General features: G+C 39.6%; 1 protein-coding gene and 1 long non-coding RNA gene across 6 annotated transcripts; one reads left to right on the top strand and one right to left on the bottom strand.

Moving 5' to 3' along the window:
- Nucleotides 1-10,857: 10,857 nt before the first annotated feature.
- On the top strand, nt 10,858-13,007 carry LOC134296064 (uncharacterized). The gene is made up of 2 exons (XR_010002634.1): nt 10,858-10,987; nt 12,679-13,007. It is a non-coding gene; the product is annotated as an uncharacterized LOC134296064 (long non-coding RNA).
- Nucleotides 11,516-234,345, bottom strand: fbln2 (fibulin 2). Of its 5 annotated transcripts, XM_062969964.1 has the most exons (19): nt 234,246-234,332; nt 178,134-178,169; nt 163,809-165,260; nt 88,148-88,259; nt 85,944-86,073; nt 78,313-78,499; nt 56,320-56,526; nt 53,297-53,416; nt 52,734-52,835; nt 50,230-50,370; nt 36,610-36,744; nt 33,835-33,972; nt 33,361-33,504; nt 26,522-26,650; nt 25,677-25,802; nt 22,568-22,684; nt 22,332-22,460; nt 17,293-17,416; nt 11,516-13,843 (listed from the first exon to the last, which is right to left on the bottom strand). In XM_062969964.1, exons 2-19 carry the CDS (start codon nt 178,150-178,152, stop codon nt 13,486-13,488), a joined length of 3,870 nt encoding a protein of 1,289 aa, XP_062826034.1. In that variant the 5' UTR covers nt 178,153-178,169; nt 234,246-234,332; the 3' UTR covers nt 11,516-13,485. The 5 variants fall into 5 exon arrangements, with proteins under 5 accessions (XP_062826034.1, XP_062826036.1, XP_008113770.2 ...); XM_062969966.1 differs by lacking the exon at nt 178,134-178,169 and having other exon boundaries at nt 234,246-234,345; XM_008115563.3 differs by lacking the exon at nt 50,230-50,370 and having other exon boundaries at nt 234,246-234,331.
- Nucleotides 234,346-288,358: the final 54,013 nt, after the last annotated feature.

Raw genomic sequence — 288,358 nt, forward strand, 5'->3', positions numbered from 1 at the left:
GGAGAAAGGCTTGTTCTCATTCTCTGTAATTTAGACTATTTTTCTAGGGTTTTTTGATGTAAAAACACAGACTAGATGACTATGTCTTTTGTTGCCATAATTGGTGTTATTTGTTCCAGTAGTTTTGTTGTTTAAGTTAAGGGGAAAACGGTCAGAACATATATATATATATATATATATATATATATATATATATATATATATATAACCAGGATGGCACACTATTGTTTTGATTAACTAAATATATTTCCAAAGTTTCTGGTTTTGAAAAGTGTAGCACACAGGTTTTGTGGGTGGGAAAGGGCTGAGGTGGAAGAACCTCAATTTCCTAAGCCATGTAGGATCTATGCTAGCTGGGCAACGGAGGCTTGTGGTTCACTGGGGTAGTGAATCCGATCTGGGTTTTAGCTCTGTATAGTTCCTCCAATGTCTAGAGTAAATGAAATGCTCTTACCCCTGAACCTGTTTGGATGGAGGGGGTGGGGAAAGGAGATTTTCACTTTTACCTCTTCATACCCAGTTTTTGTTTTCCTTCTTGTTAGTTTCACTGCAAGAAAAAAAGATGCCAAATCATATGTGGACATATTTTTGTTGGAAAGGGTAAATATCTACGGGAGGATGAGGTTTTGGATCTGATAGATCACAAATCTTCTTTGATCTGCCCAACATGCCTATAAAATGCCTCCATTTTGGTTTCACTGCCTATAGGGCTCTTCTGCATATGGGCAACCAGAGAAGCAGAGTTTTTTTCTTGTCAGAGCAGACTCTCTCTATCCAAGGATAGAGTGGGAAGTAATAGACTACGACCCCTGCAAAATCCTCCAAATGAAAGTTATGCTTCTTCTCCAGGGATGATTCATCATACTGCTGTTTTTGTTTCAGAACACCTGTAAGAAAAATGTATGTGTGTGTTATGATTAATTACACTGGCTCGACCTGTTGACTGAGTGCAAGTGAGGATTATGTACCCTTGTAACTAAACTAAGGCATTTTGATGATTACCTATATGTTATATTGCGATGGTGCCTTCATATAATTTCCAAAGCTCAGCCTTGTTAAATCCAGTTCCAGTTCCCACCAGTGCAAATGCATTTTTTATCTATTGGGGAAGATGATTTATTTTATTTTATTTTATTCAAGGTACTTTTACCCTGCCTTTCTCTGCCAAGCAGATTCAAGGCAGTTTACAACAAATAAAACCATACAATGTAAAGGTTAAAAACATAGTTAGAATCATAATTAAATCGACCCCTTACCATCTTATTCTTGACATTTTCATAAAATTCATAAAAGACATGATTTTGCTTTATCTATGCAAAGATGAATGCACAGAAGATGTATTGGAGAGAAATCCGTTCAAGAAAGTTTTTCAAAAACAGTATTATAACTCTCCCCACTCTTTTTTTCTTCCTAAAGTAGTCTGTATAGGACTTCCTCCCGCACCCCCCTTTAGACTTTCTTTATCAATTACCTCTGCTCAAAAATGAAGAGCCGTCATTGCAAACTGCCAGTGACTTAACAAAATGATTGACTACAGTTGCTTGTAGTCAGCAGAAGGTCTCTCCATTACAAATTGCTTGTCCATTATTCCTCTGACAGGACAGACCACTGGAGCTTGAATGGCATTTACACTCAATCAAATGCTAATCAAATGAATTCTTGATGTGCCCTGCAAGGGCAAGGCAAACTCCATAGCTGCTTCATGTGCTTTTCAGTCTTACCATGATGTTGTCTTCCACATCCATGTGTACTGGAGTTGCAGATAGATGCTTTTAATTGTACTTTGTTAAGTCATCGGGAGAACTGATCCATATCACTTCTGGAATCTGTTTCACATTCTGCTACTTAGGGGCTGTGCCAATCATTCATATTTTCCTGCTATGGTCCAGCATGATTCATCCTCAGATGAAATTGCACTGCAGACCTAGCACCTGTGGCATAATCTGGCAATTTATCTAATAGACGTATTTCCAATTAAACTAGGAGTGGGAAAGATGCAATCCATGCATATACCGCCACCACAAATATTTTGTTCAAAAATCATTTTTACTAAAATACCCCCTCTTGGGTTAGACAGTATTATGCATGTGTAAACCAGAAGCACTTTCTGTTTCAGAAAAAAGGTCATCTGACCTAAAAGAACCAGGGCAAGAGGAGTTTGGCAGTTGTCTCCACACATATAAAGTTTTAATACAAATCAAAAGGAATTGCGGTGGGAGCGTAGACTTATGTGGGTTTTGTAGGCTTCCATAAAATTCTTAATCTCAAGAAGTTGTAGACTACAATCTAAAATACCTATAACTTTGAATACATATTTTCAAATCTAAGAGGTCCAAAAAAGCGTATCTATACCACAGAGGCTAGATAATTGCTAACAAAGGCCTTAATTGTAGCACTTTACTTTTTGATGCAACAGGTACCACTATCCTGTTAGTAATGTGTCTTTTTGGGTGAGGCATGGGGGTAGGGGGTGCTCTGGAGCTTTTCCTGGTTTTTGGAAATCTGTCAAGCCCTCAAAGGAAAGGAGTATGCACTTTTGTTTCTTTTCCCTCCAAGCCAAGCCCAGCTTCTTCTTCATCTGAATTGACACCCTGCTCTTTCCCTTCATTGCCAGTAAACAGCAATGGCTGCAGGAGGACATGGAACATTGTGTTCCATCTGCTTGCTGAAAATTCCCATCCAATGACTAGTCACATACTTACTTTCTTTTTAAAAACTGTAATGAATAGCATTTGATTCTTGTTCCTAAAATTGCTTTTGGGTTTCATTTTGGCAACTTTTGGCAGTTTTAATTTTTTTTCAATTAAAAGGAACACTTTTTAATTAAAAGTAATGCTAGTAAAATGTTGCTAATCCATAACTTTTATATAATGAGTAATCACAACTTGCATCTTCATTTTTAAAAAGAATACTGAATTACTGTATTTCCTCGAATCTGGTGCACCACCAAATCTAATGTGCACTTCAGTTTTCAAGACCTTGAAACCAAAAAATAAAGGATTTGCTGGCAAATGTAATGTACAGTGGAAAGAGAATAGAAATAAGGTACAAGAAAGGAAGGGGAGAAAGGAGCCTTGAAAGAAAAGGCAGAGAGAGGGAAAGAGAATACAAAGGTTCTAGAAGGAAGGGGAGAAAGGAGATTTGAAAGAATATGCAGAGAAAGGAAAATATAATAGAAAGACGTTATATGAAAGAAAACACAGAGAAGGAAGCGTGGGAGAGAGAAAGAATGAAAGGAGCTCTGCCTCAGTGAATCCAAGGCTGGCTCCATTGAGGGGGAGGCCCTGGTGAGCCAGGGTGTTGTAGGCTGCCTTGGCTTCCTCCTTCCCCCCCCCCCTCCCCCTCCTCCTCCCCCTCCCCTTCCTCGACTTCAGTGCCTGTGCTTGGCGAGGTATCAGTCCTGGCAAGCCAAGGAGGAAGATGCAAAGGTCGCCAAAGTGCCAAGTAGGCCATTCCTCCACTGCTTTTGTGGCCACTTTTGTCTCTTCCTCATTGGCTCCTCGAGCCGCTCATCACCTCACCGCTTCATTGGCCACTTTGCGGGCTCACCCTCACCTCTAGTCAGAGGCTTTGCTGGCTCACCCTTTGCTGACCACTTTGCTGGTTCGCCCTCACCGGCTACTTTGCTGTCTCGCCCTTGCCCTTTGTTGGCCATTTTGCCAGCCAGCTTGCCCTCGTTGACAAAGGTCGAGGGTGAGCTGGCAAAGGAAAGTGGCCGGCAAAAGGTGAGGGCAAGCCAGGAAAGAGGCTGGTGAAGGGGTGAGGCAGCAATCAGCTCCAGGAGCCAAGGAGGATGTTGCACCCTAGGTTTACTGGAACACTTTGAAAACAAAACTCAGACCAGTATCAAAAGCAAAGCAGTTTATTGAAGATTAAATATATATGTGCAAGCAAATATTAAAAAGTCTCTGAAATATATAGTTTATAATACAAGGCACTTGACTGTGCAATTATAGTTCAGCACAGTCTCAGAAAGTTATAATCCACAGACAGAACTCGATAGTCCCATTCAAGGAATCAAAGGCAGCAAGTAATCCAAGGTTGCAGAGATCCAAACAAGACGTAGCAAATTCAGCAACTGTAATCCACATGGAAAAATGTTCATCAGGAGTAACAAGAAACTGGAACAACAAGGCAAGGTATACTCACAGGGCACGGCACGGCTTGGATGGAAAGTCTTGTATCAGGAAAAGGAAAGCAAGGTAAACAAAACAAGGTCTACTCAAGAGTCACAGGGTGCAATGCGACTTGAAGTTCTAGAAACCAGGCACGGGAACATGGCAGGAAACAAGGCTAGGAGCTGTATACTGGAACATGGAAACCCCTTCAGAGGAAAGCAAAGTTGACTCCGCAAGGAAATGCAGGCTCAAGGTCCCTTTAAGGAATTCCCAAGGTTGTTTACCTTGAGAATCCAGGCACCTCGCGTTTCACAAGGGAAAGTTGACTCAACAGTGTTTGAGGGCTAATCTACTACTTTGCCTTAGACATTCTTTTTGACTCCTTTCTTGCGAGATAGATTGTCTGCAGTCAAAGAATGTATCCTCCCCAGCCACCTCTCCATCTGATGAATCTAAGTTTGGGCGATCATCGGAATTTTCCGCAATTAAATGACTTTCTGAAGGTATAACCTGCGCCGCGTGGCCCCGCCCCCATGCCATGTGGCCTCTCCCCTGTGCCACATGGCCCCTCCCCCCGTGCCGCATGGCCCCGCCCCCACCCCATGTAGCTCCGCCCTCCGGGCTGCGGGGGGGGGGAGGGCGGCGCCAAAATTACCTTTGCCTACTACAGAAAATTACCTAAGGACGGCTCTGGTAAGCAGTGAAGAAGAAGTTTCCTTAACTCCTGGGGCATGCAGCAAATGGCTGGTAACAGCACCGTGGCCTTCTTGACTTGCCAACTGCAGGCCCTGAAGCGGAGAAGGAGGAGGAGATGGCAAAGGCGGCCTTCTTTGCCCTGGCTCGCCAGGGCCTCCCTTTCCTTCTTTCTCTCTTGCCAGCTTGTCCTCGTTCTTTGCCAGCCGCTTTGGTGGCTCCCAAGTAGTGTTATGTTAATCTAATGCACACCCCAATTTTGGCAGGGCTATTTAGCCAAAAAAGGTGTGCATTAGAATCACGTAAATACAGTACTTTGTAAATGTAGCATTCTGGGCTGTGTTTTAGCCCATCTCAGTTTGTACTCTTCACATATTGCATGATGCTTTGATATATAGATAGTAGGCATGCGTGATCAATAAAAATGTTTCATAATGCATTACAAAATTAGGGGGTGCTGGTGTTTTATTTCTAAAGTTTTGTTACTTTTGTTATAGTAATTGTGCAAGTGGGGAAACTTCAGGGGCTCCTTTCTCCCTCATTTTACAGCTATTGGGGTAAAACTTTCTACAGTGGTAAACACATTTACCACTGTCAGCCCATCAAGTTTCAGAACGTTTCACTTATCCATGAATTTTTGGGGAATTTGCAAAGTTTTTATTAACAACATTTTTAAAAAACCTATAAAAGCTATCTCTTTGAATTTTTCATACAATGACACAAGATAACAGGGAATCACAAACTTTTCAAAATATTCATACATCTACTGATTTTTGGGATTTTTTTTTAAGTTTGGACAAAAAGTTTTTTTTAAATTTACAAAAGCTATCTCATTGAACCTCTCATATTAACAAATAGAACTTCAATTTAGTGATTTCTTTCCAGTCCAGCACAGAAATTTACTTACTAAAAGTATTAGTCAGTCCTCCTCTTTGCAGATTCAACAATTTATTGGAACTCTGCCTGGATGCTGCTATGGAAGGACAAATCTCTCCCCTATTCTGATTGGGGCTTTCCGATGCTGAGCAGACTCAAGGAAGGGTGTTTTGAATTATCTGGCGTAGGCCCCCACACCTTCCCAAACTACATTTCCCAGAATTCTGTGCTTTCTTTCTCAGGAAACTCTGCTTTCTACCTGCTGCTTCCCTCTCATAATGGTGAGAGACCATTAATTTAAAAGAAAAGGCAGCTTCTTTGTGCTGAAAATGAAACTGACTTTGGGGGGGGGGGGGTTCTGAAATTTACAAAATGCAAATGAAAAAGTATTGAATAAATTTTTATTCTTCCATTTTTGGCACAAACTTTGCCCACAGGTTGGATATTGCATCATAAGTACAAATTTAATAAATTTGATAAAGCTTATGATGACTAATGAAAAATTGCACACCCCTTATGGATAGCCCTGCCCTTAATCAAGAGGGGATGAATAGTTATATAAAGACTTTAAAGTAAGTATGCCTATAAAAGTGGAGTTGCTATGATACCAGTGTGCTGGTGCTCTCCAACAACAGTTTTCTCCAGTAGTCCCTTTTCCAATTCTCTCTTTCAGTTGCTCTTATTAGAAAAATGCCATGGTAGATGGTAGATCCTGATAGATGGCTATTGCAAAGATGGGCAAAGAGATCTCTAGAGGTATTTGGTAGGAGACATTGCTACTGCACCAAGTTCTTAAACAGACAAATACTGACTCTAGGTTGACATCTGGTAATTCTACTTCCAACTTTAGGATTTTATGTATTTGGATGTAAGTTTTATGGAACTGTTTATGAATGGCACTTTTTATTTTTCTGGAACAAAACTGAAAAATCAGCAGAAGTAAGAGAATTCTTCCAACCAAAAAAAATGCATAAAGAATATTGATTATATTTTCACAAAAAAGTTCCAAATGCCAAAAACTCCTAATTTTACCCAGTGGGAAGAAGATTTCTGCATTTTTCATTCCCACACATGAAAATGAAATACATAATGATTTAAATTATTACTGGGAAATGTATGGAAAACATGACAAATGACAAATCATGAAATACATTAAATGCTCATAGATTCCACTACAACAATTACATGTTGGTGAGTACTGAAATACTGACAAAAAGAATACTGAACAAAATAACCAATGCTACCTAGCTTATCCCTTCCCACATTTTTAATATAAGCAGCATTTACAGGTTTAAACTACAATACAAAGTAGAATTTTACTCTTCATAGCACTGCAGTATCTCACTATACTCATATAAAAGGGCCCTAAATAGCTTGGCATTTCTCTTGTTTTATATACAAAAAAAGTCTAAACTCATTGACGAGTGCACTGGGGATGTTGAGGAGGAGGACAGCACTTTACACGTACACGATTCACTTCAACAGGAACACTTTTCAGGGGACCTACACATTATCTTGCACAAAAGGGACTCTGTCAATCCTCAAAGGAAATAGGTCTTGGTCGTAGGGAACTACCAAGTTCTCGAGAAGGGTACTCGAGAAATATGCTGCCTCACTGGGGCAAAAATACACCATATCACTCAGAGGCTCACCAGGCTCCTAAAGCCCCATCACCCTCTTCCCCTCATGTTGATTAACATAGGAACCAATGATAACGCTAGGTATACTTTTCAAAAGATCACAAATGATTTTCGAGCTCTCGGAACAAAGCTAAAACTGTGTAATGCACATGTGATCTTTTCATCCCTCCTGGCCATTGTAGGGCACGGCTCTACAAGGGCCAGAAAAATAGTACAGGTCAATAACTGGCTCAGAAAATGGTGTCAGGAAGAGCATTTTGGCTTCCTCGACCATGGCCTGTTTTTCCAGAAGGATGGCCTACTGACTGATGGGGTGCATTTCACACAAGTATGAAAACACTTTTTTGTGCAAAGACTCACAAACCTCAGGCACACTTTAAACTAGATCCACTGGGGAGGGAAAAACAACTTTGTGAACAGTATCTTACCCACAACCATGGGGAACCGCCAAAAGGCTGAATGAAGGGTTGCACAAACACAACAAGGACCAAGGACCAAGAGCACAATAATCCCAAATAAACAGCTCAGAGGAAGTTCTCAGGGGCTTACATGTCTTTACACTAATGCACAGAGCATGGGAAATAAGCAAGACAAACTCCAACTTTTAGCACAACACCACACTTACGATGTCATAGGCATCACTAAAACCTGGTGGGATGACTCCCATCACTGGAATGTAGCCCTTGAGGGCTATAACCTCTTTCACAGAAATAGAACAAAGGGGAGAGGAGGGAGAGTAGCTTTATATGTCAAAAACAGTTACGTTGCAGAATAAATGCAAGACTGCAATCCGGGAAACCAGCTTGAAAGTATCTGGATAAGAATCAAGGGAACCAGGACTCAAAAAGATCTCGTCGTAGGTGTCTATTACAGACCTCCGAACCAGGATGAAGAACTTGACTAGGCCTTCTGTCAACAGCTGACCAAACAGGCACAAAGAAGAGATATAGTAGTCATGGGCGATTTCAACTATCCTGATATCGGCTGGAAAACAAACTCGGCCAAGAGTACAACGTCCAACAAATTCCTCACTTGCCTTGAAGACAGTTTTATGGTCCAGTAGGTAAAAGAGGCAACGAGGGGATCAGCTACTCTCGATCTCACCCTAACAAATGCAGAGGACCTGAGCAATGCAGTCAAAGTGGTCAGATCCTTAGGGGCAAGTGACCACGTGCTCCTGCAGTTCACCATACAAAGGAAGGCTGAAACTAAGACAAGTCAAACATGCATTCTGGACTTAAAGAGAGCTGACTTCCAAAAAAAAAATGAAGAAAATACTGAGTGGCATTCCATGGACTCCAATATTAAAAGAGTTAAGGGAGTTAAGGATGGATGGGAGTTTTTTAAAAGTGAAATACTCAAGGCGCAAATGCAAACAGTGCCAACAAAGAAAGGCAAGTGCGAAGAAGGCAGAATGGATGTCCAAAGAACTTCTACTTGGGCTAAGAATCAAAAGAGACATGTATAAGAGGTGGAAAAGGAGAGAAATCAGCAAAGAAGAATTCAAACGAATAGCCAACTCCTGTAGGGAAAAGGTTTGCAAGGCTAATGCGCAAAATGAGCTCAGGCTTGCCAGGAACATTAAAAACAACAAAAAAGGCTTTTTTGCTTACATTGGTAGAAAAAGGAAGAATAAGAAGGCAATAGGGCCTCTGCGAGGAGAAGATGAGGTGATGGTGACAGGGGATAGGGAAAAGGTAGAACGACTTAATGCCTTCTTTGCCTCAGTCTTCTCACAAAAGGAAAGCCACCCTCAACCTCAACATCAAGTGGAAGAAGGATTAGGGGAAATCCAACCATAACCAGGGAAACAAGTCATTCAGCAATACCTGGCCGCTCTAAACGAATTTAAGTCCCCAGGGTCAGATCAACTACATCCAAGGGTATTGAAGGAACTAGCAGAAGTTATTTCACAACCACTGGCAATCATTTTTGGATTTCTTGGAGAATGGGAGAAGTTCCAGCAGATTGGAGGAGGGCAAATGTGGTCCCTATCTTCAGGAAGGGAAAAAAGGATGACCCAAATAATTACCATCCAGTCAACCTCACATCGATACCAGGCAATATTCTGGAAAAGATAGTTAAAGAAGTGGTCTGCAAACACTTAGAAACAAATGCGGTCATTGCTAATAGTCAACACGGATTTATCAAAAAAAAGTCATGCCAGACTGATCTGATCTTTTTTTTCAATAGAGTTGTAAGCTGGGTCGATACAAGGAATGCAGTGGATGTAGTGTACCTGGATTTCCGTAAGGCCTTCAACAAGGTCCCTCATGAACTTCTGGCAAACAAACTAGTAAAATGTGGGCTAGACAAAACTACAGTTAGGTGGATCTGTAATTGGCTAAGCAAACAAACCCAAAGTGTGCTCACCAATGAGTCTTCTTCATCCTGGAAAGAATTCACGAGTGGAGTGCCTCAGGGTTCCGTCCTGGGCCCGGTTCTGTTCAACGTCTTTATTAACGACTTAGACAAAGGGTTAGAAGGCATGATCATCAAGTTTGCAGACAACACCAAACTGGGAGGGATAGCTAATGCTCCAGAAGACAGGAGCAGCATTTAAAATGATCATAACAGACTAGAGGGATGGGCTGAAACTAACAAAATGAAGTTCAACAGGGAGAAATGCAAGATATTCCACTTAGGCAGAAAGAAAAACTGAGTGCAAAGATACAGAATGTGGGATGCCTGGCTCGACAGCAGTACCTGTGAAAAAGACCTTGGACTACTTGTGGACAACAAGTTAAACATGAGCCAACAATGTGATGTGGCAGCTAAAAAAGACAATGGAATTTTGGCCTGCATCAATAGGAGTATAGTGTCTAGATCCAGGGAAGTCATGCTACCCATCTATTCTGCCTTGGTCAGACCACACCTGGAATACTGTGTCCAATTCTGGGCACCACAATTTAAGGGAGATGTTGACAAGCTGGAATGTGTCCAAAAGAGGGCAACTAAAATTATCAAGGGTCTGGAAACAAGCCATATGAGCAGCTGCTTAAAAAACTGGGCATATATAGCCTGTAGCAGAGACGGCTGAGAGGAGACAGCAAGGTTGTTTTCTGCTGCCCTGGAGACTAGGACATGGAACAATGGCTTTAAACTACAGGAAAGGAGATTTCACCTGAATATCAGGAAGAACTTCCTCACTGTGAGAGCTGTTCGGCAGTGGAACTTTCTCCCCTGGACTGTGGTGGAGGCTCTTTCTTTGGAGGCTTTTAAGTAGAGGCTGGATGGCCATCTGTCGGGAGTGCTTTGAATGTGTTTTCCTGCTTCTTGGCAGGGGGTTGGACTGGATGGCCCATGAGGTCTCCTCTAACTCTATGATTCTATTATAAGAAATGATGGCATGTGTCCCATTAGTGATATATCCTAGTTGTATCATTGGAATATGTCTTTTTGCCACCTCATCATATGTGGTGAATTTAGCATCCTAGCAAGCTTCCAGGACGCTTCCTTCTCAGAGCCCCAAACTGCCATCACACAACATATGGTGAGTTCTGGCAAGCCTCTGTGGTGGAAGCATCCTGGCAGCATGGCAGAATGCTTCCGTTAGAACACAGGAGGATTCCTGTGTTCCATAGACAACAATGAGGCCAGTTCGAAGGGAAACCACATGGTGACACTTCCCCACATGGGATGTGGAAGCATCAGCTACAGGTGAGGTGGATGCCCTGCTGATTTACCACAGAGGGTGGTGAATTGTCCCATAGGACTTCATCTATATCATGAGGTCCTTGGACATTACAGATGGAGGAATTCAGCATTTCCATTATCTCTATTGCCTTAAACTGCTTGTCACTTGTTCTTTCTGATATGGATGTGTAGTGGGTCATGGTAAACATGAGGTACCTATGAACATCTGGCTTTGACCTTAGACATGTCACATTAAAGGCATTATGTGGGACAGCCCACAAGCCGTCTGGAGGTTCCAAATGAGGACATCATAATTCGGCATCTGGTGACAGGAGCACAGTCAACTAATTCTTGGCTGTCTCTCACTCTTTACTGTGGCCACAAAAGGGAAGGGACAAAAAGAACTTGGTAGGTTTTAAAGTAGGGGAGAGGAGAGCAACGAGTTGTGTAGTTCTGCCTGGGCAAACTTTTATGTCTTATCTCCCAGTGCAGGATCATGGCTGATATGTTGTTGGTTTATATTCAACAATATTTTATAGATTATGTAAATAATAATAATCATCATCATCATCTTTATTTGTATCCTGCCCTATCTCACAAATGTACAACCATGTCAAAGGATGTTCAACAAAGTTTTAGCACTATAGACTGTTTTATCTAACAAAACAAATATTTATTTTAAAATGTTTCTGTTCATTGCTGAATTTCTACAGGTCTTTTGATTATATTAGCTCATTTGGCTCAAAGATATGGACCTCGTTCCAGTTTTCTATAAAAGAAAAGCGATTCAAAACGATTTAGATCTTTCATTGTGTTCTTAACACAATATATGGACTCCATAAGCTGCTGATTAGCTTCTCACATCAATTCACACAATTCAGGCACAAAATAAATCCTTTAGAAAAAAAAATCCTTTAATCTGAACATTCTAATTGAATAGCCATGCAATGTCTTAAGGCAATCTAATACTTTTAGCATCTTGGCTTTGGCATACTTCATCTTTGGCCATTTTCTAGAAAAACTATGATACATCCTGTCTGCACCTAAACATTCCTTGAATGTGTTCCTTCAGAAATGCATTTAATGACAAAGGCAGGCAAGGCCCCCAAACTGCATTGTAAATTTCAGCAAAAAAAAGCACAACACAGAGCCCTTTCCCCTTAAAGATGAACATCCTTCACAATTACTAAATGAGATAAATGTTCAACAAACTCAGACAGAGGACTATGTTTGTATCTTAATTTCCCATTTTCCAAATGAAAACCTGGACATGTGACCAATCAACATCAGAATATGGTCAAGATGGCAAAAGTTATTAATAAGGAAGAAGACACAAACTAGGAGAGACTGTCCGTTTTGTTTGTTTTGGCCTCAGCGTACTTGGAAGGGCAGGACTGAGTTCTGTACAGACACATCTATGTCGCTAGAGTTCAGTTGGATTTACTTCTTCCTGGTAGTTACATAAGATTTCACACACACACATATATGGAATATCTTATAAACCCTGGCATATATATTTAAAGTGGGGTGGATAATATGTAGCCTAGGACTGAAAGTGGATCTCAAGGGTATTCTGTTGCCCTTCAACTCCTCCAAACTTGCCACATCAGCCTGTGCTGCACCTGGAAACATCTGTAAGATAAAATTTTCTCAGGCCAGTGGTTCAAAGCCTGAATGTGGTATCTGACAGCTTCTTGCTTTTTTTTTTTTTTTAGCATGCCAGGACATGGGGATGGTAGGAGGCCCTGAAGCAGAAGTCATGTGTCCCATGGCTTGCTCCAGTAAACAGTGGAATAAAAAGAAAATCTTGAACTGAAAAAAATGGGATTCTGCTCCCAATCCTATGTAGCTATGCCTGCCTACAATAGGTGAGGTAAACAGCACTGCTTTCAGAAATCCTTACTGAGCAAAACAGAGGGAAAGGGGGAAGACGCATAAGCTTACCTCATTACCAATAATTAATTTATGCAAGGCTTCTGTGACCTGGTTGTTTATTTCCATATGCTCAAACTGTTAGTTTTGAATAAAAGTCTACTGAAACATGTTCATCTGCTCTTCTTTTCTGTGGTGTAGGACCCCTAACCCTATTTCAGTATATTACCTCTAGCTCAGGTACTAAATAAAGAATCTTTTGTTAAATAAGGAATGCTCAGGAACAGAAGTATACCTGCGTTCAGAATTTCAGACTGAAACGCTTAAATTTAAGTGGATCATACCATCACCCTAGGTAACTACTGTTGAAGTCATCACTGGAACAGTTCTATAAGAAAGTTTTAAAGGACAGGCTAAATACTGTACATATATTTGCTTTAATGTTGAAAGCCTTCTTTCTTTCTCATTTAGAAATCCAAACTGAACAAAAAAGGATTAATATATTTTAAGTTATTTTTACAAAAACAAAGATAAAAAGCTAGGAAAATAATAAAAGAGACAAGATATAGAATTTCTATCACCATCACAAGCTTTGGTAAAAAGGCTACAAAGCCACAGCACCAATAATCTCCAATGGCAGTCCCTATACTTCAGTATGAATGAGAAGTGATGAAGATATAAATTTTGGCCAGAAAAGTTGTGTATGTCCCTTGGCGCCAAAGCTTCATTTCAACATCTAACAAAAAGTCTTTGGGTTCCTTCACTTGTCGCTGAAGGTAGACAATGCCTGTATAGGAATTCAGCTTTCTGGTGCTGAAGTAGTTATCTTCATTTCCTTTGTTGATTGTAAGGACTATGTTGTCTCCAGCATAAGCAGGCGAGGGACCAATTCGAAAAATATGAGCTGGGACTACAATGTTCGTTTGGAAGTTAAGCTGATAGTAAGTGATTCGCAGTGGAGTGCTTTGGCAATCCAGATAGCTGAAGCAGTTGATCCGTTCACATCTCCTGCGAGAAGAAGAGGAAGAAATATTTAGCACAGCAGGAACTGAGATTCAAATGACACCCATCTGAATGATTTGCAAAGTCTCCACGAAAATACAAACCCACCCACACCCACACACACACACCTCTTTCATGTATTAGGCAAAGACATAGCAGAGCTGCAAATGTTGACTTTTCAATTAACAGCTGCTTGTTCTTCTTTTACAACACTCTTTACACTGATGCAATTGTCAGCATAGCAGCCAAGTATCAAAAGATCATGAACCTTGAAAGAGCCTCTTTTGGACGCACCACAATGAACACATAGAGGAATACAGACAAAGTCATGCTGTGTGCTTTTGCCTGGAAAAGGAATATGTGATTCATCAAAGAGCAGTGACTCTAATCAGGTTGTATGAAACAGAGCTATGTTGACAAAAGGAACTCTTAAAGGCAGCAGGTTTTTTTTTTTAAAAAAACTTTCAAACTGTACAACTGTAGAATGAGAAGGTACCTTACAAAGTCACATCAGTGGTCCACTACCTTTATTTCAGCCTGGAACAGCTCTGGGAGCAGAGCTGGGAAATGATGCTAGACTGCAAGTCCTATCATAATGCAGTCAGTATGTGGAATCTATAGTCCCAAAATATTTTTTCTTACTTCTAGACATTCAGGGCCAGTTTCCAGGGTGTCTGTGCTATCAAGGATCCAATCTCAATTCTCACTATATGATATTTCTCTAATACTACCTACCTTCCTTCCCACCCACCCCCCGCCCCCCTCTTTTTTCTTTCTTTATTTCCCTTTATGGGAGTAATATTTTGTATGTTCTTGGAAAGTTTTCTTTGCTGCAAATGAAACAATTAGTTTGCCTGTGAATTCTTTGTTATTTTTCTTATATTACAATTGTGACCAAAAAACCCCACATGTGGACATGGAAAATGATACCAATATAAAGAAAAGACCAGGAGCTCCATCTCTGTTGAAACAGAGAACAGCTGCACACTGAGAAGGATCAAAGACATGTTGAGATATGCTTCTGAATGGGGAAAAGGCCATAATTCATTGGTGGTTGTTAATTGCTATCTAGATGACTTTGACTTAAAGCAGTTCTATAAATGAGAGACCTGCAAGTCACTCTATCATAAATAGTCCTACTTAGGCATTTGCAAACTCAGAGCCATGGCTTTCTTGATTGAGTCTATTCATCTGTAATGAGGCCTTTCTCTTTTTTATTGCTTTCTACCATATCAAGCAGTATTAGCTTTTGCAGTGAGTCATGTCTACTCATTATATGTCCAAAGCATGACAGTATTGGTTTAGTCATTTTGGCTTCCAGGGAGAGGTCTAGCTTGATTTGCTTTAGAGCCCATTTATTTGTCTTTTTGGCAATCCAGGGTATCTGCAGAACTCTGTACTCATTGGAACAGAACATCTGTGGTACTGTGTATGCAGAAAGCTCAGTTCCTGCAGGTTCAATTCCTTTCAAATCTCAGTGTGCATGGAACTTGGAGAACCATTGCCAGCTAGTGACAATAGTACTGGACTAGGATGACCAAATTCTTTCTCAATATCAGTCTCCATATTGCTAAAGTAGAAGACATCCAACACAGTTGTAAGATGCTAATTAAGCTGCCTCTTTGCACTTTTGCACAGAGAGCCACCTATCACATAAAAGGTTTGATCAGGAATTGGGAAAAATTGTTTCACTTTGCTATTATAAATGAACACATATATTTTACATCTCTCAAGACTGACAATGGATTGGGACACATCTTGCTTAAAAATTATATATTTGAGGCCTATGACTTATTTCATGAGGCTAGAGGTACACAATATCACACATTTCAAATATGTACACAACTAAAGTTGCATACACTCACATAGATTTCATGTAGTGTCAGAAATGCATAAAAAAAGGCCAAACAATTATATACATTTTGAAAAATTAACACAGATGATATACATATATATATTTAGCTTGGACTGAGTCAAACTAGGGATGGGTTGGGAGATTTTTCATAGACCCCGTTGCCTCAGAAAAGCATGCTTTAGACAGTTCTTTGGGGATTGCAGACAGTGAAGCAGAAGCATGGAAGAACTGAATCATAGTTACTTTAAAATCTGTACAGCATATCTAAAGAAAGCAAAACAATGGATCTTCCATCTCAGAAAACAATACAGAAAACAACAGAATCCATGTTTCTTTCTTTTCTTTTCACAAGTCAAAGATGGGGAATAACACCTTGTCATCATTCAGATGTTCATGGATTGCATCTCCCACCAGCATTAGTTAGCATAGTCAATGGTAAAAGGTCACAGAATCATAACATTTGAAGGAATCATGAGGGCTCCTAGTCCAACCCACTGTCAGTGCCGAAATGCAATGCATTGCTGAGAGTTGACTATGTAACCTATATTTCAAACAAATCTAACTACAACCTAAGTTATTTGATTCTACTGCCAAGTAGCTCTTATTATTGGGAAGTTATTTCTATCATTCAGTCAGTGTATTTTTTTTCTTTTAAATTGAACATGTTAAGTTCTACCCTCTGAAAGAGGAGAAAATAAATCTAACCCATCTTCTACTTGACAGCCCTTTCATATTATTCTTCTTTTCCTCTCTAGGCTGCCTATATCCAAATCCCTCATAAGATTCTTTAACACTTTGGTTGTCCTCTTCTGGCCATGTTTCAGATTATTGAATTTTTTCTTAAAATGAAACCGGTACTGTTACTTTTCTTCATTTAGATGAAGCATAGCATAGCACAGGCTTTTTTTTTTTACCACTGAAGGATGCTGCTTTACTGCTGCATCACACTCTTGCCTTCTTTTTAACTACTTGTTTGTTAAAATCTTCAGATCCTTTTCACACATACAGCTATGAATCCAGATGTCCCATATTTGTGTACAGAAGTCATAGCAGCCCAACTGTTATTTCTCTCCAGGAAACTACAGTTCAATACTATATGGAATGCCCCTGTTCCCCATTTTCACCACAGGTATTTGGTAATGGTTTAACCTGTTCTACTTCAGAGAAACCACTGTGGTTCACTTGGCAGGTGATCAGTTCATGAGAGGCCAGGGATTTAGGGTTACCTCTTGGGCAACCTTCTCTAGAGTCACTACTTTATAAGTTCTTGTGGAGATGGAACTCAATAAGGGATGTGCACTCCTCAACAAACTACAGGTCCCAGTATTGGTGAGAATAGTTTAAAGGTCTTTGAAAAAAACCCAGATAATACATGCCTAAATCCTGTTCTTAGTCTCTATTAGAGAAGATCCACTGAATCCATGGTAACTTTATAACTCAATATTTGTGTAAGGCTCAATTGATTCAATGGTTTAGTCTAGTAAGGATCAACATTACAATTAAGTCCAGAAGCAGTAAGAGTGAAACAGAAGCCTATGATCAGGGAGAATAACTACTGAAGACAACATTTTGAATACTCAATTGTAGGAGGTTGACTTACATATCAGACACTTTTCTGTAGTTAGATGGGCACTCAAATAAGAGACATCGGAAGCTGCCTTGAATGTTATAACATGACTCTGATGATGAACAATTGTGAGTTCCCATTGCACATTCATCGATATCTGTATGTGAAATATACAGGAGAGAATACACATCACAATTATAAAGCAGTGTACTTGCAGGCTTCTTCCAAAACTATGGAAAATATGTCATCTATATCAACAGAAACACAAACTTGAAATATGTATCAGTATCTCTATCAAGTCCTGCAGCTCTCAAAGTGCTATTGAGGAACCCAGAACATCTTCCCCAAATACAAGATATACATAATGTGGACTCAACGATCTGTAGTTCTCCCAAGGATGAAGGTATAACTATCTCCCCGAAAAACTCCCAACTATTAAAAAATAATTATGAAAAAACCTGGAAAAGCATAAAGAAAGATTTAGAATCTTGGAAGAATTTAAAAATCTCATTATGGGGTAGAATATCCACAGTGAAAATGAACATACTTCCGAAAATGTTATTCCTATTTCAATGTTTACCAGTACTAAGATGCCAAAAAAACCTTTACAATATGGAACAAAGATTTGAGTAATTTTATCTGACAGGGGAAGAAACCCAAATAAAAATGAAAAACATAATTGATGATAAAAGAAGGGGAGGCTTTGCCATGCCTGATCTAAAAACATACTACGAAGCTAGTAATCTAATTTTGATAAAGGAATGGATTCAACTAAAAAATAGAAAAATCTTGATGGCAGAAACGTTTGATTTATGCACATACTGGCATTCATACATTTGGTATGACAGAATTAAAGTGGAAAAAAACTTCTGCAACCATTTTATTAGATCGGCCCTCATAAAAACCTGGAACAAATATAAGTTAAGAATGTATAATAAAACCCCGAGATAGTTATCCCCCCCCTTAGAGGCTGTTCAAGGAAGACTTCTAGGGTGGTTCCAATGGCCTAAATATGAAGACCTACTAAAGACACAAGGGTCGGAATTTATATTAAAATCCCAACAGGAATTAAAGGAAGAACATTTAAATATCACATGGCTACAATACAGTCAACTCAAAAATATTACAAAAAAGATAAGACAAGGGGTTTCATGGGGGGGAAATTCATGGGATAAAATTTTATTTTCAGAAGGAAAACTAATTTCAAGGATCTATAAAATTCTACTGGAATGGAATACTGAATTGGAATTGGTAAAAAATAATATGATTAAATGGTCCAAAGATCTAGGAAGACCGATACAAATGGAGGAATGGGAGGCCTGCTGAGGTAGGAAAATTAGATTCACATATGCCTACCAATTAAAAGAAAACTGGATGAAAATGTTTTATAGGTGGCATATTACCCCCCCAAAATTAGGCATGATCAATAAAAGTAAGAACCCTAAATGTTGGAAATGCGAAGAAGAAGAAAGCACATACCACCACATTTGGTAGAAATATAAAAAAGCCAAGAAGTATTGGGCCATGATACATGAAATTATCCAAAAAATGTTAGACACCAAATTAAAAAAACTCCAAGAACTATACCTATTAGGAATTTTTAAAGAATCCCGAGACACAAATGAGGAGAAATTAATGACCCATTTTAATACGTCGGCCAGAATTACTTACGCCAGATACTGGAGGCAAAAAGAAATCCCTAGGAAAGAGAAGTGGCTAACTAAACTATTTGAAATAAAGACTATGGATAGATTAACTTACCTAATAGCAAAATATCAGGGAAGACCAAGGAAAAAACAGATTGGCAACAAGTAGAAAGATATTTAAACACAAATAAAATTGCAAAAAAGGACAACCAAAGAATCAAATAAAATGATCTAAATAGGATAATTAGAACAGAACATCAATATTGAATAATACGTTAGCGCTCCCACCCAAATTATGAAGAAGGAATCAAAAAGCGAAAATTATGATCGAAGAAGCAAATGAAGATAAAGGAGAAAGAAACCTCATCAGAGAAAGCAAGACCTCTCCGACCGTGAAATGGAAGTCAAACCACCAATATTTTAATCACGTTCCTGTTACTTTCTTTTACAACCCCTCCCCCCTGCCCCTTACCTACCTAACCTATCCTCTACTTCTCCACACCCCCTCCTCATCCCCAGGTCCACCGCAATCTCCCCCCCCTACCTATCCGTCACCCTTTAACCCATTTCCCTCCCCTCGCATTCAGCCCGGCCCCCTCCATACCCCTTTCTTTTATGTATGTAATAAAGCAATTTAAAAAAAAAAAGGATGGAGGCCATTTTGAACTGAGAACAGCCTCCATCCCCCATGATCCCATGGGACTCCCAGGACCAGCAACAGTTCACCCATCATGAAATTTCAAAACAGGACAGTATCAGTGAATGGGAATATTTGTGTATAAAGCTTGTGAAGGTAGTTTTACACTTTTACCCTCAAGCACCTATGCTGTACAAGTGTCCCTTTTATGCAAATTGAATAAAGCCTCTGTTGTTTGCTTTCATCCTGGTGGAGTCTTCAGTTCCTGATTCCTGATTCGCTATCCACGCTAGCTAGCTTGCCAGGCATCCCTTAGGGCTTACAAGAACTGCAAATTCTGGCATCAAAAACTATCTGGTTTCTTCATCAGATTTCTAATGCTAGAGACAATGAGTCTTCATGGATCGCCTAGTTTGTGTATTTTTAGCAATAGATAGAAAATGCCTGGATTGGGCTCTTGGAGTGTGTCTGTATATTGATGAGAATTCTCCAAGTAATTTGTGTAGGTCCTTTAGAGGGTTTTTGAAAATATTTTCTAAAATGTAGTTTTGCACTATTGTCTCTCACTGCTATAACCCTCACTGTTGGGGTATATTGCTATATGCAACCAGTTCTCAGGCCATAAGCCACCCATACTCCAATCTACCGATTTCCTGAGAAAAATACAGAAAAGTTACCATAGTGTCCCAGAGAACACCATTCCATCTACTATGGACATGAAACTCTTACTTACCAGCATCTCACACCAGAATGGACTATAAGCAATCAAGAATACCATTTTTGAACAATGATTTTAAAAACAGTATTATGTAAGATAATGCAATATAGTTTAATGTAATATAATACTGCTATTTCTCTTCTTTTTGAGTCTGCCTTTCATTGGCACCATATTCAGACACATGTTGCTAATAATATTTTTCCCCTTTGCATATACTTCTTTATATTATTTGAAGGATTGGTAAAGTACTGCTGTTTCTGATTTTCAAAAAAGCCACAGTCTCACACGTGAAGTTGCTTATAGTTCCACAGCAAAGGAGATGATTTTGACAAATATATTTAGAATCATAAAATATACCTATTTTGTTAAGGAGACACAAAACTAATGGTTGATGACAAAATATTAAACTGTGGTTCTGAAGATATAAAAACCAGATGCAATGAATTTAGTTCAAGCAGAAAAAAGGGGGGAAAGGGGGGTCACTTCAGTTTTTGTAGCCACACAGAAAATTCTGAAATGTCTAGACAGCCTTCAAAGGTCTGCAAATAAAATAAATTTTACCAGACAATCCATGTGGCAAAGCACTGCAGTGAAATGTGCTAGTTGTCATACAGGAGACTGGCTCCTAAAGAATTACCATAGTCTTCCTTGATGGTCAAGAAGCATGGAGTGTGGCTTGGTTGAAAAGCCCAAAGAATAATTTTAAAGAGGAAGTCAAAGAGAATTAATGTAAATTAAGCCCCTCCTCAATGATTCTGAAAACTAGGTGAAAAGGTAAATTGTTTCCATATGGTATTCTATGTCACGGAAATGATTTACTTCTCAATCTTTGCTCTCTGAAGCTTTACCACACAGCTTTGAAAACAATGATCCATAACATAAAACTTTACCATGCCAGTTCAAACAAATTAGCTTGAATTCACAAAGTCATATAAGGGGCATGAATAAAAGAAGAAGAAAAAAAGGGGGGAAGCCTTTATTAAATCTCGGTATAAAAAAAAATTCTAAGATACACATTTCTTTTTGTTCATTCTCCCTATACCAGGGATCCAAGCTTTCCCTACAAATCTGTCCCATATTTAAGATTTCTGCAGTCTGCAAGTGGATGTAACATTCAAACAGATTGTATGCCATGTATGCATAACATCATAAGTCTGATTTCTCATTAATAGTTTCTATTCTACTCCAGTGCCACAGCTGTAAAGAGGCTTCAAGAAGTCATATATGAATTATTCAATCTCACTCCTCTTTGAAAAGAAGTAAAAAAATAACAATAATATCGATCAAGCCACTAAAGACTGGGACAATATTCCAAATATTAAACATTGGAAATCTTCAATTAAAGCCTACTAGAACCTGCAGATAAAAAACGTATCCTCAACTAAACACGTGAAAATCTAAAACCCCTTTAGGCTTCAGTGAGTCAGTAATTCTAGTAGAGGTTATCTCTGTTCAATGTGTTGTTATGTGCCTTTAAGTTGAGACTGACTTATGATGATCTTATCATAGGATGTTCTAGACAGGATTTATTGAGAATAGGTTTGCCATTGCATCCCTGTGAGACTGAAAGTGTGTGAGTTGTCTGAGATCGTCCAGTTGTTTCCTATGGCCAAGTGGGGATTGAAGCCCTGGTCTCCAGAGATGTAGTCCAACAGTCAAACCATTACACCACACTTGCTCATTAAAAAGGAATACTTTAGGATTTCAGGCTGAATTAATCCTTAACCTTCATGGTTAATCTGGATCTTCATTAGACCACCTATATGTGAATGTTTAATCTGGGTCTTCATATGGACCACATATGATATTATCCATTATACAGCAGAAGGCAAATTTCTATACAATGATCTACACCTCTCTTTCCCTGATTATAGCACTATAAAGAGAAATTGTGCCTTGACACGGAAAACAAGCAAAACAGATAACTGCATTCTTACATACATGAGAAATCTTTCCTTTCCTTTCATCCCTCATTTCTTCCTTCTTTCCATATTGCTTTCTAGAGCTTCCACTATATTAGATGTAACAGTAGAAATTTAAGGAAACAGAAGCACCTTAATCCCTTTCTTACCTCGACAGGTCCTTCCATTTGCTGACATTGTATATCCTTGGTCAGGACAAGCACACTGATAACTTCCAGGCATATTTAGGCAGCGGAAAGTGCACAGAATACCTGCGCTTTGTGCACATTCATCAATATCTGCAACGAAGACAATGACAAATATATAAGCATAGGTCTAGTTACTCTCCCAACAGGACTCTCCCAACAGTCCAAGAGTATTGGTATTAGAGATTTCCAGGGCATACCTTTACAAGCATGACCATCTTCTGCTAACTGATAGCCTTGCCTGCAGTAACACTGATACGAACCATAAATGTTAGCACATTCCTGACTGCATGGATTGTTGTCACATTCATTGACATCTGCGTAAAAGAGTAAATATAGAAATCATGTTTAATCAGTCCAATCACTGCTATCAAACAGATTAGATTAATATATCATCTGCACTCTTTCCTGGACACATCAGATCTGGCAATATGCCTTGACTGCATACCTTTGGATTACTGTACAATATTGTATTGGGGGGGGTACCTTTGGAAACTGTTACAAAACATAAGCAAGTCTAAAATGTTTCAAGAAGACTGGTTCTATTTTCAGGCAGAATTCAAAGAGCTGGTCACATCCTATAAAGCTCTATACAGGATTTAACTACACGAGCCTTCCTGAGCTTTATGATCTTCAGGTTATGCCTTTCTCTTGGTCCCATCACTGTCACAGGTATATATGATGGGAACATATAACTGTTTCCAGGCTACAGAATTTCATCCCACAGAAGGCCAAATTGCCCCATATCTGATCTATTTTTGCAGGTCAGCCTTTGCTATTTAAGTAGTTATGATAAAGGGGTCTTTTTTAATAGAGTGTACTTTTATCTGTATGTGTGCCTTCAAGTTGCCTGTTGATTTATGGCAACCCCATATATTTCATAGGGTTTGCATGGTTTTGTCCATTCCTTCCTCTGAAATACAGCCTAGCACATGGTATTCCCTAGGGCTGTGCAAAATTATCGTTAGTCCTTAAAAGTCAGATTTCTGACACACTAGGGTGTGGCCCGCGCCAAAAACTTAAGAATCAAAACGTACCCAATGCTTTTTCATTTGATTTTTGTAAACCTTGGCAGTCAGTTTAATTTTCAGTGCAAGCAAGCAAAACAAAGCCAAAAAGGCTGCCATTCCTCTTTAAATGAATGGGCACTTGCCATTAGGAGAAGAAAGTAGCAGGGAGAAAACAGAGTTCGCTGGGAAAAAAGATTAAGAAAGCACAGATTCTGGGAAATGTTGTTTGGGAAGGTGAGGAGACCTATGCCAGAGAATTCAAAATGCCCTTCCCTAAACTAAATTTCCCCAAATTCTGCTCAGCATCGGAAAGCCCCAGCCGGGAGATTTGTCCCTCCATAGCAGCAGCTAGCCAGAGTTCAAATAAACTGTTGAATCGGCAAAGAGGAGGGATGACTGATACTTCTAGTAAGTAAATCTCTGTGCTGGGCTGGGAAGAAATCCCTAAATGGAAGTCTATTATTGGTTAATATGAGAGACATTCAATGAGATAGCTATTGTGGCTTTTTTTTTACAAGATTTAATCAAAACATTAAAAAAAATCCCTAAAATCAGTAGATGTATGAATATGTCTGAAAATTGGAGGGAAGTATCCCATTACCTTATGTCATTGTATAGAAAATCCAAAGAGATAGCTATTGTAGTTTTTGAAAATTCCCCCCAAAATCCATGGATAAGTGAAACATTCTGAAACTTGATGAACAAACTGTGGTGAATGTGTTCTACCATTATAGCAAGTTTCACACCAATCACTGTAAACATGAGGAAGAAAGGAGTCTTTGAAGTTTCCCCACATGAACAATTACTATAATGAAAAACTAACAAAATTTCATTTCTCAAAAATTTCTCTAACAACACCTATATGCACAAATTTTGCGCCCCCTAATTTTGTAATGAAATGTTTTGAAACAATTTTTATCAATCACACAGTGCTAGTTTTCATGTGTGGTCTCCCATCCAAATACTAACATGGGCCGATCCTGTTTAGCTTCTAAGATCAGATGGGATCCAGAGCCTTTAGCGTAGGCTCTGACCTTTACATTTACCAAGTTTTAAACTTATTTTAAAATGTTTTAAATTAAAATGTTTTACTATAATTCTTCATTTTTTCTATACCCGTTCAGTCTTGTTTTAGTTGTATTTTGTTTTGTAAACTGCTTTGGATCTTGCATTGGAAAAAAGGCAAGATGTTAATTAAATAAATATTTAGAAAAAAATAATGTTTCTGTTATTGACAATATTACTGAAAGATGGATGGCACCAGTTGTAGATGATTGCTACTGTATCGCAAGGATATAATTCTAAAATTTTCTTCTCAAAGGAAGCAACAAGTAATTTTAGCAATCTTCGTCTTACTGCAAATATGAGGGCTATCCACAAAGTAGGTTACGTTTTGGATTTTAAAAAGGACAAAGTATAGGAGAAACCATTTACCATATGCAGCTGAAAGACACATACCAATACTATAATCTCATGTACTCCCCATTGAAATGTAGGCACGTCTCATATAGATAAATGAGTTTGAAAAGTACTTCTCCAGTAAATTCCCCACTTGTGTCCTCAGCCCTTCCCCCTTCTCCCTTTCTGCAGCGTAACCAAAACACCACGCTGCCAGCCACGCCCCCATTGTTGGAAACGGAGGAGAGAGGTGGCAAATTTACTGGGGCAGACCATTTCAAACTCATTTATCTATATGAGACGTGCCTAGATTTCAATGGGGATTACCTGAGATTGTATTATTGAGATGTGTCTTTCAGCTGCATATGATAAATGATTTCTCCTATACTTTGTCCTTTTAAAAATCCAAAACCTAACCTACTTTGTGGATAGCTCTCGTACTATTTGCAGTTTGAGATTTATTCTGTTCACAATTTATGTATGGTAGCAATGGGAGGGAATGTAATAGAACCCAGAAAAAATGCAAAATTTTAGGAGAAGGGTCATGGTTTGAATCTTTCTGGACCCTTTTCATCCTTTCCCACTTCCATAATTGAATAAATATGCTTTCTTCAAGAAGTCTTAATACATCTAAAGAAGAACCAAACACACTCATGCAAAGATGAAAAACAGTCCTAAAGGTGCTACCAAAGATAGTTTTTCCCTCTTCTTACCTTCCCCCATTTAAAGATAAATATAGTTTATTTTTTGTTGATTAAGCACATGTAAAGCCACTAATTTCTTAGTTGAGTTGTAGTGTTTTTGCTTACAAAGCCCACATTGTTCATATTTTAATGCTACAAGTAGTTTGTATAGTAGTTTGCATACATGCATTACTTTGAAAGAGTTAGTAGGTAGATACCTTCACAGTGCTTCCCATCATAACCCAAACGAAAGCCCAAAGAACAGGAACAATGGTAGGACCCAGGAGTATTTTCACAAGAGTGTTGACAGAGTCGACCTGGATAATTCCAGCATTCATTTATATCTACCACAAAGGAAGTGTCAGCATCAACATAAAACACATTTGAGAGATAAAAAGAAATAGCAAATACATTTAGACATTTATTTGTATAAAGGCATTTATCTCAGACGTTGTATTTCCCTACTCTAATTAGTATGAATAAATCATGAATCTATAATTAGAAGTGTACAGTCCTTTCCTTTTTGTGTATTTGCCCTCCATGTCCTCAGATATTCATGGATTTCTCTCTCTCTCCAATGAGTAAATACTAATTTTCATTGAATATGAAAATTCATCCGAAAAAAGTTTTACATATAAATAATTTATTACACATTTTTGCATGAACAAGGCCATATATATATATATATATATATATATATATATATATTTCAGAAACTGAACTTTAAAGCATCAATATCCAATAGGATCAATTTTCTTGGAAAATATGAAGATATTGTACGTCTGCGTGCTCTTCATATGCATGGGGGTGCATAGTCTATATAGGTAGGATGTTTTAACTTACAGATAAGAACTAGAGGACTAGGTTACCCCTGTAACATTTTATTAATAGCATGACTGATAAATAGCCAAACTGGTGTTTGTGTATGAAGCAATTCTATTATCTCTTTCTTTGAGCACTAGTGCTGGAAAAATAATAATTGGGCTGGAAACAACACGTAAATACTAACCGGAGTACATGTCTCATCAATCAGCAATATAATCCCTTCTTGTGCTATACATACCAATGCAAGTTCTACTGAATGAATCATACTGATATCCCATCTTGCAGTCACAGCGGTAAGCCCCAGGTAGATTGTGACAAATCTGTCCCTCTCCACAGCGGTGGACACCGGTCTGACATTCATCAACATCTGCGGAAGCAAATTGTAGCAATTACTCTCACTGCAGTGGGCCAAGCTGCTGGTCACTCTCTGAATATCACAGTTTGTAGCCTGCTGTATTGAAAGAAGAAGCTTTGCATCATGAGAATAAAAACAGGACAGAAGCACAGTTAACTTTATTCTGCTGCTGCAGGAAAATCTGATTAGCCAGTCCCCTCTTGCCAAATCTGGCTTCATGCAGTTCTATATTTCTCCATGGATATGCACAGTGGTTGAAAAATTAAATGACAATGCAGTTTGCAAGGCCTGTTTCATTTATAACAAAAGATTTTACCACACCTAACAAAAGTCCCCTTAATATCATTAGAATAGGTACCTTCACACTGACATATCATCCAGTGTTGATTGTGATGTTCTAATGCAAGAGTCCTCAAACTTTTTAAGCAGAGGGCTGGTCCACAATCCTTCAGTCTGTTGAGGGGCCAGGTAAGTTATCTTGGAGGGGTGCATCCAGCCCACGGGCCTTAGTTTGGAGACTCCTGCTCTAATGTATTAGGGCATCATTTTCCAAGATTGAATGGAGATGTCTTTCCATATGAAAGTATTCTAAGTGGAGTGCCTGACATAAACCCTTTCTTGCACTCAGATATACCAAGATATACAAAAAATGGCATTGTTAAGGCTACCGTCCTGCTAACAACAGCAAGTAATGTAATTAGAGAGCAATTGGTAACTAGGAGATATGATTGACAACAGGCTTGTGGCTTGAATTAGAGTCATTTTCCTCAAATGCAGCAATATATAGCCAAGATCATGGATGCATTCTTTTAAATGATCAGTTCTCACAGGAGAGAACATATATGTTTGTCAATTTTCTCCTCACTGTTCAATCCTTTTTCAAAGCTTTTCAGATTTTTCACCATTTCTCCTGTTCCTCCAGGATCATGCAGTGAAGATCATAAAGGCTTTAGCTTTTGTTGATTCTTGCTTGGTTTCCACCTTTCTGCCCATTGGTATGTGATGTGGAAGGAAATATATTATAATGGAGGCTATAACTGGTTGTTTCTCTCTACAGTTGTGATTTTAAATTACAACTGAGGTCAGGCACTTTTTTTGCATTCTTGTCGTTTAATTGTCTAAGATAAAGGCTTTTAGTGTAATTATTTTTTATTCAAGAACTTTTTCTTTTTATTTTAATTCAAATTTAATGTTGTTCTTAGTTGTAGGGTTACTGATGTTATTTTGTATTATTTTGATCTGTGTAAATTTGATTATGGCATTGAATATTTGTTTTGTTTTTTGTATGTCAACTGCTTTGAGTCCCCTCGGGGAGAGAGGGCAGTCTATAAATAAAGTATTTATTATTATTTATTATTATTACAGAGTAATAAGGGCTGGGGGTTAGCCAAGAGAGGTGGATTATACTCCTGCCTATATTCTGATTGCTGGTTCATGATGATGCACATGTGCTTGATATCAGATAAAACCACACAGCCACTCCCCTGCCCTTCTGTCTTCTTACCTATCACTGCCCATGTTGTGGAATAAGAAGTAGATGGTTCTCACCTAGGGGAACAAATAGTCCTTCAGACTATCTGCGGATTGAAGGAAAAATGAGGAAGGAGTTTGAGGATGATTCCCCTCACTGAGGCTGATACTCAGAAAAGCCTTTCTTCTTTTCTGGACAGACCACAGTTTAATCCGAACCACGATGGCCATGAAAATCACTCCCAAACCCAAACTCCAAGGAAGAAAGATAAGGGGTAAAATGAACACCCAAGCCCTTCCTCCCTCCCCTCCCTGGGAACAGTTTACCAATTTTGCTGTACTTATTCTGATTATTCAATCATGGTAAAGTAAAGGTAAAGGTTTCCCCTGACGTTAAGTCCAGTCGTGTTCGACTCTGGGGGTTGGTGCTTATCTCCATTTCTAATCTGAAGAGCCGGCATTGTCCATAGACACCTCCAAGGTCATGTGGCCAGCATGACTGCATGGAGTGCTGTTACCTTCGCGCCGGAGAAGTACCTATTGATCTACTCACATTTGCATGTTGGCAGGAGCTGGGGCTAACAGTAGGCACTCACTCATTCCACTCCCGGGATTTGAAACTGGGACCTTTTGGTCTGCAAGTTCAGCAGCTCAGCGCTTTAATAAACTGTTCCACCAGGGGTCCCCATTTCAATCATGAGGGCAATATAAAAATATGAGGATAATATTGTTTAATTCCTTATATTTATATTTCCCCTTTATTCTAGAAATTAAACCTTTCCATTTTGCCAACCTTTCCTTTCGCTAATATAATCTTGGAGAACATTTGCCAAGCAATAGTGTGGGGAAATAACAGAGTCTTTAAAGTCCAATGTAGCTTGACAACAAGGCTGGAAAATAAACTTGATTCTTGGCTAAATCCGTGACTAGAAGACAAGGCAAACATGAAACATGAACAGAGTCCGTGGTGAGTCCGTGAGACAAGACAAGGCTGGAAACTTGATCCGGGAAGCAAGGAACTGGAATTACGAAGTCCACACACGATCTCTCTCCTCAAGCTGAACAATTGACTCTGCAAAGTATCCCTGGCGCTTAGCACCTATATTGGGTCTCGTTTTCCCGCCAACAGAACTCTTTCCCTAGAGAACGAGAAGCGAAACCCAACTCTGTCCAGATGCATGACTCCTTAGAATTTCCCAAGGGAAGCAGACCTAATCAGCCATTTGTTTGGCAGCAATTCTCATGCTTCTGCGATTAGCCTCTCTGGCTCCTCTATCTCTAGAGTAATTCTCCCTCCGGGAAAACGGGGGTGAGTTCTGCCCAAGGCCTGTTTGGCTGAATTCTTGTGGGCAAACATCAACATCCTGCAGGTGAGGAGGCTCCGGCTCTTGCTGAACCGGCGAAAATCCCATGTTTTCCTCTTCGTCTGCCACAATAGTACTAGGAACAGGACTACAAGGCCCATGAGTCATCACATCTATTATTAACCTCTATTAAGTTCCACTTCCTAAAATTTATTTTGCAGGTTGCTCCTGAGTTCTATGTTCCTTTACTCTTCGTTTTTTGTACAGTTGTAAGTTCAAGTCCTTGCCTACTATTATATCTCCTGATGCTTGTTGTCCTATTTTTGAGCAGATTTTGTTTATGAATTTGATTTGTCTCTGATTGGAGGCATGCATGCTTGCTATTGATACCTGAATATTGTTTATTTTACCGATGATCATTATAAATCTACTTTTAGTGTTTTTAATTACCTTTACTATTTCAAAATGTAGATTATCCTTTATGAGTATGGCCTCACCTCTGGATTTACTTGTACCCCTTGATTCAAACTGTAGTTCCCAGTTTCTATTATTTAGCAATTTTTATTTATCCTTTTTTGTGTGCGTTTCCTGTAATAACACCACATTTACTTGATTTTCCTTTACATTTTTGGATAATATGTGTCTCAACCAATGTTGAAAGGCCATTTGTGTTTACTGACAATATTCAGTTCACCCATCGTAATTGGTTTGGTCATTTGACAAACTCCTCATTATTTTATTAATCAATGTTCCTTCTCTATTCTTAACTGTTCACTCCCACTTCTCCCATCATTCCCTTCCCTCCCATTTATCACCTACCCCCATACCGCCCTCTGGCTTCTGATTCCCACCTCTGAACCAAGGGAGGAATGGCTGAGTGGGTTCTACTCGCCTTCATCCAGATAACTCACTGGGGATGAGCTTCCCTATCCCCCTCCCTGTCCTCTGTTTAGACCCCCCCCCCAAAAAATGGAATAAATTATATCAATTAGTGTCCTGCCCTTAAGTGGCAATCAGTTGTCAAGTGTTCCTAATGTAGAGTCACATAGGCCTCATATGGAGCCTTTTCTCGTCAGAGTCTCTGGCTTTAATATCAAAATTCCCTCCCATCTGAAAGGCAGGGATTCTTATATTACTAACATCACACACAGACTTTATAGTTTGAGATAGATCTAGTTATTCTAATTATCTACACAGTTTGTGATTCATTCTTTAGATTGTACTTTATACAAATGTCTTTGTGAATATGCTGTAGTCCAATTTTTCTAACTATCTATATATATTATGGTTTATACACACTGTTTTTAGACTGTGATTGAGATGAAATGATTGTAGTCTCCACTGTCTTATTTGTCTGATTTATCTCTGCTTCTCATTCCAATTCTGTTTGAGTTTATTTGTTTTTCCTTGTTCCCTGTTCTTTGTCTCTTTCTGGTATCCACAACTCTTTTCTCAATATCTTCTTCTGGGTTATCAGCTTGATTTCCCCCTTCATCTGAAGCTGATCAGTTGTCATCCTTCCTGGCCATGTTGGTGAAATCATTTGCTCACCTTCTTCTTGGGTTGTTGCTATAAATTTTCCACCATCCTTGTGGCAGGAAATCCACAAGTAACTCTAAGTCCAGCTGCAGCCAATCTTCTTGTTATGTGACAGAGAAATATTAGGTTCTGGCCATGCACCTATGCAGACAAGGGGATGTATACACCTATTTATGTAATTATCATATTCACTCAAGGTAACCTCATATTTGGTTCTAAAGAAGAGAAAAATCTGGATATAAACTTTGGTGAAGGGAAGAAGAAATCTGAAATCCTTTGTCAATGTAGAAATTGATGGGAAAAACTGGATTTGGTTATACATATTTCCTGGCCATTTTATTTATTTTCTAATGCAGTCTCTTTTTTAAAAAGCCTAACAATGTATGAATCAATAAAAGGGCAGATCAAGAGTTTCATTAAAGTGCTCTTTTGGCTTCTTCCTTGCATCAGAGCAAGCATTACAAAGTTAATTTGAATACAGATTTAAATCTGCAAATTAGCAACTTTAGTTGCCATTAATTCATTGGTTCAGCCTTTTGATTAGTTCCTGTGAAATTGTGTATTTCACTGTGTCTTGCCTTTAATTAGGCCCAGAACATTATTCAGTCAGAAGTGCACCATATTTCATGACAGCTACAGTATTTTTCAATTAAACGCACAAGGAAAGTGCTGCTAACCAATCTAGAGAATTAAGGAGAAAGAACATTCTTGGGAAGATGAATTTACTAAACAAAAAGATGTGACCACACACTTTTGCTGCAGACATGTCCAGATGATATATGTCTATTACCATAAATTAATCCAATTTAAAACCTAATTGTCCATACCTCTCACAAAAGGAAAGAATGAAATAGTGGGTTAGGGTACAATTAGAATGTATATATGTTCACTGTTTATGTTCCTTTCTTATTTAAAGAAATCATACTAGAATATTTAGATTTTAAGAAAAGTGGTTTATTTATGTCCAGAAGGCAACATGATTTTAAGTACTCTACCTTATTAACAATTGTAAATGACATCTTATAAACTTTTCATTTTAAAAATCAAAGCTTTCTGTTAGAGTTAGCAACTTGTCTGTGCCTTTTGCAATATGGTGATTTTTTGTTTTACCATCCACTCTTTTCCTGCATCAATTTAATCCGTCACCATTTTCTTTTCTTTTTCATCTCCACAGCACCATGTGTTGGAATATGCAAACGTAATTTGTAAGTAAATAATTCATTTTACAAAAACTTGTCTTGCTTCTTTCCATTTTATACGCTATGTGTGTGTGCAGGGGCGGTTCAACCGCGAGGCAAATTAGGCAGTTGCCTGTGGCACCATCCTTTAGGGGGTGCAGTTGAGGCGCTCCCGCATGCACACACACCCCTGCCTCCTCCCCCCAGGGTCACTCCGCTCGCCTTCAGCCTGGGCCTGCCTTCGGGCCTGCTTGGGCCTGCTTTCGCGCCTGGGCCTACCTGTGGCTGCCTTCAGGGCTTGTGGCCACCTTAACCCACACCTATGGCAGGCATCCTCAGAGGTTGTGAGGTCTGTTGGAAGTTAGGTAAGTGGGGTTTATATATCTGTGGAAAGTCCAGGGTGAGAGAAAGAGCTCTTGTCTGTTTGAGGCTAGTTTGAATGTTGCAATTGGCCAGCTTGATTAGCATTTAATAGCCTTGCAGATTCAAAGCCTGGCTGCTTCCTCCCTGGGGGCATCCTTCGTTGGGAGGTGTTAGCTGGCCCTGATTGTTTCCTGTCTGGATTTCCCCTGTTTTCAGAGTTGTTCTTTATTTACTGTCCTGATTTTAGAATTTTTTTCAATACTGGGGGCCAGATTCCCTTTCGGTGGCCTTTTAATTATCTGCCTTGATATTCTGGGTTATATGGCTGTGTGGAAGGACCCTCACTGTTCTTCCACACAGCCACATAACCCAGAATATCAAAGCAGAATAACCCTCAATATCTGCTTTGAACTGAGTCCACACTGCCCTTTAAAAAAAAGATGAGTAACTTTCTCTTTTATCAAGGCCTGACTCTTCCCAAAAGGAATGTGCTCATTTTTCCTGTGCAAATATGAATGAGATCCCTATGGTGTCTGAGGTATATTAATTGCCTTTTGGGTTTGGACACTGTATGCATTAAAATGAGAAAGCATGGATAACTCTTCCATCGCTAGCCTTGCTGCATGTATATGTACAAACCTGGCTTCTTTTGATCTTTTGGCAGTTGCTAAAGTGATCCAACTCAGGACTCCATCTCTCTCTTTCTTTCTCTCTCTCTCTCAGAAACAAATCTTTCTGTGTAGTGATGGGAATTTGGGATACAGACATTATGTACAAAAGAATTTCAAAAGAACTTTTGTTTGTAAGCATTAGATTTTGCAGTTGCATTGAATCTGAATAGGCAGCCAAGTGTCAATCTGATTCTTACCAACACATCTGGTCCCATCTTCACTTGAATGATACCCTCTGCTGCACACTAAAAGGTTCTTCTGACATGTATAGGATCCAACAGTATTGATACAGTTGAACCCAGCTTTGCATGGCTCAGGAATTGATGTACATTCATTAATGTCTGTGGAAGAAATCATATATTAGTGTATCAGAATCAAATTAATCAGAAGCCCATCTTCCAACTGTTGCTTCTTTTACATTCATTTGGCTTTGATTTATGGTGCAATAAATTCCTGGCTGATGGGAATCTATTAGGCAAACATTTAGAAATTTAACATTATGTAAATCCAATCTATAATTTAACTTTAATTGTATTTTTTATAAAAGGAAATTAGTTTTAGAGAAAGAAATTATTGGAACGTTAAAGGCTATTAAACATGATCAAATATGGGTAATACAAAAGTATCAGCAGCTCATTCATCTAGAAATATATTGTTCAAGTTAAACTCACCGACACAATTACCCTCTGGATCTTGTAAAAACCCATCCATGCACCGTTGTTTTGATTCACAATAGAATGATCCCTTTGTGTTTTGACATACAAAGTTTATCTTGCAGCTGTGAGTTTTCCTTTCACATTCATCAATGTCTTTAAAATAAGATTTAAAAAAAATAATTTAGATATTTCTTTTTTAATTCTCTTGTAGTGGCCTAGGTCCTCCTGATATTGTTTATGCAAATATGTACGCTCAACAACAACAAAAGGGTGGGTACACTTTTAAAGGGTGACTCTATAATAGGATATTACAATAATGTACACCATCATCATGTGCTAGCAAGAAATTTTACAATAATTTGTGAGAATCATTTCAACAGCCATATTTGATTGACTAATCGAGCTCCACAGTGAGTTTTTCCATCCCTCTATATTCCAGGTAAAAATGTGGAGGAAAATATATGCAGCTTTTGCTCTTTCCTAAATTCTTTAAAAATTGCTATCAAGGAAGCTACGATATGAGGATATTTGAAGAAACACAGGTCAGGACTCTATGCTATCATGCAACCTGCTAAAGGATGGTAAACCTTGGTAAACCTGTAAGGAGACCTTATTGCATCAGTGGAAATATGGAAGAAAAAATTGTGAGGATATAGTTGAAATTAGCTCTTCTGCTGAGTGGTGATAGCAGTGAGTGATAACAAGTGACACTGACCATAAACTGCATCTACGTGCCCTTGCCACTGCCATAGGAGGAGGTAATCACCCATCATGTGGTTCCTGTCAGAAGCTGTTTCTATGCAATGCCATCTATTTCTTAACAGAAAATTGTCTGTGCTTTGATCACCACTCCCATTCATGTCTGATTACTTTGATACAATGAAGAAATAGTCAAATGCCAAATGATTCTGTCTAACTATGCTATCGGGGCTTTCCACTTTGCTGGGATTGCATGAAAGCTTGGCCATAACCAACTAGAAATTCCTTTAACAAAAGCAAAATCAATGGAAGCTGAAAAGCAATGGTACTGAATGCAAGACCATCATATGTTTTGATCTTTTTATAATTTCCTGAATGGTGAGGCCTTTCTGCCAAGAAAAGGTTAAACATTCACAGACAGGTTACAAATACTCATCTATTTCTAAAATAATGCATCTACAAAAACATGGAAATGAAAGCATTGCTTAATACAGGGATGCTTGGATTTTAGCCCTGGATCCTGTAAAAAAACAAACAAGCCTGAGGACCAATCAGGCATCTGCTTTGTAATATTTAATATGAAAGACTTCAAATTAACAGCATATTAAATGTGGCTATAGGATGCTTTATATATCAAGTATCCCCCCAAGAGATTTGGAAGGTAGTAAATTATTTAGGAGTTGACCCCTACAATCCAGGGCCAGTAAAACTATTAGGAAGAGGCAGAAACCCATCTTAGAAGAATTTGGATTTCATTGAAGTTTTTTTTTGTTACTTATTTAATTTGTATTTTTTTCCAGTTGGACAGTAAGTTTGCTAAGTCCTGTGTTCAAAGAACTTGGCTTGCTTTGGATACTATGAACCTTAGCTAGAATCAGTTTGATGGGATATTCCTTTGGAAGAATAATGTCTTGATCCATCCTGATCCCATTTCACTCCATATAGTAGACTTCTATCTCTAAAATTAAAATTTAACTTAAGATTTTTAAAAAATATTTATTTATCACATCACTTATCTGTTCAAGACATCATGTGTATAGCTGCCAACAAGTTTCCTGTTGAGGCACTGGTGAATGTACTAGGCATCTCCAAATTACATCACAGGCCCCTGAAAAATCACACCATGATCCCTCCCATCCAAATTCTGTCAGAGTGATGGGCAATTTTAAGTTGAATTTTTGTACTTTTGTGTTCAGATTTCAAGAAAATCAACCATTTTTACAATACGTTTGGTGGTAGTTGTGTTGTGGTAGCTGGTACTTGGTAGTTGTGTGGTAGTTGTGTTGGTGGTAGTTGTGTAGACAAGAGGTTTTGCTGATGCTAACAGTGTTGATGGTTGGGTCTACTATGTGATAGATTTGCTAGGGAGTCAGACTAAACATGCCAAAGAGTTTATGAGGGTCCTATGGCTGGAAGTCCTGCCTTATCAGGGTATTTGATCAAGAAACTCAATTCAGGGAAAAAATTACCACCACAAAGTCCTTTTCATTCATTTGCTTTAAAGGAAAAAAGATCTTTGATACTGAGGGTATGGATTGATATTTAGAGAACTGTGTTTATGTGTGAACCTGAATCATTTAGCCCTTCATGAACTCAGGCAAATGTGTCAATAATCTTTGCATGTATATATGTAAGCATTGATTTTAATGTAATTTCAAGGATTATAACACTGGACTATAATTTTGAACTGCCAAACACAACTATTATGTGGTGAGCAGTGAGCAGAAAATTCTGAACAAAAGAATGTTGCTCCCATATCCTCTGACATTTCATAGAAGAAAACTGGAACATATGAGGCCAAGTTATCATCAAAATTTGGTTCAGTCAGCAAAGGTAATGAATGAGGAAAACCAGGAGAGAACACTATATAAATAATGCAAATTGGTTTAGTTGTTTCTCTGCAGGCATGGTTCCAACAACAGACCACTAACTTTGTTGACTAAAGAAAATTTTGTGCTTTAGTTCAAGATCTTGATACAGTTTAGATCTTGACACATGTAATTACTCATAAGATATGAACTAAGGACATGAACCATGCCTTTAAATAACTGATCGAAGCTTGTTCAAAAATAAGTAAAGTTCTGGCCTTACCAACACATTCCCCCTCCTTAAGTTCATAACCTGATTGGCAGCTGAGTTGCTGAAGACATGTAAAGGATCCAACTGTGTTAACACAATGTTCTCCTCTCTTACAAGTATGAGCATCTGTTATACATTCATTAATATCTGAAAGAGGAAACAGGTGTAAGCACATCACACAGTAAAGTACACACCTCTCTTAGGTTCACTCCAGGTCAAAGCCAAAACATCATCCCATAAAAGATTTACATGGTGCTATATTCAAAGCTTGCTGGTAGACTAGCTTAACACACTTCTGTTTTATAGGTAGAAAGGTATGTGACATATTTCTTCTTGTGATTTTGCACTAAACGATACATTTATCAAGGTCACAGTGGAAAGAACTGATTAGACACAGAAGTTAGGAAAGCTATGATAGCAAGCTTTGCAAATCATGCACAGAATGAAACTAGTTACGACAGCGAATAAAATTCAGATTTCATGTTCATTAAAACATTTTTGGAAGGACTTGGTCACTTGAGCACCAGAGGGCACAAAGGACACCCATAACTGCAGTGACAAAGCAACCTGGAGTGAAAGTCACAGAGAAGGACACAAGGAAGAAAAAAATTCTTTGTTAAAAGCATTACCAACTACTGGCATTTAATACCAGCAGGAGTTTAAAATTGGGTTTAGAAAAGCACTAATGATTGAGAGCAAGATTCTAAGCATACCAATCCTATGTCAGGTTGTTTTTTTTAGTTTTTAACTTTTGTTTTTACCCTGTGTCAGGTCGTTATCTTCCCATCCAACTACACAGAAACTATTATCATTTAGTCCTGAGAGAATTCTGCATTCAGGGAATGGGATTTGAATCTCCCAAAGTAACCCCAAAAAGTATTACTTCTTAATTCAAGACTAACCCACCATCTGAAGGAAATAAAATAGAGCATGTGCACTGAAATGTCCTAAGGTTTAACACAGTGCTTCTTAACCTGTGGGTCCTCAGGTATTTTGGCTGACAACTCCCTGAAATCCCAGCCAATTTACCAGCTGTTAGGATTTCTGGGAGTTGAAGGCCAAAAACATCTGGGGACCCCTGGATGAGAACCACTGGTCTAACACAATAATCAACGGAGCCAAGAAATCTATAGTCACTAACTTCTGTTTGGGACCTTGGCACTAAGGACCTCATCACATTGATGAGCTCCGGTGTTCTGATTTGCCAGCCTTCATAACGAATCAGCAGGGCAATAGGGTAATCCCAGAGCACCACCTCACCAGCAGCAATGCTTCCCCATCACATGATTTCCCCTCACATTAGTCCTGTTGTTCCTAATGGAACATGGGGAGGCTCCCGTGTTGCCAGAACGGCATCGTAGAATACTTGCGCCCCGGTTGAGCCACTGAACCCTACTGGAAGTGAGCCTATGTCCTCTCATGGGCGACGTGATGCTCCATGGCTCAGCTTCAGCAGAAGCGTCTTATGGTGCTGAAATTTACTCATATGATGATGTCGTAGATCTCCACCAATTGTATATCCAAGATAGCAGAAAAGTTATAATATTTTATGATTTTTTTTCTGGTTCCTTTTTTTCATACCATAGGCATGCGTGCCAACCGGCACGTAAATCAAAGCCCTCTAGATTCAGTACTTTTTTATTTTTTAATTAGATCCAATCCTTTATCCAAATTAAGTTGGAGGTCTCATAATATGTTCTTAGATCAGGCAGAGCAAATCCCCCTCTTCTTTTATCATCAATTAAGTTCTTCATTTTTATTTGGGGTTTTCTCCCTAGCCAAATAAAATTGCTTAGATCCTTATTCAATTCTTTAAAACTTCTTGGGGTTCTTAAAATTGGTAAACATTGGAAAAGGAATAGCATCCTCAGTAAAATGCTCATTTTAATAGATGATATTCTCCCCCATAATGATAGTTTCTGAGTCTTCCAAATCTTTAAATCCTTTTTTATTTCTTTCCAGGTTTTTTCATAATTATTCTTTAACAATTGAGAGTTCTTCGCTGAGATAACTATTCCTAAATATTTAATTTTTGCTGCAATTTGGATTCCTAGGCATTTTTCTATCTGTTCTTGTTTTTTCTTTGAGATGTTTTTTATGAGAGCATTCGTTTTATTTGTTTTAATTTTTAGTCCTGCCAATTCGCCATATTCCATAATGACATCTATCCATTTTTCCCCTTTTTGGTTGGATCTTCTATTGTACAGATGATATCATCTGGGTATGCTCTCACTTTGTAGCTCACACCTTGAAGCACCTTAGCACCTTGTAAGTCCTTATTCTTTCTGATGTTGTTTAAGAGGATTTCTAAAGTCATTATAAATATAAGGGGGGACAGATTGCAACCCTGTCTTGTTCCCTTCTTGATTTCTATTTCTTTAGATGCAATTTGACACAATGTTTTTCAGGTTCTGTTCTCAGTCCTGTATTTCAAATACTGAAAAGACAAAGGCCCAAAAAAGTAATACAGTGGTCAATGGAACAAGTTACTTTTAAACAACTGTAGCAGATGATAATGATTTACTTTCTAAACTATCAGGAGTAATGGAAAAGAAATTTTAACCTAACTTTCCAAGCTCTATATGTAATCATTGTAACTATAACAAAACTTGGAAAGTTAATTTAAAAGCGAATTCTTTCCCTTTACTCATGACAGTTTAAAGAGTAAATCAAGGCCATGTTCCTTCACATAGTAGGAGCACTGCAGAAGTTCTTTCCCTGGATATTATGAAGCAATATGAAATTTTGGGTAAACCATTTAAAGAAATCTTGAAATGAAATTATGTCCTATTTACACTTATCAAATTTAGTTGGTACACTATTCTCAGCATAGAGAAGCTCATATTATAGCTAAAATAGAAGTATTACAGATGACCATCCATGAAGAAAAATAAACCAAATTTTACATAGTGTGGTTGAACGTTGCAAAGTTTCAAACTCAGAATTTTAATAACTACGCCTTCAAACTCTTGGGCTAGGATAGAAATAGTCTTCATTTCCCCACCACTCATACATACAAGTTCTTTGCATCTTAGTTATGAAGATAAAGATTGTATGAAAGCAAATTCTTTAAAAATAAAGAGAAATGAAATTCTCAGCTCCCTATCCCAGAAGATGAGATGGTAATTACAAGGATTGGGTTGCTGTGAGTTTTCCGAGCTGTATGACCATGTTCTAGAAGCATTATCTCCAGACATTTCACTCACATATAATATGATATAGTCACAATCAGATAAAGGAAGCTGTGTAAAGGAGTAAACCAGAAAATAGAGGACCTTTCAGAAGAACAGAAGCATTGTACACTAAAAAAGAATCCCTCTAATATCATCCAAGCACCAAAAGATCTGGACATAGAATCGGAACAAGATATTGGTGTGAAAAACAACCTCCCTATAGAAATGTATTTTAATATAATCAATAGACCCGTTCAATCATTGAAAAACATGTTTCAATGCCCATTGCTAAATTAGGAGGTGGGGGAGGGAATTGTTTTTAAAGTATTTCTGAAATTGGACAGGGTCCATATCCTAACTATAATGAGGTAACTATTTTTTCGTTACTTTTCAGTTCAGTAATTATGCCAGTGGAGAAGCTTCAGGGGCTCCTTTCTCATTGTCAGCATGAAAATTGCTACAATTATAGAACACATTTACCACTGTTACTCCACCACGTTTCAGAACATTTCACGTATCCACTGATTTGGGGGAAAATGTTAAGGTTTTATTTATTTATTTATTTATTTTGACAAAATAGCTGTCTCCTTGAATTTTCTATACAATGACACAAGATAATAGGGGATCCCCCACTGATTTGGGGGGAAATTTAAGGTTTTGTTTTTGTTTTTTTGTTTTTTTTACAAAAGAGCTATCCCCTTTGAATTTTCTAAACAATGACACAAGATAATAGGGGATCATTTTCAGAAAATTTCAGAAAGATTCACACATCTACTGATTTTTGGATTTTTTTAAGTTTTGACAAAAACGTTTTTAAAAAAAACCACAACAGCTATCTCCTTGACACACAACACAGCATTCATAACTTCAATTTAGGGATTTCCTCCCAGTTCAGCACAGATTTATTTATTAGTATCAGTCAGTCCTCCTTGCAGATTCAATAATGTATTGGAACTTTGGCTAATACTACAGATAGACACTGGGGATGCAAGCAGAATTCTGCTTTAGGACAGGGCCTTTTGAATTCTCTGCCACAGGAGTCCTGATTCCCAAAGTATAAAGGTTGTCTTTGCCCACCACATGTAACTTTTTGTTGGTTACAAACAGATTTTTCTGGTCCCCTGCTATATTTTGGTGGAATCATCCTAACTGAGCACCTAACAGCTCTGATTCCCCAACAGTTGCTGATGGGATGCATACAGATTTTCCTATCACACACAAAAACAGCACTTCAGCAATGGAAGAATCCGTAGTATTTAAAAAAAAAAATGTTTAGAATTCCATCTGCAAATAATCTGTTTCTGCAACGCTTTGCAGATGGATTCCGATGGTATACTGACCAAACTTTGCCAGGAAAACTCAGGTTACCTTAGGATAATGACTTGAAGGCAAAGAACAATATAAATATAGACCAGAAAATGATAAGTGAAACATGCCACCACATTCAGCGCCCCACCCCCATCCCAAAACTCTAAAGATGAGGTATTTTGACTGGATAACATCAACATATTATTATTATTATTATTATTATTATTATTATTATTATTAGTAGTAGTAGTAGTAGTAGTAGTAGTATTTACCCTGCTTTTCTCTGCCAAAGGAGATTCAAGGTGGCTAACATTAAAAACCATAACAATGTGTGAATTAAAACATAACACATATAAACATTAAAATAGAATTAAACACAGAAATATTTAAAAAATACATATTTAAAACAATTAAACAAAGTATTGTCGGTCACTTTATTTTGATAGGACAGATGACAGATAGACAAAGGCCTGGGAGAGAATCAGATTGCTTCACTACTTTTCATTGTGTGAAGTGAAGATTACAATGTAGCCCTGCTGTTCCTACTAATTGATAAACTGCTCAGGTGGCCAGGAAGAGATAAATCACACTAGTAAGAGAGATAAAATCTTTCCCCTCATCTAAGTTATACTAAAATGTATATCCCATTATGATTGTGAGGGATGCTTGTTAAGAGGCTTACAGATGTGGAATGAATACTGTTAGATATAACAATGCTCAAGGAATTAACCCTTGGCTATCCAAGTGTATATAGACAGCTGTTTAGAGATATATTGTACTCCACCAGAAGAGCTGGTGTTTGTAACAAATATATGGTTGAAGTATATTGTTTAAGATGGTAATGTTCTTCTATGTGATCATTATAGGAAACCCTGCTGCAGAGATACAAAGAGAAGCTCAATCCCTATGAAGATATAACATCTTACTTGCCATATATCATAATTTAATGAATGTATGACATCTTCCACACAATATGATATGAAGAAAGCAAAGCACTCAGACATTAACATGTCTGTGTTTCTTCCTAAGAGGAATGTATATGTTTGTATATCTATCATGGTCTATAGCCTAAAATTACCAAAGAGACTGCTAATTTTTACATATAAATATCCAAGTATTCTAATCTGTAAAGATGCTTAAGTGGAGTGTTGATGTTAACTCTGCCTAATCTAGCTTTCACGTCACAAGTTGGATACTCAGGTGGCCAGAAGGCAATAACAGAACCCTAGGCAGAATCCATATTAGCTGAAAATGGTGAACGGGCCTTCAATCCCAAAACTCTAAAGAAATAGGGGTGGAGAACCATATCCGTTTCACTGTGTGGGCTATACAAGTCTTTGGCTTGATTTACTACAGATCTCCTTAAAATAATAAATGAGAGCTTGAAGGTGCCAAAAAAAATTACTAACTAAATTTTACATTTAGCAGCTACAACCACAGTTTTGAAATGACAAGCATTTACAGTTTGATTTCATTCTGCATTACCCCAACCTCACCTGTGATATAATTTTAGGAGAACATAGACAAATTGGAATGGGCTCCAAAGAAGTCAGTGATGATGATCAGCATAAAAATGAGGCAAAACGAAAAGATATGGGTATGTTTAGCTTGAAGATAAGATTGAAATAGCAGGGTGTATAGCAACACCCTGAATAGTTGAAGGGCATATCCTAGCCCAGAGGCCTAGAGCTAATATGTTTAACTTTTGAGGGGACAGATTTTGATTGAACATTATAAGAAATATGTTTGTGATTCAACTGAAAAAAATTACAAAAGGTTTACAAGCACAGAGCTTATAAATGTTACTTTTAAATTTCAGTTCCCAAATATTCCCAACCAGCACGGTCAATGAAGAACACTGGGAGATGCAGTTTTGTTTTGTTTCTAGCAAGGCTTTTCTTCTTTGAATGCATTCAAACAGAAACTGGACAGCGATCTAACGTGGGAATTCTCTAGCTTAGTCTTCCTGCATTTTCAGTAGATTTGTTCAAGTGACTTGAAAGATGCCTGCAGTTCTATCATTCTTGAAAATAAAAATTGTGAATTATTACAGGGGGAAGAAAGCAAACTATAAATTGCACACTGAATCCCCAAGTGACCTTGACATTTCATTAAAACAAGAAGGATATGGAAACATGAAAACAGAAGTCTCCAATTACATTCCCCATCTACAGGATTTATAAATAGCCCTTTCCTTAGAAATATATACAAGTCAAAGAAATTTCACAGGTTGGACTTGTATGTTGATTGTTTCTAGATGAATGCTGAGACAGACTTGTACGAGGAAATGCTACACACACACACACACACATACACACAGAGAATATAAGAAGATGTTAAGCTGTCAAGAAGCAATCAAACACTACCAGTATCTTCTTATCTGTAAAAATGTGAAGTTTGATGACGGCCAGTAAAATAAAAACAATAAACAAACCATTATAAGGTATCAAAGTTCCAAGAAAAGTTTATTTGTGTGTCAACCCTATATTAACATTTTAACTAGACTTTCAAACAGAATATCCTCCAATACTTCTATGAGCTAAATGCTCCACGAAATTGCATCTTAGCTGTCAGCTCATCATTTTTTTGATGTTGTTGTTTACCACACTGTTGTTAACAGGTCACATAGGTGTTCTCATGATCATTTCTAAACATTAGATTCCCAAATATGTTCAGCTTATGGACACGTTCATACATTGAGACCTGAGGAGAACTTTCTAAATAAAATATTTTTAAAGATTTTAAAATAAATAAATAGCTTTTCTAACATCCACTTCATCTTAGCATTGCATCTTGTGAACATCTGGATAGCTTTATGGAATAATATTAGTCAAACTCTTTCGAAATACTTACAGAACTGCCTAATATTCCTAATATCTATTTATTGATTTCATTTACTCTAGTGAACTTGAAGCAGTGGCTCATATTTATAGACAAGCAATCCATCAGAAAATGACTGCTTATAATAATTTCTTGGTAAGGATCCAGGCACATAGACTCACACATGGTTGGGTGCATTTGCCTGTTTTGTTCCTATCAATGCACATTCCTTACAGCAGGAGAGACTCCTGTGATCTTCTAAATGAGAACTTCTTAAACTATTTCCACTCACAACCCTTTTCTGCCCGAGAAATTTTATGTGGCCCCAGGTATATAGATACATAAAATAGACATAAAAAATCAAACATTTACTGAAAACAAGCCTTACTAGCTAAACAGGCTGATTTTCTGTTATGGTTGAGCCTTATGGCTCCAATTCTGGGAGACGTGGTCGTAAGACTCCTCGAGAGTCAGACTCTCTTGAGGAGCGAGAGAGGAAACGGCTGCGGGACTTATTTGCAGAACCAACAGACGAAGATTCCTTTGAGGGTTTTACCGAGGGAATGGAGGAAGAGGTGGTTAGCTCAGAGGAGGATGACATGGAATGGACTCGTGTGAGGGAGGATTTGGGTGTTCCTGGTAATGATAGCATGGGAAGCGACTGGCGGGTTGCAGGATCGGACCCGTGGACGAGTTGGAGGGATGGAACGGGATCCACAGCTGGGGATGCTGTGGGGCGTAGTCAAAGATGTTTTAGCTCTGATGAGGATGATGATGATGAGGCACCTGGAATTAGGGGAGCAGCTGATAGCGATGAGGAGTTGTAAACTGGCATAAAATGGGGTTTTGAATCCAGGGCTAATTGCGTTGGGCAAGGTAATCTGGACGAACGCTTGGGCTCTTGTTGGGAATTTCCAGAAGACGGGTGTGTTTCATTTGCTGAATACGTAAGTTACCAAGGACATTGGGCATAGACGGCGGGAGGAACTGTGTGGGCTTTTGTTGTGCAACCTGTGTTTAATCTTATTAGCTTGGACCTCCGTCGTCTTCTTGACGGACATTATTTACCTACTCTGGATTGACGCTGGACTGACTGACTGACTACGACCTTGGACTATCCTTTCTGTGGCTATCGGTGGAATTCGTGGAACCTTAGACGCCTGCACCTGGCTATCGACCTCGGACCGGATTGGGACCCCGCTGACCGCTGCAACCCTGATTGATGTATTTGGACCCGGAGTTCGCCCGCTGCACGGAGGAGTAACAACTTAGTTACTCAACCACAGCTGTTGAGTAGCAGAGAGGAATCTGCTACCAGTATTTATGTTTAATTGAATCCTTGTTTACCAGCTTTTGTTTGTTTAAAGTGCCAGGCTGAAGTAAGCATTTTTGGTTTAACCCGGATTAAACTCCTGTTTAATCCGGTTTATCTTTTGAACCGTTTTTGAGTGACTTTTCATATTGAAGGCGAGTGTTTGCCTAGCCCTTTGTTTTTTACGAGCATTTTTTGGTTCTGTATCTTTAATAAACTGTGTTGAATCTTATCTGGTGGCGTTCTGTCTGTGACATTTTCCTTATTATTAAGTACAACTGAAGTATTTTTTTCATAATCCACCACAGACATTGCATTCATGTCAATGTCCAAAAGTAGAAATTAGTTGTCATTCAGAAACCATTTACTATTAACAAATTCTTCACAACCCACATTTTCTCTTACAGGGTAGGGACCTACAGTTTAAGAAGCAATGCTCTACATTTTGATGAATTATAGACAATGGTCTGGCAATACTTTTGGAAGGATAGGCCCCCAGTCCCTGCCTAAATTGGGCACATGTGTTTCCAGACATAACACTGACATAGAATACTAGAACTATTTAGTCCAATCCCAGCCATGAAGAAAAACACAGCTAAAGTACTACTGAAAAATACCCATCCAATCTCTGCTTAAAGACCTTCAACGAATGATAGTCCACTACCGCCCCAAGTCAGTCCAATGAACAGCTCCTACTTCCAGGAAGTTCTTTTTAATGTTTAACTGGAATCTCCTTTCTTGTAATTAGAATCCACTGGACCAGGTCTTAGTCTATGCATTTTCAGAAAACAAGCACACTCCACCTCCACATTATAGCCTTTCGGCTACTAACTGTCACACATCACAAATCAATCTGATTTTCTTCAAGTCAAGCACAGTAAATCCCTTTGACCACTCTTTAAGTGCTTGGTTTCCAGATCCCTTAGAATCTTGATTACTTTCTTCTGTTAGACCAGGATGGACACAAAACCAAGACAATAGTGCTTAATTAAATTATCATGTACACCAGGAAGTTATTGTGGGGCTAGTTTAGAAAAGAAATACTCTGGACTGGCTCAGGAGGCCTCAGAGATGTCCACACATTGTGTGCCTAACTCATGACAGTGTGGAGCCAACATGGTCAAGCCAGGCTGAAACAAATTTAGTTTGGCTGGACCATCATCTTACTTTGTCACTGTCACACTGCTGGACAGAAGAACTCCTGGCTATTGCAGACATTCCGTAGCACAGCGCATCCACAAGTCAAGAGTTCTCCTCGAGCTCTATGACCATCTGCAGCAGTGATGGTAACATGAATTTGATGCACTTCCTTTTCCTTTTACTATTGAGCACAGGGATAGTGGCATGACAAAGATCTGGTTGTGCTGTCCACAACGTATACAATTGTGGGAATGCTCCAGAGTTTTGCCCTTAGTGTGCAACTAAACCAGTTTAACCCAGTTTACCACACAATAAGGACCAGAATTCCTGGACATCATCTTGATATCCAGGAGTGACTTCTCAGTGTGAAGCATACAGCCCATGTAGACAAGCATGAAGTTGAAGACACTAGCAAAACAGTAAGACAATTCATTGTAAATTGATAGATTCACTCAATATAGCCTCAGTCTTCAGCTTGCAAGCAGTGCTGTAAATAACCAGTGTTCTTGGATGACTCTCTTTTATAGGGTACCCATACATCAAAGCTGATTTGAAGGTAAGCAACAATAACAACTGGAGACTCAAAGAAACAGACCTTAATAGTAAACAGCAACTAAGACTGGAGATTCAGAGAAGCACAGAAGTTCCATGAGACCAGATAGCTCTGCTTCTTACTAAGTCATGGACAAATCCCATAAATGAAATTTCAAGTCTGTTTCTGCTAGAGTAACTACATTGAATCAGTATCAAAATGGCCAATAAGATTTGTGACACTGAATAAAATGTTGAATAGCAAGTCACTGGTAATATTAACCCTATCGACACATTATGTCAACTCTTATTGGAACTACAGTAGAGTCTCACTTATCCAACATAAACGGGCCGGCAGAACGTTGGATAAGCAAATATGTTGGATAATAAGGAAAGATGAAAGAGAAGCCTATTAAACATCAAATTAGGTTATGATTTTACAAATTAAGCACCAAAACATCATGTTATGCAACAAATTTGACAGAAAAAGTAATTCAATATGCAGTCATGCTACGTAGTAATTACTGTATTTATGAATTTAGCACCAAAAAATCACGATATATTGAAAACATTGACTACAAAAATGCATTGGATAATCCAGAATGTTGGATAAGCGAATGTTGGATAAGTGAGACTCTACTGTAGTAATTTGACTAAAACTCCCAGAATCTCTTAATAGCCTGGCGGCAGCAAAGTTTTTATCCTAAAAAATAACTTTTCCAAGTTCTGGTTGGATGCTGTATAAACAGACAGACAGTTTCAGCACGTATTCAGGAAATCTACTTCTGACTACATCTGGGCTTTAAAACTTTTTATAATTAACTTACATAAAATCAGAGTAAAAATTCTTCTTAATTCACCCAGTCTGGAAGCATGTCTCACATACTGATATTATTTTGAAAACATTAAACATTAGAATCTTATAGTTTGAAAAGTTGTTTACATTTCTCTGCCAAATACTTCAAAATGGAGCACTATAACTGATTAGCTGGCTAAAAAAACCCTTTATGGTTCCATTGAGGGACTGAGACAGCAGCCCAATAAATTAAAAACCATAATATGCTTGTGGTTTTCCCTGTATCCAAAACGTAAAAAAACAAAAAAACAAAACCCTGTAACAATAGCAAATGTACTCCATGCACCACACGTACCCTCCGAGACAAACAGTGTGACAGGAAACACGTACAGTGGGAATATGTGTCAGAAACAACATTCATTATCATGTGTATCTTCTTGGTTTTAATCTATTGCCACTTGTGCGGCAACAGAGTTGAGAAAAATGTAGCCAGAAGGCATATGTGTTTGTTTGAAAGAACAGTCGTTCCTTCCATATGTGGAGTTTTGAAAAGGCAAGAATTGTGCTGTATACCAGTAGAAAACCTTTCACCTCAGCTACAGTACAAGGAAAGTAAGGAAGGACTAAAGCTGTGTCTACACCTTCAATAATATTTGGAAGTATCAGGCAGTATTACAACCAGGATACCTGTAGTGTCTGAAGTCCAATTTATTTCTGTACATGGCATCATACCCACAGATGTCATCTGTTCTACATGGGTTTGACGGTTGTGCATCAGCCTCAGGATCCCAAAAAAAAAAACTAACTCTTCTCTGTGTGTATAATAGATGTTTTCTTACCAAGCTGGATTTTCCAAGTTCCCAAGCCACATACCATCCCTTGTGATATCCCTGAAATATCTTTCTTCAATTAGCTGGTTACTAATTTAGTCAAAATATTTACATGCTGTTACACACAATATATATAGGTGCAACGTGGCAACAAAATGACAGCACCCATGTAAAGTTGGCCCTTCACATTCACTGGTTTAGGGGTAGAAGATGCCCATATAATTAGAAAAATCTCTATATTCTTATATTTAGGAACTAAGGAACCTGAGCAAAGTGCTACTTCCATCCTTTGATTGCAGGCCTTGCTGGTCTTCTTAGTCTCTCAGAAAGTCTCTCTGTGAAAGTTAAATCCACAAATATCTCCACAAAAATCAAACCGGAATTTTTGCAACCAATAATCAAATAGGAAATGGCAAACCAGCTGTATTGTAAAAAGCACAGTATAATCTGTGCAATAGGATCAGCAAACTATACATTAAAAACTGGCACAAAGCTGACACAAACAAGAAGGTTTTTAGTGTGCCCCCAAATGGCAACAAAATCAGTGTATTTTTGATGGATTTAACGTATTAACCAGATATCCTCCCTTAGACTATTAGGAATAGTTTAGGGTCTGAACGTACTGATTTACAACTGTTATTTCCTGTAATGTAACTATTTGGAATGTTCTTATTGCAATCCAAGCACCAGGTATAAATTATACATTGTTGTTAAAAGACCTGTATACAAAATATTCTACTCAAACAAATGCATAATAGCAGCATTCTGTGATATAACAAGAACACACACCAACTGCAGATTTCCTTTCTATCTTCCTATGTAATACCCTCTTAGCGATAATTTGGCTGAAGAGAGGATAAAAATCCTGGCAAAAGAGTGCAAGTGTTCTAAACTTGCAAGTATTTTTAGAGTGTTACTCCAATCAGGCCTAGCAAGCAAATCCAATGGTGGTGACAAAGAATGGAGTTGCAGTCCATTGGGTCTTCTCCATCCCTGCTATAAAATGAATGGATTCTAGGTAAACTTCTCATTTCAAACCCTTACCCGCTAGGGAAACTGAATAAAATCACAAGTGAAATCCAAACAGAATAGGCATGTATTATGTGACTATTAAACTGACAAGACTATCAAGCTCATCAAGCACTGAAAAAGTTATTCTAAGTATTATAATTCATATATTAAAAATCAGGGATTGGGACAGTTATAATTTGGATCACTTTTCCCAAACTGCCTGAGTGAGCTATGATCATTTTCATGCAAAAGGAAACTTTATCAAACTTTCTCACATCCCCACCCCGTAGCCCAATCTCTAGTTGCACAGATTTTCATAATTTTCATAACATAAATGCATGGATCTGTCATTCTTCTTCATCATTCACACAGTCGTTTCCGACTCTTTGTGACCTCATGGAACATTCCATAAAATCAAATGCTGTAAAAATCAAATTGCCCAGGTGATAAAACGATTGTGTCACTAAAACCAATTTTTTTTCCCTGCTGGAGTATCATAGCTCTTAATTTGGAGGGCTGTGTAAACATCTTATGAAGTCAAAGCCAAACAACACAGAATAGATGATGTGAAAAATAGTTCCTAAAACAGGACATGCATTTTCACAGACTAAATACAGATAGACTTATTGCAAACTAGAGCAGGAGCTGAATGTATTGCAGAGAATGAAGGCTGATAGTACCAGAGTGAATTGTTCACACCTATCATCTTACCAACACATTTTCTATGCATGTTGAGTACAAAGCCCTCTGCACAGATAACACTGTGGTTGACACAGTAGAATGATCCCCGTGTGTTCACACATAGTTGTCTTCTGGAACAACTGTGAATACCTGTAAGGCACTCATCCAGATCTTTATCAACACATTGTAGTCAGAAAGGGAAAAATAACATTACATTAAAATTACTCCTGGGACAAAATAACATGTCTCCCACACCAGAACACTCTAATTAACAACGTAACTGAATTAAAGTGCTATAATTTCCTTGTGTTAAGTTTCCAAATGACTGAACTGATTCTATAATTGGAGAATATGGGTCTTTGTCAGAATCCACTTGGATTCTCAACTACAGTGTATAGAATGTTTCTCCTTCTCTTTAGAATTTGTGGTATTAAGTCTCCTTTTAAGTGATCACAATTTGAAGTGATGTACCAATGGGACAGCCAGGGTAGCGTAGTGGACTCAGTGTTGGACAATGACAGTGGAATTTAAGATTTGAATCCTTATTCAGCTAAAAAAACCCCACCCTCTCAGCCTCAATGGAAAGTTTTCTCAACCCCTCTCTGACCAAATCATGCCAAGAAACACCAGGTCACCTCAGGGCCACCCTAAGTCAGAAACAACTTCAAGGCACACAAAAACAAACCAAAAACAACCAATGGGTCAGGGGTGAAAATTATGGTGAGGAATATTCCTTGTAGCAAAAAAAGAAATAATCAGTGTCCTTCTTCTATTCGATGTAAAAGACCCATCAAACCAAATTCAAGGAAACCAACTTTGCCAACACACCTATAATCATATGTGTCTTTCAACAGATTGCGAACAACTGCATGGGGCTGAGCAGGAGTCAACACCCCCACAGCACAGCCTGGTGTGCCAGAAGTGATATCTCATCAACTTACCTCCATTTTAGACAGAAAAAAATTATTGGAGGGGGGAAGTTCTGAAGGGGAAGTACGGCTGGTGGGAATGAGAGAGAGGGCCTTCTCCGTGGTCACCCCCCACCTCTGGAACTCCCTACCTAAAGAAAAAAAGCTGCCCCCCTCCCTCCTCTCCTTCAAAAAACAACTGAAGACCTATGTACACTAGCATATGGGGAGGAGGAGGATTAGATAAAGAGAGAGTACTACAGGGCCTCTGGCTGAGAACTACGGTATATCATATTTGGACCTTCCTAGTCCATGCCAGCCCAATGGTCATTGTTTGACCATATAACCATCTACACTGTGAACTCTATTTAGCTGCTGTAAATTAATGTGGATGTTTGTTTGGATTTTGTTGTTATATAATTTTGTTTGACTGTACACAGTTTAATTCATTGATGTTAGGTTTTAATTTGATGTTAGGTTTTAATGTGATTTTTATATGCGGGGTTTCTCTGGGACTTTATGTCAGTATTGTTTGTTTACAGAAGCATTGAATGTTTGCCATTGTATGTTGGAATCTGCCCTGAGTCCCCTTGGGAAGATAGGGCGGAATACAAATTAAGTTTTATTATTATATTATTATTATAAGGGGAAGCAAGCTGTTACATTAATTTATAGTTTTTGAGGGCAAAATATAGAGTGAAAATGGGTCAAGTAAAAGATTTAAATAAGATGGATGAGTTGGTGATCTTTGAGGGACTGCCAAGAGGGTACATGGGCTGCAGCTTCTCCGTTCTGATTTATATTGGTGATCTCGCATGGAAATGCATTTAGTCCCATGCCCTCAATCCCCACTTTATAAGTCAAGCTCTAAAATGTCATAGAGGTAATTTCCCAATTGCTACAATATCATCACCAGGGCTAGTCCTATCAGTGGACAAAGTGAAACAACTGCTTCAGGCTGAAGACGCAAAAGTATGTTTAAATCAGCTATGCCTCTCCTCTTTTCAAGGGCCGAGTTGTGTCCTTCACACAGCTTGTCCTGGATGTCCTAAACTAACATGCTTCCTTGGTTATGGTGGAAGATGCCATACCCTTAGCAATGTTAAATGTAAGTTTTATCATGACAGTCCACTCAACTTCTATGTAAAGCTTGGGGAGGGTGTGCCATTTTTTTCTTTAGCTAAACAGTCTTTGGCCAATGATCTTCCATGCAAATAACATCTTGTACAGCCTCTGTGTTGCTACTCAAGACCCATTTAAAATTTCCTACATGTTGTGAATGTTTCATATTGCAGGAGACTTTAGTGGGCAAATGAGGGAGAAGTTTGTTCTAGTCATAAAGAAATCAGTGATGGAGGTGTTCATCTAATTATGACACTGAAGGCTTAAGTCTATAAAATGAAAGTTTGTAGTAATATAATAATAAAAATCTATTTATATTCTGCCCTATCTCTCCAGAGGGAATTGTACGTTGTGCATTGCCTATCATATTAGGAGGAATGGGTTGATGTCCTTCTACACCTTGTCAAGGGCAACAGACAATCCCCATCATAGTGAATCTGCTCATATCTATCTCAAATATATTTCACTCTAAAAAACTGAGTAGTCAGAATAACATTTGCTCACCTTCACAGGAAACCCCATCTGCCATGAGAGCATATCCAGGTAAGCAAGAGCATTCAATTCTCCCTTCCACAATATTACATGTGTGCTTGCAGGGACCATTATCTAGGAAACACAATATTTCAAAATCCACAAGAGAAAAAAATCAGTGTACAACTCACTTTAAAGTTTAAAGCTTCCTTCCACTAATTATAATACTTGTCATCACACCAGACTGTAAAATGTAAAAATAAACAATCTATTCTCATAACTGTAATCACCATATACAATCCTCCCTTTATAGGCAAACACACCTGTGCCATTCATTCCCATCTGCGAATTTGAAATTACCACATACAGCTGTGTTGCCTCAACAATCTTAAATAGCTTACATGAAATAACCTTGAATTTGGAAGCTACCCTAAAATTACCTCAGCAGGTTATTATCTGAGAGCTTGCCCATCTCTTACTTTGGGCTACGTCTGGAGACAGGATGTGGACATGTATTGAAAAGAAAAAGAAAAAAAACAGCCAAGCAAGCTTTGGAATTTGTCACACTACTTTTGTAGCTTGCCTCTAGTTCCTACCTTTACACCTATCTTGTTCTTCATGCAAACCATTAACCGTCACAGATGGGTTCTTCAAGGGTTCTGGTTCAACAGTGGCTTTGTCTCCTAATGCCGTATTTGGTCCTTCTTCTTCAAAATCTGTTTGTATAAAAGGAGGGCAGTCAGCTATCATTGCATTGCTTTCTATCTATATATACCACAGAGACATTGAGCAACTAGAGCTCTCTGTGAATTCTAAATGCCCCCAAATGACAAGTAGAATCTTAGCACGGAAACTGTGCATTGTGAAAGGGCTCCAGGTCTGCTCTCAGATACTGGTTGTTAGGCATTATATTTGCCTCTGTGGGCATAATCCGCCCATATGATGATGCCATTACTATTCACAAGTTTGAAGCAAAGATCCTCACTTTAAAGTTTTACGGTCTAGATTCTAAAATAACAAAACAAAACAAAGCCAGAATGACATAACTCTCCAAGAAAACTGGATTCTCTCCAATAAGACTAACAAATTAATGCCAGATATCACTGAAGTTTCTAATAAGAATTGGTAGCAGAAATAAAATAAATTAAGAATTAATATTTCCATCATTTTATTCCAATCCACCTTCCATACTCAGTTTGCCATGGGTGAAGTAGTAACAAAAAAGCAAATATCAAGACAAAAAACCCTTCCTTGCTGAAAACAGACTAAAAATACAAACCAAGCTGCATCAACATATGTTTCCATTAAAGTAAAACACAATGCAGTATGTCTGCTGGTGAGACTGGGCTAATGATTCAGTATCCCCTCTGAAACATTAATGAAATATGCAGGTTTTGCTTGGAAAAAGCATGATCATTCTGTGGAGATTTTGTTGGACTGAACCAGAGTAAAAATAAGTGAGCGAGAAAAAAGAAAGTGAGAAAGTTTATTGCTTTTGGCAGGGAGAAAACTAATGATTGAAATAACTTTCTCTCTTGCTAAGAAACTAAGGTTAGAAGTACAAGAGAACAAATCTTTATATCATTTTGTGTAAGTGTAACCCCAGATAGTTTTCATGGAATAATAGAGTTGGAAGAGACCTTGTGGGCCATCCAGTCCAAACCCCTGCCAAGAAGGAGGAAAATTGAATTCAAAGCATCCTCGACAGATGGCTATCCTACAAAGAAGGAGCCTCCAACACAGTCGGGGGCAGAGAGAGAGTTCCACAGCTGAATAGCTCTCACAGTGAGGAAGTTCTTCCTAATGTTCAGGTGGAATCTCCTTTCCTGTAGTTTGAAACCATTCTTCTGCATCCTAGTCTCCAGGGCAGCAGAAAACAAGCCTGCTCCCTCCTCCCTATGACTTCCCCTCACATATTTATACATGGCTATCATGTCTCCTCTCAGCCGTCTCTGCTACAGGCTAAATATGCCCACTTCTTTAAGCTGCTCCTCATAGGGCTTGTTCTCCAGATCCTTGATCATTTTAGTCGCCCTCCTCTGGACACATTCCAGCTTGTCAATATCTCTCTTCAATTGCGGTGTCCATAATTGGACACAGTGTGATTCCAGGTGTGGTCTGACCAAGGCAGAATAGAGGGGCGCTATGATTATAGTTTTATGAGGCTTCAAAGTCCTCAAAATCCCCCCACTTTTGCCCCTATTAAGTCAATTCTAATTGCTCTGACCCTTAGCCAAGTGATACTGCAAGGTTCTGTATGTGCACCATTCATTAATATGAATGGCATCACTGGGAGATGTCCCAAGGATATTGGGGCTGTAGTGTTATTAGTATGCAGATGATATGCAGCTCTTTCTGTTTTCCATCTACTCACTCAGGGATACTGAGGAACACCATAATAGGTTCTTGGAGGTAGTAGATGTGTATTACAGATGCATAAAAACACTTATCTCAAGAGGAGTACTTTAGTTATGTGGATAGGGGTGTTTTTGGATATAATGTTACTTGTAAAATCTCAGGTGGAAAAGCAATAGCCATCGATATCACTTGGTTTCAGTTATGCTCCACCTGGGGAATATGGACCCAACACAAATTATAGATCCTATGTTACCTTCAGACTGCACTATATGATGCCCCATTTGAAGATCACTCATAAAAGTTAGTTGATGCAAAATCTGGTTTACAGAGTCCATATTCACAATGGGATCATGTGGCACTAGTTCTGAATCAACTACATTTCTTACTTGTGTTTTAAAAAGATCTAATTCAATGTTCTGGCTTTGATCTTTAATACCTGAAGCACTCTGAAAGATACCCTACACATCTACAAACCTGGCTACATGTTAAGAATCAACTGGAGGTCAGTAAGGCAGGACCTTTTTAGTGGTGGGCCCTCATCCTTTAGAATTCTGTGTTGCCTTCTTCAGCTTTTCCCTGAAAGGTAATTAACAGACACCCACCCACATATTGTACTGTATTATAATTACTTCATGCTTAAATTTATTTTTATTACTTTACAAACTAGTTATGTTGATAAGGAACTGAGTGTTTCCTATTCTTACCCAACATGTAATGAAAAACCTGGTCTAAAACTGGGAAAACTGAAATCCTGAAAGGCAGATATGAAATGCATTAATAAAGATTGATTGGCTGAGTAGGTACTTAATCCTATTTACTTCAAGGAACAGTGGCTGCTCTTGTCAAATAACCATGAAAAGGTGATGGTACAGGGCCTCTTCAGAAGAAGGTAGAGCTCTAATGGGCCCGTAAAGGAAGATATTGTCCTTTAAAAAGCCTGTACAAAAGACATATAGGGCTTTCTAGGTCAAACCCAGTACTTAGAATTAAGTAGCCAATTGAGCCATTACAAAAAAGGGAATTGCACGTTCCCTAGAGCCAGCCCCGTTAAACAATCTGGCTGCAGCTTTTTAGGCAAACATGCAGTTTCTGATAACTTTTCAAAGGCAACCCCAGATAAGGCTCATTTGCAGTAATCCAAATGGAAAGTGACCAAGACATGTACTGCACTGTCATGCTTAGTAAATGAAGGAAAACTAAAGATGAAAGTATAAATCTGACAGGATGAACTTTTGGTTTGGTTTCAAGTTTATTGCTTTACCTGGATTACAGCTGAGTCCATCGTCCTGCAAAGTAAATCTTGGGAAACATGAGCACTTGTAGGATCCTACAGTGTTGATGCAGAGGTGTTGGCAGAGCTCTCCAGGATAGGCAAGGCATTCATCCAGGTCATCTCCAGGTAAGTTGTTTGATAATTCGGCTTCATTACTGATAGACAAAGCTTCATTGTGATCTTCAGTCTCTGAAACTGTCAACGTTTCTTAGTTATTACTCATGATAAAACAGCAAGGGAAATGCATTATCTGTATATATGACTGGGAAGACTTTGAATACTAACAAATAGCTCAAAGATCTGACAGACATTACCTGGAATTCTAGAAATCCCCCCCCCCCCCCAATCCACATCACCATGGCCTGACTCTTCAAAAACACTGATTGCAATAGCACAAGTGAAAGGAACACTGGGCATTACATCTCTCTCTCAGGATTCCTGTTGTCAGTCTTCCCAACAGGGTGCCGTAGTGGCATTTCTTCTTGATGCATAACCCATGGATATTGGGGGGGGGGGGGGGAGCTGTATAAACATAGTAATATAGGCTTGGTCATTTTGTTTTCTATTACTTTCCTAGGACCTTCACAGACTCTACAGGGCATGTGTCTACTAGAAAACTGTGTGTGACCAAAAAACAGGAAGGTATCCATGGATTCAATGAACCACAGTTTGAAAATATCAAGAAAAAAATCCAAAAAAATGTGATTTTTCCATACAGGAACACAATTTTACTGTGTCATTGCATACTGGAGCATCCACAAATTTTCATATCCATAGGATGTCCTGAAACCAACCCCCAGTGGATATCAAGGGCCCACTATACAAATTGATTGTTGTCAGCTGCCTTGAATCCCTATATCAAGAGAAAGGTGAGTTAAATACAAAGCAAATAAATAAATAAATAAATAAATAAAGTGAATGGTAGGCAACAAGTGAACCATGAAAAAGGGTATGTAGTATACAACCTTAAAGAAGAAAGTTTTTAAAACTGAGCCAGGGGGTGATGCATAATGTTTTTAGGTATGTTTTAATGGCTTTTAATGTTTTTAACTGTTTATTTTAATAGTTTTGAAATTTAATCCCATTTTAGCATTTGTATGCTTTTATTGTTTTACACTTAATATTGTATTGTTCTCAGTGTTGTTAGCAGCGCTCTACATGTGCAAACCCTCTCCCCTGTACACTTTCCCAAGGTGAGCTGTATTGGGACTCCTGGAGATTCTCCAAGCTCATTCTACTCTCAATTTCCTTGTTTTCCTTTTGCATCATCCAGGTGTGCCACCCTTGCCCTATGTTTGTTTTGAAGGGAGAAGATGATGAAGCAGCAGTGGCTCACAGAGTGCGACCCCTCTTTCTCTCTCTGTCCTACTTGCATCCATCAGGAGTGGAGGCCAACAGCGAGGGGACAAGGAGAGGGAAGGATTGGACTGCATTAAAACAAATGTCCAGTTATCTAAAGAAGATCATAGACTTACAATTAAGACTACCAGCAAATAGTGATCCAAAGTTGATTTGCTACATTGATGCAGATTGTGCAAATGATGGAAGTGACTCCAATTCTGTCAGTGGTTTCCTGTTTTTATATGGAAATGGACCTATTTCATGGGCAAGTCGAAAGTAAGAAATAGTGGCTCAATCTACTGCAGAAGGAGAAAAATTATGTAGTGTCACAGTCAACAAGAGAATTGATATGGATTAACCAGCTACTGAATAATTTCTAAATCGGATGAACAAAAACCCATGAAAGTTTATGAAGATAATCAATGCAATATGAAATTCACTGAAAGCAAAAAGATGACGTTATGAACAAAGCACATCAGGATCAAGTACCACAACATACGTGAACCCGTGAAAGGGGACATGATCAAGATGGCCTATTTTGACAAAGCCTCTGCCGAGAGAGAGCTTTGAAGGCCTATGTGTCAAGAAGGGAAGAGTGATTGGCTTGATCTATTGAGAAGGCTGTTGGAAATGTCAACCTTCTTCAAACCTTCTCTAGTAATGTTTATCAATTATTCTGTTGCTTACTGTTTCCAGTATGTACAGTATGTTCTGATATGCAGCTTCCTTTACTCTATGGTTCCTGAGAAGTTGTAGGAGGAGCTGCAGATCACACGATCACTACAGAGACTACAGCAAACTACAGATTTTTTCAGACCTCAGATCACACACTTGCTTGCTATTATGCTACTTTGCTATAAGAGATGTTCTGGCCGGATGGCATAGAGAATTATCTCAAACACATCTGAAACTGGACTGATAAGTTTTGTACCTGTGTATGCTAAACACATGAAGGTTGTGAGTGAACCAAATATGTTATTTTTTATCAAAGTCTACTTCCTTTTTGTTTGTTGAGTACATAACATGAAACAACTTATTTTATGGGAGAATATATATTTCTGGGCACTAAAAACATTTCTAAAGCTCTGCTGTTTTTATGCACTGGAAGATCTCTGTTTTCCTAACAGAGCAGAGATAACAGGCTATTCAGTCTAACAACTGAAACCATTGGCTTGCATAATTACATCTGGTTGTATACCACAAGAGAAGATTCTACTCTAAAGGGTTTTTGGCTCTACTTTCTATGAAAGGTCATGATTTTCTTAAAAAGTTATAATTTCCAAAAGGTATTTTCCCAAAAATTTATGAATGACATTTTCTGAAAACTTTAAGGCACGTACACAATTTGCCATACCTGTCAGACTATATCGTATGTTTTGGCCAGTAACACATTTTGGAGAAAGAGCATTATTCTTCAAAGCAATATTGTCCACAGTCCTTAGAACTGCTAAACATTCTCCATAACAATTCAACCTGATACAGTGTATATGAAGGTATAGAATAAACATCATTAAAAACATCCAGGAATGTGTGATACATTTGCTTTAGTTCAGAAATAATATATATGAAGGTGCTAGCTAACAAAGGCTGAAATAAATAAGCCACAAAAGAGGCAGATAAGAGGTTCATAGAATTAACTTCATTCACTACACATTCATACCAGGTACAGCAAGTAAAGATGAAAAAAAGATATGTACACCCGGGAAAGGGGATCTGTTTTGAACAGAGAACATCTTGTTTCACGTTCTATCTAGATACTTGCCTCTAGGCAAGCTCCGAGCAAACAGACACAGGAGAGGACATTACGTCCCTTAGTTCTTCTCCATTCTGCTTTCCTTGCTTATAAAGCATTTTTGGATAGGACTTCCTTATGAAGGTTAAATGCAATTGATCATGAAAATGGAAGAAGGGAAAACTCAGAGAGCAGGAGTATTGAACTTTGAAGAGGCCATTGATTAAAAGGAATTGCTTTAGTTCTTTTAGTGCACAGTTCATTTGGTCAGCAAATGCACAGGGCAAAGAAAGAAAGGAAAACAGATTTGCGTCAGGCCATGCATAACAGAAATAGCTAGTGTAAGTTCAGTATTCTTAAAACAGATTCCCTGCCCTTTCTCAAGAAACTGACTTCTTCCATATAAGAACTAATCACTTTGTGTGAAGTGCATGGTGATCTATTGACATATTGTACCAGTAAAAGCAAAGGGAGATGGCAAGGAATGTTTTCTTAGTAAGTTTCTAAATCAGTCTTCTCCAGTCTGTTGCTTCCCCTAGATGTGTTGAACTACAAACCACATCCTTTTGCAGGTGATATGGTCAGAACAGGTAAAAATTCGACTTGTTTCTCTGAATACACCATGAGCATACACACATAAAAGACACGTGAAATTCCATGATGCCAACAAAAAATAAGATTATTTTAACAGCAGTGTTTTGGTTCAAAGTCATTCTTTTAGAATCATGACCTTTAGCCATACCAAATATGTTTAAAAATGTATTTAAAAACAAACAGCAAAACAAAAACAAAAAACACATATACAGAATTCAATGACATAGCCATGTTAGCCTGGATCAGTATGCAAAGGAATCTTTGAGACCAATTGAGAAAAAGAGGTTGGCAAAGACATTTGTATACTTAAGTATATTTCACCAAGTGCATGGCGTGAAATGCCTTAGGGCAGGCCTTTATGAACAGTCTGTTTGTGTGAATAGCAATAGAAATGCAAAATTTGTGGGGATGGCAATGAGGTAACAAATTCAGCTTTAATGAAGGCAGGAGGAAAGCCAAAGTGATAGATAACCACATGAATGATGGAAGGAGTTATTGGAAAGTAGTGTGATGCTAGATGAGAACCAGAAAGGAGATGTGATAAACTGGCCAAGAAAGCCCTCATGAGGCTGGGCTGTTAACTAATATTATGCGTAATGTGTCAGAAACCATTGTCTCTGTTCAATAAACTGAAGTGACTGTTTTGGACTCCTTTATTTGCTGTATTTCGAGTTCATATCGTATCACAATCAACAGTAAAGAAAGTAATGAGCAGTAACAATCAGATAAAAATCAGATTAATAGTTGAATCGAAATCTCTGAAAAGTGGGAGTAAGAAACAGTGTCCAAATTTATGAAAGACAAAAAATGAACATTCTGTAAGACAGATTCACAACCAAGAAGGCAGTGGTACCTCTTTCAGATCGTAGAAAAGTTTTGTAAAATGTTTCCAGGAATTCCACTTTACCCACCTTCTCCAGAATGCTGTCAGTTTCTTGAATCAACTATCAATGTCACCTGAGAATTAGGCTATTTGCACTGAATAGAGTTCACTTTCATATACATCAACACAAGATTCCAGGTATACAACCAATCTTAGACTGCCATTCTGTTAGTTAGTCCCAGCTGTAGTAGACCCATAGATGAATGGTAAGTCAACACATAGGTAAATCCCAGGATTAGGACATTTTTAAAAAATTTCAAAAATAACAGGATGTAGGCTTTAGTACTTTGCTCTTGTGTTTTTGAAGTTATTTCTTGTATTTTTCTGGCCTTCATTGAAAGACTGTAGGTAGCATTACGAACATCAACTTTTATCATAAAGCATAATTGATAAATGGTTTTAATTGATACTTTCTAGACCAAGCTTTATTTTGCTTTTAAATGCTAAGGCAGAATGTATGTCTTTTCTAAGAAAGGGTGCAAAGTTCCAAATTTATTTGGAACTAATGTAGCTTGGAAGAGGAGAAATGATTGTATTTATCCTTCCAGATTTTAATGAGAAGTAAAAGTTAGTTGATCATTATACCATCTTCTCAGGAACTAACTGAGATATTTTCCTGCCTGATGCCAAGTGCAAGATAACAATGCTTTTCTATCCCCTGTAGAAAAAGTGAATTATTGCCAGCGGACACTGATGTGTCCTTCACTAAACTTTAAACAATAAGATGCTGTTTGAACAGGCCCGGTTCGTCATGGGCGCAGGGCCTTCCTGGGCGCACCTGAAGTGACGGCGGCGGCGCCGACCACTGGGTCGCTCACCGCAGAACCAGGATGTATTTTTGTATTCTCATAATATTTTGCGAGATCTCGCGAAATATCGTGAGATTTCTGTGAGATCTCGTGAGAATAGAAACTACTTCCTGGTTTTGCGGCAAGCGACCCAATAGTCGCCGCCGCCGCCGCCCGCTGCTGCCCGCTGCCGCCTGCTGCCGCCCGCTGCCGCCGCCGGTAAGTTTAGGATGGGGGGGTGCAATTTCAGGCGGTGGGCGTGCGGCCCTAGGTTGGCTTACCACCTGGAAAAACCTAAGGCCGCTCCTGTGTTTGAAGATGCTGTTTTGACATGTATTTTACTTTGCTCATTACTTGTTCTTTGGGCTTGCCCCCCTGTTAGCCACTCTGAGTCCCTGCGGGGAGATGGAGGCAGGATAGAAAAATAAAGTTATTTATTATTATTAAAAAGCTATTTTAAAAGGTGAATAAGAGGCTGTGTATCGTATGTAAGCCTATTTTGTAACATTAAGAAATTAACAGTGGTCTGGAAGGAAGAAAGAAATCTTTGTTTCTGGAATCAGTCTGCAAAACTTCTTACCTGACAGTCACTTCACTCCATATAATGGTAGAGCTGGCCCTGTCTTTTCACATAATGCAAACTACAACTTATAGTATTCTTTTCCCCTCTTGTCTCTTTTCCCACTCCATCTCTGAATTCAATTACCTTCTCAGGCAGAGAATTGCCTTTCTTATGTAATTTTGTAAAACACCATACACACTGATGGCATGCAATAAATAATAAAAATTACTTTCATTTCTAATGGCCTATTGACCATGAATGAAAGATTTCAGCATTTTCTGCTATCTGAATGTTTGTCTAAAATTATTTGTATGCATTTTCCAAGTCACAAAGAAGTTTCTCCTTCATCAACTATGCAGCAAAGAAGTAAGGCCTGAAAATGTTTTTTAAAACTATAACTCTCAAAATCACACCGTCAGCATCATTAATGGCCATGTCATTTGGAGGATTCTGAAAAAGTAACTTTTATAGGCTTTACAAAGGAGTACACAAGCTTCCATTCTGAAGTGATTTAGCAATATTGAAAGGAAAGCATTATTTTTCAAAGGGTTGCAAGGTTCATCAACTTTCTATGATTTTGTGTAAGGCAGAGAAAGAGAACACATTGCTCCCTTGCTTTTAGCACAAGAAGCAATGGAGGCAGCAGAGAGACACGATTCTGAAAAGAGCTTCTAAAAGAAAGACTGCGAAAAATAAAACCAAGATTTTCAAAAGGGCTTAAAAGTTCCTAGTGTTGCAACATATTGGTGCAAAGTTGTTCATTTTTTCAATATAGCAATTTTAGTCCAGGGGAAGAAAGGTGTTTGTTCTGATAAGCTCAGTAGAGGATCTACCCTAGCAAACCTTTTGTATTGTTATCCCAATATCCCCATGCATTTGGGATATATTGAGCATGGTGATCAGATCATGATATGAATAAACATAACAGTTTAAATAACAAATGTAAGGCCTTCTCACAGACCACTCTGAGAATTTCGGGGGGGGGGGGGTTGAAGCACCTCAAGCCTCCCCCCCCCCCCGGCTACATGCCTGCCTCCAGAGAAAGAGACTCCACCACACTCTGAGGCAGCATATTGAACTGCTTTTACCATAGGAAAATTCTTCCTCGTGTTTAGGTGGAAACTCTTTTCCTGTATTTAAGTCTATTGCTCTGTCTTCTGATCTCTTACACTGGCAAAATGGAGGTCTATGGAGGCCATTTTATAGCACGTGGCCACTTCTGGTAGCCGCTCATGGGAATCCATCTTACCAGCATGACCATCTCTGAAGACTGATGAGTCACCCCTCTTCCAAACGCTTTTCCCTTGCTTTCCTCCTGCCTGTGGGATAACATCCATAATTGTTCCTTTTCTAGACTAAATACCCACTAGCTCTTTAAACTGATCCTCATAGGGCTTGGCTTCCAGAGCTTTTACCCTTCTCTGGACATATTCCAGTGTGCCAATGTCCTTCTTGAATTGTGGTGCCCAAAACTGGACACAGTACTCCAGGTGAGGTCTGACCAAAGTAAAACAGAGTTCTGTATTGACAAATAATCCAGGTTATCAAAGCAGAAAATCCAAATTATCTGATTTGAACTGGATTATCTTTGTCTACACTGCCATATATCCAGCTCAAAGCAGATAATTTGAATTTTATATGGCAATATAGAAGGAGCCTGAAACTGTCATTTCCCTCAATGTACATAAAGACATTGCCATCAGTGCAGCCTGAAATTCTATTGACCTTTTTAGTAGGCATGTCCGATCGATGAAAAAAAGTTTCAATTCTCGTTTCTAAAGTAGGGGGCGATGGCGCTTCGATATAGAAAATATTTCCGATTTTTTCACCCAAAAATTTCGGATATTTCCGAAAATTCGTAATGATTCTAAATGTTCCTAAAATGGCGGATGTGCATCCACAATCGCCAAAAAAAAAAAAAAAAAAAAGGAACCGGGGGGGGGGGGCTTATACAGGACTCTCCCGCCCTCATTTCTTGAGCTATCCTCATCAAATTTGCAATGCCCTTGCAAGTTGTGTAAAGATACTTTGAAAACTAGAAATTCCCTTGCTATATTTGTAAGCAAGAAGGACACTGGAAATCAATAGTGTCTCTGGCTATGTAATCCCACAAGCCTCAACACAATGCCTTCAATTAGAAATGGACCAGTGACCACCACGCCAAGCAATGCCCTGGCAAGGAGTGCAAAGATACTTTGAAAACTAGAAATTCCCTTGCTAAGAGAAAGAACCAGCAACAAAACCCTAAACCTTTCTGCAAACCCCTCTGTGGGAACAGCCAGACTGGGCCCCTTCACTCTCTCTCTCCCTCAATAGGCTTGCTTGCTCTCTGTTTGCAGACCACCATCCTCTCCGCACAAAGCCCAGCCCAGAATGGCTCGCCCAGGCTACACAACGGGCTTTTATGGCAATCCTCCACGGGGACGCAGAGGACCCTAGCCCCCACCTTTGCGTCCACCGTGGAAGCTTCTGATTGGCTGGGGAGCGGCAGCCATGTTAGGCTGCACTAAGCTCCCATTCAAGGTAGGTTGCAGAAACAAAAAAAAAACTTTTAAAATATTTTTTAAAATATATTTAAAAAATCTGGAGAAAAAAAATTAACGAAACATTAAGAGACAATTAGATAATGGGCCAATAATGGTTTGAATTACATTGCTGGTTGCGCTGTGAGACAATGTCTCGGAATGCGTATCAAAAAGCTAGAACGATCCGAAATAATTTATTTATTTATGTATTTATTTATTTACAGCATTTATATTCTGCCCTTCTCACCCTGAAGGGGACTCAGGGGGGATCACATTACACATATAGGCAAACATTCAATGCCTTTTAACATAGAACAAAGACAAAGAAACATAGGCTCTGAGCGGCCTCGAACTCATGACCTCCTGGTCAGAGTGATTCATTGCAGTTAATTGTAGCTGGCTTGCTTTCCCGCCTGCCCCACAGCCCGGGCCCAATTCTGATATATCGTAATTCTGATATACGATTCAAAACGATTTTTTGGACATGTCTACTTTTTAGCTAGCAGCCATCCTGATTTGGCAGGGGCAGTCCCAATTAATCCCATTATTCCACTTTTTAAAGATTCTTTTAAAATTTCTCTTTTTCTCTCTTCCTCCCACTTTTTCTCTTCATTCTCAGCTTACTTCAGGTGCCACAAACTGAGTTCAAATTGCAAAAGTAGTTTGTACTCAAATCAACAGAAAAGAGACTAGAGGGGCAAGATGAGACTTGCCCCTCTAGTCTCTAGGTGCAGGCTAAGTAAACTGCTGTAGCTTCTCTTAGTTTATATGGTCTTCTTCATTTATAGCTTCGGCCATCTTGGCTACAGCTTTATCTTGTTTGGCCACATATGTCCCAGTTTTCATCTGTGAAATGTTGGGATATATGACACACAAGGGGTTCTCAAACTTTACTACTCTAGAAATTACTGAACTTCAGCTCCCCAAAAGCCTCAGCCAAGTATGACTGATGATGAGGGATTCTGGATGTTGAAGGCTATTTATTTATTTATTTATTATTTAAACTTATATGCCGCCACTCCTCTAGGCTCTTTCCTTTCAATTACAGAACAAGGAAGAGAATTATCGTCCAACTGCCAAACTTCAAAATTAATAAAAACCCACACAAATGTAAAATATGGAAAGAGAATAGATGTTGTAAGTATGATCCTCTTGCTTCCAGTTAAGCAAGGCCCTATCTACACTGCTGTATAATGCACTTTAACTGCATTGGACTGCATTAGAGCACTTCCAGATAGGTATAACCCATGCTGAAGCAGCTTATAAAAACCCACATCAGTGTGGGTTTTTGTTCCCACAAGGGTCTCCAAACCTGGGCTTTCCTGGGCAGGGTGTCTAGATACCATCCTGGTAACTAAGATGCCCAGATACCCAGGAGCCCCACAAAATTACCCTTTAATTAATTTTTTAAAAAACGTACCTAGCCACCATTAAGGAACTCCTTGAGTCCTCCTGGCACATCATTTCTACGTGCCAGGAGCGCTCAAAAAGTTCCTTAAGGGTGGACGTGTAAGTTTTAAAAAAATTTAAGGGTAGTTTTGGAGGAAGGTGGGTACCCTCTTGGTTTTCCATCCTCATGGAGTCCGAAAAACTGAGATGTCTCTGCAGATTGGGCCCAGGGATTGTGTGATGCCAAAGATCCGGGTTTTACCAGGTGTCTAATCAATTCGAAATAAAGCAGGGAAACCCTGCTTTGTTCTGAATAAATTTGCTTTTACTGTATATTTGGACGCCTACAGGAAAAGTGCAACAGGTCCCACATTTTTGTGTCTTTCTGGAAGGGCCCTTACATGAGTCAACACTGACATATAATGCAGCTTTTAACTGCAATACATGGTAGTGTAGATTGAGACTGAGACAGTGAATCTACAGTTGCTGAACAGTATAAAACAAGTTTGCTCCCTATAATGATAACTTCTTTAAGATGTGAATTAAAATGCAGAACAAATTCACCTTTCAACTGAAATCGAAGCCACCAGCCATCACTGGTGTGCATTCATGATAGCTTTTGCCCCATCTCTTGCTTCTGGCTTTATCACTACTTTTAGTAGTTTGCTATGGTTGCAAAGAGCTTAGAAAGAAGCTTAAAAAAATCCAATTGGTACTTTCATGAATTAAGATGGAGAAATAATGTATCTCATCAGAAAAATAAGCTCGACAGAAAGATTTCAGCCAGCTTGCTTGCAAGATACTAACTATAGACACTTGTAGATAAGGATTCCAATTTGATAAAGATTGTCAATGCCTTTGAAGATGTTGTCCTATGACTGTGATGTCCCATAAACAATTTTTCTCCCCATTCACTACCATGAAATTATAGCTTGCATGGGACTTTAAAGAGGAAATATGAAGAATTTTTATTCTTGCCTCAGGCCAGGCTTATATGTGAGGCCTGGGAATAGACAAATAGAATGTAACTTAGCATAATCTAGATGATAGAATTGGAAAAAAAGTACAGACACCAGATGTATTAGAGTATACTATCAATTGGGAAATTAGTTTTATCTTAACTCTTCAGAAAAGTGATGATAAATGGGAATAAACTACTAACCTGAGGAGGTGAGCAGCTATGGCTTATAATAACCTGCAGAAGGTGCCTAGTTGATGTAATTAGGAGAACAGGCAGTCAAAGACTCCACTGTATCTGAATGATAGCTGGTTGAAGGTATGACACAAAGTACCGAATGCTGTACATGTGTAAGTCTTTAGGTCTGTACATGTAAACTAATTCTATTTGTTAACAATTACAAAGCCTGTAAAGAGGTGCAGACAGATTCTTATGAAAGTGTCACTTCCTATTGTAATATGATGCAATGCAGGTATGACTTCCCTGGATCTAGATGCAATAGGGGAATAGCGTCTAGGTCCAGAGAAGTCATGCTACCCCTCTATTCTGCCTTGGTCAGACCACACCTGGAATACTGCGTCCAATTCTGGGCACCACAGTTGAAGGGAGATGTTGACAAGCTGGAAAGCGTCCAGAGGAGGGCAACTAAAATGATCAAAGGTCTGGAGAACAAGCCCTATGAGGAGAGGCTTAAAGAACTGGGCATGTTTAGCCTGCAGAAGAGAAGGCTGAGAGGAGACATGATAGCCATGTACAAATATGTGAGGGGAAGTCATAGGGAGGAGGGAGCAAGCTTGTTTTCTGCTGCCCTGCAGACTAGGACAATGGCTTCAAACTACAGGAAAGGAGATTCCACCTGAACTTCCTCACTGTGAGGGCTGTTCGGCAGTGGAACTCTCTCCCCCGGACTGTGGTGGAGGCTCCTTCTTTGGAGGCTTTTAAACAGAGGCTGGATGGCCATCTGTCAGGGGTGCTTTGAATGCAATTTCCTGCTTCTTGGCAGGGGGTTGGACTGGATGGCCCATGAGGTCTCTTCCAACTCTACTATTCTATGATTCTATGATTCTATGGGTAAACCCAGGCCCAGGGACCGGATGCAGCCCCTTGGGCTCTTTTCTTAGGCCCTCCTCTTTTTCACCATGCTATCTTTCCTTCCTTCTCTCTTTCTTTCCTCCTTCCCTTCCTTTTTCTCCTTCCCTTCCACCCTTTCATCCTTCCTTTCCCTCTTTCCTTCCTCCTTCCCTCCCTTCCTCCCTCCCTTACCTCCTTCTTTCTCCCTCCTTCCTTCCCTTCCACCCTTTCATCCATCCTTCCTTCTCACCCTCTTTCTTCTTTCTTTCCTTCTCTTTCATCTTTCATTCCTTCCCTTCCTTCCTTTCATCCTTCCCTCCTTCCTTTCCCTTTGTCTTTCCTTCCTTCTTTGTTTCCTTCCTCCTTACCTTCTTTCTTTCCCTCTCTCCCTCTTTATCCTTCCTTCTATCCTTCCTCTCTTTCCTTCCATCCTTCCTTCCTTCTCTCTTTCCTTCCTCCTTCCCTTCCTTCCTGTCATCAACTGGAAGCCAGTTCTCCTAGCAGTGAGTGCTAGCATATGGCCCCGTTAGAAATGTTAACTTGCCTGATGTAATGGAATCAATGAGTCATGCTTTAGATGCAATGCTATATATAAAGTTGTGAAGCTCACTGCCCAGACTAATTTGTTTGCATATCTACGAATGCATATAATAAAGAGACCAAAGTGTATCAAAGCTGGCTTTAGCCTATAAAGCCCTAAACAGTTCTGGCCCAGCTTACTTGCCCGGACATATCTCCCTCTATGAACCATCTTGGAGTTTAAGATCATCTGGAGAGGCCCTGCTCTCAGCTCCGCCTTCTTCACAGGCGCGATTGGCAGAGACGAGAGACATAGCCTTCTCGGTGGTGAACCCTCAGCTATGGAATTCCCTCCCCAGAGAGATTAGATCAGCTCCCTCCTTCCTGACCTCCTGCAAAAAAGCGAAGACATGGCTTTTTGACTAAGTCTTCAAAAATCTAGTGCAATAATTAGATACAAAAGATGTGTAATTGACCTATGGAATGGCTCCGGACTACGCCTATGGATTACGTGATTTTAACTTTTATGGGTTCAATTGCTTTCACTGTTTTAATGGTGCAGTTACTTTTATTATACTATGTTTTAAAGGCATTGCCTATGTTGTGAAGTCGCCTTGAGTCCCCTCTGGGGTTGAGAAAGGCGGGATAAAAGAGCCGCAAATAAATAAATAAATCAATAAAAAGTCTGATTACTTCCCATACAAATATTTTCAGATTCAAAATACTCAAATGAAGTGTTGAAGTTAACTTTGTTTGAATTAACCACCATCATAGCATTCAGGTGGCCAAAAGTTGTTAATAGAACCCCAGACAGAAACAAGACTAGTTGGCAAGTAACAAAGTCACTTAATTCCTCTGTCCTAAGAGACTGGGAATCCATGCCTGTTTTATACTGCTATAAGAATATCTATAATTAATATCTATACCTATAATTCAAAGGAAAGTTAAAGCAGGAACATTCAGAGCTGGAATTAACAATACAGTTACATTTCCAACATAATTAAAGATTATGGCAATAATTTATTTTACAAGACCAGAGGTTCTCAACCTGTGGGTCCTCGGGTGTTTTGGTCTACAACTCCCAGAAATCTCAGCCAGTTTACCAGCTTTTAGGATTTCTGGAAGTTGAAGACCAAAACAACTGGAGATCCACAGGTTAAGAACCACTGTATTAGATAGTAAATTCTATCATGAGCAGAAGGCCCCTCCTCTCCCCTCAGGCACAGCCCCTAACCAAGCTCATCAGCTGCTCTAAGGGCTTCCTTCCTCACCCCAAAGGAGTTACTTACCAGGGGAAGTGGAATGGAGGAGGCGGGAAAACCCCCACAATAAAACTCTGTTCATCATTCTTGTACACCCATGTCAATCTGTTTAGTGCACAGTTAAAATGATTTATTTAGCTTGTATCGTGGTATATTGGTTTTCAAACCATGTGTGCATGCTTGTTCTCTTGATAAATGCTGATGAAGTTGAGTATTGAGTATTGATTACAAAGGCGATTAACTATAAAAGTGCATGTCACTATTGGCTTTAGAATTATCATAGCTTGAGGTAAGTGTGATACTTTTTGAATTTCGCCATGAACTTCTTAACACTTAGATTATTATCTCAAAAATTGCATACCCTATTTATTATTTTTTAAATAATCTTTATTAGCAGTTTTCCACATATAATAAAATCACAAAAGAAAGAGAGAGAAAAACAAAACAAAAAAAACAAGAGAGAAAAAATAGTAGTAAAAAGAGAAATGAAGAAAAAGTGGAAGAAGACGTGAGAGAGGAATAGAAACAAAAAGCAAAGGATAGGGAAAGAAAGAGGGGGAGCAAAGATAGACATGAAAGAAAGAAAGAAAGAAAGAAAGAAAGAAAGAAAGAAAGAAAGAAAGAAAGAAAGAAAGAAAGAAAGAGAAAATGTTATTATGGCTTCCCGTTGTCTTCCATGAGGTTTATGCCTTTTCCTTCTTCATTTACTTTCCTTTTCGATCACTCCCCGATATCTTTTTCTTTCTCTTTGGGTATATAATCTGTTCCTCCTCATATCTTTATCTTCTTATAGTCATGTTTAAGATATTCTGTGATTTGATTCCAGTTCATCTCTTTCATTGGGTTCCCCTTATTTTTGGAGATTAGATAGGTAAGCCTATCCATATTCCTTATTTCTAAGATTTTTATTATCCATTCTTCTTCTTCAGATATTTCCTTCTTTTTCCATAGTCTGGCATAGCATATTCTTGCTGCAGTCATTAGTAAGAAGAGAAGTTTATCCTTGTTTTCATCTACTTTTTGGTCATTCATACCTAATAAAAATATTTCTGGTCTCAGTGGGATCTTCATTTGTAACATTTTCTGCATCTTTTCCTGGATGTTTTCCAAATAACCTTTATTTATTTTTTTACATGGACATCACATATGGTACAGGGTTCCTTTGTTCTCCCCACATTTCCAACATTGTGTGTTTATATTTTTATAACATTTTCCCAATTTCTTCAGTGTCATGTACCACCTATATGCCATCTTTATCCAACTTTCTTTTAGGTCTATTGCATGCATATATTTTAATTTTTTATTCCAAATTTCTTTCCATTTTTTCCTTCCAATTGGTCTGCCTATATTTTCTGTCCATTTTTTCAGGTGGTTCTTCATTCCATCCACCTCTGTACTCCATTCCAGTAATTTTTTATAGATCATTTTTTTTTCTCTAACATCATTATTCTATCCCAAAATGCCTCCTTCTCTGAAAATCCTAACTCTTTATCTAATACGAATTGTTTTTTATTTGCCAGTATTGGAACCAAGAGATACTTTTATTAAATGTTTTCATTTCCTGTTGTGTTTTCATCAGCCATTCTCCTTCTTGTTTCTTCAATAGGTCTTTGTATTTGGGTCAGTTATTCCAGCCCATCACTCTCCTCTGTGTGGCTTCCAGGGGTGATAGCCATAGTGGTGTTTTATCATAGAGCCTCTTTTTGTACTTTCCCCATATTTTAAATAGGGCAGATCTCATGAAATGGTTACCATTTTTTTTCCTTTTTTGTTTTACCATTCCAGAGGTATGCGTGCCATCCCAGTCTTAATTCTATCCCTTCCAAATTTAGAATTTCTTCTTTTTCCAATTTTGTCCAATCTCTAATCCATGTTAGGGCACTTGCTTCAAAATATAACTTTAAATCTGGCATGGCTAGACTACCTCTATTCTTTGCTTCTGTCAAGTTTTTGAAACTAATCCTCATTTTTTTCCCTTGCCCTATATACTTCAAAATGTCTCTGTTCCAATCCTTTATTGTTTTTTTATTTCTTATTATCGGCAAATTTTGAAAAAAGAAGACCATTTTCAGTAGGACATTCATCTTTATACTTGCGATCCTGCCTAAAGGTGATAGATTCAATATTTTCCAATTGACTATATCTTTTTTAATCTTCCATTTTATTACAGGAGGTACAGCTCCTCTCAATTGGTCATGTAGCTACTGAAGGGATACCATTTCTTCTGTTATTCTTTTTGATCTAGCTGGATGCTAGGGAAGAGATAAAGCAGACTTGCTGAGGGCTTTAGAAATTAGGCCAAGCACAACATGTAAGCACATGAGATCAGGTTGAGGGCTATGATTGTCCATAAGGCTAAAGTTTTTTCATTCCCCCTTTTGTAATAAAGTAATATTACATATTTAGAGATGCCTTATTGTGAATATGTTAGAAATTCAACGTACCAACCTTGACTTTAAAAAATAAAATAAAACAGATATTAATTAAATATCCATCTTCCTTTTCCACATATTTCCTGACATGAATTTTGTTGTAATATATTACTGTGCTCTCTTTTATGTAAAACCCAATTAAACATGAAAATAAAAGCATGCTGCATTAATTACTTTATGATCTCTAAAAGCATAATTTATGGGAAATTAAAGTAATATAATGCAGTTGCACAGCCCCTGAAGGTAAAAGAACTGGAAAGGGGGAAATGATCAGAACCTACATGGTGACAGCTGGAAATACTGCATTTCCAAACTATGAGAGCAGTCATAATTTTAATAGAAACATTTCCATGCATCTAGCATTAAAAAAAACCAAAGCTGAATGAGCCCCACCAAAACTTATTATCTATTGCTTGAGAGTCACTCTAGACACAAACCAAATGGTTCACATTAGAAGAAAAGAGAGTCCATATAGATTTATTTTTGGTGCTAGGAAACTCTAATGAGGACAATCCAAGATAGGTGAGAAGCTTTGTTATTTGGGACTTGTTCCATAGTGGAAATGCACTTTTCTGTGCATAAAATAAGATTCCTGAAAAAAAACCACTATTTTCTAAATAGCAAACACATTTTCTGCATAGAAATATTGGTTTTGGTATAGAGAATACTGTTTGTTGTGCTAGACACCTTCTGCACCAAAACTGCCACTATGCATAAATTACTCATATTTTATAAGTTTTTCATTTTTTTAAAAATCATAAAGGGTTTGTACATAATATCTCCTAATCTGTGATCACCCATTAAAAACTGGGCAGTTTACAATTACTTTCTTGCAGCAAGAAGATAAATAAAAAAATATTTATTTTTGTTTGCAAGAATGAAACTTACATTTCTGCACTGAAAGCATCTACCTAGAGTGGGACCAAATGATGGCAAATGGTATTTATGGGGGGGAAGAGAAGGATGAGGAAGAGCCATTCTCCCACAGCTGCCAGTCAGAAGAGTAGGCCCCGCTCCCTTTAGGCTCTGCCCACTTTGTGTCATAGCAACCTCCTCAGCCACAATGGTGCCCAGGGAACAGGCACAGTTCACTTAGGACTCTTCCACACTGCCTATAAAATAACAGATTATCTGATTTAAACTAGATTATATGGCAGTGTAGACTCAAGACCCTTCCAAACAGCTATATAACCTAGAATGCCAAGGCAGATAATCCACAGTATCTGCTTTGAACTGGAATATCTTGAGTCCACACTGCCATATAATCCACTTCAGTGTGGATTTTATATAGCTGGGTAGAAGGGGCCTCATATAATCCAGTTCAAAGCAGATAATATAAGATTATAAATATAATATATAAAAATTACTGTGGTATAATAAAACAGAACAATATAATCTCTAAAATCAGGACAGTAAATAAAGAACAACACAGAAAACAGAGGAATTCCAGACAGGAAACAATCAGGGCCAGCTAACACCTCCCAACAAAGGATTCCCCCAGGGAGGAAGCTGAGGAGTCATTATTATTACTATTATTAATAATATTATTCTTATTGTGTTCCTCTGAGCCATGAAAATGAACACAATTATTAAACACAAGTATTAAAAAACTCTAAAATCAGAACAGTAAATAAAGAACAACACTCAACACAACAGACTATGCTACACCAACGTGTGGCTGAACACAGCTAGATATATTCCTGACAGGAAACAACCAGAGTCAGCTAACAACTCTCAACAAAGGATTGCCGCTCAGAGTCATTATTATTATTATTATTATTATTATTATTATTATTATTATTGACACAACAACGTTGTATGACACAGCAAACAAGATAGATATGCTGGATTTCGTTTCACAAAATCACAAGTCGAACACTTCCCAAGTGTCTAGGACTGTGTGATGTATTTTCGGATGATGCGTGCAGATCCCAGTAAGGTGGCCTTTTGCAGTTGGCAGATCGTAATTTTGTCAATGTCTATTGTTTCCAAATGCCGGCTGAGATCTTTTGGCACGGCACCCAGTGTGCCCATCACCACCGGGACCACCTGCACTGGTTTCTGCCAGAGTCTTTGAAGTTCAATCTTGAGGTCCTGATAGCGGCTGAGTTTTTCCTGTTGTTTTTCTTCAATGCGACTGTCACCTGGGATGGCGACATCAATGATCCAAACCTTGTTCTTTTCCACAACTGTGATGTCTGGTGTGTTGTGTTCCAGAACTTTGTCAGTCTGGATTCGGAAGTCCCACAGTATCTTTGCGTGTTCATTTTCCACAACCTTTGCAGGTTTGTGATCCCACCAGTTCTTAACTGCAGGGAGGTGATACTTGAGGCATAGGTTCCAATGAATCATTTGGGCCACATAGTTGTGCCTCTGTTTGTAGTCTGTCTGTGCAATTTTCTTACAGCAGCTGAGGATATGATCAATGGTTTCATCGGTTTCCTTGCACAGTCTGCACTTTGGGTCATCAGCTGATTTTTCGATCTTGGCCTTGATTGCATTTGTTCTGATGGCTTGCTCCTGGGCTGCAAGGATCAGGCCTTCTGTCTCCTTCTTCAGGGTCCCATTCGTGAGCCAGAGCCAGGTCTTCTCTTTATCAGCTTTTCCTTCAATTTTGTCAAGGAACTTTCCATGCAGTGTTTTGTTGTGCCAGCTGTCAGCTCTAGTTTGTAGTGCGGTTTTCTTGTACTGGTTTTTTGTCTGCTGTGCTTTGAGGAGTTTCTGATTTTTGACTTCAATCAAAGCAGGTTCTTCACTTTGTTTTACATATTCTGCCAGGGCATGTTCTTCTTCTTTGACTGCTTGTTTTACTTGCAAGAGTCCTCTGCCCCCTGATCTTCTAGGCAGATACAGCCGGTCAACATCACTGCGAGGGTGCAGTGAATGATGAATGGTCATGAGTTTTCTTGTTTTTCTGTCCAAATTGTCCAGTTCCGCCTGTGTCCAATTTATAATGCCAGCAGTATATCTTATGACAGGTATGGCCCAGGTGTTTATGGCCTTGATGGTGTTGCCTCCATTGAGCTTGCTTTTGACTGACCCTTTGTGTGTATTCTTTACTGACCACAGTCTTCACATGTTCATGCTTGATGTTGTCCAGCTGTAATATGCCCAGATATTTATAGGCCTCTGGCTGGTGACACCTTATTGTTTGGCCATTGGGCATATTGATGCCCTCACTTTCAATTATTTTTCCCTTCTTCAATGCCACTGTCGAACATTTGTCCAAACCAAACTCCATGTTGATATCAGTGCTAAAAATTCGGACAGTGTTGGTCAGAGATTGTATTTCAGGTGCCACCTTGACGTGGTGGGGGGGCTTAACTGCTCCAATGATGACTGAGGGCTGTGCTGGCGGTAGTGTAACTACCGGTAGGTCCAACCTAGCCAGAGAGGCCTCAGCTGAGGAGCAGAACTAAGAGCACCTAACCCATTAGCATTATGGAGAAACAAACCCAAACGAAGTCTATACTGGCTCGGTCGTCGCCCAGGATAAAAAGGACCGCGGTGGATGCTGCTGATTCTGGACATCCATTGACAAGTGGGCTACGGAATCATCAAGCCCCAAATGAACAGTCACAGAAGCGGCAGAAATATACAATGCCAGAAAACCGTATTATTATTATTATTATTATTATTATTATTATTATTATTATTATTATTATTATTGGGTTCCTGAACAAAACCTAGCAGCCAGCATTAAAAAAAACTCTACACTCTGGACAGTAAATAAAGAACAACACTTTGAAAATAAGGGTATTCCAGACAGGAAACAACCATAGCTAGTTAACACGTCCAAACAAAGGATTCTCCCAGAGAGGAAACAACCATGCTATGAAGCTGCAAGCCCATTCAGTGCTAATCAAGGTAACTAATTACAACATTCATACTTGCCTCCACAAACAAAAACCCATTTAGGACGATGCCACAGCAACTCGTGGCTGGGCACGCCTCATTTTATGGCAGCTTTAGAAATGCCAAGATATCTCTACACCACATTTGAAGCTTGTGTTGTGTGAAGGGCATCATCGGCGGCAGTTTCTTAAGTAAATGCTTTTTTATTGCTATTCAGATTAAAAAGCAAGGCAAGCAGTGCAGAGCTGCTATTAGCACTTTAGATCACCAGAGGATTGGAGCATAATCTGTCTTTCTCAGAAGCCTGCTCACAACAGAAAAATGGAGGCCCAGCTTGGCTGAAAGACACAACATGGCTTTCTTCTGTTCTGATTGGCTCAACAGGCAGGGCTTACAGGGAAACCCCCGTGCAGGCATGCGGCTGCTTTTCTGCGCTCCATGTGAACCGAAAATGAAAATGAAACCGAAAGTAGCCATGGTATGCAGCTTCGTGGTCTATTAAGGCTGAAAAAAATGGCAGTGGCGCCCGTGCTGATATGCCTGGCCAAAAGAACTCAACCAGTTTTAGCTCATTTTGAAAAATGGATCTGTTCACAGCCCTAGTGTTGTTTTCCTCAGTTACCTAAACTCTTTTAGACAATTCATATTAACACCTGTCAAATGATATGTATCAAGTAGGGTAAAGGAACCAGATCCTATCTGATCTTGGAAGCTCAGAAGGACAGGCCTGGTTAGTCTAAAGATGGGGGAACACCAGGCAGTATTAGGTATTGTAGATTATATTTCAGAGGAAGGTAGTGGCAAGCACTTCAGAGTATTCCTTCACTAAGAAAACCTTATGGGGTTTCTACAATTCAATCGGTGACTTAAAGGGACATTCATGCATGCTTGTGCACACACACAAGCACATATTTCTCAAATCACATAAATTATCAAGCAATAAGATTATAAGGTCCTAGGATCATCTTGCATTTGCAAGTTAAGCAATTGTATTCTGAGAAAGCTCTATTGATAACAGATAATCTGTGAAGCACATTTTCCACCCAACTCATATACCATGGTAACTGAAACTCACGTGGGATAAATACAGTTTTATGCATATACAGAGCCAATAGTTTTATTTCTCAGCATATTGGAAATGCATCATATACTCTTATTTTACAGTGCAATCAGATATCTTTCTGTCCCAAAAACAACTGCAAGAAATTCTACTACTGTTTGACAGTACACAATATCCCTTCACTTAGATTATTTATTTGCAGCTAGCATAGCAGTATACTCAGGGTACAAGTTTTTAAAGAATGAAAGGACCTCTAAAGAAGTGGTTGTTTTGATTTTTTTAAAAAAAAAAAAAGAGGGGGGGGGGGAGAGAGATCTCATTTCTTCCACAGTTGGTCTATGTTGTAACTGGCTTGATATTTTAAGGTTGAAAGTTGTCCATTTGTCAACACTAGGCAAACTGGGCAGCCTTGAATCAAGATATTAAGGCAAAGATATTTGTGGGTGCAGAGCAGGAATGAGAAAGGGAAGTGTAAACTTCTTACATTTGCAAGGAGTATTTGGCCTTTGATGAACAGAGACTTTAGAGAAGGAAAAATTAAAAAATGTGATTGTATTGAAGCAGATGTCCTGATTCTTCTATATTTGATGTATCATATACATCAAGTACTGCATATATGACTTCAGATGTGTTCTGTCTCAGCGAACAGATGTCATGTTCCATGATATATATGCTCATAACATGTTTTGTATGCTGTCAAACACACAAGCATATAGTGTCATTAACATTCCCTGTGCAACATTGGCTCGGCCTCTCGGTAAAACAGGACACTTTCAAAAAGTGTTGAAATAAGCCATACACAGATAAGACGGGAGCAGAATCAGGTGCTGCTCACAGCAAATGACTGCTATAACACTTGGGAAGCAACTAAATCTCTTGGAAATGGCAAGTTCCCTTAGCCTGTCAGTGGAATCCTTGTCTATATGTCTACCATCAGGTTGATTCTTTTTATGGAGTGAGAAGACTGGGACTCACATTCTGTTTCCTGTATTTAAGAATGCAACACTTACGTTTCTCAGGCGTCACTGTTGACAGTGGTTCAGGGTGTCTCTTTAGCTCCGGAGGATTAAGATGGTCTTCTCCTTCACAACAGGAAAGCATCATGTGGTTGCAAGGATAGCCAAGATTTGGGTTAGACTCGCAGCTTTGACCCTCATTTTTGACTCGCAAGCCCACTGTGCAGCAGTCACAGCATTGCTGTAAGAGATAGGGACCATGAACACCACAGAGGCAGTAGTTTCACTGAATGTAAGCCTTTCTTTTTGTGGCTGGAGTGGTTCCAACCATTTTGCATGCTGGTGATGGAAATGTATTTGTGACACTGATTCAGCAACACACTTTGGAAATGTTACTTTTTTGAAATACAAATCCCAGTATCCCTCAAACAGCAAAGCTCTTAGGAGATTTTGCAAGAGTAACTTTTCTAAGCTTTGCCAAATACACACAGAGACAGGAATAGTACCAATATGCCACTCCACATCAACATAGAGTTATAGGTTTCATTTTTTTCCACCAAAGTGTATTCAATTATAATTTGCGCATATACACACCAAGAGTAACAAACTTTCATTTACATGAGAGAAAATAAAAGGATATTAACCTTTCATTCCAATGGGAGAAAGTAGAAAGGTACTACTGTACATCAAACATCACTTGGGCCAGATCTGTTTGCCTAATTTATATATTATTGTATTTATTTTTCCATGGCCATACATAGGTGTGGGAACTTTTGCCTGAGAACCTGTCTTGCTTCTTTATTAACAGCTTTCTTCCAGATGGTTAAAACTACTCCATTTAGGAGGGCTTTGAGACTGACATTTTTTAGCTTCTGCACTGATATGTCTTTTAACCTGCAGTACTGAACTGTTTCTTATTGCTCAGTGGATCTTTAATTGTTTTAACAGGTATTTTGCTCTTTTCTGTCTTTTGTTATTTTACTAACTGGGTAATTCGATGCATTTGTTTTAATCTGTTTTCATTCCTTTTTGATTTGAGGGAAAATATGCTCCCAACATATTTACCTTATCTTTGTTCAGGGCAACATACAGACTATGTCCTCACAGCTTTTATCCTCACAACAAAACTGGAAGGGCATGAGCAGTGGCAGTTTCCAATATGAATAAGATGGCAAATTTGCCCCAGATTTATAATGTGTATTTGAAAGGGCCTGACCATGCTACTGAAACTGTTGGGGTTAAAGTTAAGCATTTTAGATAACGATCTTCAACTAAAATTTAATATGGATTCAATGTCCCACTGACATCGAAGCCTCCAGTTGCTACTAACTAAGGGGTGTAGCTATGGGGTGAGGGTGGCAAATGAAGGTTTTGTCCTTCAGTGAGAATTCTGCCCCCACTAAAATGAAAATTTTCTACACACATTTTGACAAAAAAAAACACACATTTACTATTTTCACTACTTAACATCAGAATCTTGCCATAAATGTGTCAAATGCAAGCCTCACAGGCCACATCCAGCCCACCACGTCATTTTATGTGGACTGCAAAGCTTTCAGTGCCAGGGCAACATAGTTGCATTCATACAATCTTACAGTTGCAACTAGCCCTTTGAAGACAACCATAAGGCTGATGTAGCCCTCGGTGAAAATGAATTTGACACCCCTGTCCTACAGTATAGCATCTTGTTCAAATTATAACCTCCCCATCAGATCTCCTTTGCACACCAGATTCTCAATTCTCAATTCTATTCATTTTGCATTACATTGTTTATCTGGGGACATGCATCATAATCAGGAGGAGCATTAGGAACAGCATTATTACTCAGTTTGATTGCAGTTTACAACAGTTAAAAGAAACATAACTAAACATTCACAATGTATAAAAGTTTAAAATGTAATTAAAATATCAAAAAATTAAATCTTCTAAAAACATAAAGTATTCAAAGGAAAACAGCAAATAGAAAATCCAGCACATTGTGCAAGGCAACCAGCCATGCAATGCCTACCAAATCAAAGGGGTCTTTACCTTCCTGTGTTGACTTCTAAAGTCTGGGAGTAGCCATTGAGAAGGCTCTTCCTGTTTTCCCACCAGATTTTTGACATCACACAGATATCTTTAAGTTGGGGAACAGTGGGCAGCAAGGGAATACATCGGGCAGCAGGGTAAATCTATCAAGCAGTGGAGGAAACTGGCATTAAGTACCCTACATTGCCCCCTTCCCCATCACAGAGGGGAAACTATCACTGCATGGCTTCCCTCGTGCTGTCCCCTGCTTAGGTAATGAGAACACGGGTAGCCAATTGTGTTCTCAGAGCTCTGTCCTATGACACTGCCAGGACGGAGCCCCACCAGAAGTAGCCTTGCATCATATGAGGGGCTCTGGCAAGCTCCATCCTGGAAGCGTCATAAGACGGGGCAAAAGCCCCATGTGATGAGATCCTAAGTTGCTAGAGTGCAAATTGGAAACAATGGTTGAACCTTTAAGTGTCTGTAGAATGTGAAATTTCACAACTAAGTAACAAGAAAGACTTGCTGAAATTCTCTCTTCTACTGCTACCAAGTATTGGACAAAGAAGGATACTACAGGGTAACAAATCAGACAGTAAACAAGAAGGGCAAAAAGGCCATCAAGAGCTGGCAGAAAGCCTAACCTAACTATTAGGTAGAAAGATGACTGCTAATTAGCCATCTCCTTGATTCCTCGGGTCAGATACCATCCTATAATCAGTGTAAAATTCAACTGCAGTTCAATAAGCTTTTGTGTGTAGAACATTTGAAGGCACATTGTCTTTCACCTCAGGCAACAAACTGTCTTAGATCAGATCTGCAGTGTGGCATGTTGCATGATTGTGCTTGAATCCTAGAAAGGTTTCTAAGCATCAAATGGACTGGCTGCCATTTCCTGCTACAGGCAGCTTTAGTTGCTTCTTCTTTAGTTGCACATATCTAGCTTTCACCAGTGTTGGAAAAAGTAACTCCTTTAGACTATAACTACCAGAAACCCCAAACAGCAACTGGTTGTAGTCCAATTTCTAGGCTTTCCAGAATGCAGTCCACAGGAGATTTGAGAGAAGCCCCATCTTAAGAAGAGAAATAACTAATTATATGATACTTGAACTGGCAGAATATTATGGAACACTTTTGCTTCACTGAGACATTTCTACCTTCTGAGCTGGGCTAGCAATAACCGTTCATATTCCTGCACATCAGTGACTTTCTGAAAAACTGAAGCATCACCTACTCTTCACAAGATATTCTATCTGACAAGGCAGAGAAAGGCTTCACTTAGCTGCCAAGTATAGTATCAACAGTAATTCCTCAGCAAAGCTGAGAAATGTTGAACAGTTATTTCTCATCTGAGTGTGATTTTTTATAAGGGGGGGAAGAGGGAGGGAGGGAGGGAGAGAATGCGATCTGGAAGCACTGTAAATGCAGCTTACAGCCACCACTGTGAATGGTCGAGAATCATGTACATGAAATAGGGTACATACCAGTTTAGGGAGGGTTTGGGGAAAGCACTCAACAGCTTAGCAACATCCAAATCAGGGCTTTCCAAATATTGTGAGAAAAGAGTTTATTGGCAGATATTGTGAAAGTGGGAAGGGAAAAAACCTTGCTGTTGCAATTTGCTATTGCTTTCCATCTCCGTGTTCTTCATAAGTTCCATTATCCCCAGGCATTATGATCATACAACTCTTAAAATATTGCAGTTGTCAGGTAGTGTGATTGGCACCTATCATATGACACTATTATACCATATTGTGGCTTTGTGCCTTCAAGTTTCTGACTTATGAATTTTTCTTGGCAAGATTTGTTCAGAGGGGCTTCTGATATTGCCTTCCGCTGAGGCTGGCTAAGAAACTGATTTGCTCAAAATCACCTAGCAGGCTTCCAAGGCTGAGCAGAGTTCTAATCCAACATTCAGGCCACTGTATCACATTGTGTGTCTTATACCACAATAGCACTGTGTTAGTTCTATCTTTATCTAGAATTTCTTGGATTACATCTTGTCCCTCCTGGAACTGTACCATTGTTAAGCCACTTGAAAATGTATTATTTTACAACTTGAAACGATCCATTAATGACCACTCATCCCGTCCTGCTTTAGGATGTGGATGTGAATGCTTTAACGTGATTTTAGAAGCACCGTGAATGTGGTATGAGTGTGGTTTTATTGCTTCTTCCTTGGGGATACCCCAGAGATCTCCGGCAGGGAACCCTTAGATTACTGTTGATGGTTGGGCTGGGAAGACATTGGGATTCCCAAAAGTTCCCAAGAAAACACATCTATGATCATTCTTTGGTATGCTTATCTTTACATTATTTTTCAATTAGAGGAGTAATACAATAGTCCAGTTTCAATGTAATTCTATTAAAGTTTAATGTGCAGAGGAATGATAGGATACAGAAAGGTTTAAAGAGTTAATATACAAAAGTTGGGCCAGGGGAGAGAGAGAATTGTAGAAATGACATAGTGTGTGTTCAGCTTCCCAGTGCAGATAGAAAACAATGTAGTTCCATTAAATAACCATTATGTAATTGCACAATTAGGGCTTCCCATGTTTAAAAAAACACGAATCATGGAGCAAAATAGAAAACAAATAAATTAGTGAAAATGCTGTTGCTATATTTCAAGTGCAAGGAAACTAACACTGGAATTGGTGTTACTAAAGCAGAAATGTAATGATGGTGCAAAAGAGTGCTTGCTATTCTGCTAATTTTCCAAGTACGGGATAAGTGGTTTTCAAATGGAAGAGCCTAAAACAACTGACTGATGTGATAAATGCTATACCTTCTGGCTTATTTTTTTAGGCCCTGGGTATATTAGGTCAGAGTGCTGTAGTTCAGTTTCCTCCTCGGCTCTCTTGTCAGATCTACCTGTGTGAACCAACTCTTCGATGGAGCTGCAAATGATTTAACAGCTGGAGAGGCAGAAGATAATGAGGTTTTTATGGGGTACATCATTCTTCCAAACATCATTTCCAGCACAACAGCTTTATAATCATAGTCTCCCATAAATAGAATTCCTTGTAGTCTGCGGCAAAAATTACATCAAGTAACATGACAGTTGACCTGTCCTTACTAGTAAATGTTTGATCACCCATAGCTATTTGGGAAGATATTTAGAAACTGACAATTCAAGTATAATAGACCTGTTGTTTCTTACTGAGAAAGTTAATTTATTTCAGCAGGTAATTATAGTTACCTCCAAGGCATCCAGTTTATTATTCTATTTGCAGATTGTTAAATCAAGTCACAACAAACTGCAGAAATTCACATAATTTCCAACAAATAAAAAGGATTAATAAGAGCATCCTTACATCAACACATATTTTCCACTAGATACAACATGATATAAAGTAAATCCCAAGAAATAGAAGAGACATTATTTTTAATGTTTTTCAATGTATTTCCTCAATTAGATGCAAACGAGCCAGGGTTATGATGACTACTTATGCCCAAATAACTACTTTCATTGCCATTCTGGCAAATAGATGACTTAAGCACCCAATCAGGTATAGTCTTTCCATTTGCCAATTTCTCCAAGACTCAACATGTATGTTGCCATATTTCCCATATTAACAGCCAAACTTGCTGTCCTCTAAAGGAAAATAGCAACAAAAGCTAGACCTCTTCATGAAAAATGGAACAAGCTTGTTTTTTTGTTGTTGTTGTTTTGCTGATCCAGAAAATATGGAGCAATGGATCCAAACTTCAGGAAAAGAGATTTCATCTAAATATTTGAAAGAACTTCCTGATGGTAAGAGCTGTTGTTCAAAAGAGGAGTACACTGCCGTGAAGTGTGGTGGAGATTTTTAAGTAGAATCTAGACTATCCGCAGAAGCTTAGAAAACACATATATAAAGTGTGTTTCCTATTGCAAGAGGTCACCATAAAAAACATTAGGAAGCTATTAAATCCACTTGCACTGGTAAAGTCATGTGAACTATAGTGTTCTACAATCTCTAAAGGAAAAACTTAAAGCTTTGTGATGTATGGTAAATATGCAATGCAGTACTCTACTTGTTGACTCAAGTGACATGCAATAAGCCAGCTGCGCCGGGCTGTGGCGCAGCTGGCTAGTAACCAGCTGCTATAAATCACTACTGACCGAGAGGTCATGAGTTCAAAGCCCGGGTCGGGTTAAGCCTCTGACCATTAAAAAAAAATAGCCCCGGCTTGCTGTTGACCTAGCAGCCCCGAAAGACAGTTGCATCTGTCAAGTAGGGAAAATTTAGGTACGCTTTATGCAGGAGGCTAATTTAACTAATCTACAACACCATAAAACTGCTCACGAGGAAAAGAATGAGGAAGAACAGCCACCAATGGACGGTAAAGCAACAGCTCCCCCTGTGGCCAGAATTGTGAAGCTGGAAAGATGTTAAAATGCCTCTGTGTCTGTCTAAAACTGAATGTTGTTTGTCTGTTGGCATTGAATGTTTGCCATATATGTGTTCATTGTAATCCGCCCTGAGTCCCCTTCGGGGTGAGAAGGGCGGAATATAAATACTGTAAATAAATAAATAAATAAATAAATAATGTACAACCCCAATATCTCAAACCAGCATGAACACTTCAGTGGTGAGGACAGGGAACTGTAGTGCAAAAAAGTTAACATTTCCAGGCTCTGACATCCATAACAGAAAAGCGATCTGTAAAATAAATCTCTGCACAGCAGCTTGAATTGTTTTTTAAAAAACAGAAGTTCTCATCTAAAAATGATATTATTCTGTAGGAATAAAAAGCACCCCCAGTAAATTGAACCCTGTCTTGTATCCTTAATGGCCTTATGTTTTGGGTATTTGTAATCCATTTTGATATTACAATTTCAGGTGGGATTAATACATTTCCAGCTGCAGCAATAAAATAGGGTATTTTCATTTTTGGTTCTTGTGCTTTTTCCTCTTGTTTTTGTTTTCGTTTCTGCCTTTGCTGTTTAGTTTTAGTTAGAATGATGTTGTTTATTGTTTGTCATATTACTGTTAAATTGAATAAGAAATTAATATTAAAAAACAGTAAAATACAATGGGGTATCAAATAGCTATGTAAATTGTGGTAATCATTTGGTTATGTTCTGTGAAAAAAGGAGGCGGGTACAGAATATAAGAAGTCAGGTCCTAAACTTAAGAGAAATGAATTCAACTCCATTGGACAGAATTCATTGGGCTGAATGCAGCTGTGCAATTGTTTTCCATGCAAAGATTCATTCCTTAATTTAACAGCTTCACTATATTTAGTTATGAGACAGAGTTTCTATATTCCAAGCATCACTTCTTTTTCAAAGTCAGGTCACTTTAACTACTCACTTCAGTTTCAGGCCAACAAATACATTTAAAAGGGGAGAAAAAACTGAAGTAATTAACTTTCCTGATTGTCTGTAATAAGGTTTTTAAAAACTACTTGAGATAGCCAAGGCATTAATGAAATTCTTATCAATTAGATTTTTTTTTAAAGAGCATGAACTGCACAAAAGCTCTGAAATTCAAAACTGCACATCTCGTACAGCCAAGAAATTAACGGGGGCAGCCAAAATGCTTAGGTAAGTGAAATTTCCATTTCCTGCCTGATGCCTTGCGATTAAGCAAAAATCAAATCACACATGCCAAACATTTTTAATTGCAGGCGCTTGAGCTGATTCATATTAGCAGTGCTGCTACAAAGGTTTCAGTAGAGTATCTTGCCTTATAAAATGATCCTCCACAGGTATCACTTTCATCTGGTTCACACACATCACCTTCTCTGGCAGCAATCATTCCAGCAATGCAACTGTTTTCCTTTAAATACGAGGCACAACACTGCTTCTGAGCAATTCTACAACAAATAAAAGACAGGTTGCTTTCAAAAGGCTGGCTGATATTTGCAAAGCACTCTCATAGTGTTAAGGTAGCAGTCATTGGCTAAACAAAACATTTTAGTAAAGGGGCAAGGTATTCATGATTGATTAGAATGAATCCCATTTATTTTGGTGGGTTTACTCAAAGCATCACTATATCTGGACTTGACCCACTAAATGAAGTCCAGCCAAAGTGACACATGATGAACATAAGAAAAGCCATGCTGGATCACTCCAAAATCCAATCCAAAATTCAGTTTACACAGTATGTGAAGTGTTGCTCATGGAAAGCCCACCCACAGGATACAAATGCAACTTCATCTTCTATTTTGTGTTCCCCAGTGTGTGGAAGGTGATATATGGGCACCTTGATTAGTAGCCAGTGTTGACCCTTACCTGTACATATATAATCTCACTTTAAAACTGTATACATTGGAAACATTCAGTATGCCTTGTGGCAGTAAATCCCACAATTTAATTCCACATTATAACTCCATCCACAGCAAACATGGATTCTGTGACTCCTACAGTACTCTGGTTTGGCATACTTTGTATCTGGATCTGGAGCATATATCCAGCCTCCACCTATTATAGCAATCAAGCCATGATGCAAAAGAGAATTGTACTTTGTGTTATAAAAGCATACAGTCTGAGAACTTTATCACAAAATAGGCATCTTGCCAACAAAGTCTCTGTACTCCAATCAGAATTAACTATGTCATAGTAAGATGCAAGGGAAAAAAATACATTTTTGTGACTATTGAGATACTTTCATGTGAAATAAGAATAAAGATCCACTGATTAAAAAACAGAATCTCTTTTTAAGAAGATCATTCAGTTTTCATTTGAAGTTTGTTTCCAGTTGTCCAACTAACTTCTAAAGAGACTCCCTTCTCCCATTGCAATAGCTTTGTTATTTAAACCAAAATTCTCGATTCCTCCATATATGAGAGGAGGGGGTGTACATGAGCCTTCAAATGTTCTATTGACATATGGTGATCCCATGAATTTCATACAGTTTTCTTAGGGAAGGCATACTCAAAAGTATGTACCCAACAGAACCTAATATTAATGGGTGCTCTCCCATCCAAGTACTAACTAAAGCTGACTTAGTTTTATCTTCCAAGATCAGGTGGGATCTGGTGCCTTTAGGCTGAACTAAGCAAGTTGACATGAGGAATTGAGGGAGATTATTGTCCTACAGATCGTTCCAACAAATGCCCACTAATTCTTCCACTTTTCTGAGAACGAGGGGCAGTCATATCTCAAGAATCTCTGCTGAATTCTAAACTCTGTTTTTATATAAAAAAAAACTATACTCAATTTTTCACATAAGTTATATTTTATAGTATGCAAATAGTTTCAAGAGGGAAGAATTTGCATTTAACAGACAACCCTGGGATGAGGCAGCCCCCTACTCCTTAGGGGAGTATTACTCATTCATATATGTAATATGGTAGTGAATCTGAAATACCACCTTCTTTATTTGTAGGCCTACAAAGTCTCAATTTAGTTATCTGTTCACGTTAAGACGCAACACACATATATAACAAGTACATATAACACATATATAACAACTCTATGCAGTGGCACACACATATATTTTAAAGATTTTATCTGTTTCCCTGTCATGCTTGATGCTGCCACCAGACTTGGGACCATTAGACTATTTTGGACCTGATCCATCATTTACTTTAGGTACTTACAAAACAAATGCTATTTTATCTTTATAATGCTTGTTTATGAAACAAATGTTGATCAAACATGCAAAGGCTCAAGCCTTTTACAGAAAATTACTGTTTTCAATCCACTCTGCACACAATTAGGTGTGAAATAAATGTAAAGTATTCTAGGCACCCAAATGTTTGTCTTACTCAAAACCTAAGCAAAATCATCAGCATGAACTCCAGGCAACGCCAAATAAACCTTGTGTGTGTATACATACACACAAAACCACAGAGTCATCTGGAATCTATTCATGAAATGCTTATTCAAGGTGGATCTTATTATAAATTGACAGTTTTCATTTTTTTCCAGTTTTAGTTTACATACCTGCAAATATCACCATCAGTTCCACTCACTGGGATTTCTGCACATTCACTGTTGTCAATAGCCCATTGTTGTCCAGCAGCACAACATGTTTCAATTAAATCTTTTGTTGAACCTGAAAAATGCAAAGTACAACACATGAAGAGAGACAGCATAATGTAATGGTTTGAGTGTCAGAGCATGATCCTAAGATACCAGGATTTAAATCCTTATTCAGCCATGGAAACTCATTGAGTGCCCTTAGACAAGTCAAATCCACTGAACCTTAGAAAAAGTTAGTGGCAAATTTCCTGTTACCAAGAAAATCCTACAGCTGGATCATTATAAGTCAGAGTCAACTTGAAAGCTCAAATCAAAAGCAAAAACAACAGCAATAGCTACTACCACCATTATATGAAATATGTTTTGGCTTGGAAGCTGGACTTCTAATCAAATGTTCATCATTTCAGACGTTATAACTTCCACATTCGTCATTTTCTGGGTTTACCTCCCCTCAGTAGTTGGTCAGGATTTCATAGCCACTGAGTATAATGAGAACTCACTATGGATCTTGTAGAATCCTTTTATAATTGAGGAGGAGAGACTTCCCTAAATTTATTTGCACTTCTACAAACCATACAGATATAGATAGAATGCCACTCATTCTATCTATATCTGACTGCAATCTCTGGCTGCAATGTATGGGGGATTCTGGGAACTGTAATGAAAATGTAACTTTTTCAATCTTTGGTTCTATTGTTGAACCTAGGTACATAAAAGGATAATTCTCTGAACAATGAAAATTCATTTATACATGGTTTGTTTTTTAAGTATTTCATAACTATCAGAGCAATCCTATCTCTTGCTACAGAGAACTCCAGGATTGGTGCTCTCATGAATCCAAGGTGGAGCCAGCATCAACCCAGTATGTAAGACAGAAAAACCATATTTTCATTTTCCAAATTATTGTTCAAGTTCCCCTCTATTAAAACCAATGGACAAGATTTCAACTATGCTAGTTTTAGAACCCATGTAGATAGGCTGCTGGTCAAAGAAAATGGATAAGAGCCAAGAAGGTTGTAGATCTTGGAGATTCATCATTATGCTGAACATTCACCCTCTTCCATGCATTTTCCTGTGTCAGAGATCCATCATGGTGAAATAGTTTCAACAGATGGTTCCATTCTAGCTGAAAAGAGATATGCAAGATCAAACCTTACCACCTGACGAGAGACCTTGTAGGGGAAAGACTGTAAAATCCTTGGACACACTCTTGAAAAACATAATTAGTCCTTACACATTTTCTAGATAGCAAACCTTCTGTATTAAATTAAATTTCCATCTGACTGGACAGACATATCATTATTCTCAAGATAATCTGATATTCTTTTGTTGCAAATTTTGTGTAGAATGCTTTTGCTATACACTGCAAATATGTAATGATTTGATTTGTAGAAAATAAAGCATATAGTTGTCATGTGCTTAATATATGTTAATATATGTTCTGTGCTCAACTGTAATACATATATGATAAGGACTGCTATAGAAGTGCTTTGAAAAGTTACTTATTTCAACTATATCTTCCTAAATGCCACTGGCCATGTTTTCTGATCAGAAGGTACCCACACTAACATAACATAACATAGCGTAACATAAATTAAATTACATTCTTGCCTCTCAGCCTCCAGTCATCCCTCCCATGCGCAAAAATCTAAAAGTGGCTAAAACTCCACTTTTGGGTTTTGAAGAAAAAAATAGGTGGGGAACAAAACAAATGGGGCTGTACCATGTTTTAAAAGAAAATTGTCATTCTGAAAAAAATAGAAAAAGTACTTCCCCTTTCTAATTGCATTTTTGACAGAATGGGGGAGGGGGGGAAAGCCTTGAATGCACAAAAGATCATAGAGTGAACATATAATCTCCAGCCCCCTGACTTTGACTGCTAAAGTCTTTAAGATAGGCTTTCTTGAAGATCCCAATACCTGCCTGGGCCTATTTCACATATGCTTAACATTTAAGATTGTGGAATGCAGCATTCCCAGAAGTGGTCATTTCTTAGTTTCACTGGTTTGAGGAAAGCTGTTCATGAATTCTTTTCAATCTAGCCTTCTAGATTTTATTACCCTAGTGATTTTGACTATGTTGTGTGTTTCTTTGTTTTACTTGATTTTTGTGATATCTGTAAGCATGTTAGTAGAAAGGGTAAATTACATTTGGTGGCTACATACATAAAGCTTCTATCAGTCGATAAAACTAAGGGCTCTTCCACACTAAACAATTATAGCCCTGTGATTCTGCCATGTCATGGTTTAGCCAGTGAAATCGTGGAACTGATAGTTTAGGCATGTAAAACTGTCAGCCACAGGGCTCTAGGGTCTCCCCAGATCTTGTACTACATAGCTTCGCTAGCCAAATATTGACTATTTTAAAAGAAGAGTTATTCAAGGGTTGTTCTGTTTAAAGCTCCTTAGGTGCTTAGCTCAATACAAAGGTCATGGGGACAGCTCCAAATTGGATGGATGCAGTCTAGCCTTAGGTATATTCATAACCAATTAGAGCAGGGGTCCCCCAACTAAGGCCCGGGGGCCAGATACGGCCCTCCAAGGTGATTTACCTGGCCCCCACACTCATTTATAATATAATATTTTATATCAGTTTTAATAATATAGTATATTGTATATACATATGATATTGATAATAATATTATCATTTTATACAATATAATATGGATAATAATACCATATAATAATATTAATTATATGTTATATATTACATATAATAATACAGTATAGTGGTATAGTTCAATATAGTAATATATAATGCTAATATTGTGCTATGCTAATAATATAATATATTGTATATACATACAGCTGCTCTGAGTTCACTTTAGGGTGAGAAGGGTGGGATATAAATGTAGTAAATAAATGTAGTAAATGAATAAATAAATAATTTTAGACTTAGGCTCGCCCAAAGTCTGAAATGAATTGAAGACACACAACAACAACAATCCTAATTAACCTGACTATCTCATTAGCCAGAAGCAGGCCCCCACTTCCTATCGAAATCCTGATAGGCTTATGTTGGTTAAAATTATTTTCATTTTTAAATATTGTATTGGTCTTTCATTGTTATTGTTGTTGTTTTGCACTACAAATAAGATATGTGCAGTGTGCATAGGAATTTGTTCGTTTTTTTTTTCAAATGATAATTTGGCCCCTCAACAGTCTGAAGGATGGTGGACCCGGCCCTCTGCTTTAAAAGTTTGAGGACCCCTGAATTCGAGAGACAAATGCATTTAAGGGGTCAACCCTGTCAGCAAACTAAGACAATGACAGACAGAAATCTATGATTTTATTGTTAATTTATATTTCAATTTTCATATGTAGCCAGTTGTTTTACAAGTCAGCAATAACACTAACAAATCTTATTTCTCCCAAGAAATACCTTATTTATTCAAAAATGTGCACAAAATCATCTGGAAATAATATGGCTATTATTCCTTCAAAGCAAATCATTATTTGTCAGGTGTGTTTATGTGTAGTATAACAAGGGATGCATCTGCTGAGGTGTAGAAAACCCTATACAGAAGTTAGGAATCTCGATGTCATCATATTGCCCACTTCCACTTATCAATGTGAAAGCTGAAAAATGAAGAAAGATGATAAAAAGAAAATCAACTCATTTGAAATGTGGTGCTGGAGCAAAGTTCTATAGTTTCCATAGATTACTAAAAAGACAAATTAATGGCTCCTAGAGCAGCTCAAGCCTGAACTTTAGAAACCTAGATGACTAAATTTAAACTGTCATACTTGGGTCATATCAAATTATTATTTTTTGAAAAAAATATACCCTCAAAAAGAATATTGAAATCTATTCTTATAAATACTCACTATATTTTCAGGAATGCTTTAACAGGGGACTGGACTGGATGGCCCTTGCAGAACAACTACAAATTGCAATACTTTCAGAAGAGTCTTATGCACGGGTTTCAAATAATCTCTAGAGCAATTGTTCCTAATCTTTGGCCCTTCAGAGGTTTTGGACTTCAGTTCCCAGTGTTTCTGACATGTTCCAGCTGGCCATTAAAGTCCCAAATATATGGAGTCCCAAAGATTGGGAGCCGCTGCTGTAGAGCAATAAATATCTACAGCTTCAGTACTGCTGCCACAAAGACTTATTCATTTTTGTGTATGCATGAATTCAGCACTACTGTTTGCCTGGGCTCTTGGGACACAACAATATATTTCAGTATCACAAGAATCTTCTTGGAGTCAATAAAATAATTGATTGGTTAAACTGTTTAGTATTTAACACAAGCACAAAGGCAATTAGACTAATGTTGGGCATTGTACTATCTTTAAATTTATTTTTCTAGAGAAATAACACTAGGGGAATTACAGGTCAGATATCACAAAGAAAATAGTGGAGAAGTGAAAATATCTTGGCAAGATTTATTCAGAGATTATTTGCCTTTGACTTTTTCTGAAGCTGAGAGTGTGTGACTTCCCAAGGCCATCCAGTGGGTTTCCATGGCTTGAGTGGGGATTTAAATCCTGGTTTCCAGAGTCATAGTCCAACGTTCAAACTATTTCACCATGCCGGCTGTAATTATATGAACACAGGCAAATAATAATGTGTCTTGAGTACATCCCATCTTATAGATAGATAATTATAGTCTCATAGGATGCTCTTATGTATTCCTATGAGCATTCCTTCTAAAGTTATAGAAATATGTCCTTTCAAATGTCTGTTTTCATGCATTGCTTCCTATATCCGTTGCACCATTTATTTCTTATGCTTCCAATAATGTTATCTTTCAATTCATAGTCATATTTGTTTTATAAACCTACTGTTTTGGATTCTTAAGTTAAAAATTAAAGTCCTTACAGCAAAATGCACAAAAAGAAGTGAATAAACAGAACAATTGCCCTCAACGCATGCACATGTGGATAATCAACTTGAATGATTTTGTTAACATTACTCCTAACACAAATGAACAGCCAGGCAAATATTCCTCCTGGCCAGAGTGTTCAATAATCCTTTCCTTTGAACTCTGAACTATTTGGGGCAGGGGTCAAAGAATTTAGCAGGCTCACTCTGTATTCTAGGAGACCATCATTAGCTCAAGCTTTAAATGAAAAAGAAAGAAGGCCTTGCTGCTAAAAAATCCTTAAATTTTGAAGGCTCTTTTCCAGTTTTCCCTAATATGATGTTCTCCAGATGGGGTGAATTATGTCCCACATAGTGCATTACAACTGGAGGCCATCTATGCTTTATTTTGCTTCGAGGATTGGTGTTTCAAAGCCTTAAAATGTTTCAGAGCCCTGGACAAATCTGGAATCTTTTGAGATTAGTAGAATGGAAAGGTACTCCAAGGATCATTTAGTCCAACCATTTGCTGTTTAGGAAATCTCTAGTGCAGCCTTGCACAACTTGTGGCCCTCCAGCCATTTTGGACTTCAGCTCCCAGAATTCCTGACTATTGGGCAAGCTGGCTAGGGCTTCTGGGAGTTGAAATCACAAACACCTGGAGGGCCACAAGTTGTACAAGATTGCTCTAGTAAGCATATTTCAAAGTCATTGTGCAATCTCTGTTTAAAAATCTCCAATAATTGAGTGTTAAATGCCTTCCAAGACGGTTGGTTCTTCTGTCATTAAGATATTTCACCAAAGTTTAGTTGAAATCTTTGTTCCTATAATTTGAATCCACTGGTTTTGGTTCCAGGGCAACAGGAACACACTAGCTCAATATACCATGGGGCAACCATAAAAAATGTGAAGATCGCTGTCATGTCATCTTTCAGATTTCTCCATGTTTAAAACATTCAGCTCCTATTATTTGCTCCTCATAGATCTTCTGTCACCCATCTTATTTTTTCTGGATCCAATATATTCTATTCTATTCTCATATCTGAAGATGTGAATTTATATCCAAGAAAGCTCATGCTAAAATAAAACACATTAATCTCAAATGCGTTGTCACATTTCTTTTTCCCCTCCCCTCTTTCTTTTTAATGCAATAACATTCTGAAAAGTTGATTGCATGTGGAAGATATTATGATTTTTTTTTAAATGATGAGTGAAACGGAATGTATAAATTCTGTTATGTTAGATTGTGTAGACAACAGTTCAGTTATGCCAATATTTTCCAACATGATACCTCTGGATGTGTTTAACTACAGGTCCCATGCTCTCTGCTGGCAAATTATTGTGGATATTGTAATCCAGAACCAGATGGAAGAAGGCGGAGTTGACCAATCTTAAATAGAATTTCCAATTTATTTCTTTTCTTAGTAAGAGTATCACATTTTTTACTCATATGTAAGACATACTTCATTGTTAGTAGCCTAGAACTTTGCAAATTCTTTCCTCTTGTGCTTTCAATGCACAGTATAGCTCACAGAGTTGTGCTGCAATTCATTAAGGTAATGTTAAGCTTTTATCCCATCATGCAAATTTTGTGTCAACAACACTTTTTCTGGGAATGTTTTCCTCTGCTTAATCTAACTCTTTAATGAGCATGTTGATCCAAAAGGAATATAAATTTTCACCTCCACCTGATCACAATGCATCCATTATTACTGTCTGGCATTCCAGATAACATCAGCAGTAGTTCCAGGAAGATTTGAAATAAATTGAAACACTAGTCGGATGAATAATATTGAACTGACAGTGGGACGGTAGTTATTCTCTGGGTTTCTTATATTACTGCCCAATTCACTGACATTCCTTATCCACTGAACATGCTGCTTACATATTTATGAAATATGGATGCCTAATTTCATTGTTTGTAACAATAATCACTCCGTGGTGCTGGTTCAGAAAAGGTTGGGCTGGCTAAACAAGCATTGAACAAGCATTGAAATCTATTAGATAGATGAGAGAGAGAGGGAGAGGGAGAGAGGGAGAGGGAGAGAGATCTTTATGGGGATAGGAGATGAATGCTTCATAATGTCGACAATGTTTAGCAATAAACTACAATGGATTATTCATTGTTTATGTTTCCCAAATGTTCTTTAGCATGGATCTATCATTAATTGCAGGGCCAGAAGACCAGCAACCCAGAGCACTGAAGGAACTTGCTGACACACTTACAGACTCACTTGCTATTGTTTTTTGAAAAATCTTGAAGACAAGGTGAGATGCCAGAGTACTGGAGATGAGCATGTATTGTCCCATCTTAAAAAAAAAGCCAAAAAGCAGATACAAGAAACCATAGGCAAGCCAGCTTGACCTCAATACCAGGAAAAATATTATAACACATTACACAGGAGTTCATCATAAGTATCTTGATGACAGTGATTAGTAGAAGCCAGCAAGGGGTTGTCAGACCAAATTCTGTCAAGCTTATTGTATATCTTTTTTTTGATTGGGTCACTAGTAGATGGAGGGAATGACAGGGATGTCATTTATCTGGATATTAGCAAAGTATTTGAAAAGGTTCCCTGTGATATTTTGATTAGAAAACTAACTAAATGTGGACTAGATGGAAACAACATCAGATTGATTCATAACTGTCCTAAAAGAGTTGTCATTAGCATGTTTGAGATTTAATGAAAGTTTCAAATGCAGCACTACAGAGTTATATTCTGGGGCTGATGCTGTTTCAATATTTTTTATCAATGATTCAGCTCATAGAGTAGAAGGAATCTTTATCAAACTTATAGATGATACAAAACTTTGAGGAGCAGCTAACATGTTGGAACATAAATCAAGAGGAGTAACTAAAAAACCTGGCTGAAATCAATTAAATGAAACTTAACAAAGGCAAATGGGAAAATTCTATATTTAGAATAACAGAGTTGGAAGAGACCACAAGTGTCATCCAGTCCAATCCCTCACCATGCAAGAATACATTTTCTGACAAATGTCCATCCAGTCTGTGCTTAAAAACCCCAAGAATCATCTCCATGGTGGGTGAACAGTGCACAGAGCTGATCCAAGTTAATGTGGACCAAAGATGCTTAGCATAGCCTTGAAGAGTGTTAACCAAAGTCATTGGGAGCTCCAAATTCTTCCTTAAAATATGGAGCAAACCTCAACCTTTGCCCATGCCAATGGTTGGTCTGCTTCCAATGAGGAATCATCTACATTGTTAACATGGCCATATTGTGTTCCCTGGGCTTGGATGGCCTGGGGATTTGGGATGGCAGTCACCATCCCCTCTTCAGCCTGTGGCAGCCAGCAGGCACAACATGTCATTCTGGTCACCTGGAGCGATGTTGACCAGCACAACCCTTGTTGCACCTGCTGGCTGCCATGACAAAGAGAATGGGAGGGGTGTCACGACCCAGGCGGCAGAGGCACCAATAACCATACACAGAGGCCAGAATCTAACTAATATCTTTATTGAAGGAATATATAAAGTTAATAAAAACAAGTATAGGAAATAGTCCAGAATTAGACCCTTCAGGAAAGGTCAGAATTAGTCCAAAAAAGCAATGTCCAATAAGAAATATTAAGGTCCAAAGTTGTAATCCAATAACCGAAACACTCACTTTGCCAAGCAAAGTGAGGGGAGATGACAAGGTCCTTAGTCCATAAAACTTGAGCGTGGCTAGGAAATAACTTGATACTTGAAACAAGGCTTGAACGTGGAACAAGGTAACTAAGAACAAGAACAAGGTCCGTGGAATAACTTGGTAAAATCCGTGAAACAAGGCAAGGATTAGTCCTGGGAAACAAGGCAAAGTCCGTAGGTAAACAAAGGCTGGGAAGCAAGGCGAAGGCTGGATAGCAAGGCAAGGCTTGAGCTGAAGCGAGGCTTGAATCGGAGCGCGCTGTCCAGACACAACTCGCTCCGTAGGCTGACGAATTGACTCCGCGAAGTTGCTACGCGGGCAAAACACCTATATAGAGTCCAACTTTCTCACCAAAGCGGTTCTCTGGGAATCAGAAACGAAAGCTAAACTCTGAGACCAGATGTTAAACTCCTTAAAGATTCTCACGAGAACCAATGTTAATTGGCAACATTCTTAGCTGCTATCCTCGCACTCCTGCGCGAAGCTGAATCCAAACTTCTCTGTTGTTTACAAAACTCCCGGCGCAAGAACACGGGAGAAGTAGGCTCTGGGGTTGTTTGACATACTTCTGGGGCACAACTTTCTTGCAGGTGCAAGGTTTCCAGATCTGCCTGGGAAGGATCTGGCTGAGAGGAATCCAGTTCAGACTGGGAAGGTAAAAAACCCAAGTTTTCATCTTCATCAGGGGTTACAATGTCCTGAGCAGGACTACAAGGCCCATGGTTCATCACACTATCCCCCTCCTCAGGGCCCCTCCCAAACTGGGGTCCTCTCCCCGAGGCGCGAGGTCGCGGTTTGGTGGGATAGGTCAGATGGAAGCGACGGGTTAGATCAGGAGCATGGACTGTGGAGGCGTCTTCCCAAGAGCGTTCCTCAGGCCCAAAACCCACCCAGTCAATGAGATATTGTAGGCGGCGGCGATGAAAGCGAGAATCCAAAATGTCCTCAACCTCGAACTCCTCCTCCCCATTCATCAAGACAGGAGGGGGGGCCGGTTGGTCTGTATCAGGACGCACCCCATCCGCCGGAAGGAGCAGGGAACGGTGAAACACTGGGTGAATGCGCATTGAACGCGGAAGTTGGAGTTTGAAAGTCACGGGGTTTAATTGCGCCACCACTGGATAGGGGCCAATGAAGCGGGCATCTAACTTCCGGCATGGGCGGTGGGAGGGCAGAAAGCGAGTGGACAGGAAAACCCGATCTCCTACCTTGATTTCGGGGCCCGGCTGGCGGTGTTTGTCAGCGTGGCGCTTATAGTCCTCCTTGGCTTGGTCCAGTTGCTGGAGCAAAAGTTGTTGCACCGCTGTGAGTTCCTGCAGCCAATCCTCTGCTGCGGGAACTTCTGAAGTTTCAATGACAGGGGGAAAGAAACGTGGATGGAAACCGTAGTTTGCAAAGAACGGCGTTTCTTTTGTAGAAGCTTGAACTCCATTATTGTAGGCAAACTCAGACAGTGGTAACAGAGAAGCCCAATTGTCCTGTTGGTAGTTTACATAACAGCGAAGATACTGCTCCAAAGTGGCATTGGTGCGCTCCGTTTGCCCATCTGTTTGGGGATGATGAGCTGAAGATAAGCGAGAGTCTATGCCCAGTAGTTTTTGTAGTGCCTTCCAAAAACGAGAGGTGAATTGAGATCCACGGTCTGTGACTAAACTCTTGGGCAATCCATGTAGTCTGAAAACATGCTGAAGAAATAGATCCGCAGTTTCTTTGGCCGTGGGGAGGCCTTCGCAGGGAATGAAATGGGCTAACTTGGTGAATAGGTCCACCACCACTAAGATCGTGGTGAATCCACAGGAAGGTGGTAGGTCAGTGATGAAATCCGCGGAAATTATTTCCCATGGGCGAGATGGGGTAGGAAGGGGGTGTAAAAGCCCTGAGGGCTTCTCCCTTCGTATCTTGGAGCGCTGGCATACTGGGCAGGTGTTGACATATTTTTCCACATCCTTGCGGATCTTGGGCCACCAAAAATCTCTTAGGATCAAATGCATGGTTTTAAATAGTCCGAAGTGTCCTGCTGGTTTGCAGTCATGACACAGACGAAGCGCTTTTTCCCTGCCCGGTCCGGGTGGGATATAAACATGATTTCTATAGCAGAGCAGCCCATCTTTAAGCGAAAAGGGAAAATGCAGACCTTGGCGAAGTTGGTCCTGCGCCCAGGCATCTGCTTGCTGACTAGCCCTGATTTCTTGAGCACAGATGGGTCCTGGAGTAGGGAAAGTTGAACCAATGGGACTAGATTTGGTGTTCCCCACTGTGAGCGTGGCAAAGTTCTCAGGTTGTAGCAGTTGGGATTCAAAGGTCTCCTTGCGTCCTGCAGCGTATTCCGGTTTACGTGATAGGGCGTCTGCTTGCTTGGTTTGAGCTGGGGTCACATAATGGATCTGGAAGTTGAAACGTTCAAAGAATAAAGCCCAACGTTGCTGCCTCTGATTTAGTTTGCGGGCAGTTCTTAGATGTTCTAGATTACGATGATCAGTGTGGACTTCAATGGGGAATTTGGCCCCTTCTAGCCAATGTCTCCAAGTTTCAAAGGCTGCCTTTATGGCCAGTAGTTCTTTTTCCCAAATGGTGTAATTCCTCTCTGGTGTGGTTAGTTGACGAGAATAAAAGGCACAGGGGTGGAGGTGATCTCCCACCGGTTGTAAGAGTACAGCCCCAATTGCCACATCAGAGGCGTCCGCTTGCACCACAAAAGGGGTTCCAGGATTTGGGTGCTGTAGAATTGGCTGGGAGGTGAATAGTTTCTTCAGTTGCTGGAACCCTTTCTCTGCTTGATCAGTCCAGCGGAAAGGCTGCTTTCCACGGATGCAGCTGGTGATGGGGTCGGACCAGCGGGCAAAATCTGGAATGAACTTGCGGTAGTAGTTCGCGAACCCCAAGAAACGCTGCACCTCTTTCTTGTTAGTTGGCGCCCGCCATTCCAATACTGCTGAAACTTTGGCTGGATCCATGGAAAGCCCTAGAGGCGAGATGCGGTAGCCAAGGAAATCTACCTCTTGTAGATCAAAAGCGCATTTTTCTAGCTTGGCATAAAGTCCATGATCCCGCAGTCGTTGCAACACCATTTTGACGTGGTTCTCATGTTCTGATTGTGATCTGGAAAACACCAAAAAATCGTCCAGGTAGATTATCAAGAATCTGTCTAGATAGTCCTGAAAAATATCGTTGACAAAATGCTGGAACGTTGCGGGAGCTCCGCATAAACCGAAATTCATAACTCGGGACTCGAATAATCCGAATTTAGTCTGGAAGGCGGTCTTCCACTCGTCCCCTTCTCTGATGCGAACTAGATTATAAGCCCCCCGAAGATCCAGCTTGGTGTAGACCTTGGCTCCTCGAAGTCGGTCCAGTAGATCCGAGATTAAGGGCAGGGGATAGCTGTTCCGCTTGGTGATATTGTTCAATGCTCTGTAGTCCACCACCAAGCGTAATTCCCCTGACTTCTTCTTCACAAACATCACTGGGGAGGCGGCTGGGGATTGAGAGGGTCTGATGAACCCCTTGCGAAGGTTTGTCTCTAAGAATTCCCTGAGAGCTTCTTGCTCTGGTTCAGTCAGGGAGTAGAGATGCCCTCGCGGGATCGGGGCCCCCTCCACCAAGTCAATGGCACAGTCATAAGGTCTATGTGGGGGTAATTTTTCGGCTTCTTTCTCATTGAATACATCCCAATACTCGGAGTACTTCTTTGGCAAGGTGATGATGGGCTCGGAGTCTGTGGCATGGCATACCTTGGCTACGAGGCAATGGTTTTGGCAGTACGGTGAAGCAAACTGCAGTTCTCTGTTGGACCAGGAGATGTTAGGGTCGTGGAGTGTCAGCCATGGAATTCCCAAAATCACAGGGAAATGGGGAACCTCGGTAACAAAGAAGGAAATCTCTTCCATATGTTCCCTTATCCACATCCTGGTGGGTTCCGACCACTGGCTTACGGGGCCCGTCTTGAGGGGACGGCCGTCTATGGCTTGCACCACACGGGCATTCTTGAAATCATGATATTGTAATCCCAGAGAGTCGGCATACTCTCTATCGATGAAATTGTTGGTAGCTCCAGAGTCTATCATGGCGTGGATCATGACGGGCCCCCTTTTTGCTGACCATAATGTGACCACGAGAAGGAACAGGACCCCGGTTGGCGGCTCTTGGATGGATTTTTTGACCGGGTTGGCGAGCCTCTCTACACCCGGTCGTTGGCTTCCCCCGCCGGCTGTGTGCCAGTCGGCTCAGACGCCTTCGACTCCGTGGAGGACGCCGCCGCAAGACGGGCGGCAGGCTTCCCTTTGGCTGGGCACTCTCTGGCGAAGTGGCCCCCGTTCCCGCAGTACCAGCAGAGGTTCAAGCGTTGACGACGGGCCTTCTCGGCGGCATCTAGTCTGGGACGCACATTGCCCAACTGCATCGGCACCTCCTCGCCTCCTCTGGGGTATGGGGTTGGCGGCGGGGGTCTCCATACCGGACGTGGCTGAACACTGGCGGGAGCGGGGGGTTTTGCCCCGGCTCTACCGCCCTGGCCTCGAACCCATTGTTTCCTGTTGGCAATCATGACTTCAGCCCGTAAACATTGATCAATGAGTGCCTCGAGGGAATGGGGAGGATCCACCTTGGAGATTTCTTCCAGCATTTCAATGTTGAGACCCTCCCGAAATTGTCCTCTGAGGGCTACATCGTTCCAGCCGGTGTTGTGGGCCAGCACGCGGAACTCGGCTATGTACTGAGACATGGGTCTGTCTCCTTGAAGGAGGCGCCGGAGTTTGTGACCGGCTGCCTCCAAATTGTCCTCGATTCCCCAGGTCTCCTTAAGGTGATCCAAGAAGCGTTGTGCTGAACTTAGGTGGGGGGAGGCTTGATCAAACAGGGCCGTCGCCCAGCTAGCCGCTGGTCCGTCTAGAAGACTGTAGACCCACGCCACCTTGATGTCTTCTTGGGGAAACTCGGCATCACGGGCCTCTAGATAAGCTTGACATTGGCGGCGGAAAACATGAACCTTAGCAGCTTCTCCAGAAAACTTGGTAGGCAACGCCATGGCCGGGAGGCGAACTCCGCGCTCCCTCAACCCTTTTATTTCTCCATCCTGCGCGTTAAGTCTGTCACGGATGCGGTCCACTTCGTCCTTGCTGATGGTGTAGCTGAGCGGCTGTCCAGCCGGCGCGGCTCCGGTAGACATCCTGGCCTCGGTTAGTTGGTGCTTATGGGTGGCGGAGTCAAACTGTCACGACCCAGGCGGCAGAGGCACCAATAACCATACACAGAGGCCAGAATCTAACTAATATCTTTATTGAAGGAATATATAAAGTTAATAAAAACAAGTATAGGAAATAGTCCAGAATTAGACCCTTCAGGAAAGGTCAGAATTAGTCCAAAAAAGCAATGTCCAATAAGAAATATTAAGGTCCAAAGTTGTAATCCAATAACCGAAACACTCACTTTGCCAAGCAAAGTGAGGGGAGATGACAAGGTCCTTAGTCCATAAAACTTGAGCGTGGCTAGGAAATAACTTGATACTTGAAACAAGGCTTGAACGTGGAACAAGGTAACTAAGAACAAGAACAAGGTCCGTGGAATAACTTGGTAAAATCCGTGAAACAAGGCAAGGATTAGTCCTGGGAAACAAGGCAAAGTCCGTAGGTAAACAAAGGCTGGGAAGCAAGGCGAAGGCTGGATAGCAAGGCAAGGCTTGAGCTGAAGCGAGGCTTGAATCGGAGCGCGCTGTCCAGACACAACTCGCTCCGTAGGCTGACGAATTGACTCCGCGAAGTTGCTACGCGGGCAAAACACCTATATAGAGTCCAACTTTCTCACCAAAGCGGTTCTCTGGGAATCAGAAACGAAAGCTAAACTCTGAGACCAGATGTTAAACTCCTTAAAGATTCTCACGAGAACCAATGTTAATTGGCAACATTCTTAGCTGCTATCCTCGCACTCCTGCGCGAAGCTGAATCCAAACTTCTCTGTTGTTTACAAAACTCCCGGCGCAAGAACACGGGAGAAGTAGGCTCTGGGGTTGTTTGACATACTTCTGGGGCACAACTTTCTTGCAGGTGCAAGGTTTCCAGATCTGCCTGGGAAGGATCTGGCTGAGAGGAATCCAGTTCAGACTGGGAAGGTAAAAAACCCAAGTTTTCATCTTCATCAGGGGTTACAATGTCCTGAGCAGGACTACAAGGCCCATGGTTCATCACAAGGGGATGGTCAAGATTCCCTCTCACCTCCAGAGCAGCCATGGGTTGGTGTATGTCTAAACCATCCTGAGGCTGGCAATGCTGGATTGACCCCATTCCAGCACTGAACTGCCCCTAGTCTCTTTGGTATTACTGTTTATCTGAACATGAGCTAACAGTGTGGTGTTGCAGATCTGCTGTCCTCATTAAAGCACAGAATAGACCAAAACAGCTTTTTAATGGGGAGGTAAGGGGTGGAGATGGATTATTTATCTTAGAAGAGATTGTTTATTGCACACTATGATATGAGAGAGATGGACCACTTTGTACAAATCTAGGATTGAATGACATATGATAGGGATACACAAACTTGATCTTTATTTTTATTTTTACACTGCACAATACCCATGCTGCTGCTACAAATATTCCACCCTTCCCACCCCTACCCAATCAGTATTACTAGGAAAACCTTTCCTTTCTGCTTAACGTAGAAAGGATGGCTTCTTTCACTCTGCCAATGGCTTTGCCGTTTCCCTCTCTCAGCATCCCAAAGCAACCCAGAACACTGCTTTGTGTGCTGCTAATGGCAACAAGGAAGTAGTCACCTCACGGGGGTCTTTAACCATTTTTAGCCCTCTGTGACTCTTAAGCTGTTATCCTCCCAATTTTGAAAAAGATTTCTTGAATTGGGTGAGTAGGGTTTGGAAAAAACATTCAAAGATATTTAAATGGGAGATTTTATTATGACACAGCAAACAAGATAGATATGCTGGATTTCATATCACAAAATCACAAGTCGAACACTTCCCAAGTGTCTAGGACTGTGTGATGTATTTTCGGATGATGCACGCAGATCCCAGCAGGGTGGCCTTTTGCAGTTGGCAGATTGTAATTTTGTCAGTGTCTATTGTTTCCAAATGCCGGCTGAGATCTTTTGGCACGGCACCCAGTGTGCCAATCACCACCGGGACCACCTGCACTGGTTTCTGCCAGAGTCTTTGAAGTTCAATCTTGAGGTCCTGATAGCGGCTTAGTTTTTCCTGTTGTTTTTCGTCAATGCAACTAAAAAAACAACAGGAAAAACTCAGGGAAATTTTATTATTATTGTTGTTGTTGTTGTTGTTGTTGTTGTTGTTATTATTAATGGCAGGCAACCCCAGTACAGACAACACTAGATGGTTGAGACTCTTAGTAGTTTGGAATTATTCTTCACAAAAATACATATAAAAACAAGACTTTTGCACACAGAAAATAGTGCCCAAATATACATATATATGCTATTTTTGTGCATAAAATATTGTTTTTTCTGCAGAACCTCCACATGTGTATTTTAGTGATGAACAAATTCCAATAGTTCTTAAAAGCTGCACAGCTTTCTCTCAGTGAGAAAAAATGATACATTCATTCTTACCAATAAGGATCATTTGCAGTGATTTACCTACCTAGGGTGAGGTAAAATGATTTCTCCCACATAATCCCCATAGTTCAACCACAAATAGCCCCAGAAGAACTAGGGGATTTGTTTTCTATAATGGTATAGTATGGACAGTGAATGAAGAAAAGTCTGTTTGGTTAGGAACCCTGGGTTTCCAATCTCACAGAGCTTCTGTGAGCACATTCTGATTAATGAGGAACCATTGCCTCTTCAGACCTTTCCCATGAACAGGAGAAGGTTGCCTGTGGTGATGGCAGGAGATTCCCCTCAGCATTTACAGCACTGGAATGCATGAAAGAGGCCCTGGTGTAAAACTGGAATCCTGCTTGTCATAGCATGCAGGGAAGCCAACTATCATGAAGGATCAGGACAGCAGGTGTTACATCCTTTCTCAGTAATGTTAAATGTATGCGGACGATTTCTAGGTTGCAAACTGGCTGCCGGGTCTCAAATTTCACAGATACCAAACAGAGCCAAAAGCAATATAAATGTGGTGTCCTAAGCTGACAATTCTTTTTAAATGGCAAGAGTCTCAGAAGTCCAATTAATTCCAGAAAAGGATTTTGATGGGGCATTTTGACAAGGGCCACTATTACAGAAAGCAAACAACTTGGATTCTTAAAAGATATCAAGATCCCTCAACACAAGCCCTAGGACTTGGACACAAATTTTCATTTCAATTAATTCTGCAGACATCAGGTAGTTTTGGTACCTAGTTCATAGTTATAAGTGGTAATGGTGTTTCCCTGCTTGGTTCTTGAAAGCTACTGGGTGATCTTCTGTGAGTCAATGCCAGAAAAACCTATGATAGGGTTGGCTGAAAGGTCACTATAAGTCAGAAATGACTTGACAATATACAACAAGATTTCTAATTACTATTAAAATTCTTTGTAGAACTAATGGTTGGTAGGGATGAAGTTTCTTTTCCTTCCACCAGAAAAAAAGAAAGAAATAATCTTTTAAATGTCAATGACAATGATTGTCTGATTAGATTATGAGCAACTTAAAACTAATAGTGATTACCAGAAATATGAAGATTATTATTATAAGTAGTCATGACTACCGGCTAGCCATATAGAATTATATAATAATAGAGCTGGAAAAGACCACATGGGCCATCTAGTCCAACCCCATGCCATGCAGGAAAGCACAAAGTATCCCAAACAGATGGCCATCTAACCTCTGTTTAAAATATCAGTATCTCTTTTAAACACAGTCTTTTAAGACACAGTAACTTCTCTCATTCTAGACAATATATTTCTTTTGATGCAGTCCAAAATCCCATTGGCTTTTTTAGCTGCTTCGTGGACAACTTGTCTTTTTGAATTCTGATCCTGAATAGCTATACCTCCTAATTTGGTGTTATCTGCAAACTTGTCAGCATGCCCTCTCAAACTTCATCCAAGTCATTAATAAAGATGTTGAACAGTACTGGACCCAGGACCGAACTATGCAGCACTCCACTAGTCACTTATTTCCAAGATGAAGTGGAACCATTGGTGAGCACCCTTTGGGTTCGGTTGCTTAACCAATTACAGATCCACCTAACAGTAGCATTGCCTAGCCCACATTTGACTAGTTTGCTTGCAAAAAGGTCATGGGGACTCTGTTGAAAGCCTTACTGAAATCAAGATATGCGACATTCACAGCATTCCCTGCATCTACCAAGCCTGTAACTCTGTTGAAAAAAGAGATAAGATTAGTCTGCCATGACTTGCTTTTGAGAAATCCATGCTGACTTTTAGGAATCACAGCATTCCTTTCTAAGTGATTGCAGACTGCCTCCTTAATTATCTGCTCCAGAATCTTTCCTGGTATTGATGTCAGGCTGACTGGATGGTAATTGTTTGGGTCATCTTTTTTTCCCTTCCTGAAGATAGGGAGAACATTTGCCCTCCTCCAGTATGCTGGGACTTCTTCTGTACTCCAAAAATTCTCAGAGATTATTGTCAGTGGTTCTGAAATGTCTTCTGTTAGTTCCTTCAATACTCTTGGATGTAGTTCATCTGGCCTTTGAGACTTGAATTCATTTAGAGTAGCCAGATATTCCTGGACTAGTTCTTTACTTATTTTTGAAAGCATTTCCTCTATTACCTCGTCTGCTCCATATTGCTCAGGTTGAACCCCAATCTCCTTTTTAGAGACGTTTGAGGCAAAGAAGATGTTGAGTAGCTCTGCTTTTTCCCTATCCCCTGTTAGCATTTCACCACCTTCTCCAAGAAGAGGCCCTACCATTTCCTTTTTCTTCTGACATAGCCAAATAACCCTTTCTCTGGCAAGCCTTTCATTTTATGCCATAACCTTATGAACCGTTCCCTACATATGTTGGTTATTTGTTTGAATTCCTCTTTGGTGATTTACACCCTTTTCTATTTCTTGTGCATGTCTCTTTTAAATCTTAGCTCAGTTAAGAGTTCTTTGGATATCTATCCATTCTGGTTATTTTATACTTCTTCTATTTTTTCTCCTTGCTGCTACTGTTTGCAATTGTGCCTTCAGTATCTCACTTTTAAGAAACTCCCATCCATCATTAACTCCCTTCTCTTTTAGTACTCCTGTCTATGGAATCACTCTCAGTATTTCCTTAAATTTCCTGAAATCAGTTCTCCTAAAGTCTAGAATGTGGGTTAGACTTCTCTTAGTTTCATCCTTCCTTTGTATCACAAACTCAAGGAGCACATGATCACTCCCACCTAAGGATCCCACCACTTCCATTGGCCAGATCCTCAGTGTTGGTTAGGATCAGATCCAGAATAGCTGATCCCCTTGTTGCCTCTTCTACTTTCTGGACAATAAAATTGTCTTCAAGGCAAGTGAGGAATTTGTTTGACCTTGTACTCTTGGCAAAGTTTTTTCCCCCCAACAAATATAAATTTATAATGAATATGTTCTAACATCTAAGGAATTCACATTAAAAATAGTGTACTTCTTAGTTAACTTATTTTGTTGCTATGGTCAGAATTCAAGAATAAGCCTATCCCACACGTGTGTGTGTGTGTGTGTGTGTGTGGCCTGGTTCAAATAGGATAATACTTATAACTTAATCAATAAGATAACCTTTAAAGTTTGGGATGTACAACATTCTTAAGTAATAAGCAGGAAACACATCCAAAGTTTATGTATGTAGATCTCTTTTTGTCTCCTTTTTCTACCCTCTCCCACACAGCTTTGAACAACAGCCAAAATGGAGAGATTGTGGAAGAAAAGCCACTTAACTCTGTGTTTACCATTACACCAGCTGGACAACATCACAGGGTTCCAGACACTGAACTCAGGTTTAACTATTGACATCTGTGAGTTGCAGTCCTAAATTCTCTACAAGATGTATAGAGGGGATTGAAATGTTTTGAAATGTTTGCTTCTGGGGCTTATTATCTCACAATTATCTTTAAATAAGGGGTTTGAAGCTACAGGGAGTAGTGTGAATACAGTAAGTCATAAAACTGCCATTTTTCATTGAAGAAAGATGCTTTTTAAGGTAATGTAGCCTAATATTGGCTTGCCTTGTCATCTCAGCATGCCTGATATGAGCTCCTCTTTGAGTTCAGGAGGACATGCTTGGTCACCCTTAAACCATGTTGTTGTTGTGTGCCTTCAAGCCATTTCTGACAGGGTGATCCTAAAGTGAACTTATCACAGGGTTATCTTGGCAAAATTTGTTCAGGACACAGGATGGTCTTTGCCTTCCTCCGGGACAGACAGAGTGTGACTTATCTGAGATCAATCAGTCAGTTTCTTTGGCCAAGCAGAGATTTATGCCCTTGTCTCCAGAATCACAGTACAATACTCAAACCACTATACCATGCTGGCCCTCTACAAATATGTCCTTTAAAAATTATTTTACCGCACCTATATACTTTAGGAATTTTAATTCTATGCACAGAGGATCACTAAGTTGCTGAGTTTTTAAAGTCTATTTCTGTTGTTTTTGTACATTCAACTTATAGAATCAGAATGTAAGCCTGAAATAGCATCACTTGAAACCAGCATACAAGCAAACAGCAATGCTTTGTAGTGGATTAGTTGTAGAAGAAACAGTATAGAACTGAACGTTTTGCAGAGATAGTCATGGCAATTAGGCATTGAGCTCACATTGAACGTAAAGAGGAATCCTATTTACATTTTGTTCTTGAAATGTCTGACCCCATATAATTCATGACAAGTTTCAGAAGAGCCTCTGTCAATTTAGATAAATTCCCACAGTGGGGGAGGGAGACCCTTCAGCTCTATTTAATCATTGTTTATTTCCATAGCATTCCCATTTCCAAGTAATTAATACGTATTGTTTATTACAGAATAACTAGAACAAAAGTGTCCCCTAATTCCACCATCCTGTTTGAAGTTCACTCGCCCCCACCATGAAAGTAAAAGTGGGGCAACTCTATGAATGCCAAAGGTGCTAAGGGGGAAAATGTCTGGGGAAGCTTCCCTGACTTCCCATCTCAATCGGTCCCATGGACACTTACTTAGAATGGGAAAAAAGGAAAGGAGACCTGAATGCACTCTGGACATTTAGCTTTAATTTACTTTAGAAAGATGCTATCAATCACTGCAATAGTTTCAAAGGAAATAGCCCTGCAGCTATTCACTAGACTTTTTACTCTTTAGCTGTTTCATTCTCAGATGCAAGGACACATTGTTTCAATAGTTTTCTGCCTAGTGCCGGACAAAATGAGTATACATGCACAGTAATCTGCCCATATTCTCTTGCCTGACGTGATCCAGGTAAATTCATGTAGTGTTACTGCATAAAAATGGCTTTTGAAAGAGAGTGATCCTGAACAAGTCACCAGGCTTTATCACACAAAGCCACTATTCTACTGCAGTCACACAAACATTGACAATGGCTACTAGGCTTGTCCGATCGATGGAAAAAATGTTTCAATTCTCATTTCTAAAGTAGGGGATGCCAGCTCTTCGATGTAGAAATTATTTCTTAATGTTTCACCCAAAATTTTCGGATATTTCCAAAAATTCGTAATGTTTCTAAAATGTTTCTAAAATGGCGGACGCGCATGCGCAATCGCCAAAAAACAGGAAACCGGGGGGGACTTTTCTGGGGGTCTCCCGCCCTCATTTCTTGAGCTATTCACATCAAATTTGGTACAGTGGGAGAACACATTCCACACTCTTTGCTCAACAAATTGCAAAATGTTTCCTGTCTCCTATGATTTTTGGCGAATTTTCATAACTTTTTATAATACACTATTTTTCAATATTTGAAGAAACCTGTTCCTGGTTTGAAAGTCTTATTTCCTGTTCAATTGGGTTCTTATCACTGTAAAAGTCCCTCTTCTACTTGTGTAGACTTTGGATTAAAAATGCAGCACACGCCAAGCAATGCCTTGACAGGATTGGCAACGTCCTTTGGAAACTGTAAATTGCTGTGGACCCTCTATTGAATCAAATCAATGTCTGACTTTGTGATTGCAGAAATAAAACTCAGCCCAAGGCTTGGGAATAGAAATGGAGCGTGAGGGAAGCAATGCCTTGGCGGGTGCCCCACGTCCTTTGGAAACTATTTCTTCCAATGTACCCTTTAGGTTTGAAAACAATGTGTGTCTTTGTGATTGCTGCAATAACACTCAGCCCGGGGGCTTGGGATTACACATGGAGCAGGAGGGAAGCAATGCACTTGCAGGAATGCAGACGTCCTTTGGAAAAAAAAAGTTCCCTAAAGCCAGCCACAGCAAGGACTCTGCCCCAAGCCCCCAGCCAATTCCCCCCCCCAAAAAAAACAATATCGAACCAGCAACAACAGAAACACTCTACCCCCAGTTAGCCCTCTCTCCCCCAAACAAGCAAGCAGCAGCTTCCCAGCGCGCGCCAAACACCCTCTCTCCTCGGTATCCCAACCCAGAATGGCTTGGGTCGGCTGCGGTTGGGGATTTTCATAGAGATCCTCCATGTGGACATGGAGGACGCTAGCCCCCACCTTTGGCAGCCATCGTGGAAGACTCTGATTGGCCAGGGAGCAGCCATGTTAGGCTGCACTGGGCTCCCATTCATGTTAGGTTGCAGAAACAAAATAAAAAATAAAAAATAATTTTAAAAAAATATTTTAAAAAAAATTGTTGGAAGGAAAAAAAATTAATGAAAAATTTAAGAAACAATTAGAGAATGGGCCAATGATGGTTCGAATTACATTGCCAGTTGCGCCCAGGGAAAACGTTTCAATACTCATTTCAAAAAACGAGAACAATCCGAAATAATTCTGAAACGAGAAACATAATGAATATTTGGACAACCCTAATGACTACATAGTTGCATGAACATCCTCGCTATCACGTGTCTCTATTCATGTAACTGCATTGATTCACCAATATTTGGTCTCACATAACATTCATGCAATCTCATTTGAAATTATGTCCTCCCATACTTCTGTTGCTGTAAACTTACTTCCACTTAATCCAATGGTTGAAGCTATTCCTTCTACCCCAATTTATCCCCTCCATCATTCAACTAACACCACCCCCTTATTCCCAAGAAAACCCAGTCACTTTTTAAATCTGTTCCTAGTTAATTTAATAACTTGAATTACTTTCTACTCCAGCTAAGCCCTAGTCTCTCTGTCATCCAGCCAAAGTCATGCCCCCTTACTCTAAAGAAAAGCTGCTACATTTTTAACCTAGTGCAGTGGTTCTCAACCTGGGGTCCCCAGATGTTTTTGGCCTTCAACTCCCAGAAATCCTAACAGCTGGTAAACTGGCTGAGATTTCTGGGAGTTGTATCCAGTATCTAATGAATCCATCAGCTCTGGCCTCTCCTCCTTTGGCTTATCCCTCCCTCTCCCCCATCATCATTTCAGTGCCAGCATGCCAATTCAGCAGAAGAGACCCATCACAGTAAACAGGTGACAGAAACATGGCACTATTAGCAACTATTGACAGGTTTTTTCCTATCAGTAGCAGGGGACAAGATAAACGCTGAAGGAGATTTCAATGCCAATTTGCTTCTTTCATGAGATAAAGGACCTCATCACATTGAGGTCCAATGAGCAGGCAATAGCGGGGGGATTCACCAGGTAGCATGGCAAATCCGTGGGGCAGTGGGGAACCCATCACCCCATGCCCTGCATTACCCGCATTGCCCCCTTACCCATCTTTTGGAACTCTTTAGAATGTGTAAACAATATGAGGGAATGTGAAAAAAATTGCACAAAGGTTTCACTGGTATGTCAGTCTTCCTTTTGGGGTTTCTTTTTTTAAAAAAATATTGTTTATTAGTTTTCTTAAAATACATCAATACATCAGTACTTTCAATACTCTCATATTTCACACTTAATTCATTGCATCAACTATATATGTATATATATATCTTGTATGCTGTTTTATTCACCTCTGTGCCCCCCCACCTCCCCGAGCCACTTCAATTTACCCTCTTTCCAAAATACAATTTCTTCTTGTGGAGGTAATTTCCCATCCACTTCTTTTAAACCATTCTCAATAAATTTTCCCCAAACCTCATCAAAGTCATTTTCCTTCCATACCCCTTTCCTAACTCTTAACCTACATGTCAACTTATCATTTATTGCTAATTTCTATAGTTCTTTATACCAATCTTCGATTTGTATATTTATTTTACCTTTCCAGTTCCTTGCTATCAACAACCTTGCTGCAGTTAACATGTTATTAATTGCATCCTTCTGTTTTTTTTTCAATTTCTTGACATTATATAATGACAACAATGCAATATTTGCACTTTTTCCTATCTTCATATCCATTATAGCTTCCGTTTCTCTAGATACCTTCCCCCAAAATTCATTTACATATTTACATTGCCACCACATATGTATATATGTACCCAGCTCCTGGCAACCTCTCCAACAATTTTCTGTGGCATTTTTATTAATGTTTGCTATCTTTACTGGTGTTAAATGCCATTTCCAAACCAATTTATAATAATTTTCTTTAACACGTATTGATAAGTTCCTTAAATGTCTTTGCTCCCATAACTGTTTCCAATCCACTTCCCTTATCTTAATCCCTAAGTCTTTCTCCCATATCTCTCTTAATATTGCATCCTTTATTCCCCCCCCCCCCCTAATTTCAATCATTATCTTATACATTTTGCTGGTATTCTCCCATAGCTCTTTCCTTTTGTATCGTTTGTTCAATTTGTGTAAGTTTGCCTCCTTCCCCATTATTTTTTTATCCAGTTCTTGAACCATTGCTCTAACTGTAAGCAATGGAACCATTGGAGTTTAATATCTCTAAATTCTCTCAGTATAGTTTCTTTCTTCATGTCCGCTTTTATCCAATCTCCAATTTTATCTATATTCTCCTCTCTTAATTTTTATCCAAAATATTTTTTAGATTTTTTGGGAATTTCCTATCCATTTTTATTGGTGTTAATGTTGAACTTTCTGACAATAATATTTTCTTGTATCTATTCCAAATTTCTAGCACATTTCTCAACATTGGGTTTTTTACACCCTTAATTTCTCTCCTTTTTAAATCCTTTTTAAAAAATCCATTTTTTTATCTGCTTCTTCTGAACCTTCCTCCAACCATTCCAAATCTTTCTTATTTATCATCCCTTCTATAACTAGTCTCATCTTGTTTGCTTCATAGTATTTTTTAATGTTGGGGAGTGCTAGACCTCCTACCTTCTGTGATCTATACCAAAGTTGTTTACTTACCTTGTTTTTCTTGTTACCATTGCAATATTTATTAATTATTTGTTACCATTTATTTACTTTTGGGGTTTCTTTAATGATCTTTTATTCTTTTTTTTTTAGTTATGTAAAACTACAAATTTTCTTCCCAAACATGCTATCATCTAAATATATACATTGAGATAATAAAAATATCACATAAACTCCGCTGTGACACTTGGTAAAGTATGGTTCAGCTGGCATTTGAAGAAGTTGAAACATTAATGGGCACATAGAGTTTACTGTTCATCCTTTTCTTTTGGGTGAATTTTTGAAAGCATATTAATAATGAAAGCAAGCTGCAGAGCAAGCACTTTCCTGGCAAGAGGAGCAAAGCCCAGACTTCTCCAGTTATCAGGACAGGGCCTTGACTCGTCCTGACACCGGGAGAAGGGAGAGGCAAGCAGTAGGTGTGGCGGCTTTGGAGCCACACCAAGCTGGACTTCTCCCAGCATCAGGACAGAGCCTCACCTTTTAAATAAATGTATTTATATGTTATTGTTTTACATTTAATGATTTAATTTTTAATGTATTTATAATTTGTATGCTTATGTCTTAATGTGGCATTGAATTGTGCCAAGCTGTAAGCTGCTCTGAGTCCCCCTTGTGGTGAGAAGGGTGGGATAGAAATACGGTAAATAAATAAATAATAAATTCTCATGATTTGTCCAAAGTACAATAGTCTCAATTTAGTCATCTTGGCCCTGGCTTGATTCAGACTTGATTTGCTCTATCTTTGTGAAAGGAGACTTTCATGCATAATAAATATTTCTTTCATGAAGTAGAAATGATGAATTAGCTCAGTGGGCAAAATGTATGCTTTGGTAGTGTAATCTATAGTTGTTTATGCCAATATTGCAATTAACATCTTTTTCACAGGAGGGTGCTCCCCATTTGGATTCAAAGCATGCATTTTTCCCACTGAGTTACTTCATCATTACTACTTCACCAAAAAACAGAACAGAGAATCCTTCACAAAACCAATTTCCAGTGATATGAATTGGCTGAGAGATTTTTTCTATGCAGGAAGCCTCTCTTATGTTATGTTTTAGAATACCCATACAATAGTTTAATAATACTGAAGCATGCAGAAATTTTGAAGAAAATAAGTTGATTGCTTTCTGTACATTGGATTATATTGAAAACATGTGAGCTACAGTGAGGATGCCTGACTTACCACAGCTACACTTTATTTCAAAAGAATGATTGCTTTTTCTACAGAACAGGAACTGGCATGCAATTTGCAGATCAGGAAAACCATACAAAATATTGTTTCAACTTGGTAGTCTCTATATTATGTGATATATTTTTTTAAACTCCAAATTATGAGATGGGCTGAAAAGATTTCCAGTGGTCTGGGACAATGGTGAACTAAGAGCTAAACCTTACAAATATATTTTTAGATTATAATCCCTAGAATTCATCAGCAACCGAAACTCTGTAAACATACCAGAACTGCTGTATTGATTATGGGTGACCGAATCTAAGAAACTGTCTCCACACTAGGTGAGGGGTAATAAAAGGTAAATAATATGAGTATGTAATATAGAGAGTGAAAATACTATATGAGTTTGATATACATAACTCTGTATTGCAAATTTGTTAAAGAATGTATAAGTTTTAAGTATAAATAAATAAATAAACTGTGTCCAGAATGAGGCAGCAAAGATGTGAGGGAGGGGGAACTGGAAACCTTTCTTCAAATGGTAGGATATACTTAACCATAAGATTCGATGATTAAGAGGCAATATGAGAACCACCACTTTCAATTATCTGAAAGGTGGTTATTATGGACATTCATTTTATGGAGGTACTTAAATCAGCTCTAATTTTGACTAAACATAAAGGTGTGTGATTGTGGGGGAATCTTCATATATATAAAAGGAGAATGGTGTTGCTACACCAGGCAAAACAACAAAACTAAGGGCCCCCCAACCTAGAAAATTGACAACACAACCCCTCATCCATGTCTCTACGTTCTTACAAACAAACTACACATCCCCAACCTCCATGGGGCCAAAAAACCCCCCAAAACTGGAATGCTCCATCTGCGCCTGTGCCAAAGGCCAGTCCGAACACAGACTGGGCATTTAGATTGGTCAACCAGGGCAATCAAGTGGTTCACTATAAAACACACTGTGGAGATATTTAAGGAAAAGCTTTTATTCTTAGTAAGCATGCTTACAATACCAAAAAAAAATCTTATACATGAAGGCACCTTCCTTCAGGCATTACCTACTTACTATCTGCCATATTGGAAGGTGGCTACTGGAAGACCCCATACGCCGAGAGACTGTGCCCCTATGACTCAAGACACATAGAGACAATGGAACATGTGCTTCTTCAGTGCCTGTTCTATAGAGATATTTGATCCTGCCTCATTACGCCATGGCTATACAAACACCCAGGACACTCTCGACAATTTTAAATCTCCCTGCTGCTTTCAGATATGAACTCGGCTATAACTTATGTCACCAAGTTCTGCACAGCAGCAATTAAAATACGGCAGTCAATGACTAATAGCATAAGCTAGAACAAGTCAAGATTTCATACTAGCAGGAAATCAGTATTATAGTCTTTTAATTATAGTATGGATGTTGCTCCCACCTCTGTTTGACTGGACTTTTCTGTGCCACATGAGCACCCCAACTCCCTCTCTTTAGACTCCCCTTCTTTTAATTCCACTAATTGTGTTGGGTTTTGACATAATCCTGTATATAGCTTTGGCTTAGATTCTTGGCTCAAATGTCTTGATGTCCTGACAATGCATTTATTTTAAAGTTTTGAAGTTTTAAAATTTTAGAGTGTTAAAGTTTTAAATTTCCCGAAACTTAGATCTGATGTGTTTGTGTGAGACTGTGTCCCTCTTTTTATGAGCTGATCATTGACCGTAATAAAGAGAACAAGCATTACCTAGAAGTAATTGCAAAGTTACAAATGGCTCTAGGGACCTCATCATATTAACGAGTTCCCCCATGCCAATTTGCTAGTCTCTGTGGTGAATCTGCAAGGCAGCAGGGCAATCCCAGTGCCACTCCCAGCCAGCAGTGATGCTTCCCCATCACATGTGGGGAAGCGTCGCCATGCAGCTTGTCCCCGTGGTAGTCCTGTTGTTCCAAATGAAACACAGGGAGGCTCCTGTGTTGGTGGTAATAAAGAGAACAAGGAAGCTAGGATGCTGCTGCCCCAGTTGAGCAACGGAGCCCCACCAGAAGTGGTGTGGGGCTCCATTATTTAAATGAGGTGACAGCATCCTCGCTAAAAATTCCTCATGTGATGAGGTCCTAGATCAGGGGTCCCCAAACTAAGGCCCGGGGGCCGGATGCGGCCCTCCGAGGTCATTTACCTGGCCCCCGCCAGGTAAATGTAATACAATATAACACTAATAATAATACAATATAATAATATTGATTATATATTCTATATTACATATAATATTACTAATAATATTACAGTATAGTGGTATAGTTCAATATAGTAATATATAATGCTAATATTGTGCTATGCTAATAATATAATATATTGTATGTACATATAATTTGTAAGCCACTCTGAGTCCCCTTTGGGGTGAGAAGGGTGGGATACAAATGTAGTAAATAAATGCAGTAAATAAATAATAAATAAATTTTAGACTTAGGCTCACCCAAAGTCTAAAATGACTTGAAGGCACATAACAACAACAACAACAACAACAACAACAACAACAACCCTAATTAACTTGACTATCTTATTGGCCAGAAGCAGGACCACACTTCCCATTGAAATCCTGATAAATGTATGTTGGTTAAAATTGTTTTTATTTTTAAATATTGTATTGTTCTTTCATTGTTGTTGTTGTTGTTGTTGTTGTTGTTTTTGCACTACAAATAAGACATATGCAGTGTGCATCGGAATTTGTATTTTTTTTCAAATGATAATCCGGCCCCTCAACAGTCAGAAGGATTGTAGACTGGCCCTCGGCTTAAAAAGTTTGAGGACCCCTGTCCTAGATCATATTCATCCATGGTTAACAGAACATGAGCCCTAATGTGATTTGCTAAACATTCCTATTCTACTGATGATGGAAATGTTCATGAGAAACTGGTATTCTGAACTCCCTTGGTCTAGTCCAATGGTTCCCAATCTTTGGTCCTCCAGGTGTTTTGGACTTCAGCTCCCACAATTTCTAACAGCTGGTATACTGGTTGGAATTTCTGGGAGTTGAAGCCCAAAACATCTGGGAACTACTGGTCTAGGCTATAACCAAGCCCCCTTTCTGAAGCAGGCAGCCTTAGTCTCAAAGATTTTTATTGCATGCTATTCCACATGATCTCTGATAGCAGCAACATACTGGTATGAGTTCTAGTATGTTTCTCTCACATGTCTCTGCATTTACACAACTGTGCCAATTCACCAATCTGCAGTTCCACAGTCCTACTTCCGCATAATCTGTTGCTTCGTAATCTTAAAGTATTGGTAGCTTTAATGAAATTTTGCAATGTCATTCCACAGTTAAATATACTCCACTTGCTTTACCACCATCAGATCCTCTAGAATCATAGAATAATAGAGTTGGAAGAGACATCATGGGCCATCCAGTCCAACCCCCTGCCAAGAAGCAGGAAATCGCATTCAAAGCACCTCTGATAGATAGCCATCCAGCCTCTGATTGAAAGCCTCCAAAGAAGGAGCCTCCACCACAGACCGGGGGAAAGATTTCCACTGCCAAACAGCTCTCACAGTTAGGAGTTCTTCCTGATGTTCAGGTGGAATCTCCTTTCCTGTAATTTAAAGCCATTTTTCCATGTCCTAGTCTCCAGGGAAGCAGAAAATAAGCTTGCTCCCTCCTCTCTATGACTTCCCCTTACATATTTATACATGGCTATCATGTCTCCTCTCAGCCTTCTCTTCTGCAGGCTAAACATGCCCAGCTCTTTAAGCCGCTCCTCATAAGGCTTGTTCTCCAGACCCTTGATCATTTTAGTCACCCTCCTCTGGACATTTTCCAGCTTGTCAACATCTCCCTTCAATTGTGGTGCCCAAAATTGGACACAGTATTCCAGGTGTGGTCTTACCAAGGCAGAATAGAGGGGTAGTATGACTTCCCTGGATCTAGACACTATACTCCTATTGATGCAAGTCAAAATCCCACTGGCTTTTTTTAGCTACCGCATCACATTGTTGGCTCATGCTTAACTTGTTGTCCACAAGGACTCCAAGGTCTTTTTCACACATACTGCTGTCGAGCCAGGCATCCCCCATTCTGTATCTTTGCATTCCATTTTTTCTGCCGAAGTGAAGTATCTTGCATTTGTCCCTGTTGAACTTCATTTTGTTAATTTCGGCCCATCTCTCTAGTCTGTTAAGATCATTTTGAATTCTGCTCCTGTCTTCTAGAATGTTAGTTATCCCTCCCAGTTCGGTGTCATCTGCAAACTTGATGATCGTGCCTTCTAACCCTTCATCTAAGTAGTTAATAAAGATGTTGAACAGAACTGGGCCCACTCCATTTGTCCCTTCTTTCCAAGATGAAGAAGATGCATTGGCGAGCGTCTTGGCCAATTACAGATTCGCTTAGCCAATTACAGATCCACCTTACTGTAGTTTTGTCTAGCCCACATTTTACTAGTTTGTTTGCCAGAAGGTCGTGGTGGACTTTGTCGAAGGCCTTACTGAAATCCAGGTACGCTACATCCATGGCGTTCCCTGTATTTATTATTTATTTATTTATTACATGCATTTATACCCCGCCCTTCTCCCCGAGGAGACTCAGAGCGGCTTACATTCTGCCACGAGGGCCAGCAACAAATATACTATAAAACAAAGCAATTAAAACATGATAAAAACATGATAAAAACGTGATAAAAAGTATATAAAAATTAAAACGCTGCAAGGCAGCGATATTGCACCATCCTCGGTCATTCACTACTACTACAATTACAGATTTGCGACCCGATTACAACAGCCAATGAGCTTATTCGCTGAATGCCTGGGCACAGAGCCAAGTTTTTAGTTTTCTTCTAAATCCCAGGAGGGAAGGGGTTTGCCGGATATTGCTGGGGAGGGAGTTCCACAGCTGGGGAGCCACCACCGAGAAGGCCCTGTCCCTCGTCCCCACCAGCCGCGCCTGCGAGGCAGGTGGAATCGAGAGCAGGGCCTCCCCGGAAGATCTTAAGGTTCTAACGGGCTCATAGGAGGAGATAGATTTGGATAGATAGGCAGGACCAGAACCGTTTAGGGCTTTGTAGGTCAAAACCAGCACTTTGAATTGGGCTCGGTAGCATATCGGCAGCCAGTGGAGCTGGCTTAGCAGGGGGGTTGTACGCTCCCTGTAAGCCGCTCCCGTTATTAACCTGGCTGCCGCCCGCTGCACCAGCTGGAGCTTCCGGGCCGTCTTCAAAGGCAGCCCCACGTAGAGTGCGTTGCAGTAATCCAGCCGGGATGTGACCAGAGCGTGGACCACCGTGGCCAAGTCAGACCTCCCAAGGAACGGGCGCAGCTGGCGCACGAGGCGGAGTTGTGCGAAGGCTCTCCCTGCCACCGCTGAAACCTGAGGCTCCAGGCTCAGTGATGAGTCCAGGATCACCCCCAGACTGCGAACCAGCGTCTTTAGGGGGAGTGTGACCCCGTCCAACACAGGCTGTAACCCTATTCCCTGTTCGGCCCTTCGACTGACCAGGAGGACCTCCGTCTTGTCTGGATTCAGTTTCAATTTATTGGCCCCCATCCAGTTCGACACAGCGGCCAGACACCGGTTCAGGACCTGGACAGCCTCCTTAGTGAGAGGTGGGAAGGAGTGACAGAGCTGGACATCATCTGCGTACAGATGACACCGGACCCCGAAACTCCGGATGATCTCTCCCAGCGGCTTCATGTAGATGTTAAACAACATGGGGGACAATATCAACCCCTGCGGGACCCCACAGGACAATGGCTGTGGAGCCGAGCAGGTGTCCCCCAGTGACACCATCTGGGATCGTCCCTCCAGGAAGGACCGGAGCCACTGCAGAACAGTTCCTCCAATGCCCAACCCGGCGAGTCGTCCCAGAAGGATACCGTGGTCAACGGTATCAAAGGCCGCTGAGAGGTCCAGCAGAACCAGCAAGGACACACTTCCCTTGTCCAGTTCCCGGCGAAGATCATCGACTAAGGCGACCAAGGCTGTCTCGGTGCCATGCCCCGGCCTGAAGCCAGACTGTGCCGGATCTAGAATATCAGCATCTACCAAGAATGCCTGGAGTTGCGCTGCCACCACCCGTTCCACGACCTTGCCCAAAAAGGGGAGATTGGAAATCGGCCGATAGTTATCCAATTGAGTGGGGTCCAGTGATGGCTTTTTCAACAGCGGTTTTATCACAGCCAATTTGAAGCTCGCTGGAACAATGCCGTCCCTAAGGGAGGCATTCACCACCACCTTCACCCACTCGGCCAATCCCCCTCTGGCTTCTCTCACCAGCCAGGATGGGCAGGGGTCTAGGATGCAGGTAGTGGCCCTCGCCTCTCCAAGCACCTTGTCCGCATCCTCGAGCTCAATTAATTGAAATGAATCCATCAAAATAGGACAAGAAGGTGCTCGTGTTACATCCCTGGAGACTGCCGTTAATATGGCGTCGAAGCCAGAGCGGATCAGAGCGACTTTATCCGCGAAGAACCGAGCAAATGCTTCATAGCGAGCTGCCGAGCTGTCAGGGATCCCATCTTGAGTGGTGGGATTTAACAAACCTCTGACAACTCGAAACAGCTCCGCCGGACGGTTCTTCGCGGACGCAATATTAGCTGCAAAGACGTTCTTTGCAGCATCTATTGCCGCGGCATACGCCTTCAGAAAGAGGTGCAGCCGTGTTCGGTCTGATTCGTTCCACTTCGAGTGCCACACGCGCTCTGTATCGACCCAGCTTGTAACTCTATTGAAAAAAGAGATCAAATTAGTTTGGCATGACTTGTTTTTTGTAAATCCATGTTGAATATTAGCAATATTAGCGACTATTAGCTGCTAGCCACAGATGCAGGTGAAACATCATAAGAAAATACTGTGAGAACACGAAATTCAGCCTGGAAACTACTCAACACTCTAGTGATTCCAGCCATGAAAGCCTTCGACAACACAGTTCCATCATTATTATGCCGCAACTACAGAATGGCAGAGCTGTAACTAAACCATGAGTTATCACAGCCCTGCAGAGAAACCAGTGTTGTTACAATCTTCCCATTTGGTTCAGAGGCGTTTTTGCTTGGTTTCTGTAAAATTGAGCCCTGGAAATAATAGCTGTGTTCAATAGCAATGGTTGTTTAAGCTAGTTCTGGTGGAATACAAACAGACAGCCATAGAGATGCATTTCATTCCAGGAAATAATTTGTTAATTTAAACTGACCTGGGAAGCAGAAATGAAAAATCCTTGAAGAAGTTTCTAGGAAATATATTAGGATGAAGAAAATGTCATGAATAGCTCCAAAATAAAATTGGTTTGTACAGGAACAAAACCATGGACTTTCATAGACTTTTTCTCATTTGGATGGGCTTTCATTTGCTAAAAATATCCCCCTTTCAGTGTAAATATTACTGAATTAGACTTTTAGCGTATTAATGCTAAGATGGCCCAGCATGTATGGCCCACTAACAATACTTTAACTGTTCTCAACTCTGGGGGTGGACAACATCAGGATGTAGCCTACAAACGTGCTACATTCCTAGCACCCAGAGGAAGTTATTATGGTTACATGAGCATACTGGCAACGGTAGCATGCAAAAATGCATCCCCTGGCAATAAATGCTGGCGATGGCCTGTGCAACTTCACTCAGCCAGCTCCTGAAATAAATTCAGGAAAATGTCAAGAGATTTTTATTAGCATAAAATTAGCAAGCAAAGCCTTCAAGTTCATTAGCTGGAATGGAATTCCTTTTTTTCTCAGTACTGTTATCATCTCATCTCATAAATACAAACTCTGAAGTCTCCTATAGAGATTAAAACATATTCAACCACAGAGTGCATTCCAGATACAGTCTGGTTCAGAAATGTAAACAATGTGTAGGATTTGGTTGTCATTTGCAGCCTGCAACTCATTAAATGCCTATTTTGTACCACCTACTAAGGGGAAAACTGGAAAGGAAATAAAACACAAAAGGCAGACTATACAATTCAAGGGCCAGCCTTTTGAGTTGTGTAAATTGGCAAAGCCATGTCTAGAGCAGCACAGTTGCTGAAATGCAGAACTGCTGTTTTGAGTTATGCCATCTGAGAACCTGGCCACAAATTTGTGCATATGCATGCCAAGATTTGCATGCACAGATGGACATCTTATGCATGTGGGCACTTTGGCAGGCAGATAGATAGATAATATTTATTTTTACATCTTATATTTCTATTATAAAAAACTAACCTCAAGATGACAAATGTGTGTTTATAGCACAGCCCCATACCTGCAGAAATGGCACCCGTGGTTTCAGCTACTGACATCCAACAAAATATGGCTTCTCTAGGCATTTTCTTGATCTTCCAAGTGGTGCCATGGTATTCTTCCACTGGAGGTTATCACAGAGTCACATTGGAAGACCACACACGCTCCTCACAAGCACATGGTTTAAATAATTTTAAACCATTTTAACCAGTTTCAATGTCCTTTTAACTTGTTAAATTGTATAAAATATTTTTTTTATTTTTTATTCTGTTTCTAATTAGTCCTGTTGTCTTTATTGCCTATTACCCAGACATCTTCAGATAGAGGGCATGATATAAATTTAAGCAATGGCTGAAATAAAAAAAAATCACTTTTGACTAGGCCATGCTGTAGAAGATTGCAGAAGGCATCAAATAAGCTGACAGTTTTTAAATTGCCATTAGCCTTGAGCAGATAGTAAAGAAGTTTCCAATAACCACCCATTCTGAGACTTGAAATAACAGCACCAGGACTATTAATTGTGCTTAAAGGCAAAAGGTTATCAATATTCACTAATTTTGTTCTCTTGGGAGGAAAAGAAAACATCCAGAGGTTTTCTGTTTGCTTGTTGAGATTATTGTTTTTGTGTGCCTTCAAGTAATTTTTGACTTATGGTGACCTTAAATGAACCTGCCATGGAGTTTTCCTGACAGGACTTGTGTGTTAACAGGAGGTTTGCCATCACCTTCCTCTGAGGCTGAAAGAAAGAGATTCCTAAAGAGGTCTTCTCCCAAGTTAAAAAAAATCATTTTTATTTGTGGTTTTTCACTGTTATGGGGGTCCTGTGCCCTTAACCTCAGCAAATGTGGTGGGCTGACTATAGAGACATAAAGAGATCCATATACACATAATGTTTGCATAGGTTCTTTGCAACATTCACATTTCTCCAAATGAACAGTTGCCAGCAACCTCTGAAAATGTCATCATACCATAACAACATTCACATGAAAGACTCCAAGCATATGGTATAACAGTAACGGCCAAATATTTCAAGGCTCCCAGAGTGTGACAACCAAAACCTTTGGAAAAATTTGATATGTGCAAGCCAAAAGATGGACATGTTTTCTTTGCATATTCTAGAAAGATATTAAGATAGAACTGGCATGTTTTCTAATAATACAGATATTGCCCCCGGTGGGGAGAGGGGAGGGTTTTTTAAAGAAAGTATAGTTTTGAGTGCCCTTTAACAGAAAACTCCATTTTAAAAAAAGAGCCATCCATTTTGTTATAGGAAAGAAATACATCATAGGAATATAAGAATTTGATAAGTCTCCTGAGATAAGGCACAAGAAAACCATTAACATGTGAAGATTGTTATTATTTTCTTTCCAGAGAATCTGTCAATACAACATTTATTATTTGTTCATTTAATTCTTCTGGAATGTGATTCAAGGTAGCTAGGGGTTTTTTTGGTTTGTTTTTTTTTTGGTTTTTTTTTTTGCAGTAGTTTAAGAATAACATCACCAAGCTCTGTGTCTCATTCAGCATAACATACCAGAAGTCAGCAATCATATTTTGAAATAAGCTACCATTTCAGATTCTAGAGTCTTGGTTTCTTCTCCATTCCACTATGGTCACATCTGCCCTGACCCCTTGGGTTGGTGTAAATGAGGATCAGCCCCATGGCAACCAAATGCCACAGAGGGCTGATCTGTGGTAATTCAGGGCAATGTTACCTTAATGTGGTCTTGCCCCACATTACCCAGAATTGAGAGAAGTTCATAATTTGGGCTTTTCCCTTATCTTAGGACCTATGGAGACAGTTGAGGTAGTTCCCAAACAATGCCCTGTCACCTTGGCTGACATCACAGCTAGCAACAGCACTGAGCTATGTTTGACAAATACACCATAGTCATTGGTATATTTTAAATATGTTCACAAAAATGTGGATATTTTGCATAGGAAAAGTACACAAAATTGTATGACACATAATTATAATTATAATAATTATTTTGTTACTTATCCACCTCTCTTTGTGGCTTGAAGTGGGTTGCAGCATCATTAAAACACATAAACACTGCAAACATTCTATAAATACACACACATATTAAAATGTATTTCTACAAGAGATAAACATGAAAACATAGCCTATAATATAAATATTAAAATACATATAATAGAGATTAAAACACAGGATAGATGTTTAAAATTGATAATTAAAACTGGCTGGGTAGGCCTGCTGGAAGATGGTTTTAAAATTCTGATGGTTAATTTAGTTGTTGAAGCCCTTCCAGCAGGTCATTCCACAGTCATAGGGCAGCCAATGAAAAGGTAATCTGGGTGGTGGTTGCCAGTCAGGTTCTGGCAGGCTAGAGTAGCCATCCCTCAGAGGACCTAAGTGTGCAGAGCGAATTGTATGGGAGAAGGTGATCCTATAGGTAACCTGGATCCAAACCATGTAGGGCTTGGTCAAAACCAACACCTTGTGCTTTGCCCGAAAACTTACCTACAGCCAGTGGAGTGACTTTAGGATAGGTGTAATATGTTAACTCCTAGATGTTCTTGTAACTAATCTGGCTGCTGTATTTTGAACCAGCTAGAGTACTGCAGAACTAGATACTATATCATGCAGTAGTGAGATAATACTCTAGCTATCAGAACTTGCTAGACATGCTCAGACCAGTCCAACATACCTTTGCAGGCATGAAGTGGGTAAATAGTTTGTACTTAGAGTAGTTTGGCCTCAATATTCATCATGGAAGAACACTTTAATATGTATGTTAAGTGGCTGCTGAAGAATCTGATCCTTGAGCCTCCAAGGATTACTATCCCAAACAAATGGCTATATCGATTAGTGGGTTTAATGTGGTAATGTAAAGAATGACAAGTTTTCTCTTCCAATTCTTAAATGAAAACAGTCAGACACAGCTGCAGAAAATAAAACCAATGTATTATATAACAGTTGGATAAATATGAATTTCTTGAACCCATTCCATATTCACAGTGTCCCAAAATCTATTCTGATCTTATCCATTCTCATTCTCCTAATCAGACTTCCCTTTGTTTTTCCTTGTTTCCTGACTCTGTTTCATCCTGCCCCTAATTCTTCAACAGACAGGTCTCTTGGCCATGTCCTTTCCCTTGTAGGTCCTACTTCAGAGAGTTCCATGAGCTGTTTCTAGCTTCTTTTCCAGATTTTACATTTCTCTTTGTGGTTCCCCAAGGATAGTAAGAACATGAAAGGTAACGTTTTTAAATAGAAATGCATTATGTGACTCATTAGGAAGCCACACCCCAATAGTAAATAACTGCTAGTAGCCAAAACAATATTTATCCATTATGCTGTTTTTATTGCTTTCTCTTGTATTTTCAATATTTCACCCCTCACATTAAGGTTCCTAAAAGGATGGCATAAAACTTGAAATTTGTTACTAAAAATGCTTTTCAATATGACTGTAAATGTCTTTTAAAACTATCTAAAATTATTACTTCTTATACCCTTTCCCAATTTGTAACATCTTTCACACTCTTGCATTTTTAAATTTAAGTATGTTATGCCCTCCTTATCCCTTCTCTGTATTAGTGTATGTGTGTGAAAATGAGTTGATTATTGGTTTTAAAATTATATTTAGAATGAGGAAGCAACTCACATTATCAAGGATGGATACCATTGTCTTCAACAGGAAAATTTGGTTCATTACATTCAGCTCATGTACTATGAAAGAATGACAACCACATTATTAATTCCTTATATGCTTAGTTGTCATTGTCTTCTGCATCTTCGTGTTAAATTATTTTCTACCCAGAAGGCAGAAATTTCCCTTACAGAATTTGGAAAGCTAAGATAAATAGCATAATTATTACACATTTCCATGAGGACATATTTTAAATATATCAAGCATAAAGTCTTGAAATAAATGATTTCATTCTTTGATTGTGTTGCATGTCAGTTGTGGATTTCTGAAGGAGTAACAGCAGAACGTGGCTGCTGGGAAGCAGAAGTTGGGTCTTTATGCTGAATGCCAGTTAAAAAAAAAATCCGTGGCACTCACCAGAGATCAGGCAAGAACCCTACGAAACAAAAGGTTGCTTCAGAAACACTATCACCAGCAGTTTCTACTGTTTCAGGCTAACGGTGAATTAAAAAATGCTAGTAGTCATGTTGATCTCAATCAATTTCTAGCAGTTTTAATTTCTCCCAGAAACAGACCTTTCATAGACTCCCATAAATACCTTTGATTATGACAGATATAACTCACAATAATGGATTATTGCTGGAAATGTATCGTACATATCCAGTATACTTTTGAGACTGAAAGAAGTTGATAACATAAGATTTTGTAGATTTAGGTCTTTTTGATCGGATGCATGGAGTGAAATGTTTAAGAACAGTCAAGCCCTCATGAGCTTGGCGTGTTAACTAGTGTTATAGAATTTAGAGCAGGGGTCCCCAAACTTTTTAAGCCGAGGGCCGGTCCACAATCCTTCAGACTGTTGAGGGGCCGGATTATCATTTGAAAAAAAAAACCTCAGTTACCCTTGCTGTCTTATATGTGTTTTATTGTATCGAGAAATGAGAATTTTTGTTATAAGAAATGTATGGAGTTGCTCGGAAACCTCTCAATAAAAATTAATTATAAAAAAAGAAAAAAAATACAAACAAATTCTGATGCACACTGCACATGTCTTATTTGTAGTGCAAAAAACAACAACAACAAGAACAATGAAAGAACAATACAATATTTAAAAATAAAAATAATTTTAACCAACATACATTTATCAGGATTTCAATGGGAAGGGTGCTTCTGCTTCTGGCCAATAGATAGTCAAGTTAATTAGGGTTGTTGTTGTTGTTGTTGTTGTTGTGTGACTTCAAGTCATTTCAGACTTTAGGCAAGCCTAAGTCTAAAATGTATTATTTATTTATTTATTGCATTTATTTACAACATTTGTATCACACCCTTCTCACCTCAAAGGGGACTCAGAGTGGCTTACAAATTATATGTACATACAATATATTATATTATTAGCATAGCACAATATTAGCTATATATTACTTTACTGAACTATACCACTATACTGTAATATTATTAGTAATATTATACGTAATATAGAATATATAATTAATATTATTATATGGTATTATTATTAGTGTTATATTGTATTACATTATAATATTATTATCAATATTATATGTATATACAATATATTATATTATAAAACTGAGGGCGGGGGCCAGGTAAATGACCTCGGAGGGCCGCATCCGGCCCCCGGGCCTTAGTTTGGGGACCCCTGATTTAGAGTGTGCTCTGTTCAACCCACTGTCAATGCACTTAAATTTAGAGATATATTCTGATTATGCTTTTTCTTACCAATTTTATTTTGTAGTCTTTTTTTTCTTCTTGTTATTAAAGGACAGCTGTTCTGAGGTCTGGGATTGAATGGTCAAAAAAAATGAAGGATTCTGCAACTGGCATTTGTGTATTCCCACCCCTAATGTCAGACTTAGATCTATTTATTCTCTGGCGCAAAGACTGTCCTGTTCCTCCAATACAGAGTACTGAAGGGCATTGTTCACAAAGAAGGAAATATATCACTTTAGAGCAGTGGTTCCCAACGTTTGGGCCTCCAGGTGTTTTGGACTTCAGCTCCCACAGTTCCTAACAGATGGGATTTCTAGGAGTTGAAGTCCAAAACACCTTGAGGCCCAAAGGTTAGGAACCACTGCTTTAGAGGATAGATAAATGAAAGTATCTCAAATATTGAGGGGGAGGGGGTGATTAGGTCCCGTAATGACATTTCCCAAGTAGATGTGTGAGCAGAGTTGGCATCTGAGTTTGTGGCAAGGCTTTTTTGTTGTATGTTCTCCTGTAAGTAAGTTTGAACCACACTGATCTTTCTTCAGTTATGTATGTGTTCATAAGCCACACGTCAAAATGGTTGTGTGAATGAGGCTAGGCATACATGCATGTGTCTCTAGCAGTGCGGTTGTGATAAAACCAGTGATAGTGCAGGGCATCATTATGTTTTCTGATGGTGCCACAGCTACCATTAATGCTGGGTAAGCTATGTGAAATGTTATACACAGATTTATAGATTGTACCGTATCTCTATACAAAATGAAATGTTATTTCACAAACCATGTACCACTAATATAGCAACTACACACACACACACACACACACACACACACACACACACAAAGGGACTCTCCTGTAGTAGTTCACATTTCTATTTTGGTTGGTTTTTAATCTGTGACCATTCTGCTTTTTGAATTGTGTTGTCATCTGCTACTAGTTCTGTTTCATTACAGTGCTTTAAATTCCTGCTATTCTATTGATTTAACTGATGCACTGCACTATTTAAACTTCTGTTGGCTTTTGTCATGCTATTTTGAATCACTTATTTATTTATTATTTATTGAATCATTTATTTATTATTTATTTGCTTCATTTATACCCCGTCTTTCTCACCCCGTAGGGGACTCAAGGCGGCTTACAACTCAGGCAAGATTCAATGCTGCTTAAAACATCACAATAAAACATCCCATCATCTAAAAAAAATTAAAAATAGTTGAACAAATAAATACATAAACAATAAACAAATTAAAAGCATAATATGCATGATTCCACTTCATTGTTGTTATAATTCTTTGAGAATATCCCTCATTCTCTCTCTTTTTAAATCCTGTAGGTTTTACTTGGTTTTATTGGGTACTAATAAAAGCATTGCTCACAGTATTTTAGAGGAAAAATTAATCTAACAATAGATATTGCTAGTCTTTAGCTCACTGTACATTGATAAAAGCATGGGCTGTCTCTGTCTCCCTGATCATTACCCATGATAAATTACTTGATGATGAGGTCTTGATAATGATGTCTTTACATGAAAAATGAGTTTGTGAAACTGTTATTAGAGACTGAGCCATCACCCGAGCTAATCCACACTGATAACAGCATGTTCACTTGTCCTGTAATTCAAGAGTTTAAAAACTTGGCAGTCTCCCAGGTCTTCTTTGTCCCTCTTTGGAATTAAAATGCCATAAATTGCATTAACACCTATTTATGAGCTTTGATTCAGAACCAAAAAGCACAACTTTTGTTATCAATAGGATCAGGCAGTACCCACTGTTAAAGTCACTGAAATGGGGTGTGTGTGTGTGGGGGGGGGGGGGGGGTATCCCAGACAGCTGCCTGTATCACTATTATACAATACAATGCCCATTTTTGAATGAGAAGATGGAGCCTAATAAAGATTTGGTGCAAGGTACAATCTAAAGAGGGTGGAAAAGAGTAAAGAACTCACTGAAAGCAAAAAAGAAAAATACTGAATGCTAGAGTTTAAAAGGTTCATTAATCTGGCTGAAATCACAGCAATATGGTGTGTGAACTCAGAAGTGCAAAATGGAGCAATAAAGCTAAGTTTCCAATTAGAGATTGTCTGAAAACTCCACAACTGAGTGGGTACCCATGGTATCCATCATTATAAAACCTACTGAACTGGGAAAAAATATTTTAGCCCAGCATGCTATCCAAATAATGTTTTTAGATATAGTTATTAGGAATGTGCAATCCATAAAAATGGTTCAAAAGTCATTACAAAACTGGGGGGCTGGCTTTTCATTTCTAAAGTGTTTCTAAAATATAGTTAGTGAAAATGTTGTTACTATAACGAGAGTAACAAAATTTCATTACTATTTAGTTACAGTAATTGTATATAAACTACTATAATTTGGGAAACTTCGGGGGCTCCTTTCTCCCTCATTTTTAAAGCTATTGGAGTGAAACTCCCACAGTGATAGAACACATTTACCACTGTTAGCACACCAAATTTCTGAATGTTTCACTTATCTGCAGATTTCTGAAGAATTTTCAAAGTTTTAAAAAACAACATTTTTAAATAAAACTGCAAGAGCTATCTCCTTGAATTTTCTATGCAATGACACATGGTAACAGGGGATCATTCCCTCAACTTTCAAAAATATTCATACATCTACTGATTTTTGGGATTTAAAAAAAATAACAAAATGTTTTTTAAAAGTCACAACAGATTTTTGTGTGTGCCAGAAACTTGATTAAATGTGTAGATGGTGTGGACGTTTCTCTTGACAGGACAAAGTTGTCAACTTGTAATCAATGTTGTATATATTTTTACAATAACAGCAATCAGAAACAGACATGTATAACCCAGGAACAGCACCCCGTAGTTCCCAGGCACAAGTACACAGCCAAACTTGTCTGCAGAGATGGCCATGTAGTGTTGTAGTTGAGCCAGTAAGTAATGTTACAAGCAGTAGTATGAGTACAAGTAGGAGGGAAAGGGCTAATCGCGAGCAGGTGTCAGATGAAGAACAGCAAAGGAAAAGGATCCGGCATATACTTATGGCATCTACTGATGAGGACACATTCGAATGGTTTTCAAGTAGTGGGGAGTCGATGAGCGAGGAAGGAGATGTGGTGGATGAGAATAGAGGCATAAAGAGGGTTACACGGGAGCAGGAATCAGATGAAGAACAGGAGAGAAAGAAGATCCAGGATATACTTACTGCTCCCACAGATGAGGAGTCATTTATGGGTTTCTCTGGGAATGATGGGTCTGAGAGTGATGAGGATGGGAGGAACACATTGGATTGGACTAAGGTACAAGAGATAAGGGATATATATGCAGAGCCAACTTCTAGTGACACGTTTGTGGGATTTTCGGGACATGAGGATTGGCAAATGGGAGATACATCCAAGTCATGAGAAAACCTAAGTCTTGACAGGAGATGGAGGAACTGGAGAGATGGAAACGGGTTTATGTGTGAAGACAAGAACAGCTCTAAGAGATGATGATGGGGTGGAGGCCAGCTCATCATTGGATAATGATGTGTAAGTTAAAAGTAGGCTCTGAAATGAAGAATCTTTGCAGAAGGCAAAGAGTCAGTATTGTGTGGATTTGTCGCTGCCTGTTTTCCTGTTGGATTTTGGGTTCAGGTTCTATAGCCTGGTGTTTGTGGTTCCTGTGAATCTTCAATTTGGACTGGCTTATCGTGAGTATGGTTCTCTCCCTTCCTGGACTCTTGGATTGATTCGACTACGGCTCTGTTTGTCTACCTTGGAAACGACATTTGGATTGGCTTATTGTGAGTGTGGCTTTCTCCCTTCCTGGGCTTTTGAACTGATTCGACTATGGCTCTGTTTGACCACCTTGGAAACCACGTTTGTTTGGTCTTCTACGGCGACTCTGGGACTTCGGCTGTTTTTGACAACTCCTCTTGCATTTAACCCTTTTGGTGCAGCGCTTCCTGTTGGAACTCTTTCGTTACAGCGCTGTTTACTTGCTGTTACTTTGACTGTGTTTTTAATCCAGGTTTTCTTTCTGTTTAATCTGGGTTATTTTCCATTTGCCTTTTGGAGCTCAGTTTGGGCAAGTTCTTTGAGTTTTGGCCAGAGCATATTTTTGTGTTGCAATACACCTTTTGTTGGACTAAATGGTGTGTGTGGCTCTTTAAGGCCTCTGTGTCTTGACATGTAACCTCCATAACCCAGGAACGGAACTTATACAATGATTCGCATATTCACATTTTTTTTAATGCCAAAATTTCCGGTGAGCATCCTGCAGCAGTCATTTTGGGGGCTGCAAAATCCCAGGTCAAAACAGCAAATGGGGACAATGGAGGCAGAAATTCTGGGACCAACAGGTCTGTGTGTGGAACTCTTCTCAGGTCCTGGGTTGTTTTGCCCCTGACTAAAACCCATGATTTGATGCTGTCTAGAAGCACCCAGAGATGCAGTTTTTCAAATAGACTGGGCCCGAACAGTAAGAACATCATTATTCTTATTGAATGTAGTATCTTAGATGTATACCTGCTAAAACTCATTTTATTCGTTTCAAACCAGCTCACCAATTTATCAAGATCATTTAAAATTCTGACCCTGTCCTCTGGGATATTAGCTAACCCTCCGAATTTTTGTGTCATCTGAAAATTTAATAGCCATGCCTTCTGTTTGATCACCCAATCATTTATAAAGTTGATTATCACTAATTTTTATGCATTTGGGTTGTTTAGATTTTATCATGGATTAAAGTTTTTGATTATATTTATTATGTTTATTCGTTTAGTAAAAATTATTTTTGGTTATTATAAGTTCCTATTGAAGTTGTCTTATGTATTGTTTGATTTGGTTTGTTTGCATTATTTTTATGGCATTGAATATTTGCCACCTTTGTTTGGGAACTGCCCTGAGTTCCTTAGGGGGTTCTAAATAAAGTTATTTTATGTATTTTATTTAAGCCTAGGACAAAACTCAGGCTAAAGAACCTAAAATGTGGAATTTTGCTCTTGCAGATGTTGTTAAATTACAAGTCCCTTGCTAAATCACAACTATTCACAACATCAGTGTCCAGAGTGAAGGAAATAGTAATATTGCCATTATGGGACCTCTACAGCCAGATAAAGATTTTGTGTCTCTGAAGAGGGGCTGTTCTCCATTGTTTTGCCATGACCCTTCCTTCTCCTCCAAGTAATAGTTAATTCTCAAAATGAGGATAAAATACACATGCCTTGATTTCCTTGAATTTAACTGACTCATTTTTCCTGTTCTTCATCTTTATCATGTTGTTATGTTTTGTCTAGGGTCATGGTGGTGACATATGTGAACTATCCACAGACATACATGTCTTTCATTGAAATTGTCAATTCAAATGAAGGTTCTTTTGATCCCTGAAATGGATATCCTCAGTTCTACACTTCTAGGCCTCTTCCAGGCTGGTCACATGTAATATATTTTAAATAAAAACAATTAATATATTTTTATTCATTTTTCAAAGGAATTCATTAATGGATGGATGGCCCTGTTGACCAATGCAATTTGTGCACATTTTAGAAACTATGCTGTGGCTTTTCTACACATCCTTTGAAGCTGATTTTTTTTCTTTCTAAAGAATGCATCACAACCTCTTTCTGAAAAATGCATCAGAAACCCTTGTGGCTTTCTGACCACAAATCATATCCATTCCTGTGTTTGGTCTAGCAGAAGTAGATCAGGTTTTTCAAGTGAACAAAGCAAGTTTCTTACACGTTCTATACCTTCCATATTGAACTGCAAACCTGGAGAGTCCACCTACGCAATTAAAAGTGGAAAGCACAAACCATCTCTCATATAACTATTGGGCATAATGACACAATCTGTTCATTTGATGGGCCATGGTACCATCATCCAATAAATGAACATCTGGCATTGAATCAGGGCCAATGGGCTGCAATGTTTCCATCACAAAGAGGAAAGAGCCCAAAAATGTGGGTAGCTCTATTGGAGCTACCCAAATCTACTTACCTCTCCATTGTTGCCAAGGAAGCATCTTGCAACAATTCCATAGCACTTAGAGGGTAAATGGAGTGGGGTCTGCCAAGCGTCATCTGATAATGCTTGGCAGGAACCATCTTCAAAGTTCTTCAAAGGGGCAAAAAGGCCCAGTGTGATGAAATGGTAAGTCTCTGTCTATAATCTTTAAAGCTTCTTGGAGAACTGAAAATGCCAAATTTTTCTCCCCATTTTCAAAAGGAATGAGAATGTTGGGGACCCATTATTATGTATACTTCTGGAGGCCAAAGTTTGAGAAGGATAGGAACAAACTGGAATATGTCCAGCAAACAGTTCAAAGTTTGGGGAATGTTTATTCCGGGGAAGAGTAGATTAAGAGATGATAGGAAAGCCATCCTCAGATATCTCAAAGGCTGTCAGGTGGATCTGACACATATTCATTCAAATGGAACAAGTTTATAGTCTTTTATTACAGAACCTGACACAAACTAAATTATTCAGATTAGCAGAAAGATTATTCTTTCTAACAGTAATTTATCAGTGGAATACATTATCTCAGAAGGTGGTGAACTCTTACTCACTGGAAGCTTTAGACAGATGTTGGATTGTCATTTTTCAGGGATGCTTCTGTTATGGATTCCTCTACTGTAAAGTGCTGGACTAGCTATGCCTTGAAGCCCTTTCTAGCTTTTATTCTGTTACTCCATGATTATACTTACTGATTGATATAAGACATTTATTTCCCATTAACTGGACTGGTCTGGCTTGAAAATAAATAAAAATGAAACAGAGAACAAATCAGAGAAAAAAAGTATCAAAATGTGTGTGTGTGTGTGTGTGTGTGTGTGTGTGTGTACACAGAGAGAGGGGGGCGAGAGAGAGGGAGAGAGAGGGAGAGAGGGAAGGAGAGGGAAGTCAGAGAGAAAGGGAAGAAAGACAGAAGGCTTGTTTTCTGTTGTCTTGGAAACTACAGGAAAGGGTTCAAATTACAAGAAAGGAGATTCCACCTGAACATGAGGAAAAACTTCCTGACTGTAAGCAGAGCCAGCCCAATGTAATTTTCAAGTGTAGGTGAACCAAATTTTGGCGCACCCCCCCAAACCTTCGGGGTGAGAAGGGCGGGACAAAAGTATGGGAAATAAATAAAATCAGCACAGTAAAAAAAAACACTCAAAAACAGGGGAATTCCAGACATGAAACAATCAGGGCCAGCTAACACCTCCCAACAAAGGATCCCCCAGGCAGGAAGCAGCCAGGCTTTGAAGCTGCAAGACCATTCAAAGCTAATCAAGGTGGCCAACTGCAACATCCACACTTGCCCCAAGCAGACAAGAGTTCTTTCTCCCACCCTGGACATTATTCCATGGATATATAAACCCCACTTGCCTAGTTTTCCAACAGAACTCCTGAGGATGCCTGCCACAGATGTGGGCGTAACATCAGGAAGGTGGGCCCAGCGTGGGCCAGAAGATGGGCCCAGCGCAGGCAGGAGGTCGGGCCCAGTGCAGGTCGGAAGATGGGCCCAGCGTGGGCCAGAAGAAGAGGTAGGCCTTCCTGGAGAGCTCACTCGCCGCCGAACAGGCCTTCCTGTTCATTGGCGAGCGGGCCCATGGTCCCCGCCGGGGGGGGGGTGCCTCGACGGCACCCCTGGAGACCGTGCACCTGAAGAGGGGACTTCAGTGGCCTCCATGTTGTGCCGGGCCTGACTGTAAGAGCTGTGTTCAGGGAGGGAAATCTCTGCCTCACAGTGTGGTGGAGTCTCCTTCCTTAGAAGCTTTTAAACAGAGGCTGGATGGCCATCTATCAGGGATACTTTGTGCTTTTCCTGCATGGCAGAGGGTTGGACTAGATGGCCCATATGGTCTCTTCCCACTCTATTATTTTACTATTCTATTCTATGATTCTCTGTGTGTGTGTCTTTTTTTTTTTTTTTAAATCAGCTTCTGGAAACCCTGACCATTGGTCAAAATTGGCTTCTGAGAGTTTAATTCCAAAACACCCAGATAACTAGAGTTTGGGATCCACTGATCCAGAACACTGATATAATTAACCACTATAAGCTCAACACAGCCTATAGCTTACTAGTTACCTATAGTTTACTAGTTAAGAGCTATATCACAGATGTCAGGTATATCTCTCATGTATGGAGAGGGAAACATGCATTATAGAGAAACAACCCATTATACCACTTGAGTGGGAACACCCAAAGAAGACCCTCTAAAAACAGCTTTTATAATTGGGCAAGATCTTATGGGAGCAAGGGTTTATTCAGCTACTTTGATCTTAAGGTATGCAAAGTTATCTTGTAGCACCTTTGAGAATAACTGAGAGAACCAAGTTGGCATCATAAGGTTTTGTAGATTTAATCTGTTTCCTCAAATGCATGGAGTCACGATCCTAAGGTAATCCTAAGATATTAAAGTTTATCACATGTTAGATCTGTGTATGATTAATAAGAGCTGCAGAATTCATACAGGAGGTTCACTGACATAGTCTTGAATGTCATGCATCACTTAACTTTCTGTGCATACATAGACAAACCGTAATCTGGATTCATACATAATATTGAAGACTATACAGCAACCTGTAGGTATACATCTTATACACATACTGCATGTAGAGGTTAGATAAGTATATGTAGATCAGTGACAGAAGAAGCAGATGATATGAATCCTATTGCCTTTATATCATCACTTATACAGTTGAAATTGGGGAACCAAGTATGCAGAATTTTACATATGATGCAGAATTATTAACCTGGCACCAGTACAAAGTTCTGAGCTTTTTGTTAACCAAAACTGTAACAAATCCTCATTGAATTCCAGATGTTTCTCAATTCAGAAACTATCACATTTAGACCATCAGGAATTCAAATTATCACTCACAAATTATCTTGCCATACAAACTACAGCCATTTATAAAAATAGAAGAAAAACATCCATAAGCATTAAATCAGAGCCATCATTTAAAGCTATGCTCAAGGGCACATAGTTTCATTCCAATCTTTTCGTTTGCATTTTCATTTTTTTTTAAATCAGGAAAACCTTGATTCATGGAAATTCCTTACCTCTTTTCTTTAATCACAATACAAAATATGTGGCCAAGTTTGAGCTTTTGAGTCCTTGCCATTTTAGATGTAATATAATTCGATAATGAAGGGCTTAAAGCATGTAATCCCCTAGCAGGGATTTTTGAAAAAGAAAAAGTAATACAGTGAAACAATGGTTCCTCAGGACATTTTGACAAAAGCAGGAAGGGGTCAACTTGCTCTGGAGGTCTCCTTGTTTTCAATGATAATAGAACAACTCTACCCCTCCAAAGGGCATTGGCTAAGAGCCATACATAACACAAAAGAGTGAGGAGGAGAACACTTTATTTTGGCAAAAACATACTGGTATCAATCAATAAAATATGAAATCATTCCCCATCTGATGGCAGTTTTAAACTGTTAGATTCTTTTTTGAGTTACTTTTTATTAGAATCATGGAGCTGGCCATTCAATCCAACCCCCTGCTATTCAGAAATATACACAATGCACCCCTGAAATGGTAAGAGATATTGTTTCCTATGACTACCAACGTGCTTTAGCTCATGCATTACAAACAGTTTAAAAGTTCCTACAAAAAATTGTGTGTCTTCAACTTGCCTGTCAACTTATATCAGTCCCATGGATTTCATAGTTTGTTACTGTATGCCTTCAAGTTTTTCCAACCTTTGGCGACCCAATCCCAATCACAGGGATTTCTTAGCAAGATTTGTTCAGAGAAGTTTCCCATTGCCTTCTGCTGACACTGAAGGAGTATGCAAGGTCACTCAGATACATGTCTAGAAATCAGATTCATTAAGTGGGATATGATTACAGTTAACTGAACATTCAAACAGCATATCATTCATTGCACATACCTTAGTAATTAGTTTTGTGCTTTTGTATGGAATTGCTGTTCATTTTGTGTAGTTTCATTCGTTTGGTCTCATTTTCACATTTGTTCCTGCTAACGAAAATGGGGCACCTATACGAACAGAATTTTCATCGGACTTATGAAAAAAATGAAAATTTTCAGACCATTGGCTATAATGGGAGGACTTCCAAGACTCATCCCCCCCCACTCCGTTTTTGGGCTAGAGGGGTGAAAATAGCCACACACTGAGAGCATTTTGACCCCTTTTAGCCCACCAACCTTTAAAAAGCTTGGGGCTTCCCCAGAGTAGTATTGTTATTATTATTATTATTATTATTATTATTATTATTATTATTAACACCCATTGACACACATTGGATGTAATGGGGAGGCACTCCCCTCTCAGACTCAGCTTAGGATCCCAGGATAGCTATCGTTATTAATATTCATATTAGTATTATCATTAACACCCATTGGCACACATCGGATGTCATTGGGAGGCCCTCCACTCACAGACTCAGCTTAGGATCCCACGATATCTATTATTAATATTGATATTAGTATCATCATTAGGACCCATTGGCACACATTGGATATCATGGGGAGGCACACCCTTCACAGATTCAGCTTAAGAGTCCCAAGACAGCTGTTGTTATTAATATTCATATTAGTATTATTAAGATCCATTGGCACACATCAGATGTCATGGGGAAGCAGACCTCTGTCAGACTCAGCTTAGAGTCCCAGGATAGCTATTATTATTAATATACATATTATTATTAACACCCATTGGTACACATCAACTGTACGGGGAAAGCACTGAAGCCCCCTGTCAGTACCTGTTTATTGTTAAGGGGCCAAAACGAAAGGAAAATGAAAGCAAGCACGATGACTCTGCAGCTTTCATTTTGTGTCGCCTCTCGTTTCCTACGAAAATGTCTCCATTCGTTTTGTGTAGATGAATGGTCGAAACGAAACAATAGCATGAAGGAAATGAAGGAATTTTTTCACGCACATCTCTATTAGTTATATCCCATTTAGATTAGTGTAACACACTTTCTGTGGGGCTGCTTTTGAAGAAGGTTCAGGAACTTCAGCTGATCCAAAGAGCTGCAGATTGTTAACTGGGACTAGCTATAGGAACCACAAAGCTCCCTTGTCACAACAGTTCCACTGACTGCTCATCCATTTCTGGGCACAATTCATAATGCTAGTAATTACCTTTAAAGCTTATACAGCTGAGGTCCAGGTTGCTAGTGTTTTCAGATATTCTGGGAAGGCCTTTCTTTTTGTCCCAACACATTCACAGTTACCTTTGAGGGCAACACAGATGAGGATCTTCTCAATTCCCAGGATTTGGAACTCCTTCCCCAGATAGGTTCATTTGGTATCCTCCAAACTATTTTTCCCAGATAACACTAGGCTGGTGCCCTCCATGCTATCTTTTCATAAGCAGGTAAACTATTTTTTATTCCAGAAGGTTTTTGAGAATTGATTTTTTTTAAGGGAAAGCAAGCCTTTTACAATGTACTGGACTTTTATTTCTTCTTCCTGATTTTAATGGTTGATTTTGTGGCTGGTTTTAATTGTATGATGGTTTAATTGCTTTTTAAATTTTCTATGTTGGAAAATTTTAACAATCTTTTTTTTAACCATTGTAAGTTGGGATATGGAGCCCCGGTGGCGAAGTGCGTTAAAGCTCTGAGCTGCTGAAGTTGCAGACCGAAAGGTCCCAGGTTCAAATCCTGGGAGCGGCTTGAGCACCCACTGTTAACTCCAGCTCTTGCCAACCTAGCAGTTCAAAAACATGCAAATGTAGGTAGATCAATAGATACCGCTCCAGCGGGAAGGTAACGGCGCTCCATGCAGTCATGCTGGTCACATGACCTTGGAGGTGTCTACGGATAATGCCGGCTCTTCGCCTTAGAAATGGAGATGAGCACCAACCCCTAGAGTCAGACATGACTGGACTTAACGTCAGGGGAAACCTTTACCTTTTTTTAAAGTTGGGATATAAACAGTAGCAGTAACAACATCTGCTGTTGCTGCTACTGCAGCCTTGTAATTACAGTACAGTCTTCCAAGAAATAAGAAAAATGCAAACCATAGATTTTTATGCCACAAATGAAATGTCAGGAGAGAAAGCTTCTGGAACATGGCGATAGAGCCCGAAAGACTCACAGCAACCCAGTGATTCCAGCCATGAAAGCCTTCAACAATACATAGATTTTTATATTCATTTCTTCTATTGGTTTAAATTTCAAATATGTATTTCAAAGGTCTAGCACACTTACAAAAGATTTGTTAAAAAATCTCAAGGTACAGGATTACAGCTTGTCTGTGAATGTGAACATAGCATAATGAGGTTTATCTTCAAGGGAAGTGTGCATAGAGCCACATATGAAATTGCAATCCTATGCATGTCTAAGGCAGATCCAAGATCCCATGGAGTTCTATTAGGAATACCACCTAAGACTACAAATTTATACTCACTTTTATGAATGTTAGCCCCACTGAAATAATACGTTGGATTTTGTTATAAATCATCTGGTTAAAACATCCTTTTAAACTTCCTCTCTTGCAACAGATGAAGAAAGGGTTAACAAGCAGACAAGTCACAAAATGCTTCATACAGGTGATTTAATTAATGTCTTCCTCCATTGTCATGCACGTGTTTTCGGGGATCACAGTAAATATACTCTCATGTAACTGGTTTGTTGCTCTAAGCTTTATAAGCCACAATTCAGTACAATCCTTTTATACAGCTGAAAGAAACAAGAAAACATCCAGAACAAAAACAACCCCAAGTAGGCAAAGTAATCAACCAGAATAATAAAGATCTATTGATCAAAGGCCCAGCTCCTTTGCAGGGAAATTATGGAAAAACAGCAATAGGATTTGATACAGAGACTTCTGAGATTTTTATCCTTCTCAGCTTTATTCATGATCTGCAGAATAAAGAAACAGAACAAGTGCCTATAACTACCCTGTTCTGTTACCCTTTTTAGACTTATGGGAATGGAGCAATATAAGTCCCATGCAGGAACTAGTATAAAGAAAAGTCAGACTGTTTCCCTCCCCTTTGGTCATAAAAATGTCAAGAGTCAGACGCCAGTTAACATACAAAACAAAGTTTATTCCGAAGATAAGCCAAAAAATAACATAAACACAGGAAATATCCTTGAAACACTTCACTTTTCAGTGTTTCGAGAGTAGATTGGACAATAATAACTCAAAAACGAGCCACGCTAATTTCCCATGCTGGCATTCAATAAAAAACTAAATAACGCTTCAATTCAGCTTTGGAAAACAAATAGAGTTAATTGCTGGAAAATAAACAAACTAGGAAAGCAGTAAAGCTGCTTCCACAGTGCAGATAAGCTGAGAGCCTCAAAGGGATGATGAATAGCCGTTGTCAGAAGAATCCAAGGTCAGGTCAGGAGGCAGCAGAAATTCCGAAAGACAAACCAATAGTCAGAAGCCGGGAGTAGCCGTCAGTCAGAGGGCGTAGACAGAAGCCAGGTCAAATTCAATCCAAAGTCCGAAGAGGGTGCAGTCATCCAAAACAGGTCCACGATAAGACACAGCGAGAGCCAAGCCAGATGGTATCAGCAGATCCAAATCACAGTCCAAGTCCAGAAACACAGAGATCCCAATGGCGCCTCAGCAACACCTTGCCACACGCAAAGTGCAGTGGCCAAACATTCCCATTTTATTCCCCTTCCTCCTGGGTGACCAAACACTCACACCCAAACACCAGGTGTCCCAAATCTACTCAGAGTCTGAACTCCACACAGCTAGAGCTCGTGGATCTGGAGTACCTAGCAATTTGTCGGAGTCCCAATCATCCTGCCCACACTTAGCCCCATGAACACTTAAAGAACCATCCTCCCTTCTCCAAGCATCCCAATTGGGATCAGCTCCTGCAGAAACCCCAGGTTCAGAAGTATCCATAAGCCCCAAATCCCCAGACATCTCCGGTGGCTGTGCCCATTCAGTGCCCACTTCCCCAGCCACCACCTGTTCCTCAGTATCCATCTCCCCATCTGAATCTTCCTCAGAAGATCCCCCATATAGCTCTCTAAGTCGCTTCCTGCGCAACTCCTCCAGTGAACCCTCATCACGAGGGTTTTTTCTTCCTCTTCGAATTCCATCCCCATCAACCATAATCACAATCGAAACGCCACAGGAGAGACCTTAGTAACAATGGGGAAAGGACCTAAGTACCGAGCCCCAAATTTCCCCGCATGTGTCCTGATATGCTTAGCAGACAACCACACCATGTCCCCTTCTTTCAATTCCACTCCAGGCTGACGATGTTTGTCAGCTTGTGACTTTTGCGTTGCTTTAGCTTCCACCAGAAGCTTCCTCGCAACGTCTTGCAAGGCCTTGAGTTCACTTGAACGATACACTGGATCCGGCGACACAGTATTTTGCGCAGGCGCTACTGCTCCATGTGGATGGCAACCATACATGATTTCAAAAGGCGAGTATTGGCTAGCGCTATGTGTCGCTGCGTTATACGCAAACTCTGCCACCGGTACCCATTGAACCCAATCCCCAGCTTGCTGCAAACAAAAACAGCGCAGATACTGTTCTAACAGACCGTTCACCCGTTCAGACTGCCCATCAGTCTGCGGATGGAATGCAGTAGAGACGTTCAGTTTAGTTCCAAGCTGCACATGGAACTGTTTCCAAAATTGTGAAACAAACTGCGGCACTCTGTCCGAAACAATAACCTCTGGAGCCCCGTGCAGATGGAAAATATGGCGCACAAATAATTTGGCCAATGTTGTAGCCGCCGGTACTTTAGAGCATGGGATAAAATGAGCCATCTTGGAAAACAAATCAACCCCCACCCAAATACAAGTGTAGCCACCCACCCTAGGCAAATCAGTAATGAAGTCCATGGAAATAATCTGCCAGGGCTTTTCAGGGACTGGCAGAGGCGACAATAGACCACAGGGCCTACCTACTGGATGTTTACACTGTAGACAAATAGCACAGCTATCGCAGTATTTTAAAATATCCTGCCTCATCTTGGGCCACCAATAATGACGAGTAATGGCTTGCACAGTCTTAAACTTGCCAAAATGTCCCGCAGTTGGCTCATCATGATATGCTTGTATAATTTCCAAGCGTCGTTTACCAGGCGGCACGAAAATCTGCCCATTACGTGATAACACCCAGTCCACATCCTGTAAATTAGGCAGTATAGTTCTCATATCCTGAGAGAGCAATATCAACTGGTCTTGTGTCCACCTATCCTCTTTTTGAGAAGACAACACCCGTTCATGAAGATCCTGCCTGTCCTGTACCACATTTAACACTGAAACAGGTAAAATGGTTTCTTCAAGAAGGATTTCAGCAGTTTTGAACTCAGGCTTCCTAGATAAAGCATCAGCCCTCAAGTTCTGCTTCCCCTCTACAAATTGTACCCTGAAGTCGAACCTGGAAAAGAACAATGCTCACCTAATTTGTCTCTGATTCAGTTTCCTTGCAGTTTGCAAATGTTCCAAGTTTTTATGGTCAGATAGGACCACTATCTGATGTTTTGCCCCCTCCAACCAATGCCTCCAAACTTCGAAGGCCACCTTGATCGCTAGCAACTCTTTCTCCCAAATCGTATAATTTTGTTCAAACGCAGTGAGTTGTCTAGAATAGAAACCACAAGGTCTTAATCTACCAGATGGGTCCTTCTGCGAGAGTACTGCTCCCAGAGCATAATTAGAAGCATCTGCCTCAACAATGAATGGTTGGTTCACATTTGGATGTACTAAAATGTTCCCATTCTGAAAACTACATTTCAGTTGTTCAAAAGCCTTCTTGGCCTCCATAGTCCATTCGAACGGACGCTTCTTTTGCAAGAGTTGGGTTAACAGCACTGTCAATTGTGCAAAGTGCGGAATAAACTCCCTATAGTAGTTGGCAAAACCCAAAAACCTTTGTACATCCTTCTTGGATGTTAATTCTTGCCAGGTATTGACAGCGTCCACTTTTCTCTGGTCCATTTTCAGTTCCCTCCCAGATATAACATGTCCCAAAAACTCCACCTCAGACACATGAAAAACACACTTGGAGGCCTTAGCAAATAACCCATTTGCCCTGAGCCTGGACAACACTTGACGCACATGTTCCCCATGTTCGCGAGCGTCTTTCGAAAAAATCAATATATCATCCAAGTAAATCACCACAAATTTGTCTAAAAGATCCCGGAACACATCATTAATAAATCTTTGAAATACCGCTGGGGCATTACAGAGCCCAAACGGCATTACTAAATTTTCGTAAGCGCCGAAACAGGTGTTAAACGCTGTCTTCCATTCGTCCCCTTCCTTTATACGCACCAAATTATAAGCCCCACGCAGATCTAACTTCGTAAAGATGGAAGCTCCCTGAACCCGAGACAACAACTCAGGGATTAGAGGCAAAGGGTACCTGTCCCGAACAGTGTACTTGTTTAGCACACGGTAGTCACACACCAGTCTCAAGTCGCCTGTCTTTTTTGCCACAAAAAAGTGGCCGTAGGCGAACAGTGTACTTGTTTAGCACACGGTAGTCGCACACCAGTCTCAAGTCGCCTGTCTTTTTTGCCACAAAAAAGTGGCCGTAGGCGAATTAGAAGGTCTAATGAAACCCTTCTGCAAGTTCTCATCTAAGTATTCTCTTAAAGCCTGTCTTTCAGGTACAGTAAGCGCATACAACCTGCCTGCAGGCAACTTAGCACCTTCCATCAATTTGATCGCACAATCATAAGGCCTATGTGGTGGTAATTTATCCGCTTCCTTTTGGCAGAACACATCCCAGAAGTCCTGATAACAAGATGGAACTCCCTCCATATCCCCACCAACTTCATTTAGTGTTAAACACACCGGCGGGTCCAAACTGATAGTTCTGCGTACCCAATCCACCCGAGGATTGACCTGTGCCAACCAGTCCATGCCTAAAATGACATCATATCTAGGTAGTGCAGTGACATCAAAAGTTAACATCCCCCTCTGCCCTTGCACTTGCCAGGTTACACCCGCTGTTTCTTGATCCACCATCCCGGAATGTAACAACCTTCCATCAGCACCCTCCACCCAAGCTGTGACTTTCTTCTTCACAATTGGAATTTTATTCTTCTCCTCAAAGCTTTGGTCTACGTACGAAACTGTAGCCCCTGAATCCAAAAATGCCTGGGTACTAACTGGTCTCTGACCCATTACACACAATTGTATGGCCACAAACACATGCTTATTCCCCCTAGGCAATTGCATCATAGGCCCTAATGCGCTGGATTCATGGCGCATTAGGGCTGCCCTTTTCCCGGCAGCTGAGATGGTTTTAGAGTGCAACCATGAGCAAAATGCCCCCCATTTCCACAGTACAAACACAACCTTAATCGTCTGCGTCTGTCTTTCTCCTCTTGGGACAATTTGCGTTGCATCCCAAGCTGCATGGGTTCTTCCCCAGAGTTCACAGAGGCACTAGCATGATACTCCACTACTGGAGTCCCACGAGTCTTCTTTCTGAACTCCATTCGAGCCTCTATCCTACAAACTTTGGTTACCAGCTCATCCCAATTTTGAGCTGGTTCCACACGAGACAGCTCATCCTGTAAACATTCATTCAACCCAGCAGTAAAAACCAACATAAAAGCATGTTCTCCCCAGTCCAGTTGATGCTTAAGCAAATTAAACTTATTCAAATAATCAATTAAAGACCCTTTACCCTGCTTTAACCGATATAAAGCCCAACCTGCATTTTCCTTTTGTAAAGGATCTCCAAACGTCTCATTAAGAGCTGCCTTAAAGTCCACCAAATTATTCTTAATTGGGCTATTGCCCCTAATTACATTGACTGCCCAACGCCCCGCTGGCCCAGTTAATAAACTTAAAATAAATGCAACTTTGTTAGTGTCTGTAGGAAACGAAAGATCAGATATTTGCAAAAAGTATAAGTCCACTTGAGCCAAAAAAGTTGGTAGTTTTTCTCTGGTCCCGTCAAAACGTTCAGGCACAATGACCTGTCCTTTAATCTGCTGTGCCCTCTTTAAGGCTACCAATTCCAATTCCAAAGCGGCCAGCCTGTCGTCCAGCCCAGCCATGTTGACTTGGCTCTGTCTGTTGTTGTTGTTTAGGCGTGTGGCAATCTGTCAAGAGTCAGACGCCAGTTAACATAAAAAACAAAGTTTATTGCGAAGATAAGCCAAAAAAATAACATAAACACAGGAAATATCCTTGAAACACTTCACTTTTCAGTGTTTCGAGAGTAGATTGGACAATAATAACTCAAAAACGAGCCACGCTAATTTCCCATGCTGGCATTCAATAAAAAACTAAATAACGCTTCAATTCAGCTTTGGAAAACAAATAGAGTTAATTGCTGGAAAATAAACAAACTAGGAAAGCAGTAAAGCTGCTTCCACGGTGCAGATAAGCCGAGAGCCTCAAAGGGATGATGAATAGCCGTTGTCAGAAGAATCCAAGGTCAGGTCAGGAGGCAGCAGAAATTCCGAAAGACAAACCAATAGTCAGAAGCCGGGAGTAGCCGTCAGTCAGAGGGCATAGACAGAAGCCAGGTCAAATTCAATCCAAAGTCCGAAGAGGGTGCAGTCATCCAAAACAGGTCCACGATAAGACACAGCGAGAGCCAAGCCAGATGGTATCAGCAGATCCAAATCACAGTCCAAGTCCAGAAACACAGAGATCCCAATGGCGCCTCAGCAACACCTTGCCACACGCAAAGTGCAGTGGCCAAACATTCCCATTTTATTCCCCTTCCTCCTGGGTGACCAAACACTCACACCCAAACACCAGGTGTCCCAAATCTACTCAGAGTCTGAACTCCACACAGCTAGAGCTCGTGGATCTGGAGTACCTAGCAATTTGTCGGAGTCCCAATCATCCTGCCCACACTTAGCCCCATGAACACTTAAAGAACCATCCTCCCTTCTCCAAGCATCCCAATTGGGATCAGCTCCTGCAGAAACCCCAGGTTCAGAAGTATCCATAAGCCCCAAATCCCCAGACATCTCCGGTGGCTGTGCCCATTCAGTGCCCACTTCCCCAGCCACCACCTGTTCCTCAGTATCCATCTCCCCATCTGAATCTTCCTCAGAAGATCCCCCATATAGCTCTCTAAGTCGCTTCCTGCGCAACTCCTCCAGTGAACCCTCATCACGAGGGTTTTTTCTTCCTCTTCGAATTCCATCACCATCAACCATAATCCCCGAAGGCGCAGTCACAACAAAAAATGCTAAAGTAATTAATTTATTACTTGTGAGCTAATTAGCTCCTTGTACTTCACTCTAAATGTTCCCAACAAATCCTCTCAAAATGTACTAATTAGCATTTTCCCTTTCTGGATCTGCAGCAAAACAGGAAAAACATATACATGTTTTCCTCAGTGATACAGTAAGAAAGGAAGGAAGGAAGGAAGGGTATTTGAGAGAGAAATAAGACAAATAATCAACATAGATTCTCTCAATGTCTGCAATTTTGTGAATGTAATTTGACTTTTACAGGTAGTGTAAAAATTATGATATGTCTACTGGCAAGTTAATTTATACTTCAGTCATGGCCACTGGGATAAAATTGGCTATAGTTAGTAAGAATGCTGTTGTTGTGGGTCTTTTTGACATATGGCAACCCTATGGCAAACCTATATCAGGATTTCATTGGCAATATTTGTTCAAAGAGGATTGCCAATGCTTTTCTCTGAGACTGAGAATGTGTGACTTGCCCAAGGTTTGTGTGATTTTAATAATTTGATGCAACTGTTTTTATTTGTTTTAATTCTCTGTTTTAATGTAGATGTTTTACCAACTGCATGTTTTAAGACGTTGAATTGTTGCGGATATGTGAAGCCGCCCTGAATCCCCCTTGGGGTTGAGAAGGGCAGGGTACAAATATGGTATGGGTGGAGTACAAATATGGTAAACAAATTGAAATTGATTCCAGATAAGACAGAAATCCTCCTCGTCAGTCTTAAGGCAAATAAATAAATAAAGGTCACCCAGTGTGTTTGCATGGCTGAGCAGGGATTTGAATGCTGGTCCCCAGGGTCATAATCCATAAATCAAACCACTATGCCACACTGAAAAATGGGATTTCCAACATAGTGGGATGAATTCTGTTTTTTTATCTAGCATTGATATATATTTTTATCCGTACAAAAACCAACAATCTTGCACAAAAAACCCTATGCAGCTATTTTTGCTGCATTTTTTAAACAAGACTGCACAAAACTGTGAATATCTGGAAACAGTGGCTTTTGTGGGGAAATAACCTTGACCCCATCTCACGTGTATTTTTGTACAAAATATTAAGTCAAAATACTTCTAAGATGTGGAAATACTTGGCAAGAACTGCACAAAAATATTCATTTTTTCACAGTGGGGTAAATAATGTGGAAATTATTTCTCTTCAATTGTGAGGATAAAATAATCAAAAACAGTAGTCTTACTTACCAACATAAATGGGCCAGCAGAATGTTGGATAAGCGAAAATGTTGGATAATAAGGAAAGATTAAAGAAAAGCTTATTAAATGTCAAACTACATTATGATTTTACAATTTAAGCACCAAAACATCATGTTTTACAACAAGTCTGCCACTTGTTTGGGAGCGTGGCTGCATTTGTGTTGTTGTTGGACATGTTGGCCCACTACGTGTTGCTGACTAGAGAAACAGCTGTAGATCCGGGTGGGAGGCAGACTGCATTGGATAATACAGAATGTTGGATGAGCAAAGGTTTGAAAAGTGAGACTCTACTGTATTTTAAAAAAAGATAGTTTGACAAAGACTGATTGATTTTCTTTGTGGAAACAAAATCTGTCCAGTGGCAGAAAGGGTCTCCTATACCAAAAGAGGAGTGAATGTACTTGAGGTTTTAGTCTGACCTTTAAGGGAGCTATTCGGGATTCTTGACCTTTTGGAGATATAGGGTTTATCACTTTGGATAGCTCTTTTTAAAGTTCAGACTAAAACCAGTAGAACAATCACCACCCTGTTGAAATAGATACCATTACTGAATCTGGCAATCAAATAAATATGTCCCTTATCCACTCACTGGCTTCTTTTCTATTTTGTTAATAAAATGTCAAATTCTGGGACTCACTATATGGAAGATTCTGCCAGACACAAGAATAATTACTATGGCAGTTCATACCTCATTAATCACACTGCAAACCAGCTTGAGAACCATAGTGGTAAGCCATGCTAGAATGGTCTTCAAGCAAATAACAGTTTACTAAAATGACCTGTAAGGCTCCAGTGAACCTGACCATGCTTTGAAGGTACACCACGCTCATCACATTGACTGTAAAATATATTAAATGATAGATTTTTAAAAAATACAGAAAACCATTGAACAACTGAAAGAAATATTTCATTTCCCATCATTTGATTTTACTGTCTCTATATTCAGTGAAGGAATACACTGGTACAGAAACTAAATGAGCTGGCAGTTAAACATTAGTTGAACTCCAGTTTAGCACTAACAATAAAAAGAGATATATACAGTGTTCCTTCACTTATTGTGGGGGTTACGTTCCAGGACGACCCGAATAAGTGAAAATCTGTGAAGTAGGGGCACTATATTTATTTTAATATTTACACATTATATTAGAAGTTAGGTGGTCTTTCTCCCCTTTGCAGGCCTTTTTCCTGCGCTTCTTCTTGGCAGCCTCCTCTCTGGCGCCTGCCAGTTTCCCTTTTGTGCATACACCAATGAGAGGGAGGGTGCATGTGCAAAAGGGAAATTGGCAGGCACCGCTGCTCAAAAAATAACTGCGAAGCAGTGAGGGAGCAAAAAGCGAACCGCAAAGTAGGGAGGGAACACTGTACTTGAAAGTAGAAGGACAGCTGAAGATGTGCATAGAAGGTTCAGAAAAATGGCCAGGATTTCAGGAGAAATGTTTGAGAGGCTTGCCACTGCTAACTTACACCACCCATTCTTGAGATGTTACTTCACTCCTCCTAATGGTAGGTCTAGCCCTGAGTATTCTGCCCATTTACCATTCTGTCTGCTATCTCCCTCTCTTTCTCAATTTTTGTCTCCCCAAGCACCATCACCACATGCTATTTTCATGGTTGAACAAAGATTTGAACGCTAGTTTTCTCCACACCCAAGCACCACTGCCACATGTACATACTCACTAGCTCCTTAACTTCTTTGTTTCCATTGATCAACATTTATCAGATATTTTGTGTAAAATGTATTTCCCACACTGCTGCTGTGTCACCCTCAAGGAGGAAAAGTAAGATATGTGACTATTGGCCCTTGGTTATTTTCCCTCTTGTGGCTCTATCAACTGCTGGTGTACTTTGGCTGAGGAATGATAAGCACTATTGACAGAAAAATAAAGAGAAGAAACAAGGCTACATTGAGCAACTATTGCTTGATCTCAGTACAAATTGTTGTGCACAAGGACTGACAATCTATAAGATCACAAAGTAGGTGGGAAGCAAATGGAAATATATAGAGAAGTCTCAAAGGAGAGGAGCAAATAATGTAATAGTTTTCAGTAACCACCTATTTTATTGATTGACAGTGGTGAGAGACAACATTTATTTTTAGACAGTCTTTTAAAAACCACACTGGAGTTTCTCCTCTGGGATCCCTAAGGCATGCTACAGGCTTGTATAGTTTCTCTTCCTACTTATATATTTCTCAGTATAATCAAGGTTTATATTTGTTTTGGGCCAGCAGAAATAATATTGAAACTTGCACCAACAAAACTCATAGAATCATGGAAGTGGAAGAGACCACATGGGTCATCTACTCCAACCCCCTGCCATGCAGGAAAAGCACAATCAAAGCAATCAAAAAGTTAGTGATAACTATAGTATTGTCCAAAGATACAGATCAAGTATATCTTATCCAAAAAATGTTGGGACCAGAAGTATTTCAGACCTTCTTCTGGTTTTCAGAATATGTATATTTGCATATACAATATGTACATAATGCGAAAGCTTGGAGACAGCACCCAAGACTAAACACAAAATTAATTTATATTTCATATACATCTGAGATACATACTGAAGGTAATATTAGACAACATTTTTAATAATTTTTGCATGAAATAAAGTTTGTGTACACTGAACCATAGAAAGTTGCCACTCTCTCAGACACCCATGTGGACAATTATAGAGCATTCAAATTCTGGAATTGTAGATAAGGGATTCTCAACCAGTATATGTATCTTTATATACAACTCTACTCAAATGTAAGGTCCTTGAGTTTGATGGGCCTTCCCTACACCTGGAAAATGGAGATAAAATATAGATCTAAATGTATGTTCTGGAGGACAGTGCTCAATACTTGTGGGTGGGAAACATTCATTAGATCTTCAGAAAATGTTAGGTCCTTTCAGGCATGATTCCTGAGCAGAAAATATGAAGCTAGTTAAGAGGCATGGGCACATCACCACTTCTCAGAATGCCTCCCTGTTTCTCCCTGCCAGCAGGTTGTTGGAGGAAACCTAATTGTATTCCAATGACAATTAAGAATCCTACTTCATTAGGATTTCTAAGCAAGAAAATTGCCTTCAAGAGAATGCAGATAGAATGGCAGGCAACATGGGGGCACAATGAGGATGGTGCATTGTACATTAGATGCATTTGACCCCATGACCTTGTAAGGAGTATTCAGATTTCCTGTTTGGACATAATGTCAAGGCTGTCGTCTTACAATTACTTGTGGTTAATGAGTGAGTGGGGCATAAAACTATAACAGAGGTCGACAGCTAGCATTTTCTTTTATTGGTGACAATTGGCCTAATGGAAAAGTTTCAGCTATAACATAGTAAATATATTGTTTCATACATCAATATTGAAAGTACAGCTCCTAATGACACTGGGTGTAATCCATCTTCCTCAGCATCAATGGTAGTTTGAGCATTAAACTCCCTGGAATGTAGACAAGTACTCATTACCTTCAAAGCCTCTTGCTTTGACTTGTTTCACTGTCTCAGATTAGGCCACCTGAACCAACAAAGGGCAATTTGCATTCTTTGGTGTCCCAATGATTAGTTTCCTGAAAGGCTGTACTGTTTAAAAGTATGCATTTTGTGTTTGCATTGTCAGAATCTTATTTCAATCATTTTATTTTTCTTAATTTCCATGTCCATCGGTGTTATTCCTTCCATAGAGACACTGAAGAGTACTTAGCAATGAACAACCTTTTTCAAAAAGAAAATTAAAGCTCAAAAAAGAAAATCCAAACTACATCAGGTTAAAAACTCACATGATTCAGATGATGAAAAGCAAACACCAAACAAAGGGATTTTAAAATACACATAAGTTACAGTAAAGTCAGATGTTTAACCAAAAACATGAGGGAACCAACCACATCTGACTTTTCTTGCCAGGAAACTGTTAAGAAAAACAGAAAGATCAGCATTACTTCCCACTTTGAGAGAAACTACAGTCATCTGTCTCAGTTTCTCCAAAGATTTTTCTGTGAAAAGAAGCTTTCATCATGTTTGTTTATATATGTATGGATTATCTTTTTACCATACACACACACACACACACACATGCACTTAGATTTATTATTTGATAAGCTGTCAATAGATCAAGAATACACTCATGATTTCTTGAAGAATATAAGCAGGCAGAAAATTACAAAAACAGACACAATGGATGTGAGCAGTGATATAATATTTACACTGCAAACCTGTGCATCTGTACCCAAAAGCAATAAATGCAATGTCATTTCTGCCTCACATTAGTGAGCAACAGGATTATAACATATCTATGATAAGTAGAGAAATTATTTTTGGCTCCAAACAGAAAGAAACATCCTGGAATGGTCACATGCTAGGCTTATCCAAGTACAGGGAGTGACCACCCCATCCTTCCCACATACTACTCATAAAGAAATGCAAAACCATAGAATCACAGAAATGAAGGGACTGCAGACACAACCTGGTCCAACTATTAATGAAAGATGCCGCTACAGAATCCATGATAAAGACTATCAAGTGAAGGAATGTCCAGTACCTCCCAAGACAGTCTGTTCCCTTGCCTCTCCATTACTATGTGCCCTTCTATATTATACAATTATAGCTCTATGATTCCACTTTAAATGTCACATGAGTCCATGGGTTTGTACTTTGTTGAAACTTTAGTGGAGTCTGGCTAATAATGCAACATTCTCTGCTCTGAACTGCAAATCTCAGGATCCCAAAAGATGGAACCAGTGTCAGGTTTAGCACAAATGAGGTTCTTTGCTAGTTAAGTTATGAGGCCCCTTCCTTGGGCCCTGAAGGAGGTTGACCCAGTAGGCCTACACTGCCTGCTTTGTGGCATACATTCATGAACTGTCAACCCTATCATTATGTCTGGAATCACTGTGAAACAGAACACCTTCAAATTTAGAATTACACCACATAAGCAAAATCCATAATAAAGTTTTTTGTTTTTTGTTTGCAGGAAAATGCCCCCCCCCCCCCCTAGCCAATGAGGCCCTGTACTTAAGCACACCTAAGCACAATGGTAAATCCAGCACTGGACAGAACCATGGCAGTCAAAATGGAATGAGCTTCCTAGGACAGTCTTCCTCCTCACAAATAGCCAAAAGATGATCCCCTGCGATTTCAACCCAGTTCATCTTTCATGTTTCCAAGACTTCCGTTTGAGTTTTAGAGCAAAAGACAAGAGCTAAGAATGTTTACTCCTGGTGGTGTAAACATTGTTTTTTCACAGATATGTCCTGTTTAAAAGTATTCATACTTATGCCTTTCTCCATTCTTTCGCTCCCCATGCAGATCTACAACAGGTAGGTAATTTCCTACCCACTGGATAGAACCACTGCTTCACTCCTTGGGAAGTAATGTTGCACAGATTCTGAATATCAAGAGGGGAGACTTGATCTTTTAGTTGACTATATACAGAAAATCTCTAACCAGGAGCTGCTTTGCCTCTCTTATTTCTTGTCTCTACATAGTGTCCTGGGTAGAGAAGTTTAAAACCCACCTACAGCTTGCCACGCATCTGTAGCAGTGAAAGGAATTTTTTAATTCCCTTCCTCAGTTGACTGGTGAGGAAAATCCTGACTCTGTCCCCATCTCTGTCCCCATCGTGGTGTGCTGGTTGGAGAGGTTTACTTTGATTATTTAAGATAAGAGCTTCTCTCTGTTAGATGGGAGGAGATGGGTCTCATGGTAGACAGTGGTGAGCTAGTGGAGAATTTTTGTGAACTACATATCTGTGAACTAGTGTAAAAGATACTCAGAACAATCTGATATTTACGGTGGGAGTTGTGCTGAATTCCCCAAGGACAGAGAAATGTGGTACCCTAGATCAAATGGTCTTTTGATGAGCTTTATTGTTGAAATAAATTATATCAATAATACACATTATCATGGAAAATGAATCTCAGTTTTTACCAGAGTTTTAGGGCTAAACCCAATATTCAAAATGTTTCACCCTGCCCCTCCACACTTTCTGGAAACTTCCACCAGAATTTTTTCCCTGCCCTCCAGTGCCCGCTTTGGGATGCAGAAAGGTCTCCAGTCAGGAATGATGACTATTTCCTCCGAAGCATAATGCAATCTGCCATTTTTGTTGTGGAAATGCAACACTAAATAGTACCCTTGATTATTACATGTAACTTTCTTGTTGCCAATCAGTTTTCCAATGCACTGAAAAGCCCATTCAGTCATTAAACTTCTGTGAACCTGAGAAATGCCAAAATCTATCACTTGGTGACCATTTTGCCCTGCACAGCTCTGGCTCAGTGAGAATCCTGATGGGAATTCAAGCCTCCCTGGGTGTGAAAGAAAGTACGAAGCTGACAGACTGCCTTATGCAGTGACTTTGGTATTAATTCAATTGGAAATGACAGATTTCACCTTATTTAAACTACTGTATTAGAAAGAGAGCTTAAGATCTAGTTATTTTAACATGTTGATTTTCTCATTGGGTGTTTTGCAAGTAAATGCAATTACAGTGGAAAGAGAAGCAAGGCAATATTAGTATTGGTACAAATGTTCACATTAACAAACCTGTTTATTTCTAGTCTCTTTTGGTCCATTTTCTTTAAGCCTTTGCCTGTAATCTTCATTCATACTAGCTCAAGCAGAGGAGGAAGAGAAGGAATGGCTCAACATATGCGGTTAATCATGAAACACATATGGATACACTCATATGAGTCACTATTATCTCCAATTAAAGACTCTACTATTACCAGACACTAATTTAGTTCCACTCCTAACAATTACAGAAGACATTCCTAATTATGGCATACCTTTATAAATCCTTTGTCATTTTCCTGTTATAAATGTGTCAATGTTACCTATTTTCTGAAGAAAACAAAAGGAAATGCTTCAATCTCTGCAATTTGTGAAGTCCTAATCACCAGATAAGTCTTTTTCAGCCACAGCATTCTTATTTGACTGAAGTCTAATCTTTTTATAAGTGAATAAAAAGAACAGTCCTTCCATGGGTATTGGTACTGTGGGACAGATGACTGCCATATTGTTCGCAGCATGGAAAGTGACAGAATATACAAAGGGGAAAGGATTTCTCTCTAGCTCTGAAAATGGTTTACTAGTTGCCACTTCATTTTTAGCCTGATTTAAGAGCACCATGCCTACCTATACAGTCCTAAATTCTCTTAAGTAAACACCAACTCCAGTACAAATCTGACTGTGCGGTATAGCCATCACTTGAGACTTTGCTTCAAGAATTCCTAACACTACAAGTGTGATGGGTAGCAAACGGAGAGGCCACTGATTTGTGACATCCCATATGTGAAATGCTCTCTCCAGGGAAGACATCTGGCATGTTGTTGCTATTGTTGCCCTTTAAGAGCTGGATAAAAACACACTTCTCATTTCTGCACACCCCTTTGCAAGGCAGACAACTAATAGTGCTGCAAATATTATTGGCTAAAACTCTCAGCAGCCTTATTCAACATAGCCATTAGTGAGGAATTATAGTTGCAGTGGAGCTACATTTGCCAGGCCAGATAAATCTCACTCCTGCTAGTCTATTCTGTATATTTCAAAAACGTTCTTGTCTGAGCACTGTATAGGTTGCTGTTGTAGTCCTTTTAAAAGTGCTTATTATTATAAATAGGCAAACCACTCTGGTATGTCTACACAGTAGAATTAGTGCAGTTTTACACCACTTTAACTGCTATGGCTCCATGCTATGATTCATGGGAGTTGTAATTTTACAAGGCATTTAAGCTTCTGTGCTAAAGAGTGCTGGTGCCTCTCCAAACTGCAAATCCCAGTATTTCATACCATTGAGCCATGCCAGTTAAAGTGGTATCAAACTGCATTAATTCTACAGCGTAGATGCACCTTACAACTACTAGATTAAAAATAGAAATGAAGAATCACTTCTAAGTAAACACATGAAATTTGAGAATTATTTATTTCTTTTTCTTTTTAAAAAAATCCTGATTATATTCCCTTTGATATTTCTGAATGGAAGAGAGTCAAGAGGGAGCAGGGAGAACAAGCTATGGAGGGATAGAACCATGAAAAAGCTTCTGACCATTTCTACTTTAATTAAAACAGTGAAACTACACAACCCAAAACTACGAAACTTGGCAACAAAAGACATGGTCCTCCCCGCTGTGTTTAGACAACAAAACGGAAAAAAACCAAACAAACTGCAAGTCCATCAAAATCCCAAAAAACAAGAAAACTCCATGTACACATATGCCAAGCAGCCCACCCCCCAAGAAACTCCAAGGCTGATGCAACACTGCCTGAACCCCAAGTGAGCCATTAAAACCATTACTGTCCTTGCCTCCATGGCTCCGGACAGGAGGAAAAACAGAGAAGCAAGTCCGGCAAGGGAGGGAGGGGGAACACAAAAGCCCTACCTTCCCCTTCACTTCCTGTCCTTCCCTCCATGGCCTTCATGGCTCCAGAGAGGAGGAAATACAGAAAAGTTAGTCCTGTGAGAGGGGGGGGGTATTGACAAGAGCGGCCGGGCTGCTGGGTGGCGGGAGGGAAAACGGAAGAGCCTGGAGGGAAGAACAACTGCTGGCTTTGCTCGAGTTTCACCTCAGTTCCTTGCCAAGCGCACTCCAGCAGGGAGCACCTGGTACCCGCTCTTCCCATCGGCTGCGGGCCTTCTCCCTACCAAGGGAGGCATGCCGCCTTCCCAACAGGGACCATGGGCAGAGGGCTCCCCACTCACAGGCACTTTGGATGTCAGAAAAGCGCGGGGGGCGAGGCGCAGGGCCCAGAGGCCGGCTGGAGGTGCCATGCAATGGCAGCCAAAACAGTAGGCTGAGACAGAGGAGGAGAAGGAGCCCCTGCTGCTCACCCAGGAGCCGGTAAGCAGTGTGCCAAGCACTGGGAGTTGTAGTTCGCCACTACTTCCAAAGACAGAGCTCTCAAACCAGGACTTCCTGATCCTCCTATAGTAATACTAATGAGATTAGGATTACTATTCATATATAGTAGGCATGGTCCAACTTCGGGCCTCCCAGTGTTTTGGACTTCAATCCCCACAATCCCAAACTGGCTACTTGGGATTATGGGAGTTGAAGTCCAAAACACCTGGAGAATCCAACAAAACCAACCCTAATCTCTCACAACCCTACTCTCTCACAACTAACAAGGACATTACATGCTAATCAAGGTGACTACTTACAACATTCTGAAAACAGACATTCAAGACAGGAAACATTCAGGGCCAGCTAACACCTCCCAAAACAGAATTCCCCCAGGCAGGAAACAGCCACACTTTGAACCTACAAGGCCTTTACATGCTAAGTTTGGTGATTCATTCCAACATACAATCTTCCCTCCAACAGGGAGTTCTTTATCCCACACTGGACAAACTGTATTCCACAGGTATACAACCCACACTTCCCTGTCTGGTTCATACCTATCGAAATCCATTGAAAATCAACAAAACCTCACTCCCACTATTACAACACTCTAAAACCGGGACACTGAATACACTCTGAAAACAGGGACTTTCCAGACAGGAAAAAAACAGGGCCAATACAAGGATTCCCATAATAAGAAAACGGCCAGACTTTGAGTCTGCAAGGCTATTCACTGCTATTCCACCAGCCCAACAAAGGATGCCCATAAGCCACAGCAACACGTGGCCAGGCAAAGCTAGTGGAATATATGATTCAAGTCTACAATTTAGGAAAAAAAGTTGTTGAGACTGCTACAAAACCTATCAAGCCCATGTCAGCAAAAATTGTGTCAATGTAACACCACCAGATGTTACTGCCAGTTCTTTAAAAATACTTTTTAAGTGATGCCAAGGTTAGCCATAGTGGCTCCTTTGGAACCATGATTATAATGAAAAAAACTGAAATATGCGAAGGGTTTGATCTTGTGACTGAAACAGTACTCATAAAAATTTCAGAATCTTGTAAAGGAGAAAGTGCCATAAAGTATAGCTATGCATCCAATTCTTTTTTAATGTATTCATCAACACATCTCACTGCACCTCACAATCCAAAGCATGTAAGGTTAAACATGTAGAATCTAGTGGCAGCTAGTAACTACCACATGACTGGAGTGGAGAATCAGCTCTAAGTTTCAATCTGAATTTTAAAAGCACAATCCATGGTGTGGAATTTATTTTAAAGAATAGGGTTTAGGACCTGGTACAGCACTTTTAAAATGCAGAATTAAAATCCAAATTGGACTCACCCTACTCCAGCTGTCATGGACAACATGTAATTCTCTAGTGGGTAGTCTCTGCTTAAAAAATCTGAATCAGCAACATGTGCCAGCTATGATACTAATGATACTGTCATGAGTGTGTTGATTGTGTGTCCCTGCATGGTAGGGGTTTGTACTGGCTGGCCCTTGAAGTCAGCAAAAGCCTCCCTGATTTTATGATCTTATCACATTGGCCACCAGAGATGTCTGGCAGGGTACTCATCGCCCTACACCCCACATCACTCGACTTACCCCAAACCCCATCTGGGGGCAGGGGGTCCACCACCCGGTTTTCCCTCATTTACCAACAGACTGTATTTTGCTGAAAGAACTGTGGCTCCAGAACTCAGGGTTAGCCTGCCAATGCCTACTGCCTAACAGAGTTCCTACTACTGATACCCAAAGTCCCAAGTCCTCTTTCTCTTTCTCTTTCTCTGGCTTCCTTTTAATACTTAAAAAGCAAAAAGATCTAATTCATTCACATTAATGCTACTAGATATTTTTTTAAAAAGTGTATTAATTGTCACAGTAATTGTTAGTTAACATAACATGTAAATCTTAACATTCCATCAGATGGCACTTGGCAGGCCCCACCCACATTCTTCCTGAAGTGATGGGGAAGCATCATAAGGCACTTGCTCCTCCATTATGGGGAGGAAAGTGCATTTTGGGTAGCTCCCACAGAGCCACCCACACTTTCTTCCCCTTTACCCATATGATGGGGAAAGGGGCAGCAGTGCAATGGGCATTGCCATGCCTTGCTACCCACATACCCATCTGGTGCGCCTGGTCCCGTCCCCACCATATGATGGCACCCTGGACACCTTCCCTTTCACACTGGCACATGGCACAGCCCCCATGGGCAGTGTGAAGAGGTCCATAGTCCAACCCTTAAACCTTGCACTCAATATGGCATTTCTCCTCAGACTAAAAGAGCTAATTCTTTTTTAAAAAATAATCCCTGTGTTCCTTTTTCATCTCTCCTACTCAGCAATAATGCAGCAGATTGCTTTCCCTTCTCTTTGCTGGTGTTTCCATGAGGCTTCTAAAAAGCAATATGAGTAAATTGCCCTTCCCCTGCATGACTGGGCACAACTGGGAAGTGTCCAGTGAGACCTTTCTTTTTACTGTCCCCATCCTCAACTATGAGAAGAGGAGTGAAACAAAATGAAGCAAAATTACTTAATCATGAGATTCCACCCTTTTTTAAGGCTGCCTCCCCCCTTAACATTAATAGCATTAGAGAGTGTGAATCTCAATTAAATTAATGTTTTTTTATTAGATGCAGGGAATTCCCTTTAGCTCTCATGTGTCGTCAATTACAATGAATGTATTCTACATTCTGTGTTCTCCAAGTTAATTTTAGTTAGTTAGTTAGGCGACCCCTCGTAGTTCGAGGATGATGATCTTCAATCTGTGAGGTCTTGGGGGTGGGTTCTTAGGTGGCTAAAGAGACCTATTCTTGATCTGCATGTTCTAGCGCAGTGAGGACATCGGTTTCCAGGTGGAAGGCGGTCCCGGTCAGGGTTGGCTTGACAGGCCTTCCTCTTGGCACGTTTCTCCCTTAAGTTCTCCAAGTATGCAAGCATTGACAAGAGTATCTTCCACTTGTCTTCCATTTTCCTACTTAGCTGGGCTGTGGATTCAGCCCAGATGTTGAAGGTAAAGGAATTAATGGTGTTTGGTGGATGTGGCAAAGCATGGGGCAAGGCCTGCTGGGGGCATGTTCCCCAAAAGACAACACATAATCATCCATTTATATGGGAACTTGCTTTCTTCATCCACTCAGAGATTGTCAGGGCTGCAGACAGCTTTCAAAACACACACACACACACACACACACACACATCTTTACCTTTCTCAGTCTGGGTGCATACTTTCCAATAGATCATATAATGGCAGCTTCCCAACTGTAATATTCACCAGTCAGGAACGCAGCCCATTTATGGTTCAAATGAATATGTTTTATCTTTTGGCACTGAGATATTTGACCTAGTTCAGGATATTATTTTACCATCATTTGAACACATACAGTCTCCGTCTGATTAGGATGGCAACTGTGGCTGATTAAATCAGGCCTGGCAACTAAACAAATGAGAAGTACAGGGTCCCTAAGATTGGCAGGAAAGGGAGAGGCAGGCGTTCTAATCTTTAGATCATGAACATAGCTTGTTTTGGGCAATAGCCATGACAATTTGATCTCAGTTCTTATCGGAGTGAGAACAGGAAAAGGCCGCTTTATGGCTTATTGTTAGCATGAACAAACCCAACCAAAGTCAAGCCCACAAATAATCACTGCTTCCTGAACATTATGAAGCATGAGCAGAAATAAACAAGATTATAAGCTTATTGAAATATTTGGATATCATAAAGGTGACATTAAGTCTGCTGAAAAATTAATAAGAACTGGTCTCCAATCTGAATCAAGAGCCTTCACTTTCATAACTTTAATGACAAAGGCACAGGAGTTATCATTCGTGGACTATTTCTTCACTTATTTTTTGTTGCATATCTCTAAACTGTTCCAAAATATATAAGCCCTGTTCAGACATATCTAAACACATACAAATAACACAGTAAGAATAATGTGGGAAACCCCATTCCTGACTGTCTTAAGTTCTGCAATCTCAAGTGACAAGTCTGAATAGGAAAGCATCCCCTTTGCATGGGCATTCTCTGTGCAATGAAGAACCAAATGCAGTCAGAGTTCCTAGCTGAGCATAAACACATAGGAAACCTCTCTTGGGACCTCATCACATTGATGAGGTTATCCGATTTGCCAGCCCCTGTGGTGAATCAGGGAGCAGTGGGATAATCCTGGTGTCCTGCACCTTGCCTCACTGGCAGCTGATGCTTCCTCATCACATGTTACTGTGTTGCTTCCTCCTGCTGTAGCCCCATTGCTCCTAATGGAATACAGGAGGGTCCTGTGTTGGTGACGCAGCATTGTAGGACATCCAAGCTGAGACACAGAGCCCTGCTAGAAGCGAGGCTACATCGTGTGATAGGCAGTCTGGGGCTCCGTGGCTCAACCATGGAAGAAGTTGAAATTTTCTCTTATGATGAGGTCTCTAATCAGACCTGTCATTCTCTGGAACTGGGGGCAGAAATGGGTGGGCTTAATGTCTTGTTTTGTTGATAAAATACTATTTTAGATGATGTCTGCATAGGGATATAGCTGGGGTGTAAAATTCATTTTCACCATGGGCCATTTCAGCCTTTTGGTTGCCTTCAAAGAGCCATTTGTAATTGTAAGACTGTATGAATTTAAATGTGTTGCCCAGGCATTGAAAACTTCATAGGCCACATAAAATGACATGGTGGACAGGATTTGTCTTGCAGGCCATGCGTTTGACATGTGTGGGCTATTAGGCTTGTGCAAATCATGATCAGTTTTGATGTTCTGAATTTTGATGAACAGACAGGAGCTACAGGCAAACATGCTCTCTCCCTGCAGCAGGTAGTTTTACAAGGCATTTTAAGGAGGCTTCCCATTTACCTGGAGGTATCCTACCCTGGGCTTCCTTTTAAAAAGCCCTCTCTTCTCTCTTCATTTGGAGGTGCTGGAATGGTCCCTCATGCTTATCCTTCTAATGGCTGCCTTCCTCCCTGCACTCCAAGTGTAACTAAAAGCAGCTGGTTTTCGACAGCCTCTGTTCTGTTGCGGCCAGAAAAAAATGGCAGTGGATCTCATGCCATTACAGGCTTCTCAACCAACCGAACAAGCTGAAGGCAAACTTCCATAACAAATCCATTCACAAACTTATGGGCTATAATGTTCTGTGTTTGGGTGAACTTCATTCAAACAGATTGAATGGTTACCTGTGGCAATTTACCTCAGTGAATTTTTCTCAGTGTGCATGCACATAGTAAGTAAGTAAGTACAAACTTTATTTATATACTGCTCTATCTCCCCGAGGGGACTCAGAGCAGTTTCCAATCATAAAACAGCAATGTACACTACATAGTCAGCATAATAAAACACATTATTAAAATGAGATAAAACTATACAATTAAAATAAATAATAAATAACAGTTGCAACAAGCCTTGATTGAGGGGACGGGGATCATTAGCCAAATATATTTACATAGTCCATTTAAGGATAGATGAGTCTTGTACAGAATATTTCAGGGCCATATACCAGAGTAGATTACTCAAAAACCTGCCTGAACCACCAGGTCTTCAGTTCGTTACGGAAGGTGGACAAAGTAGGGGATTGCCTGATCTCCTTTGGGAGTGCATTCCAGAGCCGGGGGGCCACTGCCGAGAAGGCTCATCCCCTCATCCCCACCAACCGCACTTGGGACAGTGGTGGGAGCAAGAGGAGGGCCTCCCCAGCCAATCTCAAGGCCTGCACCAGTTCATAGGGGGAGATGCAATCACGGAGATAGGCAGGGCCCAAGCCATATAGGGCTTTATAGGTCAATACCTGCACCTTGAATTGGGCCCGGCAGTTTATCGGCAGTCAGTGGAGCTGCTTTAATAGGGGCATGTATGCTCCCTGTAACCAGCAGATGTTTCCTGCATTGAAATACCACATGCATTTTGGCATTTTTTCCAGAAAGAGTCTCATTATGCAAATAGCAGTCTAATATGTTATAGAAATCCCCACACACAGTGGCTAAAATGATTTGCTTTTACATGCAAAAAAAAGTGAAAATTGGCACCATATTAATTGCTAGGTCCTCAAAAGCCTCAACAACAAAGAATTATCCTCTGATGCTGTTCATGAGCCAACTATGTTGCATTGTATGGTCATATCCCACAACATACAAGAAGTTTTGTGTTCCAGACTTAACTGCTTTTAATGAGCTGTTATCTACTAATTATATTTATAAACTGGAATTTCATTTATAAATATAATCACTTGTCAACTATGTTAGTAGTACTTAATTTTTTAATAAAATAGTCATAATGTAGCATTTTTATCTAATATTTATAACTCTAAAATTCTAGTATTTATAATGATTTATAAGACATTAAGCTTCCCACAGCTGGATTGCTGTTATCTGAAACCACATATATGACAGAATACCATTAAATGTGCCTGCTTCCAATCCCAGCATACTACACAGTTGCACTGGAGGATGCAGGGATTTATAGAGAAGATAGGTCTCTAGAAATCTCTAGATCCTTCAATGCAACTCTATCATATGCTCGGTCTTCTAACAGAACTCTATGGTATTTCTGGGCATTGGAAACTGCAGATATCAGTTCTGCACTTACTATATTTTCTATCTTAGATTTTCCCCACAACAACAAACAACCACGGCAAGAACAATCTATGAATTAATGAAAGAACACATAATATAATTCAATAATGCATATTTTACAGAATTAAACTATTATTCATTCAAAATTATTCAATCCTTTTTAAAAAGAAAATTATTTCCCTATACCGAAGCTGTTAAGTCATTCTGAAATACTACTATAGATCTTATAGCCACTTATCAAGGTCACAACATGCAGTTCAGAAGATACTCAAAATTTTATAGTTGCTATTGAGTGAGTCAATTAAGAGCACAATCATATTAGATAGAAGACAGGATGTCCAAAAAATATCGTTATAATTTCAATTCGATATAGAATTAAATTCTAAAGAAAATTTTGCAACATTCTGTACAATTTAGAAATATGTACCATAAAACAAAGATGTCATGCTATTTTTTAGAACAAGTTAACTTTATGGGAGCTTGCCCACATCCTACCTTCTGGCAATCTGGACGGAGTATAAACAGAATTGGGGTCCACATCTTCATCAGGCTGGTAATGGTAAAGTGTCTGAGGTTGTTTTTGTGATATCCGGTTGTTTTCTTCTTTCAATGCAATAAGAGATGGTGGTGTTGGATTAAATTTGACTTGTGGGAAATCATCTCCTTTCTCCTGCAAAGTGTTTAACCCGTGCGACTGAGTAGTATTGGCCTCTTTTATGGCCAACAATTTGTTCTCCTTCTGTTTGTTATCTTTTTTCATATTCAGTTTGATTCTAAATCGGGCATTCTCCTCTTGCTCATTCCTCTCTCGGTGGGCCAGGTTCTTCCTCTCTCCTGCCATATTTCTGGGCATCTCAGTAGTAAATGCAGTTTTTTTCCCTTTTAAAATGTTCTTAGTAGTGGTGATTTTATGATGGCTCTGCTGCCCGTTGGGTGTTGTCACTGTACTCATATGTCTTTCCTCCCTTTTTTCAGTTGTGTGGCTAGTTTCAAGGTGGCGCATGGTGGGAACATTTGTGCTTGTGAGTGAAACAGCAGTCGGGTATGAAATCGAATAGGATGTTAAAGATGGAGTAACACTGTTTGCAAGGTAGTCATAATCCTCACTTTGTTCTTGGCCAAGGCTCTCCTGTTCTGTCTGTGCCGAGTAACTGTAGTACTTTTTAGGGGGCTCTACCTGAGTTATGTCTCCCTCCAGAGCCTCCTGATCATAAGTGTAAGGATCATCATAGTGCTTCTCTGCTTCAGCATCTCCAGGATCAGATGGCTTGTGGGATTCATTACAGTCTGGGAGCTCATAGCACATGAGGTCCCCTCCTGCATTGGGACAATGGCATACTTTGCAGGGTGGCATATGGAAGGTGTGTCCCGCGGCATATTTCTGATCTTCATGAACACAGCCTATCCTTCCGCACTGGGGGCATCCATCCGCTGGCAGCACAGCATCAATGCAGTTGGGTGGCAGGTCTGGGCATAGCATAAATTGGCAGCTGATTTTGCCTCCCCCTTTGGGACATGAGCATTCAGTGCTTCCAAAATCGACAAAATAAGACTGCCCTTCAGGGACTTTGCCATTGACAAAACCTACATTGACACAGTCATAGTACTGGTAGCCCTCACAGGTGCATCCATGCTGTAGACAGGAGGCGCAGCATTCATCCGGCTCAAGCACTTCTTCAATGCAATTTTCTAACTGCTTACACTCCACTCCTGTGCAATCCTTCTGAGCTTCTGAGGTGCCAGTCCAAATAAGCAGCAAGATGACTGTGCTCACAGAGTGTAAATATAACACTTGGTGCCTATCCATAATCTTCCTAAGCAAATATAGCAACAATTTAGCTTCCTTTGTCTTCTGTGGATTTCTTTCTTCTTTTCTTTCTTGGAATTTCTGTTCACTCAGCTTCTTCATCCAAAATATTTCTCTGGATTGTGTTTTGCAGTGAGATCCTATATTTGTGAAAGAGAACTTTGTTAAAGGCTATACTCCATGAATATCCTGTTAAATGCTAGTGATACTTTAAAACTGGGATAGGATTCCAACATCTGGAAATCTACATATAAAATTAATCAACATGTCACCCAAGCAACCAGAGACACTATAGTCCAAACTTCATGCTTTTTTATTTCTTTTCCTGCTCTACCTCTTAAAAAAAACAAAAGAAAAAATAAAGTGCCATTTTGTTCATTCATATAAAAAACAACACTTTGAATTTCAATATATTCCTTAAGCGAGCTTTTAAAAAGAAAACTGGACTTCTTGGCAGACATATGTACAGTTCTTAGGTTATGAGATTCTTTGGGAAGTTTGTTGGCACTAAACTGAAAAGGGGAAAGAATCAGTGTTCTAATTTTAATATTCTGGAACCCACTTTCAGGTGGAATCTAGGGAATTGGCTTTAAATGGGCTTCTTTCAGCAGCATCACTACGAGTCCTAGTAACTACTGTTGTTTTGCCTAAGGTACATTGCCAGCAAATATAAGACCTTTATAGTTCCCAACTGCTGCTCTAAGCACAACAGTAGGTGCTCTTTAAAGACATAAGACATGGATCAATATGCAATGGGATCTTGCTGCACGTTTGAGAGTACCTAAGAGAGAGAAGTTGGCAGCATAAGCTTTCATAGACATAAGTCTAGTTTTGATCTGCATTTGATGAAACACACTTAAATCTAAGAGTTCATCTACACTGGCCAGATATTCTACAGATATTCTAAGGGTTCATCTACTCTGGCCAGTATTTATACACTCTGTGACAACCTTACATGAACCAGTTGGGTCAAAATTTATTCGGTCTGACTAGACAGTCATCTTTCTTTCCCTGTTGCCATCATCACTGCTGGATGGTCACAGAGCTTCAGGAAAGCTCCTGATCATTCTGGGTCATCAGCCAATGACAGCACAGAGAGCTCACATCAGCCAGGAGCTCTCACAGAGTTGTGCAGCCATCTGCAGCAACAAAGATGACATGGCCTAATCCTTCCCCCTTTATCTGCAGTGACAAGCGCAGAGAAACAGAAATGGTTGTGCTAGCCCTTATGGAAAGTGGACTGGTCTATGTCAAAGTTCCTCATGCTGTCCACACTCTGTCTAATGTGCAGGGCTACTTTGGAATTTTGCTGAAACTTCAAAGCATTGCCCAACTTTCTTTAGCATGGGACTAAACTGGTTCAACAAATAGCAGCTTGTGTCTTTTCCTCCTGCTACTACCTCCTGCTTTATTTGGGGCCCTGAAGCCATAATAAGAAAGACAGACCCAGCTACCAGTAAAATTCAGATGTTTCAAATCCATTGAGGCAACAATTGCAACTTTCCCAGTTCTTCAGGGATGTGTATGCATGTATGTGTAATAATGCATGAAAGGAAGTATTAATCCAGTAGATCACAACTTGGCATAGCCTTCCTTTGGCAAATTCCAAACACAGGGAAATAAAAATCTCCTTCAATCACCCTCTTTCTGTTTAAAAATGTTTCATACTGATGTTACCTAACATTTCTTTTGCTATTTGCAATGTGTAGAATGGTTGTTTGTAGAATAACGATGTGAACGTAGCAACGTTTGGCAATTATATGATGGAAAAAGTACCAAACATAGTGATATATGTTTTCTAGCATTGAACAATATTTTAATATGTTTTTAAAAGCTGAAAAACATGTCTCTTGATTGTTGGGAAAAACTGACAAAGCGAATCCCAGATTGATGCAAATCTTTACAGTTCAGCGAAAAATTCACACTTTTCTGAAAAGCATGCAGAAAATGTAATTTTCTGTGCCAAAGGTAAGGTAAAGGTTTCCCCTGACGTTAAGTCCAGTCATGACTGACTCTGGGGGTTGGTGCTCATCTCCATTCTAAGCCGAAGAGCCAGCATTGTCCATAGACATCTCCGAGGTCATGTGGCCGGCATGACTGCATGGAGCGCCGGTACCTTCCTGCCGGAGCGGTACCTATTGATCTACACACATTGGCATGTTTTTGAACTGCTAGGTTGGCTGGAGCTAACAGCGGCCGCTCACGCTGCTCCCAGGGTTTGAACCTGGGACCTTTCGGTCTCCAGCTCAGTGCTTTAACGCACTTCACCAAAACCCACACGCAAATTATTTCCATAAGTTCCAAACTGCAAATTCTCTTTGTGCTGAGTTTTTAAAGATTCTTTTTTTCAGAAGCAGCAACGAAAGAAGATTTCTTCCACATGATTTACAATTTACGTTAAATCTCATTGTGTGACTTAAACGTATGTCCAGTTTAATGTTATGATCCAAACTGGTAATAGAATACAAAAAGGGAGTCTGAATAGGAAGCCAGAAAGAATATGCAATGCAAATATATTTTAAGATCAGTTTTGAGGCAGGTTTTGAATTTAGTTAATTTTCTAGATAACATTTTTCTAAATTTCTTGGATGGACTAAATAAACAGGTATTTCCGTTTTTCTGAATATCAGGCTTAAGTGTGAACTTAGAACAGAAAAACAAATACTGTGATTTTTGTCTTTCAAATAAGACATTCAGCTTCTTGTTTCCTCCCCTAAGAATTCACATTCCAATTTCATATCTGGATCCTTGTCTCTCATGCTTTCAGATCAGAATGCTTACATCATTTTCTTCTGGGAGCTTCTAAAATCATGGAAAACCAACAGTATTCTTCAGCCACTAGAAATGTTATTTTTAAAGCTGATTCTTGAATAAATCACATATTCTCTTTCAGTGCTTAACCTGGTGATATATTTGAATGTTACTGCAAAATCTATGAATAGCCCGTTGTTTTACCAGGGCTGATTGAGGGAATATGCCTTTGGAAAGATCATACACCTATGTTATTCTCAGGAGACCCTTCCTTTTCCTCTCTCTTGTACCAGTATAATTAAACACATATTTTTCATTCAGAGAAAACCAAGTTTGCATTTTAAAAGGCTCCTTGAATCCATGTGCACATACTGTTATCATTAGTGCCTTTTGGATAGATTCTTTACCCTGAATTGTTCCTATTGATATCAGTGAAACCACTTGAGATACAAGTAATCCATCTTAGGTTTGGAAGTACCACAAAAGTGGAGTTGAGAAATATACATAAAAATAAAAATATGACATCTGGGTTCTAGACCTTTTTAGCAGTTTACCTATTTACTAATGCAACACAGAAATAACTAGAAATAAACAAACTTATTCAAACAAAAAGAGAAACTATAATTACATTGGGTAATTACATTGGTTGCACCAACACAGTAGAGTTAAAGCAGTTTGACACTACTTTAACTACTATGATTCAATGCTATGGACTCATGAGAGTTATAGTTTTACAAGATCTTAGCATTCTCTGCCAAAGAGTGTCTCACCAAACTACAGCTCCCATAATTGCATAGAATTGGGCCATGACCGTTTAAATGGTATTGCATTTATTCTGCCATGTAGATGCACCCATTACGACTTAACTTTTTAAAAATAACTGGCTGAGAACATGACTACTGAAGTTATACACTGTGAACAATGTTGAACCTACAAACAATTTTGAACTACAGTATTGGAATCCAGGGTCTTCCAACCATAGTAAGTTTTCAACTAAGGGTTCATCTATACTGACCACTTGGGTCAGTGTGCACTTGGATCAACTCCGCACACAGCATGGAGTAGATCTGGCTAAATCCTGACTCAGGATTTGGGCTTTCACTCGACTTTAGCACTATCAAGACCTAACTGGAACCAGTTGCAGCTATCTTTACTACTTCCAATTTCCAAGGATAAGGTGGTCCAAGCATGGCAGTCTTATCATCCCTCATCCTTGTGTCATGGCTGTCCCCAGATTCACCCCCCACCTGTCCTGCTCTTTGGTACTCTAGTGACATCACCTTGAGTGCCTATGCCGGGGAAGGGGGTGCCCACTAAGATCAGCCTGAACATCAAAGAGCAGGGCATGTGGGGTGTCATAGTTGGGGACAACCATTCAATGGGAGTGTGGGGGAGGGAGAGAGACCTAGGATGGCTGTCTAGCAATGCCAAACTGTGTTTCATATGGCAGATCAGTCAGAACTTCCTCCCCCTCCAAGGAGGTTGGGGTAGTCACTATCTGGCCACCGTGAGGGCCAAGTTTAGTATCCAGGATGCCAGGTGTTTTTATATGGCATTTAAAAAATAATTATAGCAGGATATAGCGATGGTCACCATCTGGAATGGTATGAAAAGGCCATAAGAAATCCATAGAGTATGAGCTAGTAGCCATGGTGGCTGTAATATTGCCTCCAGGATCAGTAGAAGTCTGATTCTGAAAAAGGCCAGTTGTCCCTGTTGCCCTCCATGTTTTGTTAATGGGCTTCCCACATGCACCAGACTGGCTGCTTTTGGAAATATGACACTGCGCTGATCCAACAGGGCTTTTAAATATTCTTATGAATGTGTTGATAAGAATGTTGTAGCATAAAGAAAAAAAGAAAAAGAAAAAAGAGCTTTAAGCATCTCTATAGCCCTTGAGCCCCCTGTGGTGCAACGGGTTAAACCACTGAGCTACTGAACTTGCTGTCTGAAAGGTCAGTGGTAAGAATCCAGGGAGCAGGGTGAGCTCCCACTGTTAGCCCCAGCTTCTGCCAACCTAGCAGTTTGAAAACATGCAAATGTGAGTAGATCAATAGGTACCACTCTGGGGGAAGGTAACAGCACTCCATACAATCATGCCGGTCACATGACCTTGGAGGCATCTACAGACAACACTGGCTCTTTGGCTTAGAAATGGAAATTGAGCACCAACCCCCAGAGTCGGGTATAACTAGACTTAATGTCAAGGGGAAACCTTTACCTTATAGACTTTGGACTAATCAAAGATGAATAATTAAATGCCAGTTCTCCCATGAAATACAATGAATCTCCTGCAGACAACTAGCATCATTTGTTTCAGCACTGCAATATGTTACTGCTATGCATTTAATGAAATACAGAATGCTTCAAAAAGATAGACCTGCTTTGAAATCGCTATATTTCTGTAATCATGAACTACCCATGAAAGAAACCTTTGATGAGGCATAGAGTTTCAAATGATTATTCTTAGATGACTCTCCCAGCACACAAATGGCCCCTAGCCTCAGTCATTCACAAAATGGTAACCCCACAAGATAAGGCCTAAATAGATATTTTCCATTTGTGGAGTTATTTTTAAGATTTGTTTCTGGCTCAAAATTGTTAATTAAGCTGGATAACTTAATAACGCATTAAACCATTCACAATTTCTTGAACAATTGTAACATGTTGTTATCATGAAATTTCATCCATAGTTTTGAAACACACTGAACTATCACATGTACACACAGGTGCTAATTGTTGGAGGTTGTGCAGTGAACTCTGACTGCACTAATCCGTTGTTGAATTTCTAGGTGTAAATAATGCAGGAAGCAGTCAGTGCTCAGTCAGTGACCCATAGTAAAGCTTAGCATAATTCACCATCATCCTTGATTCCCTGGAAATTCAAAGCCTTGCATTTGACAAATCATTGGACAAGGAAGGAAAGACTGCTTTAGGACACTCCCAGTCTTGTTCTGGTTGTTTAATCTGTTCAAAACACACTTCTTCTGGATTCCAACAACAACCTCAATAGCAAATTTGGATGAATATTAATATAAAAATATAAAAATAAATTCTCATTATTCTGTAATAACACCATGATGGATTAGAAGCTCATTAAAAGTCTTTGGATATATTTGCACATCATATGCTGAAAGAAATCAGCATACAGCCTGGGAAGTTATTCACTTACTTGGGGCTTCTAAGTTCATTATTCATCTTTGCATAGCTGAAACAGGGAAACAAATGATCTAGTTCAGCATATTTCCAGTTTTCATAATTACATATAAAACATACATGCAGTATTAAAATGCACAGCACACACATAAAGCTCTGTAGTAAAATAGCAACAGGCAGCCAACTGAACGTTCTCAATCCTTATTAATTATAGTATAAACAATGCTGCAATGCAAATGTACTCTGTAACTTAGTCTGTCAGATGTGTGGAACATAATAATAGCAAAGCAGTAACGATGGGCAAGGAATAATAACTAGACATAGAAGCCACCAAAACAAATTGCAATTTGATTTTCAATTAATCAAAATAATAAGTAAATTGAATATAATGGGAATTTACCTAATTTTAATGGATCATTAAAAATTAAGGTATACAATTTGCATATATACTGGACCGGACCAGATATAAGGGAGCATATTGGTAGAAAGCAAACAGGAGAGATGCAATAAGTGGACTTGTCAACAGAGGAACCTGTTGAAAATCCTTTTCTTTTTGGGCACTTCATATTCTGAAGTGTGCAACTAGTGTCCTTCCTCTGAAGGACATTAAAATCCAGCAGGGGCTTCTGTTAGAATAAGGACCTTATCACATGGATCTTGAGAAGTGTGGGGGACCATCTTTCTAGTAAAGGGAATTGTACTTTTTGATCCCCAATCATCCTGTTTCAAGTTCTGTATTCCCATCACATGTATTTCCCTCTTCAGTTTCCCCTCAGTTGTTGCCTGTGTTCAAACCATCACACAGAGAATCTTTTTCTCCTCCCTCTCTGTATTACTTTAAAAAAAATCAGGGAAACCGTGTGTGGAAGGGACAAGAGAGGGATGGAGGGAGGGAGGGAAAGGAAAGAAAAAAAGGAACGGGGGAGGGAGACAAGGAGGGAGAAAGAGGAAAGGGGAGGGGAGAGAGGAAGGGAGAGAAAGAAAGAAAGAAAGAAAGAAAGAAAGAAAGAAAGAAAGAAAGAAAGAAAGAAAGAAAGAAAGAAGAAAGAAAGGGGGTAAGGTAGGAAGAAAGGGAATGAGGGAGGAAGACAGGGAGGGTGGAATCAGTGTAATTATCAGGGTAGGACAAAAAAGTTGAATTCTTCAAATGTCGTATCTAATTCGTTTGTTTTGTCACTTTTGAACCGTGTTTCGAAGCGGGTTATCTCATGATCTCGAACCGTGACAGCCAATTTTTCGAATGGCTTCGTATGTTTTTCGGTGGGGCTCTTAAACCGGATTGTAAGCGTTTGCAAAGGGCGTCCTGGAGTGGTTGCTTGCTCTTGCTATGGGGCTCTTTAAACCAGTTTGCCAAAGTGTTGCAAGCGAATGGAAGCCTCGCTCACTCGTTCGTTTCCAAAGGCATCCTGGAGTGGTTGGTTGCTCTTGCTATGGGGTTCTTTAAAACTATATCCCAGGATCTGATCCCAGATTATCTGATTTAAACTGGATTATATGAGTCCTCACTGCCATATAATCTGGGATAAGGAGAAAAGTGATGGATCTGGACCAAGCTTGTCACACAGACCCAATATGGCCAGTTGTGGATCCTGGGGGAGTTTTGGGAGGGTTGACCCAAGACTTTTGGGAATTGTAGTTCACCCATACATTTTCTCATGGGAGCATTCATAAAAAACAAAAGACTGAGGTTTTAAGCCTCATAGGAAGAAACAGCGGCCCCTTGTTGGGACAGCATGGTGTGGTTTAGTGGTTTGAGAGTTGACTACGATTGTGGCTTCATTCCCCACTCAGCCATGGAAACCCACTGGGTGAGCTTGGGCAAGTCACACACTCTCAGCCCCAGAAAACCCAATGAAACAGTTTCAAACCAGAAACAGATTTCCTTATTCAGAGGCAGCTGGCCATATGTCAGGAGTGATTTGATGGTGTACTATGATTTCTGTTCCTGTGTGATAAATGTCATTTCCTAATTGGTTCTGTCATAGAAACATGGCAAAAATTTATGACACTGCCTGAACTATGTCTTTGTACAAGGGACATGGTGCTATAATAGCACATTATGGTTTCCTGGGACACTGTCCACCAATTTAACAAAGTTTCAGCCACAAAAACAAAGTTTCTCAAGCATAACAATGACTTTCAAAGTAAAGACAACCCAATGAAACAGGAAATAAGACTTTCAAACCAGGAACAGATTTCTGCAATTATAAAAAAATGGTTTATTATAAAAGCTACGAAAATTCGCCAAAAATCATAGGATAAGGGAAACGTTCTGAATTTTGGTGAGCTAGCGTTAAATGTGTTCTAGCAATGTACCACGTTTGAAGAGGGTAGCTCAAAAAATGATGGCGAGAGAGTCCTGTAAATTCCCCCGGTGCTGTTTTTGGCCACTGCGCATGCACGTCCGCCATTAATGAATTAATTTAGAATATTCTGAATATTCGTAAGTTTCAAAACTTTTTGGGGCCAAATTTCAGAAGTAGTTTCAGAAATGAAGCACCAGTGCCCCCTACTTTAGAAGCGAGTTTAGAACCATTTTTTTTTAATGGATCACTCATGCCTAGTAATTATAACCATTTTGCAACAATCCCCTTTTGCAGGCCTGTGCTCCCCTTCATTAGACCACTGTAATTATAAACCACTTTGCCATCTCCTCCTGCTAGGCTTTCCTTCCCTCCATTACACCAGTGATATGTTAATGTCAGAACCCTGGCAGCAGAGCACCAATAACCGTACACAGAGGCCAGTCTCTATCTAATATCTTTATTAAAGAAATATATAAAATCAATAAAAACAAGTGAAGAATATAGTTCAGAAGCAGACCTTTCAAATGAGGTCAAATATAGTCCAAAAATGTATTGTCCAATAAATGATATTAGAGTTCAAAGTTTTAATCCACTTGACCGAAACACACACTTTGCCAAGCAATAGTGTGGGGAAATAGCAGAGTCTTAGAGTCCAATGAAGCTTGACAACAAGGCTGGAAATAAACTTGATTCTTGACTAGATCCGTGACTGCCGAGACAAGGCAAAACATGAAGCATGAAGCAGGGTTCGTGGTAAAACCGCGAGGCAGGGCAAGGCTTGAAGCTTGATCCGGGAAGCAAGGAACTGGGATTACGAAGTCCACACACGGTCTCACTCCTGAAGCTGATCAATTGACTCCGCAAAGAATCCCTCTCGCCAAACACCTATATTGGGTCTCGTTTTCCCGCCAACAGAACTCTTTCCCTAGAGAACGAGAAGCGAAACCCAACTCTGTCCAGATGTGTGACTCTGTCCAGATGGAGCGCCGGTACCTTCCTGCCGGAGCGGTACCTATTGATCTACACACATTGGCATGTTTTTGAACTGCTAGGTTGGCTGGAGCTAACAGCGGCCGCTCACGCTGCTCCCAGGGTTTGAACCTGGGACCTTTCGGTCTCCAGCTCAGTGCTTTAACGCACTTCACCAAAACCCACACGCAAATTATTTCCATAAGTTCCAAACTGCAAATTCTCTTTGTGCTGAGTTTTTAAAGATTCTTTTTTTCAGAAGCAGCAACGAAAGAAGATTTCTTCCACATGATTTACAATTTACGTTAAATCTCATTGTGTGACTTAAACGTATGTCCAGTTTAATGTTATGATCCAAACTGGTAATAGAATACAAAAAGGGAGTCTGAATAGGAAGCCAGAAAGAATATGCAATGCAAATATATTTTAAGATCAGTTTTGAGGCAGGTTTTGAATTTAGTTAATTTTCTAGATAACATTTTTCTAAATTTCTTGGATGGACTAAATAAACAGGTATTTCCGTTTTTCTGAATATCAGGCTTAAGTGTGAACTTAGAACAGAAAAACAAATACTGTGATTTTTGTCTTTCAAATAAGACATTCAGCTTCTTGTTTCCTCCCCTAAGAATTCACATTCCAATTTCATATCTGGATCCTTGTCTCTCATGCTTTCAGATCAGAATGCTTACATCATTTTCTTCTGGGAGCTTCTAAAATCATGGAAAACCAACAGTATTCTTCAGCCACTAGAAATGTTATTTTTAAAGCTGATTCTTGAATAAATCACATATTCTCTTTCAGTGCTTAACCTGGTGATATATTTGAATGTTACTGCAAAATCTATGAATAGCCCGTTGTTTTACCAGGGCTGATTGAGGGAATATGCCTTTGGAAAGATCATACACCTATGTTATTCTCAGGAGACCCTTCCTTTTCCTCTCTCTTGTACCAGTATAATTAAACACATATTTTTCATTCAGAGAAAACCAAGTTTGCATTTTAAAAGGCTCCTTGAATCCATGTGCACATACTGTTATCATTAGTGCCTTTTGGATAGATTCTTTACCCTGAATTGTTCCTATTGATATCAGTGAAACCACTTGAGATACAAGTAATCCATCTTAGGTTTGGAAGTACCACAAAAGTGGAGTTGAGAAATATACATAAAAATAAAAATATGACATCTGGGTTCTAGACCTTTTTAGCAGTTTACCTATTTACTAATGCAACACAGAAATAACTAGAAATAAACAAACTTATTCAAACAAAAAGAGAAACTATAATTACATTGGGTAATTACATTGGTTGCACCAACACAGTAGAGTTAAAGCAGTTTGACACTACTTTAACTACTATGATTCAATGCTATGGACTCATGAGAGTTATAGTTTTACAAGATCTTAGCATTCTCTGCCAAAGAGTGTCTCACCAAACTACAGCTCCCATAATTGCATAGAATTGGGCCATGACCGTTTAAATGGTATTGCATTTATTCTGCCATGTAGATGCACCCATTACGACTTAACTTTTTAAAAATAACTGGCTGAGAACATGACTACTGAAGTTATACACTGTGAACAATGTTGAACCTACAAACAATTTTGAACTACAGTATTGGAATCCAGGGTCTTCCAACCATAGTAAGTTTTCAACTAAGGGTTCATCTATACTGACCACTTGGGTCAGTGTGCACTTGGATCAACTCCGCACACAGCATGGAGTAGATCTGGCTAAATCCTGACTCAGGATTTGGGCTTTCACTCGACTTTAGCACTATCAAGACCTAACTGGAACCAGTTGCAGCTATCTTTACTACTTCCAATTTCCAAGGATAAGGTGGTCCAAGCATGGCAGTCTTATCATCCCTCATCCTTGTGTCATGGCTGTCCCCAGATTCACCCCCCACCTGTCCTGCTCTTTGGTACTCTAGTGACATCACCTTGAGTGCCTATGCCGGGGAAGGGGGTGCCCACTAAGATCAGCCTGAACATCAAAGAGCAGGGCATGTGGGGTGTCATAGTTGGGGACAACCATTCAATGGGAGTGTGGGGGAGGGAGAGAGACCTAGGATGGCTGTCTAGCAATGCCAAACTGTGTTTCATATGGCAGATCAGTCAGAACTTCCTCCCCCTCCAAGGAGGTTGGGGTAGTCACTATCTGGCCACCGTGAGGGCCAAGTTTAGTATCCAGGATGCCAGGTGTTTTTATATGGCATTTAAAAAATAATTATAGCAGGATATAGCGATGGTCACCATCTGGAATGGTATGAAAAGGCCATAAGAAATCCATAGAGTATGAGCTAGTAGCCATGGTGGCTGTAATATTGCCTCCAGGATCAGTAGAAGTCTGATTCTGAAAAAGGCCAGTTGTCCCTGTTGCCCTCCATGTTTTGTTAATGGGCTTCCCACATGCACCAGACTGGCTGCTTTTGGAAATATGACACTGCGCTGATCCAACAGGGCTTTTAAATATTCTTATGAATGTGTTGATAAGAATGTTGTAGCATAAAGAAAAAAAGAAAAAGAAAAAAGAGCTTTAAGCATCTCTATAGCCCTTGAGCCCCCTGTGGTGCAACGGGTTAAACCACTGAGCTACTGAACTTGCTGTCTGAAAGGTCAGTGGTAAGAATCCAGGGAGCAGGGTGAGCTCCCACTGTTAGCCCCAGCTTCTGCCAACCTAGCAGTTTGAAAACATGCAAATGTGAGTAGATCAATAGGTACCACTCTGGGGGAAGGTAACAGCACTCCATACAATCATGCCGGTCACATGACCTTGGAGGCATCTACAGACAACACTGGCTCTTTGGCTTAGAAATGGAAATTGAGCACCAACCCCCAGAGTCGGGTATAACTAGACTTAATGTCAAGGGGAAACCTTTACCTTATAGACTTTGGACTAATCAAAGATGAATAATTAAATGCCAGTTCTCCCATGAAATACAATGAATCTCCTGCAGACAACTAGCATCATTTGTTTCAGCACTGCAATATGTTACTGCTATGCATTTAATGAAATACAGAATGCTTCAAAAAGATAGACCTGCTTTGAAATCGCTATATTTCTGTAATCATGAACTACCCATGAAAGAAACCTTTGATGAGGCATAGAGTTTCAAATGATTATTCTTAGATGACTCTCCCAGCACACAAATGGCCCCTAGCCTCAGTCATTCACAAAATGGTAACCCCACAAGATAAGGCCTAAATAGATATTTTCCATTTGTGGAGTTATTTTTAAGATTTGTTTCTGGCTCAAAATTGTTAATTAAGCTGGATAACTTAATAACGCATTAAACCATTCACAATTTCTTGAACAATTGTAACATGTTGTTATCATGAAATTTCATCCATAGTTTTGAAACACACTGAACTATCACATGTACACACAGGTGCTAATTGTTGGAGGTTGTGCAGTGAACTCTGACTGCACTAATCCGTTGTTGAATTTCTAGGTGTAAATAATGCAGGAAGCAGTCAGTGCTCAGTCAGTGACCCATAGTAAAGCTTAGCATAATTCACCATCATCCTTGATTCCCTGGAAATTCAAAGCCTTGCATTTGACAAATCATTGGACAAGGAAGGAAAGACTGCTTTAGGACACTCCCAGTCTTGTTCTGGTTGTTTAATCTGTTCAAAACACACTTCTTCTGGATTCCAACAACAACCTCAATAGCAAATTTGGATGAATATTAATATAAAAATATAAAAATAAATTCTCATTATTCTGTAATAACACCATGATGGATTAGAAGCTCATTAAAAGTCTTTGGATATATTTGCACATCATATGCTGAAAGAAATCAGCATACAGCCTGGGAAGTTATTCACTTACTTGGGGCTTCTAAGTTCATTATTCATCTTTGCATAGCTGAAACAGGGAAACAAATGATCTAGTTCAGCATATTTCCAGTTTTCATAATTACATATAAAACATACATGCAGTATTAAAATGCACAGCACACACATAAAGCTCTGTAGTAAAATAGCAACAGGCAGCCAACTGAACGTTCTCAATCCTTATTAATTATAGTATAAACAATGCTGCAATGCAAATGTACTCTGTAACTTAGTCTGTCAGATGTGTGGAACATAATAATAGCAAAGCAGTAACGATGGGCAAGGAATAATAACTAGACATAGAAGCCACCAAAACAAATTGCAATTTGATTTTCAATTAATCAAAATAATAAGTAAATTGAATATAATGGGAATTTACCTAATTTTAATGGATCATTAAAAATTAAGGTATACAATTTGCATATATACTGGACCGGACCAGATATAAGGGAGCATATTGGTAGAAAGCAAACAGGAGAGATGCAATAAGTGGACTTGTCAACAGAGGAACCTGTTGAAAATCCTTTTCTTTTTGGGCACTTCATATTCTGAAGTGTGCAACTAGTGTCCTTCCTCTGAAGGACATTAAAATCCAGCAGGGGCTTCTGTTAGAATAAGGACCTTATCACATGGATCTTGAGAAGTGTGGGGGACCATCTTTCTAGTAAAGGGAATTGTACTTTTTGATCCCCAATCATCCTGTTTCAAGTTCTGTATTCCCATCACATGTATTTCCCTCTTCAGTTTCCCCTCAGTTGTTGCCTGTGTTCAAACCATCACACAGAGAATCTTTTTCTCCTCCCTCTCTGTATTACTTTAAAAAAAATCAGGGAAACCGTGTGTGGAAGGGACAAGAGAGGGATGGAGGGAGGGAGGGAAAGGAAAGAAAAAAAGGAACGGGGGAGGGAGACAAGGAGGGAGAAAGAGGAAAGGGGAGGGGAGAGAGGAAGGGAGAGAAAGAAAGAAAGAAAGAAAGAAAGAAAGAAAGAAAGAAAGAAAGAAAGAAAGAAAGAAAGAAAGAAGAAAGAAAGGGGGTAAGGTAGGAAGAAAGGGAATGAGGGAGGAAGACAGGGAGGGTGGAATCAGTGTAATTATCAGGGTAGGACAAAAAAGTTGAATTCTTCAAATGTCGTATCTAATTCGTTTGTTTTGTCACTTTTGAACCGTGTTTCGAAGCGGGTTATCTCATGATCTCGAACCGTGACAGCCAATTTTTCGAATGGCTTCGTATGTTTTTCGGTGGGGCTCTTAAACCGGATTGTAAGCGTTTGCAAAGGGCGTCCTGGAGTGGTTGCTTGCTCTTGCTATGGGGCTCTTTAAACCAGTTTGCCAAAGTGTTGCAAGCGAATGGAAGCCTCGCTCACTCGTTCGTTTCCAAAGGCATCCTGGAGTGGTTGGTTGCTCTTGCTATGGGGTTCTTTAAAACTATATCCCAGGATCTGATCCCAGATTATCTGATTTAAACTGGATTATATGAGTCCTCACTGCCATATAATCTGGGATAAGGAGAAAAGTGATGGATCTGGACCAAGCTTGTCACACAGACCCAATATGGCCAGTTGTGGATCCTGGGGGAGTTTTGGGAGGGTTGACCCAAGACTTTTGGGAATTGTAGTTCACCCATACATTTTCTCATGGGAGCATTCATAAAAAACAAAAGACTGAGGTTTTAAGCCTCATAGGAAGAAACAGCGGCCCCTTGTTGGGACAGCATGGTGTGGTTTAGTGGTTTGAGAGTTGACTACGATTGTGGCTTCATTCCCCACTCAGCCATGGAAACCCACTGGGTGAGCTTGGGCAAGTCACACACTCTCAGCCCCAGAAAACCCAATGAAACAGTTTCAAACCAGAAACAGATTTCCTTATTCAGAGGCAGCTGGCCATATGTCAGGAGTGATTTGATGGTGTACTATGATTTCTGTTCCTGTGTGATAAATGTCATTTCCTAATTGGTTCTGTCATAGAAACATGGCAAAAATTTATGACACTGCCTGAACTATGTCTTTGTACAAGGGACATGGTGCTATAATAGCACATTATGGTTTCCTGGGACACTGTCCACCAATTTAACAAAGTTTCAGCCACAAAAACAAAGTTTCTCAAGCATAACAATGACTTTCAAAGTAAAGACAACCCAATGAAACAGGAAATAAGACTTTCAAACCAGGAACAGATTTCTGCAATTATAAAAAAATGGTTTATTATAAAAGCTACGAAAATTCGCCAAAAATCATAGGATAAGGGAAACGTTCTGAATTTTGGTGAGCTAGCGTTAAATGTGTTCTAGCAATGTACCACGTTTGAAGAGGGTAGCTCAAAAAATGATGGCGAGAGAGTCCTGTAAATTCCCCCGGTGCTGTTTTTGGCCACTGCGCATGCACGTCCGCCATTAATGAATTAATTTAGAATATTCTGAATATTCGTAAGTTTCAAAACTTTTTGGGGCCAAATTTCAGAAGTAGTTTCAGAAATGAAGCACCAGTGCCCCCTACTTTAGAAGCGAGTTTAGAACCATTTTTTTTTAATGGATCACTCATGCCTAGTAATTATAACCATTTTGCAACAATCCCCTTTTGCAGGCCTGTGCTCCCCTTCATTAGACCACTGTAATTATAAACCACTTTGCCATCTCCTCCTGCTAGGCTTTCCTTCCCTCCATTACACCAGTGATATGTTAATGTCAGAACCCTGGCAGCAGAGCACCAATAACCGTACACAGAGGCCAGTCTCTATCTAATATCTTTATTAAAGAAATATATAAAATCAATAAAAACAAGTGAAGAATATAGTTCAGAAGCAGACCTTTCAAATGAGGTCAAATATAGTCCAAAAATGTATTGTCCAATAAATGATATTAGAGTTCAAAGTTTTAATCCACTTGACCGAAACACACACTTTGCCAAGCAATAGTGTGGGGAAATAGCAGAGTCTTAGAGTCCAATGAAGCTTGACAACAAGGCTGGAAATAAACTTGATTCTTGACTAGATCCGTGACTGCCGAGACAAGGCAAAACATGAAGCATGAAGCAGGGTTCGTGGTAAAACCGCGAGGCAGGGCAAGGCTTGAAGCTTGATCCGGGAAGCAAGGAACTGGGATTACGAAGTCCACACACGGTCTCACTCCTGAAGCTGATCAATTGACTCCGCAAAGAATCCCTCTCGCCAAACACCTATATTGGGTCTCGTTTTCCCGCCAACAGAACTCTTTCCCTAGAGAACGAGAAGCGAAACCCAACTCTGTCCAGATGTGTGACTCCTTAGAATTTCCCAAGGGAAGCAGGCCTAATCAGCTTGATTTTTGGCAGCGATGCGTAAACTCCTCCGTTGGGCTTCTCTGACTCCCCTTTCTCTAGAATAAGATTCTTTTCTGGGAAACGGAGGGGAGTTCTGCCCAAGGCCTGTTTGGCTGAATTCTTGAGGGCAAACATCAGCATCCTGCAGGTGAAGGGACTCCGGCTCTTGCTGAACCGGCGAAAACCCCATGTTTTCCTCTTCGTCTGCCACAATAGTACTAGGAGCAGGACTACAAGGCCCATGAGTCCTCACAGTTAAAAAGCTAAGAAGAACACAATTTCAAGCCTAGATTACTATTAAGGAGAAAAAGCAGTGACTGTAAAATGGTGAGGAATGCCCATTCCTCCACATGACTGAAATGATTTGAAAAAGCAAATCTGTCAGATTCCATCACATGTGTTTTTTGGCAATAGCACCCCAGAGAAACGATTAGGGTTAGGCGCTTACCAGGGTCTGAACTCCCTCTTTTCAGCACACTTCATTTCCATTTCAAGGACGAAGAGTAACAGATGACGGCAAGAAGTAGCCAAATGTCATCTGATAGACTCTGTGCCTCTTTGTCCTTGAAATGGAGATGAAGTGCCCTAGGATGGGGAAAATTCTCTGTGCGATGAAGTCCTAAGAGGAGGAGGTGAGTTTCATTGATATCACTGTTTCAACATGGGGTAAAGGTTTGAATATTGGGTTCTATGAGACCACAGTTTGCATCCCCAGTTATAGAAGCCTAGTGGGTGATCTTCCACAAGTCACACTTTCTCAGCTTCAGAATCAATCATGCCAACAAAACCCTGTAATAGGATTGCCATAAGTCAGAAATTACATGACAGTAATAACATCAGCAATCCTGTATCTACCCAGAATCCTTTCAAAAATGTGCTCCAAGTGATTATGTGGATCTGTGTTTGAAGTGAGAAGCTTGGGTATGCAGACATGCTTCTTTGTTACTGAAGCACTTTTGGACATGGCCACCATCAGTGATGCCACAAAAGACCATATTCACTTGATTCAGAGCAGAATCTTGTTCAGCTTGAAATAGTCACCCAAATCATCAGGGAAAAATTATTCATACCACTCCATTGTCTTATGTGTTTCAGGTTGCAAACTAAATGCCTTTTTTCTATCCCTGGTACCTTGAATGTTGGGATGACAGGGTACCAGGTGGCAGAGACCTTCCCATAAATCGTTTCTCTGGGGCAGCCATGTCCTTTTGAACTCTGCATATTCACGAACTCCTTGCCCCAGAAGTGCTGTTGCCAATGGACAGGTAGGTGGGCTGATAAGGAGGATCGAACCATTATCACAGTATTGCCATTAGGACCATAACAGGGTCCATATTTTAGATCTGGGCTCCAAAAAGGCTAAACTAGTTTCCAATTTTATTTTATTTTTTTAAAAAAACATTAGTGCATCTTGACAAACTTAATTCACCCCAAGTAATGATCAAGGAGTTGGTCACACATCAAAAATAAAGTGACTATCTCTGAACTAACGAGCGAAAAAGTAATTAGATAATGTAATTTCTGTTTCCCCCCTACTGTGGATGCATCAACTGGATTTCTTCTCTTTCTTCTTTCTTTAAAGTGAGACTAGGTCCCTGCATCTTTCTGTTTGATGACTTATTCATATATTTATTTTTGGCATAGCCATTCAATGTATTTCTCTGAGTGGTTTATAAAATTAAAATAATAGAACACTGAAACCTAAACATCCAACAGATTAAAACCATGGCATGTTACTAACTAAACAGGAAAAAAAACCAGAAATACTAAAACAAGAGCCACAGGAGAAAATTAAACACGGGTGGTGTTAAAACATCTTGGCCTAAACCCAACACTGTGCTTCTCCTCCCCCAAACCAAAACTCTTCCCTAGAAAGCTTTCCAGTCTTCTAGACCAAGTTTTCAGGATACATGAGGGCAGGTGTTGCACCCCAAGGCAGCGCGAGTACCCGAAAACCAGACCGGCGCCAATATAACACACAAGCCATTTATTGAAGCAGAATTTATATATATCTATGCACATTTAAGGTGGAAAGTCAGAGTAGGAAATAGTCCATAATATATAGTCTATTGCATTTCAGAAAGAGTTTATCAATGTCCAATTTGTAATCCACAAGTGAAGCTCAATGGCTTCCTTTAGAAATCAAAGTTTGTCCATGAAGCAATAGCGGAAACAAAGCACTGCAAATCCGCTTGAAAAGTCCTGTAGCAAAGTCAAAGAAGCAAGATAAACAAAGCGAAGTCAATCTCGATTCAGGAACAAGGAAGTCACAGTAAGAAGGCAAGGTCTACTCGGGAGTCGCGGCTCGGCACAGCTCTCCTGGAACTGGAAACTTGGCACGGATTCAGAAGACAAGGCAAGGAGCTGGAAACTGGAACCTCTTCCGAGGAAAGGCAGAGTTGACACCTCAACAAGAATACAGTGAGGGGCACTTTTAAGGAATCCCAAACCTGTAAGATTAAGGAGTACCGGACCCCCAAAAACTTCCCTTGGGAAAGTTAGCCATCCGACTTGTGACCTTCTCACTCCCTCTTTCTTGCTTCTATCTCTAGTAACAAATTCCTTCCAATTAAACATCTCATCTTTACCCAGGTCAACACCATCTGGTGTGAGTAATGATGAAGAGACTTTAGAATGTCTGCCAATTAGTGGTTCTTCTGAAATCACCATATCAGACATTTGCAAGGTCATGGGGCCTCGGCTTGAAGCAGAAGTGTCTGCAAAATCCTCAGCCTCATCTCCAACTCCATCTCTTGATGGAATACAGGCCATGATGGCTGATCTACAACAGCAGGTGAAGACCAACCTGTTGTTGTTGTGTGCCTTCAAACTGTTACAAACCCATGGCAACACTAAAGCAAAAATATTAGGGAGTTTTCTGGGGCTTATTTGCATTTGACCCCAGTGGGGTTTCCACAGCTGAGTGAGGAATTGAACCCTAGTCTCCAGTCACTCTCTAACACTCAAACTAGGCAGATACGCAATAAATAATTGATTCAAATAAATGCACAGAAGATTGCAGAGAGGAGGGTCTCACACATTCACACCATAACAGTCATATCTTACATTAGAAGCACCCTTTTGGATCCGGCCCCTTAAAAACAAACATGTAAAAATATCTATTGATGTCTGCTGAACTTCACATTGGGTACGAATCACTGAGAAGAAAACTGATGGTGACAGAGCACTTTAGATCAAGCCCTGATGTCCGTACGTCTTCCACTATAAGTCACTCTTTGTTAGTCTTCCATGAATTTCCAAGTGGTTTCAAATGCTATTCTAAAATCACATATAACATTTGAGTGATGCTGACCTCCAAAGGAATTGTGGCCTGCTAATTAATCTTTCTTTAAGTGTTCATCTCATATTTATTGTGCTGAATAAATTATCAGTCAAAGTTGTCTAGACAGCCCCCGTTCCATGATAAACAGTAAAGTCCTACGGCAATGTACAGTAACATGTTGATTGCACTATATGTTTGCTTTCTCCACATCAATCTCCAGCATGTTTTGATTGCAGCTGTTTTCATTACTTTCAACACTTTTTTGGACAGCATGAGACTGATCACCGAAGATAAAGCTGGACTTCTGTTAATGTGTTTATGCTTTAATCTTCAAAGCACTCATGCACCAAGAATTTGGTTCTCCTGAGAGTACGTTGCCACTCATACCTCCCCGACTGATTTAGGCAAATGTACATTGAGAATTTAATGTCCCCTTTCCTTTCTTTCTTGTGATTCACAAAGAGTAAAACCTGCTGCTTTTCAAATAACATGGTTTGGATTAATTTAGATGTGTTAACAAACTGATTTCTATAACTCGTTGTACACATATCTATTATTCTTTCTTAGATATCAGAGAGTACAAAGCAAGCAATCAGCTACTCTGCATGTGTCCAAATAGATGAAGCTTCTTAAAAGATATGAAATCTCAAAAACCTGAGCTCTTATTCTTTTAAGGAGTACATTTGGATTAGTAGTGGTTCAAGCCTATGGTTGCAGGGGCAGTGACATTCTTCACAGTGTCTCTTAGCTCAAGGCTAAACATTATTGTTTTAATGCATGACAAAGTGCAACCCTTGTTTGAAATACACTAAATTCAACAACTATATGTTGGTGAGGAGGGGAGTTTCTATGAAAGAAAACCCAAACATGTTGAAAAAGAAAATCTGTGCTGCTTGATTTTCTCCTTGAATAGAAGCAAAATCCTTGAAACTGATGTCTGAATCTATCATTCTGCTAATGAGTCTACTGTAACCACAGATGCAAACCTTCAATCGAAACAGCTTGTACAGAATCCTGCCATAAAAGATAATGGAATTAATTTGCTTCAATAGAATATGGAAAGCCACATATTTATGCTTAATGCTAAACATTTTCATTCAAAAAAACAATATCACCAGCTGTAGAAATTTTTCCAACAAATTTTCCTATGTGTCCTGTTTATTTTTCTGTGAACTGCTAGGGTTGCCAGATGCTCCCTATTATAAGAAATGCACCTTATTTGGGAGTCAAAAAGTATGTCACTTATAAGATTAGCAGAAGTTCCATATTCTAACGGATGTCCGCATTTGTGTGTTGGAAAGCTTTTCTTTTTACATAGACTGAACAAGATGTCTCCCCCCCCCCCCCCGTCCCCCAATCCCATATTTTGGGGTATGGATCCTTCATAGGGGTGGAAAAATGTGCGTAATGGAATTTATGAATGTGGACCATGTATTTATTTTACTGAGGAACATACAACAAAGTTAAATTAAATCAATATTGCATTTGATGTTTAAGGAGAACACAAAAGTGCTAATAACACTTCTTGATTTTCAACCCTACAGGTCATGAATTTCGATTGTCCTTTATTGCTATTTTGAAAACCTGGCAACACCAATTTATAGTCAAAATGAACAACCGTGGTCATCCTGATATTGCTAGACTGGAACTCCCATTAACCATAACCAACATAGCTAAAGGCAGAGTGCCAAAGGTCTTTTTTTCCCAAAGGAAAAAATAAATTCTTAAGATTCTGTCTGTCTAGGAAAAACATCATAGGATGATGGGTACAGCTAGATAAAACACTGTTCATTTGGAAAACCATTTTTCCTCTTGCTATGTTATGATCTTGTAAAAGCATTATATACTCAGTCTTCCACATTTGCTTGGGTTAAAGGCACAAGACCCCTGGAAAAGTGGATGACACCATTTTTAAAAAAATGCTTTTTTTAGCCAAGAGAACACCTCTCTAGGCATTCGTATGTTCTCTAGCATGATTCTATGGTCAGCTTTCAATGAAAGCTTAAGTAATATGTTCTCGCTAGGCATGTCTAGGGCAGTGGTTCTCAACCTGGGGTCCCCATATGCTAATTTGCCAGCTGTTAGGATTTCTGGGAGTTGAAGGCCAAACACATCTGGGGACCCCAGGTTGAGAACCATTAATCTAGGGCCCATTTCACACAGCTGTCTAAAATCCACATTGAACTAGATTATATGACAGTATGGACTCTGATAATCCAGTTTAAAGAAGATTTTGTGGATTATCTGCCTTGATATTCTGGTTGTATGGCTGTGTGAATGGGCCCTAGGTCTTGACTCCCTGGTCAACTTAGACTAGAAACTAACCATAGCATTGTACTTGAGACCTAGAGCTTCCTAGAAAGGACATGTTTACTAAAATCCACAAAAGTTAAACCCACAAATGTGAAAGACTAATTGTATCTCAACAGATCTTTTGTGGCTGATATTTTCCCTATCTTAGTACAACAGCTGTCATTATTAATATTTGCTTGCTCTGGTTATTCTAACATATTTTAACTGAGTTTTGCTTTTGTCTTTTAACTGCATCACAAGCAACTTTGCAACCTTTGTAGTAGAACAGTATAGAAACGCTGATGTGGGGAAGCTGACTAGCTGAATGTGACATTGGCAGCATTCAGTGGGACCTATGCTCTAATAAATATGTATGTAAGCATGGGACTAAAATGGACATTTGGCTTTGCAGTAATATCGTTTTAATAATCCTTAATATAGGAGTCCACTACTTTGAGAACTGAACCTGAAACTTTTGGTCTCGGGCTCTTTTCACACGTTCTATTTTATCAGTTGAGGAAATACGGAGACTGAGTTATGATTGCTAATTATGTTCTTGTGTCTTCTTAACAATTCAGTGGGTTATCTGAATGTCAAATTAAACCAGAATGCTAAAGACTTGAGAAGATACATGTCACTCATCCACACCCATTTGGCTCCTTCTGCAAATGGGACTGACTAAACAGAGGTTTATTTAGTGTGACCTATGAACCAGAAACTCTGGCTTGTCAGTGGAGAGACAAGCCAGAGTTCCCGGTTTCCCCCTGAAACATTAAGCAAACCACATACATGAAATCCATCATTTATTTAGCAGCTCGTGCTTGTAGTGGGGATGATTAGGCAGCACACAGGAACACACTATTTGCAGCTACTAAGACAGAGCTTGTAACATCTACATTTGGTCAATGAACATGTGAATATGTTCAGGCATAAAAATATATAGCAGAGTGGTATGTCTGGGGGGGGGGGGCAACTACGGTGCAACTCTCTTTGGAAAATCAGCAGAATTAAAATCCATGGAAGTATTCATTCAAAGTTCATCTTTGGAAAGAAAAACAGATTTGAGCAGGCAGCTCTAGTCAATACTGCAGGCAAGGGGTAAATTAAAGTGAAATAAAATTTTCTAAACATCTTTAGTGGCAGGATCAGTTGCTTTTTCTTCTTTTTCTTTGAAGAATAAACTTCCATGACATAAAGTATTTTTGGAAAGATGACTCAGGGTGCAGTTTGGTACACTTTAATTGCCATGGCTCAATGCTATGGAATTATGGGAGTTCTAATTTACAAGAATTGCAATTTAAAAACCTTTTCTGCTAAAGAATGCTGGTGCTTCACCAAACTATAACTCCCAGCATGAGCCATGGCAGCTCAAGTGTTTTTAAATTGCATTAATTCTACAGCATATTGCACCCTTAGTTTCCAAAGTAGATTCAGTGTGGCACATGCAAAAAAGTGATGTTAGAGAACTGCAAATTATAGCTTTTGTGGACCTAACCAGAAAGTATACATTCAAGTCAATTTTAAAAGGGTAGAGGCTGATGTCTAGTCTCACTAAGCTATAGAAAATTACCCAAATATTGAAGTTTTTTTATCATATCAAAGAAACAAAAACATTTATGAGCAGTTGTGAGTTTTCCAGGCTGTGTGACCCTGTTCCAGAAGCATTCTCTCCTGACGTTTCACCCACATCTATGGCAGGCATCCTCAGAGGTTGTGAGGTCTGTTGGAAACTAAGCAAGTGGGATTTATATATCTGTGGAAGGTCCAGGGTGGGAGAAGGAACTCTTGTCTGTTGGAGGTCACTGTAAATGTTGTAATTAATCACCTTGATTAGCATTAATGGCCTTGCCAGCTTCATGGCCTGGCTTTTTCCTGTCTGGGGGAATCCTTTGTTTGAAGGTGTTAGCTGCCCCTGATTGATTCGTGTCTGGAATACCTCTGTTTTTAAAGTGTTGTTCTTTATTTACTGATCTGATTTTAGAGGGGTTTTTTTAAAAAATAATAATACTGGTAGCCAGATTTTGTTCATTTCCATGGTTTCCTCCTTTCTGTTGAAATTGTCCACATACTTGTGGATTTTAATGGCTTCTCTGTGTAGTCTGACATGATAGTTGTCAAACCAGTGATGCCAGCCATGAAAGCCTTTGACGACACATTACTGAGTACATTAGTTGCAAATGCCTGTCTTTCTGGGATTCCAGAAAATACACCCAAATTAGGCCCTTGATGGATTTGTGTGGTTCAAGGGTTTTTAATGAGATTGGAACTTGGTATCAGGGTTGCTCTACAAACCAGAATCCCTTTATTATATCTGTTTTGGTTTCCTTTGTAAATTATAGATTATGTTTCATTTTACCACAGGAAATTGTTGCAGTCTTTTTTTCAGAAGTACCATGTGGTTTACAAACCAACTCTGTGCTGAATGTGCTATAGTTGATTAACAAATGCAACACAAATGCTGGAGCTAAAGACTACATCAAATGTAAATGCTTGATAATTGTGGCTAGGCTCAGTGACCTAAGTTTGGAAGCACAACAAGACCGATCCAGAAAAGAGATGCATATTCCATCAACCCCAATGCACATCAAGCATACTGGACACTTTTGCTAGTGTCCTATTTCACTTCTCTGCAATTCTGTAAAGGAGTTTCTTACCATCTTTTTATATAGTTAGATATCCATAAAGTTACATGACATAACAGAAGGGATTCTGGCTTTTATCTTTAACGATGTGCTTCTGAGATGGTTTCTATGGCGTTTGTTTTTGTATTTAAAGATTGTGTTGTATTAAACCTAGAATATAAGCTATATTGGATATGTTTTATAGAAAGATGGGTTATAAATGTCCAGAACAGATAAATAAATTATATAAAAAAGATTTTGCAAAATATTAAATGCGATGTCTTATATGTCTAAACTCAGTACTTATACCCTGGCATTTCTCAACACTTAGGGAAGTGGACTGTACATGACACTAAGGTCAAGAGTGGGTTTTGTTATCTCGTGCAGACACTGATGCCTTTTTTAAACCAAACTTTCCAAGGATCCCTCTTTATCTTATTTACTAATAAGACTATTATTATTATTATTATTATTATTATTATTATTATTATTATTATTATTTTATAACACAGCAAACAAGATAGATATGCTGGATTTCGTATCACAAAATCACAAGTCGAACACTTCCCAAGTGTCTAGGACTGTGTGATGTATTTTCGGATGATGCGTGCAGATCCCAGTAGGGTGGCCTTTTGCAGCTGGCAGATCGTAATTTTGTCAATGTCTATTGTTTCCAAATGCCGGCTGAGATCTTTTGGCATGGCACCCAGTGTACCCATCACCACCGGTACATTATTAATAATAATAATAATAATAATAATAATAATAATAATAATAATAATAATTAATATTATTATTTATACCCTGCTTTATCTCCCCAAAGGGGACTCAAAGCAGCTTGACATAAAAGCATTAATATGCAATTTAAAATATACAAATACACAAACATTAAAATAGAATTAAACACAAATAGCACTAAAAATTCAGATAAAATTAGATCTCATATGGAGCAGTTGATCATAAAGAAATATTAACTTTCTTTTGGCAAAGGTAAGACTCACATCAGTCACCTTTTTAAGGTAAAATCATCGATCTTTTCACAATGATGATCAGACATCAACCCCACAACAACATTATGCTTGTATCTCGTTCAGTAGTCATTTGGTCATTTGATTTGAGCAATTCCGTCATGGGCATAGATTTTCAGTATAATCAGGGAGCAGAGCTAGACAAAGAATACAAAAGAGGAGAAACTAATATGTGTCAAAAAAGAGTACTAGATGCTAAGGCAATAATAATAATAATAATAATAATAATAATAATAATAATAATAGTGCAGTTTTCTGGCATTGTATATTTCTGCCGCTTCTGTGACTGTTCATTTGTATTTTGTTTCCGTAGCCCACTTGTTGATGGATGTCCAGAATCAGCAGCATCTACTGCGGTCCTTTTTATCCTGGGCGACAACCGAGCCAGTATAGACTTCGTTTTGGTTTGATTCTCCATAATGCTAATGGGTTAGGTGCTCTTAGTTCTGCTCCTCAGCTGAGGCCTCTCTGGCTTGGTTGGACCTGCCGGTAGTTACACTACCGCCAGCACAGCCCTCAGTCATAATTGGAGCAGTTAAGCCTCCCCACCACGTCAATAATAAAGTTATTATTATTATTAATATTATTATTATTATTATTATTTTATAATCCAGCATGTCTATCTTGTTTGCTGTGTCATAATTAAATAATAATAATAACAACTTTATTTTTATATCCCACCACCATCTCCTCAAAGGGACTTGGGGTGGCTTACATGGGGACCAAGCCCAGCACAAACAAAGATTACAAGCTAAAACACAATTAAAAACATAACACATAAACAATCTAGTTAAAATAATTAAAAACAGCAGAGTAAAAACATCATAAAAATACATCATCCAAGATCAAAAACCAGTAAACCAGGACATGGTGGGCATGATCAGATTCAAGAGGGCTTCTCCTTGCATAAATTAGTCATAGTAAGATAGAAATGACTCATAATTTTGCATGCATTGGGTGATCTTAGAACAATGCAACTGCATTGTGACAATTTCTCAGCCCCCACAAAAGATTTTGTCATGATACTGAGGTCCTGTTGACACTGGGGAGTTTAGCCTGGCATAAATGTGTTCTGGAGTGGTCCCAGGATCTGACATCTTTATGCCAAATCTGAGGCCATTATTGCATGACTGGGAAGTGCAGAAGCTCTGTTGGAGAAGCACACACTTTATCTCCTTTGTGTTTTAACCACTGCGATCACTCCTAACTGGCCACAGAGCATCTTTTAAGATTCTAGCTCTTGTGAATGCATCTGCTGACATCACAAAGGCGGTCTACATGACCCCCTTTTCTTCTTGATCACATAGGTGCCCCATTCTGACAACAACTGAGAAGCCTAAGAGGCCGGGAAGAAAAAGAAGAGATCAGCTGGTCATGCAGGTGTCTCTGCCCATATTAGCAGAGTCTCCTGCAATGGCAAGAAGCTTGTATGGAACTCTATAGCCTGCTAGTAATGGCAACAACAGTGGTAACATGGCCACAGTCAATCCACTTTCCCTGTGCCGATATATACAAGCAAAAAGATATGGCACCAGTGTGCTATCTGGATAGCAGATGAGACCAAATTTTATGTGATCTATTTGTCCAGACTGCCCCAAAACCATAGGAAACTCTGGAGTTTCCAGCAATTTCTAAAATGGGGAAAAGTCAGTTTAAATCTAAAATCTCTGGAATACTCACTGGAAGTAGCTATGCATCATGAAGATAGACAATCTGTGTGGTTTAAACAGTATAGACATGTTCCAAGATACCAACTGTGGATTTCCCCGTTTTGGTTTTCACAATTTGTGTAAAATCTAAAGTTTTAAACTCTTATTTTGATGCAATGCTAGGATACTTTTTCTTTGTGAATCTTAGCATTCAGGTAACAGATGCGTGCAGGTGCGCATGCACACACACAGAGAGAGCAAGTACAAAAAGGCAGGCTCATTATTTTATAACAAACACACAAACATCCCATTCAACCCACTTTTCCTGAATCATGGGGCAAGGCAAGAGTTAATTGCATTTTCCAAATTGTTCATTTCTGCAGAAATGCACAAAATCACTAATGAAAATGCACAAATGTTATCTTAATCTAGAAGGAAAGAGAGTATCTCACAATGACTGTCATCAAGGAAAAAATGAAGCTTTCCTGTTTAACACACAAAAATAAATCAAGTCAGTATTTACTTCTCTTCTTATAATGAACCTCTTTGTTATACAAATACTTAGGGAGGATGTGTTGCTCATGGCTAGAACAAGCTCTACAAAATGTATTGAGTGCCTTTTCATTATCTCCTCCTGTTCCTCAGAGAAACCCCAATGGCATTGACAAGGTAATCTTCTTTTGCTTTTAATGTCATTTTCTATACCAATTAATAATCACAACATATTATCTCTGCTTCGCTGTCCACTAGGTATTTCTGACTAGAGTTCTGAATTATCGGTGTTTTGGATACTGCACAAGAATCAAGAATTATTGGGTAATGTGACATGTTCCAAATAGTGTCACTTTTCATAACTGAGCTGCTATGGTCCTATACATAGCAACTTCATTCAGATACCTTGTCAGTCCAAATGGACTTGCTCCCAGAGAACGTATCAGCACTGGAATCATAATTTTCTTTTTCCAGAAGGGATGAATCTCAGTTTGTTGATACTGATATTTAATAACTCTTTACTTTTTGCTTACAATCCCACTAACACCAGAGATTTCTTTTCACATTAATCACACATATTATTGCTGCTATTATTACCACCACCACTACTAATATTATTATTATTACTACTACTATTATGGATAAAAAGACAGTGGAACAACTTTTAATTGCTACAGAATACACTCAGAGAGACTTTTCAAATAAAGATATCTATTGACCTCATAATCTGAATTTATTTTCAGACAATTGTAGTTACAGCAAAAATAGAATCTCAGAGTTTTTCAAATTATGGAGTAGTTTGGTGTTTGGTTCTCCAGGATCTGGGTTGGACATGACTGACTAAAATGTATGGAAATTGCTTAGGAGCTCAGCAGTGCATTACCAACAAGTATGTAAAATCAATAAATTGAATTTTGGTTTATGGGGCGCCTAGCTATTGAAAATCTTTTCTTTCCTGTGTTTTGTTTTTGTTGACCATAAGAAAAGTATAACCTTAATTATGGCTAAGATTCATTAAAATTAACATTTCTGCCAATAAATGGGAGAGCACATGTCATTTGAACATGGTAACTACTATGTGAAATGTTCTATATTTGCCGCATTTGAAATGAAGTGACTTCTCATTCATTTTCCAGTAAAGGAATATCATACACACAGAAAGAATTAGGCAAGGGAACACAGAAATAATTATTACAAGGGAAAAAGCAAAGGAACTAATGCTCATATTGCTTATAGCTCTTTGACAACAGTCAAATACTGTAAATAAAAGCAGAGACATTTAAAATTAACGTGACATAAGCATGTGGAAACCAGTGATACACAGAAAGAAGCCTTCAAAGAGATACAATTTCAATCTGATAGGAAGTACCATATATTATCTACAAAAATAACACTCAGTACATATGGCTGCACCACATCTGATAAGAAGCATTTGCCCAAGACTGGATTTTGTTTGATAAGAGTAAAAAAAATAAGCTGGAAGAAGGGGGTGGAGGATGTAAATCCTATATTAAATAAACTTCCCAGATACTTCCTAGACACTATCAGATTGATATAGTCCAAGGGTTAGCCTAAGGCATCTTGTCAATTTCTTGCATATTGCCAGTAAAAGAAACAGGATCATTCAATTTCCAGGAAAGTGAGTGGAAGCAGAATCCAGCAGGGCAATCAAGCACACCTCTAACCAGAAGAGCAACAATGGGCAGTATCTATCACTTCCAGTTCCAGAAGAAACCAACTTTGTCCAGAACAGAAACATATATAAGCTTCCAGCTGCAAAGAAGCTATAAAAGGCATTGTTTTGTCTGTGACATGTGCACATGTGTAATTGAGAAGAATCACACCTTGCACCATCTGTAGCAGACTTCCCAAATGCATTGCATGGAGTGATCATTATTAGTTTAATCACTAGAAAGGAGATGCACTGCTTTTGTGAAATGAATTCATGATTTAAAGCAAATGTCACCACTGTGAGTCTCTCCAAATGAAGAAATAACTAAAACACAAGATAGTCAGAATGTTAGTTGCTGTTAAAACATCTGGTGAGGCATGTTCTACATTCTACTGCCATATTGCTGTCATAGCAGTATGGCAGCAGATGATCAAAAGTCAGGGACAAGACATACATTAACTGCATGGGAAGCCATGTTTGTTAAATTGTTTATCTGCGTAACTTAGACCAGTGTTTCTACATTAATTACACAGATGTTAGGAATTGTGGGAGGTGAAGTCCAAAACATCTGGAGGAGCAGAGTTTGAGAAACACTGACTTAGACAATCTCAGCCAATGACCCCCAAAGGCTGTTGGATTGTCAGCATTGTTCACACTAGGGACCTTCTCATAAAGGCAGCCAGAATTGCCACTGATTGTGCCCATTGCGGGGCATGGGGAACAAGCAGGCAATAAAAGCAAGATATTCTCTTGCAATAGATGTCAGTTATTCACTGGAAACATTATTCTGAGAAGTGCCCAGTGTCCAATACAATGAACATTCCATCCCTTGATTGCTTTAATTTGCTCCTATCTGACAAAATGACACTTTTAAATGTACATAACATGTCCTGATTGGGTAAAGGTTAGGCAACATAACATAGCCATCTGGAAGAGCACGGTATTCTTTTAAACTCTTGTCTTTTTTTCAAGGCTGATTCAAATTCTTTGAATTTGTCTTGTTTACTTTAAACAAACTTCATTTCTTCCTTACAGATGGATACGATCTGTCAAAGATGTTAGGCTTTTTATCCAATACCAAAAAATTGTTTAAACTACCATCTGTTCTTTCTAGAAGGGCACAATAAGACCAGAAACTATTTACCATTACATACATTACAGAATTTGGTTTGAATAGCCCATTAAAATGAGGAAAGACATGGCTTGAAATCTGATAATAGGCATTTCGCTAGGATATTCTTCATAAGGAACTATCAGGGATGGTCTTTTCTTGGAGAGCTAGAAAATCGGGAGACAAATTCATTTATTATAATGGCCAAGTTATATATATATATATATATATATATATATATATATATATATATATATCTTTTGATACATCACAACAATTAACTATTTTTGCCATACATAACTTATTTCAGTATACATTGTTCCAAAGGTAACTATTTCTTAAATGACATTTTAAACAGTCCTTAGAAATGTATCACATTTATTATATACCGTAAAGTAGTTGTCATCACAAACCAGCATAACCAGACGAACTGTGAATCCTATCAAGAATTTCTTGTTACTACCATTATTTACATGTGCAACAATCTATGGTACCTCTTGCAGTTTAGGTTTCACAAGGTTTCCACGCTGATTTCTCTCTATTCTAGTTTCAATGTAGTCATGAATGATGAATAATATAATATACTATAATAATAATATGATAATATAATAATAATATAATGATATACAATATATTAATTAGATAATATAATAATAGGATATAATAATAACAGAATATGATAATAATATGGTATTAATAGGATAATATAATAATGGGATATAAAAACAGAATAGCATAATAATATAATAATAATAGGATAATATAATAGAATAATAGAATGGAATAGAATGATATAAAATATATTAATAGGATAATATAAAATGGAATATAATAATAATAACAGAATATGCTAATAATGTTAAAATAATATGATAATATAATAGAAAAATAGTATAGAATATAATGATATAAAATATATTAATAGGATAATATAAAATGGAATATAATAATAACAGAATAATAATATAATATGAAAATATAATAGAATAATAATATAATGATATAATAATAATAATAATAATAATAGAAAAATATAATATAATTATATAAAATATATTAATAGGATAATATAATAATGGGATATAATAATAGTAACAGAATATGATGATAATAATATGGCAATAGAATAATAGTATAAAATAATGTTTCAGGGCATAGGATAGGAATAAGGATGAGAGGAGAATCCCAATGCGTCCTGTACCTTTAAGGAGCAGAAGCAGCAGGACGAGGCCCTCTTCCTTCCCTCCCACCCTCCCTTGCCCTGGCTCCAGGAGCCAATCAGAAGCCTCTGGGAAGCAAGGGAGTATGGCCAGGACGGAGACGGAAGAAATGGCAGCGCAGCAGCAGCCACGGAAGGTTTTTCAAGCCGCGGCTGGGGGACAGGCAAGGCAAGGCAAGGCAGGGAGGGAGGCACAGAAAGCAAGCACTTTCTCTCCCTCCCTCCCTCCGGTGTGTGTATGAGTGCTGCTTTAGCCCTGCAGCCATGCTTCCCAATGGAACTCTGCTGCAGCCTTAGTTGCTAGGTCTTACTTTCAGGGGAGGCCTTATATTTGGCAATCCCCTCAAATCCCTGCTAGGTCTTATTCTTTGGGGAGGTCTTATTTTCGGGGAAACACGGTATAAGCCCACCAAGTTTCTACATCCCATTTTGTATCATCCCTCCATGCTCGGGCTATCGTGGCTTGTATTGCAGCTGTCATATATTTTAGAATCTCTGTCCAATTATTGTTATCTTCCATTACCTTTATTGTGAGAGACATGTATCTAGCTTTGTCCCATATTAATTCTTTCTCTATTATTTCTTCCATTATTTTTCTAATTTTTCTATAAAAGTTCTGAATTTTTCTACAGTCCCACCACATGTGGGAAAATGTACCTATTTCCCCACAGTTGTGCCAACACTTATTTGAAGTATTTCCCATTATGTGAGCTACTTGGAGTGGGGTTCTGTACCATTTGGATATTATTTTCCTTTGGGTTTCTTTAATCCTTATATGTTTAATTTTATGAATATTGTCAATCCAAGACCCAATTAATTTCTCAGTAAAGTTTTTTTTCCTGTTTCCAGTTATCTATAAGGATTGTTTTTGTATTGTAAGTTAATGTGATTAGTTCGTCATACAATGGCCCAGTCATTCCTTTATCTATTTCTATTTTCCTTTTAATTATTCATAATGGCCAAGTTAAGTAGTTCAGTGTTCTGCCAACACTAAGACTGTTCTGCATCTAACCTGTCTAGTACAGTGGTTCCCAACCTTTGGTATCCAGTTCTTTTAGACTTCATCTCTCAGGAATTGTGGGAGCTGAAATTCAAAGCACCTAGAGGACCAAAGGTTTGGAACCACTGATCTAGTGTCAGTGGATATAGAGATGCTCTTGAAAGGGATCTTCAATTAAATATTACAGTTCAAAACCTGAGTGCCTATTTCAAATTAACATATAGACTTTGGGTAATATCTGCATACAGTGGACTCTTGTTGTCCACTGGAGTTTGGTTCCAGGACTGCTTGTGGACACCAAAATCCATGGATGCTCAAACCCCACTATATACAGTGGCATAGTAAAATGGTGTCCTTTATTTCAAATGGCAGAATCAAGGTTTTCTTTTTTTTTAGGGAAGGTGAATATTTTCAAACCACAGATAGTGGAATCTGTGGATAGAAAAAACAAAACTGAGATCCTGCACTGGCCTGGGGGCTGGATGTAACGGTTCATGTGGCCTCTTCCAACTCTATGATTCTTAGGACCTCATCACAGTACCAAATTTCAGCATCCTAGGATGCTTCCAGGATGCTGGGAGGATGGAGTCTGCTGGAGCCCATCAAACAATGTAGGATGACTTCCAGGAGTGCTGCAAGCTTCCAGCATCATGGCAGCATCTTAGGATGCTGGCCAGAGAACATACATGGAAGCTTCCCATGTTCTCACTGAGTACAACTGAGAAAGCATAAGGGGAAGCCAGGCAGTGGATGCTTCCCCCCATGGGATGGGTAAGAGGGTGATGTGGGGCACAGGGCAACAGGTTCCTCCACTACCCACCAGATTCACCACACTGCCTGGCGAATCTCACCACTATCACCTCCACTTTGGACCTCAATGTGATGAGGTCCTATGACTCTTATCAGTTTGAAAAAGAATGTATCCATCAAAATGTCATTTAAAAAACAACACATTCACAAGCACTCTCTGCCTGAGGCTAGAAGTCTATTCGTTGTTAAGGACAACTGTTCATCAGAGTCAACATGCAGTTCTTATTAGCGGTGTTAATGGGAGTCGTGTGAGCTACATTCCATCACATGCCACAGAGAAAATGTAATCATTATTAAGAGAAAACTGGAGATTGAAGCAAGCCATGCCTTACTGTATGTGTATATGTGCATGTGTGATAAGGAAACTAGCTATAACCATTTTAACTGCTAATTTTAATTGATTAGAAGTCATCTGAAATCATTTTTCATATGTCCTACAAGCAGTAAATTAAGGAACTGCAGTTACTCTTTGCAACTTATAAGATTTTCTAAACTTCAGAGCACTGTAAAGGAAATTCTGTGAAGGAAATATGGCTATTCTCAGGCATTTCCCATCACACCAGACAATGGAATGAGAAAAGAAAGAGAGGAAAGTTTTGGAGAAGCAGACTTCGTCAGCATCTAAATTATTCTCTGATATTTTGCAACACACGCAATCAGCTTTTGCAAGGGCTTAACTCTGTACAGTCTCAGATGGCTCATATTCAATATGTCACATTGAATCATGTCACCTTCTTGACTTCCACTAAAAATACAAACTTAACTTTCGCTAAATATGTGAGGTTTTTTAAAAGAAACTTTCTTACTTCACAGGTCAAAGGCCAAAAGCAACTAATTGCTTTTCATTTACAATGAAGGAATAAAACATTTCATTAAGATACAAGCAATAATGCCAAAACCTTTTTCTTTTTCTTTTGAGGTAGCCTGCAGGAAGACAGATTGCAAAGAAATTCTGTGCAATGCAGCAATATATGTCTTGCATTTTCTAGCTAAAAGAGTATCCAATAAATCCTTGTGACATTTATTAAAATTTTTCAAAGTTTGTCAGACAGAAGATATTTAGCAACAACCTGAATCCTAGAGAGTTAACTCTTAAAAACAAAGTCAAATAGTAGCAGATCAAAATATAATCTTTAGAAACAGGAGAGCACAAAAAGGAAACAAAATTAAACCTAAGCAACATCTTTTAAAGATTATGTATGTAAATAATAAAATGTCCACTAGAAATATTCAGTCAAACATTGCAGTTAACATAGATTTACAGACCTGTGAATGTAGTTACTGTTTCTTATACTCTTTTGTCTCCAGTCATATCACTAGTGCTCTGTTTCTAAGCGCTGCTTACAACTCACAAGTTCCTTTTCTCAGCCTTTTCCAAAGGAACAGCCCAGATTTTGTGGTGTAATCTGAGCAGCCAAGTACCATGTGCCTATGATACCGTTAATTCACTTTTTACCTCCCTCTGATGTACAAAGGGGAGGGAGCGATGAAAATGAAAAGACTGTTTTCTCTCAAGCAGGATCCAGAAATTAACAGCAACACATTTATATGTGACAATGTATTTATTTACTAGGCATTGAAATCCATTCTCTGTCTTAAAATGTCATAACTTGAACAGCCAGAAAAGTCTGACATTAATTCTACATGCCTGCCAGGTACACATATTTTTCTAACTTTTTTATATACTCTTGGGGGATCGGAGGGGAGGTGGAGATCAATCATCCTCAAAGCATAGCATAGCAACTCAAAGGTGCCCATTTGAAGAATAGCCTAAAGATATAATTGCTTTTCTCTGTTATTGAATAATTTTTGCAACATTGTAGCTGAAATTTGCTCTGCTTATGGTCATCTGAAGGATTTGTTGACTCCTGTTTACTCCTCATATTGGTCTTGAAGATAAGTTGAAAAATAAACTATCTGAAACATCAACATATCCTCCAATATTTTACAGATGAAACCTAGGACATATCAGGCCAACAAACTCTGAGGGCCCATTTCACAAAGCCATATAAGGCCCTGCTCTCAGTCCCGCCTCCTTTGTAGGTGCAACTGGTGGAGACGAGAGACAGGGCCTTCTCAGTGGTGGCCCCTTGGCTGTGGGATTCCCTCTCTAAGGATATTAGATCAGCCCCCTCCCTCCTGACCTTCCGTAAGAAAGTGAAAACATGGCTTTTTGATTAAGCCTTTGGAGAACTTGTGCAATAGATAAATATGGTATTATGTTCAATGACTATTGGAACAGTTCAGACTGTGACTTTGGATAGCATGTTTAACAATGAATGTATTGTTTTATATGTTTTAAGTGTTTTAATGTATTTTATAATTCTATTTTAAAATGTTTATTTGAATTGTACATTGTTTTAAGACATCAAATAATTGCCTAAGTGTAAAGCCGCCTTAAGTTCCCTCCGGGGTTCAGAAAGGTGGGGGTAGAAATCTCATAAATAATAATAAAATAAATATAACCCAGGATATCAAGGCAGAAAATCCCACAATATATGCTTTGAACTCAGTTATCTGAGTCCGCACTGGCATATATTTCAGTTCAAAGCAGAAAATGGGCTCGGGCTGTGGCGAAGGCTGGAGAGCAGCTGCAATGAATCACTGTAATGAATCACTCTGACCAGGAGGTCATGAGTTTGAGGCCCGCTCAGAGCCTATGTTTGTCTTGTCTTTGTTCTATGTTAAAAGGCATTGAATGTTTGCCTATATGTGTAATGTGATCCGCCCTGAGTCCCCTTCGGGGTGAGAAGGGCGGAATATAAATGCTGTAAATAAATAAATAAATAAATAAATGTGGGATTTTATTCAGTTGTGTGGAAGGGGCCTGAGTGCGCTCAGAAGTTGATAATGAAGAAGGAATTAGTAGCTACTGTAGGAATGGCTGCAGCAGTTTGCTTTTCCCAGAGACTACAGGGAAGGGGAAGATTGAATCCTCTTTTCTCCCTTTCTCCCTGGTGAATTGAGTGATAACTACTTCAACTCAGTTAGCTGCAACTGAGGTAAGATGAGAATAAAGGAGGAAAGTGGGAGAAGAACAAAGATACAGGGACATTTTAAAAGCAGTTGACAAAGTGGGACAACAGAAATAAACAGGACTGTCCCTGCCAAATCGTAACCATTGGATGGTAAACTGATAATAATATCAGAATTCCTTGCAAGCAACCATTATCTGGACAAATTAACATACCCATGTAAGCAATGAAATTGTTGGTTTTGAGTCAAACCAGAATCTTATGCAATTTCTCATAAAGTCGGTTAAGATAGACATAGCAAGCTTGACTAGATTGCAGTGCAGATGCATACATTTTCTTAGCTCTAAAGTAAACATGAAATTTGTAAGAGCCAGGCTGAAAGGTTTTCAATGGTACCTGAAGAAACATCTGCTCTGAAATCAAACTAAAGGATCATCAAGATAAGCTTCTGGTCACCAGATGTTCTTCTTTGGATGTCCTTACTGTCAGAGACGAGGATGGGAGTGATGAACAGGAACATGGATTTCTCAGTAGTGATTTTCCTACTCATCTTTCAAATATTACTTTCTGAATAGATTAATCAGGTGCCAACATCAATTGGCATACCATTAGTCACATATTTGTGTCACAAACATGTTTGCATGCTGTATGTTCTTTTTTGAAACCACCAACCCCATCCAGAAGCCAAGACCAACTACTACAAGGAAGGGGAAGGAGGGATGTAAGCAACCTGGCTGCTAAGAAGGCTTCTTGTTACCACACAGTTTGATAGAAAAAATGGAACAATGTTATTATTACACACTCTCTCTTGTAAACTGTAGGGTGATCAGAGTCGGTCACAATTTTCCAGTCAGTTCCCACCTTCTATATATGGCTATTCACTGGCCAAAGGATGCTGCAGAGGGCTTGGCTGTTTTCTCTAGGCAGGCATGGAACTAGAAATGTGGCCATACTTCAGTGCCATCTAGGATTGTGACCTATATGACTTAGTGTTGCTTTTTCCTTCAAAGTTGATTTCAGTTCATGGCAGCCCTAAGAGCAAGAGCTCTGAGGTCTTGCAAACTTGGGGCCATGGTTACCTTGACTGAATTCTTCCCTATAAAGGCAGTCTCCCTCTTTTCCTTCTGCCTTCTACTTTACCTAAGTGTCATCATATTTTCCAGTGTGTTATGTGATCTCATGACTTTCTAGCTTTTCCTACAGCAGATATCCTGGGACTCTTTTCCAGCACCAAATTTCAAAAGTTTGAATTCTATCTCCATTTTGGTTAAGAATGGTTGGTTTTAGCTCTATTTTTGCATTTCCTTTCTTAATATATTAAAGTCTTTGCTATTTTCTATATGTAATGCAGTGACATCTGCATATCTTAAAGTGTTGATGTTCCTCTCCTCAATTCCCCCATCTGCTTCCCCTGTGTCCAGTTCTTCTTTCCATATGATATCTTCTGCAGATAAATTAAATGGGTTGATAAAAGTCAGCCTTGCCTGCTGCTCTTGTTAATGAGAAATTGTTCTATTTCTCCCTATAATGTCCTGACAGTGGCCTCTCATCCAGATTATAGGTTATGAACAATAAGACGTTGTGGTAATCCCATTTCTTTTACAACAAACCATAATTTCTCATAATCTATGCAATCAAAGGTTTTTGCTGTAAACCATAAAGCACTAGTTGATTTTCTTTTATTTGTTCCATTATTTTATTTCTTTCTGATTGAATCCCTAATGCCTTTTTTAATCCAGTATGTATATTTGGGAGTTTTCCTCTCTATGTAGAAAAACCCTTCCATGTAAAGTATTGTAAAACCAATTTGCTCATATTAGAGCTCAAAGCAATAGTACAATGACTATTAGCCACTTAGTCATGGGGTCTTTCACCTACTCTCCCATGCTCAGTCCATGCGGTTCCTAACTGCCCCCCTCAGTTTTGAAGGTCTTGTGAATGAGGCCAACTGGGAAACATGTGAGGCTGGCAAGTTCACCAATGGCCTTATTCATGCTTTCCAAATGGCCTCATTAATGCTGCTTGCCTCCCTGGTGTGCTATGCCTGCGTTGTTGGGAGTATTACATTCAAGAACAAGTCATTTTTTTGTAATATGCACCTTCAAAATTTAGGTTGTGTTTACATTCAATGGTGCATTATACTCGAAGCAGGATCCCTACTGCAATTCTTCATCTCACCAGAGATCACTGAAGGGAGAGGGGTGAAAATGTCCTGTGTTGTGATGGACAAAAGAGACTTGCATCACTTGTAGAGGCTGCTGCCTGACAAGGCATTATTCCCATGATTGTAAATACATAGAGATCATGAATACAGATCAGTTACAGATGCATAATTCTAAATTATCCATTTATAACTGTGATTGTGAATTCCAGCCAATGTCTTTTTATTTCCCTCTCTATCCCTGACTTTAGTACATGGTTCTTTTGGTTCCCTGTCGACTAGGCTTGGTATCTCAAACCTATTCATTACATGAACTTTAAAGTTCACAGGGATGGTTTTCAGGCAGTATTGTGGCATTAATTTGTTTTAATTCACCATGCCTTTCTGATTATTTTTGTTCTTGATGTATTCTGTTCCTCTTCATTTTACTGGCTGCTATTTTACAGCTTCCATTATTTTCATACTATATTTCAATTGAAAAACGTCCCCGGTGGCACAATGGGTTAAACCCTTGTGCCAGCAGGACTGCTAACCAATAAGTCAGCGGTTCGAATCCAATAAGAGCAGGTGAGCTCCCTCTGTCAGCTCCAGCTCCCCATGAGGGGACATGAGAGAAGACTCCCACAGGATGGTAAAACATCAAACATCCAGGCATCCCCTGGGCAGTTTCTCAAGTTGCTCCTCACACTGAAAAAAATTGAAGAAAGAAAGTGACTTTTTCTTCACCTTCTTTCTCTTACAATTTCTTATACCTCTTGAAAAATGCTGAGCTGGGGTACTCTGGGAGTAAAAGAAGAGGAAAGGGTCATTGAATTTCATGGATCTTTTTTTTTTACTGTCAGTGAAAAATTGATATCAAAAACCCCAAAATAATAAAATAAAATAGTGTTTTGATTAGAACACCATTAGAAGTTTGTTTTATAACTATTAGTAAGGTGCTCTGAGAACCTTTGAGGCTGAAGAGCAGGATATAAATACTCTAAAATGAACTTAAAATTAAATTTATCTTCTTCTTCCCTCTCATCCTCCCTTTCTTCTTCACTACATTAGGGATGTAAATGTTGACTCTACATTATTTCCATCTTTTTGTTAACCCCCACAGTATCCTGTAAGGCAGGTTTATTGAGGGGTAGCAGAATATGACAAACATAGTATAATTGACCAGTTCATTCCAACTCCCTCATCTGAAGGGCTTGTCTGGTACCTGTTTAGAGCAAGGAGGCTTTAAAAACTGAAGAGAGTTCTAGTCACTTGCCTAAAAATACAAAAATGTGTTTGAGGACCATGTTTTGCTTTTCCGTCATTAAAAACAATGGTATAATAATAATAATAATAATAATAATAATAATAATAATAATAATCCCCACCACCACGTCAAGGTGGCACCTGCGGGGGGTGGGGGGATGATGATGATGATGATGATTGTTATTATTATTATTATTATTGACACAACGACGTTGTATGACACAGCAAACAAGATAGATATGCTGGGTTTCGTTTCACAAAATCACAAGTCGAACACTTCCCAAGTGTCTAGGACTGTGTGATGTATTTTCGGATGATGTGTGCAGATCCCAGCAGGGTGGCTTTTTGCAGTTGGCAGATCGTAATTTTGTCAATGTCTATTGTTTCCAAATGCCGGCTGAGATCTTTTGGCACGGCACCCAGTCTGCCCATCACCACCGGGACCACCTGCACTGGTTTCTGCCAGAGTCTTTGAAGTTCAATCTTGAGGTCCTGATAGCGGCTGAGTTTTTCCTGTTGTTTTTCGTCAATGCGACTGTCACCTGGGATGGCAACATCAATGATCCAAACCTTGTTCTTTTCCACAACTGTGATGTCTGGTGTGTTGTGTTCCAGAACTTTGTCAGTCTGGATTCGGAAGTCCCACAGTATCTTTGCGTGCTCATTTTCCAATACTTTTGCAGGTTTGTGATCCCACCAGTTCTTTGCTGCTGGCAGGTGGTACTTGAGGCATAAGTTCCAATGAATCATTTGGGCCACATAGTTGTGCCTCTGTTTGTAGTCTGTCTGTGCAATTTTTTTACAGCAGCTGAGGATATGATCAATGGTTTCATCTGTTTCCTTGCAGTCTGCATTTTGGGTCATCAGCTGATTTTTCGATCTTGGCCTTAATTGCATTTGTCCTGATGGCTTGCTCCTGGGCTGCAAGGATCAGGCCTTCTGTCTCCTTCTTCAGGGTCCCATTTGTGAGCCAGAGCCAGGTCTTCTCCTTATCAGCTTTTAATTATAATAATAATTAATAATTATAATAATTATAATAATAAAATAATAATAATAATAATAATAATAATAATAATTATTATTATAGTATTGGAAAATGAGCACGCAAAGGTACTGTGGGACTTCCGAATCCAGACTGACAAAGTTCTGGAACACAACACACCAGACATCACAGTTGTGGAAAAGAAAAAGGTTTGGATCATTGATGTCGCCATCCCAGGTGACACTCGCATTGACAAAAAACAACAGGAAAAACTCAGCCGCTATCAGGACCTCAAGATTGAACTTCAAAGACTCTGGCAGAAACCAGTGCAGGTGGTCCCGGTGGTGATCGGCACATTGGGTGCCATGCCAAAAGATCTCAGCCGGCATTTGGAAACAATAGGCATTGACAAAATTACGATCTGCCAATTGCAAAAGGCCACCCTACTGGGATCTGCACGCATCATCCGAAAATACATCACACAGTCCTAGACACTTGGGAAGTGTTCGACTTGTGATTTTGTGAAACGAAATCCAGCATATCTATCTTGTTTGCTGTGTCGTAGTAATAATAATAATAATAATAATAATAATAATAATAATAATAATAACAACAACAACAACAACAACTTTATTTTTATACCCCGCCCCATCTTGGGGCGGCTTACATGAGGCCACACCCAGGCGAAACAGACAATATAAAACTCACAATATAAAAACAGATCAATAAAAACAAATAAGATTTTGTGTACAAAAATCATACATTGATAAAATCCTGAAAAGAACCTAAAATGAACTGTGCCAAAAGTGCGAGTATTGCGAGCGATAATTAGGGGAAAGGTAGGTAGCCGAGACAGTAGTCCCGCTGCAATGCTAGGGAAAGAGTGAACAGGGAGAATATATCTGGCTAACAGAGTGAAAAATGCTATAAAATAAAATTGACAACTGGGCGATCCCAAACTATAGAAATCAATCGCCAAGGGCCTGTTGAAAGAGCCAAGTTTTCATGGTATGCATTCATCCAGCCTCTTTTGCCTTTAATATGTGATGAACCTTAAAAGAACATCTTACCTAGAGATAAGCAGCACTATTACATTCTTGATGATATGAGAGGACCTCATGCTTTCTGTAATACCATAGTTTGGCACTGGGCCTATACGCGTGCCTATTTTATCTCTGTCTCTCTCTATCTCTTACTCACTTTCTCTCACACACACACACACATATATTCCTAGTTTTTATGAATCAACTTTCTGAGGCAAGCACCAAGTGAAGATGTATTGCTTTTTACTTGGATAAATCTTAGTTGTTTCTACAACATGACAACAAAACAAATAAAGGTGGATGATGCTAGTAGAGCAGTGTTTCTCAAACTGTGCTCTTCCAGGCATTTTGTTCATCAGCTCCCAGAAATCCTAACCATCTTACCAGTTAGGAATTGTGGGAGCTGAAGTCCAAAACATCTGGAGGAGCACAGACTGAGAAACTCTGTAGTACAGTAATAAATCTACCCAACATTTTAGTCTGAACTTCAAATATTTTAGTCTCAACTATTTGAGGTTTTGGTTCAGTACCTTGAATACCTCTTTAGACTAAATCCTAAGTGGATTGCTTATACGTGAATGGAAACCACATAAGATCACTGCAAGCTATTCAGCAAATACTGGGGACTCCAAATCACTCATGATTAAGGCCCCTTTTATTGGTTTTTTTGGATATCAAATAAGCTTTGACCAAGGCTAGGTCTATGAATGAAAATTTGAGATCACTTTTCTGTCCTCCATGGTGAGAGACCAAATTTATAATTGTGTCCTGGTACCATATGCTGGGACAGTGGAACGAGGAGGTGTGGTTTCGCTAGGTTATTTAAGACAGACGTGCCTCTCTCATCTTTTCTTTGGAAATAGTTGGTTGGCATCAGCAACAGCATTGGCTACTGCTTCTAGTGAATTAGAACCAACAAAAGGTAAATCTGCATCTTTACTCAGGTCTTTTCCCTTGCTAACCCCTTTATTGGTGTTGGTTTGGGGAGAGGGAGGGAGAGATGAGTCAATGAGCACCTTCTAGTATACATTTGGCGAAGGATGGGAATTTGGAACTGTACCCGAGTATCAAGTGATAAGGGACTGGGAAAAATTACAGTCCTTGGGTCTTTGCCCTCTTCACAGGCCACACAACACTGTCTGGTCAAACCTCCAGTTTCTGTTGCTAGCTGGAGGCAACCCTATACTTCAGGTATTCTTCTCAGGGGCTACAGTGTTTTTGCCCAGGGGAAGCTGGGAGGAATAGTCTGAGATCTACTATTTCAACCACTCCCTCATCAGTTTTCACCTCCCTTTTTAATTTTGCGTATCACCAAAAACATATAGATAAGTAACAATTGTACTTATTTTGTCCCATATCTTGTGTCTAGTCTTGATATTCCTTAGTCAGTCAGCAAACCCTCATAAGCCCTGAGAATCTAAAACTTACTCCGACCTGGCAAACTCAGGACACTCATGCCTTTCTTGATTGAACCAATCCACCTGTAATGCAGTTAGGTCAGCAGAACAAATTCCTTGGTTTGCTGTATAAAATGGCATATATTACTCAGCTTTTTGCTAGCACTTTTTATTGTGCATCCACTTATTTTTAACACACGATACTGTAGCCATGGTCATAATTATCACTCCCATCTACTGGGAAATGAGGTCCTTTCAGCTAAGAATGAATGCTATTTCTGTCATGTTTGCACATGTTGGGCCAGGAAAGGTTATTGGGCCCCTTCTATACCATATAATTCAAGATATCAAAGCAGATAATCCACATTATCTGCTTTGAACTGGATTATATGAATCTAAACTGCCATATAATCCAGTTTAAAGCAGATAATTTGGATATTAAATGGCAGTGTAGAAGGGGCCTTAATTAAGTCTACTTCATTAGTTAGCTGATGTAGAATATCATGTAGCTCAGTGATTTCCAAACTTCAGTTGTCCAGATGTTTTTGACTATAATTCCCAGAAGCCTCTGCTGCCTTGTCCAATGATCTGGGATTCTGGGAACTGGTCCAAAACATCTTTTAGACCAGGATTTGGAAACACTTATGTATACCATGCAACCCTACAGAAAGAAAGATTCTGCAGCACCTTCTATTCCTCCCTGTCAAATTTGGCTACAGATGCATTGTTAAGACGATATTTCTTTTGGCTTTTGTTCTGGATAACTTATTCTGAAGAAGAATTTCGTGAGGTTCAGCTCCATGAACTTGCTTTCATGTCATGAGGTATGTCAGTTTCACAATTCTGAGTTTGATTTTATTGTCTTATTGGATGAAATCAAGTATAAAAGTTAAGTAAAATGGAAGCTGTTGAAAACTTCCATGGCCTTGCCAAACACCCTTAAAGAGAAAAAAAAACACCTGGAGAGAAAAGTTACATGACAAACAGCTGTAAGAAAAGATTAAAGAGAATCAAGAGCAGGAAATCTCAGAAAAAGAAGAACCAGATATAAAGCTAAATGAAACAGGAAACCTGAAACAACTGGTTAAAATTAATGTGCAAGCCAGAATCTTTAGAAGTAAGTTTTTTTTTAAAAAAATACTTGGTCATAGATTGCAGTCTTTGGGAAAACACTGTATTTCCCCATGTATAGCAGTTGGAATATTGGACTCAGTGGTGGACTCACTGGCCATGGTGTCAGCTTACTCATTGGCAAGTGGGCCACCATAAAAAATATTTTATTTACTTTTAGTATCTTATGGCTAGTAATACATACAATATATCTACACTGCAATTACTTTTTAAATTCATGTATTTTGCAATAATTTTAATTGTACCTTTTTCTACTTATGTATTTTTAATAAAATAATTTATTTCTTATAAAAAGTAAATGATAGCCTTATAGTGGTGGTTGTGCTCCTTTGTTTCCTGGCAACCAATATTTTTAGACCCAGTCCAGCACTGATTGGATTAGCACTGTGAAGATCTAAGTTCAAATCCTCTCTCAACTCCAGTGTACTTGGCAACCTTACCCAGCTCTCAGTGTAGCCTACATAATAATAATAATAATAATAATAATAATAATAATAATAATAATAATAATAATAATAATGAACACGCAAAGATACTGTGGGACTTCCGAATCCAGACTGACAAAGTTCTGGAACACAACACACCAGACATCACAGTTGTGGAAAAGAACAAGGTTTGGATAATTGATGTTGCCATCCCAGGTGACAGTCGCATTGACGAAAAACAACAGGAAAAACTCAGCCGCTATCAGGACCTCAAGATTGAACTTCAAAGACTCTGGCAGAAACCAGTGCAGGTGGTCCCGGTGGTGATGGGCACATTGGGTGCCGTGCCAAAAGATCTCAGCCGGCATTTGGAAACAATAAACATTGACAAAATTACGATCTGCCAGCTGCAAAAGGCCACCCTACTGGGATCTGCGCGCATCATCCGAAAATACATCACACAGTCCTAGACACTTGGGAAGTGTTCGACTTGTGATTTTGTGATATGAAATCCAGCATATCTATGTTGTTTGCTGTGTTATAATAATAATAATAATACTTTATTGATAACTCGCCCTCTCTCCCTAAAGGGATTCACAAAACTGCACACTGTATTGAGCTCCTGGAAATAAAAGTGGGATATAATTAATTAATTAATGATCATCTCCCAACAAAAAAGTAGGTGTAGGAATCTGAGGGAAATATTCTTCGTTCCTTACACTGAGAATGATTATCATGCCGTATACTTTACATGTATATTTTCCACAATCTTACAATCCTATCCACATCTGCATCTATTAAAATATCTCCACTGACTGAAGGTAGTCCATTACATGATGCCTGGAAACCACTTAGTGATCCATTATACTAAGAGTCTCTGTATTGGGATAAAGATGGGATAAAAATAGTGAATAAAATATATAAGCTGATGCAGTATGGTATACAATTTGTTGTTGTTGTTACATGTCTTCAAGTTGAATCCAACATATAATGACCCTCTCATGAATCTATCTTGACAAGAACACTGCATTAACCATTGCCTTTCTCCAAGGCTGATTCTAATTCACCTAACAGGCTTCCTTGTCTGGATGGGGATTTGAAGCTGGATATCCCAAGGTCCAACAGTCAGGTTAATGATCACATTTGATCATAAAAAACATACCCTCTATGATTTCACAGATGGAAACCAGAATTATGTAATCAAGAGACTCAGAGTATGAACAAGATAGAAAATGTTATTAGTGAAACACAGGCCAGGAAAGGTTGAAAAATTGCTTTTGCCTGAGTGTACTGCAAGGACAAGATTCTACCTTCTCCTCTCTTCCTCCTGAGTTAATTGAGTGCAAGTTTATTTTGGGCTTTGAGAAGAAAAAGGGACAAACTGAGAGGTGACATTTTAAAAGCAGATTGAGTAGTGGAACAATGAGAATTAATTAGGATTGTCACAGTTAAGGTATCATGGGACAAAATACCTTCTGTTCTTGTTATTATATTGTAAGTTAAAGAACGTATATAAAGTTCAAGATGACAACAGTGAATTCATATCCAGTCATTATGTCCCAAACTTCATTACGGGCAGTTCTGTTTATTAACAAGGTGGGTTTTGGGAGAAGAGCAATGGTGAATCGATAAAATGGTGAAGAGTAGAGACATCACACTGGCAATGAAGGTCTGCATAGTTAAAGCAATGGTATTCCCCGTAGTAACCTATGGATGCAAGAGCTGGACAGTAAGGAAGGCTGAGCAAAGGAAGAGAGACACTTTTGAACTATGGTGTTGGAGGAAAATTCTGAGGGTGTCTTGGACCGCAAGAGGATCAAACCAGTCCATAGTCCAGGAAATAAAGCCCAACTGCTCACTGCAGGGAAGATGAAGTATTTTGGCAACATAATGAGAAGACAGGAAAGCTTGGAGAAGATAATGATGCTGGGGACAAAGGAAGAAGGGCCAACGAAGGGCAAGATGGATGGATGATATCTTTGAAGTGACTAGCTTGACCTTGAAGGAGCTGGGGGTGGTGACAGCCAACATGGAGCTCTGGCATGGGCTGGTCCATGAGGTCTCGAAGAGTCGGAAGTGACTGAACAAATAAACAGCAACAGGTTTACAAGACAGGTGTAGTCTTGTTTTTAAGTTGAATTTGTATGTAAGTCAGAACATTTTTAAAGTGTAACTCCAGTCATTTTTTAAAAGTTTTGGATAGCATAGGAAAGGGTTAACACCCCTGTAACATTTGTTTTGCTGTCTGTGCCCCTGCCCAGAAGATTTCACCTCACTTTCTTTCCCTCTGACAATTGGAGTTTGAAAATGTTGGGTCATTGTGGAAACAAGGATTGGTGATAAAGCTTCAGTAGAGACACCTTTTCTCTATAATGACTCTGCCAGGACTAGATTTCAACTGATGAAAAAAGCTGACTAGTTTATGCATGAGGCCATGAAACCCATGTAACTACAGTGCTATCTCTCCACACTGCAGTATTTATCAAACTACCATCAGTCATTGTCATTTGGTTTTGTTAAGGAAATTGTTGATTATTAATAGATCATTCCAACAAGACTCTCTTTAAAAAATAGCACTACTCCCAGGTTTGGCTTGTATCCCAGAAGGCTGTAGTTAATCACTGTATATCACTATAAACACACACAGAGAAACAAACAAAACTAATATATATATATATATATATATATATATATATATATATATATATATATATATGAGCATAGTGTTTCAATTTCCATCTTCTTCTGTTGCTAAAAATTACACTGTGCTCACCTTCAACTGAGGAAGCTGGGAGCTGGAATGCTTTCTTCATATTACATTATATTATATTGTTCTGTTTTTTAATTACGTTAACAAATACACACATACACATGCACACACATACACATGACAGACAGATTTGGAGAGGGGTGAAAAGCAAAGTATTTAGGAATTAGTTCAGCTCATGCTGCTGTGTTAATACTGCTTCTAACATCTTGCAAACTAGTAAAATATAGACTAGAGAATATACTACAATTATGTGGATATATAATTGGTTAAACAACCAAACCGAAAGGGTGCTCACTAATGGTTCCTCTTCATCCTGGAAAAAAGTGACTAGTGGGGTAATGCAGGGATCTGTCCTGGATCCAGTACTGTTCAACATCTTTATGAATGACTTATGCCACATCTACACTGCCATATAAAATCCAGTTTATCTGCTTTGAACTGGATGATATGGCAGTGTGAAAGGGGCCATAGCCTTAGATGAAGGTTTAGAGGGCGTGCTTATCAAGTTTGCAGATGACACTAAAATGGGTGGGATAGCTAATACTGCAGAGTACAGGATCAGAATTCAAAATGACTTTAACATATTAGAGAGCTAGGCAAAAACTAACAAAATGAACCTCAACAAGGAGAAATGTAGGATACTACACTTAGGCAGAAAAAATAAAATGCACAAATATAGGATGGGTGATGCCTGGCTTGACAACAGTACATGTGAGTCCCTGTGAGAAGGGCGGGATAGAAATGCTGTAATAAATAAATAAATGTGAAAAAGATCTTAGAGTCTTAGTAAACAAGTTAAAAATGAGTCAACAATGTGATGCAGCAGCTAAAAAAGGCAATGGGATTTTGGGCTGCATCAAAGGGAGTATAGTATCTAGATAAAAAGAAATCATGGTGCCCCTCTAGTCTGCCTTGGTCAGACCTCACCTGAAATACTGTGTCCAATTCTGGGCACCACAATTTAAATGAGATATTGAGAAGCTGGAAGGTGTTCAGAGGAGGGCAAGTAAAATGATCAAAGGACTGGAGACCGTGTCCTATGAGGAGCAGCTTAAAGAGCTGGGTATGCTTAGCTTACGGAAGAAAAGGGTGGAAGAAGACATGAACACCATGTTTCCATATTTAAAAGGATGGCATAAGGAAGAGGGAGCAGGCTTGTTTTCCGCGGCCCTGGAGACTTAGGATCTCATCACATTGGGCTCCACCCCTGTCGTAGGACACTTCCAGGATGGAGCCCATCACATGACACAGGGCTACTTCTGGGAGGGCTCCATCATGGCTCTTGTCCTGGAAACATCCTAGGACAGAGTCCTGAGAACACAGGAGGCTTCCCATGTTCTCATTGCATAGAAGCCGGGCGGCAATGCTCTTCCCCATTTGATGAGGAAAATAGAGCTGTGGGGCAATGGTTTCCCCCACTACCCCACAGATTTGCCACACTGCCCAGCAAATCCCCTACTGTCATCCAAGTTAGGGACTTCCATGTGATGAGGTCCTAGGAGTCGGAACAATGGGTTCAAATTACATGAAAGGAAATTCCATCTGAACATTGGGAAGAACTTCCTCACTGTGAGAAGTGTTCAACAGTTAAACTCTCTGCTTAAGAGTGTGAAGGAAGCTCCTTCCTAGGAGGCTTTTAAACAGGGGCTAGATGGCAATCTCTTGGGGGTGATTTGATTGTGCTTTTCCTGCATGATAGGGGATTGGACTAGATGGCCTATATGGTCTATTCCAATTCTGTGATTCTATTATTCTAACTGTGTAGCTAAATTCTTCATTGAATTCACATGTACAACACTTTGTCACATAGAAACCTTCTTGGGCATCCACATTAATCGCATGAAGGTTGTGAAGAGCAGCACTCATCTGGGTGAGTTCTGCTCTTTGTTTTCTTAACATTCCGCTTCCTTGTTTTAATTGTTATTTCTTTTAATTGACTGAGTTATTCTTAGGTACCTTGGGTTGCCTCGTCTAAATCCAAATAAAGAAGTGGGTAACATAGATCCTGAGTCCTTGTGTGTGAATTTCTGCTGACAAGATACTGCTGTTCTCATACCGTGTTTCCCCAAAAATAAGATAGTGTCTTATATTAATTTTTGCTCCCAAAGATGCACTAGGTCTTATTTTCAGGGGATGTCTTATTTTTCCATGAAGAAGAATTCACATTTATTGTTGAACAAAAAATGAACATTTATTATATACTGTACAGTAGTTGTCATCATAAACCAGCATAACCAGACAAACTGTGAATCCTGTCAAGAGTTTCTTGTTACTACCAATATTTCCATACACAACACTCTATGGTACATGCATTTACCGACCTGCATGCTCTGGTGTTCTGTTTGGCGGGCATGTTTCCAAACAAAAACTTTTCTAGGTCTTACTTTTGGGTGAGGCTTTATATTTAGCAATTCAGCAAAACCTCATGAAGGTCTTATTTTCTGGAGATGTCTTATTTTAGGGGAAACAGAGTAAAAGGAGAAGGGAATTTTCACCAGTTCTACGTTTCCCTTTCACACCCATTACCTCACAGTTTTCTGCTCTGGGAAATTCTGGAATCCTCCAGGAAATATCACAGGGTATCATTTCGGAAAAGAGGAACTGTGAGAAATCACACACAGCAATAAGACAAGACTCCTACTGGTTCAAATGCTTTTCTACAATAGAATTAGCCTGGGAAGGTAGCTCCAGACACAAGACTTAGTGTCCACATACCAACATCACAAATATCAGCAAATTTACTTGCCATATTTGGCTTTTGTAAACATAACACCCACAGTGAGTTTGTCCCCTACTCCATTAACATTTAATTAGATAAATATTTTGTAAAAGAGTGATGTTCTTTTATTATCCTTGAGCATTAAAAACACTCTGAAATCTGTAGACGACAGACATCCTGACTAAATTAAAATAAACATTCTAGCCTATTAATTGAGTTCATAAATCCATTAATGGAGTGTTTCTGAAATTACGCCTTTAAACATTCTTAGTTCCAAATTGTTCCAATTAACCTCACGCTCCCAGGCCCCAGGCTACAAAAGTATGTTAGCCAATTAGTAAATCAGAGACTTCCAACTCAAACAGAATTGGTATACTCTGTTCAGAGGTAATAAAGGGTCCAATTGACTTTTCCCATTGAGATAGGCAACAAAGAGCCCATTGATTATTGAAGAGCTGCATTGTGCCCCTTGATCCAAAGACCAACTATGTTAAACATTAAGTCAATAGTTGATCACCTAAAAGATGGATGGTTTAATCTAGGTAAATACTAGTTCTTTTCAATCATCCTGTCCCTCAGATAGTTAAAATTGTGTGAGCCATAGAAAGAATGCACTTGATCAGCCTGTTGGTAACTTCATAATTGTGTAGGCCTTCATCTGAAATGGGGAGTCTGTGGTAGGTGTGTAGGCTCCCTACAACATGCACAACTTTACACACAGACATACACATATATGCACACACATACAGACAAACATATATACATACATACACCTCTTCTTACAGCAGAAAATTCCCCTTTTCCCTATAAAAACACATTTAAGGTGTTAGGCCAGGCCAAAAGGACCATAAGTCCAAGACTATGGAGCCAGCAGACATGGCCATAATCAGTCCCATCACATGACATAATATTCCTGCCTTTGGTAATGCAACATCTAGAGCATCTATGAGAATAAAATGGTGGACATTAGGAATACTATGAAAATTAGTCCTGCTATTCTGCTACCAGAGCGGAGCTATGCTGCTCCTTGATTTAAACACAAACCAACCTTTTACAGATTAGGGACAGATTCTGTGGGGCCCCTGTTCACCTCACTTTCTGTAATTGGATTTTGAAAAGTTTGGTTTGTGGTAGAAAAGAGGACTGGTGACAGAGCTTCAGTGGAGACACCCTTCCCCCATGATAACTCTTACAGGACTAAATGTTCCTTCTTAGGGGCAGAATTCTCTCACTTCCTGTTGTCTCACCCCTGTTTGTAACTATGGGTCATTTGTAAATTGGATGTTTGTAACTCAGGAACTGCTTATAATATGTATCTATCTATCTATCTATCTATCTATCTATCTATCTATAGATTGCTCCTGAACAATTAATCAACCTTTCTGAAGGAGCCATACCTCAACAACCTCCCCCCCCCCACACACACACACACACACACATTTCTTCTTGCTAATGAAAGTTATATTACAGCTGGGAGATATTGCTTGCTGTTGGCTACTGAGATGGAAATTTAATTTTATCATTTTGTGCCCCCCTTCTTGTCACAAGCCTCAAACTGATTACAAGCAGGGAGTTAACAAACAGTCCAAGTTCAAATAATTTAGCTGAGAGGCAACAACAGCAGGGTAACACAACAGAGAAGCCGATAGTCCATTCTAACATCCAAAGCCAAATTCAAGAGAGTCTAGAGTCCAAGGTCAATCCAAAACCATAAGTCCAAGGTCAGTCCAAGGGTACATTCAGAGATCACAATTCTACACAATTCTACAATCAGTAACAATCAGATACTGACGCTGCACATTTCTTTGATAATCTAGAGGACCTGTGAAGTTGAGCCTTCTCTCTTCACAGGTCCATAAAAGCTGGGACACTTAACCTTTCCTCTGCCTGCTCAAAGGAGCTTGCTTGAACTTGATTTGCAGGCTAAGAAGTGGAAGTATAGGCTCTTCTTCTATGACATGATAGTCATGTATAAATATGTGAACAGATGTCATAAGGAAGAGGGAGCAGTCTTATTTTCTGCTGCCCTGGAGACTAGGACACAGAGCAATGGTTTCAAATCACAGCAAAGGAGATTCCACCTGTACATTAGGAAGAACTTCATGACTGTAAGAGCTGTTCAGCAGTGGAACTCTCTGCGTCGGAATGTGGTGCAAGCTTTGGAGACTGGATGGTCATCTGTCAGGGGTACTTTGATTGTTATTTTCTTGCAATGGCAAAGCGTTGGACTAGATGGCCCATGTGGTCTCTTCCAACTCTATTATTATTCTATGATTCTAAGCTCGACTGAGGGTTGCTGGGCACTGCTGGGCTCCACTCTAATGCTGGCTCTTCAACCAGCATCTCCTCACACTCGCTATTCGAGCTATCCACAGCAATTATTTACAACTTTCCTTTTAAAATAAAGGATGTTCTCTCCCCCCCTGCCACCTTAATCAATATAAAAATAGCAATTTGCACTGATTTCCTTGTGAAGATTTCATGAAAATGCTACACATAAAATATCACTTGTTCTTTTGGATCCACAAAGTAAACATTTCAGTGCATCCATCTGGAAACTATATTTACTTTGGAAATAGAGACTTCTATGGAGAGCTCGGGCAATAACATTTGGAGCAATACATGATTGCTGCTAGAACTTACCTCTCAACCACAAGGGGTTTTTGTTTGTTTTCTAATATAATTAGAAATGAATGTTAAGGTGTCCATTTGTCACTTTTTATTTGTTCCAGAATGTATATTATCAGTAGTGAATGGGAATGTATGAGTTTGTTGTTTAGTATCACTTCTTTATCATTACCCCCTTCAAACTAAAAATATAACACTATTATTCTTATAATGTTGTGAATTTTGATTTTAATGTTTATACTTTTTTTTTAAAAAAAAACTCTGTTTTTAATGTTGTAAAGTTTTAAAGTATTGTACTCTTGGTCTGTGACCGTAACAATAAATGGCAAAAACCTGTGAAAGCAATGCAGACTATATGTATGTAATGATACAATCAGTCCTTCATACCCATGGAGTCATCCAGCCATGAATACAGCGATCCACAGCTCATTTTTTGCCATTTTGTATAAGATACAGCATTTTACTATATAATTGTATATAATAGGACTTTTGGTATCCATGCGGGATCCTGGAAGCAAACCCTATACCAAGAATACCAAACGCCCATTGTATAGAGTCTCAGTTTGGCCATGTCTTTACCTGTTAGCAAGGGAAGGATTCACACAGATGGGACACTTTCACACTATATAGTTAAAGGATTATAATTTCACTAACTGCCATAGGTAAGAGGTAAAGGTAATGACTGACTCTGCGGGTTGGTGCTCAGCTCCATTTCTAAGCCGAAGAGCCGGCGTTGTCCATAGACACCTCCAAGGTCATGTGGCTGGCATGACTGCATGGAGCGCCGTTACCTTCCCACCAGAGAGGTACCTATTGATCTACTCACATTTGCATGTTTTCGAACTGCTAGGTTGGCAGGAGCTGGGGCTAACAGCAGGCGCTCATTCCGCTCCCGGGATTTGAACCTGGGACCTTTTGGTCCACAAGTTCAGCAGCTCAGCGCTTTAACACACTGTGCCACCAGAGGCCCCAACTGCCATAGTTCCACTCTATTATTTTGTTGGGAATTATAGTTTAGAGAATTATAGTTTAGTTTTTGTTTCAGAACACTAAATACTCCTTACTGAAATTGCAAATCCTAGGAATCCATATGGCTGGAGTTACACTTAAAAATATATCTGTCCCAACTTGTTATACATACAAATTCAACTTAAGAACAAGCCGACATAACCTATCTTGTTCATAACTTGGCGACTGCCTGTATTCCAGAGGAATATAAAATCATGTCATTTAATGAAAGGAAGCCGGTTAACATGTTCTTTGTGTATACATATCAAATGTTCTAGGTTCTGATAGTCAGCTTTATAAAATAGGCAAGCACATCCTATAGCTGTTTAAAAAGATAGAAATTTAAATGTTTATAGATCTCTCTGCAGCATCACCTGAGAAGCACTTGTTCAACTTATGCAATGGCGTATGTTCATAGAAGTGCCTCCCTCCAAAAAAATAAAACAGAGGACATAACAACAACAACTGGTGCCTTCCGTGTGAGTGAGTGATAGATTTGTTCTGAGTTTTAATGTGAATTTTAAAGGTACTTTCCAAAGTGCTGAATCCTATTCTCAACAATCTTGACTAGCTCCTTTAAAATTCTCACTTCAATCCAGAAAAGATTCAACCCCCTCCCACCCAACACATAAACCCCAGGCACTAAGGATGGGTTCCCAGAGTGATAGAACCCACAAAGAGATCCCGATCTGAAGTATATATATTTCCAATATTTTATTTCCAGTAACAACAGCAAGGGCACCAAAACAAATCTTAACGCAGTGGAAAGAAACCATGGCTTTTGCACTAAATATCTCAAACAGGTCCTGTGACTGGCAAGCAGGGTAGATGGCAATCAATGCCTCATGGAGCTTGGTATATCAAAGAAGCTTCACCACATGGATATGCATGGCAGAGAAAGCTGAAATAACTTTGGGATTAGATAAATATGTGTGGCTATCTTGCTCTAAAACCTCAGCACATCAAACTGCTGTGATTATCACAAACACCATGCCTGTTCTGTAGTTTATTGTACTTATATTAAACCAAAAACATATAAAGTAAAGAACAGATAAAGAACTTTAAGGGGAAAAAAGCCTTTTTTGCTATCAGATATAAAATCATTTCCACATGCCTCAAAAATCCCTATAGATTTCAAAGGAATTTACACAAGTAATTCGGAATGGAGGTATTACATTTAAGAGTGTTGCAAAGGAACATTTATTATAACAATACAGGAGATATACTACATCTTCTTCAAACTGAAGATTTTCTTTTACACCCAGAGAAGGTTGAGAATATTTACCTTTACTATTACAGTGTTTACATTATCACAATAAAACATTACAGTACATGTTTAGAGGAATTATTAAATACACACATTTTGTATAATTATTTCTTGCTGTAAAGGATCCTGTTATAAGCAAGCCAGTTCATGCTTTTGTGCTTTGCTTAATTTCATTTTAAATGCACAGGATATAAGGAGTTATTCAATTTGCTCTGGGTGTTGCAAACTGAGCCTTTATGATTATACTGTAAAATATCTTTAATACTGCGAAAAAAACTGATAACTACTAAGTATTTTCAAATTTCAGATGGTTTCAGCCAAACTGTGAACCTGATAAGTAGAGCTTATTTTTGCTGAAGCTATCTTTTATCATATAAGCATGGGAGCTATTTTACTCATCTTCTAAATCTTGTGTTTGCTTTTTAAAAATTTTACCATGCTCTTTTGGGGGGTTGTGGTTTAAATCGCTTAAAATTTGACTGTGCATATTTCTAATGGATAGTTTTGGGAGCATCTTGGATTCCACTCTAGGAGAAAGTTGGCATACCAATATAATAAAGAAAATTATTATTATCATCATCTTCATCTTCATCATCTTTATTTATACCTGCCTTTCCCCCCATAGGAATCAAGCCACCTAACAATTCTCTACTAGACAAGTTTAGAAAGTGCAATATAAAAGTTAAAAAACAATTAAATAGTAACAATGTGGTAAAAACAGAATTAAAATACAATAAACTTACAATCTTAATCACTCATCTACATTACTACAGTATTTCACTGTAACACCAATAGATTCATGACAATTATTTAACAATATATGTTTGTGGAGCAATCAAACCATTCAGGGACGCATAATATTAACAACCTGTTTTGAAGAAGGCAACCACATTCATAATTGATTCGGAAATCAGATCCTATGAGGAATAGTTGCGGGAGCTGGTCAGCTTGGAGAAGAGAAAACTGAGAGTTGATATGAAAACCATCTTCAGAGATCTGAAGGCCTGTTACATGGAACACAGAGCATGCTTGTTTGCTGCTGCTTCAGAAACAGGATTCAGGATGTGAATCCATGGATCTGCGTTACAAACAGGAGATTCTAACTAAACATCAGGAACTGAACATTAGGAAGAACTTCCTTAAAGTATGAGCTATTTGACAATGGAAGAATCACAGTAGGCACAGTAGAGTTTGGATGGTCATCTCTCATGAATGCTCAGATTATATGGCCATTATGATGAAATAATTAAAGACCCTCCACATTTGGGGAGTTAATTGGAAGAGAGGTGACTGGAACCTTAGCTTTCACATAAGACAAAGTTTTTCAGAACACTCGAACACATTTAATGTTTCTTACTCCCAGTGTCACTTCCTATCATGCCAAGAACTACCATATGGTTGTGAGAGAAGAAATAAATTACAACCTCTGCTCCTTGCCTAATGTTGGAGTCAGCCCTGCCTATTTCTCACTCAACAGAGTTTAATCAATAGGTGACCCTCTGAGTTTAATCAATATGCGCCACTAATTTAGGATGCCCAAAATTTCAGCATAGCTGCCATCCAACACTGAAGAGCTGTATGTGACACCCTCCAATGCCAACTGGTACATCAGAACTTTTAATTCTTCCTACTTTCATTCATAAAATGGATGTTGGTTTGGAAATTCTTTTTTAAAGCATCAAAACAATTATCTCTAATCACTACTAAATTCTTTTAGTCATATTTCATCACTAGCAGCATGAAAACAAGGCTGTTTATATTTTCTCTGTGCTTTCTTGGACTCAATCCAGGAACAGAGTTCATTAGCAAGCAGGTCAAAAAGGAAACATTCAAACCTTCTAGAACAGCAATTACTGTAAATTGGAACAGCTTCCTTTCTGAGAACACAAAATGCATGCAGTACAGGTAACCAGAAGATAAACACCACTCAAGAAACATGGGCTTCTTTTCTGGGCATGACTGAAAGAGCCTAAATTCAAAACCAAATCCAAAAATAAATCAATTGAATCAATAGTTGAATATCAATTTAAAGTTATGCAAATCTATTTTATCCAGAGGGACTACTGTAGCCAGGATTAGCAACTGAATTTAGGCCCAAGAATGTGAAATTTGAAACTTCTGTACACAAAGTGTGTACTCTGCAGCACCTCCACGTATGCTGATGTTTTTCATACATCCATATCAAATAACATTTTCTATTGTTTCATAGGGATGTATGTTATATTTCTTGATGTGCATCATGTGCAATATTTGGTTTATTAATATATTGGAACTTGAAAAATAAATAAAAGAACCCATATTTGTCATTTCTGAGAAATTGGAATAATCTTTATCTCCATGAACATGTGTTAAGATGAAGCATTGTACAATCCACACTTTGAAAAACTATGATGGTACCATATACCTTGAAACATATTAAGGCTCTAGTGATAATAAGGACATTTTATTTATATTCCACCCTATCTCCCCCCGAGAGGACTCGGTGTGTTCTACTAAGGAATACAGAGAACCCCTAATTAAAACTCTCCTACCTTTTATTAAAGAAAGATAATCAGATCACTGAATTTATCAGTGCTTTAGCATGAGCAGCAGATTTCCTCTTTTCATGTATATAATAGAGTGGCTAAAATCCAGTATGTCCCAGATACTATAATAGTTCTGCATGCTAGACTAAGTCACACATCCCACTCCACAACGTGCTAAACAGCCTCCACTCCATGGCCATTTTTTGCCTTCTGGGAAGTGGGCATGTTTGGGAAAATATCAGGTTATGTCCCTGTAGCCAGATACAAGATGGTTAGAGTAGTGCTGGGATCCATCAGCATCCTCCAGAGGTCTCAGCACCATGGTAGTCATTTGGTGTCGGGAACATAACCAGATGCTTCCTCTTTCCTCCCTGCTCCTCATAAGGCACAGAATGGCCATGTGTGAGCAGGGAGAGATTAAAAAACTATAGTAATTTGGAGAACACTTACGGGGCAGGATGAAATACTAACTATTGCAGTAGTTTTTAAAAGGGCCTACACCAGTGTAAGGGAAACATACATGATTTTTTCCAAGTTCTTCTATGAGTAACTGCATCAGCTGACATTCCAATGTGAATCTTGACACTTATGTGAGACTTGTTGGGGCGGGGAGGGGTTAAAAACTAACATGTCAGCATCAAAGCCATGGGAGATATGACAATTGGAAAGCCCCACTCCAAAGGTAAAACTACATTATGGCCAATACATTATTTAAATATGTAGGTAAACATGGCATTGTAAATCTCGCTAGGCCTCTTATCTTCATAATGCTGAACCATAATCTCTTTGAGCCTTCCTTTCTGTTGTTGAATAATTATGAAGATTGAAAAACACGGTCCTGATTTATCCTTCTAACAACAAAACTTGCCCACTTTGAAAAGTGAAAGAGATAAGGATCTGCAGTGAAACAGAAAACTCTCTTCATATCATAATTGTACATCTTCACTTTCTCGGATAATATATCAGTATTCATCAATCTGTACAAACTATAAACAGATGGATAGATATCGATAATCCAATTCTGGTCCTTTCTTTTGTTGGCTGAAATGCTGAGTACAGCAGCTACATTATCAAACATCGAGAGATGTAGTATTTCCCTCACACACAAGTTGCCGCGCATTTATCTTCAAATTAGTACAAACTGCTGAAAATGGGACAGCATAAAAAATGACCCAAAGACACCATCTTTCTTCTTCAAGTGCGTGCATACACACCTTGTTTCTTTGCTAGGGAACTGTCCAGCAAAAAAAAAAAAAAAAGAATACAGACAACACAAACCCCAGAAGCCACTGTTATTGGGATATCTCTTGGTTTGTAGAGCATCCTTTTTGTTCCATTATATTTTGCTCCCACAAAACACCATGGGTTATTCTCATACTTCACATAATTCACTCATTCCCTTTCTAAAGTGTCTCTTCATCAAGGATACTTGAGATTGTAGACCTATGAGTTTGAAATATCCAGAGGACTATGTTACTAGGAAGCCAATATAAACATCACACACAATGGATATGAACAAATATTTCTTCTTCACTATCACATACTGAATAAACATTTCCATAGACCTGTGTACCATGGAATTTGTGCAGAGAAGGTAAAGGTAAAGTGTTTCCCCTGACATTAAATCTAGTCGTGTCCAACTCTGGGGGTTGGTGTTCATCTCCATTTCTAATTGGAAGAGCCGGTACTGTCCGTAGACACCTCCAAGGTCATGTGGCCAACATGACTGCATGGAGCTGTTCCCTTCCCACCTATTGATCTACTCACATTTTCATGTTTTCAAACTGCTAGGTTGACAGAAGCTGGGGCTAACAGTGGGAACTCATCCTGCTCCCCTGATTCAATCCTCTGACCTTTCAGTCAGCAAGTTCACCAGCTCAGCAGTTTAAGCCACTGTGTCACCGGTGGATCCTTGTCCAGAGAAGAGCAATAAAAATGACCAAAGATTTGAAAATCAAGAGTTATGAGAAACAACTTGGCACTAGACATTGATGTATTTAGCTTGGAAAAGAGGAGACTGAGAGTGACATTAGTAAGTATCTTTCAATATCTGGAGGAATGTTATACAGAAAGTGAAGCAAGTTTGTTTTCTACTGCTGCAAAGACTCAAACACAAGCAACTGGATTCACCAATATGTTAAAAAGGATTTTTGTTGTTGTTGTTGTTGTTGTTATGGACTGCTGAATGGACTGCCTCAGAGGGTGGAGAACTCTCAATTTTTAAACTGATGGTCTTTACACATAGATTTGATGGACAACTTCTAGGAATGCATGATGAGGGTGCACTAGACACAGTGCTTGTGGTCCCTCTCAACTCCATAATTCTGTGACACCAAGCCCCCTTTCCTAGATAACCGCAACACAATTCTAGGTCCCACCAATATATATGTGAACTTAGTGATATGTGTGGTGGTATTCTCAATGTACATACACTAAAGACATTTTACCATTTTGTTTCTCATTCATTTTAAAAGGCTTTTGAAGAAAATTAGACATTAGGGAACAAGATTTTTTCCTACTGACATGCTAATTTTCTCTCTATATTGTATTTATACAAATATGGAAGAGCAATCTTCCACATAAGCTGTCATTCATGTGTAGTGTATATCACTATAGGCTAATCAACTCATGAAGAGCTAGAATCTAGTAACAGCAAGTATATTCATGTCACACATTTAAAGCAAGAATTCAGGATGTCAAGTAGAGAAACTCTCCAAAAATAAGGGAGATTGCCCTTAGGCAAGCAGAACACTGGAACTATTCCTATGTGAGTTCCTTCTGCTTACCCTTAGCAGACAGATAAAACAGTCCTATAGGCACTTTCTATGCCTTTTCTTCCATAGAAATCAATCAATTAATTAAAATGGTTCAGCTCCTGCAGGACCTAAACAATTTTGCAATCATTTTGCTATAGAAATATTTTCACCTCCCCATGATTCAGATCTATTTCTATATAACAAGGACAATAGTAAAGCATTGTCATCCTCATAATTTCCATCTTCTATTTGCCTGTTTATGGGCAGGAAGAGGAATCTGTATTGCAAGTTCTTCCTAAATGCTTTTGTCAGTGTAGTGCAGTATGTTGGTTCATTTGTTGTTTTCAGCTTGAAAATCTACACTGTAATCTTACAAAACACAGCCTTCTTTCACCACTTTTGACTTGTGGGATCTTGTTCCCTTTTTAAAACAATGGTGATAAACAACACAATGCATTTAGTGCAATCAATATGCCTTTGCTTGAGGAATTCACAGTATAAACTCTGACACAGGAAAAACAAAAAATGGGGAAAGGGAACTGAGGCAAGGGTAAACAAGCAGTCGCATCTTGTATCTGCATGAGTTACGCTAAAGCATAGAAGCTTGGGATTTGTGCCAAGTGTTCACAGAAATTGTGACTTTTAAGAAGTGAACTGAAGGTTATAAGAGATCCTGGAGCTGTTCTGGAAGTCAGTTCAGAGATAAGTAACTGAAAAGGAGGAAGGACGGGGTAAAGCAGGGGAAGACAGGGAAGTAAATACCATAGGCCAAGATATATAGGGATTTAGGCAGAAAGATATAGATAAATAAGGACATAGACAGTTTAAAAGGGAAAGACAAGTAGGCCTGGGTCCTAGAGCAGACAAGCATTCACTGTTGGATTTTCATGATGAATATCATTTGACAAAAATAACAGGGGATGCTTATTTTAGTAGCATATTATAGAGGAGATTCAGGCACATGAGATTGTAGAAAAATGTAAAGGACTGCCATAGTTTCACTGGAAAAGTAAGAGCATGTTTGCCAAAGAGAGAGAAAGGAAGGGCTCTATTTTGCTATGTTGTAAAGCAGAGAGTGCCTCCAGCTGTTACCAATAGTAAGGAATACTGGGAGTTGCAGTCCACAGAGAACCACACAACTCCCACTACATTTAAAGGAAGAATAATATGACTTAGTTGCAGTTTCAATATGGGAAACAAGGAAAAGATATGATAAATATGAGGATAGTAGTAATACTGCCAACTGATAAGGAAAGAATGTGAAAAGGGGAGGGCAGGAAAGGAAAGATAAGAAGTTTAGTATTGAGGTTTTTCATGCCATACTTGAGTTTTAAACTATGATGGAAATATGAGAGAGGTAGAAGTGCTAGCTTAGATTTTTTTTTTCATGTCGCTTCTGATGTGAGAGAATTGGCCATCTGCAAGGACATTGCCCAGGGGATGCCCGGATGTTTTACCATCCTGTGGGAGGCTTCTCTCGTGTCCCTCCATAGGAAACTGGAGTTGACAGATGGGAACTCACCCCGCTCCCTGGATTCGAACTGCCAACCTTTCAGTCAGCAGTCCTGCTGGCACAAGGGTTTAACCCATTGTGCCATTGGGAGCTCCGCTAGATTAGAGGATGGGAACATTTTAGAGGCAAAGAGGCAGAACTTAGTATCACTTGTGTAGAGATGGTAGAAAACCCCATATGATTTGCTGACATCACAAGGGCCAGTTTGTAGAAGACAAAAGGAGATAGACATCAAAGACAGAAACACTGAAATAATAATAAGACAGTTAAGGAGAGAAACATGACAATCTATGATCAGCAAAAAAACGAACAGGCTGGAAAACTCTGCTACTGTTTGGCTATGCTGGATTTATATAGAATCATAGAGTTGGAAGAGACCTCAGGGGCCATCCAGTTCAACCCCATTCTGCCAAGAAGCAGGAAAATCGCATTCAAAGCACCCCCAGCAGATGGCCATCCAGCCTCTGCTGAAAAGACTCCAAAGAAGGAACCTCCACCATACTCTGGGGCAGAGAGAGAGTTCCACTGCTGAACAACTCTCACTGTGAGGAAGCTCTTCCTGATGTTCAGGTGGAATCTCTTTTCCTGTAGTTTGAAGCCATTGTTCCGTGTCCTAGTCTGCAGGGCAGCAGAAAATAAGCTTGCTCCCTCCTCCCTATGACTTGCCCTCAAATATTTGTACATGGCTATCAAGTCTCCTCACAGCCTTCTCTTCTGCAGGCTAAACATGCCCAGCTCTTTAAGCCACTCCTCATAGGGCTTGTTCTCCAGACCCTTAATCATTTTCATCGCCCTCCTCTGGACGCTTTCCAGCTTGTCAACATCTCCCTTGCAGTTGTCACCAGTCTTATTACAATTTGCACTGTGTGGCCTTACCTACAGCACAGATGGGAAGTGTTTCTAAGTTATAAGTCGCTTCTAATGGTTGTGAGAGGCTCACTAAGAGAGATTTTTTGATGGGTTTTTTTCCCCCCTTTAGGCTATGTGCTGATTCTGGGGATGGGTGCTGCACACACATTGTTCACTGGGTCCCAGAAGATCACACCCTGTAATATTGATTTATTTTTTAAAACAATTACTCGTCATGCTTTCCAGCACACTATAGGGCAGTGGTTCTCAACCTGGTGTCCCCACATTTTTGGCTTTCAACTCCCATAAATCCTAACAGTTAGTAAACTGGTTGAGATTTCTGGGAGTTGTAGGCCAAAAACATCTTGGGACCCCAGGTGGAAAACCACTGCTCTAGGATGGCAAATCTGCATGGAGGAATATTGTGTTTCATTCCCTCTTTAAAAGACCTCTTCTGGACCTAAAAGATCCTGGGTGAGGGAGAAGTGGCTAATTCCCCTTCCATGACTTTTACAAGACACAGGAAGGGTCTTGATTTAATAAAATAAAAATTGTGGGGAAGTGGCCTTCAGAGCCACACTTTTCTCAGCTCTCCTCTAAAAATATTTCATTCACTAAAGAAAATGTTTACCTCCTCCATTGCCACTCACCCTGTGATTTGTATCTGCCTGGAGACCAGGAGAAGCACAGCAATCAGGAGAAGCACAGACTTCAGTCAGTGGCCTGAAACCCGGCAGTTTTTGGTACAATGCCAATTTCAACACAGTCTACTCTTCCATTTCTAACCATAGATTTCATAGCCTGAGTTGACTGCATTCCATTTATCCCCTACCCCCATCCGATTCACTGTGCATGTTTCTTTTGTGTTTGCTTTGGTTTACTGGGTTATAAATTTTCTTTTTAGACATGGTGGCCATGTTCAGACAACTCTTCCAAAGCAGTAGGTAAGTTGGTTGGAGAGTTTTAAAAGTAATATTTAAAAGCTCTGCTCTTGGACCATCTTGATTCTAGATATTTGTGTGTGTGTGTGTGCCTCCAAGCTGCCTGTGGATTTATAAGAACCCGATAAATTTTATAGGATTTTTGTAGACAAGTAAAACTAAGAAGTGGTTTTGCTGGACCCTTTCTTTGAAATATAGTTTACAGTACCTGGTCTCCCATCCAAGTATTAATCAAAGCTGGCCCTGCTTAGCTTCCAGGACCCTGTTGCCAGAAATAGAGTTTCTATTTTAATGTTGTGTGTGAGAGAAGGAGAGAGATTACATCACAACTGCCTTTTCAATGACTCCCATTCAGCTGTATGTGTTGGCTGTCAGCTTCTATCCCCGTCCTCTTGGTGAAGTTGTCAGTCATTCTGAATGTCATACTTAAGGAATGAATCATTCCAAATTGATGCTTTCCAACCCCTGCTGGCTTCCTCCAGGTGCATTCCTAAGCCCTAAGTGGTTAGCGTCCATGTCAGACGTGGTTCAGGAAGGAGTTTTGAGAGGTTTCATAAAAGAGAAGTTATAAATAATGTGAAATGTAATAGAAGTCTCTTATTTGTTTCTTACACATTGTTTGGAGTCCAGTTATTAGGGTTATTAGGAATAGCCCAATTGATATATTTATATATTGATGGAACTAGGACTGTGATACATTTTCTACTGAACAACAAAAAACACATTCTTTTTTTTAAAGTCAAAGACTCATGTCTATCCACATATATGATTGTGAAGGGTGAAGTGGTCTGGTCGGCTGCTATAAGAAAGCCAACTCCAGAGATCAGAGGACTTGTCACTTCACTAATTTCTTTTTCTTCTCCGATTTCTCAGACATAGCCACTGGGAGAGGTTCTAGTTAAAGGAGTACTTTTCATGACAAAGAGTGGGAGGTAAGAAGCATTTCTTGTTGTAGGGTATGTGGTCATGTGCCTTCAAATCATTGCCGAATTATGGTGATCCTAAGGCAAACCTCTCATGGGGTTTTCTGAGCTTAAAGAATGTTTACTCACTCTACATCACTCAGTGGGTTCCCATGGCCAAGCAAGAAACTGAACCCTGGTTTTTAGAGTCATAGTCCAACACTCAAAGAGCAACACCATGTGGGTACTGGGAGGCTAGAAGCTCCTCTTTTTTATTATGCATTGATCCAGACAGTGCTACTACTTAGAATGTATGTAACTTTTTCAACAATTCATACCACTTTATGCTCATTTCCATGTAACCTGTTCAGTTACTTGGCAAGGTGGATCTATATAATGGGTCCAATGGTGCTTTGATGGAGGGAATAATGCCTTTTTTTTTACTGTTCTGGGGTGCACAGGGATAGCCAGAAATCCTTTGAATTTTCTGCCCTCCTCCTGACCCCAAACCCATTGGACATGGGAGCTGTCTTTTCACAGATGTGCTGAAGATAGAGTTGCTAAGTTGAAACATTGACAGGAAGAAGGAATGTAGAAGAAGGAAGTTCAGCAAGATCAACAACTAGATGAAATTCCTTCTTCTATATAACCGTTAAAGGGGCTTCTGCTCAGGCCACCCGTCTGAGAACACCCCCCCCCCCCAAGCTGAGCCACATGATTTTGGGCACATTTCCTACTTTCAGTTACAGATTAGCTTTGGATGTATGGCCAGGAGCCATATTAACCTTCTTTCCCTCAGTCAGGGTTGCCAGGGATGGGTTTCCTATCAAGGTGCTGCATAAGGAAGTGCAGGAGATCTCTTTCAAGTATGTCTTCAAGACTCCTTGCAATCTGGTTTACCAAATTTCTGTGATATAACTTCTTAGGGTTGGCACAATTTTGTTAGTTATCATCATCTGCTTGACCACTTTTTCCATTCCTGGGGAGCGTGGAGGGCTTCTTGCAGAGATATATTGAATTTGCACTAGGGCACTTGAAGAGATATCTTTATCTGTTCAGTGGCATAGCTTGTTGAACTAATCCTATCATTTGAAGAGTAAATTTTCTCCTTTCTCTTTTTGTTTAATTCGAGTTATAGTGCTGTAGTGCAATAATACCATCTCAGTAATGCATTCTAATTCTATAACATTTTAAAAGTAACAGAAAGGAGAGAAGAAGGATAACTTTTTATTCCATTGCCTTATGGAAAAAAAGAAATCTACTCAAGGGTAGTAATAAATTAATGCAGTTGAAGCTGGGAATTGTTAGAAAACAGCCCAAAGATACATTGTTTGGATATTTTAAAAAAAACGTACCGGTAAGAATTCAAGCAACAAACAGTACAAAATCTTGACAGAATACTCATATCTAGATGAAGGTTTTCCCCTGACATTAAGTCTAGTTATGTCCGACTTGGGGGTTGGTGTTCATCACCATTTTTAAGCAGAAGTGCCGGCATTGTCCGTAGATGCCTCCAAGGTCATGTGCATGGAGCGCCATTACCTTCCTGCCGGAGGCGGTACCTATTGATCTACTCACATTTGCATGTTTTCAAACAGCTAGGTTGGCAGAAGCTGGGGCCAACAGTGGGAGCTCGCCCCATTATCCAGATTTAAACTGCTGATCTTTTAGCAAATTCAGCAGCTCAGAGGTTTAACCCACTGTGCCACCCGGGAGCCTGATATCTAGAGGAGCCCTAAAAGTACTTCATTTAGGATTTATACCAACATTAAGTCACCAGTGACATCTGGACTCTAGGGCCCCATCTATACTTCCAAATAATGCAGTTTGAACTGTATTATATGGTCAGTGTAGACTCCTATAATGCAGACTGAACTGCATTGAACTAGATTATGAGTCTACAATGCTATATAATCCAGTTCAATGGAATCAACCCGCATTTTGAAACTGCATTATATGGCAGTGTAGTTGGGGTCCAAGTCACTTTTATGTTTGATGTGAGCAATGCTGAACAGAGAGCCAGCATAAGGACTTAGTGGTTCAGGTTCATGTCCACTCAATCATTAAAACTCACTGGTTGTCCTTATGTCTATCTTGCTGTCTAGCTTTTTCTCTCTGCTGAGACTACCTCACAGGATAACCATGGACTGTGAACATTACTTTGAGCTCACTGGAGAAGGATACCAGAGAAACCAACAAAAAAAATGAATTGCACATGATACATGTTATATGAAAAACATGCTACAGATTAATTACACTGGGAAACACACATTTGGTGCCTCAAATGTTAGACCTGTTTCTGGGTATAGTTGACCTGATGATTTCAAAAATGGCACTAGCTGTGTCATCTGCCAGTCACTACCTGCTCACCCATAGCAAACCATGATGACCACATCTAAGAAGCTATAGCTGATGTTGTCTTTTCAATGTGACTTTCTGAATCAGTGCCCTGAATGACCCCAAGAACAGACCTACAAACCAAGAAACCAAGAAAATAATGTTTTGGTTGGGCTGTGTTCTTTTCACGCACTTTAACAAGTTGTTCAAAGGCTAGAAGGCATGATCATCAAGTTTGCAGATGACAACAAATTGGGAGGGATAGCTAATACAGGAGCAGAATCCAAAACAATCTTAACAGATTAGAGAGATGGGCTGAAATTAACAAAATGAACAGACAGGGACAGACGCAAGATACTCCACTTAGGCAGAAAAAATGAAACACAAAGATACAGAATGGGGGATGCCTGGCTCAACAGCAATATGTGTGAAAAAGATCTTGGAGTCCTTGTGGACAACAAATTAAACATGAGCCAACAATGTGATGCGGCAGCAAAACAAGCCAATGAGATTTTAGCCTGCATAAATAGGAGTATAGTGCCTAGATCCAGGGAAGTCATGCTACCCCTCTATTCTGCCTTGGTCAGACCACACCTGGAATCACACTGTGTCCAATGCTGGGCACAGCAATTGAAAGGAAATGTTGGCATGCTTTAATGTGTCCAGAGAATGATTAAGGGTCTGAAGAACAAGCTCTATGAGTAGTGGCTTAACGATCTGGGCATATTTAGCTTGCAGAAGAGAAGGTCGAGAGGAGTCATGGTCACCATGTTTAAATATTTGAGAGAATGTCATAAGTAAGAGGGAGTAGGCTTCTACTGTCATGGAGACTAGCACTTGGAACAATGGCTTCAAATTACAAGAAAAAAGATTCCACCTGAACATGAGGAAAAACTTCCTCACTGTGAGAGCTGTTCAGCAGTGGAGACATAATAGCCATGTATAAATATATGAGGGGAAGTCATAGGCAGGAGGGAGCAAGCTTGTTTTCTGCTGCCCTGGAGACTAAGATGCAAAGCCATGGCTTCAAACTACAGGAAAGAGATTCCACCTGAACATCAGGAAGAACTTCCTCACTGTGACAGCTGTTCAGCAGTGGAACTCTCTCTCTGCCCCAGAGTATGGTGGAGGTTCCTTCTTTGGAGGCTTTTCAGCAGAGGCTGGATGGCCATCTGCTGGGGGTGCTTTGAATGCGATTTTCCTGCTTCTTGGCAGAATGGGATTGGACTGGATGGCTCACTCTATGATTCTGTGTTTGATACTGTTACTCTCTTACTGATTAAAAACCACTACCTGGGAACCACAACTTTGAGACAAGGTTTTACCTAATGCTCATAAACTTCTTGAAACAAATTCTGAAGCATGCCTTGAACAACAAACATCCACTGAAAGGTCTCCACCCAGGCAACAGGAAAGCTACGTTTTAGACGTATTTTAAGATGGGTTTTGTTTTGTTTCTCCTCCCGCCCCTTTTCTGCCTGCAGCTCGCCAATATAACGTCAGGCAGTGTTGTAAAGGGAATAGCTCGTCGGAGCTGCAACCCTCTCTCCTGGCTCGTGTAATCCCATAATCGCCGGGCCAGCGGCGGACTTCTCCCCGTGGTTCACATTTCCGTCACGGAGATCGGCCCACATGCTGTCCAGTCCCCTTAATGGCACTAAAGGTCCCCGAGCCTGGACTCTCCCAAGTTTCAGGTCGTGCTGCGTGGGTTGCTTTTGAAAGGATGAACAAAAGGAAAAACCAATTTCGCATCCCAGAAGAAGCCACAAAGTTTGGCCTCTCTCTCGGAGTTTCGTTCCTTCGCGATGCGCGGAGAAACACGCCAGAAATTGGAACTCCTCCCACCTCTCTTTCCAAAAGCAAAGCTGGTTTCTGATGCTCTCCACCGGGAAGGGAGGGGAAGGGGTCCCAAAGCCCGGCCGAGAAGGGGGAAGAGGGAGCCAGGCATGGCCCAAAATAGGCTCATCCGTTCTACGCAAGAGAACTAGGACTGGGGGTGCACAGGATTGGGCCCATGCCCATCCAAGAGGCTGCCCGGTCTCCCCCACCCAAAGGAGACTTACCCCCAGAGGCGCACCCGCCAAGCTCGGAGGCTGGATGGCGGCGGCAGCGGCGCTGCTACTGCTCTTCCCTCCTCTGTTCCAGCTGCCTTGTAAAAAGGGGGGATTTTGGAAACCAGGGGGAGGAGGAGGAGGGAAGGAGGGAGGGACTTTAAAAAAAGTTACAGGGAAACTGACCAACTGTGCGAATTGTTTATCTAACCTGAAACCCGGAGGCAGTGGCCCATCCATCACCCTTGATTACTCTCGGGTGCCAAAGCCTTGGGGGACCCCTTGATCTCTCTGTGCCTCTCCATTCATTCCCTCCGCGACACACACACAGATTGCCTTCACCTTTCCACCAGAAATGCCAGCATCACCCCTTGCATTTTCCCTGAGGGCTGGGGGGGGGGAGGGTTGGGGGAAGAAAACGCCTCGCTTTGGGAAGAAATAAAACTCGCAATTTGAACCTCGCTTCTTTCTCTAGTTCCCTGGTTCAGTTTGACAGAGATGTAGAACTCCTCCTAGGACACATCATGGAAGGGCAGAACTTGAGAGCTGGTCAATAAAGCCTGTAGCAGGAAGATTGCACACATAGAAGAGTTGGAAGAAAGGAAGGCAGAAATGTAAGGAAAGAAAGTGGACGAGTTGTCGAAGACTCTCATGGCCGGAATCACTGGGTTGCAGTGAGTCTTTCGGGCGATATGGCCGATTAGCTGGACCTTCCACAGATAAACAAACCTGACTTTTTCCAACAAACCTCACAACCTCTGAGGATGCCTGCCATAGATGTGGGCGAAATGTCAGGGGAGAATGCTTCTAAAGCATGGCCATACAGGCCAGAAAGCTCACAGCAATCCAAAGTGGACAAGATTGGGGAAAATCTGGAACTTTTCCCCTCTTAAATGGAAAGGAAAGAGATGGGTCTCTTCTCTGCATCCTCTGGGTCCTCTTCCCCAAGACTACACAACATTCTCCAGGAGGGAACACAAAACTCTTCTGTCTTTCTGCAGCCAGAGGGATAAGTGGGCAGAGAGAAATAAAGGGTAGTGCTACTTGACAGGGTTAATGTTGGAGAGGGGAAAGCTGCCTTGAATTTTTGTTGGGTACCTTAAGTCATTTACAGCTTTAGCTAGCTCAGGGTTTTCCTGGCAAATTTTTGTTCAGAAAAGGTTTGCCTTTGCTTTCCTCTGATGCAAAGAGAATGTGACTTGCCTGAGATCATCCAGTGCATTTCCATGACCAAACAGAGATGCAAACTTGGTTTATCAGAGTTAAAACACATAAAACACTACACTACCAACATCAATAGTATTTCATAAAGAGCAAGAATTCATTGCAGACCATGAGGCTTTACAATATTACAAAAGACTCTCAGTTAACCGCCCCCATGTTTCTAGTTACTTGAGAGTAACTATTAAAAATAGTCCTAATTATTATCATACCCCATCCTATACCATACCATTACCCTGGTATTGACTTGATATCAATAACATGAAAATAAGTCTCTACCACAAGGGTTTGCAATCAAAACATAAACCCACAGCATGCATGCTGCCAGCAGATCTGTTTTCACAGCCCTCTAGAATACCTGGAGCCTCTACACCAGCTACATAAAATTTATCAATTCTAGCACCCAATGCATCTGTGAATGCAAAGTGTGCACTGGGGATATTTTAAAGAGTCCCAGGCCTGTTTTAGGTGAAGGATGGGTTTTATCAAAACAGGAAGTGACCTTTCCTGACATTGTAAAAGAAACAGTGAGAAGGGACGGAAATGGGGCCATGGTGAATAGGGAAGCAATATGTCCTCGAGTAACATATACTTAGACTTTCTTAAAAGGCTAAGTTATAGCAGGTAATAAAGACAGATTTAGGTAGATAAAGAAACAAAAATTAAAGGAATTGTATCCCATTAATAACATGTCTTTGAAGAACTTGGAGGGTATGATATGGCCAGATAATTGCCGGTCATATCATGTCCTTCTTTATTATTATCTTGCAGAATCATAGAGTTAGAAGAGACCTCACAGGCCATCCAGTCCAACCCCCTGCCAAGAAGCAGGAAAATCACACTCAACGCACCCCTGACAGATGACCATCCAGCCTCTGCTTAAAAGCCTCCAAAGAAGGAGCCTCCACCACACTCCACGGCAGAGTTCCAGTGCCGAACAGCTCTCACAGTGAGGAAGTTCTTCCTAATGTTCAGGTGGAATCTTTAGGAAGAACTTCCTCACCGTGAGAGCTATGATTCCAGAAATCAAAACAGTGGAGTGGTTCCCAGCCTTTGACCCTGATATTTTGGATAACAACACCCAGAAGCCCCAATAGTATGATCAGTGGCATGGGCTTATTGAAACCCAATACAAAATGGCTGGCGAAAACAAATAAATATTGGTATAGGACATAGTTCCTACCAAAGGCACTACAATTTTGTGGTGGAAGAATTGTGCGCTCCTGCAAGACGAGAGGTTAAGCTGATGGCAGCAGTACTGCTGGAAAGATCTCCAATGTCAGACAGATTTTAGCTGACTAAATATGCCGAACAGGGCAGCAGTGTATGTTTGTGTGTGCATGTTTGTGTGTGAAAAAGATGCTGGCAAAGGATCTCTCAAAAACAACAGTCATGACACCACAGATAACACATTTGAATACTGAAGGATGCATGGTAAACTCTTTTGGAAAGTTCTTTACCATGAAAATCTATGAGGAGACAATCCAAAATGAAACAAGAGATAGTGCCAGATGGCTAGATGATATTGGGGAACAGAAGACAACTATGAGTAGCTCTGTAGCTAATGACACATCTGGATTGAAGCCAAAAGAACATTCAGCTGATGACATGTTCAGAGGTGGAAATAAAATCCAAAGCTACACAACACATATTCTAGGAATATGAATGTGAGAAGCATAAATCAGTAAAAACTAGAGATGGTAGAAGAAGAAATGAAACATAAATATTGTAATCCTTGAGATGAGTGAGCTAAATCAGACAGGAATGGGATAGTATGAATTAGATAATTATACAGTGTTTTACACAAAATGTGAAACACTAATAAGAAACAAAGTAGAATCAATAGTGAGAATAGACCTGGTGAAAGTGGCTAAAGGATATAATGAAAAATCTGAATAACACTAATTAGACCTCAGGGAAAATGTATCAATATAACCATAAGCCAGGTTTATGCTCCGAGTACCAAAGCGGAAGAAGTAATTGAAAGATTCTGTTCTGGAGACCAAGAAAAACGTGGTCACCTACCAATACATAGGCACTTGAAACACAAATGTAGGAAACAGAGCAGAATGAAAGATCATAGGAAAATTTGGCCTAAGATCAAAAAATGAAGCAATAGCCTTGGTGAATGACCAAGATTAATGTTGAGTATATAAGGTAAATAATTAGCCAATTATTTGTTATGTATATTTACATAGACATTTTTGGCTTAAGGATGCCTTAGTACAGATTGAGAATCCCTTATCCAAAACTAGATACATTTCAATCTGGTTTCAGGCCTGGTTATGGAACAGAGACAGCTTTGGTCACCTTGGTGGATGACCAATGCAGAAAGCTAGATGGGGGAGTGTGTCCCTGTTGATTCTCCTGGATCTCTCAGTAGCTTTGGATACCATTGACCAAGGTATCTTTTTCAGTCGTCTCGCTGGATCGGACTGGGAGGCATCGTTTTATTTATTTACCATATTTATATCTCTCCCTTCTCACCCCACAAGGGACTCAGAGCAGCCAGTGGCTCCAGCCCTTCCTGAAAAGCCATACACAAAAGGTGGTGCTGAGGGACTCCTGTTTGGACCCCCGGCCATTGACCTGTGGGGTTCCTCAGTGTTCCATTTTGTCCTCCATGCATGAATCCGCTGGGAGAGGTAATAATAATAATAATAATAACATAATTTTGTGAAACGAAATCCAGCATATCTATCTTGTTTGCTGTGTCATACATCGTCGTTGTGTCAATAATAATAATAATAATAATAATAATAATAATAATAGCTTTATTTTTGTATGCCACCTCCATCTTCCCAAGGGGACTCAGAGCGGTTTACATGGGGACAAGCCCAATCAACTCGTTATCTGGAGTTTTGAAATGTGGTGTCACCTATACGCAGATGACATCCAACTCCACTACTCCTTTCAAACTAAAGCCAAGGAAGCTGTCTTGACCCTAAACCAGTGTCTGTCATCAGTAATGGACTGGATGAGGGCAAACAAATTGAAACTTGATATATATAAATATATCATATCATATAAATATAAAGGTTTTCCCCTGATGTTAAGTCCAGTCATGTCTGACTCTGGGGGTTGGTGCTCATCTCCATTACTAAGCCGAAGAGCCGGCGTTGTCCATAGACAACTCCAAGGTCATGTGGCCGGCATGACTGCATGGAGCACCATTACCTTCCCGCCGGAGCGGTACCTATTGATCTACTCACATTGGCATGTTTTCGAACTGCTAGGTTGGCAGGAGCTGGAGCTAACAGCGGCCGCTCCCGCCGCTCCCAGGGTTTGAACCTGGGACCTTTCGGTCTCCAACTCAGTGCTTTTACACACTCCACCACCGGGGCTCCAAATATATTTTTTTGTTCGTGTCAGGAGCAACCAGACTTGCTTCTGGAGTGAGAGAATTGGCCGTCTGCAAGGACGTTGCCCAGGGACGCCCGGATGTTTTGATGTTTTACCATCCTTGTGGGATGCTTCTCTCATGTCCCCGCATGGAGCTGGAACTGATAGAGGGAGCTCATTCGTGCTCTCCCAGGTGGGATTCGAACCTGGCAACCTTCAGGTCAGCAACCCAACCTTCAAGTCACAAGGCTTTTATCCCCTAGGCCACCGGAGGCTCCAAATATGAAAAAGTGTAATACTAAATGTGGTTAGCACACACTGAAGCCACCAGATCCCATTTTATCTTCGAAGCTAAGTAGGTTCAATCATAGCCAGTACTCAAATGGGAAAACACCAAGGAATACTAGATACTACAAGATATATTTCAGAGGAAGGCAGCAGCATACCACCTCTGAATATTCCTTGTCTAAGAAAAAATGATGAAATCCATGGTAATAACAAATGACCTGAAGTTACATGCACACACACATGTCCCTTGCTAAACTATACAGAGTCCTCCCTAGGTTTTGGGGAGGTATTCCATCTTTTTCTTTGTAATGTTTTCTCTTTGGAGGAGGTGCAAGAAAAAGTTGTGGGAAAATCTTTTGGAAGAGTGTGTGAGCTTGACTTCCCCCTACAATTTCATGCCTGCAGCAAGGTAATTCTGTAATAAAAGTCTCACCTGGAAACACCCGCTCAGGAAGGATGGGGTAAATAAATGAATTCATTTCTTACATGATCACTTCCAGGCAATTGAAATCTTAGAACCTGAGAATACATTATTTAAACTCTGCTGAAGTTGAAACATAATAACTCGTTGCATCCATCTGGAAAACAGCAGTGATGCCCTTTTTTGAAAAACAGCTTCAAAGGTCATGTAGTTGAATCACTACATAGAACAAATTGTGCAACACTCCAATTCATGTAAGCATCAAGCACTCAGAATAAATGGCATAAATTGGTTAAGTATCTCACCAAATCACCATTTTGAAAGAAGGGGGGGGAGACACTACATTTCATTGGCAAATCCTGGGGTCCAGTTAAGAATGATATATTTTTAAATTTCTACTGATCAATTTTTTTAACCTGCTGTATGCGATCTCCTTATCCCCAGTCACTGCTGAACTCATTAGCGAAATATGGGATAATAAATAAATAAATAAAGTTATTTCTTGCCAAAGGCTCAAGAAGGGATGCAACATAGAATTAAAATACAACAGGAAACTAAAAACACATAAAACCATTTAGAATACATAGTTTAAAAGACATAAACATAAGATTAATACACAAACCATTGCACATTGAAATCATAGTAGTCCTGAGAAGGAAGAATTTTGATATTTTAATAAGAGATATACTTCTTCTCATGCTGTCAGTGCTCATATTTCAATATTATAAACTGAGTATTATACTTAAAATTATATTATCATGTGACTTCTTTTTCTTATACCTCTTGTCATTGTTGCCTTTTGCTATCTTATTTTCAAAAGACAATTATACAAGATGACTGTAGAATTACAGTTTAAAGAAAACCATTATTTCCCTGTGTGTGAATGCTGGGGCATTTAAATGACAAAAGAAATAAGTTAGGATCTTCTAGCTCAAGGCATTGAACTTCTCTTCTGTTTACAAAGGAAAACTAAAAAAAGGTCAACCCAAAGTACAGTGTTTTAGTTCTGCTGAACAACAATTTTATGATGCCTTATAAAAATACTTACTGGGCATTTTTTTAAAAAAAGTAAAAAGGTTTACAGGGGCTTGAGGATATCCCTTTTCTCTACATGCCACTTACCTCCATGCTTCACCTCTCCATGTCATAGTCAGTCACCCCTCTGGGACTATAGCTTAATAGAAGGAAACATTTTGGGACAAACAGACAGTGAGGATGCTGCATTTTTCATCTGGGCACCCTTTTCCTGTTGCTCTTGGAACTTGGATCTTCTGTGTTTGAAGATGAAGTGGAACCAGATTGGTGATGCCAAGCCCTCTGCAGCAGCAAAGCCAACACTGTTAAGCATATTATTGCCACAGATGTTAACTGATAGAAGAAATATCACATTGAAATGAAACGAAACAAAAACATGGTCTTGTGAGTAAGATAGCTGTACTAGCAATTTATAATGATCAATTGGCATGGTTATGTGCTTAGGGTTTTCATGGCAACATTGATTCAAAGGACGTTTGCCTTTGCTCTCCTCTAATGTTGAGAGAGTGACTCACCCAGTAGGTTTCCATAGCTTAGCAGAGAGTCAAAACATCCTTTGACAGAATCCTAGTCCAAGATGTCTACACCATGTTGGCTCTCTAAACAATGGATATGTAAGATACATATAATACAATTTATAATAGTTTATGTCATATTAAAGGATGATAAAATGTGTGACACATAATCATAGAGTGCTAAATGATTTACAGAAAAAGAGAAGAGAATAATTAAATTATTTAAGAACTCCTAATGTACTCCTATATGTTCATCCTTAAGGTCCCAGACTGAATAGAATTTATGGACAAAATCCAGTATTATGCAAAAACCCATGACTACTTGCATTCACCTCCACACAAACAGTGAATATAGATGGACAGTTAAGGGTTTTTTTATACAGCATTTCTAGAAGATATGCATATGTAGATCTAGAAAAATCTTGTGCAAATCTAGAAATGCCTTTTCTACTGCCCGGCACCAGAACATCAACAGCAGGACCTTCCACATCCCTGCTGGTCATCATTTTTAGAGCCCTGCCTTTTCTACTGCCTGGCACCCAAACATCCGGTGGCCTAGGGGATAAAAGCCTTGTGACTTGAAGGTTGGGTTGCTGACCCGAAGGCTGCCAGGTTCGAATCCCACCCGGGAAGAGCGCGGATGAGCTCCCTCTATCAGCTCCAGCTCCATGCGGGGACATGAGAGAAGCCTCCCACAAGGATGGTAAAACATCAAAACATCTGGGCTTCCCCTGGGCAACGTCCTTGCGGACGGCCAATTCTCTCACTCCAGAAGCAACTCCGGTTGCTCCTGACATGGAAAAAAAAAAAAAAAGCAGAACATCAGCAGCAGGAGCTTCCACAGCCCCTATTGGTAGTCCCTTTAATTGCGGACACCATCCTTGTTGCCATTTCCCCACCTTTCTGGAGTTTCCCACACAATGCCCCATTTCCTGGGCAACTGCCGGCTGCTTTGGCACCGTCCATTACATCACTGTTATAGCCGACGGCATAATCATCAACACCAGGATGTTATTGCCAATCCGCCTTTTGGTGATCTAGACTGGCAATTGTTGCCACCTTGTTGATTCCATCAGTTTTTACATTCTAGGGATGGGAGAGAGTATTCTGGAAACTGTCTGGGCCACCATTGTCACATGAAATTTGCACTGACAACTTAATTTGGTAATCTACTGCACTTTTGCATGACTGGCTGGCACTTTATAACTATTCTGCCATAGTCTACCGAACAGGGCATAGGGTTACAGCCTGTGTTGGATGGAATTACGCTCCCCCTGAAGATGCAGGTTCTCAGCCTGGGGGTGATCCTGGATTCACCGTTGAGCCTGGAACCCCAGGTCCCGGTGGTGGCCAGGGGAGCCATCACACAACTAAAAACTGTGCGCCAGCTGCGACCATACCTTGAGACGTCTCACTTGGGCACGGTGGTCCATGCTCTAGTTACATCCTGCATAAATTACTGCAACACGTCTACATGGGGCTGCCTTTGAAAACAGTTCAGAAGCTTCAGCTGGTCCAACAGGTGGCAGCCAGGTTTCTCACCGAAGCGGTGTACAGGAATCATACCACCCCCCACCCCCTGTTACACCAGCTCCACTGGCTGCCATTCTGTTTCCAAGGTCAATTCAAAGTGCAGGCTTTAGCCTACAAAGCCCTAAACGGTTCCTGCCCAATCTACCTGTCCAAATGTATGTCGCTCTACAAACCACGTCGGAGTCTGAGATCATCTGGGGACGCCCTGCTCTCAGTCCCACCACCTTCGCAAACATGGTTGGTGGGGACAAGAGATAGGGCCTTTTCAGTGGTGGCCCCTCGGTTGTGGAACTCCCTCCCAAGTGATGTCAGATCAGCCTCCTCCCTCCTGACTTTCAAAAAGAGAGTTAAAACCTGGCTTTGAGAAGTAGTTGTGCAATGAGTTTACTTGAAATCGAGCAATTGATTCTGGATCGGCCTTAGACCTTGTTTTTGGATGCTACGTCTTAACATTGGATTATATTTAAATATGTTTTTATGTATCTTATTTTAATCTTAATGTAACTTTTTATGTTTTATGTTGTAGGCACTATGTAGTGCCATTTGTAAGCCACCAGGGGTTGAGAAAGGCGGGATATAAATATAGTAAATAAATAATAAATAGGAATGCACTTCCTTTTTCTTTAATCAGCCTCACTTTATTGTTACCGTTTCCAATCCTCCTGCAACCTCTCTCATATACACCTCTCTCATATACACACAAAGGGATCAATTAACCTCTGTGAAGTTGTGAAGGCTGCCACATGGACAAAAAAACCCCCATAGCTCCAAAGGAATGCAATTCCACCTCACAGGATGCAATAAAAATGATATTTAGTACCTTGCTATACATTTACAGCAAAAGATGCAAGGACACAGTCCAAAGAGCAGCTATGTTAATGTATCTGGTTCTTGTTGAACCCCATTGTAAGGGCAGACAAACATTCTCAATGGCTGGATGAAAATATATTGAGTGAAAGAAAGAAAGAAATAGAGGAAAATTGAGCAAATTCAGAATGTTCACTGGGCAATTTCCCCATTTCTTTTGGCTTGAATAGAAGCTAAAGCTGGTTGAATAAGCACCAGTCTTCGCAAGGCCAGTGTCTAAGCCATGATTTCAGTGAAACAAAGTATGGAATTCCATTTGTCAAATTATCTGTTTGATGTCAGGAAAGGGGTTATCGTGAAGTTGAAGAGTGCTGATCCTGCTGAGGTAATGGTTCTTATAAAGTCAGTCGTCTCCCTTTCACTTCCTTAATCTCATCTGCTGATGCTTGGTGTGATCTATCTGCAGGTAGCTTGCCTAATACATAGCATCTGGGAACCAATGCTCAAGGAAATGGCTTGATGGGATGGGGTGCACATGTCAAATGTCAGTTGAGAAGACGTGGCTCATTAGGGAGCAGGCAGCTTAAACCTGACACTGATACAAATGGTCAGATGTTAGTTACAGTTTGATTTTTCCAGTAACCCAGACTTGGAATTTCCGCTCACCTCTTGGTAATCATATTCCCTCTCTTAGAAAAAAAGCAGAGATCTGTAAATTAGGTCAAGTGAAGTCAGGAACAAAGACTTTGCAATTGGACTTTTATTCATTCATTTATTCATTTTCATTTCATTCTTTCTCATATTTTTTCTAGAGACCATCATTTGGCAGGGATTTTTTTTTAAAAAACAAACCAAACTCCCAACAAATATGACTACATTTAAATAAAAAAAAGAAAACGAGGATTTAAAATGCCAATAATAGCATGCTTCAGTGTACTGGGAAATGACATTTCCATTAAATGAACTTTGGATATAAATCTTTAAAAGATGCTGAATAAAATACTCATCATATCATCAGTATTTGCCAAAAACATAAAACATAATTATTATATTCCAATTGTTGTGCTGCTTTTGGAAACAGGGTTTCTTCCACTGATGCTTTCAAGTCAAGGGACTTTTCTTTAGAGCTATAGCCACCATGAATTTTACCAGGTAACCAACAGGTATTGCTTATTAATTCTGCCATCTTCTGTTTCACAGACAAGACGCCTGATGAATAAATTTAAATATTTAATATTACCTGGCAAAATATAACTTGCAAGACTATCAAGACTTTGCAAATTGCTGTTTTGTTTGTGCATGCCAGATTTTCTAAAAAAATTGTTTAAATAAAATTAGTTGTAACTGTATAAAAATAGCACACAGGGACAAAGTATTGACTGTTCTCACTGTCCCTGATTCAATTTTGCTATAAAATAGTGCAAAACCAATCTTTTGGTACATGCACAATTTATTTGGCATATGCAGTGTATAAAAATGTATACCATGTGGTCTAGACATCTGAGGCTTCTATGTGCTTGACATCTGTGCAGGGGCCTAAATCACATGTGGAGTACAGGGATAATAGACATGATCCTGGTATCCTTCATCCATGCATTTGGTAAGTCTACAGTGGCCACTAAATCAACTGCCAGTCCAGAGTGCAAATGTTCCACATTGGTTGGGGGGGGGGGGGTTGGACAGACCCATCTGTCCAAAGAGTTCAGCTAGGCCAAGGCCACATCATTCCCCCTGAATAATCACTCTACCTTCTGTTTTGCCATCACTGTTTCCAGCTGGACACAGTCCATGCACATTCCTGGCCATTACCACCACTCATTCTGACATCAGCACCTCTGTTGATGACTTGGAAATAGAAGTGATCTCCCCTCCTTTTTCCTGATAACATCATTACATCAACTGATGTCAGAATGAGATGCTCATAATGGCCAGGAGCTTACATGGAGCTCTGTGTCTATCTGCAAGTGGTAGTGTTATGGGCATGATCCATCCGCTTCACCTATGCTGAGGAGCATAGGTAAAGAATGATGGTGCCAGTGTCCCACCTGAAAAGTAGATATCTCTAATCCCATTGTCCAGACAGCCTCAAAGTTGCAGAATACTCTGGAATTTCTAGCAAACCCCATTTTATTTTCCAACTTTACCCAAAGCAGGTCAAAGTTGGTTTAACCCTGAAAAACCCTCAATACTCACAGGAAGTAGACAAATGTCATGAAAACAGTCAATAGTGGATTTGAGACAAGTCTAGGTTTTCTTGCCTTTGTAAAGTACCCATTGACTGCTTACTTCTTCTTAGAAGACTCCACACAGATGTGTAATCTGTATTAAGTTCTTGACTTCCAAAGTGCCTGCTTTTGGTCTAGCCTAAGGGCCCTTCCACACAGCCATATAAACCAGAATATCAAGGCAGAAAATCCCATAATATCTGCTTTGAACTTGTTTATCTGAGTCCACACTGCCATATATTTAGGTTCAAAACAGAAAATGTGGGATTTTATTCATCTATGTGGAAGGGGCCTAAGATATTTTGATGTCCGAAGAATAGAACAAGAAAGTACTTTATTTCACAAGCAGAAGCCAACTAAATTTGTCTATCTTTCACTGCATTAAAGAATGCTCAAGTTTAGATAAGGCAGGGATAGCCTTCCCTAAACTTGTCTTGGTATCTAAGAATGTCCCCAGCCCACCCCAATACCCGCTGCCTGGGGAAAGTGGCTCACTCTTCCTAATTGCTGCTCTGGATCCAACAAATAACTATTATACACTTCTAATCCATGGTGTAACTTCATGTGGAATATGTACACATCTTAAAATGATATTGCAGAGCTGGAAAAACTATAAAAGTGGGCAGTGAAAGTGATCAGGGACATCTTTGTATAGATTCTGACAAAAAATCTTAAAGATTTTTTTTATCAGGATCTATACAAACATGAAGAGGGCCCAACAGAAGCAATAGTAGAATACATAAAACATCAAAATCTATCAATCCTCTCTGAAGCAGACCAAGAACAAGTGAATGGATCAATTACAATACTGGAAATGGATGAGACTATTGTGTATGTGTGGATGTGGAAACTAGAAAAAACACCAAAAATGAAAGAATGGATATTAAAAGTAGCTGAAATAGCAGAAATTGACATTTTGGCAAGATATCTTCAGATAAAAGACCCTTCAATATTCAAGAAAGACTGGGAACTCTTTAAAAAAATTCCAGGAAGAAAAGAAAATTCTAACATGGGGATTTCATGTTTAAAATGTTAATCTGTTACATTATATTTTACACAATAAACTAGATAATATGGAAACAACATAATTCTTATGTCTATAAAAGAAGGATATGTAAAATATTGATGATATATTTCAATTAAAAAAGGGGGTAAAGCTTGCTAACACTTGTGGTATTTTAGTTGGTTATAGTTAAAGCATCACAAATTTTTAAAGAGTAATCAGGGACTGGAACAACTGCCATAGAAAGAAAGCTTGCAACCTTGGAGCTATTAATGGGAAAAGACAACTACAGGAAAGGAGATTCCACCTGAACATCAGGAAGAACTTCCTCATAGTGAGGCTGTTCGGCAGTGGAACTCTCTCCCCCAGACTGTGGTGGAGGCTCCTTCTTTGGAGGCTTTTAAGCAGAGGCTGGATAGCCATCTGTCGGGGGTGCTTTGAATGCGATTTCCTGCGTCTTGGCAGTGGGTTATAGAATCATAGAATCATAGAATCATAGAATAGTAGAGTTGGATGAGACCTCAAGGGCCATCTAGTCCAACCCCCCGCTAAGAAGCAGGAAATCGCATTCAAAGCACCCCCGACAGATGGCCATCCAGCCTCTGCTTAAAAGCCTCCAAAGAAGGAGCCTCCACCACGGCCCGGGGGAGAGAGTTCCACTGCCGAACAGCCCTCACAGTGAGGAAGTTCTTCCTGATGTTCAGGTGGAATCTCCTTTCCTGTAGTTGGACTGGATGGCCCATGAGGTCTCTTCCAACTCTACGATTCTATGATTCTATGATTCATGTCCTGATGATGGGCTTCCTTCAGTCACCTGATTAGTCACAATTGGATGACCAGTGGAATGGTGGACTCCATAGGACTTTGCTCTCATCCAACATGGCTCTTTCATGCTAATGTTCCAAGAATCCTTAGAACAGCTTTGCATGACATCACCCATGTGGTAATAATTTCTTCTTTATAGCCTTCAGTTCAAGGCAAAAGAAACAGTCAAATATGTCAACAATCTGCAATTTGTCACTTTTCCTATTCTTGCCTAAGAAACCAAATATGTTTATTGAAAGTTGTTCTCTAAAACGCGTAAGTTTTCAACATAAGGAAATTTTGTTGGAGGAAAATCTTAGAATAGCAAAAATAATAAATACTAAAATATTTTCCTTTCACAAATACATGTGAGTGCACACACACATAAACACAGAGAAAATAAATCTACACTCATTTAATTGGTTTTTAAAAATAAAACTCCAGGCTGATGGAATATATTCAAAGCATCCAGTGATGCTTAAGATTTTTCAAAATTGGTTTTTGCATACCACATATTGTTGTCTAGTTCCATATATAGTTATAGCATAATAGATTCTTTCCTGCATGTATTTGAACCCTGAATTTTTATTTGCTTTCATTAACATTATAAATATGGTTTTGAAGAGATCACAGCACAGCACAAGAGGTTTGATTAAACAAATTGATTAAAAATAGCAGTGATTCTTCCAGAATTTGGGGCATCCATGAAGGAAAATCTCTCCCTCTCTCCCTTATCCTCTATCCATTTTCCATTCTCTTTTGCTCCTATGCTCTCTCATCTCTCAATCTGTCTGTAAATAATGTCATGGTTATATGCTGAAATGTATGCAGTCTATTTTACTGCTCTAACAGCCACATTGGAATTATGCAAAGTGTTCAAAAACTGCTCCGTTCAGCCTTCGAACTATAAAAGTTTAGCCACAACTTTCACACACATTGTTCTTGTTTCTATAATAACAACATTTTGCCATTTTTACAGCATTGGTTTTCAAGGTTAAGTTTACATGTATGAAATTATTATCTTCAGATGTTACAAAACACACAGGGGAGTAGAGAGAAATGCTGTCAACAGTGGGACCAAGCTGCAATGAAATGCTGAAAAGTGTAGTCTGTGACAACTTAACTAAAGCTCAAAGCAAAATTAGCAGTTAACAAAATTGTCCTAGATTTCCTGTGTTAACATTGGAAACCAGGATGTTTTTCTTCTATGCAATGTTGTACCTTAAAATGTGTGAATATACAAATATAGCCAAATAGATTCAATTTTGTTCATTCCTCTCTTCACCATGCCCTGTAACAGCACTAATGTACTGTTGTTCAAATCCCAGAATATTTTGGGGTAGAAAAAGTGGAAAGGCTGTTGATAGCTGAAGGGTGAGGAAGTCTGCTTCTACCAGTCCTGTAACAAACGCCTAAACATGGAACTAACCTATAGATATCCTGTTTCACAGTTTTGAAGTCTTAGGGCAAGTCTACACCGGATGCTTAATCCTGGGCCAGTCTAGAGTATTATTCTCCAGACTGATCTCCAGTGATGGTGGCCACATGCACTGGGTCAAATTCTGTATGATAGTGCATCGGTCAGCTAGACCAAAACTGTATTAGCCTCACTGGCTCATCCCCTCTTTTTGGCACCTCTGCTACCATTTCCTCACCAGCCTTGGAACTCCATTGAAAAGTTGTTAAGTGCACTTCTGCTTCTGTTGAGAGGAAATCAGAGGAACCAGCTGCTTTTCTTGGCACCCTTTTAAAATTTTAGAGCATTATTTTGGTGCTCCCAATCCCATTTAAAATAAATAGAAAATCCCACCAGGATGTGTAGTCAACAAAAAGGGTCACAACACTGCTTATGCCATGTGGGCTGAATCAGTCCAAACCCAGCTGTCTGCATGGGAGTAGAAGCTGAGGACTTATAGAGAAAACCAGACTTCCTCCCATTTTCCTTAGCATAGAGCAAAGTCAGAGTATGGTTCAAAAAAGATGAATCCTCTCTGGAAGGAACCATACATAACCTTTACTGTTAGTGCTAGGTTTGCGGTGGGTCCACCTTTTATTTGCCAGCACAAACATGGCCTCAATCTTTCTGAAAGCCATAAGGGACAACCTATCATTTGAGTTACCTTCTTTTGCTGTGGACAGGAGGGGGTGGGGGCAGGAGCAATGCAGCCTGTAGCCAGAGGTGTATGGGGAGGAACATAAATTCACCACCAAAGGCTTTCCTCACAATTGCATCTCCTATGTTTCATTATAAATGCTCCCTACAGTGCTTTACCCTGTGCTACAAAGAATACACAGGAGTACATTATATACAAACATGCTGTGATGCAATGAAATTCATAACAGCCTCCTCCTCCCCACCGATTTCTAGGATCAACCTGGCTTATAGATTATTCTGGCGGAAGAATGCTAAGAACTAGAGTGCAAATTGGTAACTTTTCCAAGCTTTGATTCATAAAGACTGGCATGAATTATTTAAAAATTTATGTACTCTTAGTGGAAAACAAGGATGACACCATGCCAAACTGACACCATCTGTTCCTGAAGAAACAACTGAACACCTGAAAGAACTCTAATGTTTTGTTTTGTCTTTTTTCGTCAATAAATTTTATTTCACACTGTAGTCCTTTATGCTTTGGTTGAAATTTGGAATACAAGGTACACAAAGAAAGATGCACCAAGAGTGTCCCAACATTAGGAGAATGTGGGCTCAGGTACCAAGAGGATCTGGTTGACACTTGATTCATTCTGCTATGTTTTGTTGTTGCTGCTGTTGCTACTGTGTTCTTGTTGTTCTGAATGAAATGAAAATTGATTTATTGGGACAAAAATGATGACATATAGCCAACAGAGAGATGAAGGAGGGAGGGAAGACCACACTTTCTCCTTAACTTTCCTTCTATGTATATATAGATATAGCTATATCTACTGAATCCACAGTAGTTGTCCAGATGGTTTGAAACTGCATCAGCCCCACTGGGCTGTCACCTCCTCCTAACCAGCCATGAAGCTTCATCTGAGTGCCAGGCTGTCATAATCACCTCTACTGATGTCAGAATGGGACACCTGCATGAACCGCAAGAAGGAGAGTGTCAGTCTCCCCTCCTTCTTGCTGGTCAGGCAAACACCCCATTCTGACATCATAGATATGGCAGGCTATGACAAGGTGCTTGAACAGTTATGTAGTAAGCTAGAAGTAGCAATGGTTGAATCTTGGGCACAAGTTATCTCCTTTCCCTGTGCAAGGAAAGGATGATGGTGTAGCATCATCAGAACAGGGAATCAGTCCACATCAGACTGCATTCAGCTGTCCAGACTGTCCCGAAGCCCGAAAAAATTCCAGAATTTCAGCCAAACTCTGGCATATCCCCCAATTTTGCCTAAAGTGAGACAAAGTCAGTTTAAAGTAAAAAACATGATATTCACCAGAAACCACTGTGCATTGTAAAGACTGCCAATGGCCCATTTACATCAAATACGGGGATTTTGGCTTCTGTGAAAAAGGAAAAGAGTTGTAACCTTAAAACAATCCATCCATTGCCTCAGTAAGCTATGGGGGGCAGCTTGTTCCAGAAACATTTTTTATCGTCCTGTTTAATCCCCCCCCCCCCCAAATTCTGAATAGCCTCTGAATCTAAAAGCTCATCATTAGCAAACTATATGAAATTCATCTCTGGTGCTGACATTGATGTGTTACCACATAAGAAAGTAGCATGGCTCTTAGGATTCTATTTCCTGAGCTGGACCCTATTAGAAAGCTAAATATGCTGAAACATATACTGCTATCATATTTCTGTAAAAGGGACTACATGATCCTCACAAAACTGGAGCAATGCTTCCTTTGCAGCTGCCTACAATTGTATTCTGAAATTGTCACTGGATAGTCCCTTGTAGGTCCAAATAATAAACACAAACTATTGATGCATAGGAGGGGTTAAAGGTGGAGTATTTTCCATTTTCTTAATGGTACTAAAGAGAATGAAATGTGGCCCTATGTTTTATAGCTTCATTAAAAATACCATTGTAAAGATTCCAATTATAGTTGCTGAGTCTGTTTCTTCTCACACTATTTCCTATGTGGAGGCAGGTGAATTACCGTAAATGTTAAGTGCTGGCCTGTTTGTGACTCATAGGTGGTCTTCTATATATAACAAACACTAGGCTCATGGAGACTTTGATCTTTCTTTAGGAAATCTATTTCAAAGCCTTTTCCGTGTTGCATTAGTTGTGTGACTTAATGTTTGGTTGAGAACAAACACTTCAACATTAAATAATCTATTTTATGTTACATGAAATTAGGAGCAGGGACATTAAAGGATTCTTGCTCCACAGATGGAGCACTGGGGGAAAATGAAACTACAGGTTTATATTATAACTGCCCCAATCTGTCACATCAGTATACCTGCTTCCACAACTTTATGTTATCAAAAGCTCAGAGAGTCCAGAAATTACTCTTGGGTATTATCAAACTAGGATGCATTAAGACATCTATGAATGACCTCATGGCTTTTTTTAACTACAACTGCTAATTTGTATTACTCTGAAATGAGGAAACCCATTCATCTGGAGCTGCCAGAAAGACTAAGAAATTGGTTTCAGAGCAAATTGAGCCTTAACATGCCATAAAAGCCAACATGACTAAACTTATACTGTAGTGCTTCAGACATATCATGAGACAATATGACTCACTAGAAATGAAAAGACTATAGGAAAAAGCAATAGGAAAAGAGAAATACAATGTTACAGGTAGTTAGACTCAATGAAGATACAACCCTGATGTTGTGCCTCTGTGAGAACCCTCATTGTTTCCCCTATTTCAGCCTCTTTTTAGTTAGAGGAAATTCGCATTTTGTATATAGTTTTGTGTGTGTGTGTGGGGGGGGGGGGGTCAAGTCAGAGTTATTACAAAATCAAGTCAAATATCAAAATCACTCCAGAGACAGACAAGAGGAAGAACATCAGGGAAGATAAATAATTTAGAGCCTCTCTCTCAAGGACTTTACCTATCTTCCAAGGACTGTGCAAGTTAGACCCGGGAGGAGAAAGGGGTTGAATCCTTTATCAGTTATTAAATCCTTAATTCCATTGTGCCTTTGATTAACAGTCATAGGAAATTTGGCCCCAACTTTAACCAACGTCAGTCCTGCACTTTATCCCTGTCCTTCGTCATATAGGTTTAGTGTTAAATGACATTGTTCCTCAGTTCTAATTTATTATTCTTATTCATTTTGTCTTCCAGTCCTATTGAGAAGTATATGGCACTATCCCCCACCCCCAATATTTCAGTGCTCATTATGGGATAGATTGTTGGTTGATGATGCTGTTTTATGATATGTTATTGTTTTCATAATGTTATTGGTTTTATCAAGTTATGTTCAATCTATGCTTGGTTTCAATTGTTGTTGAACATGTTCCCCATGTAAGCCACCCCAAGTCCCTCTGGGAAGATGGAGGCAGGATATAAAAATAAAGTTGTTATTATTATTATTATTATTATTATTATTATTATTATTATTAGTAGTAGTAGTAGTAGTATTGTTGTTGTTGACTGTTTGTCTAAGCATCCTCCATCTGTTCCCTGCGTAACCAGTTCACCTTCCAAGCAGTTAGATAGCGTGGGGAGATCTTACTAGGGCTATTAATAACAGGGGATCTCACAGATCTCTCATTTATAGGGTCACCATAAGTACAAGTCACCTTGATGGTTAATAACCATAAATGTGTGTTGGAGTGATCTTTGCTGCAATTTACAGACATGGGTTAACACTATTGTAGATGCTACTCATAATAGAAGATATTTGTGAAGAAAGAACAGTATGACTGTACCTTTATCTCAAAGGTGGATTTCATACATTGTTACAGATGAAGATTCTGGCATCCCAACTCATGAAGCCTAAAGAGGTACTACATTGTAGACTGTACTTAAGATGTTGTATGCAATTTTTATTTCTTTGCTTGTCTGTTTAAGAAGGAACATCACAAGAAAAAGTCAGATTCAAGAGAAAGAAAAGGACAAGTATGCATCATTTAAAATAAATTTAAAAATTTAAAAATGGAATTATGTTTTGAACTTAGAATTGGATGGTGAATACTGAGTCTATTTTAAAACAAAGCCACATTTACTTATCGAGACCACAAAGTCAGATCTTTCGCAAAATCATTCTGTCAGCGTCCGTTGTTTACAAGATAGGAGTATCAGTCAAAAATGGAAGGCTGAAGGTGGAAAATTTAAAAATCTTCTGTCAATCTGCCCTTTTCTGAAGTATAAAGTATGTTGCAGATGCACCTGTGCTGGAAAATTAAACAGATCACTTGTGATTTAGGTTGAGCACAGAAGAACATATTAGCTAAGAAGCCTAGGGCTTTGTCACACTGACCTATTTATTGCCTTACAGTCATTGCAGAGTTTAAGCCAGGCTAACACAATCTGTGACCATCCAAATGTTTGGGCCTCCAATTCTCAGAAGCGCTGGCAAGCTTGTCCAATGACAAGGAATTCTCAAAACAGACATCCCAACTACCTGGGGGGCCACAGGTTGTGCCTGGTTTAAACAAAGAGAAACCATCATTTTTGCACGTTATTTGCAACTGCATTATGGTGCTGCTTTGGTAAAGCATATTCCACAATCGGTCTTCTGCATTGCTCCGCTTAGCCATATTTTCCTACAATGTCTGCTCTACATAGTTCATACGTGCTGTTTCTGTGTTTTTCTATTTTTATGCTGCAATTGTATTGTACAGTTCTGCAGTTTGGAAACTTCTTGCAAGTGGGGGACATAGCCATGATTGGGACTCACGATGGCAGCACAATGGTGCAATTATAGTAAAACAAATTTTAAAAATAAAACAAAATCTGGATAGCAGAGTAAATGCAACATTGTTCCTAAACACCATGATATCTTCTGTGCCCAGACCCCAGAAGCTGAGTAAGTTCACCCCACTTGGGAAAAGGAAGAAGAGGAAAATCACTCCCACTCACATCACATGATTGCTAGGATACAGGTACGGCAACAGAATGAAAGGTTCTCACTAAAACAGTGATTCTCAACCAGTGGGTCCCCAGGTTTTTTGGCCTACAACTCCCAGAGATCCCAGCCAGTTTACCAGCTGTTAGGATTTCTGGTAGCTGAAGGCCAAAATATATGGGGACCCACAGGTTGAGAACCACTGCACTAAAAACAATAGTTGAGCAGCAGTGATAATGGAGCCATTAACAGGATTTCCAAGCAATGAAAAGATACAATACAATAATGATGAAAATACAGTGCAACAATGGGAAAGTTGTGACATTGTATGATAAGGAAAGATCAAAGACTAAACTAAGTCAGCACAATCAGGCAACAAACCTATCATGTGATGAATTCCCTAGAAAGGGAGAAGAAGCATTAACTGCAAAATGTATATTGACCTTTAAAATGTCATTCATTGCATTACAGAGCATTAAAATGCAGCATTCATTTAAAAAATCTAACACACATGTTGCACATAATTAACACATTCCAGGAGAGCCACAACACTTACATTTTATTATGAGTCAGACTTCAAAATGTAATGGAAGCAAGGATTTTAATTTAATTTGTGCACTGAGCAATTACTATTATAATGCATTTGTAGTCTAATCAAGAACATTGTAGTATTAGCCACAAAATTTGGTGAGCGACCATCATTTGATAGCTGCAAGCCACATGGTCACAATATTGCTGTAGCAATTGGCCCCAGGTGGCAAACAGAAACAGCAGTAACAGCCACTCACACAGTTCTTTTCCTCCCTGTGTTGCAGCTCAGTCACTGCAGAAAAATAGCACCATAAACTGCAATTTAGATTGCCCAAAGATTGAGGTACAACCATATGCATGTGAAGCTAAAGTTCAACTTCTATCCAGAAGCAATTACAATGCAAATTGCCAGCCAGTCTTTCTTTTCAAGATTGGTCATGTTTCAGACCTTTTTGTGACTCTCGCTCCAGTATCTTTTCACATAAACCCTCATCAGTGCTCTCTCCATAGTGCTCTCTCTCAGGTAATACTACATACATACCATTTTATCCATATATATTAGGCAAGGTCCTAGCTATCCCTCAGGAACTATGGTCTTTTCATGCTTTGTATATAGTCAATTTGGGAACAATTTTTTAAAATTCAATTGAATTCAGTGAATGCCAATAAATTAATAGGATTTATTCACATTAAGTATATATCCGATGAAAAGTCATATTTAGTGCAGGTGGATACTATAAACATTAATTTGTTTCATAGCCAATATATCTGACCTAACATTCTCTTTAAGAATATTCAGGGTTTTAGTTTAACAAGGATACCAAAAATACTGAGGCACTGAAGTCTTCTAAATTTATAATTACCTTCATGCTGCAAAGAGCCAAGACAAATCAAATGGTAAAGATTTGCAACAGAAATTCAGCTGATGTGTACTTTGGTTTAAACTTTTGGAGCTCAATATGTAAATTTCAAGAATAACTAGTCATATGCAATTTTAAAAGTTAGAATCTTGGTTTTATGTATGTAAATTTTATAATGGAGCTATTCAGCTCCATTTCCTTTACAGCAACAGTCTCTTATTGTAACTCAGTTTTCCTGCAATTTGAAGCTATTCTGGCAGCCTATAGTTATTTTACTCAAATCAATTTGGTTTCATTACTTTGAAAAAAAGCTCAAAGGCAGTAAGATGTTCTTTCCCACCAGATGCCTTACTTACAGGTAATTTACATGAGAAAAAAGAGTGCAAGAAATAATCAACACTTTCATTTTTAGCATTATTTCAAGATGTCTGATTCATTTTTTCTTTCAGTTTTCAATATATGTAGAAGGCTCACTTTGATTTTACTATAGGAGCATATGAGACTCATTAGCTTAATGATGTGCTTAGACATTCTTCATCAAAATGCTGGCAGAGGAGTTTATTCATCTGCAGCAGAAGGCCAGATGAACTGCCTTTGTTTTCGAGGTACAGAATGACTCAGTCTGTAATTGACTTAAGAAATGACCTAAGCAATATCAGATATCAATAACTAGATCTACGTACTTCTTCCTTTATAGATGTTTATTTCATTTTTAAAGCAGAGATTTGAGACTTTCTTAGTGACTGAGTTTACATTTTTTTCTTGAAACATTCTCAATCTAATTATCTGTTTTTTTCTACTGCAGTTTGCAAATGCGCAAAACAGAATTCTAAAACATTCATTTTTTTCATCCTCCAGTAAGGCCATATGCTTACATGAGAACACAAAATACATCTTAGTCCAAATAGGTATTGCTGATTCATCCATTTCTCATAACTACATCCAGGTTCATCTTCTTACAGAAGAAAGATCACAGATGAAGGATGCCATCTCTGCCTGTTCTGTTCTCCCTCTACAATCTTCCATCCTTTGTTTACTCTAAATATCTTCAGCTGTGGACCAGGAGACCTTCTGGTGAGAGCAAGAATGTAATATGGAGTATAGTTATCTACCTCATCCTAACAAGACAGCCACATCAGCTTTCAATGGAATGGCTGTTGGGAAACCATGCCCTCCTCTACTTCCCACTGATGCAATATTAGATAACTTCATTGTTGATTGGTTACATGCAGGGGGCTTGTGCTCATTCACTTGGGTGGCTGTTAGAAACTGGATCTCTTCTTATGCTAATGCCTGTAAGCTATAAAAAGTGTCTGATTTCCTTGCTTTGAGTCCCAATTTATTGACACCCACAAGCCTGTGAATCTCTCTAATCTGAATAAACAACTGTGAAAAAATCAGAGGACATTTGCCTGTCTGTATCTTCAACCAATTCTGCCAACCTAGCAGTCCGAAAACATGCAAATGTGAGTAGATTAATAGGTACCGCTCCGGCAGGAAGGTAACGGTGCTCCATGCAGTCATGCCAGCCACATGACCTAGGTGGTGTCTACGGACAACTCCGGCTCTTCGGCTTAGAAATGGAGATGAGCACCAACCCCCAGAGTCTGACACGACTGGACTTAACTTCAGGGGAAACTTTTACCTTTTACTAGCTTCAACCAAATCTGTTCCTCTTTGGATGATTGGGAGGTAACACTGGAACAGCATGAGTAATAGAAGCGAAAAGTTTAGAAGGAGGAATAATCAGAAAAATAAACACACAAAGGATACACACAAGCCTTCCTGCTACAGGTTGGAAAGTTATGAAGAGACCTCTGCAGAGAGAGGTGTTACCACAGATGGTCAAATAACTTAGATTAATGAATGGAGATCACACACTCTAAAGAAGATAAATTGCTTTCATGTGCCAGCGAAATGGTGATGAGCTACATAGCAAAAAAAATAAATAAATCAAATGTTAACCATAAGATACTATCTCATTCAAAGCAAAGAAAGGACCAATAAAAAAATTACTGAAATCCTCACCTAAACCCTATTTGGTCTACCAGAAGTAGCTTGGAAATATTTCCTACATCTCACCTTTGTCAAATTCTGCTGGGCTCCTAGGATCATACATCTTCAAGAAGACAGAAATGTTAGAGCTAAGGTGATCTATCTATTGTTACATGCAACCAATGTCATTATCTTCCTCCAGTCATATCCTACAGCACCTGCCAAGCCCTGCCAATCTCCCTTCCAACTATTTCCCAGATATGAGCCTGCTTAGATTCTGAGATTAAAGTGGCTCTAATGCTTTTAGATGCTTCAAACTGCCAAGGTGATTTACAACCACAGATATTTCACCACGGTTTCATTCTTTATACATAAAAACATAGCTGAATTTTCTGCATAGAGAACAGGGTGGGCAATTTTGGTTGTTTCGTTTTGTATTGTATGAAATGTGTAGATATATGATCACATTCGTATAAAAAAGTGAACCTGAAAAGACACAAGGCACGTAGGGGGAACAATTAGGTAAGGAAACAAAGCATGAATTTTCTGAGCAAAGTCGCTAGGGACCACTCTAAACTTAGACCCAGATAGATTTCACTAGGACACACTGAGTCCTGTTCCTATAGATATCTTAAGTCACCCAAGTAGAAATTTCTTCAGAATACTCAGTATAGCCCACTATACTGACTAGAAGTGAAGTAACTTTGTGAAGACATCAAAGAGCCATTTCAGAATGACTCATAGTTTTAATGCCTGTGTAGATGAGCCCCTAGTTTTCCTGAATCTGGTTGAGCCAGTTGGCTAAAAAAAATGGTAGACAAAATTCATATTGTGTGGGGGTTACTGAAGAGAGCCCTCTTTGTGGTACTCAACTCAGGCAGGGGAAATCCTTTTTTAAAATCCCACTGCTGCCTCCAATTGAGGAGATGTGCGCATGTGTGAGAGGGAGGGATGGAGGATGTGTGAATGTATGACAGGGAGGATTTAGGGGATAAGGAAGGATAACGGAACTGATTGGGTTTAAATGAGTAAAGATGGTAACTTATATATAAAAGTACGGTAACTTATATAGATAGGTATGGTAACTGCCACCAACGTGAGGTAACAGGCTTACAGAGAGGCAAGGAGACTTATCTTTATGAACAATAACAAAATTCAAGTTTATTTGTACATAAGCGTATGGTTCCGATACATAAACGTTTCAGGATCTTAAGTTACAATGCCGTCTTGTTTAAATGGATATTTCTTAAATAACTTCTCTTCAAAACAGTATACTAAACTCCCGGTCAACTTATATTCCCAGCCTTTCCCCTGAGTGACCATAAGCTGCCGTCCTTAGCTGATTTCCACAGCTCCTAATCTTTCCAAAACCTAACAGCCACTGTCCTTTTTAAACCCTCACAGCAACTCCTTTTAAAAAAAGAGGGAATATACTCTAACTGTCAACTTAGCCACGCCCCCTTTTTCTCCCAAGGGAAGCTGTGTTACCATGGCAACCTACCAAATGCTGCTTCCAGCTAGTTTCTATGTTAGGCTTTTCCTTGCTAATATATAACTCTTTTTTTTCTTTAACAAACAAATAAATAAAATCATATCAATAATCTCTGTTTAATACATAACTTCTCTACAGTTACTTTATCAGGAGAGTCTGCAGATTCTTTATTTAGAATTAGCTGAAGCCGACCAATTCGTTAACAATTTCTGTAATGGATGCCAGAGACAATTGTATTTTATGAACTTTTTATTTCATTTAGCAATATATACATGAATTGTAATTTTGTGTATAATTGTGTGAATTATGTCATATTTACTGTTGCACATATGATTTGATTTGAAAGAGAGAATGTATGAATGAGTGTCAAAGAGTAAACTTAGAGAATGTGCTCTGTATAGAATGACATTTTATTCTGACAGTATGAAAGGGTATAATGCTGAAATAAATAAATGTGAAGTTCAAATCAGTAGTGCATAACATCTCTATTCTGTAGCCGAGCAGTACAGGAAACAGTTTTATTAGTAGAGGAAAAGGACATGTGAAAGGAAACACCCTGCTAGCCAGTAATAATGGAAAACCGTACAATATTAATGAGTAGTTTGGGGGTCAATGTCACTTTATAGCTCTGTATATTAAACTGCATGAAGAAATACATATAATACATAAAATTCTGTACACAGGTTGTGAGGCAATCCTGAAAAAAATCTTCCTTTATTTCAATGAAAGTAAAAGACCACATGTCCCATCTTTCTCCCAGCATAACTGAGGTTGGATCTATACTCTCCTATATCCCAGAATCTGATCCCAGAATATCTGCTTTGAAATGGATTATATGCGTCTACATTGCCAGATAATCTGGGATAATCAGATAATCTGGGATCAGATCCTGGGATATAGGGCAATGTAGATCCATCCCCAGTTAACAATCTCCACAGAGTGCTGGAATAATCTAGTAAAGCTGCCTTTTTTCTTTCTTCATTGGTCACGCCTAAGTATCTTGTTACTGATTATGTGTGCAGAAGTCAATATTCCTGTTTACTTTTAGTCTGGGAAACTCATCTCAGGGAAAACACTCATTAGCCAACTTAACAGAACATTGTGTTGAGTGTTACTTGAGACTGTTGAAGATTATGGGAGCCAATCACAATTTTCTGAAATCTCTCACACAGCTAGGTGAACCAAATCCTTCTCAGAAAAGTTTAAGTTAATTCATGTTGGTTTACTGAGACAGTGAGATCAAATAAAGAAGTCATTTCCTGAAAATAAGACAAAGGCTTTATTTTTAAAATGCTGGTATAGCATAGTTTCCAATATGGGAGGACAGTAGCCACGAAACACATTGACCACTCATTATGACATACTTAAATAATTAAATCATTTCCTTCCAGGTGGGCTTTTAGCAACTGAGTGACTGATGAGAAAGAAAATTTGGGGTGGGGCTGGATGAGGGATGTTGTATTTTTACACTAATGTTTTTTTTAAAACTATTTTACAATTTAGCAGTGTTTAATATATTTTGTTTAACTGTAACTCCTATTTTAGGGTTGAAGCAACAAAAAAAGTGAAGCAAAATTCATTGAAGAAAACCCATGTCAAACAAGTAGCTATCTAACATTTAAGATAGTTCTCTCTCATCTATATTGAGAGCCATGAGTGAGATAAGGATCCCTGTTCTTGAGTAGGAACTTGGCATCTCCTCTTCACTTGTTGACATTAGATAAACCAAAGAGAAGTGCCCCGGTGATAAGCAAGCCATGCTTTCCATTAAATAACTGCTATTTGATATTCCTGAGACACCTTAAGAAGCTCAAAATAGCTTTCTTTTTCCTTGTAATCCCACTGAGCAAAAGCTTCCACATAATGATTGGATTAATTTTCTTTATACCTAATGAAATGTTAGAAAGAGCAAAACAAATTACCCAAACTAACCTATTAAGACGATAACAAATAGAATCTCATTAGTATGTTCAAATGGTGATTTAAGAGCCCAAAATGGATTAAATGGCATTTAAAAATTAGATAGCAATTAGGTCCAATATCCTCAAAGTCTGTATTATCGCACATGTGGTGACAGAGAACAATGAAATATTCATTCAAGCCACAGCTTTTTAATTTACAGAGAACAGTAGCTATCAGCATTTCAGTATCTACTCATAAGCTCCTTTATTTCAGACTCAGGACTGTGAGGTCCTTAATGCATGGTGTCTTTTCCAGTGCATGGTGGTATGATAACAAAATTGCTGTGGAGGGAAAACAATTCTCAAAACATGACAATTAATACGTACCTTCCCGTATATTTCACTTATATAGACTCAGAGCCTGAAAATTAATTAATTTGTTTTTAAAGCAGTGATATTTTAAAATGTGTTATTTTAACAAATAATTTTGGTAGGTTTTAATAAAGTAACAATTAACAGTTCTCACATTATTGCTAATCTCTAGTTGTTGTTAAAGAAAGTAGCTACTGTCCCGTTCAGCAATTACAATGTCAACTTGAAATGTCATTATTACATGAATTCCTTTTTATGGATGTTAAACCATCACAATTCCAAAACTGATCCCCCAACCACCTTTTAAGCTATGCAAACAGAGAAATGTTGAGATCCTGAAGGTGCATATCAGGGTGCACATCAACAGACAGTGGCTTACAGGATAGGCTTAGAAGGTATTAGTACACTGTCATAGCTATATTGCCTGATGCAAGACCTTGGCCAAAATTTAAGGATTTTTACATTTTGACAGGCAAACTAACAAATGTTTGATTGAACTAATAAATGTTGCATTTTTTGTAAAATTAACCAATTGATGCTACTAAATGGTTAACATTAGCATAGCACTATCACTAACATCTGAAAGCACTGTAATAGGCTTCATTTAAGACTACCCTTGTGGGTAATTCAGAAGCTTCAGATCATGAAGGGTGTTGAGTTCCAAACTGGGTGGGCAGGATATAGATTATGATGTTGATTATGATGATGTGAATGGTCTTACCTGGTAGCCTTCAAATGTGTGGGACCACAACTGTAATCATTTCCAATGAACACAAGCATTGGAGGTGATGGATTGCCCAACAATTCTGTAATCATCAAGCTGGAGATGGTGTGGTGAGGTAGCATAATGCTCAGCTGATACTTTTGCAAGAGCAATTATTTCCTGATTGGAACTACATTCAAATTAAGCTACTGGTTATTTGAGGATTTCTTGCCTATTTTTCCACCTTACAGTTAAGAAGGTAGATTCTCTTCATCGAAGCTCATCTAGATTCTCCAAGCAAGAATACAGAAGGATTAGTTTTGAAGTTTGCAAAGCAATGGCAGATGTCATAACACCATTCTTGTTGCTGTGTGACTTCAAATCATTTCTTTGTAATAATCTACCAAAAATTATCTTAAGTCTACTGATATTAACAACACTGTAGTTGCTTTGGACTGCAAATTCCACATATGCCTAACAGAGAAATGTCTCACGTGGTTTGATAAATGTAGGTTTGCACTTGATCAATTACAATCTTGTAGAAGTTCTCAGAATAAAAGAAAGGGAACATTAAATCTGATTTGTTTTTGTCTATTTTGCATCTTGCTCCTTTTAAAGACTCATTCTGAATCACTGGGCTGCATGTATTATAAATTATTCAATAACACACTGTTCAACGACAGATTAAGAATTAGTGAATCATTTATGTGTGATCTAGAAACTGATTTAATAATAGAGACATTTGTTCAATTAAATGATTCAGCATAAATGGAAAAAATATTCATGGATCTCTTATTTGCCATTAGTATTCAAGCATATCTAATTGAGGAATATTTTAATCTATAATTCGGTAATGAAAGAAGTACATGGAAAATTATTGAATGCAGTTGTGGCTTTCAGTTCAGCACAAAGAACAATAAACCATCCTCTTAAGGGCAGAAGAAAAACTACTACAAAATTAGTACATGCTGATTTTTACTAATGTAGGGGAAGTATATGTTCACTTTTTTCAGAGTGGGAACAATTGCTAACATAACAAACCTTCAAGGATCTGGTGGGTGAATGAGGAGCTAAAAAGACTTTAAGGTTCTTTCTGTTGTTTTGAATAAACACAGGAAAGTCAGAAAAATTGATCCAGGATATGAATACATATTTTCCTTGATGTATTTGCTATTTCAGCTAGCCTTTAAAGCTTATCACTTTTTGCAAGACATGCTGTATTTCTTAGGCTTGCTCAAATAATTCGTTTTCCCCGTTTACCGTTATTGATTCGTTATTTTCAATTGTTTTGAAGCAATATCGAACCTTGGTTGTCCACACGTCTGGATATCGCGGTTTCGAATCGCGAGAGGCCGTTTTTTCTAATTTCTTCGTTTTTTTCGTTAAGAAAAAAAAGCTTTTGCAAAGCACCCAAACTCCTTTCCTTTTGCCCCTCAGCCAATGGGAGGCTCAGCCAATGGGAGGGGGCGAGGGGGAAGGAGGCCGAGGAGGAGGAGGAAGACGGAGGGGGGAAATGGCCGCCGCCGCCGCCTCGCCTCAGCTCAGTGCATTAATTAATTGGGCCTTAATGAGCCCCCTTCCAAGCCAAACCCACCAGAGAAACACCCTCAATGCAAACCTTGCAACGTCCTTCTCTCCTTCTTGGACACAAAGGCAAAGGGAGGAGGCACTTCGGGTTCCCAAGCGACCTGAAAAGAGCCATAGAGAAAGGGAGAGCCAGTGCGCATGCTCCACCCTCCAAGGCACACAAGGGGGGAGTTCGCATGGGAGCCGGAAGTGTTGGGGCCTCCGTCCCTCCCTTGCTTTTCCTCTTTGGTCTCCCTATCTTGAACACAGAACATGCATGAAAAAAAACACACCATAATTTCACAATATATAGTTTAAATAACAAAAGGAAGAGGAAGGAAGAGGCCCGGGATGCGAGGGGGTGTGGGCCAGGCCCGTCCTCGGCTGCTCCCAGGGGCCCAGATTCGCACCCTCCCTCCCCCCAATACAGGTCTCCAGTCCATACCACGCTACATGAACTTGAATGGATACTGTGGTTGTGTTGTCGAAAGCTTTCATGGCCGGGATCACACTGTTGTGGTATGTATTCCGGGCTCTATGGCCATGTGCCAGAAGCATTCTCTCCTGACGTTTCACCCACATCTGTGGCAGACATAGAGGTTTTGACGTCTGTGCGAAGCTAGGCAAGTGGGGTTTATATATCTGTGGAAGGTCCAGGGTGGGAGAAAGAACTCTTGTCTGTGGGAGGCAAGTGTGAATGTTGCAATTGGTCACCTTGATTAGCATTGAATAGCCTTGCAGCTTCAAAGCCTGGCTGCTTCCTACCTGGGGGAATCCTTTGTTGGGAGGTATTAGCTGGCCCTGATTGTTTCCTGTCTGGAATTCCCATTTTCTGGGTGTTTCTGGGAAGGTAATGGCACTCCATGTAGTCATGCCGGCCACATGACCTTGGAGGTGTCTATGGACAACACTGGCTCTTGGGCTTAGAAATGGAGATGAGCACCAACCCCCAGAGTCAGACATGACTGAACTTAACGTCAAGGGATACCTTTACCTTTACCTACAGACACACACACACACACACACACACACACACACACACAAGCAGGGACTATATATATATATACACAATATATATCACACACACACCAATTTAACAAAGTTTCAGCCACAAAAACAAAGTTTCTGAAGTAGAACAATGACTTTCACAGTAAAGACAACCCAATTTAACAGGAAATAAGACTTTCAAACCAGGAACAGATTACTGCAATTATTAAAAAAAGGTTTATTATAAAAGCTATGAAAATTTGCCAAAAATCAGAGGATAAGGGAAACGTTCCACATTTTGGTGAGCTATCAGTGTTAAATGTGTTCTACCACTGTACCAAGTTTGAAGAAGATCACTCAAAAAATGAGGGCGGGAGAGCCCCCTAAGTCCCCCCCCTTCGGGCTGTTTTTGGGCCACCGCGCATGCGCGTCCGCCATTAACGAATTAATTTTGAAAATAACGAATTTTCGTTAATTTCGAAAAATTTTGGGGGCCAAATTCGTTATTAGCAACAAAAACGAAAAACTGCCCCCTCTAGTTTTGAAACGAGTTTAGAATCAAATTTTTCATGGATCGATCAAGCCTAGTATTTCTAATGACTACATTTAACTGAATGAAGACCTTTCCCTAAAGTTCAATGTGTTGTGCAAGTTGAATCTATACCATCATCAGTCATGAACTCTATAGGCCCCTGATCCAAGCAAGATGAAGACAACCTCCATCCCACTGTGGCAGGATGACTACTATACCTTTTCAACCAAAAATTACTCATACTCAGAAGCTACTCATTCTCCAGAGTAATTATGCTAAGGAGTGCAAGCATGTCCCATGCCTCAATGAGTTTTCATTTATTTTGTAAGCCTTTTAGCCCAACACTTCTGTACTAGTTATTTAGAGTGTAAGAGAAACATTCATGTATGGTATTTGTCTGTTTTTGTCCTGACAGCATGACTACATAATTGCCTTGGGAATATGGGGGGCTGTTACTAATGAGTTTCTCTACTTCGCATTATACACCACTGGAGTTTAGCTGTTATGCACAAATGGTTTCATGCTGGTTCTATGGTGGTTTAGAAAGATGAGGACTTTGAATAAGTTAAATCAACTGAAGTGTTGATATATGTATATATTAAGAGGAGCCAGTAAGATGTAGGAGCCCCCGGTGGCAAAGTAGGTTAAAGCCTTGTGACTTGAAGGTTGGGTTGCTGACCTGAAGGCTGCCAGGTTCGAATCCAACCCGGGGAGAGCATGGATGAGCTCCCTCTATCAGCTCCAGCTCCATGCGGGGACATGAGAGAAGCCTCCCACAAGGATGGTAAAACATCAAAAACATCCGGGCGTCCCCTGGTCAATGTCCTTGCAGACAGCCAATTCTCTCACACCTGAAGCGACTCAGGTTGCTCCTGACACAGAAAAAAAGGTGCTAATCTAGGATTTCAACAGTTGTTGTTATTAACTGCCATCAAAGTCAAGTTCCCCTGTCATCAACAGCCCTCTCCGGGGATGTGGCTTCCTTGACTGAGTCTATCTATCTGTAATGCAATTTTCCTCTTTCTTTTTTTTTTTACTGCCTTCTTCCTTGCCCCAGCATTATAATCTTCTCTAGTGAGTCATGCTTTCTCATGATATGCCCAAAATATGACAATCTCAGTTTAGCCCTCATGGTTCTAGGGAAAGGTCAGCTTTAGTATGCTCTAACACTCATTAATTTGTCTTTGTAGCAGTCTATAGTGTCCATAGGACTCTTACCAAGAATCACATTTCAAATGTGTTGATTTTCCTCTTATCAACTTTCTTCACCGTGAAGCTGTGATTATACATAAAAATGGGAAATATAATGGCATGAACAATCTTAACTATAGTATTCAATGACATTTTCTCAGTTTCAGAAAATGACTATGGCTAAACCGTTTTGAATAAATCTTGCCAAAAAAACTCTAAGATAGGCAACTTGATGTCAAATAAAATCATATATGTGTTTGTATATGTAAATACTGTACTTTAACATTGAAAACATTTTTAGAATATGGTAGTTTTTTTAAAAAAAAACTTAACAGTATATAAAGTTGATAGCTACTGCTCTATGTTTTCAAACATTTCTTCCCATAATACAGCAAACGAAGAGCCTACTTAAGCTACAGAGTTCTAGCACTGTTACTCCACTTTAGCCTCCATGGCTACATCCTGTGTAATCCTAGGATTTGTAGTCTGGGGAGGCCAAGAGCTTTGTTGCTGAGAATTCTAAAAGCCCCTCCCTAAATTGTAAAATGTCAGGATCCCACAGGATTTTGTCAAGGCAGTTGTAGGAGAATTATACCACTGTTGTATTGTTGTGTAATGTGAAAGGATCCCTCAATGAAAAGTAAAAGTCAGCCAACTAAATCTCACAAAACAAAGGTAAAAGGTAAAGGTTTCCCCTGAAGTTAATGTCCAGTCATGTCTGACTCTGGGGGTTGGTGCTCATCTCCATTTCTAAGCCGAAGAGCCGGCGTTGTCCGTAGACACCTCCAAGGTCATGTGGCCGGCATGACTGCATGGAGCACCATTACCTTCCCGCCGGAGCAGTACCTATTGATCTACTCACAATGGCATGTTTTCGAACTGCTAGGTTGGCAGAAGCTGGAGCTAACAGCGGCCGCTCCCGCCGCTCCCAGGGTTTGAACCTGGACCTTTTGGTCTGCAAGTTCATCAGCTCAGCACTTTAACACACTTCGCCACCGGGGCTGCTCACAAAACAAAAATCCCAAGTAAATGTAACAATAAAATATAAAATAAATAGAAAAAAGGCAGCTTGGAAATAGATAGGCAGAGTGGAGAGAAAAGGAGAATATTATTCCCTTACATCATAGAGAAGTGGAATAGACTATCACACCATGACAAAAACATTGCAGAATTGTGAGTTATTATCAGGTTTTTCCCATCAATAGTGAGGGACAGATTAATCGAAGGAAGGAGGTAGACCGGCAGGAAGATATGCATGATGCTATGCAACTTCAATACTGGTTTGCCAACCTCTTGCAATTAAATCCTTAGAGCTTGGAAATGTAACTCTTCCATGTTCTGGTTTTCATCCATCACATCTGTAGGTCCCATTTTTGAGAAAGTTTCTTTAAATAATTGAGCAAATTTCAATTTCACTCAGTTATTTCCAGTATTTGAGCAATGCTCCCACCACTTGGACCAGCACTTACGGTAACTTTGATTTTAACTAGCCCCTTAAATGAGGGGCCATTATATTCTAATATAGTATGTTTTGGCAATTAAAATCAAAAGGGAACATAAACCAGGTCACTGCTGCTAAATTGGTTTACCTACCATGTTCCAAAGACTGGGAAAATGCCAATGGGAATCCTGAGAGAAAAATCTTTAAAAGACTTGGGAAAGGGCCTTAAAATCTAAGACTTAAAAAAGAACAGAACGCTTGACTACATAATTAATTATCTATAAACCAGAATAATACTTGTAGATGTCCATGTAGGGGGGACTTCCTCCCACGACATTCATTTATTTACTTTCGTGCAAATGCACCAGAACCTGTCTGATTCTGGAAAGTAAGCAGAGTTTCCGCAGCTCCAAAGTTTTGAGGTGTCGAGACTGCTGGAGGCTCCGGAATAAACTTAGCAACAGCTGTACCTTAAAAACTCTATCAAATCTGAACCTTTAATAAAATTAACTAGATAATTTTGTGTAACTTGTATCTTTTATGTACTGTGGCAAATCCTTAAAAGAATAAAATGTATAAGCTGTATCAAATGAATGTATTAAAATGTATCTTTCCATGTCCTCAGTTTAAATAATCATGACCAGGGTCCCTCCAGCTATTTCCCAAACCAGATAAAATCAAAAGCTTTCTGTGTGTATGTAGATCAATAATCCTCTTTGTTACTGTTGTAACCCATCCACCTACTTGATCCTTTTTTCACCCAAACACCACACAGATGAACAAGAATGGTAAGTTTATTAAGAAAACCATATATAATATAAAAACAATTTCAAAATGCATCCATGAGCTAGATTTCCAGAAGCTTAACAAAAAGCAATGACCAACTCTAAATAGGAAGTCCAAAAATTACCTACCCTGTTTCCCCTAAAATAAGACATCCCCAGAAAATAAGACCTAGTAGAGGTTTTGCTGAATTGCTAAATATAAGGCCTCCCCCGAAAGTAAGACTTAGCAAAGTTTTTGTTTGGAAGCATGCCCGCCGAACAGAACACCAGAGCATGCAGGATTGGTAAATGTACGTACCATAAAGTGTTGTTCATGGAAATATTGGTAGTAACAAGAAATTCTTGATAGGATTCACAGTTTGTCTGGTTATGCTGGTTTATGATGACAACTACTGTACAGTGTATAATAAATGTTCATTTTTTTGTTCAACAATAAATGTGAATTCTTCTTCATGGAAAAATAAGACAGCCCCTCAAAATAAGACCTAGAGCATCTTTGGGAGCAAAAATTAATATAAGACACTGTCATATTTTTGGGGAAACACGGTAAGACAAAAGCAAGAAACTATAATCCATGGCTTGTTGCACTTAAACAAGATTTATATCCAAAAGCTTGAAAGCACGAACATGACCATAATCCAAAGGCTTGATGCTTGAATTTGACTATAATCCCAAAGGCTTGAAACTTGAAACAACATTTGTAATCCAAACAGGAGGCATGGAACTTAAACAGGAAAACAAGATACAGATCCAGGAACAGAACTCGTAACTCAGAGCTCCCAAGATAGGCAATTTGACACATGAAAATCCAATGTTAATCTCCCCACAGAACATTTACTCCAGTTCCTTAAGAATACTCCCTCTGGCCCATGACATCACTCTTTCTCACACCTGAGTTCCCTTTGTTTATCTTTCAGTTTCTGGGAACACCGTATTTGTCTCCGTTTCACACTATACCTTCTAATCTGTGATGACTCATGGGCCATGTAGTCCCGTTCCTAGTACTGTTGTGAATGATGAAGAGGAAAACTTGGGTTTTCCACCATTTCAGCCAGAAAAGGAACTATCCCAGCCAGAAATTGAGCCTTTGCACCTGCAAGAGATTTGTCTTCCAGAAGTCTGTCAAACAAGCCCCGAGCCAAAATCTCCCCCGTTTTCTCGCCATGATTTTTGTAAACAACAGAGGGGAGTTCAACAGGCGTCTCGCAGGAGTGCTAGGATAGCTGCTAAGCATTCAGCTGATTAAGCCTGCTTTCCATGGGAAACTTTAAGGAGTCATGCATCTGGACTCAGAGAATAGCTTTCGTTTCTGGTTCTCCAGAGAACTGCTCTTTGGCGGGAAAACTAGACCCTATTTAGGTGTTTTGCCCACGGAGGGATCTTGCGGAGTCAATTCGTCAGCTACCGGAGCAGCGTGTGTGGACAGCTACTCCTGCTTTCAAGCCTTTGTTCCTGTTCCAAGCCTTCGTTCTCAGCCTTGTTTTCTCCCCGGATCTTGCCTTGTTTCCAGGACCTCGCCAAGTAATTACCACGGATCTTGTTCTTGCTCCTCGTTTCCTTGTTGCCTTGAATCAAGCTTTGTGTGCCAAGAATCAAGTTATTTCCTAGCCTTGCTCAAGTTCATGGACTAAAGGACCTTGTCATCTCCCCTCACTTGCTTGGCAAGTGAGAGTTTCGGTTATTGGATTACAACTTTGGACCTTAATATTTCATATTGGACATTGCTTTTTTGGACTAATTTTGACCTTTCCTGAAAGGTCTACTTCTGGACTATTTCCTATACTTGTTTTTATTAACTTTATATATTTCCTTAATAAAGATATTAGATAGAATCTGGCCTCTGTGTATGGTTATTGGTGCTCTGCAGCCTGGGTCGTGACATAATCTGTAAACAATGGGTTATCTGCAACCCTCTTGTCTCCTTCACATTCCTTTCAGAGTCAATCCCTGGCCAATTCTCATGAGAATCACTGCCTGTTTCCCCGACACCAGATCTACCTAAAACATTCTCATAATCTCGAAAACACTTTTGCTTCCCCCCCCCCCCCCAGGCTTAACCAGAAAATCCTTGTCCTCATCCTTGGAGGCTTCACAGGCCTCAACAGTCACCAGGATAAGCTCAGGAAGTTTTTCATTCAACTTGAGGCTGAGAGTTTGCCACTTCCCTGGAAGAGGGGGCTCAGCAAATATGAATTCATTGACGCTTCATACAGGCAGCCAAGTCCTTGATTGGCTGGAGTAATCACCTTTGTCTTATGAATCTTGCACCCTTTGTCTCACATGGAACTGAACATTTGAATTAATCAGGGACTCATAAGTATATCCATGCCACCATTTCCTCCTTGATTGTGCCCTCCCAAAGGGCATCACTGCAACAGATTGGCTTTTTAGACAGTCCAACCACCAGCTGTCTTTCTTCCCGCCATGGGAATCTCCTCCTGCAGGCTGTGACATCAAAGAAACCCTGGCCAATCCATCCGCAGATTGTAGCCTGCCTCGCTTTTCAGCCAATCAGGGAATGGGGCGGGAAGTCTGAACAGTTGTCAGAACTGTATGAGATGTCATGTATTTTTAGGCTTGCACTTTTTGAAGTGCCATGCTTGTACTTGAATCCTACTGAAGGTTGCTGGTTCAAATTCACAAGATGTGGCGAGGTCTCATCTGTCAGCTGTAGCTTGTGGGGACATGAGAGAAGCCTCCTGGGCAACCCCTGGGTAACGTCTCTGTAGACGGCCAATTCTCTCACACCATAATTGACTTGCAAGTTGTTTCTGACATGATAAAAATGGCTAAATTGTAATAAACCACTGTAGCTTTGGGCTGATCTGGTTTATTGAAGACTCATCAGGTACGGACCTCTCTATCCATGGTCCTAGCTGAAATCACTACAAGATCAGCCATAATAATAATTAGAAACCATGGTACCAGGAAAAAATTCTTACATTATTCTACCCATCTATGCTGAAAGCAACTAGCCTTATTCTGCAGTATTTCAATGTTTTAATTAACAAATTAAGAGCTCTTATGGACTGGTTAAATGACTCAGGAAAAAATGGCCTTTACTGTTATTGGACCATTTCTTTTTTGTCCTCAGTCCTAGATTTTTCTCATTACTATTTGAAATCATTCTTTCTTGATAACAACACAGCATTCTTCTGTGCCATTGGAAGGTATGATTGCACCAAGGACTGTGATAGTGTATACTTTTGTCTCTCTCCATTTTCATTTTGTAGCCCAAGACATCTCTTTTTCTCCACAACAAACTATTTAAATGTATAGGGCCTTGTACCACCCTACCTATGAAGAAAATGGTTGGGAGAGTGCTCTCCTCCCTTTATTGTCCCTTAGCCCATCCTGGTTTTTTCTCACAGCCTTCTTTTCAGGAGAGGAGAAAAGGGATATCGCAATCCCTTTTGAAATCAGACATGTTTCAACCTTCTTGTCTGAAAGACCTCCCTCCACCCACCCCCAGGGATCACTTCACTAGGATTGTGCTTTTTAAAATTATTGATTCCAGAAAGAACAAACAAATAATTTAATCAATTTTTCCTGGAGGCAGGAATTTCTTCAAAAACTATGAATTTTTTGAAGGTGCTCTGGAAGAGGAAAGAAAGTTTTCATCTCCCAAACTCACCCATTGCACATCCCATTGTAATGGCTATTAAGAGAGGGCAATGAGCAGCTGAAAACTGCAAATTTTGAATACATTTTCACTAGGGAAGAAAGTCTCCATCTCCAGACCCACTTTAATTCTATGTTACCACCCCAGCTTCAATATAGTAGTCAGAGGAAGGGCTGACAGCTGCCAATGTATGTTGACAACTAATAAAAAATGTTATAGGGTCCTTAGGAAGGCTGAGGAGATGACATCATTGCAGTGCACTGACTGTCAGAGCATAGTCAGAAACAAGCACAGAATCATGGAATTGGAAGAGACCACAAGGCCACCCAGTCCAACCCCTCGCCCTCACCATGCAGGATCACACAATGAAAACACTCCTAACAGATGGCCATCCAGTTCTTTAAAAAAAAAGCGAGAGAGAATTCATCACACTCTGAGGCCCCTTCTACACTGCCATATAAAATCCAGATTATCTGCTTTGAATTGGATTATATAGCAGTGTGGATTCATATAATCCAGTTAAAAGCAGGTAACAAGCAGATAATCCGGATTATATGGCAGTATTGAAAGGAACTGAGGCAGTATCTTCCACTGTCAAACAGCTCTTACTGACAGGAAGTTCTTCCTCATGCCCTGGTGGAATCTCTGTAGATTGAATCCATTGCTCCATGCCCTAGAGTACATCTACACTGACCACTGAGATCGGTGTGTGATTCAATCAGCCGAGCAGTGGCTATACACCACGTAGAGTTGATCCAAGTATATCCAGGGAAGAACTACTGAAACCCAGGTTAACCTAACTCAGGGGAAAACCCAAATCCTGAAGCACCACCAGCCACAAGTTAGTGACAATCCAGGCAGCTGAAGCTAGTTCCTAAGCAGAACTGTCTTACATTGTTGCTGTTGTTTAAAGGTCCCTCGTTCCACATCAAGTCTGGTTGCAATTTACAATAATTTTCTTCTATAAAATTCAAGGTCTGTGCATTTTCCTCTCACAGTTTTTAGCGTCCTAAATGTCACTGATTGCAATGCTAAAATACACAGGGTGTTATAGGAATGTAGGCTATGTATGCAAATCAAGCTTACATGCTACTACACAACTGTTCGCCTAAACCATTGGGGCCTTGTGCAAAGGTTTGGATGACTTCACATGCCACTTTAACATATGTTTTGACATTATTGGAAACTTTTAAACTACCATTCAATTATTTTGAGAGAACCCTACCATATTATAACAACCAGCAGCAATCTGTTGCTGAATCCTTGACTGCATATTTGTGATCTTTGTTTTTCACTCACTTTCAGAAAGGAATAATAATAATAATAATAATAATAATAATAATTTTATTTCTTACCCGCCTCTCCTCGTAGTCGAGTCTCCACTTGCTGTCCTTATGTTAAAAAATAACTTTACCAGTTTCTCAAGTCACTCCTGACATGAAAAAAAAACTTAATTCCATAAATGGAAGGGGGAAAAAAGCAAGATATAAACCCATGCAGGCTATGTGATATAACATGTATGCAGCCATTAAATAATACACCATAGAGAATATTTTTCTGTGAGCTTGGGAAAAGTAAGAGAAACAATCTCTTTAAATGTTCATTTGTCTTTACAAAATTGCCTACGGACTAATTCCATTATTAAACATGACTGAGTAGCTTTAATATGCTAACGACAGATTATGTCACAGCAACCTATTTCAATAATTAGGTTCCTTTCAGCTCAGTATACACTAATAGCATACTTATGGAAATTATTAAAATTCATTGGAAGAAGAAAAAAGACCATTTTAAAATTAATCCCAAATGATGAGGGAGTTACAGTTTGCTAAGAGTGAAACTTGATATGGTAGTGGCAGATGTATGGACTTCCCATTTACATCTATGGAGGTGGAATTCACTATCACGTAGTTTGGATGGCATAAAAAAGGGCATTAGACAATGTCACATTCATTTGGCCTCAGAGGGTAGCAATGGCAAATCTCTTCTGACCAAATATTTCCAAGTAAACCCTATGTGATAGGGTTGCTTTAGAGTTGCCATAGGTCAGAAATGACCACATAATTTAAAATATACAAATATGCAAACAATAAAACAGAATTAAACATAACAGTATTAAAATTCACAGTTAAAATCCATTAAAACATATTCAAAGCTTAAAAGCATAGCACCCCCTGACTTGCTCTTTAAAATGTTCTTCTTTAAAAGCCTGTCTGAGTAAGAAGGCTTTGGCCTGCCACCGGAAGGACAACAGGGAAGGGGACAGTCCGGCTTCCCTGGGTGGGGAGTTTCAGAGTCGCAGGGCAGGCACAGAGAAGGCTCGCTCTCTCATTTTCACCAACGGAGCTTGAGATGGAAGTGGGACTGAGAAAAGGGCCTCTCCTGAAAATTTCAGGGCCCAGGCAGGTTCATACAAGGGGATGAGGTCAGCCAAATAGCCTGGATCTGAACCATCTAGGTCTAAGGCTTTAAAGGTCATAACCAGCACTTTGAATTGTGCCTGGAAACAGACTGCCAGCCAATGAAGCTGCCTGTAGTCAGCCCCAGTTAGCAACCTGGTGGGAGCTCTTTGGGCCAGCTGAAATTTCCGAGCATTCTTCAGAGGCAGCCCCACATAGAACATACTACAGTAATCTGACAGCATGTACCACCATAGTCAGATCTGGCTTCTCAAGGAACAGTCACAGTTGGCACACAAGTTTTAATTGTGCAAAGGCCCTCTTGGCCACCACAGATACCTGGGCCTCCAGGTTCAAGAAGGACCCCCAGACTGTGAACCTGTGTCTTCAAGGGGAGTGTAACCCCATCCACAACAGGCAGGATCCATATTCCCTGATCTGCCTTCACTTCTGTGTTGTCTGGATTAAGTTTCAATTTGTTTGCCGTCATCCAGTCCATAAGGAGGGAAGGACACATAGGATCCTCCATCAGAACATTCCAGTGCCTGATCAAAATACAAACTCCAGAATTACATAGAATCTAATCACAGCAAATAAAGTAGAATCATAGCACTATAATTGTTAATGTATTGTAGGTCCAGCTAACATCTGCAAAACTTTTTGTTTTCATTGTGAAGATGGGATTTTCTACCTCCCTCACAGAATGACCAAATAAATTCTGGATAATCCCAACTTTTGCATACTGCCTGCCTCCAGCATAGTCGGATAATTGAGATGTATGAAATCAGACATACCGGGGAATGCCTATATCCCTATATCCAAATTGTCATCTAAGTCCTCCAGAGAACCTCATAGGGACAGACACAGATATTCCTTAGATGTCTGTTACACTTTACTGGATTTCATTAGGGCATGTCCGGAATTGGCATTATAGAAAAGTGAGGTTTACAAAGAGAGGAGACAGGTGATGTGGCCTAGTTTTGCCTATGGAACTTTTATGCCACGTGCTCATGACACAGAGTCATGACCACCTATTTTATATATGAATGGAGCAGGCATGTAAATAATAGCCCCACTACAATGTGTTTGACTCTTAGAGGCTACAAATGAAAGCACTACAAATGAATTCACAGAGAAGTGCTGTGGCTACTGGGACAATGAATTCTTTGGCTGAGATCCATACTTTAACAGGATGGTGTGGTTGCTATGGGCTTCTCCCCATAGAATTGCTGACTTATCAAGTGCCAGTATAGCCATAAAAATAATTCATTACTCACTCTTGGCTTCCCACACCTGCAAAAACAGTCAAAGTAGGCAAAGGATTGTGAATAAACCTTCTCCTGTTTTTACATTTTTATTCACTCTATAACACCATCATACATTTAAGGCTTATTAAAAGAAAGATACAGTGAACTTGAAGCAATGTGTTTAAATGTAAAGTAAGTCCCAACAGAATTTAGTTCCAGCTAAATGTGTGAAGAAATGCCATCTTATTTAACCATCAGTTAGTGGCCTATGGCCCATTTAATGGGAAACAAGCGTAAAGTATCTTGCTTTTGCTTGCTGTATTTTACAGAAGAATTAATCTTTACCTTCTCATAATTGCACAATTGCCTAGAATTTCACACTAAAATGCTCCAGAATGCTATGTTTTAAAAAGTGCTGGAACTAGAAAATCTTATTTCAATACTTATTAATAAATCTTAGGAGTATATGTTAACTGTATTTTATGGTCTCAACCCACCAAAAGAATGTAAGTCACTGGTGGAATTAACACCCTCTTCCTTATACAGAAGTTTAAATACCCCCCAAATCTCCCCTAAAAGATTGGAGATATCTGTGGAGAAGATTTGGGGGCACATGGCAAGATGGAAAGATAAGGAAAGAAATATAAAGCCATATAACACCAGCAGGAAGCCATTTGTATGAAACTGAATGATGTTGAACATCAATTAATTTGAACAATAATGTCAGTTCTATCAATATGCAAATTGGAATTGTTCAGGATTGAAGGGATTGGTAGAATGTTTAATTCTGACAGGATACAAAGTAGTACAGATGAAAATGAGTCTTGGAACTGAAAGGTACATATCACTATATTTCTTGGTCTCATTTACACCAATTTACTCTGCAACCGACTTCACCTCGGTACTAAGTATTCAGCTATCTAAATGTTGCTCTGAATTCTGCAATACTGGCAGCAAGAAAGTTATTTCACAGCCAGCCTACATCCTAACCTCAAACCCAGCCGCAGACATGTTTGCAATGATAAAATGCCCCCTACTACCATGAACCCTTGATTCCTCTTAAGGCAAGACAATGACATGAGAGGATAACTCTTCATTTCGCACAGAATAGATATCTTCTGAAGACCATTTCAAAACTACTTAATGGTTATTTCTTTTCCCCCCAAGACCTTCCTTCTCCATATCAGTAGAGGAAATGTCTCTTGACACCCCTGATACTTTCTGCCTGCAGATCAGATATCCCATTGTCTAAGAGCTAGGAGCTCATTGCACTGAGCATATAACAACAAACTACTCTGTCCAGTCATGAAATCATCACACATGTTTTCTTCTGTATTTTTGATCAGATGACTTTCTCTTTCTGCATATCATAATTCCCCCCCTCCGCCTCCTCCTCCTCCTCCTCCTGTTCTTCTTACTCTTCCTCCTCCTCTTCTTCCATTCAGGGATAATTAATACTTGAGTATATTTTACTGACAAAACAAGTTCCTGCCTACAGATTACTTTTCTGCACTTCTTATTTATAATATCACCAGAAATTACTGTGGCACTGGCAAATGATGATTATCTGCAAGTTCTTGATTGTACCAGAAACAGATAAAGCACAATAATTACTCATTGTTAGGGGCATAGAATACAACAGCTGATATAAACAGTGAGACTGAAAACTTTCCTCAATTCTATCAGTAGATCAATCAACAGGAGACTTAATTGCAAATTAAAATTGCCCCCTAATTAAACAATGGGGTCAAGACTGAAGGGCACACCATTATTCAGGCTTCACAATGCATTAATTCCTCTGCGTGACTAGTCTGATTAAATAGCACTATTAAAAATGGGGTTTCCTTCCACATCGTATCTAAAATGGGGGCATATTTTATCAATTTTAATAAAGAAGTGGGCAGCTGTGGTACTCGAGATAAGGGCTTCTTCAACTTTTTCTACTCGTAACCCCTTTCTGCCTGAAAACTTTTTACATGACCCCAAGTATATAAAATAGGTATAAAAATCAAACATTTACAAATAATAAATTAGCATTTGCAAGGCTTGTTAAACAGGCTGATTTTCCTATTTGTGGAGTATAGCTGAAGCATTTGCTGCAGAGTCCACTGTAGCTTCAGCACATTGTTGCTAACAGATTTGTGTAAATTGGTGGCATTCAGAAACCTTTTATTATTGGCAAATGTTTTGTGAACCTAACATTGAGCTAAGGGGACCACATTGGAGTTAGGACCCCAGTTTAAGAAGTTTTTTTTTACTAGAATCCCATTATTTATGAGCTGGTGATAATTGCAGATGACAATTTGCAAGCCTTGTCTTAGAAGAAATTACTATGGATTTTTAGTAGCATTAAAACCAAAACTGTTTAGTTTTATGTTTTTTCTCAATTGATGTCAAGGAGGCTCTAAAAATTTTAAACTACCTGGATGCAATGTGAGACTGGATATGGGTAGATAAAATAAAAAGCAGGTATAAAATATCTTTTAATTGGACTCTAAATAACATAGATTTGTTTTACTGGTTGGCCATATTTTTAATGGTGTGCTTATTTAACACATGTGGTGTGCATGCACACACAATACTTTTGCTCATTGAAGCCTTTACTTCTGACAATCTATATCCTTAACTATCTATGCTATTTATTTTGGTCTTGATTAGTCTGAAAAATGGTTTTGTATGTTGCCAACAAATCATAGGCTGTACTTTGCCCACCCTTCCTGACACAAATGATCTGAGCTTCCTATTATCTCTCAAAAAACTGGCATAATTTCATGTTGTGCAGTTCCTAAATGTTTTCAGAGTTGATCAAAATTCCTTTGTTTGAAAAGTTGAATAGCCAGCTTATAGAGAGACAAGTATCCTTTTTTATTTTGTCTAATGTTTAATTTGTGTTAGCACTCATGATTTTATTGAACAGCTTTTTCTCTTGGGTCAACTGCTGAATAAAATATTATTAAGTAAAACAGGCCACGTTTTGGAACACAGGAGAATTTATTTATCAGTACAGCTAACATTACATAGCAATTGTTTGCATAGTTATCTAAAATGAGCTTCTAGGGAAAAGTCCTGTGGTCTGTAGAAAATTAATTTGAAATGAAATGTATTTAATTTGAAAAATATTCCCAATTTATAGAACCTTAGAATAGACATTTAACATATATGTGTGTATGTGTTGCTATTAGAGAATTATCAACATAAATTTAAAACACAAGAAGAGCTGAAAAGAGTTGAGAGTGTGGTGGAATCTTTTTCACTGAAGGTTTTTAAAGAGCAACTGGGTGGCCATCTGTCAAGATACTTTTTTGTGTGTTTGTGTATGGCAGGGGTTGGACTCTGAGATTGGCAGATTCTATCAAGGGGGATTCTAACCATATCTGGCATGGTAGAGGTGGGAGTACATGGCCCTTGTGATCCTGTCCAGCCTATAATTCTGTGGTTTCATAATTCAACCTGCAGCAACTGTGGGAGGAACAGTTCCGAAGGCATGCCATTATTGCAACCGTGATTCCACCTGCAAGAAAGTAGAACCACTGAATCAGGGAAACATGGATGGGACACAAGAGCCAGGCCCAAAATGCATGTTGAAACTTACCAGTAAAATAGCTCCAGCATCCTGGATAACTCCTTGAAAGTTTGGTCTAAAACCTGGTATGGATTCACTGCTTACTGTCAATAGAATCACCAGCCACCATGTGTGCAAATACCATGCCATCTTTGTTCTTTGGGAGAACTTCACCTGGCTGGGTGTGCATTTTAAGCTTAGTTTACATGATTGTGGCATAACATAAAAATCCAAGCATTCCCTACTGTTAAACACTCAGGAGAAATAAATTTTAGTGAATTTACCCATCATCCTTCCATGGGAGACTCACGTATTTGCACATACATTTATAAAGTACATTACTGCACTATAAAAGATATCTACAAACAGCTTCTATAACAAATAAATTTGTACAACAGATATGCAAAAATGTGATGAACATTGTTGTTAGCGCTGGAGATTAAAAAATTACAGTGAGAAGCCAGTAGCATCAGAAGTTTTGGATCCAAAAAGTATTGCTGAAATGTGATTTTGCTGAATTGCAATTAATTTTTCTCATCCCATGTTTTTATCTCTTTTTGGCAGTATTTACAGGTGGTGATCTCTGACTAAACTGCATAGTCATCCCTGACATAATGAATTTCTGATACCCACCCTGTTCTTTCCATTTCCCATTCAGCAAATCTGTATACCTACTTTTTTATTTCGTGTCAAAAGCATTGTACAACAAATACATTTCAAATAATGGAAATTAAAAAAAAGAAATCACAAGCAACTAAATAGTTTTGGACCAAAAGCGGGCAACAGCAACCACATTGTCTGTAGCTTTAAACAACTCCTTCTCCGTACATGAGGCAGGGCATTGTGGGCAAGCATACATGTGCTGAGTTGTTTGTTCAGCTCCACAGTCACACAAGGTGGAGGATTCCTCCAGGTAGTGCCACCTTGCCAAGTTGTCTTTTGATCTGCCCACTCCACTTCTGAGTCTGTTCGGGGACTTCCAAGTTGCCCATTCTTGGTTTGCCCCTGGAGGAAGACCCTCTTGGGGGGCCATCCAGTTAGAATTGCCAGGTTTAGCTGCCCAGAGAGACACCCTTGCTGCTGCTGGAGGAACATCAAGAGGAGTGGTGGTTCTCATGAAGCCCTTCCTTGATTTGAGTCTGGTGGGAGGAGGCTGATAGTCATGCAGTGGGTGGCTTTCACAATGTTCGACCTTTTTTCTCTCACCGTTAGCAGCAACTTCCCGTCGCACGTCAGGAGGGGCAATGCCAGCTAACTTGTAGAGTTATCAACAGGTGTAGGTTTAAGGCATCCCGTGATGATTCTGCATGTTTCATTCAGTGCTATGTCCACCTGCTTTGCATGGGCAGACTTGTGCCAAACAGGACAGGCATACTCTGCAGTTGAGAAAGACAAGGCCAGGGCTGATGTTCTTATTACTTGTGGGTCTGCTCCCCATGCGCTGCCAGTCAGTTTCTGCAGGATGTTATTGCGTGCAGCTACTTTGTGCTTGGTGTTCATGCAGTGTTTCCTATATGTTAGTGTTCGGTCTAAGGTGACACCAAGGTATTTAGGATGGAAACAGTGTTCAAGCTCTTGGCCTTCCCAAATAACTTTCAGTTTCCTGTTGGCTTCGCGGTTACGTAGGTGGAAAGCACACACTTGTGTCTTGGCAGGGTTAGGCTTCAGGTGGTTCTCTTTGTAGTAGCTGGAGAGATCTTTCAAGGCATTGGTGAGTTGCTTTTCAACTGTTTCAAAATCTTTTGCTTGTGTTGTAAGGCCAAGGTCATCAGCATATATAAAGCTCTTTGTGAGTGGTGGTTGTGGCTGGTCGTTCGTGAAGATGTTAAATAAGGTCGGTGCAAGAACGCTGCCTTGGGGCAAACCATTCTTTTGCCTCCTCCATCTGCTTTTCTGGCCCTGCAACTCCACATAGAAGCTGCGGTTTTCTAAGAGGGTCTGGACAGTTTTTGTAAAGTCAAAGTCCCAGGTGATATGGTAGACTTTATGCAGCATTTTTCTATGTTGCACCGTGTCATAGGCTGCCGTAAGGTCCACAAAGACTGTTCCCGTAATGCAGCCTTTCTCATAGCCTTCCTCGATATGTTCAGTCAGATGAAGAATTTGACCTGTACAGTTTTTCCCTGGTCTGAAACCTGCTTGTTGTACAATAAGCTTGGGTTCGATAACAGGTCCTAGTCGATTTAATAGCATCCTCTCATAGACTTTATATAGATGACATAAGAGGGAGATTGGTCGATAGGTCCCGGCATTGGAGGCATCTTTACCAGGTTTTAAGATGGCAATGATCTTAGTTTTCCTCCATGCTCTGGGAGTCTGTTTGTGTGCCAGGCATTGATTGTAGAATTTCAAAAGCCAGTTTTCAGCTTTGAGGCCCAAGTGTTTGATTTGCTCCATCATCAGGTCATCTAGGCCAGGTGCTTTACTAGTCTTACATCGCTTGATGGCTTCTCTGAGTTCTTTCAGGTTTAGAGGAGAAGACAACTGGTGGGTTTCAAGTTTGGCACCCTGTTGATTTTCATCTTTATTCTGCTGCAGTTGGTTTTCCCATTCTGAATTAGCTGGTGAGCTATCTGATCTGGTGTCACATTCGCGTGTCCAGGGTTGACCAGAGGGTCACTATCCAGGCGTCTCAGCAATTGCCAGGCTTTTCGGCTACTCTTGGACATGTCCAGGTTCTCAAGCAGCTCTATCCAACGGTCTTTCTTAGCATTAGCTAAGGCTGTAGATAGTTTTTGACCTGCTGCTATAGTCCCATCACTGTATGGGTTCTCTTGAAATAATCTGAGATATTCTTGTAGCTGATTTAGTGATTCTTCGTTTAGGCCTGGTAGGTAGCTTGTGCGACAGCCTCTAGGGATTGAGAGCCTTGAGGATCTTTTCACAGCTTCTACGAACAAGTCATAATTTTCTATAGAAGGTTCTATATCAGAAATAGCAGCTTCCAAGGTCTCTGTAAACTTTGTCCAGTTAGCTTTATTGAAGTTATATCTTCTGCGGAATGGGACACTTTTTGGTCTTACAGCTGCATATGCTACGCAGCATATTGGTCTGTGTTGTGTGTTAGGTATTGGGTTTAATACCCTTTTGGTGCATTGGTGGCTTATGCTTTCCTTTACAAAAATCAGATCAGGGTTGTAACCACGCTTCCATCGGCCGCTATTAAATGATGGTGGTAATTTACTGTCATGAAGGAGGCTCATTCTACTATTGTCGGCCCACATTAGAACTGCTTCGCCATTTCTATCATCTTCGTCATAGCCCCAGACACAGCTGTGGCTATTGAAATCTCCCACAACAAAATGGGCTTCATGATTGTGGCAACTGGTTGGGGGTGTAAAATAAAAATCAGCCCCAGGTGGTTTATAGAGTGATGATACGGTGCAACTATCAAGTTCCACAGATAAGATTTCAATGTTGTTCACTTCTGTGAGGGAAGTTGCAGAGATTGCTACACCAGATCGTACAAAAATGGCACTGCCATATTGTCTGTGAGGTCGTTCCACTGCCAGTTGCATTCCAAGAATTTTTGGTCTTCTCATTGTGATGTCTCTGTGTGTTTCCTGTATACATAGGATGTCACACGAGATGTCCTCAGACATTTTGGCTAATAGTTCTTCCTTAGCAAGTGACAAACCTTCTATATTAATAGACATAATCGTTAGCAATGGTCTTGATAAAGACCTTTGGTATTCATCCATTCATCCAATGCTTTTGGGTTTGGAAAGATCAGCCGCTTACAAGAAATGTTGCCCAGGGGCTGAATTCACTCAATCTTCGGGGAGGCTCTTTCCGTGTCCCCTATACCTACTAACAGCTAAAAGGTGATGCTGGGATTGAAATGTGAATTTCTTCTTCTTCACATAATTATCTAAAACATTCTGTAAAATATACATTTTAAAACATATTTCTACAAAATACATATTAAAATACACAGAACACAAATTAAACATAAGATGCATGTTTAACATTTGTGATTAAAACTAGCTGGGTAGGCCTGCCAAAGAGATAGGTCTTTAGATGGGTTTTAAATTCTGACAGCTCATTTAGCTGTTGGAGCTCTTCTGGCAAATCATTCTACAGTTTTGGGGTGGCCAATGAAACTCTCCTCTGTGTGACGGTTGCTAGTCAGGTTTTGGCTGGTTGGAGTAAGCACCACCCACAGTAGCATGGACCCAAACCATGTAGGGCTTTAAAGGTCAAAACCAACACTTTGTAATTTGCCCAGAAACTAATTACCAGCTAGTAGGGTGGCTTTAGTATGGCTGTAATATGTATCAGCAAGACTTGATAATAAGCATTTCTGACCTCCACATCTACCTGGGCTGACATTTGGAGGGACTGATCCAGGAGGACACACAAGCTGTGAACCCACTTTCAGGTGGAGTATAACCCCATCCAGGACTGGTCCATCCCCTGATTAGGACCCTTGATGGCAAGATATTCTGTTTTGTCTGGATTCAGTTTCAATTTGTTTCTTCTCATCCAGGAAAAATCAATCCATTGCCTCCTCCAGGCATTCATTCAGAGGAGACACACTATCCTTAGTTGAGGCTGTTTTTGAAGGCATGAAGATAACACTCTATCCTATGTCTATAAATGATCTCTTCCAGTGACTTCATGTAAATATTAAAAAACTTTGGAGATATAATGATGCCCTATGTGATGCCATATAACAGCTCTTTTTTGAGGAGCAGCTATCCCCAATCACCACCATATGGAACCTGCCTGAGAGGTATGACCAGAACCACTGCATCACAGAGACTCCGATCCCACCCCCAAACCAGGCATTCCAGAAGGATATCATGGTCAATGTTATTGAACACCACTGAGAAGTCTAGATGCACCAACAAGGGGACACACCCCTTGTCAGTGTTAAGATGATGACCATAGCAAATGCAACTTTATCCTACTCTAAAGCTGATTTTAAAAAGGTCAAGGAAGTGTGTGTCATCCAAGACTGCCTGAAGTTGGAGGCAACTGCCTTCTCAATCACTTTGTCCAAAAAAGGAAGGTTAGAGACTGGTTTGTAATTATTAAGGTCCAAGGGATCCAGGGAGGGCTTTTTCAGCAGCAGTCTACCATTGCTTATTTTAAACAGGATGGAAAATTCCCCTCCCTGAGAGATGTATTGAGAATCTGATATCAAATTGCATCTCCTTTCTGGACAACCAGCCAAGAGGGGCTGGGATCAAGAAAGCAGGTTGTCCTCCTTACTTACCCCAGCAGCTTGCCCACGTCAATAGTACTATTCAGAGCCTGCGTTTGTCTCTGTTCTATGTTAAGGCATTGAATGTTTGCCTTATATGTGTAATGTGATCCGCCCTGAGTCCCCGTCGGGGTGAGAAGGGCAGAATATAAATACTGTAAATAAATAAATAAATAATACTCACCAATTGAAACTGATCCAGTGTAATCTCACTCAAAGAGTTTCAGGACACTTTGCTGCTGGTCTCTGTTCCAATGACAGTGTCTTTGTCAGCTCATAAGCAAGAGATTTTATCTGAAAAATGCTTGTTAAAGGCAGCATACTGAGCTGCTGATGGTTCTAATAAATGGGATCAGAAGAGAGAGTACCTGAGTTAAGCTTCTCACCACTCACAACAGCTCAGCTGGATGTGAATCCACAGTCTCAATGTGTGCAGAGAAAAAATTTTCTTTGCTGAACATATTGCCATCTTATAATAGCAAAGTTGTCCTCTATGCCATGTCTTATCACATAACTCTGATGTTATCTGGTAACACACTTTCTAGTTTTTATTTTTGAAATGTTGAAGGACCTATGGGTCTATGCAGGAGAGCCTGCTTGGCCTATTTTCCAAACTGAACCCTCCACCTGTTTTTAAAGCCAGAGACATCTTAAGTGTTTTCAGAATGTCACACTAACTTGTCTGTAAACTCTTTACAGTCACTTCCTTACAGACTGCAAACATATTCTAACCTCCTGCATCATTTAAAATTTAAGTGAATCCCTAACATTACAAATTCAGGCATTTGCTTAGAGTTCTTCATGAAACAAAAATCCATTTCTTTTTTGTCAATTTAACAAAAGTTTAATTTATAATTTAGGTGCAGCAGGTGCTTTATATTTTTTAAACACACACACACACACCCCAAAATCCTTTAGTTAAATGCACAAGTATTTATCATCGGCAAATGTGGAAGCATTCCACTGAACAGATTTCATAGTTTTATGTTTCCTTATGGGAAAGAGAAACTCTGCATATGCAATGTAAGGCAAGCAGGTTTAATCTATCTCACTACCAATTAATACCTAGAGAGATATCCCATATCAGGTTAATTTGGCCTCGTCTACCTACTCTTAGTCACAACAGATTAGATAGCTTTTCATTTAAGAACCCACCAAACATATTTCTTCCATTAATATAATTTGTAGTGACCTAGCTAGAAACCTACCACTGGCTGGCTCCAATCTTGAGCTGGATGTCACAATATATCTGCACACCTCATAAAAGCTCTATGAAGCCATTATATTAAAGTGGTGCACTTCAATTGCCCTAAAGCTAGATCATTGCTTCCCCCATTTATAATTTTCAAAACCCTCTGTTTTATTAAGTTGTGACTCAGGTGTAAACATTCTATGTGGTTATAAAATTCACTTTAAAATATCTTGACTCTTGAGATATCTTAGTTCCAGGACACTTCAGGATTTCAAAGGTCAAAACCAGCAGATTGAACTGGGGGACTCATCAGAAAGGCCAGACAAAGAGTCCTGCTTTGCCTGGCTTCATAGAGAAAAGAGGGAGGGCAGTGGGGTGAGTCTGTCACCCCACACACAACTCCCTCTCAGTGACACTTTCCCCATCACATGAGGAAAGCATCACCCTCCCAGCAAGGCCCTGTGCTGGCTCCATTGGAGCCAGCACAAAACGGGAAGGCTCCCGTGTTCTGGGGGAAGCATCCAATGATGCTTCAAACCTAGCTGGGGGCACAGCTTCCACCAAAAGTCACACAACATCATGTGATGTCCGGCATGGGGCTCCATCCCCAAGATGGGGTGGAAGCATCCTAGAATGCTAAATTCCCCCCGTCTAATGAGGTTGTGGATCTGGAAACAAACTGGTAACCAGTGAAGTTTACAAGGCACATGTCAGAGAGTGTAGTGGGAAATTCTTCTCATTCTTTTGCCTTCTAGGCAACTATTCTGTGGCAATGCCTCCCTATTCTTTCTTGTCTCTTGTGTTCAATGTTCACATGAAGCCATTGGAAGTAGTCATCAGAAAAATGTGAGACCACACTGCAGAATTATAGCAGTTCAACATCACTTTAAGTGCCACAGCTCCATCCTATGGAATGCTGGAATTTGTAGTTTGTTGTGGCACCAGGGCTATCTGACAGAGAAGGGTAAATATATCACAAAACAACCAATCCCAGAATTCCATAGCATGGTGCCATGATAGATAACATGGTATCAAACTACTATTATTCTGTAATGTGGATACTACCTATGGAGAGATTTAAGGCTCATTACACCAGCTCCACCTCTCATTCAAATCTGAATGAGGTATAGCCATGCAAGCCTTGGCTGCCTGGATAAAGTGGAAGAAGGATGAAGGCTAATTGGGAGCAAATCCTAGTTAGACAGAGACCTTCTTCTCACATTTGGGAGATGGGTAGGATAAGTGTTCTAGAGAGGGTTCTGCAGCCCATAGGCACTCCTAGATTCACTTTTGCTACTTACCCAGTGTGATCTCTGAAGTAGAGTATGCCTTAAACTGGTAGCCATACTGCCCTTATGGCTGGCCTGGAGACTGAGGCTGTTGCAAGAAGGCTTCATATTCATATATTCATATCCATATACTAACAATATATGACACATATTCTCAAAGTATTACTTTGACTTCCTGTTTAGCACTGTGCTGGGTTTGTTGTTAGTATGTCCTAAACAGCTTCAGATCTAGTAAATGTAAAGGTTTCCCCCTGACATTAAGTCCAATCATGTCTGACTCTGGGGGTTGGTGCTCATCTCCATTTCTAAGCTGAAGAGTCGGCGTTGTCCGTAGACACCTCCAAGTTCATGTGGCCAGCATGGAGCACCATTACCTTTCCCCAGGAGTGGTATCTATTGATCGACTAACATTTGCATATTTTCAAAATGCTAGGTAGCCAGAAGCCAGGGCTAAGAGTGTGAGTTCACCCTGCTCCCCAGATTCGAACCACTGACCTTTCAGTCAGCAAGTTCAGCAGTTCAGCAGTTTAACCTGCTGTGCCCCCAGAGGCTCCAATATATATGTCCAATTGTCCATTCAGTACTTATGGTGCTCTGGGAAGGCCTTCCTGGTGTTGTGTACTGCTACAATGTCCTTTGCATTTTTTCAAAGCAGAGTGTTCAATATGGTAGTACACATAATTTGGACTACTCTTCCCTGTGCTATCAAAAATGTGTCAATAATTCTTATCATTTTGGGCATATATTGAAGCTTTAGTCCAGTCTTACCTTTAATTGTTATATCTGGGTATGACAAACTGCTTTATACAAGTGTGTGTGTATGTGTGTGTGTGTGTGTGTGTGTGTACCCATGTGCGCTTTCAAATAGGCTTGAATTCCATGGCATTTTCTTGGGCAAGGAATACCTAGAGGTGGTTTTGCTAGTTCCTTCCTCTGAAATCTATCCCACAGCACCCAAACAATGCCTCAGGTAAACCCAGATTAATCCGGTGTAAACTGGGTTTTCCCAATTTACTTCGGATTAATTTGACACTTCCAACATATTCAGACCTTACTGAAAGGTCCGGATCTGTGGAGGTACTAGGCCTGCAGG

This window comes from Anolis carolinensis, chromosome 2, assembly GCF_035594765.1.
Source record: "Anolis carolinensis isolate JA03-04 chromosome 2, rAnoCar3.1.pri, whole genome shotgun sequence".
NCBI classification, from domain to species: Eukaryota; Metazoa; Chordata; class Lepidosauria; order Squamata; family Dactyloidae; genus Anolis; species Anolis carolinensis.

What these genes read in the sequence shown, in the direction of transcription:
- fbln2 (XM_062969964.1), bottom strand. An exon ending in TAAGGAGGGGGAATGTGTTG is followed by an intron (nt 33,973 to 36,609) that starts GTAAGGCCAGAA and finishes CTTATTTTAAAG; the next exon opens with ACATTGATGAATGTGAAAGG. An exon ending in TACAGAAAAGTGTCTGATAT is followed by an intron (nt 13,844 to 17,292) that starts GTAAGTCAACCT and finishes TTCTTCTCGCAG; the next exon opens with GAGATGTGAACGGATCAACT.